Source organism: Mya arenaria, chromosome 2 (assembly GCF_026914265.1).
Source record: "Mya arenaria isolate MELC-2E11 chromosome 2, ASM2691426v1".
Classification (NCBI taxonomy): domain Eukaryota; kingdom Metazoa; phylum Mollusca; class Bivalvia; order Myida; family Myidae; genus Mya; species Mya arenaria.
This window is the reverse complement of record NC_069123.1, coordinates 25,634,765-25,923,122: the sequence shown is the minus strand read 5'-3', so window position 1 is coordinate 25,923,122 and position 288,358 is coordinate 25,634,765. Positions and strand designations below refer to the sequence as shown.

The 288,358-nt window shown below is 33.4% G+C and overlaps 2 protein-coding genes across 2 annotated transcripts; both read right to left on the bottom strand.

The window, feature by feature from the left end:
- Window positions 1–35,451: 35,451 nt before the first annotated feature.
- On the bottom strand, window positions 35,452–37,049 carry LOC128244640 (neuropeptide Y receptor type 6-like). The gene is made up of 2 exons (XM_052962662.1): window positions 36,857–37,049; window positions 35,452–36,394 (listed from the first exon to the last, which is right to left on the bottom strand). The coding sequence occupies exons 1-2, from the start codon at window positions 37,046–37,048 to the stop codon at window positions 36,191–36,193; spliced, it is 396 nt and encodes a 131-aa protein (XP_052818622.1). The 5' UTR covers window position 37,049; the 3' UTR covers window positions 35,452–36,190.
- Window positions 37,050–61,768: 24,719 nt separating this feature from the next.
- On the bottom strand, window positions 61,769–275,362 carry LOC128225119 (QRFP-like peptide receptor). The gene is made up of 4 exons (XM_052935152.1): window positions 275,326–275,362; window positions 169,650–170,653; window positions 63,231–63,431; window positions 61,769–62,772 (listed from the first exon to the last, which is right to left on the bottom strand). The coding sequence occupies exons 2-4, from the start codon at window positions 170,586–170,588 to the stop codon at window positions 62,524–62,526; spliced, it is 1,389 nt and encodes a 462-aa protein (XP_052791112.1). The 5' UTR covers window positions 170,589–170,653; window positions 275,326–275,362; the 3' UTR covers window positions 61,769–62,523.
- Window positions 275,363–288,358: the final 12,996 nt, after the last annotated feature.

Below are 288,358 nucleotides of genomic sequence, written 5' to 3'. Positions count from 1 at the left end.
ATACTGCATAAGTTGCGGTTACATGTTTACGTAATGCCAAAAATAAATACGTTTGATGATAAGGACTCTTATACTCTCAAACATAAAAAAGTAACCCATAAATATCAAAGTGTTTTCTTGATAGGTTTAAAGAAATCACAATAAATTAGTACGCTCGTATATGTTTATCTACAACTGCCTGGAAATGTTTTTTTTAACTATTACACCCCATTGATGATCCTAATTATGATATAATAAGGACCGGCCAGTAAGTCCCCGAAGAGGGGGCTGACTGGTCTGTCCGTATAATGTCATATGACCCGAAGTCGAGTGTTATATTTCTAGTTTTATACCAACATTTTATTCTACCATTTAATATCTTAAACGTTGTGAATTTGTTTATAGATCAAAGAAAATAATGCACAAACATTTCAACCTTTATATATCATGTCAAAACTTAATTATCAACATTTTTAATCTGCATAAATACTTTATCGTTCTTAAAAATCACAAAGTCACACTCAACAGTCCTATGGAGTCTATAAAATACTTTTGGACAGGCTCAGACCGCCCAAAGATATATTATGAATTGCTGACGTCGTAGAACTGTTCGTGTTTTTACAACATAAACAGTGATAAACGGTCCGATCAACTTTATAGATCATGAATAGATAAACTTCTCACATTCATCTATTTCGTTGTGTTTGGTTCGATGTTGTGTGCTTTATTTCAATTTTCAGTAGCAATTAAATCTTTTTAAAAATGCTTTATTATCATAAGAGTCAACCATAGATATCTTTCTCTGATGAACAGAAATATATTAACTCTGTCATCCAAACAGTAGAAAACCTAATGTAGGATATATTTGAATACTTTTAACAAGGTGAAAAAGTGCAATAAGGTCGTACTGTCAGTTTCACTTTGAAATCAGTCACTATTTGTAACCCATTTGAATCGTGTTTGACTGACCCTTTATACATTTTCAGGTGTGTACTTAATTTTGATGAATATCTTTATCTGGTTTTTTTTAAATGCTAAAATAAATTTTGAATAGTGTCAACTATGAACGGTTGAATGAAACATATGCAAAAGGTCTAAGCCATATAAAACAAATGTTTACATATTTCGACTTGTAGAATTTAAAATTAGACGCACTGGCTGCAGTGGACACTGCTGCTTTGGAAGGTTTTATTCGTGTGCGGGTCATACATGTATAGAGTCGTTCAGTACATGATGTTATTTAATCAATTCACATTATTTGAATTACTTCATTCTTCACTATCTTCATATTGGTGATGGCTCCGATTACGGTTCAGTGAAATACAGTTAAGGGCGGTAACCCACATTAGCTATTGAAAAATATGTTGAGGCAATTGTGCGGTCTGTCTGTCTGGTTTCTTTTGTTAAGAGTGTTTTGGACCATATCCTTGTTCCTCTTAAAAGGGTGTGTGCTTAACTTTTTGACTACTGTTTTGACTTTGTGAATAGTTTTCATTGTATTAGTATGTATAATTTATGGTGGACAATGAAGATATCAATATTCTAAACACCAATGCCAATAAGTGAGACGGGAAAAATGTATATATATTTAACAGTAAGAATATTATCCTAGTGGATAATGTGATACCGGTATAAATACTATAATCTCTCGCAATATTTTGACGTGCAACTAATTATGAAATAATGCTTAGGAACGTTGTTTTGACACAACTGATAAAGAGAAATTTACTATGTGGTGTGGGAAATCTTCTACCGATAATGCATATTTTATGAGTTCCATTACTATAAGACAGTTTGCCAAAGATGAATAGACGAGGAGTTCCAACACAAGTGTTTTTATCTTGGATAGTACCGAACAGTGCAACAGGCAAACTATATGTTGTGTTTTCGAAACCTAAAGACGAAACACATCATATACATTCAGAGGATATCGTATTTGAATTTTCTCGGAAAACAATAGAGTTGTAAAATATTATTTCCTCATGTGTTTCGATTACGTCGTTAACAAGTGATCATTTTCAGAGCTAGATAGGGAAATTAATATTTGTGAGATAAATTGTATGTTCCATTATAAATATGATTTATTTCATAAATATATACACAGTACTTGTAAAAGAATAATGTTTATTTTTTAAAGGGATTGCAATTTGTACATGTGCCATTTCGTTTCGGTTTTTTTTCGCAAAAATGAAGCCATTCAAAATCAATCAGTTAAGTTACTTGTTGTAGTTTGGCTCGATTTATGTTTGTGTTTTCAATTTCTACAACATATAGGATATTTGCTTTAGAGTCAGATTCCAGCAGTGAGCACGGGAAGTTATATTCCATGAGTGCTATTTGCTAATAGATGCTCAACAACTATTAAAACATACGTTGATGGCATTGTTTGAGAATAGCTTATACGAACGTATTCCTATTTAATTTAGCCCGGCGTCAGCTGACTTTTTATTTGGAATTTAAAATGACAAACAGGTTATGAATATTAACTTCTTGGGGGTGACTGTGCATCTTGTCACACCCAAAACTATAGACGAGTTCACCAACGTTTACCCCTGTTTGACAATATTCTATGTCCCCTCTCAAGGAAGTACCTATTTGTTTTATTACACCGAACAATACCAAAACTACTACTTTAAGTTTGGTAAGTACCGTCATATGAGTACATCCTATATTAATGGGAATGAGATATGAACGCATAACTGTCTGTAGCCAATTGTATCTTTGTTAAGTTATCCACAGGTTATCTTTTGGCTAGTTTGCACTTTTAAATGATTTGATTGGTTAATAGTCATTATTGGATAAATATTGACCAATCAATAAACTTTTCGGCTAACTTTCACCAAACCAAATAATTAACCACTTTTATAAAGTTGGTTGCTGTGGTTATGTTGTCCGCCTTTCCGAAACAGATTGTTAGTTTGAGCTCTACCAGGATAATATTTGTCTGGTGGTTTTGTTAGATAATCTGCCCGCCTCTCACCCAATTGATGTGTGTTCGAGTCCCAACATAATTCGTTTTTAATGCCGTTTACACTTCGCATGTCAGGTTGTTGTTTTTTCGGATGAAACGTGTTGTATGCTGAATTAATCCTTTTCCATCAACGAACATAGTTTAGGAAATATTTGGTGCCCAAGGGCCATATCTTATGGTTAAATTGTTCTCAAAAACTAGGATACATGTACATCCTGAACCGCGGGTAGGATGAGAAGCACATACTGTAATCCCGGTCGTTTCTGTGAAAGAACAGTCGCAATCAAACTGAAAAAGTACTTTTTTGCTTTTGTAAACTGATATATTTCAAAATGAATTAAACGTCCACTGTAGGTATTTTGGTAATAGAAGGGTTACAAATATGCAAGTTATAAACAGTATGGGTCAATTTAAAATGGACACAGAAGATTACAATAGCTACCATCGACAGCCTACTCGAATGCGTACCGTTCGCTTCGACTGTAGACTGCGGACCTCGACTCTTAACTTTGCTACGAAGATGGATATCCCATTGATTATTTAAAGCTGCACTCTCACAGTTTGACCGAACTTACCAAATTGAAGTTTTGTGGCTATAAGCGTTCGACATTAAACATTAACTTTCGAACCTAAATATGAAAAACTGCGATCCGATCCTTTGTCATCAGTATTATATTATATAAATATCAAATGGCAGCATGTGTAACATTGATATTGTCAACCCGAGAACATTCTGTTTCGAGGGTTGACAATGTCAGTGTCACACATGCTGCCATATGATATTTATTTTATTATACCGAACAAAATTAAGCTCATAAAAGGTTTTAAAATGTTTTTAATTCATTTAATAAAACAAGTTTAACAAGGTAAACAAAATATACCTATTAAAATAATGGTATGTATAATAAAATTTCACCGTTAATTATGCTAAAATTCCTTCAAAAATTGACAGTTCCTGTCGTCTGTTGTTTTTGCGTACACATTGAATAGTGACATCACTGCTGTATGTGTATAAGGGAGGCAATCACGTCGGATTTAGCTAAAATATTGAGGCAGTTAGTTGCCCTTATATGACATTCAAAATGTCACTGCGGTCACATGACCTGACAATGAATTTTCGCTTGGTCACGTGTCAAAAAGGTTGAAAATGTTTCTTTTTCGGGTAATGGGATTTTACCATTGTAGACAAAGGGGGGTATAATAACACTGGTTATCAAACATTTACGCAAAACTCGTCTCATTCTAATACAAAAAATAAAATAAAAATTGTCAAAACGGTCCATCTGTGAGAGTGCAGCTTTTAATGTATGGAATTGGCAGTAGGTGTATGCTAATGAGAATCTCATTTCATTTTCGATGTCATCGCATATAAGTCTGAAGACTTATGACATACAATTATACGGGGTTATATTTTATTATGAGTTGGTCCGATGAAAGACAGTATTGATAAACAGCATGACAACCTTGTTAAAGGAAGGGGCTCTATATATTATATTGAAGCGAATCAAATAATTCTTGATGACATGTGTATTAAATGTATTTTGTTACTATACATGTGACCTCGTCAGCGACAATGTCATGTGAAGAAAATAGGGACATTTCCATTTATGTGAGACAACGTGCTAATTAAAATCACTAACGTTTGTGCAAAGTGTTCAAGTTCATGAACTATGCCCATCTTATCACTCAAAGACGTTATATTTTATGGGCATTTGCGTCGTTTTTAAAGTACAACTTTTTGTTTGCTTCCTTAAATGTACAAAGTTTGTCTGTGTTGTAATTAGTTTTTATTTCTCTGTAAAATCAGATCTCGAATTTTCCTGGCGTTTCATAAACGCTACATTTGATATTGATGCAATATACTTGATTTGTGTGGATTCTTATAAGTCTTTATTTCCTTAGATTGTCTGCAGCCCTACGAATTTGTTAATGGCAATAATTTTGCAATAAAATAATAGCCAATCCTACAGTGATAAATAATATACGCACATTGTCGGTAAACTTTAAAATTTTATACTAGATACCTGAATCCCAGTGACTGAAATACTAGAAATACTAGAAATGTTCTGTGTATTTAACACCGCGTTTAATTAATAGCACTTGATGAGTCCAAAATCTTAGTCAAAACCAATTTTACACAGCAACTTTTTAATATAGGTCACGAATTCTACTATTTATTATAGGTATTTACTGAGTAAAAATGTTCTTCCTGATAATTTTCCCTAGATAGATTTACAATAAGACAAATGCAAGAGTTTTCTTTCAGTAATGCAATCGTCAATCTTGTTTTTCTTATTCAAGGTTAAAAAACAATCTGTTTCAAGCAGTGAAATTAGAAATTGATAATTATTTCTGTTATGAATTTTCAGCCCATTCTCATGTCCGAATGTCATTCAGAGAAACATGAGGATAAGTACTAAGCAGAGAACACTTCCAGTCTATCTAGACAACTAGATGTTTGCCATTTCGAATTTCATAAATTAGAATTTTCATAAGCATGAGCAGTGTGCCAATGCAAAGAAGAAGGCGAATTCGCGTCATCGTTAGAAATAGCGATTGACTCACGAACTTCCTTCAATTCTACATATAATGACCATAAAAAAATCCCAAGAATACTCACTTCGTTAAAAATGGCCGCGTTACGTCAGCAAAAATGACGATTAGTGTATACTCGTAAAATAAGTACCGTTTTTTGTTATTTTTTATGCTGTTTTTTTTTTGTATTTACATTTAGCAGTTTAATGATTTTGCTAAGATACATAAAATATATTCTTCTTAATTTGCTCAATAAAGTGAATTCTGTAACTTCTGACTTCGTTTCGCTGTGGTAGCCTCCCTTGACTTCAAAACACAAAAGTACGTAACACTTTCATACGCGCAAGCCATTCCATATTTTGGCATTTGACAGAAGGCGGTAAATTTAAATCAAATTGAAACCGATAAAAAAGGAATAATTAGATAAACAGGTATATGATAAATTGAATATTACGATAAAATGCTTTTCTGGTGACCTGCATCACGTCTCGTTCGGTATGTAAACATGAATCCGTCTCGACCTGCGGTCTCCGTGTTTACACACCTAACTCGACATGATACAGGTCACCAGAAAAGCGTCCTATCATAATATACCCTATTTATCAACGAAAACATTCTAAACAATCTTTTGCTCTCGGAATTGATGTGATATTTTTAGTTCATGACAAAAAGCTTACAATTTGACCATTATGCTTTAGAATTCACTTTTGGAAATTCATAACGATTCCGGGAATGGGTTTTAGAAAAGGTTTTGAAGACGTTAAGAACTTAAGGTTTTTAGAATCTTTTTCAGCTATAGATGAGCTTCATGTGTTACAACCGCCAAGTTAATCTTTTGGCACTGTTCTAGAACGGAATAAAACTGTTCATGATCTTTCTTGAATCGTTTATATGAAAATACCTGGTTATCAAGTTCTAGTTATTTTAGAACTGATTTCTTAAACAACGGAAACATCTTGAGACTTGTTATTGGGTATTTAACGTGCTTGCACTATTTTAGAATCCAGTTAATGCACTTTTCTCCTATGTGCAAACTGTTGAAAATAACTTAAGACCCACATATGCATGGGTTTACATAAAATGCAAAACAAAACATAGAAATTCAAGGAAAAACTTATCCTGGAAAAATTATGAACGTAAAAGAAATGGCTTCTGCTTGAAATGCTTAGCAAAAGTATTTACTTATTGTATCCATGCGTCAGTTATTGGCAGTAAAATACATTAATTTATGAGCACAATGTACGCATCATCATCTGTGGATAAACCCCTTAGCGAAACTCTCCTTGGCTTTTCACCATTCCCAAACTAAACACACAGTTCATAACCTAGTAATGAGGTTTCGTTTGGACATGCCGCATTATTTGTTATAAATCAAGTGTTTGTATGTAATCTGGTTTATTTATTGATGAATGGAATATAAAACTCATTCTTCCAATTCTTGGCATTTAACTGTAAATCAAAACTGCTGTTTCCCAGATAAGCATGTTTTACCAAATGTACTGTGTTATAATACGTAGTTGTAGTAATGACAAGTATTTCTTATCTCATAACATTTCACCTGTCCAAACGAAACGTTCCAAACAATAGTTCAATCATAAAATTACAGTTTATTTCTGTGTAAGCTGAGTTTATTAATTTTTGTTTAGAATAGCGCGTAGTGTTTTCCCAGATTATAGTGTGAATTCTTAGCATGTGAAGGTCCCGTGATATAAGCACAGAAACATATATCGACGCTATTTTTAAATTTACGTAAATTTAAATTGTAGATAAACCCAGGAAAGTTCGAATTGGAATCACATGTAAACAGTTATAAGGAACAAAAAGTGTTTAGTAAGATCCAATGCGCTGTTCACAACGATATCAATTTTATGGATGTTTTTTACAAAAACATTTTGCAATGGTATGATTTGGTGTCTTCAGTCCCTTTAAGTCCTCACACAAATAAGCAGGATACACACACTATTTTTATGCCCCCGAAGGCGGGCATATTAAAATAGCACCGTCCGTCCGTCCGTCCGTCCGTCCGGCTCTGTAACTTTCCCTTGTATGAACAGATTTTAAAATAACTTGCCACATGTGTTCCACATACCAAGACGACGTGTGGGGTGCAAGACTCGTGTCCCTACCTCAAAGGTCAAGGTCACACTTAGTGTTTATTCACAATGGAGTGCTGCATATAAGGACATAGAGTATAGGTTGTCGTGTCCGGGCTGTAACTTTCTCTTGTATGGACAGATTTTAAAATAACTTGCCACATGTGTACCACATACCAAGACGACGTGTCGCGTGCAAGACCCGTGTCCCTACCTCAAAGGTCAAGGTCACACTTAGTGTTTATTCACAATAGAGTGCTGCATATAAGCATAGAGTATAGGTTGTCGTGTCCGGGCTGTAACTTTCCCTTGTATGGACAGATTTTAAAATGACTTGCCACATGTGTTCCACATACCAAGACAACGTGTCGCGTGCAAGACCCGTGTCCCTACCTCAAAGGTCAAGGTCACACTTAGTGTTTATTCACAATGGAGTGCTGCATATAAGGACATAGAGTATAGGTTGTCGTGTCCGGGCTGTAACTTTCTCTTGTATGGTCAGATTTTAAAATAACTTGCCACATGTGTTCAACATACCAAGACGACGTGTCGTGTGCAAGACCTGTGTCCCTACCTCAAAGGTCAAGGTCACACTTAGTGTTTATTTACAATGGAGTGCTGCATATAAGGACATAGAGAATAGGTTGTCGTGTCCTGGCTGTAACTTTCCCTTGTATGGACAGATTTTAAAATAACTTGCCGAATGTGTTCCACATACCAAGACGACGTGTCGCGTGCAAAACCCGTGTCCCTACCTCAAAGGTCAAGGTCACACTTAGTGTTTATTCACAATAGAGTGCTGCATATAAGCATAGAGTATATGTTGTCGTGTCCGGGCTGTAACTTTCTCTTGTATGGACAGATTTTAAAATAACTTGCCACATGTGTTCCACATACCAAGATGACGTGTCGCTTGCAAAACCCGTGTCCCTACCTCAAAGGTCAAGGTCACACTTAGTGTTTATTCACAATGGAGTGCTGCATATAAGGACATAGAGTATAGGTTGTCGTGTCCGGGCTGTAACTTTCTCTTGTATGGACAGATTTCAAAATAACTTGCCACATGTGTTCCACATACCAAGACGACGTGTCGCGTGCAAGACCCGTGTCCCTACCTCAAAGGTCAAGGTCACACTTAGTGTTTATTCACAATGGAGTGCTGCATACAAGGACATAGGGAATAGGTTGTCGTGTCCGGGCTGTAACTTTCCCTTGTAAGGACAGATTTTAAAATAACTTGCTACATGTGTTCCACATACGAAGACGACGTGTCCTGTGCAAGACCCATGTCCCTACCTCTAAAGTGAAAGATACACTAAGTGTTTATTCACAAGGGAGTTCTGAATATAAGGACATAACAGTGTAGGTTGTCAAGTATGGGTGGTATTTTTTTATGTTCAGAGGAAATTTAAAATAACTTGCCATATGTATTTGACACATAAAGGCAAGATCAACTTTTATGTACTGACCTTGTTCGTAGGTCAATGTCACATTCGGGGGCATTCGTCACATACTGTGACAGCTCTTGTTATTAAAACCTTCACAATATCCAGGAACGTCGTTCCATTTAGTAAGGTGAACACTCTCCATATAATTAATCAATTAACTATCGCGTAAGACACATTAACAAAATTCATTATCGGTTATACCACATAGCATATACATCTCATTGTATTCAGATAGTACAAGGTCATTGCAATACAAAGGGGACAGACATTTATAACTCCAATAAATTGTTTGATTAATCAAATAAACAAAGCGTTTAGACGGTATTGTCAAGATATATTGTACTCGAATTAACATAAGTGGCGGATTTAGATGAAGGTTTGTTAACAATATGGAATAGAAGGGACATTTTTGGTTCTAATACTGGTAAGAAGTGTGGTCCGAACATAATAATAAAAAAACCTCAACATTTGTTTAGCTTTTTTCTAAAAAGAGGAACCGTCGAGAAAACCACAAAGACACTCGACGTTATAAACTTTTTTAATGCAAGCGAACATCGTGAACACTCGATTAATATTTGATAGAAATACCGAATCATCATATTGACCGCTTCGGATATTAATCATGCTTTTGGATCATAACATACATAAATGCCGCCGTAACAAGGATCTAAAATAATAATTATAGACCCATTAGTTCCCCGATCAGTCTTTAAGCGAATAATTTATCCCTGTTGTCTATTTCTGACATAAATCAGATGGACATGAGCCACCTATCCATCTTTAAATAAAAACACGCTATACGGTTTATCACAAGAATTCACACGGAAAGAAAAAAGTAACTTTCCATAAAGTGTCCGTTAATCTTCTTTATTTTGATCTAAATTGAGCCTGTCTTGATATTCCTTTGTGTCTAATAAAATTATGTTGTTTCTGTGATTTTTACGTGCCATTTTGTGCATTGTCGCCCCCGGTATGTATGAGAAAATGTGGTTTAATTTGAATATGGCTTGGTGGTTATGCCTAGGTTATTATTCAAAAGATAATACTACTTAAGCCGCCGATTATTTTGAACGTTGTTTACTTTTGAATGACTAGCCTCAAAGAAACTTAAATTTGGCAGGAACTTTATTTTACAACGGATCTTTTTGCATAAGCTCATATTGACATATGATCGGTTTATCATCTGGTCGTTCTAGGAAGTATTACCAAATTATTGTTTTATTTATGGGCCAAAGTACACTATGACACTTTTTTCAAGTATGCGGTAAACCTGATGCTAATATTTCTGATACGTCTTCCGTATACTTGTGTACGACTTAACGAAGATTACATAAGCTTCATAGAATTATCTATTCGTGTACTTGAAAGTGTATCGACGGCATTAGGTCGATTTTACGTTTAAAGCATGCATATTCTCTTACGCATTTGGTGACAACCCATTATACTATCTATGGGTCCAATTGGCAGCTATATAAGTACAGGGATCAACTTTTGATTGTTAATCGTGGTCACATTAAATCTGAACTTATATGTCAATTATTTACAGCAGAAAGCATAACATCTTCCTGTAATATATTCATTCCTGTAAAAGGTGTTGATGAAATGCATTATCTATGGACGATTTGAGTAACTATAAATCTACTCGAAGGTTTTGCACCATTTAAATGTTGAACGGAGAGTTTGCGAAAGAGTGTTGAACAGAGGGAATGTACCATTTTTGAGTCGGCTAGAGGGTTTTCCCCATTTTAATGTTGGACGGAGAGTTTGCGAAAGAGAGTGTTGTTCCATTTGCGTGTTTGACAACGGGTTTGCACCATTTAAATGATTAATACAGGTTCGGTTGTAACATGAATTTGGCATCTCTAAAACATGTGCACTTGCATTCTATGACTACATCTACAAGTTGATTCTCTTGTATGTTTATATATATCTTTAGCTATATTTTCGCATATGACGTTAGAACATAAAGAACCTGTTTAACTCATCAGTAAGCACTACATCTGCCAATAAGACGAGAAGGGGTTTCCTTCATTTCTACAAATTTAACGTTTACACCTGCAAATATATTGCGTATATTTTAAACACATATGTAAGAATAATAATCAAACCATAATTCTGTTTGAACTATCCTTTTCAGTATTGATAACAGTGAATCGGAAAACAGACGCATTAACCCGAAGCGCTATATTTGGAGTATGGCTTTAATATCAGGTATGTAAAATAAAAGAAGGCAAAGTCGAACAAGTTATTTATAATGTATTAAACTGCTGGACAAATGCCTCGCTTAATGTTTCTCAGTTGAGTGCAATGACTTATTCGGTCAATGGTAGTTTGGTAAAACGTCCTTAATCGCGTGTAAGCTTCCTCCTGCAAATTATGCTAAAGGTAGCCGTACTTGCTTAAAACAGACGCTTTGCGTGGAAATTCAAGTGTTCTTCTATGGCATTTTGATGGAAAGAAGTCTTTCTATATTTAACTGTATGTTGATATCTATTTTGTTTTGATAGTTACACATGCAAAGTGGGATTGTTTTGTTCATAAAACCCCTATTTTATGCAAAATGTTGGCTTAACTAGTATGTCTACCGTTTAAATGCAGTAAAGCACGGACTTAGTGTGTTTTTTTCTTTCACGCAAAGTCATAATTTAGGCGTTTGTTTCATTCCAATCGATTTACTTATCGGTGATACACGAACAACTGATGAATGAATCTTAAGAGCATTATTGAAAACATGATGATTAGTTGTTCAATAAGTCATTATCTGATAGTTTGGCATACCGAATAAAATTTGAGAGGACATATAAGACAATATTTAAGATTTTTATCTGCGTATCTGCAGTAGAGATATTTATTTTTCATACGACAAAACCGCCCCTAGAGAGAGCATATAAGCCATCGATCGCCTTAATTTGGAAATTCGTTTTGCTGAACAAACAGTTTGGGATTTTACGTTTAAGTATTATGAAACAATTGAATGAAATGAATGTTGCTCCTTCCTCCACATTGTGAATAAGTGACAGGGATTGCTAGTTTCATGAAAACAGCTCTCAAGATTTTCTCGAAATGATTTCAATACTTCAATTCACTTATCGCCGATCACTATAAAATCTCCAAAACGGTGGGTGTAGCGATTATATTGTTCATGTCGTGTAGTTCTATTAAACCATGTGCTTGCAATGCGATTTGCAAGGTCTGTTCTGGCGTCCGATGTACTGTGTGTAAGGTAGCCGATGACAGCGGTGCTGTCGCTGCTGGCATCTTGTGTTTGTTTACCGTATGTATTGAACGATTTAGCCCCCTGAATTTAACAGCTTGGTGTCTTGACGAAGAACACGGTTTTGGCTGACTGGAGCCCAAACACCGGCATAATATATTCTTCGCATCAGCCTGTATAAGAAGTATTTTAAATAATTTTACTGGTTTATTGTCTTGTGATACACATTTTTAAAAAAGTGCATTTGTACTTTTGATGACTGCTAACAACTGCCTCAAACAACCTGATTTATTACTGATATGTGAAGGTATATACATGCGACTAACTATGAACAACTAATAACCAATATCATGTTGTGTATAACAGTACGAAACAGTTCATTTTAGACAATATACCAGATCTGTGTTGTGTTAATAGATGAACGTAAAGATGAGGTCTGTTGATATGTATTACGATCATTTTTGCAGACATCACTCATTCATTACCCATTTTTAATCACTATTGACACAATCTTTTGGCCTTTGGACGGACAGCAGTACGTTTCACTATCCAGAAAACGGACTCGCCTGTAAATCATATTACCGGCCTCAACAATCGAGCTCAAATAAATTGCTTTAAAATAAATGCTTACAATGAAGCTATCAATGAGAATGCCGTTGATGAAAAGATTGGTTTACAAATACGTTATGGCTGTAAATGCTTACCCTAAAGCTAGCATTTAGAGTTACATAGACGATTGGGTTGACAAAGCTCTTGGACATGGCAATCCAGTGGCAGATAAAGAAGGTGAGGTTGAGAGAATTTTGATCGACAACATCGGTGTAGTTAAACACCACGAGAAACGTCTGAAGGGGCAGCCAGTATAGGACGAACAGGGCGACAATGCTAACAAGCATATTAACGATCTGAAATTGGAGTTTCAATACATGTATAGTACGAACCAAGTCAGTCTAAGTTTTGTGGTCGACGAACTTGATGTAGCTCCACAGCACTAGAAACGTCTCTAGGGAATGTCTACACGTATAAGACGAACAGGATGACTATTTCCAGCATGTTCACTTTTTGACTGAAATAAAAATCGAATATTATAAATTATCTATTTAAGGATTACGTAAGTTTGTAAACGACAAACTCGGTGTAGCACCACTGCAACGTATGTACGGGTGACCATCGTTTGATAAAGAGGACGACAGGTTTATGATTTAAGATTTATCGTGCTTCAGGACATATTTCCAACCGGTTTATTGTATTAATTAAATTTTGCGCATGGGTACCATCAAATATGGCCGTTTATGTGCGGTATGATCATCCTTTCTTTAAAAACATGTTAACATGCTTTTTCTCTTTTATACCTAATTATATATTTTCAAAACTACTGTGAAACGACAGAACAAAAATTTTGTTTGCTTACTTATTGTCTTAGAACCCAGAAGGGAAGATATGACCTAAATGGAACGACATTTACGCTTGTGCGAAGTGTGTCCTTAACATGACATCGAAGATGAGAATTCATGGAATCTATTTACCTCATTGTCGGATTATGGCTTTTAAATTGGTGTCGTTAACTTAAATTGACGAGTATTATACAATATATATTGCGTTTACATATGCATACTTGCTGTATTAATGCTAGCGGTATTGTGTTTTCGAAAAAGATATTGATTCAAATAAGAAACCCTGACGTTTGTAATTTGAGGACAAGAAAGTATACGTTGTAAACTGGTGATTTAATACGCCACAAGAGAAATTACCTCTGTCGTATATCCTGGTGGTAATTCGTTGCAATCATCCTTCTACGGAGCTATCAGTTATAATAGTTTTTTTGGAAATATTATTAAATACGGATATGCTTGTTTTGTTTCCTTAATTGCACTTCGACAAGATTACTCTGAACGAGATATGTAAATGTACTCTGTTAAATGTATTCTGATAGAAAAGTACAATAATTACAGAAATCGCGCGAATGGATCCGCCTGTCATTTTGCAGTGAACAGAACAAAACGACTTGGGTTTTGATCCTGCTGCCGACAGATTATTTTTCTTTATTATTTTATTCTGGGCCTTCAGTATAAACGACTATGTCTTAATCATAGAAGTGGATACTACTTACAAAACTTATATAATTTTTTAAGATTGGTTTTCGTATAGACTCTTTTCCAGACAAAACGTTCATACCGAAATTTCATTTTAAATCTATTTATTTTATACATGCTGTTCTACATTGGTCTTCTGGTATGCACCACGTCTCTAATCCTTTGATGAGAGTAGGAAATCACATTAACTTAATGTATACTAGTAGACATTTCGAATGTTCACGACTGTCTTAAAACTTGGGTCCTGAACAAGTTCTCCTTCCAGATTATCAAGACCAAAGTATGTGAAAAACATTGATAATATTCGCTTCATTGTATGTTTTACCAAGTAGCTTGGCTCGTAAAATCGATACTCATGGTAGTTTAAGACCGACTTACCGTTCAAAATACTGACAAAGTGGTAATGCTGAATACGCATACATTTTCAAACTCTGTGTTCTATTGTGTTACTAATTACATACTTTTGCCTGTGAAGGTTGTTTTGACATGCACGATTAACCTAAATCCGTTAGATGAGGTGAATGCTGCTATTTGTTATAGGTATTTTATAAGTATGCATTTACTTTCTGCTACTTTGCCGACTATTGTTAGATGTTGATATGAACGCAAGGGGTTTCGTTAAAGCAAATGTACATCAATCTTTCTGAATATATGAGACAACCAAAGAGCAACTGCATGTCCATCAAATGACGCATTCAATAGATTTTAACTTGATTGTTAACTTTATGCAAAGGAATTTTTTAAAAGTGTTTTGATTTCCCATTTTAAAACAAAGTCACGTCATAAATAAACTCATTTTCTCTGAAAATGTTCTCATGTTAAACAATTTTAATCATTTCACGGCACGATTTAGAGGTATTTAAAATTATAAAATATTCATTTTATTTATTGATGTTAATTACATCTGAGGTGGTTGCGTTGCGTTTCGTTTTTGTTTTATTTGTGACAATATGGTTTCGACGCAATAGTAAGAGTAAGTTAATTGGCCTTCTGCATTTTTGTCTAAAAGCAATGTATGATTTTTGCTATATTTTGAGTTCGGTATTGGCAATTGTTCGCAATTGCTTTTTATTCAATGGCGTTTCAGTTTCTCAACATGACGAACTTTCAAACGATAACACCTAATTTGTTCTATTGGTGTTGGTCATATGTGTTGTGGTTCGTGGTATTTTTGTTGTTGTTTTTTCCCTACTCTAATTTTTAGTCCATGACTTTCTTTTGTGGGATAATAATTCTGAGTCCATTCAATTTAGTGAAGAAGATTTGGTTGACTTAAGCTCTGAAATTCCCTGTACCTATCGGATATGCGTTTCGCTATTAGTTTGCAATTTTAATAGATTGAGCACGATGTTTTGTATTAATGGTAATTTTTATAAGATGCTCAACAATTATTAAAGCATACATGAAATTAAGGCAAAACATAATACATCTTAACAGTGTTGTTTTTTTTTAAATATGTGTATGTTTTAAAATCAGAAAAAAAACAACAGCACAAAATTCCTATACGGGTTTGTTCAAGGCCGTTTCCAATTCACCTATGTTGTGTTCGGATTAAACGTTTTTATTACTTAATGAACCCTTTATACCACGGACAAAGTTTAGAAATTATTTCTTGCCCCTTGTGACTAAAGCTTATGAATTAGCTGTTCTTAAATAGAGATTACCTCCTGAATCGTTAGGAGGAGAGGTTCAGAATGCTACATGTTACACTGCTGTTAAAGAAAGTCGCAATCAAACCGAGAACAATAGTTTCTTTTCTAAAGAATCTCTATTCTGGAATATATTGAACGTCCAATGTAGGTATTTTACCTGATGACACAACTAACGATTACACAAAATATAGACATTCTGGGTCAACTTCAAACTCATGGACATAGAAGCCTACTCTGGTCACCCATTAGCATCCTACGTGCTTGAGTACCGTTGTTATCGACTGTAGACTGCCGACAGACTATCAAAACCTCAACTCTCAACGATTTTTGAATGTTGATAACCCATCAATTACTTAAACGGATGTTTTTGGCATTAGGTTAATGGTAATATGAATCTCATCTAATTCTCGATGTCATCGCAATGCAGTCAGCAGAAATATGACAGTACTGGGAAAGCTTGTATTATGTCTTGCTCTGATGAAAGACCTATTTACAAATACGATGAATGCGATGAAATCGATACTGTAGTTGTTTGAGGACTAGGTAGCATATACTATGTTACAATTAAGTCATTAAATAAGCCAAGGAGAAATATACTTTGTCTTATACCGGAGCGGTATTTTGTTGCACGGATCTTGTAAAAATATATCAGCAATTAAACATTATTTTAGATTTTTGCAGCTGCGCACTTCCTTTGTGCATGGTACGCAATTTTAATCCTTAACATAACACTTCTTACTAGATAATTGTGTACTTTATGTTGTGTTATGAATTTTGTATGAATTCTGTAATTATACTCCATCGGTTGGGAGTTCATGTTTAGATAAAAAGTACTTTAAGAACGTAAAGTGCATCTATAAATGTCAACGAGTTTTTAAAATAGGTTTGGCTAGACTCTGACAAATTAATATTCTCGTTAAAGGTTTTATCTGCATCTGACTGTTAATGTGATTTGATTTGAATGAATACATCTTAATGTTTTATTTTTTATTTTTATTTGATTGGCAAACATTTTAGAAACTCGTTTTTGTTACAGGTATCAACCGTAGCTTTCGTTATCCGATGGAAAATATTGTGTAAGCGCTGTTATCTAGACAGTAGTAGGCCAATTGTAGATGTATTGGCGAACGTTCATTTAGCTATATAAGTGCATCAAAGGCGTTTCACTATCACTCCAAAGCTAACGTTCAAATAAGATTTTCTATCCTTGGTGTGACTATAAGTTTGACTGATAACACTCGGCTGATATCCGTAACTTACTGAACATGTGTTTTAGTTAATTATCATCAAGTGCGTACTTACTACTCAGGAATTCTGTTGTTGTTTTTTTAATATTACTCAAACATATTTCGAATAAGTCTTGTTTGAAAAATATGCAAAAGTGTTTTTCCTATCTAAAACAACTTTTCCTTCTGTTGTCAAGTCTTAAATTTAAATGTTGTAGAAACTAGGCGATGAAGAAGCATATATAAAACAGTGGGCACTGTTATCTCGGCTGAATTCTTTTGTTAACAGGTGATGACGTACCTAGTCGTTGAGTACTCAAAGTTTATTTACCAGTTTATATGATTTGTTTTACTTTAGTATTGATTAACATGTTGATGTTGGCTCCGATTAGGTTCATTGACCGTTCCAATGCGCTTACCTAATATTAAATCATAAAGATGTGTTAATGCATTTGTGGCCATCTGACTGTATCTCTCGTTTAGCAGTGCCATAGCCTTGTGCATTGAAATAGTGTTATTGTTTTTTTCTTAAAGGTTTTTACTACTGGAATAGTCCCTGTTGTATCATATGAAATAATTCAATGGAAAGTACGGTAACAAGCCCAGTCATCGAAAATTCAAATGCAAGTCCTGTTATGGGGCACAAGGCAAGGGGCAAAAAGACAAGGAACTACGGACATCAACATTTAATACCTTATACAAAGATTCAAACACCACAAACAAATCATATTCTCATCAAAACTGCTTTAAATATATAAATGATAAATGATGGGCTTAATGCCTCGAAACGGTCAGTGAAACAAGGGTTCACTGGAACTCAGCCTCACCATGTCGTTTAATGAAGTAACCGATTAAGTATGCACCAATAAACAGAAAATATCCAATATATTTAGAAAATAAAATCCTAGTTGAACACTGTCTATCCACTTTCGGCAAACTATCAGATAGTAATTGAATAGTCATAAAAAAACTATTATCGAAAGACGGCTTTCCCTTATATCATATTAAGGAGATTTCCTTTGATCATTTATTTTAAAATAAATTCACTTGCATTATTTAATTATAAGCTGTACGTTTAAATACTGAAAACGGGTATCAACGTTGCACTAGGATACTGTTTTACTATTTTATCATTCCCCTTAAATATGTGAAAAGCTCAAAAGATCTCAATGATTTTATTTTCAAAAACTGTTTTATCTTCTAAACAATTTTAGAAGTATAAACAAATATCACTATATTGAAATCTCCAATCGTTCAGCAAATGCCTCAAGCGGGTTACAGTTTTGGAGAGATGTTTGAAGTGATGCCCGTAGTATATTTCTTTGTGTTTTATAGAACATTTAAAGTTCGACTCATCAAAGAAATACATAAAGTGAGACATATTTTACGGATAATTTTGTATTAAATTAACGGAAAACAGATTTCATTATATCGCATCATTCCTGATTAGTTGCTGTTCAATGCCGTTTCTATGTCGCCTGTATTGTTTTCGGATTAAATATGCTTTATACTGAATGAATCCTGTTCCATCCTTGGACAAATGGAAGGATTTTTTTATAACCTGTGGACTCTAGCTGATAATGTATTCGTTTTTTTTTTAAAAAAAAACGCGTACGTACAAAGTTAAGAAATTATATCTTGCCACTGGGGACCATAACTTTTGATTTAATAGTTCTTAGATTAAAAGAATACCTCTTGAATCGTGAGAATATAATGCTACACCTGAACTTGCTATGATAGAACAGAAGCAATCAAACCTAGAACGATTCTTTGTTCCGGAATGGAATTAAGCATCTAATTTAGTTATAATATCTAATATATATAATTTTATCTAATACAAAAGCTATGAATACACTGGCTACAAAAAAAATCTGGTTTAATTAGAAAGGCATAAAGCCTACTTAGGCTACCCATGAACAACCTACGGGATTGAGTACCGTTCATGTCGTCAATAGACTTCTGATGGACTGTCAAAATGTCATCCATCTACTTTTTCTCTTTCTTTGCAAAAAAGGTGGCATGGTCATTTCCATTTCTTCGAGGCATTGTGCAAACTAAGCTATTCTTGGCGTTGCATGAACGATACAATTGACAGGTTATGCAATATACTTGATTTGTGCAGATTCTAATACATCTCCATTTCCTAATTTTCTGCAACACAACGACTTTGGTTTGTGTCATTAGCTTTAAAATCAAATAGCTATTCCAACAGCGATCAATCATTTCCGCACACCGTCGGTAAATTAAAGAAAGTAAACACGATCGCATTGGATGAAATAACATGAATCAAACAACGGCTCTGATTAGCTTCAAAAAGTTAAAGTCGAGGCTCTAAACCTTCCTTTGGGGATAAATTGCGCCTGACCAATGTGACGCGCAATAGAGCCTGGACGCCCGAGTTTAACCGATACTAACTTCGGGTGTTTAACGCTTTCGATGTCATTAATTGATAAACATAACCACGTTTGGGGCGCTAAAGTATCATCTTTGGCTTAAAATCTCGTTTTATAATGAGGGGAAATGTTCCCTTTTCAACGTTTTAAAATTCTTCCAACTGCGGAAGGATACGACCAAACAAAACACCTCACTCTCTCAATAGTTTCACTATCCTTCATTGTTTGTGCAAGTTCATCAACATCTTTGCTGAAATATTTTCGTATTATCATTATCTGCACTTTTGCATTTATTGCCGCATTTTACACATAGACAGGGACACCATCTGAAAGACAGTATACTTTGATGTTTAAGCAAGTGTTTGTTCAACACAACGCTGAGTCTTGCATTGAGATTTGAGAACAAGGAAGTATACGACCTATTTAAGTGACTTAATTAGCCCAATGGGAAATCAACTGTCATATATCTGAGGGGTAATTCGTTTCTCGATTCTTCCAAAGAACATTTCATTATATTTTCAATCATTTTGGTAATACCCTTCAAAAAGATAACACCCAAATATTATGTAACTTAGTCATAAATACATTGTGATATTTACGGTTTGTAGATAATTATTGTCAATAAAACTACAAATATAAGCTTGTTTGAATATGGATATGAAAAAAATCTTAAAGGCGCACAATATAGTTTTATTTAGAAAAAATAAAATATCATGTTTAACTCAGTTGATTGATAACATCACACATGAATTGTGAAAAAATACAAATACTATTACCCTAAAATTAACCATATACCAATTTAAAGCAGTTCTTGATATTAACAGTTTTGCCACTTATTGTAACTTAATAACAACAAAAAACATATTGCCAACGTAGTTTAGAAAAACAAAAGAAAATTATATAATCATGATGAAGAGGTTAAGATGTCCAGATTATTTTTTATCGATAGACGAAAGCAGATATAGAAATATTGAAATAAAAAATGTAACTAATGCAATATAATCTGTGTTGAACATGAATTTCCTACTCCTAGGACCATATTTTCGCGACCTTGAAATGTCTCATTTACTTAAGTATTATACACTTTAGCCATGTTAAGCCAAAGCTGTAACTTTGCACTATTGTCAACACAAAAAATGTAAATGTGATTAACAAAATTGCCACTCTTTTATATCAAGCATTTAAAATACTTAGTTTAGACGATGCCTTATCAACTCGTAGACTTCCATCTATTTAGTTTGCATAGTTTGTTTTTTTCCATAATATTATGACTATTATATTGATTTATTGTAAATTTCACCACCAACTTTTATGGAAATGTGTTTAATGTATTTGTAAACTAATATTGACTTTGATTTTTAACTTTTTCAAATAGGCGTTCACAACAAGTATCTTTTAAAACGATTAGCGGTGTATAGTAAATGATTTTCGCGGTAAGTATTAAAAAACTACCTCAACAAAGTAGAAGTCTATCTCGCAATTTTTTCCTGTATATTGTATATTGTAGTATATTGTTGAAAGCAACCCATTTTTAATAATAACAAATTAACGCTTTTGTAAGCGTTTGAAGATCAAGCTTGACTATCAACTTAAAACACGTTGATATTATGTCCAATTTGTATACAATTGCATATACGAACGAATAGACTACGGTTCCCAGATAGCGTATGTGTGTCGCTGCTGAGTATCAAGACTCCATCTGGTTTTCGAATTACCTAAACTATTTTGGAGACCCAGTGTCTCATTGATTTTGCTTTATCTGACATTAGATGTATGGTAATAAAAACTCAATCTAATTATCATTGTCATCGCAATACCGTGCTGTTACAGCCAGTAGAATGTAGATATAGCTGAGGATATATTTATCATGTTTAGATTTGATCTTCTTTATTTTGATAACAAATAAGTTTCCACTTCTTAACTATATGTATATGTCGGTCTATCGCCCAGGAGGTGGTAGGGTCGATCCAACCAATGGCACATTCTCATGGCCTCTCTCAAACAGGGCACTAGTATTGTTTTATCAGGTTTCAGCATATTTAAGACATTAACGATCCCACAAAGAAACATTTTCGTGCAGGATTATATAGAATATTAAAAATATCCATGCCAAAGTTGAGGAGGAACTATTATTACCTTGAAAAATAGGCGATAAACGCTAAAACACGCTGACCGAACTGTGATGTTAAATTCTATTTTTAATTGGCTATAATACAGTTGTGTTTTATTCTATCAGATTGATATCCATGTGTTGCTGACCCACTAAATATACAAATTGCCGTTGACTACGCTGGCATTTGCATTTAGATACAAGGGTGAGAATAAGAATCGAAAATAAGTTCAAGTGAGTTAGGTCTAGACTTTATTTGTTCAGAGATAACTAAGTTTATTATCGAACAAAACCATGAAAAAGTTTAATTGACTCGGTTATTCGGTTATTTCAAAGCTGTGCTTTTATTAGGTTATGATAGTCATAGTTTAGAAGGACACAGCTATATGGGACCATATCTGGGTGGTTTCCTTAGATTGGATGTCCTTGAAGAAAGGTGCCGAACCTACGATTCTGCACCGCTGCCCTATTTATACATATGTCTTTCTTATTCCTCATTGTTAGTACGATACCCGTAAAGGCTAATCCAATATTCTTTACTTTGCATAATGGGGGCTGCTGATTTCGTGTTCGACTGTGAAGAATACCAGAGGGGGAGTGAATAGGCCTGTCGGCCCTCAATATGTACCGCACGTAATCGTAAATAATTGCATATTGCGATATTATTTGGTTTCCCGCCTGGTTTATTACATTATAATCTAATTCAGTTAGAACATATTGAACACAATGTTAATGACTACGTTTGCGCAAATGATTGTTGAAATGAAGATCACATGGCCTCCGTGCTTTACATCGCAAATGTTTATGTTTATCAATAAATGTCCAATTTGATATAGAAAAATCGCACAAAAGCATTATATATGGTTCTCTTATCAAATGATTGTTGAAAATTGATCGGGATTCCCTCAACACCAAAATACCGCACATAACATATGTCAAATGTATATCGTGTGCGTTTGACGTATTTAAAGTGCAAAGTGTCTTTAGTTCTTTGGAAGAAAATGTTGTTTTGGTTTTGTTTCCCAAAAAATATTAAATATAAGAGAATCGCAGCAGGAGGCATTTATTGTGCATGCATTGCACCTATTATAACCGCTACATTTCACACATTTTACATAACTTGAATTGTGCCGATATTTATATGTTCCTATTTTCTAAATGGTCTGGAAACGCTACAAATATGTCTGTTTTGTTGTTTAACACGATTTTATAATTCAAACTGCGATAAATTATATCCTAGCCACTGCCTTCACATTAGTTGTTGGTCTTGAAATCAAAACATAGCTAACCCCGGGAGTGCCATATACGCAAGTGGGCAACCTTTTTCAGAATCTTTGCCTTCAATTCCCAAGGGCACATGCTAACGATGGATCTCTAGTTGGATATGAGAAGTGTTGCTTTTTCAGGGTTTCCGATCCACAAATAAGCTTTTTCTCCTTAGCATAATGTTAAACTTTAATGCCTGTATAGTTGCGATATCATTTTAAAGGTCTTGCTTGCTAATTTCTGATATGTTAAATTAATGTATTTTGCCAAAAGTATATTATATATAAAGTTATTTCAGTTTTTTTATTTGCGTTTAATTTCAAGTGAAATTGGACCAATGAAATAAAATGATTTATAATTAACATATTTTGCTTGAAAATGACTAAAATTGACCATTGATGTTGGTCATAACGTTAGATTAAACCACATACATTATTTGCTAAATAACTGATAGGCGCGCACGAATGGGGGCAGTCATGCATGTTTTACAAGCAAATTTTGTATAAGAATATGTTTCAAAATGATTCCAAAAGATAACTTATCACAGACAATTTCTAGTAAATGTCAAATGCATAAGCTAAACTAAATTAATCGTATGTTCACAAGTCTTCCAGTAATATACTCCAATGAAGGAAATGTAACTAATTTATAACAGTTTTCGTTCAAAAATGCAACGATGGAATTAAGCATTTCATCGATCACAAATATGATTTCCCATACGTCATTACTGCATGTTACAATATCTAGTAACTGCAACACAATTTGCTCGATAAGCAGAAGCAACTTTTGATCAACGTCACCTCAATCGATCTGTATTGCACTTTCTTAACGCAATGTTCAAGATTGACGGTCGGTCATCAAGACAGCTTAATCCTTTTCTTTCACAGTGTTTGTAGATATAATTAGGCTAATCCTTTATTTTTATGACAACTATTGGAAGATTTGGGTTGCTATGCCTAATTCGGTATTTCCACAACCAAATATTATGTTTGTTTTGTTTGTACTGGTAAGGAACCAGTCAAAATACAAGCATTCACAGCAAACGAAATAATTCAGGTCAGAAACTTAGCCTGCTATGGTATTGCCGAACTAAACGTTTTCAAAGGATGTAAATGTAATATTGTCGTGATAACAATTACGAGCAATTCAAAATGCATGAATTAAAGTTGAGGTATTGATTCGGTTTTGACTTATTGATATTTATTCAAAGTACTTGAACTTAAATTGAGGTATTGGATCGGTTTTGACTTATTGACACATGTTCGAAGTGCTTGAACTGAAGTATAAATGAGGTATTGATTTGGCTTTACTTATTGACATATGTTGAAAGTGCTTGAATTAAATGAGGTATTGATTTGGTTTTGACATATTGACATTTATTCAAAGTTCTTGAACTAAAATTGAGGTATTGACTCAGGTTCGACTTATTGACATTTATTCAAAGTGCTTGAACTAAAATTGAGAATTTGACTTATTATCTTAGCATTTGATATTTTTGCTGCTTTTGAACTTTTGATTTCCTACTGGGCTTTCCCTGAAATTTCAATTGGTTTATATTTTATAATCATATTACTTATCTACTGTATAATCAAGAACTAAAAAAAGGGATTAAAAAAACACACCATATAATAGTGAAGGTTTTCGCATGAACTCTTTTATGTTTTCAGCATGTATTTAATCAATGTTTTGGCTCTGGCACTGCGGAAACATCGTTAGGAAAACAATGACGCAATTAAGTGTTCAACAGAGATAAAAACATAAAGAGAAATTAACATGAACACTCAGTACTGCCTCCTGATTATTCTGCTGAGATAGTGCCAGTCAAAACAACCTTGTGGATATTGTGAGTGATAGAGTGTATGCAGTCAATGCAAGAATTTGTATTCATTGGCTTGCAGCTGTGAAATGTTTGTTGACTATCGATTGCATGGAAGAGAATAAACAATGAGGAGCAATTTTGGAATTGGTTATGGGTCGCTTCATATTTTCATGACATGATTTAGTTTGAATACTTACCTGACATAAAAGCTAACTTTTAAGTAATAGAATTCTTTATTTCTGTATAAATAAAAAAAATAGTGTTCTGCTTACGTCTTCTCCGTGTATAGATACCAATATTTGCAAAACGTACACGTCAATCAGTCCTAAACGGCACGATCGAAATGCCATTCTGCTCCGAAAAGACTGTTAATTTATAATACATATGCAGCTTAATATGATTGTTTGTACAGCTCGAAAAGCGGTCTCGATCAGTCAATTTCAACACTTCAAAGAGTTTTTGTTCTTCATCCTTCACCTCGCCGTATGTTTTTTTTTTTAAAGTTACGACTTAATTGTACGTTTAAAGTGAAGCCACTGCAAACCCACGGTTTATTTGATGTGCGAAGTCGATCGACAGCTTGATGATGTTGCATTTGATTTAAATTCGCTTGGTGAATTGAACCGGTGTTAACGCCTTTATCAGTTAATGCTTCAAAACCTAGAAATGCTTATAAGCAAACATTACAAGCAACGCGAAGCAAATTGTTTGCAAAACTGTCTTTCACTTGAACTGTGCATTACAAGATTTTGATACATTATTTTTTTGAACATATGCGCTTACAAGTTCAAGAAAAAAAAACGAACATCTCATAAACTTGAATCCTTTACCTACCTAGCGACATTCAGAATATGTACATCAGCTGTACCTTTTAACACTAACTACATCTCCGATCATTATTATTAGGTTATTAAATAACAGTAGCCACAATTAATACCAGAATAATTGACCTCAGTCAAGGTCATCTATCAACTATTTTTTTTTTTCATTATATTATCAATTTAACTAATTCAAATTTGTCAGGAGAATGCATCCATGATTTTACTGAAAACAACTCCTATAGCAACATTTGAAACTGGTCAATAATTATACCTACTAACCTCAAACTTGTTTGTCATAACCTTAATGTTTGCTTAATATATATCTAATGAGAGATAACTTAATGTGTGCCAAACAAGGTGGCCGGATCATTTCTATTTTGACACAAACGTAAAGGAGACATGTGAAATGAATAATGTTCGCGGTATATTATTAAACCAATAACTAAACTCAGTAGAAGTTTATCACTCTGTTCTGTCTGTATATTGTATATTGAATATTGAATATTGTAGTATTAAAAGATGCCATTTGTTCATATACTGAAAACGTTTTGGTGAAAAGCGTCTGAAGATCAAGCCGAGCTGTTCCGATCGGCTTTAAACTCAAAATACGTTTAATTTTACGGCCAATGCATGAACAATTGCAAATACACGACTTATAAGAATACGGTCCCCAGATGCCATTACATGTGTTGCTTACGTGTATATAAAAGACGGCACGACTGACTGACTACCCCATCTGTTATTTTATAGACCTTAATGATTTTGGAGACCCATTTTCCCATTGATTCCGTTTATTGCTACATCTTGCATAAGATTTGTGTTAAGAAGATCGCATTACCGTGGTATTACAGCCAATAGAATTGAGACATGATTAGATTGTATCATGTTTGAAATCGGTCTTTTTTATAAGGCAGACGATAATTGATAATGAATAATGCAGAACTCTATTAACTGCACGTACACGTCGGCCTCTCAAAAACGAATAGGTTTGTTTGACACAAGTCAGGGGTACTTTCTCGTTGCCATTTATAAAATATTGCTTTATCAGCTTTTAGCTGTGAGCACAAGTGCGCTAAAATTAGATGGTATTATCTTTCTATAAGTATAAAAATATTTTATTCAATTCATCATTTAAAAGCATTCTTATTATTGACGTATTTAAATATTCAGCATGAATGTTATTCTTCGACTAAGATCAGGAATTAAAATGGATTTCGGCATATTGGAGATATATATACCTTTAAGCATTTAAACATTGTAAAGGTTTGTGCAGCAAGCAGTATTTAAAATATCCAAGCCAAATTTGAGGAGGAACTATTTTACCTTGAAACTGTGAACGTTAAGCGGTAAACGCTAAAACACACACACACTAATTTGTGGCGTAAAGAACCTATTTTCATATGGATGTAATACAGTTGTGTTTTATTCCATCATGTTGATATTCATGTCTTGCTGTCCTGATACAATTGAATATACAAATTGTCTTTGATTAGATACAAAAGGGAAATAAGACTCGAATTTAAGTTGAATATAAATAGATAGATGCATTTTGTCTAGTTCTTTTTAGTTCAAAGATTTTATCTTTATATCGAACAAAAACAAGTCTTATTGACTCAGCTATACCAAGGTTGTACTAGTATTAGGTAATGAGCTACGTAGGTTTGAAGGATACATCTATATAGGTGTTTATCTTGGGTTTCCCGAGATAGAAAGTCGTTGAAGTAGAGTTCTGAGCCTGCGATGCGGCACCGATGCCCTATGTATACAACTACCTTTCTTCTGTTTCAGTGTTTGTACGATACCCTTAAAAGTCAATCCAATGATCTTTCCAACGTACAACGGGGGCTGCTGATCTGTCGTATAGTTTTCATAGCGAAATGTGAGGATTGCAAATTGCGATATTATTTTGGCCCCAACCTGGATAAATCACGTTATAATCTAATTGAGTTGTACAATCTTAATGACTGCGTTTCGCGCATTAATAGCGCATTTTAGTGTTGAAATGTTTACGTGGCACATCCCCAGTGTTAATGTTTACAAATAAATGTTAAATTTAATATATGGTAAAGTTTGAGAGAAATCGCTCAACATCTTTATAAACGATCCAAGTTTTCATTGTTAACCTTGAATATTTACGACGTGAGCGTCATATTATCGTTGAAAATAGTTTGGAATTCCACCAACAACAATAACAGCAATTGATATAGGTTTTTTCAACACATCGCGCGTTCGTAATGTATTTAAGACTTATTAAGATGGTTTTGATGTAAATTCGTGAATACTATGAACTAAACCCATCCACTCACGCAATTGTTTTTTTATTGTTTGTGCTTATGATACATTTAAGGTAAAAGTGTTTTTTTTTTTCTCGGAAACAACAAAATGTTGTTGTCGTTGTTGTTGTTGTTGTTGTTGTTCTGTTTTGCTTTGTTTCCCTTAAACTAATTAAGATATAAAGCCCAACAGTAGGCTTTTGTAGCACATGGCAATGGCCACTACATTTTACACATTTCGCATTGATTTGATGTGTAGATAGCAATATCTTTTCAATTGCGAAATGTGTCTTGACAGGTTACACTTTTTCTTTGTTCTATTGTTTAACACGAACTAGGTAACCACTACAACATTGATACATTATTTCATAGACACTGTCTGCACATTTGATGTTGGTCACACAAGGAAAACAAGTCTATCTCATGAGTGCCATATGCGCAAGTGCACATCTTTTGTCAGCATCGGTGCAATATTACATAGACTTTAATTTATCAGTGCCCATGCTAACGATTGGTCTCAAGTTGGATATGAAGGGTAAAGCTTTCCGAAATCTAGTCAATAGATAAGCAACTGTTCTTATAGCTACACTAGCCATTATGGTAAATTTTGATGCCTCTTGTCCCTTTATAATTATGGTAACATTTGAAAGGCATTTGCTTGGTGTATGTTAATACAACTACCAAGGCACAGTTTACAATAAGTTACTACGGTTTATATATTTGTATATTTGTTCTATATCTTAACTGAAATTAGACGTAAAACAATTTTGCAATCTTATTTAAAATAATTATGTTTATATTCATGTATTTACATTTTTGTTTGGCACTCAAAACCATTTCAAATGATATCAGTATAAAATTGGGTCACAAGGAATCCAAAATTCAAATATTTGTGAGTCAGATGCATCTTTTTCAAACAAATGATTATTTAAGGTATATGCTATTGCAGTTCACTTGTATTGATTTTGAATTCTCAAGTCACACTGACTTTTAAAACAAAACACTTGATTTTAATAGACCATTTTGATCTACGATCCTCAAATTCGGTCGGGACGTTATTCATTACATTTTGATTTTTTATTGGAGACCCTTTTTGAATTTAGATCAAAGGTCAATCGCCATCAACTTGACCTACAATATTTTTATTCAAATCAGGTATTTTAACAAAATTACAATGATTAATGACCATAATATTTGGCATAAATTGAGGAAATGGACAATTGTCGTATAATTATAAACATTGTTGTTACCATTTAAATTGAACTTTCTGCAGCTTTTTGTATAGCTTTGTAACTTCCATTGAGCATATTCTTAACTATCCATTTGTCTTATTGACTGCTGCCAGGAGGACACATACTTTTTGTACTGAAAATTCCAACTTATCCACTCATATACCAAAATTCAAAACTTGTCAATAGCTATACATTCTACCTCAAACATTGAAGGGATTTTGGTCATAACCTTTAATTACTCCACTATTATTAAATGCAAAATGATTGGTTTGCAAGGAGGGGCGCCACATATATGTTTAATACTAGTATCTTGTAAAAAATATTTCAAGTTTTAAGGGGATTCCATAAGGCTTGTTTATCTCAAACACTAAGTGCCATGTAAAATTAGGCAATTGCCAGTATAAGGCATTCGCATATACCAAACTAAAAGTAATCATTTTTTATTAGTCTTCAAGTAAAGTAATATACTCCAATGCATGAACTTCAGCTGAACCAGTTTTCGTTTATTTAGAGCTAATCAATTGCATGTTACAATATCCATTTACTGCAATACAATTTGTTAGATAAGCAGAAGCAATATTAGATCAACGTCACCTCAATCTGTCTATATTGCCCTTTCTTATCAGCCAATTTTTGTTAACGTCAAGGACGACATTGACGGTCGGTCAGTGAGCTAGTTTAATAAGATTCTTTCTCAGTGTTTGTACATATTATGAGGCCAATGGCCTTATTTTGATGACACATATTGGAACATTTGGTTTGTTATGCCTAATCCGGCAAATCGACAATCACTGATTCTGTAAGTTTTGTTTGTACTGGTAAGCAACCAGTCAAAAAGACAAATATTCACAAGAAACAAAATAATTCAGTTCAGAAACTTATAAGGGCATTGCTTAATTAAAACTATTCGAGGTATATGTTATCCTTTCAGAAATATTAAGACAATATTGTGGTAAAGTCAATTACGAGCAATTCAATTTACTTGAACTAAAATTAAGATATTGCTTCGGATTTGACTTACTGACATTAATTTGAACAGTGATTTTGAACTCTTGCTGTCTTCTTTGCTGTTTCTTTTTACTTTATGTTCATATTTATGTTACTCTTAACTGTATTTTCAAGAACGACAAGAAGAATACAATACAACACAATATAATGTGAGTTTTCGTTCAAACTGTTTCCTGGTTCATCATTAAATAAATCAATTCGTTGCAAGTACCAGCCAGAGATAAAGAAATAAATCTTCCAATTGAAACATCGTCAGGTAAACAAGGATGTAATAAAGTATTGTTCAATGGAGTGAACAAACAAAACAGAAAGAGAAATTCGCATGAGCACTTTCTTCTTGTTTCTGTGCTGAGACAGTGCCAGTCAAAACAACTTTGTGGATATTGAGAGTGATAGATTGTATGTAGTCAAAAAAAAAGCCAGTATTTGTATTTATTGGCTGCAGCTGTGAAATGTTTGAGACAGCAATGAGGAACAATTTCGGAACTGGAAATGGGTTATTTCATGTTTTCATAAAAAATTTATGTTCATTTTTGTTACATGCATTTATAAAAACCATTGACATTGTTTCAGTTTTAATTGGACAATCAATGTTTTGACCATATACAACCCGTATTTCCCTAAAATATAGTATATCTAATTGATCACCGCGCCTTATTTGCGAGTGTATTTTAAAGTTACGGTTGAATTGGTCTGTTGAAATGAAAACAATTCAAACGTTACATGTGTTGAGGTTCTGCGCCGTTGAATCCGCCTCTTCAGAAGCTATTTCCACGACATAAGTAAACGCCAAATCCGAAGCGGGTGGTAGCTGGTTTATTTGACGTCTGAAGTCGATCGACAGGCAATTGGTGTTGGTGCACTTGGTTTAAAAAATCACTCGATAAATTTGGCCGGTGTTAACGTCTCGATCATACGCAAACAGTAGTAGCAACGCGATGCAAATTGATCATAGGGCTGAAAATTTCTTGTTCCTTTGATATGTGCATGTTCATAAACAATCTTGTGGTATTTACCAACGTTTAAAAACAGCACAGGAAACAGCACAGCAACATTCATTTTAATAAGTTCCTTTTCTTCGTGAAGCCGTTCCCCTGACTCACTTTTGGTGTGTTCGTAAGTGGTACATGTTCGTGGTAGCTTTACTTCTGGTAAGAGAATGCTGTATGTGTGTATATTTAAGGCACCTCTGTGTCTTTTCGATGAATCGAAGTGGTTGCCGTGACATATGTTGGTTCGATTTTATTATTTGTAAGGTGTGAACAACGTTCTGTCCGTGGTGGGTTTTTTGTTTTGAATGACTTCATTTCAAGAATTAAGCTAAACAATGGCATGAACCCCTGTCTTAAATATCAGCCTAATTTAAGAAACCCTCTGGATTATGTTAAGTCTCGATCGTTTTTTTTAAAAAACAACACACAATATCATTTCCTAACACTAACACAATATTGATTATATCATAATGACAGATCGAACATTCATTTGAGATCATTTTTCATTTAGGTTCATTAAAAATGTTATCTGAACTGAGCAGATTTCGAATTCTTTTTCATTCGAAATGTCTCAGTTTCTACTTAAAACAACAATTAAAGATGCTTTCAACGTGATAATATGAACCTATTTCGCTTCTGTAAATACCTATGCTAATGGAATGTTTTAAAACCAAGATATGCCTTGATTCAATATTTCTTATAAACACGTATTCAATTTTCTTTCAAACACCAGGTGTAACAAATAACAAAACGTCTGGGAGGAGGCAGCGTTGATGCTCCGTGATGGCAGGGGATTTTTGAATCCTGGCGTTCAGTATTTGAAGTCTGTTTTTACGTTGTTTACTTCAATGCCTTTACCGATGTGAGTTTCATGGTATTTATTTCAAGTAGTGATAAATGTTGAAATATATGTTGAATTTGTGTTTATTTTTACCGTTTTTTTTTAATAAGGGCGAATTTCGTAAAACTTATCTATTCTTTGGGGTGGAACAGTTATTCTAAATGTTGTTCTTTTCAAATAAATTATTTATTCTAAAATTTGGTAAATTTTGTAAATCAATTGTTGAGTTTTGAGTGAAAAAAAGCAACATGGTTATATTCGTTTTTCATTACCTATCAATTAAACACTACGTTTGGTAGCTGATATTCTGCCATCAATATACTAGTTTCGTGATATTTAAAACAATACCATTGAAAATCGCTGACCAAATGAACTTGCAAGCTCAGTCATTTTCTTTTCGCAATCTTTTACAGACCGCTTACTCGTTCAGCTACAATTTGTCTCCCGTTGAACGTGTCGGATTTACACAGTTTACTCGTACGTGTTTATCGTTATCTGCGTCAAAGTTGCAACTAAATTAATATATTTCATTTCAACCGTAACATCGCACCACTTCTTATTTCTTTTCAGGTATGGTTAATGAAAACATATCTATGGCATTTCAAGAAAGCGCAATGAAATAGATAGTAGAGGTAGATACTGTGGACGGACACCAGTCTTGAGTTCATTGAAACTCGTTATTGACAGAACTGCAACTTGAAACACTTCCAATGCAATTTGAAGTATACCACCAAACAATTTTTTAAGGAAACACATTCTTGGCCAGAAACGTTATCGCACAAAAGTCACAAATGGCATAGGTAGGTATGCTATTCTTTTGCAAATGTTTTGCAAATAAAAAGGGTTGTTTGTCAAAACGATTGTTTTTGTTTTAAAATAAGTTAAATGTCAGCATCTTTAAAACTGATCAATTATTAACGACTTAACCAAAACAAATCGGAAAATAATTACTTTTGAAAAAATATGTTTAACTCAGCACTCCCAGAACATTAATCTCCATTGAATGCATCTTGTAAACAGTATTGCGGTTCATCATTCTCAATGTTTGGTTGCCTAAAAAAGAATGATGGGTAGACTGTAACATTAACAGATAGTTATCCGGAAGAAAAACGCTTGCATTGTACGCGTCGTCTACCCATTTTGGGCAAGCTTTCAGACAGTAAATGAATACTAATAAAATACCTATTATCGAAAGCAGGTTCCCTACCACGTAATGGATGTTTTATTATTTTTTTATGATAAACAACGCTCGGAATTATTCTAGTAATAGACGCGTGGAAGATTAAAATTGTATAAGGGTATTCGGTATATTTTCTTTCTAGTCACTCTAATATTACCATTAGTTTCTGTGTTAATTAAACATTAACTGAAAAATATCTATGTATTTCTTAGTCAGCGAAGTATTTTAAACCTTGATAATAATTTCAATACTTGTCTGCATGTTTTTATCATCACAGTTAAGATTGATCACCTCATAAATTCAATTGTTTTTTTTTACCAAATTGTTATGACTTTGTAAAAATACTTGCATCTTCTCTTGAACAATAGTGATCATAGGTAACTTCAGGTGGGCAACTTAGTCATTAGATCAAATCTAAAAAACGAAATTGTAAATTCAATAGTTTCAATCCAATTGTTATGACACTTTGTCGGAATTTTTGCCTGCATGTTGTTTTGAGCAGTATTGAAAATAGTCCACCTCGGGTCAAAAATAAGGTCACAGTATGCTCCAAACAATAAATGGAAGTTAAAAGAAAACTAGGCCAACTAACCATACATCCCAATAGGTCATAGTTATTCACCAAACTACACAATAAACGGTACTGAAAAGCAATTATTAATTACTGCCCACTAACTATACCTCCTATTGCCCCTTTTTTCAGAAACAATTTATTTTGTGAAAGATTTATTGTTTCAATCGAAGCTCTATCAGTTGGATTATTTTTGAACAAACGATTTTAACATATATTTCACTTTCAAAGTTTACATGATCATATTTCTTTATATATATTACGTTGAAATAAAGACTCTTCTGGATTGATGAAATGTTCTGTAAACAAGATTTGCCCTGATTAAATAGTTTTAACTCACAAGAATTATTTTTCTTTCAAACAGAGGAAGTTGATTTTATACGTGTACCTATCTCTCGAATGTATATTATCTTAGTTTACAAAAACTTGTCTTACAAAGCTTACAAAGCTGGCAATTAAAAGCGTTTCTTTCAGAAGCCAGGGAAATAGGCTTATTGACCTATTGGCACGGAGCTTAATCAGCATGTGAATGCAACAGAAAACATTTGACCACTGTATATCATTCAAATGTACGAATACCTGGGATCTCTGGGATCTTTTTTTCTTTCTGATGGTGATTTAGTAACAATTATATACTCGAATAGGTTCAGTTATAATTACTTAAATATATATCAAAAGTTAGAAGTTAGTGGTAGTATGATGAAGGCTGATTAGATAACAATACTATGTATGAAGTACTTTTCCCGCATATGTAGAATAGTTAAACGACACCCTATTCAGTATGAAATAACATCTTGCACAAAGCTCTATGTGTCAAGAAATGTTTACTACTCGGTGTCTTCGTCATGCATAGGGGGGAGGCCGATTTGTTACTACTGGCATTTAGTGTTATTAAAGACTTATTCAAATATTACACGCCTATATGATGCCGTTCCGAAACAGTAGTAAAAATTCGAAACGTTGTTTTTGCTGTGAACAAAAATATAACTTTTGTATACACATTTCATCTGTCTAAAATCTGGTTGGAACCAATCTTATCAAGGTGCAATGGATTTAAATCACCAACGAACTCCATCCCAACATATCAAATGCTGACAAGTGAGATTTACAGCATTGCCTGTGTATGTTCTGCCTAAAGAGGTGCTTACCCTTTGATGTAAATGTAATGTCATGCATTCGATTAACATCTTTTAATTTATTTTTTGAACAAAATGCAGATGTAATCATATGTAAACATATAGTTAAGTAATAAAACCACCTTTTTGAGTAAATGGAAATAATTTGATATTAGAAAATTTGACTCCATCTAGATTTAAAAGGATACAAAGTGACCAGCATCCAAGTTCGTATTTCTGACGAAAGTAAATGAAGAAATGCTGTCAAGTATATCAAGAATGTTGAATGTGACTGCGTTTCATAAACGTTGTTCAACAAAGATATTTTCACGTTTAAGTTATGTCTCAGATTCAGTAAGGTTTGATACATTAGAATATGTTATGATTGTGTGTGTGTGGTTTGACCTTATTTGGTATTGAACTGTTCATAAATAAGTCGTGGATACTTCCTGTTTTGCTCAATATATCATTCGACAAAAGCGCCTTAAGAAGCTAACATTAATTCAATCGATCGCCTTGTTTCGGGAACTCATTTTGCTTAACTAAACAGTTTGTGGTTTGTACATTCAGTAATATCAAACAATTAAATATTTTACTCTGTGTATTATGTGTACGCAATATAGTTATATACAACAGTAAAACAACAATTTCAGCAAACATAATTGATAAGTTTCAAATGTCATAATGGTTGGTTATACTCTGAAATACAATAGTATTCGTTGATGAAACATACAATCATTGCTTCACATTAAAACCGTATTTGGAGAAATTATCTCGTTTCATTTAGAAATAAAGGTAAAGCACTCAGTAAGGCATACATGTTACATGTCTGTTCCTTACCGTTGTATTTTCGTCAAACTGTGTAATTCACCACGATGTGTGTGAGAAAAGAGCTATGATTATACAAGGCTATATGTTAAAATATAATATGCTTGTAACGCGTCCCAATCACTTTGAATGGTAGATGGATTTTTTAATTGCGGAGGAATTTGTTGAGAACGGATAGAGATTGGCAATTCATCAACATTTAGAGAAGGACTTGTTATGCTTCAATAGATGTTCGCTCAATTAGATGAAAATATATTGCCATAATCCTTTCCGATACTATTTTAGCATTAAAAACAATAATTAAAGGTTTATTTATATTGGAAACTCTCGTATTTTTGCAAGTTTCAATGATATGTTGCTCCTTCATCATCATTGTAAATAAGAGACAGAGATTGCTAGTTTCATGAAGACTGCTCTCCCGATTTTTTTCTCGAAATGATGTCAATAATTCAATCCACTTATCCCCGAACAAATCTAAAATCTCCAAAACGATGGGTGTACCAATTACATTATTCATGTCGTGCAGATCTTTAAAACCATGTCCTTGCAATGCGATTTGTAAGGTCTGTTCCTGGCGTCCGATTTACTGTGTGTAAGGTAGCTGATGACAGCGGTGCTGTCGCTGCTGGCATCTTGTGTCTGTTTACCGTAGGTATTGAACGATATAGCCCGCCTGAATTTAACAGCTTCGTGTCGGAGCCCAAACAACGGCAGAATATATTCTTCGCATCAGCCTGAAATTAAAAGTAACGAACAACATTTTTTACTAGTTTAAAGTCTTGTGATACAAAATTTTAAAAAGTGCATTTTCGCGTTTGATTAATGCCAACAACTGCTTCAACCAACCTGCCTGGCTGATTTACTACCGATATTTGAAGGTATATACATGCGATGAATTTATTAATCAACTAATAAGCAATATCAAATTGCGTAATACAGTACAATAACAGTTCATTTTCGACAATAAAGCAGATCGATGTTGTGTTCATAGATGAAAGTATCCAGAAAACGGACTCGCCTGTAGATCATATTTTCGACCTCAACAATCGAGCTCAAATACATTGGTAAATTGGTTTAAACTAAATGCTTACAATATAGCTATCATTGAGAAGGCCGTTCATGAAAAGATTGGTAAAGCAGTTGAAAATTGCGTTACAATGACTGGTCTAAAATAGGTAATGGATATAAATGCTTACCCTAAAGCTATCATTGAGAGTTCCGTTGACTATAGGGTTGACGAAGCTGTTGGACATGGCAATCCAGTGGCAGATAAAGAAGGTGAGGTTGAGAGAATTGTGATCGACAACCTCGGTGTAGTTAAGCACCACGAGAAATGTCTGGAGGGGCAGCCAGCATAGGACGAACAGGGCGACAATGGTAACAAGCATCTTAACGATCTGAAATTTGTGGTTGAATTTATATTGATACATTATAAACCAAGAAAGTCATAGTTTTGAGGTCGATGAACTTGAAACATCTGTAGGAAAAACCTACATAGGACGAACATGGCGACGATTATTTCCAGTATCTTCACGTTCTGAATGAAAAACAAATATTGGATTTTGTTAGTTTGTGTTTCGTAATCGACACTCTCCGTGTAGTTCAGCACCACTGCAAAGAATACTACGTTAGTCACCATCAGGTTTATGGTCTGAAATAGAAAATATTTATCGTCATTCTGGACATATTTGAACCCGGTTTATTGCATTTATAAAACAAAATCATGACTTATTGCGCATGTGTACCATCTTAGCTGGCCGTTTAGCTGAGGTATGATCTCCCTTTTTTTAATAAACATGTTAACATGCTTTACTCTTCTATACCTTAGTATATTTTTAAATGTTAAACAGAATATTAGTTTTGTTTGTTAATCATTGTCTTAGGATCCAGACGGGAAGATATGACCAAAATAGAACGACATTGATGCTTTTGCGTCCTTAACATGACATCGAATATGAGAATTCATTGAATACAATTAGCCTGTTTATGGCTTTTGAATAGGTGTTCTTAACTTAAATGGACGAGTATTATGTAATAAATATTGTGTTGACATATGCATACTTGCTGTACTAATGCTAGCGGTATTGTGTTTTAGAACAAATATCTTGATTCAAATAAGAAACGAGGACAATTGTAATTTGAGGGCAAGAAAGTATACTTTGCAGACTGGTGATTAAATACGCCACAAGAGAAATTATCTTTGTCGTATATCCTGGTGGTAATTCGTTGCAATCATCCTTCTTAGTAGCTATCAGTAATAATAGTTTTCGGAAATGTTTGTAAATACGAAATATCCTGATAGAAAAAGAAGAAGAATAGTAGAGATCAGGCGAATGGATTCGTCTGTCATGATGCAGCGGACAGACCCAAACGATTAGGGTTTTGTTCCTGCTGCCGACAGTTTTTTTATATTTTATTCTTCATTTTTAAGGCCTTCGGTATCAACTATAACTATGTTATAATGAGTCCCAAAATAGGATACGACTTACTAACTCAGCTCGTAACATCAATATTCATGGCAGTTTAAGATTGACTGACCGTTAAAAATACGGACAAAGTGGTGGATGGAATACCCTAATAAATTATCAAACTCCGATGTCTAACGAGCTACTAATTACATGCTTTCGCTTATGAAGTCTGTTTTGACATGTCCGCTTAATCTTAATCCGTTGCGTGAGGTGAATGCTGTTATTTGTAAAAGGTATTTTATAAGTATGCATTTACTATCTAATACTTTGCTCACCTTTTCTAGATGATGATACGAACGCAAGGGGTTTCGTTAAAGCAATAGTACATCAATCTTTCTGAATATTTAAGGCAACCAAAGAGAAACTGTATACAAAATAAATGACGCATTCATTAAATTTTGAGTTGTTTTCAGACAACGCATTCATTAAATTTTGAGTTGTTTTCTTATGTTTATGTTTTCTTTATGTTTTCGTATAACATTTTAATACGTACCCTTTTGAAATAACATAAATTTATGCTTACGTTTTCATTCTAAGCATTTATGTGTGTGTGCGTGTGTATGTTCTTTCAGAAGGCCACATTGTAAATAAGTCGTGTGTTATGTTTTGTTTATAATATGATGCCTATGTCTTAATGTGTTACCTTCTTTAAATAAAGTTATTATTATTATTATTATTATTATTATTATTACTCAACAATTTTACGGTACAATTTTAAGGTAAACAAAACTATCTATAATTATAAAAAAAAATCATTTTATTTATTGATGTTAATTATATCTGAACTGGTTTCTTTTCGTTTTTGTTTTATTTGTGACAAAATGGTTTCGACGCAATGGTAAAAGTAAGCTAGTTGGTTTTATGCATTTTTGTCTAAAAGCAATTCATGATTGGTGCTATATTTTGAAAGAGAAGGACGGTATATTTATGCTAACTGTCCAAACGATTTTTGCAACTGTTGTTTTGGCTAATGACATTTCAGTTTCGCAAAAAGAACTGTCAAAAGATGATACTTATTTCTTTGTATTGGTGTTGGTCATATGTGCTGTGGATCGTTGTCATTTGTTTAATTACATGTTTCTTTCACTAGGTTTAAGTCTTCTTTATGGTCATAAGATTCTGAGTCCATTAAATTTACTGAAAACTATTGGGCTCACTTTAGCTCTGTTAAACTCCCTGAAAATATCGGAAAAGCGTTTCGGTGTCGGATCGCATTTTTTTACCGATTGAGCACGTTTATTCTATTTCACTAGCGGTCATTTCCTTAAAATACTCAACAATCATTAAAACATACTTGATATCAAAGTCAAAACAAGATACATCTTAATTACTTTTAAAATATGTGCATCTTTTAAGAAAATATCAGAAAAATAAACGCATGATTACTGATAAGTTGCTGTTGAATGCCTTTCCAGTTCACTGTTTTATGTTCGGAGTAAGCGTTAGTCATACTGATTGAAGTTCTCACGGCCAAAGTGTAGGAATTTCTCGCCCCTTGGGATAATGGCTCATGACTTAGTAGTTCTTAATAGAAATTACCTCTTAAATCGTTAGGGAAAAGGCTTAGAATGCCACACATGACATTGCTTAAACAGACGGAAACGATTCATTCATACTTTTGTTTCAAAAGAATCTCTTCCGCAATATATTGAACGTTCAATATAGGTATTTAACGTGATACACAAGTACCGATTACACAAGTAATGAACATTCTGGGTCATCTAAAATACATGGACATAGAAACCTACTCTGGTCGCCCATTAGCATCCTACATGATTGAGTACCTTTCTTGTCGACTGTAGACTGCCAAAAAATTATAGAAAACTTGAACCCTTAACCTTTTTTGAAGGATGATAATCCGTCAATTACGTAAACGGATGATTTTGACATTAGGTTTATGGTAATGAGAATCTCATCTTATTCATGATGTCATCGCATTGCAGTCTTTATTAACATTATGACATTAATGGTGGTATATTGTATTATGTCTTGCTCTGATGAAAGACCTTATTGATAAATAAGACTGTAAATGAAGAGGCTCGATCTATTATACTATAGTGAATCAAATAGTTTTAATAACATCTTATAATATGTGTATAATATGTTTTACTATGACTGTGAAATCGTAAGCGAACGTGAATCCTGTAGAGGTTACAGGAACATTTTCATTTATGTGAGTCGTTGTGCGATTCTGTAACGTTGAAAAGATGTGAACAAATTATACTAAAGTGTTATACGTCATGAACTTAACCCATCTGATCACGCAAAGACGACATTTCTGTGTGCATTTGCGTCATTAAGAAAACTTCTTACACCGTTTTGTGTTTGTGTAGTAAATCGTTTTTATTTCTCTGAAAGATCAGGTTAGATAATCCTTGCGTTTCATAAGCACTTCATTTGACGCTTTATGCAATTTACTCGATTTGTGTGGGTTTTTTTTTCATTTCTTCAACACATCTTTCATAAGTTTTAAAACACATTAAAATTCAAACAGCAATAAATCATTTCCTGATACTGTCGGTAAACTGTAGACTGTAAAACAGGTCGATCGCAATCATTTTGGAGTTGTTTGTAATTATCAAGTTTTCTCATGTGTAGTACTCAAAAGATGAAACCGAACTTGTATGTTGCTTAATCATAATTGTAATGTGTTGAATACTGTTTTTAACTTAATATCTTTTTAATTTTTAGGAGTAAAACATAATAGATAATTGATAACAAGTACATGTAAAACATAAAGCATATCCCATAAGAATCAATCGGTTGCACAAGTCAATATCAAGCATAAAGTTATCGCCTCAACGAACTGTCTTTAATGGTATTTTTTTAATCGTGTAACAGACCGGTTTTAAAGTACTCAAAATTGAAAAAAAAAATCAAAATTACGATTTCGTTGTGTTTGATCAACACTCGCCTAGATTTTTGATTATGTAATGTGTGTTGTTTAAAAAACGCAAACAATAACAATCATGGGCTTGAATGGTATTTTAGAAATTGTTTAAAATACCATTGCTCCATACTGATTATTTTAAACTCACAGGGTACGCTTTCAGTTCCCTGCTTGTAAATCCCTGGACTTTGGACTGATATGGCCTTCGTCCAATAAGTGTACAACATCAAGTGTTATTTCATATGGCCAAACGTACGTGTGTAATGTACGAAAGTGCACCTATTGGATTGTCGCCCTAAGAGATAGCTTCTAGCTAACCTGACACCGAAATGACCAAATAGTCACACTAACAAGACCGTATAAACGAAAAGGATCTAGGAATAAAAGTTCTTCTTTAAAACGGGCACAAAATTGTTTTAGTCAAAAAAATGTATTATTATGTTTAACTTAATTGAATATTATAATCAAACCAAAGAAAGCATATGATTAGTGTTTAGATAAAAAAGCGATATGTGAGCGCTTTTTATCTCGGGAATGTGTAGCTACTAAGCTAGGAAATGAAAAATCCCATTTATAAAGGCTAATATTTGTTATATATACACAACTCATATGTTGATTTTGTTCAGATCATTAAAGGCAAATGAGTTAAACATAGTAATGCATTAAAATTAACACATATTTTTGCATCAACCTAGTAGTATATTAGACCCCTTTTATGACACTGATAACCATTCGATTTCAATAATATCAAAACCTATGTGAGTGTTTTGCTGCAATGAAAACTATAATTATTTTAATACTGAATTGTGTAGAGACTTAAAATATTATATTGTTTTGTGAATCGATACTGAAGTCGTTGGAGGACTAGGGAGCATAACTTATAATACAAACTACTCATTTAATAAGCCAAGGAGAATGAACTTTGTCTTATATCCGAGCCGTTTTTTGTTGCACTGATTTTCTTAAACAGGTATAAGCAATTATACATACAAATAATTTGGAGTTTTGCAGTTGCGAACTGATTTGGTGCATGGTACTCAAAATTTATTCTTGAACATAACACTTCCTACTAGATAAGTGTGTATTTTATGTTGTGTAATGTATTCTGTCAAAATGTTATTATTCGGTTGGGATTTCATGTTTAGATGAAAAGTACTTTAAGAACATAAAATTCATCGATAAATATCAACCAGTTTTAAAAATAATTTAAGTTATTTTATTCAAATCAATAAATTTTAATGTTTTTTTTTATATATTGTTATGATTGGCAAACATTAAAAAAAATCGTTTTTATTACATGTATCATCTGTAGATTTCATTATCTGATGGAAAATATCGTATGGCGCTGTTATCTAGACAGTAGTGGTGATAGTGTAGATACATCGGTGAACGTTTATATTGGTGAATAATTGCAACAAAGTCGATTCACTTTCACTCCAAAGCTAACGTTCAAATCAGATTTTGTACCCTTGATGTGACTTTGATTTTGACAGATAACACTCGACTGCTATCCGTAACTAATTGAAATTGTTTTTGACTGACCGGTTAGTTATTATCAAGTTATTATCTCCTTTTTATTAATATTACTAAAACCCATTTCGAATAATATAAGCTTTAAAGAGTTACTTCGGCTCATTCCATATTCAAGAGGCATTTAAACTGTTTGACTCTATGGTTTCACCAATACTTTGTTATTCGTCGGAAATTTGGGGGTACCAATTTTGCCATATGATCGAAAAGGTGCATATTGACTTTTGTAAGCGAATGTGTGGATTAAACAGAAGGGTTTCGAACTTCTTCGCCCTAAGTGAATGTGGGAGACTTCCAATGTCGACAATATATACTCCGCGTTGTGTGACATACTGGGCTAAAATTCTACAAATGCAAAATAGTAGATATCCAAGGCAATGCTATAATATGCTTTATAACATAGACACTGCTGGTCGGACTTGTTGGGTAACTAACATCAAGAACGTGCTGTTTGAACATGGATTCGGTTACGTGTGGCTGGCGCAAGACGTTGGACAAATCTGTGTGTTTATAAAATCATTCACCACTAGACTGAAAGACTGCGCACTCCAAAAGTTAATTGGAGACATTATGACGTCACCTAAATCGGAGCACTACAAACACTATAAAACGCTTCTAAATCCAGAACGTTATCTGTCTATAAACATATCATACGCATTAAAGAGGTGTTTTGCGAATTTTAGATGTTCTGGACATGACCTAATGATTGAGAAAGGACGCCACATGAACATTGTGCGAGAACTGCGTTTCTGTCCGCTGTGTCTAAGATCGGGGGCCACTGTTGTTGAAGATGAATATCACTTTCTCCTCGTTTGTCCAGCTTATAATGAACTGAGGCGAGAGCATTTCCGTGTAGATTGGTGCTCACATGCTAGCCTACTATTATTCTATAATATTATGTGTTCAAATGTTACAAATGACATATTTTCACTTGCCAAATACGTATATTGCGCGTTTGAAGTGAGGAAACAAAGAATTGTATTACCTGTTTAAATTAAATTGCATGTATAGCGACAATTTTCAAATTGTTCTATATTATATTATAAATACTATATTTAATCGAGTAATTACATTTAAATATTTGTATGCCGTTTTAAAAAATGTTCAAATTTTGTGTTAACACTTTGTTAATAACTAAGAATATTTCTTTAAGCTACGCATCATCGTTTTTTTGTTTTTTTTTGTTTGTTTTTAATCTATGTATTGTATAAGGATATTATATGCTTAATTTCAGACTCACATAATATTATCATAATATTAAAATTTCTTTAATTAATCATTGATATAATTGTGCATTATTGATTAGTCTATTTTTCATAATTATTGAACGATGATCTGATAAATATAATATTATTGTCTTATACTTTGAAACAATTAGTCTGCACTATCGATTTATATATCATTACATTTCATTTCCATTGTGTTACTTGTGTATTATGTCTTAATATTGATGAAATCATTCACGACTATAATTATAGTTGATGTATATTTTAATGTACTATCAAATATAATATTTTTGTATGTATTCTGGGCTGGTGGCCTTTAAGTACAATAAACATTAAAAAAAAAAAAAAAAAAAAAAAAAGGGTTGTCTGACAAATATGGTATTTTCTATTTTTTAACAACCTTTCGTCGTATTTTCAAGCCTTCAATTTAAATGTTGGAGGAACTAGTCGATGAAGAAGCATAGATTAAACAGTAGGCACTGTTGTCACGGCTCAATTCATTCATATACAGGTTGTGTCTTAAGCAAATCGTTGAGTACTCGAAGTCTATTTATCAGTTTATATGATTTGTTTGACTTCAGTCTTCATTTACAAGTTGATGTTGGCTCTGATTAGGTGTATTTTATTGATCGTACCAATGTGCTAACCTAATATGTATTCATAAAACTGTTAATTTATGTATGGTCTGTTTGTTTTTAGTCTCTCATTTAGAACCTTTAGGTCCCAGGCCTTGTGCATTTAAATGTTGTTTTTTTTTTCTCAAAGATTTTACTTTCTGGACTTTTCTCTTGAGTTTTAATTGTATTGCATGGAATAGTTCAATGGAAACTTCAGGAACAATACGAGTAATCGAAACTTCAAACTTTAATCATGTTTAGGGGAGACAATCCGAGTAATCGAAACTTCAAACTTAAATCATGTTAAGGGGAGACAATCCGAGTAATCGAAACTTCAAACTTAAATCATGTTTAGGGGAGACAATCCGAGTAATCGAAACTTCAAACTTTAATCATGTTTAGGGGAGACAATCCGAGTAATCGAAACTTCAAACTTAAATCATGTTTAGGGGAGACAATCCGAGTAATCAAAACTTCAAAATTAAATCATGTTTAGGGGAGACAATCCGAGTAATCGAAACTTCAAACTTAAATCATGTTTAGGGGAGACAAGCCGAGGCCAAAACGACAAATGAACTAGAGGCATAAACGTTTAACGTCACATACAAACACCACAACAGAACACATTCTCATCAAAATTGCTTCACTGATAAATGATGGGATACCACTTTTGAACGGTAAGTGAAACAAGAGTTTACTGGAATCCGAGTCTGCTCGAGGCTTTAACTAGTTTGCACGGCCATAATCTAACACTCGTCCCTATATTTATCAATAATTACTAAATTAAAAATATAAACCTCATCATGTCGGTCAATAGAGCAATCGATACAGTATGCACCAATACAAATGATTGTGACTAGAAAACATAATATAAATTAAGAAATGAAGAAAATATCCTAGCTGTTAATACCTGTTTTCAGTAGTATTTTAGCTTAAAGCTTATACTAATATAATGCTAAAGAACAGTGTGTGTTTTTTACATAAATCATCAAAAGAAATATCCTAAAATATGTAGAAAGCACGGAAAATCGGTAATATAATAACAGGAACTAATATACTGCAGTTATTGAAGTCAAACGATCTTAATAAAAATAATGTTTTATCTTCTGAATTATTTTATAAATATAAGAAAATGAAACAAATAGTAAAGAATTTTAATACTTCAGTATCTTGAAATCTCCAATCGTAATGCAAATTCCAACAGCGGGTTACAGTTTTGGAGAGTTGCCCGCAGTAGATTTATATGTGTTGTAAAGAACATTTAAAATTTCACTGTTCAGAAAATACATATAACGAGTCAAATTTCACCGATAATTTATTATTTAATCAACGGAAAGCATTATTCATATCATTTAAACAAAAATAACAAAAATGTGCAAGTATAAACACACACACGAGTCCTGATTAGTTGTTGTTCAATGCCGTTTCTATTTTCCCCTGTATTGTTTTCGGATTAAATGTGCTTCATACAGAATTAACCCTTTCCAATCCGTGGACAAATTGAAGGAAATAGTTTTGACCCTGCGGACTCTAGCTTATAATTTAAAAGTTGTTAAAACATCGCATTCGGACAAAATAAAGTTATTATAGTTTGCCACTGGGGACCATGCCTTATGATTTAATAGTTCTTAGAAAAGAGAATACCTCTTAAATCGTGGGAATATAATGCTACACCTAAACTTGCTATAAAAGAACAGTCGAAATCAAATTAAGAACGATTTTCTTTTCCTGAATGGAATTAAGCGTCCAATGTACCTATTTTACCTTCTATAAACGTTATGAATTCATTGGCTAAGAACATTCTGGGATGATCAAAAAGAGGTGGCAGGGTCATTTCCATTTCTTTGATGCATTTTGCAATCAAAGTTATTCTTAGCGTCGTTATTAACAACGTTGTTTATTCTCCTTTAAGGTACAAAGTTGTTTTTGTGTATTATTATTAGTTTTATTCACTGAAATATGGGATAATTCCGGCGTTTCATGAAAGCTACAATTGACAGGTTATGCCATATACTTGATTTGTGCAGAATATAATATGTCTCTATTTCCTAATTTGTCTGCAACACAACGACTTCGGTTTGTGTCATTAGCTTTGAAATCAAATAGTAATTCCAAGAGCGATAAATCATTTCCGCTCACCGTCGGTAAATTGTAGAAAAAACATTGTTTCTCGATTGCAATGGATAAAATACCATGAATAATATGAAAACAACGGCTCTGAAGTGCTTCGAAAAAACTAAGTCGGGCCTTCCTTGTGGGGACACATTGCAACTGAACCATTGTGATGCGCAATACAGCCTGGTCGGTCCAAATTTTACCGAGACTAAGGGCCGAATTCAGAACATCAACTATCACTCATACTCCAACCACATTCCCGTAAGGGACACCGAAGTGATCACTTGAGTGAAATAAGGGAAGTGACACTCAAGTGATCTGTTCGTATTCACACGCCTCGCTAGCACTCCACTTCATCAAGTGACCAATACAATACATATACATGTATGTTTTCATGATCATTTATCTGTTTGACTATGGTGATTTTTACAGTAAACATATGTTTATTTCCGATTTGAGTACCTTATTGGTAGATATGGCGACAAATAAATGACACTGATTGTTATTCTGAAACTTAACATTTTAAATCATTTGGTTAATAAAAATAAACGTTTTGGATGGTAAAAAAACTGTTGAAAATGCGTGAAAATGCATGTTTTTGTTGACGCTGTTTTAAATATGTAGCCGTTTTCCATTGTATCACATAATTTAAATATGTATTGGTATATAATCTTGCTTCTGTAGTTAGCATAAAGCGGTCTTTGACGTTTGAAAAAAATACGAAAGTTGAAAACACTTAATTAAAAATAGACATTGATAAAATTAGCGAACGAATCTACCTCTTATGGGTAAATTACACCTCTGAGTGAAAAACAACTTATGAAATGTAGGGGAAATTGGATGAAGATGACAATAATAATAATAATAATAATAATAATAATAATAATAATAATAATAATAACAATAATTATGTTGTTGTTGTTGTTGTTGTTGTTGATGATGCTGGTGTTGTTGTTGTTGGTAGTGGTGATGATGATGATGATGATGATGATGATGATGATGATGATGATGATGATGATGATGATGATCCAACTGAATAAAGGCTGGAAAATACATATCATTTATCTGACCATGAAATGAAAATAAACATTGCGTAAAACTGTGTACATAAAGTCTAGCGGCCTATCGGCGTATAGTTAGCGGCCTGGATGCCTAGCTGCCTCATGTGCCTAGCGGCCTAAAATTGTTGCCTTTCTCAAAGTATTTTAAACAAAACAATGATAAATTAAATGCAACATCTTTGCTTATATAATCTGTATAATCATAATCTGCCATTTTGCATTTATTGTCGCGATTTACACATAAATAGGAACACCATCTGGAAGAAGATATAATTTGATGTTGAAGCCAGTGTTTGTCCATCACAACGCTTTGTATCAACTCGTGCTTTGAGGACAAGGAAATATACGATTTTGTTACTGATTTAATAAGCCCAATGGGAAATTAACTCTGACATTTATCTGAGCGGTAATTCGTTGCTCGGTTCTTCCAAAGAACATTTCAACATATTCTTAATCATTTTGTTATTACCCTTCAAACAGATAACACCAAATGCTTTGTTACTTAATACAGATATGCATTGTGTTATAAATACGGTTTGTAGTTATTTGTTTTTAATAAAACTGAACATATAAGCTTGTTAGAATATTGATATTATAAATTTTGTAATTTCTGAAAGTCGCAAAAAGTAGTTGATGCCAAAAAAAATGTTGTTTTTGTTGTTGTTTTTTAATCCAATATCATGTTTAACTCATTTGATTTTAATGATAAAAAAATGATTTGTGAAAGATTAAAACACTGTTAGTCTAAAATTAATCATACACCTAGGCAGTTCATGTTATTAACAGTTATGCCAATTATTGTAACGGACTAAAAAACATATTGCCAACTTCGTATATTAATATTATAATTATGATGACAAGATTAAGATGTCCAGCTCATATTTTATCGATAAAGGAAGGTAGATATAAAAATATTGAAAACGAATGTAATTAATGCAATATAATCTGTGTTGACCATGAAAACCATTTCTTACTACTATGTCCATTTTGTCGTAACCTTAAAATATCTCATTCACTTCAGAATTAAAAACCTTAGCCATCTTTGGCAAAATTTGTAACACTATTGTCAACACAAAAATATAGATGTCATTAACAAAATTGTTACTTGTTTATATAAAGCATTTAATAGACAAGAATTATAATATTCCACATTGATGAATAATACTACGTTTAGTTTAGATGATAACCTTATCGAATTGTCGACATCTTACCATTTAGTTTGCATACTTTTCTCCATAATATTATGAAATATTATGTTGATATATTGTTAATTTCTACAACATGCAAGTTTGTTCAATTTTATGCAAGTATGTTTAATGTATTTGCAAAACATATTGACTTTGACTTTTTTACATAGACGATCACAAAAAGTATCGTTTAATGGTGTATATTGAATAATGTTTGTAGTAAATAAATAAAAAAAAACAACCTCAACAACGAAGAAGTCTATTACGCATTCTTTTTTGTACATTGAGTATTGTAGTTTATTGTCGAAAGAAACCCATATTTCATGAATCAAAATTAACATTTTGGTGAAAAGCGTTTGAGAATCAATTTAAAACACCTTTATTTTACGTCCAGTATATATACGATTGCAAATAAATGAACAAATAGACTACGCTTACCAGATAGCGTATGTATGTCGCTGTTGAGTATCAATATTCCATCTGGTTTCTAAATTACCTAAACTATTTTGGAGACCCAGTGTCTCATTGATTTCCTAAATAGCTTGGTCTACCATCAGATGTATGGTAATAAGAATTCAATCTAATTATCGTTGTTAACGCAATACCGTGCTGTAATAGCCAATAGAATTAAGACATATCTGAGGATATAATGATCATGTTAATATTTGATCTTCTTTATTTTGATAACAAATATTTTGACCTTTCATAACTATATATATATATATATATATATGTGTCGGCCTATAGCCAAGGAGTTGGTGGGGTCGATCCAAGCAAATGGTACGTTCTCATGGCCTCTCAACCAGCTTACTAGTTTTTTAATCATGTTTCAGCTGTGAACACAAGTGCGGGAATAACTTACTACATGAAAATGATATTTGATTAGATAATCAATTCATTATTTTACAGCATTCTTATTATACATGTGTTTCGATATCTTCACAGCATGTGGGTTGTTCCTTGATTAAGATCGGGCAATGTTATAATATGAATTTCGGCATGTTAAAGACATATACGATCTAACTTGAAGACATTAAAATTGTTTGTGCAGGATTATTTAAATAACTAAGCCAAACTTGAGGAGGAATTATTTTTACCTTGAACGTTAAGTGATAAACGCTAAATCACATTAACCAAACTCTGACGTGAACACCCAGTGCCGTATGACTATGATACAGTCGTGTTTTATTCCATCAGATTGCTATTCATGTCTTTCTGTCCCACTGAATAAACAAATTGCCATTGACTAAGATTTCATTGCAATTAAATACACGAGGAAGAATAAGAATCGAAAATAATTTCAAGTGAATTATGTCTATTCCTTTGTTGTTTCGGAAATAACTATGTTTATTATCGGACAAAAACACGAAAACGTATTATTGACTAGGTTAAACGGTTATTTCGAGGCTGTTCTATTGTTAGGTCATAATCAACATATTTTCGAAGAATCCATCTATATAGGACCATATCTGGGGGTGGGGCGGGGTCCCTAGAGTGAAAGCCGTTAAAGAAGAGTACTGAACTTGTGCTGCCCAATTTATACAACTATCTTACTTCTTCTTTATTGATCCCATGAAGGCCAATCTAATAATCTTTTTTTCATTTGGATAACAGAGGCTGCTGATTTCGTGTTCAGTTGTAAAGTATACCAGAGGCGGAGGGGGGGCTGGGGGGGTAAACTAAAAGTAACCATAATGGTATTAGTCTTCAAGTAATATACTCCAATGCATAAGCTCCAGCTAAACCAGTTTTTGTTAAAAATAAACGATCGATCAAACCATTCCACGATCACAAATATCATTTATCATGCTTCATTTCGAGCTGAACAACTGCATGTTCCAATACCCAGTAACTGCAACACAATTTGCTAGATAAGCAGAAGCAAAATTGGATCAAAGTCACCTCAATCCGTCTTTCTGGCCTTTCGTATCAGTCAATTTTTGTTAACGTCAAGGACGACATTGACGGTCGGTCAGTTAGACAGTTTATTAAGTTTCTTTCTCAGTGTTTGTATATATTATGAGGCTAATGGCCTTATTTTTATGACAAATATTGGAAAGTTTGCTTTGTTATGCCTAATCCGGCAAATCAACAATCACAGATTATGTTAAGTTTTATTTGTACTGGTAAACAACCAGTCAAAACGACAACAATTTACAACAAACGAATATACTTCAGGTCAGAAACTGATAGGGCATTGTCGAATATCTTCCAAGGTTTATGTAAATCTTTTCCGGGACTTTTTTTCGGGATGTTTAAACAATATTTCCGTACGACCAATTACGAGCAATTGAAGGTGATTGATCTAAAATTAAAGTATTGCTTCGGGATTGATTTATAGACCTTATCTCATCATTTGGTATGTTTGCTGCTATTCAACTATTGTTGTATTCATGTTTTTTTTTCTAATTCCTTTATGGCGATACTTATGTAACTTATCTATTGTTTTATCAAGAACGACAAGCAACAAACACAATGCACCACAGTGTTATGTGAGTTTTCGTTCAAACTGTTTTCTGGTTCATAATGTTGTTAATCAATACGATGGCACCAGAAAACACAGTTACAAAAACACTTCAAAGTGAAACATCGTCAGGTAAACAATGGTGCAATTAAGTAGTGTTCAACAGAGAGAAAAACAGAAAGGGAAATTTACATAAACATTCAGTACTTCCTCCTGATTATTCTGCTGAGACATTGCCAGTCAAAACAACCTTGTGGATATTGTGAGTGATAGAGTGTATGAAGTCAAAGCAAATATTTGAATTCATTGGCTGCAGCTGTGAAATGTGTGTTTCACTGTCAAATGTATAAGAAAACAATGAGGAACAATTTTGAAACTGGTAATTGGGTCGTTTCATGTTCACACGTTATTATTATGTAAATTCTTATTACATGCAAATACCAAAAGAAACCTGGTAATCAATGACAATGTTTAAGTTTAAATTGCACAATTATTTTTATAACCAGCATTTCTATTATATATCTTATTGATCATCGCATCTTACTTGTGAGCGTATTTTAAAGTTACGGTATAATTTGTTGGTTGAAATGAAACCAATATAAGCATAACATGTGTGGACGTGCTCTGGGGTTGAACCTGACTCCTAAGTAGGTAATTCCACGACATTTGTTTAAGTAAACGCCAACCCGCCGATGGTGGTAGCCGGTTTATGTGATATGTGAAGTCAATCTACAGGCAGTTGATGCTGCACTTGATTTAAACTCAATTGATGAATAAGGCCGGTGTGAACGGCTCGAAAAAACCGAAAGTGCTTTAAAAACTTGAAAATCTCATATGCAAACCATATTATCAACGCGACGCAAATTGATTATAGGAATGCAGTTCTTTGTTCCTTTGATATGAGTATACGCAGAAACAAACGTGTGGTATAAATCGGCATTTTAAAACAGCAAGGGAAACAGCACAGCACATTCTTTTTATTTAGTTTCTGTTCTTCGTGAAGCCGTTCGCCTAACCCACCTTTGGTGTGTTCGTAAGTGGTATATGTTCGTGATATATTTACCACTGTTAAGGGAATGCTGTATTTGTGTATACTCAATGGACCTATGTGTCTTTTAGATGAATTGAGGTGGTTGCCGATTGATACCCTGGAACAATCTTATAATTCGGAGAGTCTGTACCAAGTCTAAAAAATTCCCTGTTTTACTCGTTCAAGCCGTGGTGTTTTTATTTTGAATTCCTTCATTTCAAGGAATAAACTAATAATGGCATGCACTCCAGTCTTAAATACCAGCCTAATTTTTAAAACCCTCTGGATTCTATAAAGCCTCGATCCATTTTTTTTATTTAAGCACGCATTAAAAAAGAAACACACAATTCTATTCTCCAACACTCACACAATATTGATTATAAAACAAAATAACAGATTGAATACTCATTATAGTAGTTATTTCATTTATGTTCATTAAAAATGTTATCTAAACTGAGCAAAAGTGGATTTGTTTTTCTTTAGAAATTTCTCACTTTATATTCAAAACAACGATTAAAGATACTTTTATCGTGCTGATATAAACCTATTTGCTTCTGTAAATACCCATGCTGATGGAATGTATTTAAACGAAGCTATGCCGTTATTCTCTCAATATGTTTAATAAACATATTTTCAATTTTTCTACAAACAACAGGCGTTAGAATGTAGTTTGTGTGAGAACAAAATCATTTTAATAGCGTATCTTAAAATATATTAGCGAGATTGCGACGGAATCTGGTAGCTTATTACTGTCAATAACAAAACGTCTAGGAGGTGTCAGCGCTGCTGCTCCGCGAGAATAAGTGATATTTGAATCTGGACGTTTAGCACTTCTTTATTATGTTGCCTTCACCGATGAGGGTTACATGTTGAATTTTTTGCCAGTGGTGATAAATGTTGATATATATGTTTAATTTGAGCGTAGTTTTACCGTTTTCTCAAAGGGGCAAATTTCGTAAAGCTTATCTATTCTTTGGGACAGAACAGTTATTCTAAATTCTTATTTTCACAAAAATTATAGGTCCTATAATTTGGTAAATTTATAAACCAATTGTTGAGATTTGAGTGGAAAAAATGCAACATGGTTATATTCGTTATTCATTACCTATCAAATTAACACTACGTATGGAAGTTGATATTCTGCCATCAATTGACTAGTAAAGGGATTTTATTTTATTAATAAATAACATTTTATGATTTGATTATCAGGTCAGAGCAGACAAGAAGAGAATGCTCATTTAAACCAGCATATATGATTTAACTTTATAAACAAAAAACACAAATATTGCTTTGGTGACATACCCGTGAAATTTTAAAACAATACTATTGAAATTCGCTTACCAAATGAACTTGCGAGCTCAGTCATTTTCTTTTCGCAATATTTTACAGACCGCTTACCCGTTCAGCTACAGTTTGTCTCCCTTTGAAGGTGTCGGATTTACACAGTTACATCTAACTTGTTTATCGTTGCAACTTAATCAATACCATTTCATTTCGGTCCAGCTTTTGATTATTGTTACAAATCGGACAGGCGTTTTTGTTGAATTGGGCCGCGCTTAAAAGTTCCGTCAGGCACCCCCATCCCCGTCAACCGCAACATCGCACAATTTCTTATTTCTTTTAAGGTATGGTTAAAGAAAACATGTTTATGTCATTTCAAGAACAATCAAATAGATAGTAGTTAGAAACTTGGTGGCATATGTACTTGCACGTACCATCGGCAAGTGTGAAGGAACGGCAGACTAGTTTAACACGTGTTAGGAAAGGTCAGTGTTGTATCCAAAAGTGCAATATGCTGTTGTTCTGACCTATACCATTTTTTGCTTCGGATCGCTGAAACACATCCTCAGACTTTTGTTAAATTGGTTTTTAATCAAATAGTTGCATCGACAATATTTCCAGGGCCCAGTTTAAATAAGATATCTTGGTCGTCAACCTTACGCTACTAAAAAGTGTTCGGCGACACCCGTAAAGTTACGGTCAGCACCTATGCAATAAATGTCTTTACGCTATTTTTAAACGAAGTTCACGCCAAAAACGAGGTTACTCTTGAACATTTACGATTATAAGTTTTACGATCGTTAATAAAACGGGGATAGATAACCTTAAAACGGAAACACAGTAACAGGATTTTCACAAGAGTCGTGGCACATACAAGTGAACTTATTATTGGAACGTAGCAATGGCTGGAACTACGTACAAAAATGTTATAATAGTTATAACGCTGTAGATCTTTCCAAAACTGTAAGAGGAAATACTAGGAAAACAGGGGTGCGTTTCAGAGACGATCGTTAAGGCGATCGTTAGCTGATTTTGGTAGTACGACCAAAATTACCTATCCGCACCGTTTCAGAGACGCAACGTGCACCTGCTTTATCGTTAATATTGCTCGTAAACCTACGACCGATAAGAGGCACTCGTTAACTTAACGATCAAGATGGTGGACGAAGATTTTCTCCATATCAAAGTATATTTTTACTTTTTATCAAAATTTTAGAGTTTAATATTGCGTGTACCATGTTCGCTGGTGTGGAATTTTCAAACTATGTCTAAAAATAGCTGAAAACAGTACGAACATGTTTTATTTCCGCCGTTCTGTTAAAAATGGATTTTAACTGTAGAAAATGTAAGCTTTTTGTTATATTTTGTTAATGTGCTGATATTGAGTACATCTAAAACATGGAATATGATGTTGAATTTGATTTGGTTCCATTGATGTTTAATATGTCATGTAAAACATTTTCCTGAAATTCTTCTATTTCGGATGGCTTTTAATTCGGATAAATAAATGCCTGTACATATTTTGTTGTTATATTACCGGTCTTTGTGGCATGTAGTCAGTGAATTATGAAACAGTGTTACCATATTATCATGTCATGATATAACATAATTATTTTTCTTAATTTTACACATCTAAAACTGATGCTAAATATGTAAATATAGATACTGTACAGTAATGTAAACAACACTGTCACAACAAATAAGTTGATTATTGGCTACTTTAATACCATGAACACTATCAGGTGACAATGTAATCATTTCAGTTCACCTTTACTTGTAATTGAAACTTGTTTTAGTAAGGTATCATATGGTTTATTTAGGACTTTGTAGTATATATGTACATATGTGAGTTTTAAACTGACAAAGGTTAAATCTTGTCTTTTTCAGTCATACTGTACCATTTGATGCCAAGTGTACAATGAAAATTGACAACAGAAGTGTCATGGTCTTGGTGGAAAATGCCTTGCTCTTCATTGACCTCTGTTTAATAATGGTATGGAAAAGGGAATTAAATTCTAATGTTGGTTTTATGAATAATAATGGAGGTATATTCAACATATGGACACATTGTCATAAGGACTAATGTAGAAACTAAACTGCAAAACCATATTTTGGACCTGCAGTAAATGCACAGGCTATGAACGGATGCTAAATGAAATTCTATGTTTCATTTTTTTAGTGTTTTTGCTTGTTAAATATTGTTTAAGTTAATTATTTCAGGCTGGTGATAGAAAACTATCAGGAATGCTTCAAGCTGGCAATAGAGGGAAATGTAAAAGTAGGTAGGAAATGATAAAATGCAATAAGATATCAACCAATTTTATGAATAATACAATAAAATGAATTTCATATTGATACAATGTTGGGCATCTTACTTTGAGCAGTTAACTGGTATAGCATAATTGTTATTTAACTTACATGAACTTAAAACAAGAAATAAAATGTTTTTCATGTTTTCTTAAATACCCTACTTATCTTTTTTTTAAAAAGACATTAATTTTCATAAAATATCCAACTATTTCAGTTAAAAAATGGGAATGTAAATATTGTGTTTCTTGTTGTTTAACTATTAAAAGGCGTTTTCATAAATGCATTATATTGTGTTGTATTAAACACTATATTATAACTTTTTGTCTTTTTCAGGACACTGAAAAATCACAAGGTTTAGAATATGCTCACAGTCAGTCTTCAAGATGCTCACCTTAAAGGTTCCAGTGTGTTTTAGGAGACTTTGTCAGAACAGTACTTTATACCTACATGCACTGGAGATACCAGACCCGGCAGATAACTACAGATATATTGACACAAAACCTGAAATTAATTGCATATCCCAACACAACATAACACTTTAAACTGTTAAATAGGCAGTGAGGCATTTGTGTGTAACTTTCATTATTTGAAATGAAATTTCTTATTTATTTTTTAAGTTTGACTTTGCCTTTAAAAGCCATTAGCATTACATTTTCCAAAAGTATGTATATTTTTATACAGTTTCAATTGTGATGTATATCCAGTTGTACATGTTTCTTCTAAGGATTAAAACACTTCTGAATTATATAGGAAAATCTAAATGATTCATTTATTCAAACTTATGATAATATATAAAACGCACACTTCCTTGGTTGATCATGTAAACATTCATACTATCTTATTATAGAAATTAAGTGCATCTTTTTGATATTTCTGAATACATTTATTTTTACTTTGACTGGCTTGTGTATAAACACAGAATGCTACATAAAGTGTATACTCCAGTGTATATCATGACATGACTGAAATAGATAATAGATAATATTTGCATGAAACTCTTAACCACTATGGCAATCTGCACCAGTTAAGATACTTTTTGTTGAATAATATGTTTTGATGAGACGAGCTTGTAAACTAGCTGTATTTCTTTTAGTAATTTTGTGTATTTGAAGCATGTCTGCAAATGTAGATTTTATCATGTATTTTGAATGGATCTGAAATGCTGTTTATTTAACTGTTAATACAACGATTGACACAAAAAAGATGGATTTATGAATTGTCTTCATACAAAAAAATCCAACCAGTCAAAATTGTATTTTCGAACTATTTCCCAATACAATATAACTCTCAGTCATAGTTTTGGTGCATAAACGTATGAACTTGACTCGTTATCCGAACTAAGGCTGGTTGTTGATGATTGGAATCAGTCATCATAATCATCATCATCATCATCATCATCATCATCATCATCATCATCATCATCATCCACCACAACAACCACCACCACCAACCTCACTATCTTCATCATCATCCACATCATCAATCATCAGCAACATGTACATAACATCATCTCGTCATGAACATTGTCGTCATCGTCACATCATAATTAGTATCATTGCCGTCGTCGCATTATCATTATTATTATCCTCATCTTAGTCGTCGTCGTCGCATAATCATTATAATACTCATAATATTCGTCTTCGTCGTCGCCACATTATCACTATCGTCGTCATCGCATCATCATGATAGTGCCGTTGTCGCATTATTATTATTAAATAATCATTGCCGTTGTCGTCGCATCATCGTGACTATCATCATCAGCACCATTCTACACGTTTGCATTTACTTTATAGAACATTCATAATACGCATACTATAATATTTCACTTATCAAAGACGAATTTAAAGAAAAATCACCAGCCTGAAAAACAACGTATTTTGTTGTTGTCCAATTTTCATTATATTTACACAAATTTTAAAATGAGCGTCGGAACCCGCCACCGCCTCCATCACAAAAAAATCCCGGATGAGGATGTACTTAAGATACAAATGTAACATTATTAGCAGAATAGAGACCGCGAGTTTGTATCATTTGTGCAAATCATTATAAAAAGGAGAGTTACATTAATTGATTCCCTTCAAGAGATTATCATAATGATTATTATTATTATTAATACTATAATTATCATTAATAAAAAAGACAGGTGCGCTCATTAGGTTAATATGACGTAACGTCATTTCACTTCAGACTGGGTCACTCGCTTTAACGCTGTGCTTTATCGTTATTTTAACGTACGACCGGAGAGTTTACGAGACGTTTCTGAAACGCCTTTATGATTATCGTTAAGTTAGTCGTTATTATAATCGTAAATTTACGATAATGGCAGATCGTAAATTGTATCTGAAACGAACCCCAGGTTTGTTTTCACATGAATCGACTTGTCCAACAATAATTATTTATATCAGTCATAAAAGTATATATGGTTAAATTTTAATATGATGATACAATTTTTTAACGGATATAGCTGTAATAGCACTATAATACGATGCAATAATTTGGACTCTTATTTCCTTAAGTCTTATGCCAGGCATTTTCATTTTTGTAATCAATATGACATCTGTGACCTAAACAATAAGTCCATCTTGATACTTAGTTGACAGCAAATAGATGCGCGATGATATTTTTAAGTGGGTTAGCCCGAATTACATAGTGATCTGATTATGAATGAATGAAAAACATGTCTGTGTCCAAAACAGTGAATTCGGTTTATCTGATGCTCATTTGACAGCAAATTGATGCTGGTTGACATGTTTAGCCTGAGTTAGCCTTGGTGAATTGCTGATTGAATTACGAATGAATGAAAATATATCTGTGTCTAGAGACAGAAAGGTTTGTTGTTATTGTTATACTCATTTGACTGCAAATAGATGCGGGATGAAAGTGTAAGTGGGTAAGCCTGAATTCCATACTGATTTAATTATTAATGACTGAAAACTTATCTGTGTCCAAAAGTGTTCGGTCTGTTAATCTGATACTAAGTAGACAGCAAATTGATGCAGGTTTATATGTTAAGTCTTTTTTACCGGAAGTGTTATCACACAAAAGTCACAAATGGCGTATGTTATTATTTTGCAAATGTTTTGCAAATAAAAAAAGTTGTTTGTTAAAACGTTTCTTTTTTGTTTTAAAATAAGTTACATGTCAACATGTTTAAAACTGATCATTTGCAAACACTTGCATTGTACGCGTCGTCTTCCCATCTTGGGCAAGCTCTCAGACAGTACATGGATACTCATAAAATACCTAGTATCGAAAGCAGATTTCCCAGCAAGTAATTATTATTGTTTATGAACAACAACGTTCGGAATTATTTTAGAGTTAGTCGCGAGGAAGAGTTTTATGTTATTAGGGTATTCATTGAATTGTTTTCCGGTTAATCACTCTGCTATTATTACCATTAGTTTGAGTGTTAGTTAAACATCAACTGCCATTTATCTTAATAACTTAGGCAGAGCAATAATTTAAACCTTGATTTTGTTGAGCTGAAGACGGTATCTATTTTTGTAGTTTAAGCTTATCATGAACACACAATGGTCAATTAACATGGAATTAAAACAAATAGAAAATCATGTTGACTTTTTAATCGGATTTTTAAACGAGAAAAATACGCGTTCACGAATGATGAAAAACTGTCGGACATGCGGTTGGGCAACAGGCATGCTTATGTCATTGATAATCCTGGGTTAAAGTGTTAATTCCTTGTCATAAAATCAATTGATTTTTTATCAAGTTATTATGAAACTTTGTCAGAATACTTGCCTGAATGTTATCAAACACAATAGTGATCATGGGTAACCTCAGGCCAAAACTAAGTCATTTCAATCCAATTGTTATGAAACTTTGTACGATTACTTGCCTGCTTGTTATCTTGAATTATAGTGATAATGGGTATACGTAGACCAACACTAAGTCCCTATATCAAATCTTAGAACGAAAATGTAAATTAAATAGTTTTAATCCAATTGTAATGAAACTTTGTCCGAATACTTGCGTGCATGTATGTTTAAGCAGTATTGAATATGATACACTCATGTCAAAAACAGAGTCATAATATGCTCCGAACAATACTAAAAATGGCAGTAAAAAGAAAACTAAGACAGCTAACCATTCATCCCATTAGGCCATAGTTCTGCACCAACTATACAATAAATGGTATTAAAAGTAATTGTTATTTACTGTCCACTAACTTTACATTGAAAAAAACGCAAGTGGCAAAATGATGAATCCGGTTATAATATGGCGTCCAATAATGCCTCTTGTTTTTCAGAAAACAATTTATTTTGTGAATTAAATTTCTTTCAATCCAAGGACACCTCTCTGTCTGATAATTAACAAATGTTTCACATTTAAAGCTCGCATGATCTTATTTCCTTATATTTGTTACTTTGAAATAAACACCTTTCCCGCTTGATAAAATGTTCTGTTGACAAGATTTGCCTTGATTAAATAGTTCTTACACACAAGTATGTTTTTCTTTTAAACAGAAGAAGTCTATTATATACTTGTACCGATTCTTCGAATGTATATTTAGCTTAGTTTAAAATAATTTACGTTTTTTGAGAGGCCGTGGAAATAGGCTTACCCACGACCTGGTACGGAGCTTAATTACCATGTGAATGCAACAGAAAATATATGACCCCTGTATACCATTCGAATATAAGAATACCTAGGTTCTTAATTTTCCTTCTGTTGGGGATTTGGTTACAATTATATACTCGAATATGTTCAATTATAGTTTCTTTAATATATCTGAAATGTTAGAACAATATAATTGTATAGATAACAATATTATGTATGACGTAGTTTTCCTGTATATTTTAGTTTAGCTACAGGACAACCTATTGAATATGGAATAACATCTTGCGCAAAACTCTACGTGTCGAACAATCGTTACTACTCGGTGATCTCCGTAATGCATCGGGGGACAGGCCGATGTTTTGCGATGAAAAAAATTGCCCGTATTCGAAATTCCGTTTCACCTAAGTTGTACTTAACTGGGTAAGAAATGTTTGCCGAGTTTTAAATACTGACAACTGTAACATTGTTTCTGGTATATTGTTTATACAAATATCATATATTTAATGTTTTTCTACTGACATTCAATGCTGCTAAAGTTTTATTTTTAAAAACAAAACACATATATAATGCCTCTCCGAAAAAGGAGTAAATAAATCGAAACGTTGTATTTTGCTGTGAAAATAAACATCACGCATTTTATACCTCATTTCATTTGTCTAAAATCTGGTTTTGAATCAATCTTATCCAAGTACAATGGTATTAAATCACCAACGAACTCAATCTCAACATATCAAACGCTGAAAAGTGATAATAAAAACATTGCCTTTGAATGTTCTGCCTGAAAAGTTGCTTACACTTTTAAAGTGAATGTAATATTATGCATACAATTAGTCTTTCTTCTTTCAATATATGTTAGAACAAAATGCAGATATAATCATATGTTAACAAATTGTTAAGTAATAAAACCACCTTAGTTTGAGTAAATGGAAATAATTTGATATTAGAAAATTCGACTCCATCTAGATTTAAAAGGATACAAAGTGACCAGCATCCAAGTTCGTATTTCTGACGAAAGTAAATGAAGAAATGCTGTCAAGTATATCAAGAATGTTGAATGTGACTGCGTTTCATAAACGTTGTTCAACAAAGACATTCTCACGTTTAAGTTATGACTCAGATTCAGTAAGGTTTGATACATTAGAATATGTTTTGATTGTGTGTGTGTGGTTTGACCTTATTTGGTATTGAACTGTTCATAAATAAATCGTGGATACTTCCTGTTTTTCTCAATATATCATTCGACAAAAGCGCCTCAAGAAGCTAACATTAATTCAATCGATCGCCTTGTTTCGGGAACTCATTTTGCTTAACTAAACAGTTTGTGGTTTGTACATTCAGTAATATCAAACAATTAAATATTTTACTCCGTGTATTATGTGTACGCAATATAGTTATATACAACAGTAAAACAACAATTTCAGCAAACATGATTGATAATTTACAAATGACATAATGGTTGGTTATACTCTGAAATACAATAGTATTCGTTGACGAAACATACAATCATTGTATCACATTAAAAAAGTATTTGGAGAAACTATCTCGTTTCAATTAGAAATAAAAGTAAAGCACTCAGAAAGGCATAAATGTTACATGTGTGTTCCTTGTTGTTGTAGTTTCGTCAAACTGTGTAATTCACCACGATGTGTGTGAGAAAAGAACTATGATTATACAAGGCTATATGTTAAAATATAATATGCTTGTAACGCGTCCCAATCACTTTGAATGGTAGATGGAATTTTTAATTGCGGTGGAATTTGTTTAGAACGGATAGAGATTGGCAATTCATCAACATTTAGAGAAGGACTTGTTATGCTGCAATAGATGTTCGCTCAATTAGATGAAAATATATTGCCATAATCCTTTCCGATACTATTTTAGCATTAAAAACAATAATTAAAGGTTTATTTATATTGGAAACTCTCGTATTTTTGCAAGTTTCAATGATATGTTGCTCCTTCATCATCATTGTAAATACGAGACAGGGATTGCTAGTTTCATGAAGACTGCTCTCCCGATTTTTTCGAAATGATGTCAATAATTCAATCCACTTATCCCCGAACAAATTTAAAATATCAAAAACGGTGGGTGTACCAATATCATTCTTCATGTCGTGTAGGTCTTTAAAACCATGTCCTTGCAATGCGATTTGTAAGGTCTGTTCCTGGCTTCCGATTTACTGTGTGTAAGGTAGCTGATGACAGCGGTGCTGTCGCTGCTGGCATCTTGTGTTTGTTTACCGTAGGTATTCAACGATTTAGCCCGCCTGAATTTAACAGTTTGGTGTCTGGAGGAAGAACTCGGTTTGGGCTGATTGGAGCCCAAACAACGGCAGAATATATTCTTCGCATCAGCCTGAAATGAAAAGTAACAAAATACTTTAATTAATTTTACTAGTTTAAAGTCTTGTGATACAAAGTTTTAAAAAGTGCATTTTCGCGTTTGATGAATGCTAACAACTGCTTCAACCAACCTGCCTGACTGATTTACTACCGATATTTGAAGGTATATACATGTGATGAACTATAAATCAACTAATAAGCAATATCAAATTGCGCAATACAGTACAATGACAGTTCATTTTCGACAAGAAAGCAGATTTATGTTGTGTACATAGATGGAAGTATCCAGAAAACGTACTCGCCTGTAGATCATATTTTCGACCTCAACAATCGAGCTCAAATAAATTGGTTTGACATAAATGCTTACAATATAGCTATCATTGAGAAAGCCGTTCATGAAAAGTTTGGTAAAGCCGTTGAACATTGCGTTACAATGACTAGTCTAAATAGGTAATGGATATAAATGCTTACCCTAAAGCTATCATTGAGAGTTCCGTAGACGATAGGGTTGACGAAGCTGTTGGACATGGCAATCCAGTGGCAGATAAAGAAGGTGAGGTTGAGAGAATTGTGATCGACAACCTCGGTGTAGTTAAGCACCACGAGAAATGTCTGGAGGGGAAGCCAGCATAGGACGAACAGGGCAACAATGGTAACAAGCATCTTAACGATCTGAAATTTGAGGTTGAATATATAGATACATTATAAACCAAGAAAGTCATAGTTTTGAGGTCGATGAATTTGAAACATCTGTAGGGAAAACCTACAAAGGACGAACATGGCGACGATTATTTCCAACATCACGTTCTGAATGAAAAACAAATATTGGATTTTGTTAGATTGTGTTTCGTAATCGACACTCTCCGTGTAGTTCAGCACCACTGCAAAGAATAATACGGTAGTCACCATCAGGTTTACGGTCTAAAATAGAAAAGATTTATCGTCATTCTGAACATACTTGAACCCGGTTTATTGCATTTATAAAACAAATTCTTGACTTATTGCGCATGTGTACAATCTTAGGTGGCCGTTTGGGTGAGGTATGATCTCCCGTTTTAAATAAACATGTTAACATGCTTTACTCTTCTATACCTTAGTATATTTTTAAATGTACTATAAAACAACAGAATATTAGTTTTGTTTGCTTAATCATTGTCTTAGGATCCAGACGGGAAGATATGACCAAAATAGAACGACATTGACGCTTGTGCAAATTGTGTCCTTAACATGACATCGAATATGAGAATTTATTGAATACATTTAACCTGTTTATGGCTTTTGAATTGTTGTTGTTAACTTAAATGGACGAGTATTATGTAATAAAAATTGTGTTAACATATGCATACTTGCTGTATTAATGCTAGCGGTATTGTGTTTTAAAAAAAGAATATCTTGATTCAAATAAGAAAGAGGACAATTGTAATTTGAGGATAAGAAAGTATACTTTGCAGTCTGGTGATTTACTACGCCACAAGAGCAATTATCTCTGTCGTATATCCTGGTGGTAATTCGTTGCAATCATCCTTCTTAGTAGCTATCAGTAATAACAGTTATCGGAAATGTGTGTAAATACGAAATATTCTGATAGAAAAAGTACACTAATTGTAGAGATCAGGCGAGTGGATCCGTCTGTCATGATACAGCGGACAGACCCAAACGATTAGGGTTTTGTTCCTGCTGCCGACATTTTTTTTATATTTTATTTTTTATTTTTAGGGACTTCAGGATCAATAACTATGTTATAATGAATCCCTTAATAGGATACGACTTACTAAACTGATTTCGTTTTTAAGATTTGTTTTTAATTTAGGCTCCTTTCTAAACAAAACATTCAAACCTATATTTCATTTCTTTATCTCTTTCTAATTTGGTTTTCTATTATGCACTATGTATTTTATTGTTTGATAAAAAAGACATACATACATATTTTGAACTTTTACTTATACGTATATTCTAATAGACATATCGGGTGTTTTCTATTGACTGTCTTAAAACTTTGGTCCTGCAAATGTTTCCATTCCAGCTTAACAATATAAAGTATGCGTAAAACATTGATATTACTCGCACAGCAAATATCATTGTATGTTCCACAAAGTATATATTCATGGCAGTTTAAGATTGACTGACCGTTAAAATACGGACAAAGTGGTGGATGGAATATCCTAATTAATTATCAAACTCCGAGCTCTAACGTGCTACTAATTACATGTTTTTGCTTATGAAGGTTGTTTTGACATGCACGATTACTCTTGATTCGTTATGTGAGGTGAATGCTCTTATTTGTAATATGATTTTTATTAGTATGCATTTACTATCTGATATTTTGCCCACTATTTCTTGATGATGAAACGAACGCAAGGGGATTAGTTAAATCGACAGTACATCAATATTTCTGAATATTTAAGACAACCAAAGAGAAACTGCATACCAAATAAATGACGCATTCAATTCATTTTGACTTGTTCTCAGACTCAACAGTTTAAATCATTTCACGGTACGATTTTAAGGTAAAAATAACTCTCTAGAATTATAAAATTTTCATTATATTAATTAATGTAAATTATATCTGAACTGGTTTCTTTTCGTTTTAGCCGGATTTTTCAACGAAAAATTACGGGTTATAGAATGGCGAAAACCGGGCGGGCGGGCGGTCGTTAACAATTCTACGTTAAAGTTTTCATTTTATGTAATAAAATCAAGAGTTTTTATCCAATGGTTATCAAACTTGGTCAGACTATTTGTTGGCATGTTATCTTAAATATACATGAATATGGGTCATCTCGGGTCAAAAACTAGGTCACTAGGTGAAATCTTTAGAAGAAATATTTCACGGTAATAAATTCAACATTTTTTATCAAATCTTGATGAAACATGGTCAGAATGCTTGTCCTCATAATATCTTGCATATTTTTTAATATGGGTCAACCCGGGTCAAACTCTAGGTCACTAGGTCAAATCTAAGGAAAAATATTTCCACGTCATAAATTCAACATTTTTTCATATCTTGATGAAACTTGGTCAGAATGTTTGTCTGCATAATATCTTGAAAGTTCTTTAATATGGGTCATCCCCGGTCAAAATCTAGATCACAAGGTCAAATCTTAGGAGAAAGAATTCCACGGTCATAAAAAATCATTATTTTTTTGTCAAATCTTTATGAACCTTGGTCAGAATATTTGTCTATATATATATATATATATATATATATATATATATATATATATATATATATATATATATATTTAGACCAATCCAACCTTTGGGTAACTTTGATGCAACCTTTGGGAGACTCGTGTCGCCCATAGGATATATGTTGTGTCGCCCAAAAGTAATTGTGTTTTTTTCTATCAATTTATTTTTTAAAATAATAAAACAATTTTGCAAACGATTTTGAACGCTTTAAAAAAGGTTCAGTCATTAAGCACTAATCAGCAGGAATACCATTTAAGGAAAAATCATGAATTTTTAAAAAGTGTGTATATTTTGAAAACAACCTTTGGGATACATTTAAATTTTTATCAATAATTTTCTTGTCATAGGTATATGTTTGAGATAAGAATTCATAAATGTAAAGAACATAATATTTTTTAACAGAAAAGTAAATTGTGTTCAATTTTAAAGATTCCGAAATTCCCTCAAAAAAATATTTTCGCAATAAGCGTACGTTCCGTGTTTTCGTGTCGCCCAAAGGCTGATGTATATTCAATGCTTTGCAGACTATAAGAACGGCATGTTCTTTTTAGTTGTATTAATTCGTTTATTGAAAATTTAATAAACACAAATGACAAAAGTGCTAATATATAATTTATAATAGTTGTATTTTAAAATGTTTAATTGGACATTCGAACCAAACGTCGAGGAAGTTTCAATTTGGCCTACAGTCACTACCAAGGGTGACGGACCTGACGCAACTATTTGCGAATAACGAATGGCAAATATGGTCGCATGTGCTTCGTCTCTATATTACTGAAAACCGTGTTCTATATTTATATACTGATCTAAATGGGAACAGTTCATTTCAAAACCATTTAAGGTACATATACTTACAAATACGTTCGGATATAATACTTCAGATAAAATGAATATGCTCGGAGTTGCAAGCTAAATAAAGCACATATTATATCTTAGTTAGTAATTGAACAATTGTGACTCACAACAGTTATCTGATATTTTGTTATAATGTGCTATAATAAATGATTTTTACTGCAGTTTTATAGTTTATTCATGTATCATATGTACACAACATGCCAAAACATAAACTACAAATATTTAAGAGTTCAGTGCACATCCATTCATAAAATTGAATTACAGGAGACTAAAAGTACAACAACATATCTTGACATTGTTAATAAAGGATAAAAAACAATTAAGTCTATTCTAAAAAAGATAATTACTCTTATTTACATGACTCTTTTAAGCTAAGAAACTATGATACATCTAAAAGGATTATCACTTAACTACTTGTAGAAAGCATTGAATCGGAATTCAAGTATATTAAAACAGGTTTTGGTGGTTAATTTAACAATATCTGTATTTGAGAGTAAAAATATACACTTATGTACCTGCACGTATTATTTTATCATGCAAACTGATATGTTTGTCTTGAAGCCAACGAAATCTGTGATTTTATATATACAAAAGCTGTCATCTTTTAATGCTACTTAACTGGTCTGGATCTACATAAACATTAATCAAAGGTAAAAGATTTTCTTTATGGAATGCGTAAGGAGTGAATGCTGCTGATATTCATTCCATAAATTGTGTTCAAATCATACAGGCCATTAATAGCCTTTTCTATTTCCGTTGTCAACAAATGTTGCCGAAATCATTAGAAATAAAACAAGTGTAATAGGTTATTTATTTTCAATTTATACTTCTTGTTTATTGGTACAGGTTCAGTTGATATATGCATTTTACTTTAGAAAAAGAACGGTTTAAAAAAGTAAAACACAAGTTTAATTCTGTTACATTACTGTTTAACGCGTAATGATGCGTTATTAGTGAATAATTAGATGACTGGCTGTTTCCGTGTATTTATATGTGTTAACTATTATCGGCGAAACGAACTGCGAAATTATGCATTTATGGAAAATATTTCTTACTTATAACAAGATTATAAACATGTATTCAGTAGCTAAAACCATACAAAACATAAATGACAATAATAGTCATCAAGTATTGTCTCATAAAAGAAATACCGTTTTATGTTCCTTTGTTTCATATTAAAGACGGTGTCCTTCATTATATTTTTTAATTATATTTCTTAATTTTGATAAATTGAAACACTTCTTTCAATTGAGGTTACTCTAATTTGGGCGTGAGAGTGAATCTTTAAATGAGATCTTTTGACCAGTAACTCTTCAACTAAATTTGAAACACATGAAATGTCACAGAAGTCCTCTCTTGCTTAATGTCCAAAGAAAGTCCAATTCTAAGAATACTAAAATATGATTTTTGCGAACATTCAACAGTCAATCGCTTGAATCCTGAACTGAACGACGTAGAGACAACACTAGTATCCCGTCTGACAATGACTGGCCGCTGACACTTAAACCGAGGAATTCGGACTTCATTGAGTTGTTCCATTGTGTTGTTTGCATTACCACTTCACAAGTAATGCATGAAATATGTCTACCATATGCAAATGAATAGTCTGTAAATGCCAGACCCTTTACTCATAGCATGTATGTTTTAGTCGCTGTAAATAACTCATGGATACTTAATTGCCTTTATATAAGCGTAAGTAAGAGTTAACATTTTCAAGAATAGCATAATACTTGTGTCTTAGAGATACTTGTTTTTAATTGTTGACAATTAAATGTGTTGTAGCATGACTTTAAAACCGAGTATATAAGGATATATGTTCATGCAAGTCGTGTTTTATTACTTTGGAATACACAGTAGTTAACTTTTAAATTGAAATGTGAAAAACATCATAAATATCTTGAAATGTCGATAGAATCTCTTAAAATAAAGCAGTGGGCGTGATTGCAGGTCAAGGGGGGTTTGTGCATTGTACAAGTATGTGCTTCTAGCTTCTATACCAATATAATGATATTTTTTTCATAACCTTGATATATGCATTTTCTCAACATTTAGGTTCTCAACTATGTGTAATCTTTATAAGAAAAATAATTTGGGTTTTCTTAATTATTACAGTATAGAATATCGGTCACTTAGTGTGAGGACCTAGACGCGAACCCAAGCAATGACCTTTTTAAGCTTTATTTAACAGCTGAAAGTGATAAGATTAACTTAGTTGCAACCTTCAGACAATATAAGTCAGAAACCGAAAACTGTTAACTCAAAATGGCCCCTAAACGGTGCCAATATTAAGTATCCAGTATACTATGTTTCCTAGATAAGCAATAGTTCCACTCGGGATTAGGATTCGAAGCAGGGTCTCTTGCGAAACAACTATGCCGCACAACCGCATGGTGATAATGACTCATTTTTATATTTTTATGGTAATTGCCCCATTTGCATTATCGTCACTTTCAAGTGTCGTGGCACCAACCTCGCACTCACATCTATGAGTCAATGTCAAAGTTTGTGAACAGATACATTTTCAATACTTATCGTTCCGGCCAGCTCTTCAGTGTAAAGCTTGTTTTAAACCTTTGTGGTACTTCTGTGGGACTGATCAAAACATTTCTTAAGAGCAGAAGGTGATGCGCCGAAATCTCATTCGTTATGATTACATGTAGTTTTGAGCAGACTGCAGAAGCCGCACAATTCATCTCAGGATTTCTCATTTCGACGCAAATAGGTCTAAAACCCATGAGGCAGTGGACATAAATTATGGTTGATCTTCCTATTTTTATCGGTAATGTTTTCTATGAAAACTTATTGAATGAACTTTTTTATTTTATTTTTTACAATTTCAATGCAATAGTTATGATGTTCAAATTGAAATGAATATTTCAAACCACGTTTTTATGAAAAATGAATCCGCCCGAAAAAGAATTTCAAAAGTATACACTGTCGAAGAATTTTCAAACGTTATTCGTGATATGATTTTCGAATTTTAAACAAAACGACGAATAAACAGTTATTGTTGCTAAGACTAAAATGCACATGGGCGATATATACGTTTCAAAAATAATCAGATCGCGTTGTCAGCCGATTAAATCTTCGATAATAAAAAAGGGTCCAAGATTACTGTGACGTCAGCTTTATCATGTACCATTTACAGACCTCCGGCCCCAATTGCTCGATAATAATAATAATAATAATAATAATAATAATAACAACTTTATTTAACGAAGGTTACATACTAAGTGTACAATCATTACAGACATACTACTTATTTCCAGCATGGCCTTCACACAAAAAGTATTACAAAAACACATGTACTATACATATTAAGCAACATACAAAACATACAATCACACTATCACTATCATACATTTCTTCGACAAACACAACTCAGTTTAATATGATGATTATAAATTACAATAATTTCATACTGTAAATAATGTAGATATATTCAGTAAAACCACATTCAATTAATATATTTACATATTTGGTAGTATCCATTACAAGTTGTTGCAAGAATGTCATATACGTACATTAACACAATTCATGTAAACAATGAACTATTTATTATAATGTGATTTAAATAAAGTGTCAAGATTTTTTGTTCATGTGATAAAATTATTTTGCCAATAAGTAGCCTTTTAATGTATGTTTAAAGGCTGGTAGCTTATCTTGACATTTTATGTATGTAGGAAGATTATTCCAAATTTTCATTGCTTTATAGGCAAATGTATTTTTGATATAGTTTGTTCTAGGTTTTACAACAAAAAGATCCTTGTTTTCTGAAGAACGCAAGTTATAGTGCTCCTTTTTGGCAAATGTTAACAATTCTGTGAAGTACGAAGGAGTCAAACAATTCATGCTTTTGAAAACAAGTAATGAGAGATGATAATAGCACCTGTCTTCAAAAGATAGCAACCCAGACTGTTTGAACATGTTTCCACAGTGGCTAGTTCCCGACTTCATTATTAGCTTAATCAATACATCTTAATACATCTTAATATATATATATATATATATATATAGATATATCTTAAGTCCCTTAAAACAGTATTAAGTTCAGCCGATTTTTTTGTTTGGTTTAATTTGTGCCATTTTACCCTTTTAAGCGTTTTGGGAATTCGAAAGGGAATTATCTGTATGCTTATCACAATGAGCTATTTTTCGTTTAGATAATTGTATAAAAGTTTGCTAAAATAATATCTTCAAAGACCAAAATAATAGTAAAAAAATCCAAATGTTGCGCTTCTTCAAAAGTTGTATTGAAATCCATATATTTCAGTTCCATTGTGACACGCCTTCACTGTTTACTTATTGTACAATTAGCGCGAAATATCTTAATTAACTAATCAGTAAATTTCACTTTCTTCACTATGATCATTTTAACACTGGTTCAGCCACACGTCAGAGACTTTCTGAATACATGCAGTTGCGTTAATATATCAATGCACAACTTTCGTCAATTTGAATTGAACTTATCAGATGTATTTAACAGGGTATTTATTTTTATTAAATCCATGGCGCGATCATGACTCTAAAACGCGGCCGTATAAATAACTTTCATGTTTTTTTTTTTAGTTTAGGGTTAAGGTCATCATTGTTCATGTCAAATAGGCACTCAAAAAACACTGGCCCGTTTTAGTAGGGCATGCACATTAGATATAACATTTAAAGTATAAAAAAATATGATTTTTAATGCAACAGTACACACATCCTCATAAAATTCTGATGAATAAGTGTCCAAAGTGCAATAACGGGGTTATAGCAGGTACAACCCATTATAGTTGTGACCTGCAGAATGTCTTTGTCTCACGAGCTAATTCAAATTTCTCGCATGTTTCGACTTTATTTAGTAGTGGCAGGTTTGAATCAATGCTGAAACAGACCCAGACTACTACGTTCAGGAATGGGCTGTGAAAATGTGGTGACAAAATTCGCCGTCTGTGATATTGTGCAAACAATGCATTTTGCACTTCTTGTTTTAACAATCAACCCAATAACAACCATTCTTTGCAAAAGTGTATATCGAAACATTGAAGATGACACTTATTTTCTGCTTGAATTGGATTCTTACAACCCCGGAGCAAGCAATTGGTGTGCATCATAATATTACCTTGTACATACGTTCAAATCCCCATTACACTGCAATGTTCACAGTAGTACTGCAGGTCTATTTGGGCCGTTATACACATATATTTGTCTTCCAGCACCTTGTTCTCGGATACAAGTGTCGGTCGATATCCGTCACAGGTTAGTAAAATTCAGAGTTAAATGGACTATCAGGCGCGTAAATATAGATATACGAGTACTCGGCTGAATCCATATGATATTGACACAAAACAGACAACGTTGCAATACGCATACTTGACTACCTGATGTTTATTTCAAAATACTTAATAAAGCACCTCAGAACGACCAGAATGAACCAGATTGCACCGTGGTTTACAAATGTTCCGAAGGGGGTGCAAGCACATTCATCAATAGAGGGCTAGCTACGCGCCTGACTATGGCTGTAAACCAAACACTAAGATATTCGTATTGACATGCTTTTGAACGTGTGTTTGGTTTTACCTAAGATCAAGGCCTTCCCCTAGAAGACACGTGCAAGTATTGGTGGATGAGTGCGGGAGGCGGTGTTCACTCTTCCGTGCGTCATTTTTTTTTCAATGCCAATTTAACAACAACATAAAATGATTGCTTTGTTGCCAAAAATTGGCCTGCCCAAGATGTCTCTCAATCACAAGGACAAGAATTTTGATAAGTTGTATGTAGCCTCATATTTTTGCTGTTAACTAACAAAAATCAAATAATATTCCTTTGGCCAAAGCATGCCTTGGCCTTAGTAAATAGCGTCTGAAGTAAAAAAAGAAAATAAAGAAAAGTTCCTGAAACCGCAAGTCGCAGACCCTTGAAATAAAGTTTTTGAGCATGGTGTAATGGTGCTTTACACAGTTTGTTCAAATTAAGGTTTTTTGCTCTCTAGACTGGCCCTGTGTGGTACAAGGATTTCCGTGTTCTTTTTTAGTCTTATTTTAAAAATCTTCTTTAAAATTAGGGCCTAATGAACATGCACTCACACTCACACTACAACCACTATCCCGTTAGGGACACTCAAGTGATCACTTGAGTTGAATGAATGGAGTGACACTCAAAAGATCTTTCTGTTTTTAAACGCCTCGCTTACACTCCATCTCATCAAATGACCAATTCAGTACAAATACATGTATGTTTTCATGATCATATCGGATTATCTGTTTCACTATGGTGGTGTTTACAGTATTTAATGTTAACATATGTTTTGGATTGTGAATATTTAAAATAACAGTTCCAAAATTCGTTAAAATTCGTTTTCTGTTGTAGTTTTTTTTTTTAAATAGGTCTTAGAGTTTGAAAATAAATTAAGACTTTATAAAAAGCACATTATATGGAAATAATAAACGAATGAATCTACTTTTTAAAGAAAATTACATCTCTGACTGAAAGCAAATCAAGAAATGTAGGGAGCCTATGATCGGATGATGATGACGGTAACAACAACAACAACAACAACAACAATAATAATAATAATAATAATAATAATAATAATAATAATAATAATAATAATAATAATAATAATATCATTATATGATGATAATAATAATAATAGAATAAATCCAACTGAATGTAGGCTGGAAAATACATATTATTTCTCTGACCAAGGTCTGAAATGAACATGTTGCGTAAAACCATGTACGCAAAGTTAGCGGCCTAACAGCATGAAGTTTGAGGCCTGGCGGCCCCGCTTCCTAGCGGCCTAACAACGTTCCGTATTTCAAAACTTTTAATATGCGTTCTTTTCAACAATGATAAATTAGATGTTTCTATTCAAAGGTCAATGTTCTTACGAACATATCAGCATTTTTCCTTATTTTTTAGGCTGCTGGATTGAGTGGTATCGGAATTTTAGACCGCTAGGCCATCAGGCCGTTAGGCCCCAAGATTTACGCTGCTATGACGCTGGATTGCTCGATCAAGTTTTTGAAACAAATGTTAATAATCGCTCCAGAGTATTGCATTTCGCATAAAAAACCAATGGTTTCAGCATTGTTTTAGAAAAAACTAATATAAAAATGTTTTGAATAAGAAATGATATAAGGCCGCAATTATACTATAATTGTGAATAAAACATTGATTTATCATTAGTTTCCAATTAAACACATGCACAATTTCTTTGAGATAGAGAACAAATTTAGGACTTTAGGATGCCAACTTCACGCCGCTAGGACGCAAGGCCGCTAATTTACGTCGCTTGGCCGCTTACCTCACGCCGCTATGCCGCTTAATTCACGTACATGAAGCTGCCTTTTATTGCAGCCATCGATGAATTGCATCCATCAAGTTTGCTGAGCGTTTGAGATCAGCACAAAAAAAACAAATATGTGATTTTTGCATCCTTTTGAAAAATTGAATTTTTTTGAAGTCCACGTTATAGAAGTAAAATGTACTTCAATGGATTATCCCGGTCTCTTGAATATTATCTGGGAACGAGCGGCCTTGCGGAGTGAAGTTGGTGGCCTAGCGTCCTACTTCTCTACTTCAATGCAATTGAACATTCTTTTCATTTTATGAAAACAATGATTAATCAAAGCATATGTATTCATAGATTAACACAAATCATTTTTATACGTGTTTGCTTCTTAAACAATACTTGTTTACGAAACAATCAACACTCTAAAGCGAGTATAAAACAAATTTGATCACCAATCCATTTAGGGAAAATGCCGGTATTCGCTTAAGGATATTGATTTGTGAATAGGAACATAAGATTAATTATTGTTTTAGAAGAAAGCGCATATATAATGTTTTGAATTAGGAAGCAATTTTAGGTGGCCTCTTACTTCACGCCGCTTGGCCGACATGCCGATAGGCCGCTAACATCACGTACATTGCAGCTTTGAGGTTTTACGCAAGATTTTTATTACAGAGCGTGGTCAGGGCATTAATATGTCTTTCCCAAAAACCAGTCAGTTGGATTATTATTAGTAGTATTAGTATTAGTAGTAGTAGTAGTAGTAGTATTGTTATTATTATTATTATTAATATCGCTCTTTTTCTTCTTCTTTTTCTTCTTCTTCTTCTTCTTCTTCTTCTTCTTCTTTTTCTTCTTCTTCTTCTTCTTCTTCTTCTTCTTCTTCTTCTTCTTCTTCTTCTTCTTCTTCTTCTTCTTTTTCTTCTTCTTCTTCTTCTTCTTCTTCTTCTTCTTCTTCTTCTCTTCTTCTTCTTCTTCTTCTTCTTATTATTATTATTATTATTATTATTATTATCATTTTTATTATTATAAAAAATATCCTACATCGCTTGAGTTGTTATTCACTATGATGTATTATTTTCACACCCGAAGCCGATTCATTTGCTTATTCTTTCCATGTGTTAACTTAACATTTAGTATTTTTAAACGCTAAAAAACAGTTTTTGCAAACAAACAAGAAATAAATTTATACACGAAAACACATTAATTAACGTGATACATTGCATAACGGCTGCATATTAAAACACACACACACGTGCATTTCAATGCGTTTTGCATCATTTTGTTTATTTCCAAAATGTTTATTCAAGCGATTGTTTTAAAATATTAATTTCAAATTATAATAGTAATTGTCTTTTATTTGACACCATTTCTAACAATAAAGTACCCAAATCTTATATAAACATACTTTTTATGTTTACTGAAAACACCACCATAATCCGAAATGATCATGAACAAGTACATGTATTTGTTATTGTATTGGTGACTTGATGAAGTGGAGTGTTAGTGAGGCGTGTGATTACGAACATATCTCTTGAGTGTCATCCCCCTTGTACCACTAAAGTTACTTCAGTGTCCCTTGCGGGAATGTGGTTAGAGTGTTAGTGCGAGCGGCTGTTCTGAATGTGTCCCTTAGTTCCCGAATTATGAACATAGCAATACATATAAGATAGTTTGACAAAATATATTTTAGTTTTCCATTGTAAAAAGACAGCAAACATTTGCACACTAAGATCTTATAGTTCGTATTTCATTTTCTCAATAAATATTCATGTATTAAGATTGATTAATTTGACCTATGATTAAAGGCTATTCTTTCTGATCAATATACAACTGTCGTACCTGATTGACAATGCGTTTAATATCAGTTGAATTCTCAATTAACTATACTGTTATCATGACGTGATGCTACGTCATGCGTTATCATGTAGATAAACAGCTATTAACTTATTTTTGTGAAATAATATACAGTTGTTGTTAACCTCAAAATCAGTATTCTCTATTCTATCGTCTCGTTCAATAATTTATTTTGGGTAAATATGACCTCATATTTCCCAGCTTAAAAGTAAATAAGTATATTTATTTATTTATTTATTTATTTATTTATTTATTTATTTATTTATTTATTTATTTATTTATTTATTTTTATTTATTTATTTATTTATTTATTTATTTATTTATTTATTTATTTATTTATTTATTTATTTATTTATTTATTTATTTATCTTTTATTCACATGTTACTGTTTTTCCCAATCGCTCCACTCCGACAATCTGTTTAAGTTTATTTTCTGCAAACATTCAAATTCTTGCTTGTTATACCATCCGCATACAGGATAATCATATTTTGTATTTCAAAGGAAATGCTATTTACATTCATGCATAAGAAACATGATGAGTCCTAGAATGGAGAACTACATAGTTTATTAATCTTCGTGAATATTCGTTTCAAGCTTAATAATTTGATGTCTATCGTTCAAATACAAAATTAAATGTTTTAAGGACTTATAGCTAAAAATTCTATATTTTAATTGATGTTTAAGAATTTCGTGATTAACCTATTCAAATACTATGATATTTTCATCCGGATGGGGAAATCAATTGTCTGCATTCGAAAGGATTATTGGAGTTGTTTTGGTCATGTATTTAGACATTGGATTAGTATTCATTCTCATTCATCAGAGGTTTGATAACGGTATTTCTAACGCATAGCATCATCACTTGGGTAAAGAGATTAGGTTGTTTAAGCTGATTAAGTATGGTTCGTTTTCAAATGGTTTGACACGTTCTCAAAGGTAGATAAACAAACACTGTTATTGATATCTACTGTATAAACATACACTTCGCCATTTTCCCCCAATCCTTAAGATGCTGGTACAGATAAGTTGATACATTTAGCAGTTAGTTTCCTGCTTCGAGTTTCCAGCCTAGCTGTTTTACACATAAGCATTACAAATTAAAGTGAAGTAAGCCATCATTAGGGTGTTATTGCATATTAGATATAACAATCGAGAATATTATGTTGTATTTATATTGATTAACTATTATATTAGAAAAAAGTGGTCTAATTGAATGCATTAGAATATTGCTAAAACTAATCGGTCATTGTTTTAATTAAGTGCACAGATCTTTGTTCACAAATCGAAACGTAAAATCAATGTGTTCAAAATCAAGTTTTGCATGCATATTATATTTTATTTTTTACATACATATATAGTTCATTTATAATGATTTTTCTTGATTTAAGATGTAGAAATGCCCCCTAACAAGTCGTACAGTTGAACAACAAGATTTTCAAAATTACATGCATAGCTTAATTTTAAAGCTGACTTTTGTATCAGAAATTAAATAATCATGCAATTGATTCGATTACATTTTATAACTTAATAAGTTTCTGTTGTTTTTTTAAATTAAATTAAACATGCAGTTTAATTGGGCAGCAGCCCCTGCACCTTTTATTTCCCAAGCATAATTTATTGTCTAAAAGGAAGCCAACCGTCTGAATTTATCATTTTGTATTGATTTAACTTAATTATTTCAGGAAAAAACCTTTAAACCTCAAACTGAGCTGAAGGTTTAGGGGGTACAAGCGCCACATGAAACAATAGGCCTCATTTTGATCAAGTGATGATAACTGATACAAATGAAAAAGAGAATAACTACAACCAGAAGCCAATCACTAGATTGGATAAGCCGAAATAAAAAGTATAACCAAGTTATTAGCATATAATATCATCGTAGGAGCCAGTTAGACAAAAATGACTTAGACTGATTAATGGTGAATTGCTAAATAACATGTGAATATTAGATATATATACTAAACTTGTCTACGCCTATACCCTTTTTCAGAAATAGCGATATGGGCAACGGTGGAAATTTATCCTTTACATAATTAAGCGAAATAGGTATATATGCAAATTTTAAGATTGAAACTACCAGATGGAGGTGATGTGACGCACAAAGGCCGGGTACTGGTACGTAGGGAACATATAGGGCTACCATCTGATACAAGCCAATAAGGGCCAGCTTTGAGTCAAGTTGACTAGTAATGAGTCTTAATGTCAGGAACCGCGGAATTTGCTATTACACGCGAGTATGTGGACTCTGGGCTGGGAGGATTATAAGTGCGCAATGTGACTTCCGGAAACTGGATACAGGCAGTTAGGTGACATTTAGTTTACCATCCGGACCCGAACCAATAAGGGAGGATCGGGTAGGTTTACTCAAAATGACTTTAAGTGTCAAGGACCACAGCGTTTTCCTTTATAAGCCAGGGTGTGGATTTTTGTTGGGGGTAAATACTACTAGATGGGGTGGTGTGACGCCTAAAGACTGGGTACCGGTACGTATGGGACATCTAGGGCTAAAACTTGGTATAAGCGAATAATGGCACCCAAAGGCACCGTGTCCTGGCTTATTCGCTCAAAGAATTGGTTAAACATTTACCAGTTGAAACAATCGCATTTGTGCAAATGTGAAGAACTAGAAATGCCTCTTAAACTAGTTAGAAGATGGTTGTTATTAGTATGATAAAATATGGAGGAAACGCCATAATAGTAGTATATTATAACCTGGTGTGATTTTGACGTCCGTATAGGAAGTAATTATTAAACAGCGACCCCTTATGAGTACGCTCTGCTATATTTGGTTACCCACTTCGTTTTAGAAAATGTAAACATTGTTATGCGGACGATATAATTTTATTTTATTTAAACAGCATTTTATAGCACCTATAGTGGGTTCAATCTAAATAAGCTTGAAACATTTAAATACAAATATATAAGCATATATTTGAAGCGTTCATACATTGAAATTCTTATTATTAGGTAAATGATTAAGTCAAATGTATTAGACAAAGAATAGGGAAACCATATCTTTTATTCACAAGAAAAAGCAAAAAAAAAATAAGTTCAAGTTATATTTCAAAATACATATACATTTATAAAGATACATATAACAGCAAATTCACTTTTATTAGCAAAAGAAAAAAAAACTATTTCGAATGCCATAAAGCATAAAAAGTGAACTTGCATAATATAACTTTCATACTTATCTTCAGTGCATTTTTATGGGGTTGTATATTGATTTATCGGTTAAGACTTTATACCTCTCACGGTGTTTACATAGATTTCTTTATAAGAAGATGCATACCGCATTAGCGGATACGGTTGTTGATTAGTCAGTCCTGTTATCTCGACTCCACCTACCGTCTGGTGATCGGCATTTTCACAATCAGCTGGGTTTAATCGTTTATAACTCAAATATTCCACATTGTTTATAATTTGGAGCCTTGATGAAAGCATAACAGTTAGATGGCAGTATTTTATATTGGTTAATTCATTATTGATTGTGATCGTTTCTGACCGAAAAGGTTTGGGAAGTCAAATTTATATGATTTAAAGAAAAAAATGCACTGCCTCTTCCTAACAAGATGTCACAGAGAACACTGACTATTATCAAAAAGAACAGAAAACATGAATGTACCAACAACCAGCCATAAAGCATAAGTCTAAGACGGAAAATTACACAAACCTTCAAAGAATTGGCTGGCTCAAGTTGTTTTGCGCAGTCACATAAAATGTTCCTTAAAAAATGTCGGGCAGCAAAAACCAAATAATGGTGGGGAAGGTGTGTGTTTTCATGAATATCTCATATTGAAATAAGAAATTGTCAGTAATATAATGAAATATAATGAAATAAATAAGACTTATTTGTGATACAGGGCAGTATTATTACGTTACTAAACATGCAGATTTTGCCTTGATGTATTTTTAGGCAACATGCAGAAACCCTCCCAAAGCAGGGAATGTAGTTAGTGAGAAGTATGCCACAAAACATGTTTTGCATATTTCTTTATAAGACTTATTGCTATGTTTCTTAAATGTTGTATGAAAAATGATTTTAGCAAGAGATAAATCAGAAGTGATCGTAAAGCTTTAACGTCACTAAAAGCCAGAACACAAGAAGAGACGCCACAAAAAAGGTGGAAATATATTGACACCTAAGACTACACATACATCGTAACCAAAATAAGATTGGTGTTGTTTTAATCTTATACAGACTAAACAAATTATATCTGTATTTTGCATGTACTTTGAATAGCATTTTTGTAATATTTTGTTCGAAATTATCCTTTTTTATACGCCATAGCGTTTTTTTGTACGCATTTATACTTGACTTACTTGTACTGCTGTAATAAAAAACTTGTTGATTAAAGTGTAATTTATCATTTTTAAAAGAATCATATGACTATGGTGTTTAAGCTATTCAAGATCTTTGCATAAATAAACTTATTTCAGCACTTATGTACGTGATAAATAATGAAGACCTTTTATCTAATCGAGCTACTATTTTCTTTTTGTCTTATAATTATGTTAATGTGATGAGATATATATTTCTTGTTAAACCAAAATAATTATCAGTCTTCGCTATTTCTAGAAATGTTCATTATTATAAAGCTAAGACTATAATCTTGACACTCGTTATCCTCCTTGCATGTTCAACTTATAGTGTTAATAAGCCGAACGGACGCACTTACGCAAACACTGACACACCCACGCACGTACGCATCTACACGGACCCGCCTGTTTGGTTTACTCATATCTTAGGCCAGATTTTTTTTTTTTTTTTCGTTTTACGGGAGCGCCGTACCTAAATATTGCAAAACCCAAATAAGAAAAATATTCAAATTCCTAACTTTATTTTTATTTTTTCCGCCGCCCGTTTTTTTGATCTCCGATAGAAAATAAAATTTAGTGTTTTTTTTTAACTTATTGCTAATTTCACAACAACAACAAATTATCGCACACAATTTCCAAGATGGCGGAAGCTGGCGCTTCTTGCTTATGATGTTAACTGAAATGTGTTTCATTGTTTTGTGATATCACATGCATATTATATGTGATGATGAAAATAAAACTTGAAACTTGCTTATTATCATCATCTAAGCGATTGCAAGGAAAGTGGCCGCCTTTACGAAATTTTAAAGTGGATTTAGTTTGAAGACTGTTGTTTATAAAAATCAGTGCGTTTTTCATTTTGTGATATTTATACCAAAGCATAAGATCTCTAAAATATTTCTGTGTGTAGACCTGTTTACACGGGGAAACATTGAGAATTGTAATTTGCTGTACATGTTCCGACTACAGAAAAAGACGAGAATGTGACATTGGATTTGGCTTGTTTGTCTAAAGACAATTAAGTTATACCAACATATCGCATACCATTTAATGGGCATTGGCTCCTCTTTTCATGTTACTCATTTTAAAATGGATTGTTTGTATGTTGATTAAGAAACTGAAATAAATGGACTCTACTGTGAAATCTGGTAAGTTTGAGTTACATACCTTGTTTCTTTTCTTGTATATCAAAGACATTAAATTTGTTCAGATGTGTTGTTTATCTCAATATATGTACCCACAATGATATTTATCAACATTTTAGACACAAACAATATGCCAGATGCCTTATGTTTTGCCGGTGCAGTTTCAGTGACTATAAAAAGCACGACAAAAGTATATATGCTCATATTAAAATCATGCATATATAATAATTTTTGTAATTTTACTAATTTTTATTTAAAAGTGCAGTGTTAAATACTGTGGAGTTACAGTTGAAGAATATATTTACATGTGGTGTGAATCAGTTGACTTGTGGCGTTTAGGAAGTAAAATGAATATCCAAAATTAATGTTGAAATAAGTTCCTTAAACGTGCATTATGAACCAGGTTATGCACCAGTCAATTGTAACCACGACCCCTAGGTCCGGGGGTATAAAGGGGATAACGAGAGAAATGGGCGGTTATTTACCTTTCAGGTGGCCCCGCAGTGCTGAGAGAATGCGGTGGTTTTGATTTTGCGCCGAAAATAGTGGGGGAATGGGCCTTACCTCAGGGTGCATGGGATTTGGCGTGGATTTGACCAGTAGATTGTCGCCTGTCTCTACGCAGGACAGGGTTTTACCAAGGATTAGCTGGACTGAAAGTCAAAGTCTCCGCAATTCTCAAGACCTGGGTTGGGGGAGGGGGCTGGTTACAATTCAATGGTGCATGATTGAGGCTACTTGTGAAAACGACTTCTTGTTTTGACATTATTATACAGATCTATTATACAACAGGCAGTATGGAGTGCAAAACAAGAGTGCACAACTTCGAAACGTACATTCTTTAAATGTTTCCGAAAAAAAGAAAAAAAATACGAAAAATCAATCTTTTTTATTTATTTTTTCTCGACGCTCATTTTTCGACATCTTTTTCTTAATTTTATTCCCTCCTCATGGCGCTTTACTTTGAAAACTTTCTTTGAAAATTTTGAAAAAATCAAAAAAAAATCTGGCCTTATTGCGTATAAAAAGTTTACATAGCACATTTAAATACAAATATTTCAGCATATATTTCATAAAGTACGCATATTACACTTTGTGCACAGTCTTTCTGCTCAATCGATGCCTCTGTATATACCTTCTTTAATGATAAGTTTATGTTTAGAACACCTGAATCGTGGTAATGCTATTCTATACTTCATAATATTAATATAGTTAAGATTGGGTTCATATATATAACTTTTCCTCATAACTGCATACGATTTTAACTTTCTGCTATTATTAGCATCTTCAAACCAACATAATACGCATTGATCATGAGCACGTTGGATTAACATCTCCAATTCAGCTTTCGTAACATTTGCATTATGCTACATATATGTATGTCAAACTCATCTAATAAGCGTTTTACTTGTATGGACAGGTATAAATCTGAAGGTATTTTGATAAGGCGTATTGATGATCACATAAAAATAATGCGCTGAATGTTTCTCCAAATAAAAGAATTAATACAAATGTCAAATGGTGAGCAATCTCGAGAGTACTCGGTACAACCTAAGATATTCGTACTAAATTAGTATCAAGATTGCTTGTTTATTGTTTTCATCTGGATGGGTTTATATTTTTATTACGTGAATATTTTGCATGTATGAGAAACGAAATATCACCCACATGACACTTTCAATAACAGATGTAGAGCCACAGTAGGAAAATACTAAAAATGCTTGTAAATAGTGTCCAAAGTATTTGGTCAAATCCGACCTTTGGGTAACATCTTTGCGACCTTTGGGAGACATTGAAAATTTTCACCAGAAGGTCATATCTTCTTTCGACCAATAGTCATTGTGCGTTATGTGTATGCTTATTCAAGATTACTTTACGTCGTAAGTTAATTATTGATCTGCAAAACATTTATTATCTGCACAGTTTCAAAGGTCAAGTGATAATTTCAAAAGTTATTTTTTTTTTATATAATTACGACTTAATGATTATCCGTAATTGTTAATATAACAAAACATAGCTCCCAATTTAGTAGTACTTGTAATTTGCAGTCGATCGTGAAATATAAATGGACTTCGTAGAAAACTTGGCGATACTTAATTTGTGAACATTATATGTGAATATGATATAGTAATTTTAACAGAGACATGCCTATCAGAAAAACATACTATAAATTTAGACATAGGAAATTTTCATTATGAGCCTTTCTTTGGTACTAAATATAAAAATACAAGAAAATATCGTTATAATGGGAGGTATCTCCAATTATTTTAAGGATAGTTTTAGAGAACATATTACAATTATTGAAATACATAAAAATGTTGTTTTGTAGACTAAAATATGTTTAGTTGTCCTTTCAGCATTCGAAGATTTATATATATGCAGTCTATATTTACCACCAAGTAATTCCACTATTTTAAAACAATTTTAAATATATTTATTCGATCTTATTGAACAGGGAATCGAAATATATAGCACTGCTGGCATAGTTGCATTAAATGGCTATTTTAACGGCCGCATGGCGGATGAAATTGACTTCTTAAATTGTGTTAATTATATAAACAACGAGCAATTTGAACAAATGTTGACAAATATTATTCTTAACACCAATCGTGTATAACATGGAATAAACAAACTATTACATGCAATAAAATGAATACAGTTTCGTGAAGTCAAACGGCATTAATCTTAAAAATATATACGAATACTTATGCCTATGGTTTCTTACTAAATGAAGCCAAATGTATAATTACAGGCGATCGCACATTAAGATCAACATCGTATAGAGATACTGGTTTTATTTAACATAATTTCGTATCATGATAGTAAGCACATAATTATATTACATTCAGTAGTCAGTACATCATTTCAAAGTTTTGTAGAAACCATTGGTTACCTGTTAGAAATCTAGGATGAAACTAAATTACTTAATATATGTTTTATCGACAATGGTACCAAACATACTTTTGTGTTAAAAAGATGAGCAGCATTGAACGTTAACGCCTGATCGGATTTCATCAATCACTAGTTGATTGATAGTCAACTATTATTATTATTATTATTATTATTATTATTATTATTATTATTATTATTATTATTATTATTATACCTGATTTATATAGCACTTTTGTCATATGGCAATATATGTTCAAATGTGTTTTACAAAACATATACACAAAATATCAAAACAAACAATTAGGCTACAAATTAAGTTAGCTAAGTCTAGCTAATGCAGAACTAGCTTTAAGACCGACCGCCTGGTAGTGTTCTTGATTTGTATATAAGTTGGCTGAAATTTTATCATCAAAGGAATCAAAATAATGGTAAACAACACAAAATGTTGCGTTTCTTAAAACATTGTTTTGAAATCCGTATATTTCAGTTCCAACGTCACACGCCTTCACTGTTTAATATATGAGTCTTACTTATTTTACAATGATTGCGAAACTGTTAATTTACTTATCAGTAAACTTTAATTTCTTCACAATGGACCATTCAACACTGGTTCAGCAAAACGTCGAGGACTATATGTTTTGGTATTTCAAGCTCCTTGAATATATCCTAAATATTGCACCAATTAAAGATAGTTTGACAAAATATACTTTAGTTTTCCATTGCAAAAACACTGCAAACAGTTGCACACAGTGTTTTATTATTCGTTTTCATTATCTCAATCAATATAGATTTTTAAAGATTGATTTTTTGAAGTTTTACTATGATTTTAGGCTATTATTTCTGCTCAATATACAACATCCGTTCCTGAATGACAATACGTTTTGTATGAGGAACATTTTAATTAACTTATAATTAATTTTAAGCATCATCTGATACGAGTAGTATATATAAAATTGGTTCTGCCATAGTGAGCTCAACTTGTGCAGTTCTAAAAAATAGATATAACGTCACACTGATACTTGATTTTGTTGCATATGCAGTCCATTGTGACCGCAAAATCAGAATTATCAATACTATCGGTCAATAACGCAGCTTTCCCGGCTACTTCAATTAAACAAATCAATCATTTATAAGAAATATGAATGCCCGCGTGTATCACACGCTCGCACACGCGCACATGCACACTCACAGATTACACCATTTTGTATCGATCCATCGATACCATCATGTTATCACATAAAATGTTTATAAACTATTTACAGTAAATTAAGGAACACATACAATGTATTTAAGACAGTATATCGATCAATTAAAACAAATATAATATCGTAAATACAATTAAAGGTTATCTGTTAATATGTATCTAACAGAATTTACACAAAAAATCCAATTTTTTATTTGCATCTGATGTTGTAAAGCAATTCTTACATGTTTTTAGATTTATGTTTATCTATTCGTAAAAGTTCTAACGTTTATTCTACAAGCATGTGTTTCTTCTATCGTTTTGTATGCCTAAAATGAGCGATATCTTCTTCGTTTAGAGACGATGTCCTATGCTGCAGTATAAGATATAGTAATGATTTCTCAAAAATAGCTAGTGTGACGATTTAGTAAGGATTAATATTCAAATGCAGCTGTTTGATACTACCAATGGTTTATATATTGAATCCGTTTTATTTTTTCAAACAATTCTTATTCGCGTTTTAAAGCTGTTATTTCACAGATTGAACGTTGTGACAACTGTTTTAGAACGAGCCAAATTATGTGAAAATGCATGTAAACAAGGCATATAAGAATTCAGACAGAAATTGGTCCCAGATATTTTTTTATTTAAGTTCGAAATATGATGTTTTATGCATTTGTTGTAAACAGTTAGTAACACTTTTAGCTTTAAATATAAATTTAAGAACGGAACTATGAAAATCTGCGGTCTTTTATCAGCAGTCTTTTATCGCTGGTTTGCAGATATTTAGTACTACGAAAAATTCTGCTCATTTCTGTACAAAAAATAAAAAAGGTTGTAAAAAACGTTAAATCTGTGCTGCTAAGCAATATACTTGTTTGGACCTGTTAGTTAAAGTCTAGTTATTTTCTTCACACGTGATAGCTTTTATTTCCGATACGCACCACTCTGATATGCTGTGCAAGAATAGTTTCTACGTACATTTATTTTTTGTGCATTTACGTTAATTATTATGATAAGGTAAGACACAATCCATATACAAGACAATCAGATTTTGTATTTCAAAGGAATGCCTATGATGTATATATATTTATATATATAAAACATGAGGTGTCCAAGAATGGACCCTTGGTCAACTAAAGAGTTTATAAATTTTCCTGAATATGAAATATCAATTTGATGAATGTCGTTCAAAAACAAAATCAATGTTTAAAGGGATTATAGCAAAAATTCTATAATTTTAATTGATGTTTAAGAGTTTCGTGATTAAGAGTTTCAAGAGTTTATTGGCGAATCGGCATGTTTGCCTTTGACCATTTACAAACTATCTAATGATGGCTAAGACACAAAAGTATATTGATTTATAAAGCAATTATGTGATAACAGTACATATATACATGTATTCAGTGATCAACAAAATCAATTTCTTGGCGTATGATATTTTTTCTGCGATAATTTGAATGGATTATCGGATTTGTTTTGGTCATGTAATTAGAAATTTGGGTTGCATTTATTCTCATCCATCAAAGGTTTAACAATTAAAATCTAACGCATAAAACCATCACTCTGTTCTTATAGATAAGGTTGATTTAAGCTTATTAAGAATAATTCGTTCTCAAGGGGATACACATGTTCTGCAAAGTAGATAAACAAATATCTGCTATCTATATATGCAGTGTAAACAGTAACTTCGCCATATCTCCTCAATCCTTAGATGCTGGTACAAATAGGTTTACATATAACATGTCATTTCCTGCTTCAAGTTTCCTGCCTATTTATAACTGACCAACATTTAGAATTTAAGAGAAGTCATCTATCATTAGTTGATAGTGAATATCAGATAATGATATAGAATTGTTTTAATGTTTTATTTGTATTGATTAACATTTATATTGATGCATTGATTACATTTTAGAATAACATGAAAATGACGAATCCACTATGAGTTCATATATTAAAGTAAGGTACATGTTTTCGATAACAACAAGACGTTTTCTTCATGTCTAGATAAAAATGCTCTGGGTTACTACTAGATAAAAATTTCAGACGAAACACTTTAAATAAAACATAACCCGAACAAACGTCTTGTAATCAATTATTCCGACATAAAAGCGGAAATCTGTTAAGCAAATATAATCTATTTTTCAAATGGACGGCAAAAATCATAAAATACGTCGAAATGTGTTATCATGTACTGATAAACCAAAATCAGTTCAGGGTTAAACCTCCTCACCAAAAACAAACATTTTAATCTGATGGTGTATGGTTTACAAGCGGCATATCTAACTAGTTTTCCCCAAATCCTCAAGATCAACTATTGTATCCCAAAATAATATTTTAACATGTAAATGTTCATTCGAAGACAATAAACGTAGTTACTCATACTTAATACTTAATACACGTACATTTGCAATAACCTGAGTCGACTATACTTAAAAAACAGTTATAATTAATATCTTCTTTCCATCAACTTGAGTGCTTAGTTGCTAAATTCAAATTCATTCTTCGATATCAGTTATGACTAATGTGTATCGCATGACAGTGAGCATCTACAGAAACTTTTAAAAATGCAGTCAACTTATAAATCACTGTAACTGAGGTTCACTCCATGTGTGAGCGACATGAACCTTATATAGGCCCTATTTTAACCAACGAAGGATAACGGATAAAAATGAAAACAATAAATAACGCAGCTTAAAACAAATAACTATGCGGGTTACGTCGAAATATAACATATATCCAAGGTATTAATAAATAATATTACCGTAACAGCAAATTAGGAAATATTTCATGAAGGCTGATGAATGGTGAATTACTTAACATTCGTTATTAATATAATATAATAGTATATGTTATGAATAATATGGTTCATAATACTAGAACGATGTGATTTGACTTTTTAAGACCGGATACTGGTACGAAGGGGACAACTTGAACTACCATCTTATATCAGCAAACAAGGGCCAGCTTAGAGAACCACGTATTTTTCTATTATAAGCCAGTTTGTTGACTGCGGATGGGTTTCATGCTATTATAAAGACGCGATGTGGCACCCGAAGACCGGACAAAGGCACGTAGCGGAAATCTAGTGCTCAAACCTGATCCCAACCAATGAAGGCGCTTTGGGTAGATTTACTATTTGAATAAAAATACATAAATGGTCTTGTACCGCAGATGTTTCTATACCAGTGTGGGGAATTTTGTTGGGAGCTTAAACTACTAGATAGAGGTGATGTTGACGCCCGTAAAACGTTAGCTGGTATTTACCAGTCAGAGATTTTAGGGTTTGTGCATATGCTAACATGTATAAAAGCCTCTAACACTTAATATTGATGGCCACTATTATGATGAAATATAAAGAAAAGTACGTTATATTATATTATAACTTAAGTACACCGCGTAATTTTGACGTCTTATGAATACGCTCTGCTAATCTTGGTTCCCGTCTTTATTTTAGAAAACGTAAACATTGTATTGTAGACCACATTTTGTCAATTTGAGAATCATTTACGATTTACGATTAGATGACGTGAAGCCAGGTTAAGTAAGTATAAAACGAGCACATGTATTTATGTAGAGCACAACACAATGAAATTCACTGGCAAAGTCCTATGCAGTACAACCGACCGGCCAGGCAAAACCAGAGACGGTTAACTCTGGAAACCTGTGTTCGTTTGCCAAGTGTCCATCCACAACGTATGAATGTCGAACCTCATTCATTTGTCTGGTTTCAAATATGGATATAAAACAGTGAAACAAAATCACTAAAAATATTGAAGTGAAAATTTAGGTTACGAAGTGAACTGAATGAAGTCGACTGGTAGAATGACTCTTCACGCTAATATACCAATATAGCACGAAATCCTCGTGCAAGACTGACCACTACTGTATTCAAATACTATCATTTCGCCAAGACAAATATTTCACGCTATACTAACGAAACGCGTGAAATGAATATTATCATCACAAATCATTTAGCAAATATTTTGAAATTGCTGAGAAAAAAACCGATAAAGTAACTGTAAACTATTACGATATGATCAATTTGATTGTTTTCGGTTTTGAAAAGGATTACCAACTTAATAAATGTTTGGTTACAGCGGATGGCAGTAGCTCTAAATCATAGATTACCTAACATTCGACGGGTAATCAGCTGTCAGATTGTGCTTATATTCCACCACGTGATTCAAAAGATTATGTGCTAGTTACACAAGGTAAACGCTTCATCGAGTAATGTCATTCCAAATTTGATATTTTTGTTATATGTCGACTGCACACCGATCAGGTATGGGCAAATATACATTTTATTCAAAAAGAATCAATCAGGCGTATTGGATTATTAAATACTTCAGCTTCAAAATATATTTTCTGTTTCAGACTTTCAAATACAAGATCCAACCGAATTTTCGAATCAATCATGGATCGTTTTCGCTTGTAATAAGCAGCTGGGGAAAAATAATGCCAAAAATAATAGTAAGAGTAATAATATCAATAATAATTAATGGAATCCATCCAAAATTGAAGAACTTAAAAGTAGTTTGTCATTCAAATGTAACCAATTGTCTTGATTTGTAGAACAATTAGATTCTAATTAAACATTGAGGGTTCAACAAATTCGTTCATACAGATAATTCAAATTCGTCTTTGTGTCGGTTTGCCAAAAAACAAAATGATACAACTTCTAGAAAATCGCTTTCAAAAGAAGCCGTGAGAGCCTGAGCAAAATAAACCTTAACGAATTTTAGAAATAAAATAAAAACGAATATAAAAAAGTCAACCAAAATCTGAGAATCAAAATGCGTCGGATTTATAGGATAATTTCAAAACACTATATAGTACTTAAGATTATACTAACAACTCAAAATTAAGAGCAAACATTTGCGATGACAATCTTGATAAAAAGGTCATTTTGGCAGATTAAGGAAGCTGTAATGCTGAAATCTATAAAACCATATTTACAGATATATCATCGTTTCTATTGAAACTATTAAATCGCATCTTTACCACAGGAGAATATCCCAGATCCATTTAGGGAAGATTATTAGTACCTGCATTTAAAGGGAGCAATGAAGACGACCCAAAGAACTATAGAGAAATAACCCTCATTGTTATTTTTCGAACTTTAATTCTCAAATATTTCTTAAAAGATTGACTTGGAGCAGTCTTAATAAAACTATTTAAAATCAATTTCAAAAAGGCAAGTCTACGATTTGTTGATATTTTACTAGGGATGGCAACGAGTACCCGAGGACTTGAGTACTCGATCGAACGTCCGAGTACTCGAGTACCAAATCACTACTCGAGTACTCGGGAACAAATCTATAAAAATCACCAAATTCACGATTTACAGACAAAATATCAGATCTGGTTATTTGCCAAGAGGACAATTTACGGTCCCTCTAATCCCCGCTGTGTACACAATTGACCTCAGTCAATTATTTGACAATTGTTGTGATAGTTTTAAACTGTCAACAAAGGACCTCTATTTCAAATTAGCACTGATGTCAATTAGCGAAGTTTTGATAGAGGTACTTTCACCTACACAATTCTATTGTATACCAATTAGAGACCTTTCACCAAACAATGGACGCTAACGAGCGAAAGAGTATCGAATGTTACGAGAATTGATTTCTTAATGGGCGTATTTTAACTATTTTTGCAATGATTATCACAATTGATTGGTTGATATTTTAAATCAAGAATTATGAATATTAATGAGGTAAACAACAATGACACAGTACAAAAAACTATCATTTAAAAAAAATTGTAGAGTGAACAACTAAACAACTGAACTTCGTATTGAATTTCGTTCACTATTTTTATGTATGCTATTAATTTTCGTTCATTGTAATTCTGATTGTTGTTCATTTCTGCGGTGCATACTTGTATAAAATGAAACGAATAAGACAAATTAAAAGCCTGAAACAACATTTGTTTTCTTTTTATATCATTTTTTGTTAAAATACGTAATGAAAGTTTACTTTAAAGGTGAAAATGACCAATAATACGACCAACGCGCAATATACGTCATTAACGATACATGTATACACAATCTTGTCTTTGCGAACACATATTCAATTTTTCCGAGTAATCGAGTACCCGGGTACTAGATCGAACGATCGTCCGAGTACTCGAGTATTAACTTTACTACTCGTTGCCATCCCTATATTTTACATTCAATTATGATTTTGATCGAAATAATACGACAAAGAATAATTGACATATATGGAATGCAGATATTAATGAATCGAACAGACTAGAAACATATCGCTGGTATAAAAATGAACTCAAGCATGAAAATATCTAAATAGTATGCACATGAATAAATATAGAACGGTCGTTACAACATTTCCTCACATGACCTTTTAATCGAAACAGGAAGACAGCATCACTTTCCAAGAAAATATAGAATATGTAGCTTTTGTAATATGAATGTCATCGAGATGAATATCATTTTGTATGTCAAAAACATCATAATCTACGAAATCATTGCTGTAAACCATATTTTTGCTTTTGGCCAACAAAACAAAATGTATTACCCTTTTTCCTCAGACAGCGGAAAAAAATATGCCAAGTTAGTAAATATTTATAGTATGCATCTTTGTTACGATCGAGAACATTATTATGTTAAGAATTTGATACTATGATGTATAGTATACTTCTCTATTGATAGAAAAGATCAGAACAGAAAGTTTATTTTTTACTTAAACATAAAAAGCTCATCGTTATATTATATGAATACAAAACAGAAATATAGAATACACACACATAAACAATCAAACTATATATAGTTTAATGTATAACACGTTTTAAATGATTTTTTATCATTGACAGAATTTTTAGAAATTACTCAAAAATCGAAATAATAAAAGAGTAAAAGGAAAATATCAACCAAGTTAATCACACAATTCAGCGTGCATGATGGTTATAATGATATCACGATGATTTGTTTCATATGTTTTTGCATTTTGTCTTTGAACGTTATATATCATTGACCAGAACAGAACATTTATTGTTAACTTTAACATTTACAGTTCATCGTTGTTACAATAATATAACACATTGCATGGCAATAGTTGATAGATGCGAGAGTGCATTATACATATATAAACTATAAATGATTTCAACATGTTAAAAATTAAGCATTATTATTCAAAGCAGTATATCGTAGCTTAAAAGTATGTTTGGAATACAAAGCTAGTTTTCGTAGACATGCAGCGTTTTCCGAGTTTAATAATTGAATGAATTTAAACATGCTTGGTCTTGCATAGTAAAATTTAGTTATATTTGTTTTTCCTTATGCCATTATATTTCGGACAAATCAAAACAAAGTGATATTCATCTTCGATATCATTATGAACACATAAAATACATTTACGTTGATTTCTTTCAATATTAACATATCTGCCTTTTTCAATATTTAACATATGAGAAGACAATCTAAATCTAGCAATAATATTCCTAAGTCTATAGCTATACAATTTATCTATATACGATGACATATGAATAGTGAATTGTAGTTCTCTGTATAACACTAATGAACTTAATGAGTTTATATAAGTTTTCCAATGTCCAATAAATGAGTCGATTAATCTTCTTCTAAAAAAGGAATAAAATAATCAATATAAATCGACTCCGGATATGTGTGCGTACATTAGAACACCATGTTTGAATTTGCGTTATTTTCCGCATCGTATCGAAGGCTTTGCAATGTTTTGTATAAAAAGGAACTGTCTGTTTTAAATTAATCCGTTTAAGAAAATATTTTACAATTCTTACATGTCTAGTAAAATACAGAGGGTACCGTCCTAGTTCACCATATATTGCAGAGTTACTAGTGCTTATTTTTACACCATTTGATGCTGAATAAATGTTATGTAAAAATAGGGAACACAAGACAATTGAAATAAAGATCAATACCGAGAAGTTATTCACACGAGTTTCGGGTCGGGGATCAATTGTCACTTACAGAAGGCTTGACATAGGCCTTGGACATAATTGTTTTGTAGCGTTATCTAAATGAATGCCTCATTGTAATATTTTATGTTTAAGTCAAATGTATTAGACCTACATTAACGGAAACCATATCAATTTTTAGAATCAAAAACAAAAACGTGTGCAGAAATGACATTAACAACGTTTAAGGATTTTATTTTGAATTATGTCTATATTTATAAATATACCAAATGTCCTAAATATCTTAAATATAACATCAAATTCACTTTAGCAATTGAAAAAAAAATCATACTAATATCTTGCTTATAATTCCTCTCCAAACGTAAACGCAAATGCATTTGTAGCATGTGGTTGAGTATTGATTTATCGGATAAGACCATTAAACCCCGTTGGTGTTTACAGAAGCCACGCGTCCAGTACATTTTTCAATAGAGGGTGCTTATCTCTGTAGCGGATTCGGATCGTTGATTGGTCGGTCTTGTTATTTCGAATCCGCATATCGTCTTGTGATGGGTATTTTCACAAGCGGTCTATTTTAAGTCAGCTTGGTTTAAGCGTTTATTACTCAAATCTCTCGCATTGTTTATAATTAAAGAAGTTATAATGACACAAATTAATGCCCGGCTTCGTTAAAAAAACTAATGGAAAGTTTGCAGTTTTTTAAGGTTGTTTTGATGTCTTTGTTAATCAATAATTGACTCTGATTGTTTTCTGACCGAACAAGCTTAGAAGTCTTATTCAAATAATTAATTGAAAAACGCACTGCAAGTTATATGATTAAAACAAACAACAAACAATCAGTCTTATATTCCATTTTTACATGTTTATCTGTTGCTATTTTATCAAAAATGGTGTACCTCCAATAAAAATACAAACAAAAATCGTTATAGTGGATGTTTCTCCATTTATTTTAAGGATAGTGTTAAAGATAATATTACGATTATTGAAAGGCATACAAATTGTAAAACCTAACAGGAAATCGAAATATATAGCACTGATTATATACTTGCATTAAATTGCAATTTAAACGGCCGCATGGCGGATGAAATTGGCTTCATAAGTTTTGATTACATACAGTAGCATTTTTGATTTTTGATTGTATTAATATATGTATGTATTTTATATGTGTGAATGTGTGTGAGTAACCATGTGTAGCCTAAAATTATAGTTATCAAATACTCATATGTTTGTATGTTGATAATTTTGTCATTTCTTTTTTTTGTGGCCATCTATGTGATATTTGATGTTAATTTTGGCCAAAAGCATGTATTTGCTGATATTGCCAATAAACTGAAACTGATAATAATATAGACAACGAGCAATTCGAACAAATGTTGACAAATGTTCCTACATAAAGATAAATGTTCAGACAACCACGTAAAAACGTTACTAGTAAGGATAGTAAAATAAGCGACTTTATTTTCAATAAACTAAAGCAAATAACCCGGTAGATTATTTTTTCATTAACTATCGATATTTCTCTCTTTTGAGCAACTTTGAAACTTCCTTCCACACAATTCTATGACCACTCGGCAATAACAATATGTTTATAAGGTATTTGTTTACAAACAGGAATTCAAGTACTTGATCAATTGGATATCCCCAGTATACACATTGCGTGTGATAACGATAAACGTAATTCATTCTTAAATTTACTTCAGTCGCACAGTAACGATTAACCGCGTTTAATAATAATAATAATAATAATAATAATAATAATAATAATAATAATAATAAATAATAATAATAATAATAACATAAATTGAGGGTGTAGAATTGCTAACATGGCAATAACAAAAACAAAACAGTTTGGGAAAAAAATGAAAACTCAGTACAAGAAAAGTATACTCAGCTCAGAAGGCTTATCTATAGATGAGTTGTATAAGCATTTTTGAAACCTTTTGGTGCTGCGAAAAATTAAAACAAAAAGTGCCTTTTAAGGCGTATGAGTCGCTAGATGGGATAATCTCGGAAACAGAACTTAAGAATTTTATATCTTCTATATCGAAAGAGCCCCGGCATCAATATGTTAATGGCGTTTTATTTTAAGAATTCATTTGAAATTAGTTCCGCCAAATTTGCTCAAATTGTAAAACATAGTGTTAGATAACGCAGAATACCCGGAGTCATTAGGAGAGGGTAATAATAACACCAATATATAACATAACAGAACGCGTGGTAACGCGAGTGCATATAAAAATTCTAGACGCATAGCGTTAAACAATATATTAAGTAAGGTGTAAAAATTGCGACCCAAACTTAAGTGCAATCGGAAGTGACAAAATGATAAATATGATAGGTTTTCATCTCGGCAGATCGGCCACTGATGCCAATGAATTCATATTCGATTACAGTCGAAACTCGGTGTCTCGGTATCGCAAGGTTCGATATCCTCGTTGGCTCGAACAAGGTTTAAAGTGTTTGTTTGTTTCAATATGTTCATATAAAATTCGATCGGTTAGCTTGGTATTTTGAGGTTAAATATTTCTCAACGCTCGATGTCATTTTGCGGTCTCTAGTAAACAGTAAACATTTTGTTTTGTTTGTATTACTCGATGTCAGTTTTCACACCTTGATTTGTTCGCTTGGCTAAGCGAGGCGCTGATCGATTAATTTTGCTTGATTGGTATTATAATCATTATCATATTTAAATGGTTTAACAGTTTGAGCAAACATGCTTTCACTTTAATTTAATAATAGGTCTTTAGGAGATAACGTAGCAAACAACAAACAAGGTTAACAAGTCTTTCTTTAACGTATAAATATACACATACAATACGCAATATCGCTTGGCTCAATATTCGCGAGGCTCGAAGTATTATGGCCAGTCCCTGATATTATATATATGATATATATAGATATTAATCATAAGAAAATTATGTTGTTAAATATCTACAAAATGAACCAGATAAATCTAAGTTATCATTAACTTTTCCATTTACACAATTATCTAAGTTTGTAAATAACATGCCTGATGAAAATATAGGGTTTGAATATTGTTAAATACATGTATAAGAACAAATTTGACATAAATATCTCATTAATAAGAACGTGCACGAGGATTTCGTGTTTAACAAATCGCACACTGTGTTAGTTTAATAGATTGATACATGCTATTCTATGTTTGATTATATTAATATAGTTAAGATTGGGCTCACATACAACACTTATTTTCATAAGTACATACGTTTCTAGCTTCTTACTATTATTAACATTTTGAAACCAACAAAGTACGCATTGATCATAAACACGTTGGATTAACATCTCCAATTCAACTTTCGTAACATTTGCATTATGTCACATTTATGTATGTCCAAACTCATCTAATGTGCGTTTTATAGTAATGTCAGTACAGGTATAAATCTGATTGTGTTTTAATCAGGCGTCTTCAGATAAAATTATTGCGCTGAAGGTTTCTCCAAATGGAATAATTAATATAACTGTCAAATGTTGAGCAATCTTGAGAGGACTTGGTACAACCTCAGCTATTCACACGTATTCCTACTAACTTAGTATCAAGATTAGTTGTTTATGTTTTCTATGGATGGGTTTATATAATTTTATTGCGTAAATAAATTAAAAAAAAATCAAATTATTTTATATTATCAAATTTGTCATATTGTGAACTGTACGATATGCACACGGTAATAATTAGTCTTTAGGAGATAACGTAGCAAACAACAAACAAGGTTAACAGGTCTTTCTTTAACGTATAAATATACACATACAATACGCAATATCGCTTGGCTCAATATTCGCGAGGCTCGAAGTATTATGGCCGGTCCCTGATATTATATATATGATATATATATGATATTAATCATAAGAAAATTATGTTGTTAAATATCTACAAAATGAACCAGATAAATCTAAGTTATCATTAACTTTTCCATTTACACAATTATCTAAGTTTGTAAATAACATGCCTGATGAAATATAGGGTTTGAATATTGTTAAATACATGTATAAGAACAAATTTGACATAAATATCTCTCATTAATAAGAACGTGCACGAGGATTTCGTGTTTAACAAATCGCACACTGTGTTAGTTTAATAGATTGATACATGCTATTCTATGTTTGATTATATTAATATAGTTAAGATTGGGCTCACATACAACACTTATTTTCATAAGTACATACGTTTCTAGCTTCTTACTATTATTAACATTTTGATACCAACAAAGTACGCATTGATCATAAACACGTTGGATTAACATCTCCAATTCAACTTTCGTAACATTTGCATTATGTCACATTTATGTATGTCCAAACTCATCTAATGTGCGTTTTAATAGTAATGTCAGTACAGGTATAAATCTGATTGTGTTTTAATCAGGCGTCTTCAGATAAAATTATTGCGCTGAAGGTTTCTCCAAATGGAATAATTAATATAACTGTCAAATGTTGAGCAATCTTGAGAGGACTTGGTACAACCTCAGCTATTCACACGTATTCCTACTAACTTAGTATCAAGATTAGTTGTTTATGTTTTCTATGGATGGGTTTATATAATTTTATTGCGTAAATAAATTAAAAAAAAAAATCAAATTATTTCATATTATCAAATTTGTCATATTGTGAACTGTACGATATGCACACGGTAATAATTAGTCTTTAGGAGATAACGTAGCAAACAACAAACAAGGTTAACAAGTCTTTCTTTAACGTATAAATATACACATACAATACGCAATATCGCTTGGCTCAATATTCGCGAGGCTCAAAGTATTATGGCCAGTCTCTGATATATCGAGACAACGGATTTCGATTGTATATGTATTTGAAAACGTCTTATTTGGTACGCGTCAAAAAAATTTAATTTGAAGTACCATGCTATTCATATTTGTTTGTAACAATAAACGATGCCTTATTTAAAAGTCCTAAGTAAAGAAATAATAAGGTGTGATATCTCGCAAATTAAAAAAAGCAAAAATCAATTCTCCGTCCGAATCAAACGCGTGTAGCCACTTCATCAGAACGTTGGATCAAAAACATAACAAAACTCAGATATATTTATCGAATAACAACTGGGATAATAAAACATGCTACATAAAAATACGTTAACAATAATATATTATTATTAAACGCGCATTGACTATTAGCGAGAAGAAGAAATGACCTTCTGGTGAAAATTTTCAATGTCTCCCAAAGGTCGCAACGATGTTACCCAAAGGTTGTATTTGTCAGTTCATGTCTAGTATTTCCCTTATATGTGTAAACTAGGACAACAGCCAGTAGGCGGCGGTCACCATTTGTTCAGATTAGGCTTAGTACAAGCTCATTCGGAACTCCTCGGCCATTTTTATTGAAAACAACCTCGGATGTTTGTCGGTACATCAGTTAAAGTAGTTCGTATTTTTTTAATTAAATCATTTTAGAAATGTAGTGTTTTGAATTGTGTTTACTGATCTAAGTTTAAACTGATTGTCATTGAAGTATATTATTGCAAACATAATTAAGATTTCCAAGAGTAAAGTCATAAAGTTTTAACTACTAAATAAAATCACTACGCGATGTACTTGCAGCGGACGTAAACGTACCTCTTTTTTAGTATGTAAACCGTCCAAATACATCCGAGGTTGTTTTGAAAAAAATGGCCGAGGAGCTCCGAATGAGTATAAGCTATGGTCCAAGGTCATGCCGGAAGTCACTATACATTCAGCTTAGGACTAGTAAGTCTCTTTTATGCATATGCAAGGGCGTCAGGCATAATCAGGATGACACTGTATGATCAGTTCAACCTAGCATGTTCCAACTATATTTCTTCTCAACAATTTGTTTAGTTCAAGCCAAGTATATCCATATACTGTGTCTTCTAGAACGGTAAAATTAGGCGGATATCATTCTTTGTTCAGTTCAGGACTCATAATATGTCCTTATTGAATCCCTACCTGGGCGACAACCAGTAGGCGGCGGTCAATATTTATGCGATCAAATCAGGTCTGGTATGTCTTTATTTGTGCCAAACAGAGAGACTACAAGTAGGCTGATTCACTAAATGTGCACATGAGGGCGACAATCGGTACGTGCAAGCTATTATACGTTTACTCAGGCCCAGTATGTTCCAATAATAAAGATGGCCTGCGACATTTGAGCCTGGTTGATGACCTTATTAATGCCCGCTAGGGCACTAGGTCATGCGGAGGTCACTGCATAATCACTTTAGGTCAAGGACGTCTCAATTATGTTTCTACTAGTGCGAAAACAAGTAGTCTGAGGTCACTTTATGCCCAGTTCACGTCTAGTTACTCCCTATAATGAGTAAACTATGGCAATACTCAGAAGTATGAGGTCATTATATTCTCTGCTCAGACTCAGGGTGTTTTAATACGGCGCCGTGACATGGTGAAGACCACTGTTTATCAAGGTTTTTTAAGGTAAAGACTCGTACAAGTTTTGTTCAAGACTGAAAATGTCTTTTTATGATTCCAAAATTTCGACAACCAGTTGGCTGAGGTCTCCCTGTCTTCTATTCAGGCATAGAATGTCGCTATTATGTTCCTACTCTGGCGACAACCAATATGCTATGGTTTAAGATACTTGCCTTCTTGGCGCGTGGTAACGCGAGTGAATATAAAAATTCTAGACGCATAGCGTTAAACAATATATTAAGTAAGGTGTAAAAATTGCGACCCAAACTTAAGTGCAATCGGAAGTGACAAAATGATAGGTTTTCATCTCGGCAGATCGGCCACTGATGCCAATGAATTCATATTCGATTACAGTCGAAACTCGGTGTCTCGGTATCGCAAGGTTCGATATCCTCGTTGGCTCGAACAAGGTTTAAAGTGTTTGTTTTTCAATATGTTCATATAAAATTCGATCGGTTAGCTTGGTATTTTGAGGTTAAATATTTCTCAACGCTCGATGTCATTTTGCGGTCTCTAGTAAACAGTAAACATTTTGTTTTGTTTGTATTACTCGATGTCAGTTTTCACACCTTGATTTGTTCGCTTGGCTAAGCCGAGGCGCTGATCGATTAATTTTGCTTGATTGGTATTATAATCATTATCATATTTAAATGGTTTAACAGTTTGAGCAAACATGCTTTCACTTTAATTTCTGTCTTTAGCTGGTACGAATACAGACGTTAAAAGTATGTCAGAGTCAAGTTTAAGTTTTATTAGCATAAACATAAAAATGTCATTGCTATTATACATAATACAATTTAAAGACGGTGAACAAGTAATGTATATACAAACACAAATGTAAATATTAATCATAAGAAAATTATGTTGTTAAATATCTAAAAAATGAACCAGATAAATCTAAGTTATCATAACTTTTCCATTTACACAATTATCTAAGTTTGTAAATAACATGCCTGATGAAAATATAGGGTTTGAATATTGTTGAATACATGTATAAGAACAAATTTGACATAAATATCTCATTGATAAGAACGTGCACGAGGATTTCGTGTTTAACAAATCGCCCACTGTGTTAGTTTAATAGATTGATACATGCTATTCTATGTTTGATTATATTAATATAGTTAAGATTGGGCTCACATACAACACTTATTTTCATAAGTACATACGTTTCTAGCTTTTTACTATTATTAACATTTTGAAACCAACAAAGTACGCATTGATCATAAACACGTTGGATTAACATCTCCAATTCAACTTTCGTAACATTTGCATTATGTCACATTTATGTATGTCCAAACTCATCTATGTGCGTTTTAATAGTAATGTCAGTACAGGTATAAATCTGATTGTGTTTTAATCAGGCGTCTTCAGATAAAATTATTGCGCTGAAGGTTTCTCCAAATGGAAGAATTAATACAACTGTCAAATGTTGAGCAATCTTGAGAGGACTCGGTACAACCTAAGCTATTCACACGTATTCCTACTAACTTAGTATCAAGATTAGTTGTTTATGTTTTCTATGGATGGGTTTATATAATTTTATTGCGTAAATAAATTAAAAAAAAATCAAATTATTTCATATGATCAAATTTGTCATATTGTGAACTGTACGATATGCACACGGTAATAATTAGTCTTTAGGAGATAACGTAGCAAACAACAAACGAGGTTAACAAGTCTTTCTTTAACGTATAAATATACACATACAATACGCAATATCGCTTGGCTCAATATTCGCGAGGCTCGAAGTATTATGGCCAGTCCCTGATATATCGAGACAACGGATTTCGATTGTATATGTATTTGAAAACGTCTTATTTGGTACGCGTCAAAGAAATTTAATTTGAAGTACCATGCTATTCATATTTGTTTGTAACAATAAACGATGCCTTATTTAAAAGTCCTAAGTAAAGAATTAATAAGGTGTGATATCTAGCAAATTAAAAAAAGCAAAAATCAATTCTCCGTCCGAATCAAAACGCGTGTAGCCACTTCATCAGAACGTTGGTTCAAAAACAAAACAAAACTCAAATATATTTATCAAATAACAACTGGGATAATAAAACATGTTACATAAAAATACGTTAACAATAATATATTATTATTAAACGCGCATTGACTATTAGCGAGAAGAAGAAATGACCTTCTGGTGAAAATTTTCAATGTCTCCCAAAGGTCGCAACGATGTTACCCAAAGGTTGTATTTGTCAGTTCATGTCTAGTATTTCCCTTATATGTGTAAACTAGGACAACAGCCAGTAGGCGGCGGTCACCATTTGTTCAGATTAAGCTTAGTATAAGCTCATTCGGAACTCCTCGGCCATTTTTATTGAAAACAACCTCGGATGTTTGTCGGTACATCAGTTAAAGTAGTTCGTATTTTTTTAATTAAATCATTTTAGAAATGTAGTGTTTTAGAATTGTGTTTACTGATCTAAGTTTAAACTGATTGTCATTGAAGTATATTATTGCAAACATAATTAAGATTTCCAAGAGTAAAGTCATAAAGTTTAACTACTAAATAAAATCACTACGCGATGTACTTGCAGCGGACGTAAACGTACCTCTTTTTTAGTATGTAAACCGTCCAAATACATCCGAGGTTGTTTTTGAAAAAAATGGCCGAGGAGCTCCGAATGAGTATAAGCTATGGTCCAAGGTCATGCCGGAAGTCACTATACATTCAGTTTAGGACTAGTAAGTCTCTTTTATGCATATGCAAGGGCGTCAGGCATAACCAGGATGACACTGTATGATCAGTTCAACCTAGTATGTTCCAACTATATTTCTTCTCAACAATTTGTTTAGTTCAAGCCAAGTATATCCATATACTGTGTCTTCTAGAACGGTAAAATTAGGCGGATATCATTCTTTGTTCAGTTCAGGACTCATAATATGTCCTTATTGAATCCCTACCTGGGCGACAACCAGTAGGCGGCGGTCAATATTTATGCGATCAAATCAGGTCTGGTATGTCTTTATTTGTGCCGAACAGAGAGACTACCAGTAGGCTGATTCACTAAATGTGCACATGAGGGCGACAATCGGTACGTGCAAGCTATTATACGTTTACTCAGGCCCAGTATATTCCAATGATAAAGATACTTGCGTATTAAGCAGTATGGCCTGCTAATGTTTGAGCTTGAATGATGACCTTATTTATGCCCACTAGGGCACTAGGACATGCGGAGGTTACTGCATATTCCTTTAGGTCAAGTACGTCACAATTATGTGTCTATTAGTGCGATAACCAGTAGTTTGATGTCACTTTATGCCCAGTTCACGTCTAGTAACTCTCTATAATGAGTAAACTATGGCAACAATCAGAAGTATGAGGTCATTATATACTCTCCTCAGGCTCAGGGAATGTTTTTTCAGGTAAAGACTCCTACATGTTTTGTCCCAAGACTGAAATGTCCCTTTTATGATCCCAAAATTTCGACAACTAGTTGGCTGAGGTCTTCTGGTCTTCTATTCAGGGATAGAATGCCGCTATTATGTTCCTACTCGGGCGACAAGTAGTATGCTGCGGTTTAAGATATATGCCATCTCGGGTATCAACCAGTAGGGAGATCATTTTGTGTTCAGCATAGGCTGGTTATTTATGTGATTTTTGTATAATGTCTAAAATATATTATAAACAAATCCGATCTTTTGGTAATATTGTTGCAACCTTTGAAAGACATGAAATGATGTTACCAGATGGTCAAATCTTCTGTTTTCCGAAAGTAAGTTTTGTGTTCAAAAAGAATATAGTTTTGCATACGAGTTTTTACATGTAATGTTATCGCATTTCTTATTTTTATTGTGTTTTATATTTTTGTCGTTGTAAATTCATTGTTCTAATGCTGTGTAAATGCATTTTTATATAACTGGACATAAAGGTATATCTGATATTTAACTTCCTAGACATGACATGAATATTTAGCCTAAAATATTGTTAAGGTCTCAGAAAATCTGTGGTCAGTAACAGTAGTACGTGTCATGCTATACTAAACCAAAGAAGTTATGTTGAAATGTTTTATGCAGAAGTATGTGTGCAGCTCGTATATCGTTTTTAGTGCTTACTAGTGCAACGAAATGTAGGCAAAACTAACTATGTCCAGTTCGGTTCAGGGCGTGTATGTCGCTCTTTCGTGCCTTCAAGTGTGGCAGCCAATAGACAGAGATCGCTTTATGTTAAGTTCAGCTCCGATATGTCCCTGTTTTGTTCGTCCTAGGGAAATAACAAGTTGGCAAATGTCACTGTGTGTTTAGTTCAAACTAATAATGTCCCTAAAATATCCCTTCTATGGCAAGAGCGATAACCAGTAGCAGGAGGTCATTCTTGTTCCGCTTAGCCCTTTTGGGTGCTTATTAGTGCAAGAACCACAAGCAGGTCATAATGAACATTTCACGTCTATGATGTTTCTATAATTTGCCTTATAGTCTCGAAATAGTCCGTCCCTATTATTTGCTTTCTATTGAAAAAACAGTAGGGGCGATCACTATCATGTCTATTCGGTCGCTATTTTGCGTCTACGAAGATGAAAACCGGTTGGCGAAAGTCTCAGCTTTTTGGTTTCTTTAATCGAAGTATTTTCCTATTTTGTGCCAGTTAGTGCAACAACCAGTAGGCGGAGGTCACTTATTTTAGACAGGACTAGTATGTCGTTTTCTTTCGCCTACTATGGCGACAAGCAGTAGGCGCAGTTCACTATATGATTACAGTATGTCTAGTTTGTCCCTACAATGCAGCTGGTAGGATTACAACCAGTTGGTGGAGGTCACCATGTGTTCCGATATGGCTCAGTAGATCCCTATTATGTGCCGACAAGGCAGATAAATAGTAGGCGATGTCAGTAGGCTGATATCACTCTGTTTTTGGCTCATACTTAGTATGTCGGTATCATGAGACTACCAGGGCCAAAACCAATAGCAAATGGATATCATTTGTTTAATAGGACAAAAACCAGTACGTGGAGGTCATAACTTGAATTCATGACTGTTATATCCTTATATGTGTTATATGTGTTAACTTGGACAACAGCCGGAGGTCAATAAAATTAAGTTCATGTACGGTAGGTTCTTATTATGTGCTTACTTTGATGACAACCAGTTGACAGATTGTCAATATATGTTACCGTTTGACTCAATTATGTGCATAATAGTGCGACGAGGAATGGCGGACGTCACAATAAACCCATTTTGAAAGAAATTTGTCTCTATCAGTTGTCTGCCCATCAACCAGTACCTGGATGTCAATGTATGTCCGGCCTTAGACCAGTTGGTTCATATTAATTCTTATTGCATTTAACGCTAGCATGTGCGTAACAGGGTGATGCCCAGTAGGCGGAGGTCATAAACAATCAGTTCACGAATATCATGTTCATATTTTGTGCGTACTAGGGTGACAATTTGTATGCGGATGGCACTATATGAACAGCTGAATTTGCTCTGTTTGTTCCTTTTATGAACCCACTAGGGCATAAAGTCATCGTGGATGTCACATTATGTTCAATTCAGGACAGGTACGTCTCATGCGTCTACTAGGGCATCGGCCAGTGGGTGCTAGTACTATTTTGTGGATACGCGGACCACAATTAGTAGGTGGAGGTCACTATTTTGTAAGTTCAGGCAACTGTAAAAGGAAACTAGAGTGTGACCCCCATCAACTTTCAACATGGTATATGTGAAATTGTCGTGTGTAGAGCAGTAGAGCAACCGTGACCTTTCTAGAAAAAGATTGTAAATCGTCTACGGAATATTTAAACAAATCCGACCTTTGGGTTACATGGGTGCAACCTTTGGGAAACTTGTACTTGTTATTAGATGGTTAAATAGCATGTTGCCCAAAAGGTATGGTGTTTGATAAAACATAATTTGGCATATGGTTCATTACATTTTGTGTAATCCAATATGTATAAATTATAATATAATATATTTTATGTAGATGCAATGTTCTGATGAAATGTGGATACACTAATGGTATTAAAGGATGGAGATGATAATCACCTAAAAATTAAATGAATATTAACCTCAGCCTAATAGGTTAGTAAAAGTAGTATTTGCCATGCTAGAATATATATCAAATAAGTAATGGTAATTAGAATTTTGTCATAAGTTATGGTGCTACAAGAAATACATATTTATTTGGATAATTTGGAACGATTCCAAACGTATCACTTTTTTGAGGCGTATTGTAATAATTATTAAGATTACTTGTTTGCTCATATAGGCATACTTTACAAGTCGGTGGCAAGATATCACTGTTTTTGCAGAATTTGGTATCAACTTGCTGAGATCTTCAGACATATATTGCTAGTTTCTAACTGACGCGTTTCTTTTGACCAAAATCGCATAGCAGTTAGATTTCTACACTTTTTCATAATCATTGACTTGTTTCCTCCTCGCCAGTATACTCGATAGTTTTTAATAACTTTATGACAATATATTTCCAATATTTTTATTTTCCACATGTACTATATATCCCCATTATCCTCATATTCTTGTATTTTTCCCAAACATAGTTCTTAAAACTCGAATGATATAGATCGCCTACAACACTTAATGTTTAATGGATGTTTACTATGTCCGTTTTATGAGAATTCTTTGCTGCCAGTCATGGCGTATATCCATTTATGTTCAGTTCAGTTCAGATTTGTACTAGCATGTCTCGGGTTTGTTTCTACTAGGGCAATAATCCGTAAGCCGATGTCAATATACACATTAAACACCGTTAATCCTAAGTCGGGATAAGGATTAACGGTATGTCGAACAAACAATTTATAGACAAAACAGCATGCGCGATTTATTGGTGACATAAAACATAAAGTCGTGAAAATGTGCAACACCTTAACACCGTTATGAATGTTAGTTGAGTGATAGTTCAGTATATAATTATGTCAAAACAGTGTTTAATTAATAACAAATAACTTGTGATTATACTTGTTTTATTTAAAATTTATGTAAATAAAAATTAAAGCACATGCATGCATTCATAATGTAAATCAAGTCCCTGTAAAAATATAACAAAGACATATAAATCCTGAAATGAACATAAAGCGATCTTTGCTTTCTTGTTACCGTCCTAGAATGCACTTAAACGCGACACTGAAAGTCGCCTTCCTGAACCGGAAATAGTGGCCTTCGCCTACTGTCGCACAAGTAGGCATTATTGTTTAATGAACATTCTAACGAAAGAGGAATATTTTGCATACATAAAAAATAAATATTTACCGCTCCCCAACTTTGAACATCACATAAATAGCCTAAGGTCATATCTCGTATGTTCCTAGTATGTGCCTATTGGGCAATGACACTTTGTGTGCAGCTGAGTACCAGTTTGTCCCCATATTTTGACTACTTTGCCGCGTTGTCATGGCAAAGTACATTAAATGTACTGTTCGGGACATTATTTTCCCTATTAGGTATATATTATGGCATCAACCAGAAACCGGAGTGACTTAATGCACAACTTAGGACTTGATTTGACCTGTTAGGTGCCAACTTGGACCACAAACTGTAGGATGAGGTCGCATTCTTGTCACATAACATTATAAATAATATACTGTACTTTAGGCTGTCATGTATTGTTATACACGGGTATTTTTATCACTATATAATAAACATTCTAACAAAAAAATGAATAAATTGCATGTTTGAAATTGAAGTAGTTGCCCTTTCCCCCGTTGAACCTGACACTTGCGACATTTATTCCTCATAACATATGAAGAGCAACAGTGACCTTTCAAGAAAATGACTTTATATAGTGTCCGAAATGTTTAACACAATCCGACCTTTGGGTAACATCGCTGCGACCTTTGGGAGACATGTAATTATTTTACCAGATTACAAAATTTTCTTTTGCCCGAAATTTACTGTGTTTGAAAAGAATACAGTTCTGCATACGGGTTTTTATATTTACTGTTATCGCATTTGTTATTGTTAAAGGACATAGAAGTAAATTGCCTTTTTAATTGCCTACCCATGACATGAATATTTTACCTCTGCCTAAAAGTAAAGTATTGTTTAGGATCAGAAAATGCATTGTCAGTAACAGTAGAATGTACCATGCTATAATATGCCAATGAAGTTATGTTTCATTAAACCTCTACCATCCGTTATAATGCTATTTATTTACATAATTAAGTGTATAACTAGAAGCGAATTCAAATATCTCACTCGTCATTGAAGCGCAGTATTGATTACTAAATTTTATCGCTGAAATAAGCAAAACATACTAGTCGGTTGCATAATATCACGTTCATCGCAGAATCCCATCTCCGAGGGGATCTATCACAGGATAGAAAAATCAGGACAATACGAACATAGTATAACCTTATAACAACATTTAGAGTTTGAGGTTACCGGGCTTCTGCATTTAATGTAAATTAATACCGTGAGATTACAGCTGTAACACAATAACCCTGACAATATTGCTACTTTTTGTCCAAGGATTAAAAAGTTATTTGATAATGATGAGCGGATTTCATGAGACAATGTGTTTCTTTATGGTATAATAAGTTTATAAACATAGATTTTGTGACGTCACGACATCTTAGTGATATGCGATTTCTGTTCATTAATGCAGTTTGAACGATCGGAGGCGCGAATACATACATACATACAGCATAAATGAACAACAATTTAAATCATTCTTTAAACAACATTAAAACCGAAATAACGTTAATATATTTTGTTTCAAGAAACAATCTTAAATATAAATGTGATTAAAGGCATATCATGCCTGGTTAAAAGGGTATCTTCTGGAGTGACAACAAGAAGGAAGAGGCCACTGTGTGAGGCTTAGGTCCGATTTGACCCTTATATGTGCTTATTTTGACGACAACCAGTCGGCAAATGTCACCTGATGCTCCTTACATGACTTATTTATCGCTTAAGTATGTATATCAGAGCGACCAAATGTAGGATGAGGTCAATATAGTTTCAGTTCATGCCTGGTATGTTCATATTGTGTGCTTACTAAGGCGATGACACGTAATGTACAATTGCGTATAAGTGTAGCCCCCTTATGCCTACTAGCCCGCCATGGCATGCCGATAGACACTATATGTTTAATTCAGAACAAGCATGTCTATATCATGATTTTTAATACCATAATGCGGATGTCACTTGAAGTTCAGGACTAGTGTGTCCCTATTCTGGGTACTTGTACCACAAACAGTTGGATGAGGTCACTCTGTTGTCACTTTAGATAAAATCGAGTTACCGAGTAAGGCTATTATGTATTAGTATACAATGTGAATTCTATAACTGAATAATGAACATTCTAACAAGAAAGGCATATATCACATGTACAAAATCGCCCTTCCCTTCTACTCCCACCCCAACAAGCACTTTGAGCATGATATACGCGACATTTTTGGTCAGTAATATGTGAAGAACACAACAATCTTTCTAGAAAATGCTTTAAAAAAGTGTCCGAAATGGTTTGGCAATCCGACCTTTGGGTTACATCGTTGCAACATTTTGAAGACAAAAAAGTATGTTACCAGACGATTTAATCGATTGTAATCCAAACGGTATTAGATTTAATAATAATTTGTTTTTCCAAATGTTTGATTTTGAATTTCATGTTATCCAATTTATTATTTTTGTAGATCCAATGTTCTGATGAGTGTAAACACAATTTTTATATAAAAGGACATAGATGCATATTTATTTTTTGCTGCATAGAAATGACATAAACATTTTACCTAGGCCTCAAGGACAAGTATTATTTAGGGTTTAGAAAAGTTATGGTCAGTAAGAGTAGTATGTGTCATGCTAGAATATGGCATACATGAACTATTTTCAGTAAAATGTTATTATCAGTAATGGTGCCACAACACATACTTATGCTTATAATTTTAAACGTTTCTAAATGTCTCTCTCGTCTTTTAAGCGCGCTGTAGAGGCAAAACATACTAGTCAGTTGCATAATATCACGGTCATCGCCGAATCTCATATTTGGCGGGTTCGTCTGAGAGTTCAATAGTGATTTGATAATAACGATGATCGTAGAATAGCGGATTTGAAGAACTGTTGCTTTTGAATGGTCTAATTAATACAGATAGGTTTTATTACGCAACAATTTCTTAGTGATAATGTATGTACCTTTTTTCTGTCGGTTTATGCAGTTTGAAAAATCGGGCGCGCGCCTACATACGAACCTACATACCGTATGAACGCACAGCAATAGTTCTTTTTCCTAAAAGTGACACTCTCATTCAAATTCAATCCATACACATGTATAACAAAGATGAATATTGAGAGAATAATATTTAACAACTCACTATTAATGCATTTACGGAAAATATTAATGACTGATAACAGGATTGTAACCGTATATCCAAAGGCTTGAAACGCATACATATTGAATGACTGGTACCTCAGCGTTTGTGTTATGTTAAATAATGATATTGAAAAAGATCACTGAGTGGGTAAAAGTTTGTAAGTGCTTCCACCCGAACTGTATCTTAACCAAGTATAAAGGATCACCATAAAGCCCTTAGCGCATAAACACAGATGTGTTCGTCAAATGTCTAGGACACACTTGCAGGTTAAATATCAAAACTAACACTGTTGATAGAACTTATTTAGACTGAAGCTAGTCCGGGATGAACAATGCATTCTATGAGTTTCAACAAAACGTGAGTACATCCATCCATCCTGACCGACCATTGTCCTGGCTGTATTTTGATATTTCATAATAGGATTTTCAAAACGGCTTTGCCATGAAGGTTCATCATTATGAGGGGACGTGGTGCACACATCAGCCAGGTCCTAAGGTAACACTCAGAGGTCAACAGTTAAATAGTACTGTTGATACATTCATTAACTAAGTACATAATAAATTAAGAGGTTCGATTTGTTTGCTTTTCAAAGTTGTTCGTAATCAAATGATATATTATTATAAACATAAAGGTTTTCGTCTAGGACTGGAAATTTCCTCTGATGTGCCTATTAGGGCGACAACCAGTGGGCGGAAGCAGTAAATGTTCAGCTCGGACTGGAATTTCCCTCTCATGTGCCTATTAGGACAATAACCAGTAGGCGGAGATAGCTATAAATTCAGCTAAGGACTAGCAATTCTAGCTTATACTTTACTAGGGCGACAAATTATGCAACATCCTTATCTGTTCACTTCGTGCATATTATGTCCCTAATATGTATTTATAAGGGCATCAAGCAGAAACCGGGGTCACTTTGTGCACAATTCAGGACTTGTTTTGACCTGTTATAAGCCTACTTGGACCACAAACTGTAGGGTGAGGTCATATTCTTGTAACTTCGTATAACATTACAAAAATGCAAATTGCATGTTTGAACCTGACACATGCGACATTGGTTACCCGTAGCATATGTCGAGCAAGAAAATGATTTAATATAGTGTCCGAAACGTTTAACACAATCCGACCTTTGGGTAACATCGCAACAACCTTTGGGAGACATGAAATTATTTTACCAGATGACAAAATTTACTGTGTTTGAAAAGAATACAGTTCTGCATACGGGTTTTTATATTTACTGTTATCGCATTTGTTATTATTAAAGGACATAGAAGTAAATTGCCTTTTTAATTGCCTACGCATGACATGAATATTTTACCTCTGCCTAAAAGTAAAGTTTTGTTTAGGATCAGAAAATTTTACCGAAAAGTCACTGTGTTAAAAAAAGAATATAGTTTTGCATACAGGTTTTTACATTTAATGTTATCGCATTTGTTTTTTTTTTTTTGCTTTTTATTTACTTTTGGTTGTTTTTGTTTTTGTGGGTTCATTATTCCTCTGAGGTGTAAACACATTTTAACATAAAAGGACATAGAAGTAAATTGCCTTTTTAATTGCCTACGCATGACATTTATATTTTATCTCTGCCTAACAGTAAAGTTTAGGGATCGAAAAATATATTGTCAGTAAGAGTAGTATGTGTCATGTTAGAATATGGCATAGATGAATTATTTTCAGTAAAATGTTATCATCAGTAATGGTGCTATAACATATATATATGTTTATAATTTTAAACGTTTCTAAATGTCTCTTTTATCTTTTAAGCACGCTGTAGATATTAGATTACTGTTTTCGTTAATAGGCAAAACATACCAGTCAGTTGCATACTATCACGGTCATCGCAGTATCTCATATTTGGCGGGATTTGTCCATGGGTTCAATAGTGATTTGATAATTATGATGATCGTAGAAAAGCGGATTTTAAGAAAAACTGTTGTTTCGGAATGGTCTATTCTGTTCTGTTAATAAAGATTGATTTTATTAAGCCACGATTTCGTAGTGATAATGTATGTACCTTTTTTCTGTCTGTTTATGAGGATTGAACGATCGGAATCCCGCCTAAGTACGAGCCTACAAGCGGTATGAACGCACAGCAATGATTTGTACGTCAAATGTCAAGGACACAATACAAGTTAAATATCAAAATGAATACTGTTGATATAACTTATTTTGACTGAACTTAGTCCGGGTTGAAACTTTACCATGTATACAAGGATTTTCAACAAAACGTAAGTACATCAATCGATCCTGAGAAAACATTGTCCTGGCTGTATTGATCATACATAGTAGGATTTTCAAAACGGTTTCACAATTATAAGGCGACGTAGCACACACATCAGCCAGGCCTGAAGGTAACACTGAGAGGTCAACATTTGAAACAGTACTATTGAAACATTAATTAATTAAGTACACAATAATTTGAGATGTTCGATTTTTTTTTTTAATTTTCCAAGTTGAACGTTACCAAATAATATATCATACTAAATATAAATAGTTTTCGTCTTACTGTTGAACTCCATGTATGTCTGTGTTGCAATAACATGGAAAATATTCTGACTTTGTCTGAAGCTTATTTAGCGGGCTTGACATGTCGCCACTTGACGTGTATTATTGCCGTTGTTGAGTTTATAAAGGTCTCCCCGCACCCCATAGAGGTTGCGTTATTGCTTGACTCCGTCACAGCCCCAAGTGTGACTGAAACATATTTCTGAGGCCAAGGGGGTGGGTTAATCCCATTTGTTTGTGGGAAATTTGCCAAATGAGTTTTTTTTCATTGGTCTTGACTTGTTGTAATTTAGAAATTGGATAGCATGTGTGTCTTAAAAATGAAAAAAGCTAGAGTACGGTAACTTTGATATTTTTAAAGGATGAGTAAGACTCGCGAACAGTTCATTGGCAAGAGAGTGTTCTGAGATCAGGACGTTTCGTCCAGTGTGCATACATATATAACAATGTGAACTGACCTCTTTGTTGTTGAATTCCAAGTTGCCTCACTACTATCTGAATTCTAAAACTTCTTCATTACCAAAGAATATGTTGACATTTTGTATTAATTTTTTCTAGTTGTTTTTTCAAATGTTTATCTACATATTTATGTTGTTTTTGTTTGTTTTTTTTTGTTTGTTTTTGTTTTTCAAACGGCCCGCGTTCGATTGTTTTCTAATTAAGTATTCAAGTACGAGGTAATTATTACCCATACTTGACTATCTAGACATAAACATGTCGCCCCTAGTTCAATGTATGCTCTTTTTCACTGGATATACTTTATTTTCTTGATGCGTTTGTTCATTTGACGTTATGTTTTTGTGGTGACATGTATTTAATTGTTTATGGTTAGACCGATTTGTAAAATCATACTCTGAAATACGTCATCCTTTCATGTAAAAACGAAAACAGAAAACAGAAAAGAAAAATATTTTTTTGTCACCACAACGTGGATAATAGATCATCAAAATAATTGTAATAATAAGTGTTTGTTTACCGGGCTCGGTAGTGTTAAAAGCTGATTAGTATATCGTTCTTTATGCCATGCATAAGTCCATAAAGTCCTTTTCGTTTTATTTCATAATTTCAAACAGTAAAATATATGTGAACCACTGAATATTTTATTAGTTGTTCGATTTAGAAAAAATGGCATCTAGTACACTATATGAATTTATTATAGACTTAAGGACAATATACCTGCCAATGAATGAAACGGTTGTGTCTTAAATACAGAATCCTTCACGTTCTTACGTCAAGTTATGCGAAATCAAAGATTGAAGTAAATACATAAAAGTTGATGATATGCTTGTCACAAGATTTTCAGAACATTCGTACTTAAGGACCTATGCAAATTTATGTGTCCCAAAAGTACAAATTGTTTTGAATATTCAACCGATAATCTCTGCTCAGTGTAAGTCGTCGGGTTAAGAACTTAATAAGATTATGAATACAATTCAAACAAATGTAAATATTCCGTAAAATTATGTTAGTGTTATTGTTCTGTTCTTCCCTCTATTTTGTTGCAGGAAAAATGGCCTTTGTAAGCTTCATGTAAAGAACGATATGATCTTAAGCGATCCTTCCTGAAGAAGTAATAAAAATCCATGTATATTGTATGTCGCTTAAACGTATTTCATATGAAAGCTCTTTTCCATGTAAATTAAATAAGGATTTTGATTAAACCTTCATGATTATAAAACATACGTTTTTATTTCCGACTCAGTTATTTATTCAACGTATTGATTTAGATATATCATTGGTGTATAATTGAGGTAAAAGTCATGTTAAGAAACACGAATAAACCTTACATAAACACAATTTTACATTTACTGACGTGTTTGCAAAGTGTTTGTTATGTGTTAATTAGTCTTTAAAACATGCAGTAAATGCCTTTCAATAATATAACAGTGATACACCTCTTCGTCAGTCAAAATAAAACAAAATCGTATGTCAAATAGTCAATAGGTTTGTCAAGCATTATGTTCTGTGTGTACCGAGGACTTTTCTAAACTTGTGATAAATCTTTTTCCGTTACAGGGATTTCAATAAAAAAAAGTCGAATCAATTTCAATTTAGGCCTCATTATCCTGTATAAAATTCCGCTCCTGTGACCTCATTCTTTTCGTGTTTTTTTATACTTCAACGGTTGTCTCGACTTCTATGGTGTAACCCCCAGTTATTTGGTGTCCAAAAGTCGCCAGCGGATTTATGTGGTCCCTTGTTATTCGAATACAAAACAAAATAACCAATTTTAAAGGTTTTACTGACTAAGAATTGTTTCAGGAACAATATAATCCCACAAATTAGTAAAAAGAGTTTAAACTAAACTAGGTGTTGTGCAACCAATGAACACATTCTTAATATCTGAACAATTAATATTTGCAGTCGGACTCCTCTGGGAGGGACATCGTGAAACGAATGAGTATGTCTGGAAAACTGAAGTTCGATTTGTAATTGAAATAATTTCTATAAATTGATGGGAAAACTATATAAGAACCATTTTTGAATAAATTAAATTGTTCCTAGATTCATTTTGATACATATTTAAATGAATCTTTGAATCGCAAACGTTCAAAATATCTTATATTTGTTATACATCGTCTACCCCCCATTTACATGTGTTATGCCAATGTTTAAAATACAATTCTACTTAATTTATGTCTGGAGCCGTATAATAATTAAGTATGTAAACCCCTTCTAAGGGGCGTAGGTTAGAAATGGGAAAGAGGGGCACCATATCACCTTTATTAACCACAAAGTGATCGACACAAGGAAGAAGTTGTTCGACCGCATACACGATGGATTCAAGAAAAAAACGGTTAGTGGCAATATCAATTTGATATTCAATCTAGGGAATGTTCGTGTGTCGCTGTGTTTAAATGGGGTATAGATACGCGGAAAGATGATGTACAGACAGTCTTGGCCTCGCGTCAGGACCTACCGCCTGGGGCGAGTGTTGTACCTTCTTTTCTCCCACCTCAGGTAAGTAGATCCAATAATTTAACCATGTTAGCTATTCTTATCTTGCCCACGGGCGAAGATAAAATGCCCGTATGGAACTCCTTTTTTTAATGGTCACAACATTGTAATTACCTCCCTTGTTGAAGACTGTCGTCAGTAGCATCAAGGAAATCTTGTCTTATGGTAATATTTAGAACGCTAATTAATTATTTCTCGCTTCAAATGTCACCATAAAACAGTTTTCAAGCACCATTCAAGAAAAAATGCTTCATTCTCCTTAGAACTATTTAAAAAGACCGATTTGACTATTTACATTAACTGGATCATTGCGCGCATATCCATGACAACCACGTGCTATCGCATATTCATACGCAATTATTTTCACTAAGCACAAAAGAGTTCCAGCAAAAAATACATTGTTACTTAATTTTGTTTAACTGAGGTGGGAGAAAAAGCATCTACCATAAGCGCTCGTGTAAGATGGGTTCATCCCGACCCTCGCGCAGGGTGTTTTGCGGAAACTCGGTAAACCTCGTTTCCGCAAAACACTCTACGCTCGGGTCGGAATGAACCTATCTTACACTCTCGGCCATGGGAGATACTTATAATCTTATATTGTGCATTTTCTCGCCTGCTATAACCGCTTTTATACCGTATCAAATATTTAAGAATAATTGTCAAGTGCACCTTTAAATATTTTTTTAGAGATTAACTGCACTACATTCATTAAAACAAATCATTTTTCTTAGTGTAATTTTACTGTATGGTTTCTGGTGGTTGTTTCTCAAGTGAAATAATACGTTACTGATTTGTTTTGCAGTCATTATTTTCTTGGAAGAAAAACCTCACATAATTATTTCGATTGGTTTAACAATCAAACAGATACAAGTGAAACTTTCATATATTCATAGCATTTCAGTTTTTTTTTTCAAATTGAAAACATAATAAATTAACAATGTATATAGATTTCACTCTTTTTTCAGTTCTGAAATGATTTTGAAAAACGCACGTGCACTAGGTGTTTTAAGGAATGCCATAACGGTAGATATTAGCAAAGAGTGGTTTCTATTTGTTATTTAAAATATAGGAACAGTGGGTTTGCAACGACACGTCTGTTTAAGTCTGAGAAGAAAACGTATGCAATCGCAGACAACATTACACCAGAGACATATTTAAAATCCAATCGTCAATTCTTCCTCCAAGTATAGGGCCGTCGATGTCTGACCCTCAATCAGACAATCGTTTTGGCATTGGCATAACAGGATGTGGACATCATACACAACAATTTCAACTTTTCGTATTAAACTATTATTAAATGAGTCATTCATGCTGCATTTGCATATAGTCATAATAACTTGTAATTTTTATACCCGTTTCATAAGTATTGATGTTCTTCCAGCTCACGAAAATGAAATAGGCTAGCTGCTAACTACGCGTTTGGATACCAGGGCACGTTTTTGGCATACATAATCCCGCCGGAGGATTTATTCCGACAACCATCGCATTGCTCATCGGTATCGCCATATATAGGGAGAAAATACCGAAATACACGGTTAATAGATTGTCAACGTTTTCCGGGTGGTTCCGTGGTCTTGTGTCACACTAGTCAATCCAGGGACAGCAGTTTCTATTCCCAACCGCAACACTTATATACTAATCATCTTCCGGGATGGACGTTAATCGGGGTCCCGTGTGACAGTTCTATATTTTGCGGCACGTCAAAGAATTGGATTGGCTCAAACCAGGGTTTTATTGTGTCTGTGCACCATTCTTGAATTATTTTAGATAACTAACACTCTTACCAGAGCACTCGTCGAATGGGCAAGGCCCGAGTGCGAGTTTAAAGAAGCTTACACACCAACTGGTGGTTGGAGCAATTCAGCAACCCAGTCATAAGTGCAAACAATGCTGCTTTTTACAAGAGTAATGCAATGATGAAAACGGCAATAGAGCATGTCATTGGACAAACAACATGTATGTGGTTTATTAATAATGGCATATATTTTGTTGTATTGTTTATTAAGGTTCATAAATCTTCGTCTTAGTGTGAGAGTAAGATCACAACCTAGCCCGACTTTAAATTAAAATTAGCTTCATATATTGTTATGAACACAGCAAAAAAAATGCAAGAAATAATAATTTGACAATACAATGAAAGGATTGATGAGATGGCTACATAAATCATGGTTACCGAACTGGCATCTTAACGTTGTCAGTAGGACTAAAACATTCGAACGGGGTCTGCCGCGAAACATTCAGACCACTCTACCGGCTGAGTTAAGTAGTCAAATTACATTATATATAATATTGAACCTTTCGGCGACATATACAGTACAACATTTGGGGTACTTCTCCCAAAGGTTGTACTTTTTCATGAACATCCGGCGCTTTACCTTTAGGCGACAGTCAAAAATTGTATATTCTCGATGGCTAGTATTTTGGGAAAAAAACATCATTAATTATGCTTTACTACATTTAATTATGCATATTTTATGAAGGAATATGCAAAGGATATATTATCATAGGATATATAGCATGTAATGATAATGTCTTCCAAAGGTTGTTCAAATAGGCAAAATGTCCCAAAGGTTGAATTTGTATATATATATATATATATATATATATATATATATATATATATATATATATATATATATATATATATATATGCTCTTTATTTCCTCTGATCAAGATACATATATTAATTAACATATAAATATATACATGCATTTGTTAACAAAATAAACGAAAAGAAAGATGTCATGATAAGTACATGTGAAGATATACTAATGATATGATCAGATATACATTTGCAAGCAGAAAGATAACACAATATGACAAAAGGTGCATTTGTAAAGAATATGTTTATATCATAAAAAGAGAAAAAAAATGCATATACGAACAAGCATAAATGTTACATTATCACGATAAACGTTTGTGCAAGCAGCGACTCGAAACAGGTTTACAAACATTATTACAATGAAATGAGGTTAAAAAAGGAACATTTACGATATCTACTTATTGTAACATTTGTATCGGTATTATCATACAGCAAACAAATTATTACATGAATATGCAGTAAAATATCACTTACGATAAAAAAAAAATCATAAGAGTCATCATCGAAATCTTGTTAACTTATCTTTACATGCCTATTGAAATTGAAATGTATTTTTAAAATAGTTAAGCATTTGTAGACAAAGTGAATTGCTATTCTCAAGAAATATTTGTGTACCTTAGTTTAACACATGTCGTAGGGAAAGTTTTCTGAAAGCGTATTTTTAAAATTATTTCTAATATCAGACCATAGGTTGCATGAAAATAGAAAATGCTTTACGGCATTATTTATAATAACGCCACACGCGTGACATAACATAACTGACTTATTTTCGTATATGCTAGGTTCAATCCAAAGTTTACTAACTACAAGAGCATGTCGCCTTGATTGAAAATCGTTTGCGCAGGTCCATATAATCGCCGGTTCGATTCTTGTATGTAGGAGCATGAAGCGACCAAAAGTTGCGTCACTTTGAACTCTTTGTTTCCAATCGTCTAATTCAATATTATACACCAACATTTTGCATTTACGTTTCCACATTGACTTTTTAGGAAACATTCCTGTTTGTATATATCTAATAATAAAATCAGATAACTTGTATTTTGACAAAATTCTCATAATGTCTGGAACAAATCCTTTTTGAATCGGCTTATCAGTCCTGCAAGAAAATAAGGCTAGTCTTCGCGTTGTAAACTATATGATAGTTTCACTTCGGGCGTCCAGTAAGGTTTTGCATGGCGATTAAATTTAGATTGTGGAAAACATTGGTTAGACGATAATAGTATTGCTTTAACAATAGCTTCGTACATTTCATCAACGTGAATTGTATTTCTTATTTGTAAATTTATACCTAGTTTTGCTTGATATTCTGATATGTGTGTCTGATTTATTTTTTGCCATGCTATGTGGCGATTTACATTTTCATTGATTATCCGTATGACTGGTACTTTCACAATTGCAAAAACAGGCAAGTGATCAGAAACATTAAACATGACATCGTCTAATATATTTACACATTTCAATTCAAGTTTTTTATCTCTATTTGAAATAATAATATGGTCTAATATAGATTCCATAGTAGTATAGGAATATCTTGGACTTTTACAAAGTGGAAGATGTACTAAGGTTAGAAAGTCATTTGTACGTAAAAAATTCGTGAACACTTCATTTCGAAAATTACTTTGATTATTTCCTACAACAATGTCAGCATTCATGTCTCCTAGAAACATAACTAGTCCATATTCTGAAAAAGTATCATATATAGCATATAAAGTATTCATGTAATTATCGAAAACATCATTAGCGTAATTTCTTGAAGGCATGTAAACACAGAAAGCAAAAATCTTTACAGTTCTACAGTCTATTTCTATTCCGCAAATTCTATCGTTTATGGATTCGTTAATATGTTTAACACTAAAGTCTAGGTTGGATTTATATATAATAGAGACGCCCCCTTTTCCACGACAAAAGTTATTTTATGTGTTAAAGTTTTGGTCACATATTGTTATATTTCGATAACCATTCTGAATCGTGTCGAAAAATTTTTTTGAGTGATCGAAAAGTTTATGTTCTGTGACAAAAGCTATATCAATTTGATATGTTAGTAGAATATTTAAAAGACTGGCAGCTGAGGACATAACACCTCGGACATTCCAAGTGCAAACTCGTAAGCTATTATTGTTAAGTACATTTGTATTAGTTAATGTTATTTGATTCTATTGGATACGAGGCATGATCGTTATTTTCATCGTCATAGTATTGATAAGTCTGTCTATTGTCATGCCCATAATGGGTTTGTTCGTATCCATGGTCCCGAACGTTTTCCGGTCGATAATTATTTGATTGGCGATTCTGGTACCATTGACGTCTCGACATCCACCGTCGACACTTCATAAAACTCGGCCAAAAGTTATAGTCTTCAAGTATACAACCTTGGTGAGCAGGAACAACTTCCTTTGCTGCAAGGTCACCAGATTTGCACTGAAACACGTATGATTCAATAGGAGTCACAGTGGTGTCCGTTAGTAGTGATTGAGTCCATGTTTGGACGAATCTGGGTCAATATTACCAATAAAATAGCTTCGTGTTCGCCCATGATACTTGCCTTTGAATTTAAAGCTTGATGACTCAAGCGGATCGGTATTTACATTAGTAGTTGTCTGTCTCTTAGAAGTTATTATAGTTTCAATTTTGTTCGTGTTTTCTTCCGGGTAATATTCATCAGCGTCTTGGATATTCGATTGCTGCGATTTTCCTTGCTCACTTCTCTGTTGCCGTGCCCAGCGCGACTTCTCTCTATCAAAGTACATGGTATTTTTCTGTATCGTGCGTGTGTCTGCTAAAGGAATGTTTGTATTGTTTACACAATCGCCATTTGGTGTTACCTCATATTTACTAGAGTCATTTTGAAAAAAATTGCTCTGTATGTTGAGCTCCGACATGTCCTGTTGCTCATGTCTATTTTGTTGGTTAGTCTCTTTTTCATGGGCTACCTTTGGTATAGATATGAAGTTGCTTTCAACTATTTTCGTACCATTCCGTACTACTTCCGCACACGAAAGGGATTGCGTTTCGCATAGAGCGTTTGTAGCATCTTCTTTTGCTTCGCAATTTTGTACTTGAACTGCTTAAATTGCGCTATCAATTCTTGACGCGTACGTCTTAAGCATGTTTATGTTTGTGTCATTTATTGTATTAATTCTTTCTTCGTGTTGAATAAATGAATTGTACGTTTTGGCAGTAAGGTTTCTCATTTCTTGCTTAAGCGCGTGCTTTTCATTCTTGACTAAATGCAGTTCTTCACTTATCTTGTGAAGCTTCTCTCTATCGGCTTTAACTTCGTCTTGTAGGGCCGTATTTACTTCCTAAATCAATGACAGAGGACAACACGTTGCTCAGTTCCATTGTAAAGTCAATGCCAGACTTCTTATCTTCCGGGAGGTCGATTTCGTTGTCGTTCATTACAACTTGTGTTTTTGTTTTAGTAAAGATCGTTTCGATTTCACTTGGATCTCCTTTGAGAAAACTGTTTAAGATGTAGCAATCATGTGCTAGCTTGTCGTATGCTGGCGTCTTTCTGGAGCCACTTCGTGTTATAAGCTTTGCGTCTGGGCGAGTTGGTAATTGTTTTGCACGCCTATAAAGTACATCTCTATATGATGTTATATCTGGTTCAGAACTGTTAGTGAGCCTAAAAAGTTTATCGACGTAATGATCCCTTGGTAGGTTTAACAATTCTCTATCTAAAATACACGAGTTCTGTGGGCCCGGCATTTGCGACATAAGGTAGCTGTCATTATGGCTAACAATCGACTGTGATTGTAGATACGGTGTGCTCATTAGCGGATTTGTTTGGTTGGCGTAAAATTGCTTTACATACGTTTGTTCAGGGGTCCGTTGGTAAACTGAAACTGCTTCGTATGCCCTACAAAGTCCTGCTGCGAGCTGTAATTGGTGATAATATGCATCACCGGAGCTATTAAGGAGAGGCGACAAACCGCTAGCCATTCTCGATTGCTGTATAAATTCCGTTAATCCGATTTGACAACCATTATTCTTAGATCTGATTTTTAGTCACTGGTCAGATCACAATAGTGCAATGGTCTGCATAAAGAAATAATGAATTTTCGTGATATATAAACACAATGGTGAAAACATTTTTGCTTACAAAATCCTTATTTTATCCAATAAATACACAATATATCCATTTTGGAACTATCACAAGGATCACATTTTTCATATAAATCCAATATTTTACAAGCACTTTCAAAAGCACATCCCGCTCGCTCAAGGCAATATCACTCAACTTCATGTTGTCTTAAATATTTTTGAATATGGGTCACCTCAGATAAAAAAAAGGTCAAATCTTAGGAATTATTTTCCCGATGTAAAAAAAATAAAATCTTAGAAGATAAAGTGTGTCATCTAGGATCAAAAACTAGGTCTCTAAGACAGATCTTATTGGAATAGCTGATGCAATTATAAAATGTTCATTTTTCGACGCAATGGTAAGTAAGCTAGTTGGTTTCTTACATTTTTGTCTAAAAGCAATCAGTATGTATGATTGGTGCTATATTTTGAAAGAGAAGAACGCTATAGTTATGTTAATTGTTTAAACGTTCGGTATTGGAACTTTTTAGCAATTGTTTTTTTGTTTAATGACAATTCAGTTTCTCAAAATGAACTTTCAAAAGATGATACCTAACTCGTTGTATTGGTGTTGGCCATATGTGTTGTGAATCGTGGTGGTTTGTTTATTCCTATGTTTATATTTCACTAATTTTCAGTCTTCTTTTATGGTTAAATGATGAGTCCATCAAATTTACTGAAGACGATCGGGTTGATTTTAGCTCTGTTAAATTCCCTGAACATATCGGATAAGCGTCACGGTATCAGATCGCTTTTTTTAGCGATTAAGCACGCTTTTTTATTTTTCTAGTGGTAATTTTTATAAGCTGCTCAACAATTATGAAAACATACATGATCTTAAAGTCAAAACAGAATACATGTTGAGCATTTTTAAAATATGTGTATCTTTTAAAAAATATCAGAATAATAAACGCATGATTACTGATAGGTTGCTGTTGAATGCCTTTCCAGTTCACAGTTTTGTGTTCGGATTAAACGTGATTCATTTTGATTGAAGTTCTCACGGAATTATTTCTCGCCCCTTGGGTTATTAGCTTATGACTTAAAAGTTCTTAATAGAGATTACATCTTCAATCGTTAAGGGAAAGGCTTAGAATGCTACACATGAAATTGCTTTAAAAAAAGTCGCAAACGATTCATTCATACTTTTGTTTCCAAAGAATCTTCCGCAATATATTGAAAGTCCAATATAGGTATTTTACCTGATATAAAAGGTTCGATTACACAAGTAATGAACATTCTGGGTCAACTAAAATACATGGACATAGAAGCCCACTCTGATCACCCATTAGCATCCTACGTGATAAAGTACCGTTCTTCCCGACTGTAGACTGCCAGAAGACTATACAAAACCTCAACCCTTAACGTTTTTTTGAAGTTTGATAATCCGTCAATTACGTAAACGGATGTTTTTGGCATAGGTTTAAGGTAATGAGAATCTCATCTAATGCTTGATGTCATCGCATTACAGTCAGTAGAATTATGACATTACTGGGGATATACTGTATGATAACAACGACGAAGACTTAAATGAACAAGCTCTATCTATTATGTTAAAGTAAATCAAATTGTTTTAATAACATCTGCATAATATGTTTTACAATGACTGTGAAATCATTAGCGAACGTGAATACTGTAGAGATAACAGGGGCATTTTCATTTCTGTGAGGCATTGTGCTTAATAAAAGCTATTCTTTAACGTTGAAAAACATCTAAACATTTATAGCAAAGTGTTAAACGTCATGAACGTAACCCATCCGATCACGCAAAGACGACATTTCTGTGTGCATTTGTGTCGTTACTAAAACCAAGTACAACGGATTGTGTTTGCATTGTACTTTGTTTTTATTTCTCTGACACATCAGGTTAGATAATCCTAGCGTTTCATTAACGCTTCATTTGACGCTTTATGCAATTTACTTGATTTGTGTGAATTATGATACTTCTCAATTTACTTAGTTTGTTTCGATTCTGCAACAACTCTTTCATAAGCTTTAAAACACATTAAAATTTAAACAGCAAGAAATCATTTCCGGATACTGTCGGTAACCTGTAGAATGTAAAACAGCTCTATCACAGAGGAGGAAAAATATTAATCGTATTGATACAATGGCTCTGTTTACCATCGCATAGAATGAAGTCGATGCTCAGATCATCCCTTGAGAGTGACGCAATGTAACTGAACCGAGTAGATGTTCATAGAGCTCGGTCGGCTCCCGGTAAACCGAGACTGAACCCTCATTATTTTACACAACCACTATAGGGGCGATTAATTATTCTATTTAGCTTAAAACCTCGCTAAATAATAAAATTAAATGTTCCCCATTCGGCTTTTAAAACTTCACGGTTGATGCCGTTGGGTAAAACCTTAAAAACTCTTAACACATTCATCTCTAAGTATTTAACCGAGTGTTTGATTTCCAAAATGCGATAACATTATGTTTGATAAACATGCGCCTAGATTTTTAACAATCATGTAGTGTTTGTTGTTTAAAAAACGCAAACAATAACAAGCATGGCATTGCATGATATTTTAGAAATTGTTTAAAATACAATTGCCACATACTGAATATTTTAAATTGCCAGGGTACGCTTTAAGCTCCCTGCTTGTAAATCCCTGATCTTTGGACTGATAGCGTTAGTCCAATAAAAGTGTACAACATCAAGCGTTATTTTATATGGCCAAACGTGTGTGTGTAATTTTCGAAATTGCTACTATAAGACTGTCGTGTTAAGAGAGAGCTACTACCTAGCCTTACATTTAATAGACCAAATAGTCATACTTTCATGACCGTATGAACGAAACGTTTTAAGGAATGAAAGCTCTAATTTTAAACGGGCACAAAATAGGTTGAGTCCAAAATGTAATATTGTGTTTAACTTTATTGACTTTTTATAATCAAAACAAAGAAAGCATAGGATTCGGGAATGTGTAGCTTCTTAGCTATGAACTGAAAAATCCCATTTATAAAGCCTAATGTTCGTTATATATACACGACTCATATGCTGTTTTGTTAAGATCATTAAAGGCAAATGAGTTAAACATAATAATGCATTAAAATTTAAAAACAAATATGTTGCATCAACTTATATTGTGCCCATTTTATGACACTGATAACAATTTATTCAATACTATCAAGACGTAGGTGTATGTTTTTGCTGCAAAGAAAACAAGCCAATGCAAGCCAAGTAGCCAACATCATTGTACGGTTATATGTAATGAAAGAGTGATTAAAAGCAATATATATTTTAATATTGATGTGTTTACATATTTTAAGTATTATATTGTTTTGTGAATCGCTACTGTAGTCGTTGGAGGACTAGGGAGCCTAAATTATGTTACAATCTAGTTATTTAATAAGCCAAGGAAAAATGAACTTTGTCTTATATCGGAGCGGTATTTTGCTGCACCCATCTTCTAAAAACAGGTATCAGCAATTATACATAAAAATAGTTTTAGGTTTTGCAGCTGCGAACTTACTTTGTGCATGGTACTCAAAGTTTATTGTTGAATTAAGAACTTCCTACTAGATGTGTACTTTATGTTGTATAATGTATTCTGTCAAAATGTAATTATACTCCATCGGTTGGGATTTCATGTTAATCAGATGAGAAGTACTCTTAGAACATAAAAGTCACCTTTTCATATGAACCTGTTTTTAAATAGGATATTTGATTTAATGAATATATTTTTAATGTATTATTTTTATTTGATTGCCAAACATTTTAATAATGCGTTTCTGTTACTGGTATCAACCTTAGATTTTGTTATCTGATGAAAAATATTGTGTAAGCGCTGCTATCTAGACACTAGTAGGCCTATTTTAGATACATCGGCGTACGTTTATTAAGATGAATAAGTGCAACAAATGCGTTTTACCTTTACTTCTATATCACTCCATAGCTGACGTTCAAATCAGAATTTTCATACTTGATGTGACTATAAGTTTGACAGGTAACACTCCTCTGCTATCCGTAACTAATTGAAATTTGACTGACCAGTTAGTTATTATCAAGTGCGTACTTACTACTAAGGAATATTAATTTGTATTAATATAACTCAAACATATTTCGAATAATATTACCTTTGAAAGGTTGTCTGAAAAATATGCAAAAGGTTTTTTCTATCGTAAACAACTTTTCCTAGTTAGTTTCAAGCCTTAAATTAAAATGTTAGAGGAACTAGTCGATGTAGAAGCATAGATTAAACAGTAGGTTCTGTTGTCTCGGATGGATGCATTCACCTACAGGTAGTGTCTGTATCTAGTCGTTAAGTACTAGAAGTTAATTTATCAGTTTATATAATTTGTTATACTTTAGTGTTCATTAACAAGTTGATGTTGGCTCTGATTAGGTTCTTTTATTAACCGTTCCACTGCGCTTACCTAATATTTATACATAAAGACATGTTAATGTATTTGTGGTCTCTGTCTTTTATTGTTCGTTCGGTAGTTTTAGGACCCTAGTTTTGTTTTCTTTAAGGTTTTACTACTGGACTTGTCCTTGGAGTTTCAAATGTATTTGATGGAATAATTCAATGCAAATCACAGGGACAAGTCCAGAAATCGAAAATTCAAACGTAAATCTGGTTAGGGGCACAAGGCAAGGGCCCAAAACGACAATGAACGAGAGACTTAAACATTTAATACCTTATTAAAAGATACAAACACCACAAACAAACCACATTCTCATCAAAACTGCTTTACTGATAAATGATCGGCTTAACGCCTCGGAACGGTCAGTAAAACAAGAGTTCACTGGAAACCGAGTCTACTTCGGGCTTGTTTACACGGCCAAAACTTCACACTCGTCCCAACATTCATCAATAATTACTAAAATAAAAAATATCAGCCACATCATGTCGGTCAATGAAGTAATCGATAAAGTATACACCAGTACAAATGCTTGTGACAACAACTATTATCTAAATTTAGAAATAAGGATATTATCCTAGTGGTTTTTAGTGGTATGTTTACGTGCAGTTTATATTGAAATAATGCTAAGGAACTTGACATAAAATGTTTTGGCATAAATGATCAAAAGAAATATCCTAAAATATGTAGAAAGTCTGCTATCGATAATAGTTTTTTTATGACTACACAAGTACTTTCTGATAGTTTGCTGAATGTGGATAGACAGTGTTAACCTAGAACTGACGATATGCACTGTCCCTCTCAAGAAAGTAAATGTTTATTTTATTATAACGAACAATTGCAGAATTGTTACTTCTTAATTTATAACTTCAATACTTCCGTTAAAAAAGTCAAACCATATACAATCTAGTAACTGTTTACTTTTTTTCAAAAAAAATAATTTATTCTAAAATATTTTAGAAATTAAAAAAAAATGAAAAAAAAATAGTCAAGAATTTTGAGACTGGTATCTTGCATTCTCCAATCGTACTGCAAATGCCGATAGCCGGTTACAGTTTTGGAGAGTTGCTCGAAGTGTTGCCTACAGTAGATATCTATGTGGTATATAGAACATTTAGAGTTTCACTATTTAAAACAGTACATATACCGAGTCATATGTAACCGTTAAATCTTTATTTAGTCAACGGAAAGCATAATTCATTAGATTAAATTATTTAAACACAAATAATAAAAAGTACAAACACGAACGCATCATCCCTGATTGGGTATTCAATGCCGATTCTATTTCGCCTGTCTTGTTTTCGGACAATCATACTGAATTAACTTTTTTTCATCATTAGACGACAAAGAAAAGGAACTTTTTCTTTTCCCTGAGAAAACAGCTTATGATTTAATAGTTCTTAAAAATTTAATTCGGACAAAGTCAAATAATAATTTCTTGTCCACGGTGACCAAAGCTTACGATTTAGTAATAGTTCTTAGAAAATAGAATACCTCTTAAATCGTGAAAATAGAATGCTACACCTGAAAATGCTATGAAAGAAAAGTCGCAATAGACCTAAAACGATTCTCTTTTCCGGAATGGAATTAAGTGTCCAATGTAGTTACTTTAACTAATATAAACGTTATGAATACACTGTCTAAGAACTTTCTAGGTCGAAATCAATCTTAGCTAAAAAAAATCTTGTATTTATCAAAATGTTCTCTTAAGTTTAAATGCTTACTGTAAATGTGAGCAAAAATAAATCATGAGGAGGTGAAAGGCTCATTTCCGTTTCTTCGAGGCATTGTGCAATCTTAGCTATTCTTTTCTAGTATTTAACAAAATGTTCTCTAAAGTGTAAAACAAAGAATTTAAGATCATTGGCTAAATCAGTCTTATCTCGCAAGAACGTCATATAGTGTGTACATTGCGTCGTTATTTAAAGTACATCGCTGTTTTTTTTTTCTTCTTAAAAGGTACAAAGTTTTTTGTGTATTAATATTCGTATTATTTCTCTGAAATATCAGATAATCGTGGCGTTTCATGAACGCAACAAATGACAGGTTATGCAATATACTTGTTTTGTGCAAATTCTAATATGTCTCCATTTCCTTATTTGTCTCCAACAAAACGACTTTGGTTTGTGTCATTAGCTTTGAAATCAAATAGCAATTCCAACAGCGATAAATTATTTCCGCACAACTTCGTCAAACTTAGAATTTAAACACGGTTTCTCGATCGCGACGGATGAAATAACATGATCATATCAAAACAACGGCTCTGATTTAGTTCAAAATGTCTAAGTCGAGGCTCTGAGCCTTCCGTGGGTGACACATTACAACTGATCCAATGTGACACGCAATAGAGCATGGTCGGCCCCAATTTAACCGAGTTTAACACCTCGGGTGTTTAACGCTTTTGTTGCCATTCATACATGTATGCAACCACGTTCGGGGCGCTAATTTGTATTTTTGGGTTATACACTCGTTCAATAATGAGAAAAAAAGTTACTTTTTCAAAGATTTAAATTCCTCTTTACACTGCGATAGGATACGTCCTAAAAACTCTTAACTTCTCCCTATCTGAACAGTTTCACTATCCTCCAGTGTTAGTGCATATTTGGTTAACATCTTTGCTGATATAAACTGTATAATTATTTTCTGCACTTGTGCATTTATTGCCGCGATTTACACATAGACAGGGACAGCATCTGAATGACGATAAACTTTGTTGTTTTAGCCAGTGTTTGTCCAACACAACGCTATGTCTTGCATCGTGATTTGAGAACAAGGAAGAAGACGACTTATTTAAGTGACTTAACAAGCCCATCGGGAAATTAACTCTGCCATATATCTGAGCGGTAATTCGCTGCGCGGTTTATCCAATGAACTTTCAAAATTTTCTATATCATTTTGTTAAAAGATTACACCCAAATGTTGTGTTACTAAATCATAAATGCATTGTGTTAAATACGGTTTGTAGTTTATTGTTCTTAATAATAATATATAATAACAGATAGATGACAAATGCATTTCAAACATAAAACATGCGACATAAGAATCAATCGGTTTTACAAGGCCCAGGTCATCTGTCAATATCAAGCCTTTCGTATCGTTTCGACCATGTTTACCATATTTTCATGGTATAGTTGTGGAATGGTTTAAGAGTTCCCAAATTACGATGTTGGAAAACAACATCGCTGGATATTAACATGGTGTAATGTGTGTTGTTTAGTGTCGTTGTGTGAACTCTGACTTTTTTATTCCTGTGCCTTTAAACGGAATCCTTACTTGTCCCTGTAGCTTCCATTGATTTATATATGAGCGCAATTTAGGGACAGCAGACGTTATAATTGCAAATGAATTAAGCATTCATAAAACAATACCGCAAATTATTTTAGTATATGTTTTTTTTTTCAATGTGTTTTGATTTCTTTTCCAAACTAACTTCAAACAGATTTTTATTTTGTTGATGATAAATAACAATTATTTCATCCATGTTTCAATAGCAGTTACTGCTTTCGTTCCTTTTGTTTGATTGCATCTGTTTTTAACGGCCCGTTGTTATAAATTACTCAAAATAATCTTCAAACATGTTTTGTTATTTTTCTCAATAAATACTTTAAGAAATTACACGCATAGTTATCATATCAATATTCCAACTAATTTCTAATTTTCGGATAAAACTAAAAGTATAAACTTGTTGGAATATTGATATGATAATTATGTAAATACTTGAAGGCGCACACCATAGGTTGATGCAAAAAATGACGTTTTTTTTAATTAGTGTTGGGAATCGGTTCCAATTTTACAATCGATAATCGGTTCCACTCAAGTAACCGATTATCGATAATACAATCGGTTTTTTAAAATACTAGATAAAACCTAAATTAAAGTTTTATTCTTGCACATTATTAAACTCTTAATCATTATATGCATATACGTTATGTCTATGATTGAAGTGATTAAGTGTTATATAAAAAATAGTTCATTTTTAATTGCTCATTTTGGCTTTCATCTGCCATTTTGTTAAAGATAACGTCTGAACACTTACTTATATTTGTTTTTCATTTTTTTTTTCGATGATCGATTATAACCAAATACAATCGATTGTCGCCGAATTCAGGCCCAACCAATCGATTTTCGATAATAATCGACCATCGGAGAACATCACTATTTTTAATGCATTTTCATGTTTAACTCATTTTATTTTAATGATAAAAGCATATGACTTGTGAACGGATAAAAACACTATCACGCAATTCTTTCAGTACATTGTATATTGTAGTACATGTATAGGGTTGAAAGAAACCCATTTTTTATTAATAAAAATTAAACACTTGAAGATCAAACTTAGCTATCAAAACACATTTATTTAACGTCCAGTTTGTATACAATTGCAAATACACGAACGAATAGACTACGGTTCCCAGATAGCGTATGAGTGTCGCTGTTAAGTATCAAGACTCCATCTGGTTTCTAAATTACCTAAACTATTTTTGAGACCCATTGTCTCATTGATTTCCTAAATGGCTAGGTCTGGCATTAGCTGTATGGTAATATGAATTATCGATGTCATCGCAGCATACTGCGGTGTTACAGTCAGTAGACTTCAGACATATCTGAGTATAGATTTATCATCTTTGAATTTGATCTCCTTTATTTTGATTACAAATAATTGAAAACTTTCTTAACTATATGTATAACTCGGTCTATCTTCCAGGAGGTGGTCGGGTCGATCCAAGTCAAATCAGTAAGTTATTATGGGCCCTCTCAAAAATGTTACTAGCACTGATATTATCAGGTTTCAGCTTTGAACACAATTGCGGTATTAACCTACTACATGAAAATACTATTTTATTAGATAGTCAATTCATAATATTAACGTATTTTTATCATGAATGTATCTCTTTACAACATGGCGGTTATTCCTTAATCAAGATCAGACAATAATATTATGGATGTCGGCATGTTCAAGACATATAAGATAACATTAAAGCCTTTAAAAAATTAAAGGTTTGGGCAGGATTTTTTTGAAATACCTAAGCCAAACATGGGGAAGAACTATTATCACCTTGAACATTAAGCGGTAAACGCTAAAGCACATTGACCGAACTGTGATGTGAAAACCTATTTCCATATGGCTATAATACAGTCGTGTTTTATTTCATCAGATTGATATGCATGTCTTGGTGAATATACAAAATCTCTTAGCTGTCATTGCAATTAAATACAAGAGGAAGAATAAGAAGTTCAAGTGGATTATGTCTAGACTTCCCTTGTTCAGAGATAACAATGTTTATTATCGGACAAGAACACGAATAAGTATAATTGACTCGGTTATACGATTATATCAAGGCTGTACTATTTTTAGGTCATGATCTACATAGTTTTAAGGGCCCATCTATATAGGACCATATCTGGGGGGGGGTCCCTAGAGTGAAAGCCGTTAAAGTAAAGTACTGAACCCGTGCTGCCGAATTTATACAACTACCTTACTTCTTCTTCATTGTAATTATGACACTTGTAAATGCCAATCAAATAATCCTTCATTTGTATAAAAGAGGTTTCTGATTTCGTGTTCAGTTTGTTAGTATAGCAGAGGCGGGAGGAGGGGGTGAACAGGTATCATTTAATAAGTACCTCACTTGATTATAATAATTTTATATTCCGATAATATTTGGTTACCCACTAGGTTTTAACACACTATAATCTAATTCAGTTAGAACATAGTGTGTACGATCTTAATGACTACGTTTCGCGCATTAAGAGCGCACATCCATGTTGAAATGAAGATCACATTGCATCCATGCTTTATCCGCAATTGTTTACAAATAAATGTCACATTTGATATAGACAAATCGCACAACAGCATAAAACAAGGTCCTTTTTCTTTGTTTAACTTAAATTTTTAAGTCATTAGCGACATATGATCGTTTAAAATGTATCGGGATTCTCTCAACAAAAGAACAACCCCATTTGTCATAATTCTTCACAATAATTGGCGCGTTTTTAAAGGGTTTTAAAAGTAAATTCGTAAAGAACATGAATTAATTTTTATTATCCTGAAAATGTATACCGTGTGATTTAGCGTCCTTGGAAGAACAAAATGTTGTTGTTGTTCTTGTTGTTGTTCTTGTTGGTGTTTTGTTTTATATTAACCCTGTTTAGAGACAGATGGTCACGGCCTTAAATGATAAATATTTGATAATTCAAGCAGTAGGCTTATTTAGTGCATGGCATTGCACCTATTATAACCGCTACATTTGACACATTTTGCGTCAAATTGATTTGTGATGATATTGATACGTTCCTATTTACTATATGGTCTGGAAACGCTACAAATGTATTTGTTTTGTTGTGTTATATGATCGCTCAAACAGCGATATATTATACAAAAGGTTATTTTAGTTGACTTTTGATTTTAATTGAAATCGGACGTAAAATGACGTATCATGCAATCTCTGAGGGCCAAAAAACTTCTTCGTTAAGATATGTTGGGTAATTTGTTAACATTTTCATTTTTTGCAGACAAAACCCTTGTAAATGATACCAATTTAAATATTGGATAATCAAGCTTCAAAAACAAACATGTTTGTTGAACAGATACATTTAATCAAAATATAATACTTAAGTACGTACCGTCCTACATTATGAGGTATTTTTTAAAACTGTTACACTTATAAAAAAATGATATAACACCATAAATAATCAGATGAAAAACAAAGCATTAGCTTCAAAGCTTCCTTCTCAATAAGTTCGTGATAATTTAGTTTTATGCATATATACCTTCAATATAGAAGTCGTTCAGAATGGACACAAGAAAATATTTCTGCTCGAAAATGGATTCAAGCTGGATTGAATTACAAATTGTTCAAATGTAAAGGTCTTGGTGACTTTGAGTTGAAAATCCGTTCACTTACTATAAATTTTTTGTTTCCATGTACTTCAAACATGGTATGGTGGTGAACAGCATCTGATTCCTTAAACCATGTTTCAAAAACATTCGCGGCGTATTTGATGTTTTGCATACAAATTATTCTTGTTTCTGTTTAGAATAATTAGGTTCTCTACCTTCAAAGAAGCAGGAATATATTGATTTGCACAAAAAAAGTCATTAGAGATTTTGAACACATATACCTTGATTGATCGATATAAAGATGTATAGACCTAGGATTTCAAACTTTGATGAGAGGTTGGTCATGACCTATATATCCCTCTTGATTTTTAGATCAAGGTCATCAAAAAGATCTTAGATTTCGTCTTTGGAATTGGTATTTAAAATGCAATAGAATTAACAATAACTAACATATTGTGCTCGAAAATGCCTGAAAACGACTATTGATGTTGGTCATAACCTTATATTTTCCCATAGACATTATATGCTAAATAACTGATAAGCAGCTTTAGGGCGCGGCGCCGGGGCAGCCATGCATGTTTAACAAACATCTCTTTTTTTAGAATTATGTTTCAAAATTATTCCAAAAAGAGAAACTATCTCAGGTATTTTCTAGTATAAGTCATAATCTATCATTAAAGGAGTCATATGTTTACAAGTCTTCGAGTAATGTACTCGAATGCATGAACTTCAGCTGAACCCCTTTTCGTTTAAAAATGCAAAAATGTTACGATATCCAGTAACTGCAGTTCATTTTACTAGATAAACAAAAGTCATATTAGATCAACGTCACCTCAATCCGTCTTGATTGCCCTTTCGTACCAGCCAATTTTTATTGACGTCAAGACACACGATTGACGGACAGCTAGCAATACAGTTTAATAAATTTCCTTCTCAGGGTTCGAAGATAATATAAGGCCAATGACATTCTTTTTATGTTGATTATTGGATTATCTGGGTTGTAATGCGTAATTCGGTAAATGGACAATAACAGGTTCTGTGAGTTTTGTTTTTTACTGGTAAGGAACCAGTCAAAAAGACAAGCATTCACAACAAACGTAAATAATTCCTGTCAGAAACTAAGCATGTTAGGGCATTATATTAATTATATTTTATTATTTTTATTATTAATATTTTCCGAGGTCTATGTAACTCCTTTCTGTTCGAACAATATTGTCGTGGAAACAATTACAAGCAATGCAACGTGAATGAACTAAATTTGGGGTATTGGTTCAGATTTGACTTACTGTCATTATCTTAGCATTTGGTATTTTAGCTGATTTTGAACTTTTGTTTTTCAACTCGGCTTTTTCCAGTAATTTCAATTAGTTTATTTTTATATTCATGTAACGTATCTACTGCATTATCAAGAACAACAAAAATATTCAAAACAACTCACCATATAATGGTTTTCGTTCAACCTCTTTGATGTTTGCAGCATGTTTTAATCAATGCTTTGGCGATGGCACTGTGAAAACATTTTTAGGAAAACAATGATGCAATTAGGTGTTCAACAGAGAGAAAAAACTGAAGAGAAATTAACATGAACACTCAGTACTGCCTACTGATAATTCTGGTGAGACAGTGCCAGTCAAATCAACCTTGTGGGTGTGATGGAGTGTATGCAGTCAATGCCAGTATTTGTTTCTATTGGCTTGCAGCTGTATAATATTTGTTTCATTGTCAAATGCATGGAAAAGATAACAAAGCAATGTTGGAACTGATAATGGGTCGCTTCATGTGCACATGAAATGCTTTAGTCTAAATACTAACCTGACTTGAAAGCTAACTTTGATTCAAGATAATTCTTTATTTCTGTATAAATAAAGAATATTCTGGTGTTCTGTCTAAGTCATTTCCGTATATAGATGCTTATATTTGCAAAACGTACACGTCACTCAGTTGAAAACGGCACGATAACCATGCCATTTTTTACCGACTAGACTGTTTATTTGTACCGCTCGAACAGTGGCCTCAAAAACAAATCACAACACTTCAGAGGATTTCTTTTTTCACCGAGCTGTACTTGCGAGCGTATTTTGAAGTAACGGTTCAATTGGTCGGTCAAATTGAAAGCAATGCAAACAGACGTGTTTTTATATGTGCAATTTCGATCGACAGGCAAAAGATGTTGCATTTTTCATTTGAAATTCGCTTGATAAATTGAGCCGGTATGAACGCCTTCATCATGTAATGCTTCAAAAAATAGAATTGCTGATATGCGAAAAGTAAAAGCAACGCAACGGTAATTGATTGTAGGACTGCATTTTACTTCGTTTGATCTATACCTTAGACCAGACATTAAGCTTGCTGATAAACAATTACTCTTACAAGTGAAGCAAAAATAGAAATATCATTAACATGGATCGTGTACTACCAAGCGACATTCAGAATAAGTTCAGCAACTAACCTTCCACACTAATACTGCTCCGACAATTAATTATTAGATGATTATTAAATTGCAAAAGCCACAATACATACCAGAATAATTGACCACATTCAAGGTCATATTCCAATAACTAAAATGCTTGTCTTAATAGCATCCATTTAACTAATTCAAAGCTGTCAGGAGAATGCATCCATGATTTTATTGGAAACAACTCCTATACCAACATTTAAAACTGGGCAATAACTATACCTACTATCCTCAAACTATTTAGGCATGACTTTAATATTTGCTCTCTATATATCAAATGACAAATGACTAAATGTCTGCCATAAGGGGTGGGGGTTGGGGCGGGGAGGTAGGACGGATCATTCCTGTTTTTTAGCTCGACTATTCGAAGAATAAGGAGGGCTTTACTGCTAGCGTCGGTGTCGGTCTCGGCGTCTGGTTAGGGCAAGTTGGGTTTTTTACCTATAACTTCAATACCCTTCTTTCAATTCACTTAATACTTTACACAGCTGTTGAGGGCCATCACATAATGCGGTAAGATAACTCCATATTATCCTTTATACAAATTATGACTCCTGATTGACTATGGAACTTCGGTTAAAGTTTTAGGGCAGGTTGGGATATTTATTAATAACTTATATACCCTTCTTTCAATTTACTTACTACTTAACACAGTTGTTCATGACCATCACACAATGAGGTTACATAACTCCATATTATCCTTAATACAAGTAATGGCCCTTGCATGACTTAGGAACTTAGTTTCAGGGCAGGTAAAAGTTTAAGGGCAAGTTTGGATTTTAATAAAAAAAACTATACCATTCAAGGGCAGCGTCAAAGTCACCTTATGTATCAGATAACTTTAGCTAGGTTTGACATAAAGAGACCAAACTTGGTATAAACGAAGAGTTTATGGAGACCTTTTATGGGAATGCGTTTGAGGCCCCTAGGATCATGGTCAAGGTCAAAGTTTCTATTAACTGGTATTAACTGGGTTGGTATTGAATAACTTAAGTAAGGGTCTGCATATTGTGACCAGACTTGGTATATATGAAGAGTTTATAGAGACCTTTCCTGAGATTGTGTTTTGAGCCCCGAGAATTATAGTCTACGTCAACGTCTCTGTTGCTAAAAATAGAAATATGGTTAGTACTGAATAAGTCAAGTATGCGTAAGGGTTGACATACTGTGACCAAACTTGGTATATAGAACAAGTTTATGCAGAGCTTTCATTGGATTGGGTTTGGGACCCTTCGGATTAAGGTCACTGTTACAAAAATTAGAAGAAAGCAGTTGAAACTGAATCTCTTCTGCAAATCATTAAAAACCCGGTTTTGTCACATCGCCAATTTTGTTAACTTATTAATTTGAATTTTTTATTGCTTTTAACAGGCACATATTACATCGTTATTGTATTCACTTCTAAGTCAAAGCGGCGAAGTCGAGCGCGCTGTCTTACGACAGATCTTGTTGACATAAAAGACAATCTTTATAAACAATAAACGGTGTAAAACGATCATTATGAGACAAATAACTTGATATAGTTTATAACGCTGTTATTTCTGTATATTGTATATTGCAGTATTATTAAAATATGCCATGTTTTCATAACTAAAATATTAACAATGTGGTGAAAGGCGTTTGAAGATCAATCCAAAGAATTCCGATTGGCTGTCAACTCAAAACACGTTTATTTTTACGCCCCATTGCATGAACAATTGCAAGTACACGACTGATTTGACTAGAGTACCGATATACCATTAAGTGCGTCGCTGTTATTCACGAGTTTATAAAGGTCTGTACGATTGACTGACAACCCCATCTGATATTTTACAGACGTGATATGATTTTGGAGTCCCGTTACCTAATTGATGCCCTAAATGGCTACGTCTGGCTTAAGATTTATGGTAATAAGTAGTCAATATAATTGTCGATGTCACCGCATTACCGTACTGTTACAGACAGAAAGATTTAGACATATCTAGATGTTTAAATATGTTTTCTTTAAAAAGAAACAGACGAAAGTAGTATTTTGTTGATGAATAATGCAAACTCTACATGTCGGCCTCTCAACAAGGATGGTCCGTTTGATCCCAGCCAGGGTTACTTTCTCTAGGCTTTTTATTATAAAATAGTATTTTATCGACTTTCCGCTGTGAGCACAAGTGCGCCAAAACAAAATGTGTTCCCTTACTACAAGTGTAAAATAGTTTATTAGAGAATCAATTCAATATTTGAAGGTATTCTTATTATAAACTTAGTTCAATGTGTTTACAGCATTCTTCAAACAAGGTCAGGAAAAAATATATTTATTGATGTTGGCATGTTCAAGACATATAAGATCATACTACGGCATTTAAAACATTGAACAGGTTTGCGTTAAACGCTGAAACATACTGACCGAATTGTGATGTGAAAACTCATTTCCATATAGTACAGTGGTGTTTTATTACATCTGATTGATATCCATGTCTTGCTGTCCTCATACAACTGAATTTACAACTTGCCGTTGACTAAGCTGTCATTAGCAACTAAATTTAAAAGGAAACATAAGGCTTGAATATAAGTTTAAGTGAAAGTTCATAGAAGAATTATTTCTAGACTGTCTTTGTTCACAGATAAGTATGTTTATTATCGAACTTCAACAAAATAAAGTCGTATTGTCTCAGCTGTACGACTATATCAAGGTTGTACTATTACATGGTCATGAGTTACATAGTTTTGCAGGACACATTTATATAGGCGCATATCTGGGGTTTTCCCTAAAGTAAAAGTCGTTGAGGTAGAGTACTGTGCCTGCGTTGCGGCAACGATGCCATATTTATACAACTAACTTACTTCTGTTCAGTGTGTGTAAGATACCCTTAAAAGCCAATCCAATAATTTTTCCTTTGAAAAACAGGGGCTGCTGATTCCGTGCTCCGTTCTCATGGAATAGCGATTTGCGAGCATTGCAAATTGTGATATTATTCTGCTCCCAACCTGGTTAAAACAAGTTAAAATCTAATTGAGTTAGAAAATTTTGTGTACAATCCTAATGACTGCGTCTCGCGCATTTATAGTGCATATGTATTATTGTTGAAACTGAAGAATACATAGCAGAGCGCATGTGTTCATTTTTACCAATATATTAAATTAAATATATGGAACATTTTTAGAGAAATCGCTCAACATCATTATAAAAGGTCCAAGTGTTCATTGTATACCTTAAATAATTACGACGTGAGCATCAAATTATCGTTTAAAATAGTTCGGAATTCCCACAACATCACTAAACACAATTGATAACGGTCTTTACAACACTTCGCGCGTTCTCAAGACTAGTTCAGACTAATTTAGAGGTTTTTGAGATAGAATTGTGAATACTATGAGCTAAACTCATCCCCTCCCGCAAATTTAATCTTGTGTATATGTTGCATTTAAAGTAAAAATGTTTTTCTATCCTCGGAAGAACAAAATGTTGTTGATGTTGTTCTGTTTCGTTTTGTTTCCCCTAAAATAATTAAGACATAAATCCCAGCAGTATGCCATTGTTGTATATGGCTATACAACTCTTATGAACACTACATTTGACCCATTTCGCAGTAACAATATATTATTATATATATTATATATTATATATTATATATTTGCGAAATGTGTCTGGACATGTTACACTTTTGTTTGTTTTATTGTTTCACACGAACTAGGTAACCATTCCAACATTAATAAATTATTTCATAGACACTGTCTGCACATTTGCTGTTGGTCACACAAGCAAAACAAGTTTATCCCAAGAGTGCCATATGCACAATTGCGCATCTTTTCAGGATCGGTGCAATAGCACATAGCCTTCAATTCATCAGAGACCATGCTTACACTCGGTCTCAAGTTGGTTATGAAAAGTGTAGCCTTTTTCTTGGAATCCAGTCAACTATAAGCAAATTTTCTGACAGCTACACTAGCCATAGTGACATATTTTGATGCCTGTTGCCCTTTTATAATTATGGTATCATTTGAAAGGCATTTGGTTACTGTATGTAAATACAACTACCAAAAGTACAGTTTACACCAGTTATAACTGTTTATATATGTGTATATTTCTTCTTTATTTCAACTGAAATTGGACATAAAAAACATATTTGCAATCTCTGAAGGCAAAAAATACCTCTTTATATTATATTTACATTTATGTGTTAACTATTTTTGTTTGGCACTCAAAACCATTTCAATTGATATCAATATTTAAAAAGGGGTCACAATGAAACCGAAATTCAAATATATGTGTGTTAGATGCTTTTAATTAGTAAATGCGGTAGCACGTCCTTTTGAAATACCCTTTCACATCTTTCTCAAACACTATTCTAGTTCAGGTAAATGTTATTGCAGTTGAACCCTATTGATTTTGAGGGCAGTAAGTCGAAGGTCACAGTGACCTTATACACAAAAAAACTCCGATTGGTGTTAAGAGACCATTTTGATTTACTATCCTCAATGTCGGTCGGGAGGTTCGTCATTACTTTTAGATTCTTATTGGAGACCCCTTTTGAATTTAGATAAAAGGTGATGGTCATCAGTTTGACCTACGATTTTTTTATTCAAATAGGAATTTAAACACAATTACAATTTGTTGACTTGTTTGGCTTGAAATGGACGGAATTGACCATTGTCGTATAAATATAAAAAAATAGTAACCACTTAAATTGACCTTTCAGCAGCTACCTGTATATCTTTGTAACTTCCATTGAGCATATTCTTAACTATCCATTTACCTTATTGACTGCTGTCATCAGGAAGACACATTAATTTCGTATTGGAAATTCTAACTTATCCACTCATATAGCAACACTTAAAACAGGTCAATAGCTATACCTACTTTCCTCAAACAGGGATTTTGGTCAAAACCTTTAATTACCTCACTAACATTTAACGCAAAATGACTGACTGCTGGGAGAGGCGGCGCATACATGTTTGACAATATTATTTTGTTTAAAAACATGTATTTTAAGTTTCAAGACGTTTCCATTAGACGGGCTTATCTCATACAATATGTGCCATGTAAAATTAGACAATTGCCATTATAAGGCATTCGCATATACCAAGCTAAAAGTTATCCATTTTTTTATTAGTCTTCAAGTAATATTCTCCAATGCATAAGCTTCAGCTTAACCAGTTTTCGTTCATTTCGAGCTGAACAACAGCATGTTACAATATCCAGTAACTGCAACTCAATTTACTAGATAAGCAGAAGCATTATTAGTTTAACTTCACCTCAATCTGTCTATATTGCCCTTTTGTATCAGCCAATTTTTGCTAACGTAAAGGATGACATTGCCGGTCGTTCAGTAAGACAGTTTAATAAGTTTCTTTCTTAGTGTTTGTAAATAGTATGAGGCTAATGGCCTTATTTTGATGACACATATTGGAAGGTTTGGTTTGTTATGCCTAATCCGGCCATTCGACACTCACATATTCCGTAAGTTGTGTTTGTACTGGTAAGGACACAGTCAAAAAAACAAGAATTCACAGCAAACGAAAATGCTTTAGGTCAGAACCTTAGCCTGTTAGGGCATTGTCGAACTAAACATTTTCCAAGATCTTTGTAAATTATTTCCATAATGTTTAAACAATTTTTCCATACAAACAATTACGAGCAATTTAAGGTGCTTGAACTAAAATTGAAGTATCTTATCGTTTGGATTGTTTGCTGCTCAACAACTCTTGTTGTCATCTGGGCATTTTTCAAATTGCTTTATGTTGATACTCATGTAACTTATCTACTGCATTATCAAGAACGACAAAAGAGTACACAATACAACATAATATAATGTGAGTTTTCGTGCAAACTGTTTCCTGGTTCATCACGAAGTTAAATAATACGTTGGAACTACCTGTCAGAGTTACAAAACCTTCGAACTGAAACATTGTCAGGTAAACAATGATGCAATTAAGTAGTGTTCAAATGAGAGAAAAAAACACAGAAAAAAAATTCGCATAAACATTCAGTTCTTACTTCGGATTACTCTGCTGAGACAGTGCCAGTCAAAATAACATTGTGGATATTGAGATTGGTAAAGGGTATGCAATCATAGCCAGTGTTTGTATTCATTGGCTGCAGCTGTGAAATGTTTGAGACAGCAATGTGGAATAATTTTGGAGCTGGAAATGGGTAGTTTCATGTTTTCATACGAATATATATTTTTGTTACATGCAATTATTAATATTAATGGCATTGTTTAAGTTTTAATTGCACAATCAATGTTATAACAATATACAACCCGTATTTCGCTATCATATATTATATCTAATTGATCACCGCGCCCTACATGAGAGCGTATTTAAAGTTACGGTTTAATTGGTCGGTTGAAATGAAAAAAATGCAGGCTTTACATGTGTTGACGTTCTGCGCCGTTGAATCTGCCTCTCTATAAGTTAATTTTCACGACATAAGTAAACGCCAAAACCGCAGATGGCGGCAGCGGGTTTATTTGATGTCTGAGGTCGATCGCCATGCAATTGGTGTTGCACTCGGTTTAAAACTCACTTGATCAATTAAGCCGGTGTTAACGCCTCGATCATTAAATGCTTCAAACACGAATTATCATATGCAAACCGTAGTAGCAATGCGACGCAAATTGATTATTGGGCTGCATTTTTCTTGTTCCTTTGATATATGCATGAACAGAAACAACAAGGGTGCATATACCGGCATTTTAAAACAGCCAGGGAAACAGCACAACAACATTGTTTTTAATAAGTTCCTGTTCTTTGTGAAGCCGTTCGCCTAACCCACTTTTGGTGTGTTCGTTAGTAGTATATGTTCGTGATATATTTACCACTGGTTAGGGAGTGCTGTATTTGAGTATTTGTGTTTTTTAGATGAATTGAAGTGGGTTCTGAAACCCTCTGGATTATATTAAGCCTCGATCCGTTTTTTTTTTTATTTAAGCAAGGATTTAAAAAGAAACACACACTACCACTCTCACACACTCACACAATATTGATTGTAAAAACAAAATAACAGATCAAATACTCATTTTAGATCATATTTCATTCATGTTCATTAAAAATGTTATCTAAACTTCGCAGAAATTGATTTTGTTTTCTTTAGAAATGTCTCACTTTATATTTAAAACAACGATTAAAGATACTTTCATCGAACCTATTTGCTTCTGTAAATAACTACGCTGATGGAATGTTTTCAAACAAAGATATGTCGTTATTCAATTTGTTTAATAAACATCTTTTCAATTTTCTTTCAAACAACAGGTGTTAAAATGTAGATTGTATGAGAACAATTATTTATTAGCGTAATTTAAAAATATTATTTTAGCGAGATTGCGACGGAATCTGGTACCTAATAACTGTCAAAAACAAAACGTCTGGGAGGAGTCAGCGCTGTTGCTCCGTGATGGCATGTGGTGTTTGAATCTGGTCGTTTAGTACTTTTGAAGTTGTATACGTCATTGCCTTCACCGATGAAAATTTCATGTTGCATTTTTCAAGTATAGATAAATGTTGATATGTATGATGAATTTGAGGGTAGTTTTACCGTTTTATAGAAAGGGTGAATTTCCTACAACTTTCATATTGTTTTGGACGATACAGTTGTGCTAAATGCTTACTTTCCAATTAAAATATGGAAAATAAAGTTTGGTAAAATTATCAAAACAATTGTTGAGAATTAAGGGGAAAATGCAACATGGTTATAATCGTCGTTCATTACCTATCCAATTAGCACTACGTATGTTGGTTCTAATTCAACCACTTATTTGATCATTAATGGGATACTATTTGTTAAATAATACGGCTTGATTTTATAATATGAACATCACAGAACAAAATCCTTATTTAAAGTGGCACTGACTTATTCAAAATAAACACATACACATATATGACAAATATACATTTTGAGTGATAAACCTTTAACTACTTACTAACTAATGCTTTTATGGAAACTATTAATTACTGATAACAAGATTGTAACCCTGTATTTTCTAGCTGAAAACGCAAATATATAAATGATTGGTGAATGCTAAAAGATTTACCCTGATCTATTATCGTTTCCTAAGGTACCCAGTTACATCGAAATTGTTTATCGTAGACTGCATCAAAGTTACAACTTAATTAATACCATTTCATTTCAGGCCCAGCTATTCATTTCTTGCAAACCGAACAGGCATTTCTAATGGATCGGGCTGCACTGGACTATTCCGTCACCATCATCGCAATATATCTTATTTCTCCTAAGGTATGATTAATGAAAACATTTATGGCTTTCCAGAACGCACAATTAAATATATAAGTGTACAAAACTGGGGGGAAAGGTACTCGCAATAACAATTGGATGTCCCAAAGCCGGCACACCACTTTAACAAGTGTTATGAAAAGTCAGTGTTTTATCCAATAGTTGCAGTATGCTCATGTTCTGACCACGGCGATTGTTTTGCCTCGGGTCGCTGATACACATCCTCAGATTTATTTAAAAATGATTGCCTATTCAATCAGAGGAATTGCCAGTGTTTCGTATGTCCAGTGCCCTGTTTAAAAAAGATATCTTGATAGTCAACCTCACGTTACGTAAGAGTGATCGGTAACAACCGTAAATTTATGGGCAGAATCTATGCAATAAACGCAGTTCACGCCAAAATGAGGTGACGCCCGAAAAGTTAAGAACTTAGGCCTCACGGTCTTTAATGCAACGGAGTACTATTCCCATAAAAAGAAAATGGAGTAACAGGATTTTCACATGAGTCACGGCATATGAACCCGAACTTAATGGAAAGTGTTATAAAACATCCGTATTTTCCTATTGCAAAACGCTGATCTTTTCAAAATTGTAAGAACAAATACTACTTAAGGGTTTATGAAAATACATTGACGTCGACTTTCATGTCAACGCACAGCATACAGGTTTGTTTTCACACGAATCGACTTATCCAAGAATTATTATTTTATTAGTCATAAAAAGTATATATGGTAAAACATAATGATGATATCCTCGGAAATGGCTGTAATAGCACTACAATACGAAGAAATCGGCAATAGTTTGGAACTCTTATTTCCATAAATCTAATGCCAGGCATTTTCATTTATGTAATCAATGGGACATCTGTGACCAAACCAGTGACATACGAGGACTTGGCAAATCCCGTAATCCGTTAATTGCAACCGCACTCTTTGAAATCATAGGTTGCAGTAACAGTCCTAAATTGCTAAAGCAAATGGCAGTATATGCATGTGTGGCAGTCCGTGATAGGTAAAACGAATGGTATATTTATATACATGGCTGGCAGTGAAAGTCAGTGGTGGGTAAACCAATTTAACAGAGAATCTTTGTAATTAAACATTATACATGATATTTCATAGGCTAAGCACTATGTTGGCCTAAGGTAACGTCTACTCTCGACACACCCTCAGAAATTTACTATACGTAATACGTCTTGCTTTTTCACATAAGTTTTGAAACAGCATCCTCGTGACGTTTAAAAGAAGAACGGCCTTTGTTTGATATTGTATTGGAGCATTTGACAGACAGATGATATCTGTATCTTGTCGATTAGGCTAGTTTATCTGTTTAAAGGATTTGCTTTATTCACCTTTTTCTTTATAATCTTGAAATTTATGATGACTCCATTTAGACCTATTCTTTTAAATCAGCATTTATTAATATTCGAAAAAGTGTAACGCTTGATATCCATAATCCAGTTTAAACCCTAAGAGAACACCTGTCTTGATGATGCGTGTTAAACTTTATTCAAAGGCGGTGGACACAAACAATGTGTGTATACCACGTGATGAATAACGTCATATATGCTATATATGAAGACAACATTTTGCTTAAAATGAAGACTTAAAACAAAGATTACTTTTCCTTACTACACCATTTTAAATGAAAGTATATACCGCTTATAGAGCCTCGCCTTCGATTTATTTCCGGAGTTTGATAAGGTGATTAGTTTCATCAAACACTACACAAACCTGTTTCCAAAATAAAGCCTTGACAGTGCTCCGTCAGACGTCCGTTTATTTTAAAAGGTTTGGCGAAGTGTTTTGAGAAACTAAGCTCTCAATCAAACTGTGGTAAAAGACCGGAGGCAGGGCTCCATAAGCGGCGTAGACTGCGCTATGTTTTTATTTAAAATGGTAAAGAAATAGTGAAGTTATCTTTGTTTAAAGTCTTCATTCAAAGCAAAATGTTGCCCTCCGATGAAGCATTCATGACACAATTTATCACGTGGTATACACACACTAACAAACATTTATTAAAAAATGATACTTTAATGCATTTATAGTATGTCTGTGCTGTATGTTTGTTGTGTGTCTCTCGTTACGTTTTCAGGATGTTAATTAAGCCTTAGACTTGTACCTTACAACAGGATTTACTTAAAAAAGATACTGGAATTGTCTATCTTGTTTCTTATGTATTATTCAATTTATTATATGAACAAAACATTTGCATTAGAAGTTCGTGTTCTGTCTCTGTAAAATGCACTATTTTTATGAAGAAATAATTTGTGGCAAATCATAAGGAGTGTTAAAACTAAGAGACTGGCGGATAGAACCCTTTATGAAATGTTGATATATGCTCAAATATTGTCTTTAAAGTCCACACTTTTACATAGCGTTAGTATCGCAATTCAACAAAAGGCTTAAAGGTTAAATAATCCCTCAGTTTATGTTACAGTCTTCGTGGGCGAGTGGTTTTGTTTTTAGTTTTCTAAGATAAAGTATTGACTGTACCGGAGGGTGTTAACTCCCCACATAAACAAGGTTTTTTTAATACATTAAGTGTCTTGTTTTCTGCAATTTCGGAATCAAAGAGTAAAACAATATCATAATTAAAGTGTTGCATAACCGTGGAAAGGATGGTACATAAAAAATGAGCGATGCCTTTAAAGTTACCGTTAAGCGGCAGAACGTGCACAAAAGAACTTTATAAAAATTGTGACAATATGAAAATAGTTTCTTGAAAACCGAGTATATATATATCAGACTATCAAAAGAACTGGTCGTTTGCCAAGAAATCTCTTCCTTTCATCCAGACAGACCGTTTGTAAAGTCCATACAATCACGAGACAAGTCAAGCTGATAACATTATTTAGAACACGCAAAAGCCATCATCTGCTTGCCAACAGAGCACAAAAGTAAACAAAAAATACACCTCGCTCAACTCCACTAATGCATAAGCGCATCATTCAGACAAATAATTCAACTTTCAAGTCTAAATGTATCGCAAATGTTTGTATGGCAATGCCAATTCTAGCAATTGAAATACAAAATAGAGATTTTGTTTCAAATCATCATAATGGAAAAGTCTGATCACGAAACTCTTTCTTGCCTACCAGGATAACATTGCTTACAAGGGACTAGACACCAGATGATACAACTGCAAGAAAAAAAAAATTGTCAAAAACTAACATAAAATTGTTATCGTTGTGTACAACGCATTGAATCTTTTTTACTGACTACACGTTGCTTACTACACATGTATCTTTCGATGATTTGCGTATTATTACCATTCAAAAATCTGCTGGGTCTGTCTACCACGTAAATCTCAGTTGATTTAAAAAAGCGTCGGTATATGTATCTGTACTAATCAGTGGAATTCCACATGCTAAATTTTTATACTATAAACTGGGAAATCATTATGTGCTATTTTAATCAAGTCAATTCAACTAAGACAGGGACAAAATATTCATTTAATCATGAAAAGTGATGTAAAATCGCCCCCATACTAGCACGTATTGACAATACATGACTTGTCGCATGGAAAAACTGTATTTGCCGATTTTGGAACCATCTGGTGTCTAGTCCCTTTAAGAGTAACTAAATATTTTTAAAAATACCTTAAATTATAACTAACATTTCCAACCAACGAACTCGCCAATTATCCGCATTTAGTATCACGCTTAAGGAATCTAGATTTGCACGTTTACAACTTAACAGGCATGACGTCATATGGTTCCACTCCTACAGAAAACACGTTGTAATACATCAGTTGAAACATATTGTGTACACAACTAGAGGTCTCGCTTTTCCCTACCTTGTCGATTAGATTGTACACACTATGTTCTGAACTATGACATTTATGCTAAATATGAAGTTTAAACAAAAGTTTCTTAGTGTAAGTATATATGTCATGTTTTTGTTTTCATTAGTATTGCAGTAAAATATGTTATACATATAGTTTTATGACATGAGGTAAAGTCTTTATGGTTGGGAATGGGCTGAGCGAACGTAGAATGACTTAGTGACTTTAAATAGTTTTATACAACCTCTTTGGTTGATATATTGTCGACGCAAAACCTGACACCGAGAGTTTGTATCGGATGAGTGGCAGTAGGCGGACCTTTAAAACCCCGCGATTAAGCCTAGTATTGAATGATACCCTATATGAAATTTTATCTGCTATAAACATATAGGTTGTATTCTAAATAAAGGTTATATCAAGGAAAATAGAAAGAAAAATCATTGCTCACTACCGTTAAGTTAATGCCAAATGTCATTAAAGCGGCACTTTTAACAAATTGACAGTTCAAATATAATTATTATTTTTTGTCTCAAAATCAGCTGATTTTGGCATCAGTGCCTTTAATTAAGTCAAATAAGACAACTCACAACAGAACAGATCTCAATTGTTTGGTAAACTGCCCATCATTTTTCTTTAAGCGTTAGAAAATGTTTTTAGACATTTTTTATTGTTTGTATTTTAATGAGCCAATGTTTGCTTAAATGTTTGAAAACAGTTGACTGCTGACAAACGATCAGATTGAATCTTGTCATATTAACGTTCGAAAATTGATGGTTTATGGTTAAAAGCGTTACTAACGCTTGAAGAAAAGTGAACTTTTCGGCTGTTTACCAAACAATTAAGATCTGACATATTGTGCATTATCATAATGACTGAATAAAAGTCATTGATGCCCAAATAAGCCGATTCTAAGACACAAAATTTTATAGTGTCAAAACTTTTCAATCTATGAGAGTGCAGATTTAACTCCACGAATGACGTAATTCTTTGTTGTTTACTATAGGTATCGGATAATTGTACTGTAGCGACTGCAATATATCATCAATGCTAAACAAGGGGAATGAAGGCAATGCCGTTGGCAGGCAATAAACCAGACGGCGATGCCAGACTATTCACAGCATATGTCATTGCCAATAACAATCGTTGCAGTTTTAAAGTGCATAGGTGCAGGATGATAGTATGGTTACAAAACAGTTATTTGTGTATACTACGTGATAAACAACGTTATTTATGCTACGTCGGACGGCAACATTTTGCTTAAAATGAAGACTTAAAAAAGTTTACTTTTCTTTTACTACACCATTTTAAATAAAACAAAGTGCAGTCTTTGTCGTTTAAAGAGACCCACCTTCGTTTTATAAAGTGATTAATTTCATCGAACACTTCGACAAATCTGTTTCCAAAATAATGTTTTGACAGTGCTACGTCAAACGGCCGTCTTGTAAAAAGGTTCGTCGAAGTGTTTTAAGAATCAAAACTCTTAATCTAACTCTGGTAAAAGGCCGAATGCAGGGCTCCGTAGGCGGTGTAGACTGCTCTAGGTTTCAATGGTGAGGAAATAGTGAAGATATCTTTGTTTAAAGTCTTCATTCGAAGCAAAATGTTGCCTTCCGTTGTAGCATTTATGACGCAATTTATCATGTGGTATTCACACACTGTGTATATGGTGGTTACACTGAAAGCGGAATAATCTCAGCGCATTTTAATAAAGGCGTTACATGAGGTATAATTAGATTCATCGTAGACAGAATGCCACTTTTCGAGGGTAGCAATTATGGCTGGGACACGTTTCATTTTCGATCTAAGTGGTGAACTTATCTTAGACTACGCAATATCATTATATTTATATGTAATTGTAGGAAGACACAAAGGATGGCTATTGTAAATGACAAACGCTGGGATTGTCTGAAGACACTGACAGTTGCTGATGATTCAATTTGAAAATATTATGGAATGTTCACGAGCGAAAACGTGCAGTTCTCGCCGAACTCTTTTTTACTGATCATTACAAGAATGTCTTTACTACTTGAAAACACTGGGAAACGAAAAAAACTTATAACTGATATAAATAAGATCATCCGCAGTCAAGATATGGCCTACAACCTGTCTTCTGTCATTGTGTGCCTATTCTCAAGCCTCGCCTGATCTGTCCTCAAGCCTCGCGTTACCTGTACTCGATCCTTGTGTGCCTGTCCTCGGGCCTCGCGTGACCTGTCATCCGTCCCTATGCGATCTGTCCTCAACCCTCGTGTTGTGTGTCCTCGGTCCTTGTGTGCCTGTCCTCGGGCCTCGCGTGATCTGTTTTCCGACCCGGTGTGATCTGTCCTCAACCCTCGTGTGGTCTGTACTCGATCCTTGTGTGCCTGTCCACGGGCCTCGCGTGACCTGTCTTCCGTCCCTATGTGATCTGTCTTCAACCCTCGTGTGGTCTGTTCTCGGTCCTTGTGTGCCTGTCCTCAACCGTCGCGTGACCTGTTTTCTATCCCTGTGTAATCTGTCCTCAGCCCTCGTGTAGCCTTCCTCGTTCCTTGTGTGCCTGTCCTCAGAGCTCATTTGGTCTGTCCTCGGTCCTTGTTTGTCTTTCCTCAAGCCTCGCGTGACCTGTCCTCGGTCCTTGCGTGCCTGTCCTCAAGCCTGGTGTAACCTGTCCTCAAGTATTGTGTGCTGTCCTCAAGCCTTGCGTGACCTGTCCTCGGTCCTTGTGTGACCTGTCCTCGGTCCTTGTGTACCTGTCCTCAAGCCTCGCGTGACCCGTCCTCGGTCCTTGTGTGCCTGTCCCCAAGCCTCTTGTGACCTGTCCTCGGTCCTTGTGTGCCTGTCCTCAAGCCTCGTGTGACCTGTCATCGGTCCTTGTGTGCCTGTCCTCATGCCTCGCGTGACCTATCTTCAGGCCTAGTGTGCCTGTCCTCAAGCATCGCGTGACCTGTCCTCGGTCCTTGTGTGCCTGTCCTCATGCCTCGCGTGACCTGTCCTCGGGCCTTGTGTGCCTGTCCTCAAGCATCGCGTGACCTGTCCTCGGTCCTTGTGTGCCTGTCCGCATGCCTCAAGTGACCTGTCCTCAGGCCATGTGTGCCTGTCCTCAAGCCTCGTGTGACCCGTCCTCGGTCTTTGTGTGCCTGTCCTTATGCCTCGTGTGATCCGTTCTCGGTCCTTGTGTGCCTGTCCTCGGTCCTTGTGTGCCTGTCCTCAAGCCTCGTGTGACCCGTCCTCGTCCTTGTGTGCCTGTCCTCAAGCCTCGTGTGACCCGTCCTCGGTCCTTGTGTGCCTGACCTTATGCCTCGTGTGACCCGTCCTCGGGCCTTGTGTGCCTGCCCTCAAGCCATGTGTACCTGTCCTAATGCCTCGCGTGACCTGTCCTCGGTCCTTGTGTGCCTGTCCTCGGGCCATGTGTGCCTGTCCTCAAGCATCGCTTGACCTGTCCTTGGTTCTTGTGTGCCTGTACTCATGCCTCGCGTAATCTGTCCTCGGGCCTTGTGTACCTGTCCTCATGCCTCGTGTGACCTTTCCTCGGTCCTTGTTTGTCTCTCCTAAAGCCTCGCGTGATTTGTCCACAGGCCTCGCTTGACATCGATCCGTGTTTGTCTGCCCTCAAGCCTCGTGCGGACTGTCCTCCGCCCTCGTGTGGTGGTATTTTCGGGCCTTGCGTGGCCAGATCTCGTTTCAAATTTCGTCAAGCCTCTTGTGACCTGCTTGCTTAACATTTCATTAATTGTCCTTGTGCATTAAACAAACGTAGTCTCGCACTTATGCTAGGTTAGTCCCTATAGTAACATGTGATGTAGATAAATATTTCATATAATTCAAATTCGAGGTTTCAACTGTTATCGTCGAGTACTGCAGGTGCAAGTACTAAGCATTATAACATAAACAAACAGGTTTCCAACTTATTAAAAGTAATGTAGGAGATCTTATTAAAAACCAGTCAGGTTTTATTGAAACTACCTTAGCGGTCCTCTACAAAAATTCGTTCAAAGCAACTGTTAACGAAGATGCATAGAACAATTTCATTCGTTTAATAGAGCTTGTCAAGTGTTTTTGGTGCTCGGCCGAGGGAATTAAAATAACAGTTGTGGCATATAAGAATAATTTGCTACTTGTATTTTTCCTCGCAGACGGGAAAATGAAATGATTTTACTTAGTCAAGAGATATTCATATTGAGCGGTTTGACGTCATTGTTCGTAAGCACCCTCAAATATGATTGAAATTTCTCTAAAAGACAACGGGTGTCCATGCACTCGTCCTAATAACTCTTTTGGCCTGAGATAACCGCATTTTTATTCGCAACATATAAGTGACATCAATATCCGTTTTACCAAACATGCTTAACCTAACAAGCATAAGAAATGCTATTACTCAGTGTTTATTTTATTCATTCAAGAATTTTAAAGATGTTTTGAGTTTAGAATCCCTACCGGATAAACTGGCGATTACAGTTTCCTGGCGCGTAAGCTGGGGTACCCCTGTGCATAAACTAGAGGCATCCCGGTACATAAATTGGGGTTCCCATTGGCATAAGGTATGGTTACCCCAGTGCATAGAGTGGGGTTCTCCGGCACAAAACACTTAGGTTCCCTGATGCATGAACTGAGGTTTCCCGGCGCATAAGCTGGGATATTGCAAAATATCAGATCCAAAATTACATATTTTTGTAACAATTTGATTTAAATTTTATATATTTTCATGTTCATGTGTATATTCTCATATTAATAAATATCTAGTAGTCAAATAAAAATATCTGTATAACGCATACGATATACGTACATAATAAAGCAGAAATTTTCGACAAACGTTTCCTTAAAATTTAACCATCAATTGAATCCAACCTAACCGGATCCCCATAGCTGAATGATTTTCAAAACTAATGCACAAGAATCATTCTTGCTTATAACTTCACTTCGAAGTTGTTATATTATTGATGCGGTATAGTAATTCACTTGTAATTCATTTTTCTCAAACGTATAATATACGTCTGTGTTACTCCCACGCCGCCATGCACGTATGTAATTTAAGACACCAAAGTCGGATATTTTCAATGAATTATGCTGTGAATCAACTGGCGCCGCCGACTAGTTTATTTCCTGCCAACGGTATTGCTTTTATTCATGATGATAGGTAATGGTGTCTCTTATTTAGCATTATTGATAGATTACAGTCGCAATAATGCATTCATTGCATTAAGGAACATTGAATTAGTTCCATGCGTCCTTGACCTTTATATGTCTACAGGGGCGTACCTGAAGCATTTTGAAAAGTACGCCCGTACACCGTTAAAAAAGTAAAGGTATTTCTATATTCTGGTCCCTATATGATATATGGGATTGGAGCGGGACCGATATCCCCTGACTTGGGACTTTTTTACCGGCCATTTCGCGGTATTCTTAATTCATTTGTACGCCTGGGCTTATTGGAGTATGCCTAGGTACGCCCCTGGTCTATTCTCTAGAGCCTCAGATTGTACTGATTTCTGTTCATTTTAATAAAGTATCAATAAGAACGACGATATTTCATGTTTAAAGCGATGTATGTAGCACTATGACGCAGGCATCAAGCGTCATTTTGAAGAACCATATTTAGAATACAGCTAATATATTTAGCCTATGGAATTGCAGATATACAATCATTAAGTACTAGGCTAAACATCAAGAATTTCTACTTTCGCGGTTGTTAAAAGGTCTGCCTACTGCCTCTCATACGATACGCACTCCCTGAATCAGATTTTGTGTTGACAATGTACACTCAAATGAGGTTGTATTATAAGTCAATTAATGGCCTGAAGTAAAACATTAATAAATAAGAAGAGCTCGTTCGCTACGTCATTCCGTCCATTCTTAATTATTAAGTCTTTACTTCATGTGATATAGCTATTCCCTAGATCTCATGAATATTTAGGTAGAGAGTTTTTGTTTGCTCTAGGGCTAGCATCAACACCACTTTTGTACGTTAGGTAGAATATAATACTTACTCAATGACACGGACGTTGAATATATGTTTATAACTATATCTTTATGAAATATGTGGTGTGTTCCAATTCGAGCCCTAATTATAAGACATTTTCAGTTTGTTTTTTTTAAATAAAAATTGTATTTATCACTCCACACATTCAGTATGACTGCAATGTTTTCCCCCAGCAATATGACGTTCAAATAGTAAGATCTTCATATAGCAATTTAGGCTTAGTTGGGGAAGACGATGACCAGGTTATGTCGAAAATCGATCGTTTACGATCGATGTCGCGGCTATTGATTGAAATTAACTTCGAATCGATTATCGATTAGGTTGTTGTAATCTTTAAAAAGTAGAAATTTGCGGAACAATATTGGGTTAATAACTATATGCTTTTATTGGCAGTTTGCCTAAAAACGGACGCTGTTTCACTCGAATATATTTCTAAAACAATGAAAAACAACCCTAACCATAGAATCATCATTGGGGAATGACAACACAACACTTTATAATCGTTTAAACTAATTAATGCAGTTTAATTCTGCTTTGAAATTTAATTTTAATATATGATTCCTTTGAGATGCGGTGTTATTCGATTAATCAGCGCAAACTGTACAAACGTGATGTTAATTTTATCAGTGTGAGTGTAATTTGCCTACTCTTTTTTACTTTTAAGCTGCACTCTCACAGATTTACCGTTTTTGCAACTTTTTTAATTTTTGTCTTGGATTGAGCCAATCTTTGAATAAATATCTGCAAACCAGACTTTTAAGATTGCTGACCAAAGTTCAGATCGCAGATATCCATATTTCCGTTCAAAAATTAATGTTTTATGGTTAAAAGCGTTACTAACATCAATTTTTGAACTTAAATAGGAAATCCTGCGATCTGTTTTTTTTGTTAGCAGTCTTATATAACTGGTTTACATGCATTGTAGCATAACTTTGGCTCGTTCCAAGACAAAAAATAAAAAGAAAGTTGTCAAAACATTCAATCCGTGAGAGTGACGCTTAAAAATATCTTGAAATATACGTAAAATTGCACCATCGATGTATGAAATACTAAAAAATAGGGAGTGGAAAACAAATCTCTGTACAAACCTATAAAGTTAGGCATCCTTTAAAAAATCCGTAGGGAAACATTGATATAAGTTTATATTTAAATTTATTTTACATAATTGTATCATCAGTTGATATGGCATGTACGCTTTTCCCCCGATGATCTATTATGGCTTTGGACCGATTTACAATACTTAAGACTAGCTGCCTTTCCTTAGAATACCAAAATAATTGTAAAAGAAACTGTTTTTATGACATTTTCTTGAAAGCTGACAACATATCGCTTTTTTACTCTATGAAGAACCACTTTTTTAGACGCGATGCAATAAATAAAACCCGAGATGGCTTTCCTCACGGGACCATTTTGTTATTTCCAGGTCTTTGTGACAGCATAATGCTCTGTTTTGCAATATAAATGTCGAAGCTTTCAAGATTTGTTTATCTTATGTTAGACGAAGATGTGTTTTGTCAAAATCTAACAATACTTTAATGCTTTCCTTTTAGGTTTTGGGGTTCATTATGATGTATTATGTATGTATATTGCAAGCCTGTGGTGATTTTGTTGATTTGTCGTCTGCAAGTCTTATTCAAGAATTGAATGACGTGGAAAATTGCCATATCCAAAATACATCATTTCGGTGTGGAACAGAAACAGCATTGAAGCTAAGCAAAATACCCAGACAGACATATAAATCCGAGGTAGTTCTCGAATAAAACTGGCCGAGATACTCCGAATAGAACACACAATATTTTATATTCGGAACACCTCGACGTTTGTTCATTGAAAACAATTTGGATGTAAATGTCAGAAATCTTAACATTTAACTGTGCTGCAAGTAAATCGCGTAGTAATTCAAACTTAAAAGTAACAGCTAATTACTTTACTTTTGTGAATCTGAATAATTAATGCAAGTATACACTTCACTTGCAATCAGTTTAATCTAAGTAATACATGTGATAAAAACACGATTAAACACTACAAATAATTATCAATATAATAAAACAAATACGAACAACTTCTACTTATGTACCGGCACACATCCAAGGTTGCTTTTGACTGGATATGGCCGAGGAGTTCCGAAAGAGGCTTTGATTCTAATTTCTTCATCTCTATTTATCACTGGCTTGAGCGGTACTTTTTTCGAGTCTTCTTTTAAAAGCAGCCTCGTTCATTAAAAACAAATAATAAAAAAATAATGAATAACAACAGCAAAATCATTCATATGCGTCGGAAATGTATAAGATATCTTAAAAGTACAAAAAACAAATTCGAAGGTGGACAAGTTCAACAAATTAAGAAAGGGAGGGTGGGTCATTTTCTGGCTAAGATAGAACTTAACTATTCTTAAATATATTTGGTACAAGGGCATACAGCTTTTTTAGTATTTCCATTCAAAAAATAGAACAGGACATTCCGTTGGGAGTTTTCAAACTGTGTTTCATTTGTAATGTTATCAAATATGCAGTACATGAAGAGCATTACTAATTTGTACTTTATTACTGTCTGAAAGAATTTTCGTTTGGCTGCATTTGTGTGATAATCAAAGGTCCCAAAGGAACATAAAATAAATTACTACACTATAAATAACTACAGACTATGTCAAATTAAAGTTCTGGTGTCTGGCTGTTTCTATGATGGAATGTCCCCCTAGTTTCCCTTCATCTGGATTTTGAATTGGAGACATCCTATCTGTTCATTCAGAATCAAACGAAAAATCGGGACGGATGCAAACCATTAGGGAAGAGATCTTGATCACGTGTTTTTTCAGCTTCTTATTAAGTAAAGACATCACGCACCAGTCCCATGTCTGGGGAATAGCGGGGACTTTGACTTTCGGTCCAGCCGATCCCAGGTAAAATATCCGTCCTGTCGAGACAAACTGCTGGTAAAATCCCCGCCAAATGCCCCCGCAACCCGGGGACATCCTAGGTTAGGCATATTCCCCTCTATTTTTGGCTCGGAAACAAAACCACCGCATTCATCCGGCACTGCGGGGTCCCCTGTAAGGTAAAATCATGACCCATTTCCCCCGCTATCCCCGGTATACACGAACCTTGAGGGGGCGTGGTTACAATTGACTGGTGCATAATACGCATCAAGCAGAAATGATTCTGGGAGTGAGCTTAACTCATGTTAGTATAACTCGTGGCCCAATCCCTTTCATGTTTGATAATTAATCATTTGTCTCAAATTCTATGTTAACCTGTTTTACTTTACATTCATGCAATAAAATATTATGAAATTAAAATACCTGTGTGAAGTTTTTGAGTAATCAGTCTCAGGCACCATATGAAATATAGATTGCACAAAACCGAAATTTAAATTACCCTTTGATGTTCAACAAATTCCACACCAAGAGAGGACAGACAGACACATTGTTTCAAAGCATTTTATATAGCGAGTACAGGGAACAAATACCGTGGCATTGTTTATATGAAGGTTTTTCAGTGTCGACACACCTGACACTTGTTAGTTATCGCTCGAGGGAGACCGAAGTCCAGATAACGTGTGTTTTGTACACGCTTAACATGCTCTTCAATTGGAGGTCCATTAATGCTGGCAGGAAACACGTGTATTTGTATTATACTACATGCCTATCGAATACTTTCGCCTGTTTGCGGCTGTTAACGATCGCTGGAATGATTTCCTGCACATTTTTGTCATATGTTAATGATCATTTTTGTTCCTTTATTGATACATGAAAACGAGTGGGGTTTTTATGATGATAATTATAAAGATGTAGGAATAATAAGTTTAATATGCAAATAATATATTGTTATGGTATGAAATGAGTATGAAAAGCAGGCTCACCTTAGATTAACTGTAGTACTATGAAACCCGTGCATAAATGATAATGATTTTTTGGAACTTTAATGTATATTTAAATGTACCTTAATTCATTTCCCAAAATTTAGTAGGTAATTTTATTATTATTTACAAACATATGTGATGGCTTTTATATATTAACAAATGTTCTATGCAGTCGTTAGTCATTCTCATTCATCAGAGGTTCGATCGTGATAAATCTAACTTGTACGCAAAGCATTATCACTCTGGTAAATGAGAATGTATTTAGTAAGTTATTTAGTTTTTAGAGTCATTAGATAATATCTTATAAAGCTGTTTGTAAGTTATGTTCCTGTAGTGCGACCGAACCACGCATACGGGGATAATAAAAGTTAACAAAATATACAAGTCTAATAGTATTGCAGCAAAAGTTATATTTGTGGTATTTACGTTAAATGGCGTCTAGACCATAGCAATTTGGTATAATTATGACTAACAGGCGAATTAAGATGAAAATATACGATTTTTAGTGTATTCAAAACTATACATAAGTATGCAGATATATATATATATAATGGTAGGAAATTAAACACAAAAAATAGCTATTGTAAATGACAAACGCTGGGATTGTCTGATAACACTGATAGTGCAGCTCTCGCCAAAGTCCTTCTAACTGATAAAACACTTTCCAAGATCAAAAGGTTACGCGTAGGACCTGTTCTCGGGTCATGCATGACCTGTCCTCGGTTCTTGTGTGCTTGTCTTGAAGACTCGCGTGTCCTGTCCTCAGTCCTTGATTGTCTGTCCTCAGATCTCGTTTGGTCTGTTCTTGGTCATTGTGTGATCTGTCCTCAAGCCTCGCGTGAACTGTCCTCGGTTCTTGTTTGTCTGTCTTCAGCCCTCATGTTGTTTGTTCTCAAGCCGTGCGTGACCGGTTCTCTGATCTCGTTTGAACATTCGTCAAGCCTCTTGTGACCTGTTCTCAAGCCGTGTGTGACCTGTCTGCTTGCCATTTCTTAACTTGTCCTTGCACATTAAACAAACGTAGTCTTACTCTTGGCAAGGTTTGTCCCTGTAGTGCCATGTGATGTAGATAACTATAGTTCAAATTCGAGATTTCAGTCTTAATCGTTGAGTACTACACGTGCAAGTTATAACATGATACATATATCGAACGCGTCAACAGTCGTTTGGAACCGCACGTGCAAGAACAAGCATTATAACATAAACAAACAGGTGACCAAGTAATTAAACATAATGTAGGAAAACTATCAAGAACCAGTCAGATTTTATTGAAATTATCTTAGCGGTCCTCTACAAATATACGTTCAAAGTAACTGTTAACGAAGATGCATTGAACCATTTTATTCGTTTAGTAGAGCTTGTCAAGTGTTTTTGGTGCCCAGCCGAGAGAATTAAAATAAAAGTTGACGCATATAAGAATAATTTGCTGAATGTAATATTTCACGTAGACGGTAAAATGAAATGATTTAATTTAGTCAAGAGATATTCATAGTGAGCGGTTTGACGTTATTGTAGGTATGACTTAGCACTCTCAAATATGATTGAAATTTCGCTTAAAGACAAACTTGCTTAATCAAACATAAGAAATGCTATTACTGAGTGTTTATTTTATTCATTCAAGACTTTTAAAGATGTTTTGAGTAAAGAATCCCTAACGGATAAACTGGCGATTACAGTTTCCTGGCGCGAAATCTGGGGTACCCTTGTGCATAAACTAGAGGCACCCCGGTGCATAAATTAGGGTTTCCGTGCGCATAAGCTATGGTTACCCCAGTGCATAGAGTTGGGTTTTCCGGCACAAAACAAGTTCCCCGGTGCATGAACAGAGGTTTCCCGGCGCATAAGCTGGGATTTTTCAAGATATCAGACCAAAAGTACATATTTTTGTAATAATTTGATTTGAACTAGTCTTTTATTTCAAAATATTTAATGACAAACGATGAACAGGGTACCCTTTTATTTTGGCTTCTAGTATAAAGGTACAGTTTACATGATGATCGAGCTTCCTGATTACCATTCTATAACGTCGTATAGTTAAACAAAACAGTACCATTTCAACATTATATTGTTAAAGAGAAGCACTTTGGAAACCAATCTTCACCAAATTTAACAGCAACACATTGCTTTCAACATATCAATAACCCGTATACTATAATGTACACACTATATTCTCATTTTTGAACATATTTTTTAGTCAAACGAAAACATCTGTATAATGAACATTATGATGAACATACATAATAAAGCACATGTTTTCCATAAAAATGCCTCCAGAAAACTTAGACCATCAATTGGATCCAACCTTATCGTATGCCCATAACTGATTGATTTTCAAACCTAATGTGCGAGAATCGTCCATGCTTATAAAGTAACTTAAAGGTTATAACATTATTGATGCGGTATAGTAATTTACTTTAAATTCATTTTACTCAAACATATAAATATACGTCTGTGTTACTCCCACGCCGCCATGCACGTATGTTATTTAAGACACGCACGTCGGATATTCTCAATGACTTATGCTGTGAATCAGCTGGCGCCGCCGACTAGTTTATTAACTGCCAACGGTATTGCTTTTATTCTTAATGATAGATAATGGTGTCTCTTATTTTGCATATTTGATAGATTACAGTCGCAATAATGCATTCGTTGCATTAAGGAACATTGAATTAGTTCAAGGCGTTCTTGACCTCTCTATGTCTATTTTCTAGAGCCTCAGATTGTACTATTTCCTGTACTTTAAAAAATCAATAAGAACGAAGCAATTTCATGTTTACAGTGATGTATGTAGCACTATGACCTAGGCATCAAGCGTAATTTTGAAAATAATATATTTAGAATACAGTTAATATCTTAGCCAATGAAATTGCAGATAGACAATCATTAAGTACTAGGCTAAACATCAAAAATTTCTACTTTCGCTGGGGTTAAAAGGTCCGCCTACTGCCTCTCATCCGATACACACTACCTGAATCAGATTTTGTGTTGACAATGTGCAATCAAATGAGGTTGTATTATAAGTCAATTATATGGCCTGAAGTAATACATTAATAATTAAGAATAAACTCGTTCGCTACGCTCATTCCGTCCGTTCTTAATCATTAAGTTTTTACTTCATGTGAAATAACTATTACCTAGATCTTATAAAATTTTAGGAAGAGAGTTATTGTTTGCTCTAGGGCTAGCATCAACACCACGTTTGTACGTTAGGTAGAATATATAACTTACTCAATGACACGGACATTGACTTTATATTTATAACTATATCTTTATGGAGTATGTGGTGTGTTCCAATTCGAGCCCTAATTATAACACATTTTCAGTTTGATTTCTTAAATAAAAATTGTATTTATCACTCCACACATTCAGTATGCCTGCAATGTTTTTTCCCTGCAATATGACGTTTAAATTGTAAGATCTTAATATTGCAATTTAGGCTTAGTTAGGGAAAGACGATGACCAAGTTTTATTGAAAATCGATCGTTTACGATCGATGTCGAGACTATTGATTGCATAAACTTTGATTATCGATTATGTTTTTGTAATTTTTAAAAAGTAGAAATATGCGGAACAATATTGGGTTATTAACTAAATGCTTTTATTGGCATTTTGCCTAAAACCCTACACTGTTTCACTTAAATATATTTCTAAAACAATGAGAAACAGCCCTTTACATAGCATTATCATTGGAGAATGATAAAACAGCACTTTATAATTGTTTATACTAGTAAATGCAGTTTAATTTTGCTTTGAACTTTAATTTCAGAATATGACTCCACTGAGATACGATGTTATTCGATTATTCAGAGCAAACTGTACAAAATTGAAGTCAATTATCTGCAAACTGGAAAAAACAATATGTTTGAAACTGTTGTATCAATTTAAATAAATTTATGGAGATTTAAAAGTTCGCCGACTAATATTTCAATGGAAATGTGTTTTTTATCAGTGTGAGTGTGATTTCTTTACACTTTTTGACCTGCACTCTCACAGATTTACCGTTTTTGCAACCTTTTTTTGTCTTGGAATGAGCCAATTTTTTCCGTAAATATCTGCAAACCAGACTGCTGACCAAAGATCAGATCGCAGATTTCCATATATCCGTTCAAAAAATAATGTTTTATGGTTAAAAGCGTTACTAACGGTTAAAGAAAAATGCATAAAACATTTTTGAACTTGAATATGAAAATCTGCGATCTGGTTTTTTGTCAGCAGTCTTATATCACTGGTTTACATGCATTGTAGCATAAATTTGGCTCGTTCCAAGACAAAAAATGAAAAAGAGTTGTCAAAACATTCAATCCGTGAGAGTGCAGCTTTATAATATCTTGAAATATACGTAAAATTGCACCATCGATGTATGAAATACTAAAAAAATACTAAACAAATTGGAGGGGAACACACATCTCTGTACAACCCTATAAAGCTAGGCATCCCTTAAAAAAATCCATAGGGATACATTGATATAAGTTTATATTTAAATTTAGTTTATATAATTGTATCATCAGTTGATATGGCATGTACGCTTTTCCCCCAATGATCTATTATGGCTTTGGGCCGATGGCTTCCTCACGGGACCATTTGGTTATTTCCAGGTCTTTGTGGCAGCATAATGCTGTTTTGCAATATAAATGTCGTGGCTTTCAAGATTTGTTTATCTAATGTTAGACGAAGATGTGTTTTGTCGAAATTTAACAACACTTTAATGCTTTCTTTTGGGGTTTTGGGGTTCATTATGATATATTATGTATGTATATCGCAAGCCTGTGTGATTTTGTTGATTTGTCGTCTGCAAGTCTTATTCAAGAATTGAATGACGTGGAAAATTGCTATATCCAAAAGACATCATTTCGGTGTGGAACAGAAACAGCATTGTAGCTAAGCAAAATACCCAGACAGACATAAAAATCCGAGGTAGTTCTCGAAGAAAACTGGCCGAGATACTCCGAATAGAACACACAATCTTTTATATTCGGTACACCTCGACGTTTGTTCATCGAAATCAATTTGGATGTAAATGTCATAAATCTTGACATTTAACTGTGCTGCAAGTAAATCGCGTAGTAATTCAAACTCAACAGTAACACCTAATGACTTTACTTTTGTGAATCTGAATAATTAATGCAATTATACACTTCACTTGCAATCAGTTTAATCTAAGTAATACATGTGATAAAAACACGATTAAACACTACAAATAATTATCAATATAATAAAAAAATACGAACAACTTCTACTTATGTACCGGCACACATCCAAGGTTGTTTTTGATTGGATATGGCCGAGGATTTCCGAAAGAGACTTTGATTTTAGTTTCTTCATCTCTATTTATCGCTGGCTTGAGCGGTACTTTTTTCGAGTCTTCTTTTAAAAGCAGCCTCGTTCATTAAAAACAAATAATAAAAAAATAATAAATAACAACAGCAAAATCATTCATATGCGTCGGAATTTATAAGATATCTTAAAAGTACAAAAAACAAATTCGAAGGTGGACAAGTTCAACAAATTAAGAAAGGGAGGGGGGGGGGTCATTTTCTGGCTAAGATAGAACTTATCTATTCTTAAATATATTTGGTACAAGTGCATACAGCTTATTTAGTATTTCCATTCAAAAAATAGAACAGGACATTCCGTTGGGAGTTTTCAAACTGTGTTTCATTTGTAATGTTATCAAATATGCAGTACATGAAGCGCATTACTAATTTGTACTTTATTACTGTCTGAAAGAATTTCCGTTTGGCTGCATTTGTGTGATAATCAAAGGTCCCGAAGGAACATAAAATAAATTACTACACTATAAATAACTACAGACTATGTCAAATTAAAGTTCTGGTGTCTGGCTTTTCTATGATGGAATGTCCCCCTCCTAGTTTCCCTTCATCTGGATTTTGAATTGGAAACATCATGTCAGTTCATTCAGAATCAAACAAAAAATTGGGACGGGACCACTAGGGGAGATATCTTGATCAGGTGTTTTTCGGCTTCTTATTGAGTAAAGAAATAATGCACCAGTCCCAGGTCCGGGTAATAGCGGGGACTTTGACTTTCGGTCCAGCCGATCCCAGGTAAAATATCCGTCCTGCCGAGACAAACTGCTGGTAAAATCCCCGCCATATGCCCCCGCAACCCGGGGACATTCCAGGTTAGGCATATTCCCTTCTATTTTTGGCGCGGAAACAAAACCACCGCATTCATCCGGCACTGCGGGGCCACCTGTAAGGTAAAATCACGACCCATTTCCCCCGCTATCCCCGGTATACACGAACCTTGAGGGGGCGTGGTTACAATTGACTGGTGCATAATACGCATCAAGCAGAAATGATTCTGGGAGTGAGCTTAACTCATGTTAGTATAACTCGTGGCCCAATCCCTTTCATGTTTGATAATTATTCATTTGTCTCAAATTCTATGTTAACCTGTTTACATTTTATTGACATGTATTTACATTCATGCAATAAAATATTATGAAATTAAAATTTCTGTGCTAAGTTTTTGAGTAATCAGTCTCTGGCATCATATGAAATACGTATTACACAAAACCGAAATTTAAATTACCCTTTAATGTTCAACAAATTCCACACCGAGAGAGGACAGACAGACACATTGTTTCAAAGCATTTTATATAGAGAGTACAGGGAACTTTCAATGAGTAAACAAATACCGTGACATTGTTTATATGAAGGTTTTTCAGTGTCGATGCACCTGACACTTGTTAGTTATCGCTCGAGGGAGACCGAAGTCCAGATAACGTGTGTTTTGTACACGCTTAACATGCTCTTCAATTGGAGGTCCATTAATGCTGGCAGGAAACACATGTATTTGTATTATACTACATGCCTATCGAATACTTTCGCCTGTTTGCGGCTGTTAACGATCGCTGGAATGATTTCCTGCACATTTTTGTCATATGTTAATGATCATTTTTGTTCCTTTATTGATACATGAAAACGAGTGGGGTTTTTATGATGATAATTATAAAGATGTAGGAATAATAAGTTTAATATGCAAGCCAAGTATTATATTGTTATGGTATGAAATGAGTTAAAATAATAATGTGCAAAGCAGGTTCACCTTAGAATAATTGTAATACTATAACACCCATGCATAAATGATAATGTTTTTTGGAACTTTTATTTTTATATTTTAAGTATGCCTTAATTCATTTCCCAAATTAAGTAGGTATTTTTATTATTATTTGCAAACATATGTGATGGCTTTTATATATTAACAAATGTTCTATGCAGTGGTTAGTTAGCTAGTTAATTTTTATATTCATTAGATAATATTCTTTTAAGCTGTTTGTAAGGTATGTTCCAGTAGTGTGACCGAATCACGCATACAGGGATAATAAAAGTTAAAGAAAAAATGCAAGTCTAATAGTATAGCAGCAAAAGTTATGTTTGCGGTATTTACGTTAAATGGCGTCTAGACCATAGCAATTAATTATTACTATGACTAACAGACGAATTAAGATGGAATTATACGGTTTATAGTGCAGGCAAAACCATAAATGATATAGCAGATATATCGAAGTTAGCAGACAGTCAGACTGTGAAATTTGACATTAAACATTTATCAAGAAGCAGCTGTAAGATCATTAATGATTATTCTTGTTTTGTTTTTCTATTTTATAAATGTTTCCGATCCCGTAAGCATATTTTGATCTGCTGTAAATGGCTTAAAAGATATCTTCATAAATCGAGTTATATTGAAAATATTCACGTTTTCAGAAGGTTCGATTATGGCTAGGGATTGAAACTGAGACCAAAGCCATATTCAATTTTTACTGAAATTGCCGGAGTAGTTATTTCGATCATCAGTTACATCGAAACTAGATATATACAGGAGAAGGAGCATTTACCATATTTTTCGCTCACTAAAATCATGAATAATAAAAACGTAATATGCTCAATTTGAAGTATCACCTTCGGTTAGCTCAATCTGAAGTATCACCTTCGGTTAGGCGAATATAAATTACTTACTTAATTTTCATCCCCGCCCTCTTTTTCGTGTACTTGGTCACTTATGCTATAAGAAAGAGTATGTACACATATTCAACGGTGAAACAGTCATCGTAGAAAAATGAAAAATAAAGTGTCATCCCCGCACCCATTTAAAAGCAAATGGATGAAAATCTAGCAATTTATTTGTATTGGCCTAAGAAAAAAAACACTTTAGATGATGGGTTAAAATAATTGTTTTTGCCATTAATCCAAATGTAGGTTGAATGTGAAAAAAACGTTTTTTTTAAATAAAACAATATGCTTTTACTCGGATAATCAAGATTTGATCGTCATAATCGATTTTCACCGATTAAGGAGGCAGTCGCTCATTTTCCGATAATACTCGATTTAATCAGAAGTTATAGCCGAAGTATACGGTCAAACCCGCTATCAGATGACCAAGATCATATGATCTCGTGTTCTTTTCCCAAGAGATACTAAGTAAATACTATTGTGATTGCTCCACATGGGTTCCAAGTTAATCAGATTTATTTGGGAAATATAAACACAGCAAATGACCGATTAGGATTGCCCCCTGCAAGATGCCAACAAGCGTTTTAGGAACCAGCTGTGTTTTGCCAGATTTGAACTAAAATTGTACCAACTTAATTTCACGACGTCAATAACAACGTTAAGAACCGGTCAACGTTCTGTGCGATTGTACGTGAACAAAGAGCAAAGCTTCCAATAATGGTTACTGAATAAGAAGATAATGCGGACATCACTATATTGACCAGCAGCCAAAGGTATAAAATTATGTTCAGTTCACGTGGTATCTTAAGGCTAGCAATTCGGAATTCCTCGGACAGTTTTCCATCGAAAAATCCTCGGATGTGTACGGACGATTTTCAATGTCAGAAATCTTCTAATCATTTAACTACGCTACGATCTAAGTAGATCGCGTATAGTAGTGTAAACTTCTCTATAGCACTTTAACTTAATGATTTATAGATTAATAGAAAAACAAACGATTTGTTAATAACAATTATTGAATAATTGTGTTCTGTTCTGTTCTGTTCTGTTCTATTTTGTAGTTCTTTCATGAATGTCTCTTGCAATATAATAAAAGCTAATGACTGTTTTCATAATTTGCGTGTATGTGTAATGATTGATGTTTAATTTTGATATACGTAACTTTAAGTCTAATTCCTGGATCGGTTTGATCTATATTTTGTCGTAGATAAAGAACACATTATTATTATTATTATTATTATTATTATTATTATTATTATTATTATTATTATTTAATTATTATTATTATTAAAAGTAGTAGTAGTAGTAGTAGTAGTAGTAGTAGTAGTAGTAGTAGTAGTAGTAGTAGTAGTAGTAGTAGTAGTAGTAGTAGTAGTAGTAGTAGTTGTAGTAGTAGTAGTAGAAGTAGTAGTAGTATAAAAAAAATATTATTATTAATATTATAATTATTTTATTTTTTTATAATTATTACTATTTTTATTATTATTTTTTTATTATTATTATTATTATTATTATTATTATTATTATTATTATTATTATTATTATTATTCATGAAATGTTCTTCAAGCAAAAAAACCAATGGCTTATATCCGGGATTATAACATTCAATCGGTCTGAAAGCATGACAATTGTATTGTTGTTTTATTTTGTTCTGTCCAAGTAATGTGAATGCCTATAAAAAAAAGTCAAGTGCATTCAATTTCATGAAACCATAAGCTACCGAATGGTAAAATTGAACAAGGGCATGTTTTCATACTGACAAGGTTTCATGCTGTCGCAAATTTGCAGGGAACCATTAGGCATAGAAAATGTTGTTGTTTTTTCCACTTACACGACCGACCCTTTGTTTCCACCCGACCCTACACTTTGTTTGCCGCAGTGTAGGCTTTTTTCGTAATTTCCTGAAGACATTGGCACTGTTTGACTGAACATGTTGAAAATGACCGTTTTAAATTTAAATATTCTATGAAAGGGATGCACCCTGATATCGTTGGGATTGGTACAGAATCTCGGTTTTCCAAACAACGAAAAGCTTATGCCTACCTACCTACCCTTCTTTTAGATGTTAGTGTGAATAAAGAACCTTATTGCCTTATCGACGTTCACAGCGAACCCCTTGAACGATTTTTTTACAAATTTTCCATATAAAAATAATTAAGACGCCAATTAAGACGTCCGATAAATAAGGCGGATTTATTCAAAATGCGGCTGAGGTACGCCCGCGCTATTTTCTGTATATCGCCAAAATTGAGCCCTAATAACATATTCATAGTAGACAGTCTATACATCAAAAAGCAATATGTTACTTAATACTTTGTACAGAAAATTGCGAATTTCTAAATTGGTTTATAGGTTGTTCAAACAGTTCGTGGCAATAAATGGTGCAAATTACTCAAACCATTCCTTTGACACTCAAAATGGGATAGGTTTAGATATAAATATGATTTTTTCATATCAACGAACTCGTCGCACACAAAGTTATGAATATTATGTTATACAGAGGGTTTGTTTGTTATGTGTTCACGTTGGTACAAATTGCTCACACCACTTCTTTGACACTCAAAAGAGGATAGGTTTAGATATAAACATGATAATTCCACATCAAAGAACTGAGAGCGCACAAAGTTATAAATAAATGTGTTTTACATAAGGTCTGTTTTTTACATGTTTCCGTTGAAGAACATAATCCAATTTATTTTATTATTCGGATAACTGAAATGCCCTCTGGATTTCCTTTCACTTTTAACTACTGTAACAGACGATGGCGGATCTTTTTAAGTTTGTCTTGCTTATTCAAATAAACAGAAGGTTAATTGAATAGCGAAGTTGAAACACTTAAACCTGTGATATGAGATTATTCGTAGCTAATAAAATGAGCAAGGTGCCGGCAAAACAATTACTAGTAGTGAAAAAACGCTGCACTCAACGTTATGAAATATTTATGAGTATTTGAGTGCAAACCTGTTCATTAAATCCAGAAACAACTATTTATATAATTGAGTAACTGATAAGAGTGTTTGAAATTAAATATTTATATAAATTAAGTCAAGTATGATTCAATGGGTAGTCAAAAAAAGTTGCCTTTATTTCCCTGAAGGGTATTAACCGCGATGGTTCCGACTGCTTTGATAAATACGGGTGCAATTTACCTTTTACAATTCAATAGATATGATGTGTTTTTTTCAGTTGTATAATCACAATATATAAAGTTGTTCTTGACAAAACTATTCGTTCAAGAAGATATTGTTGCCCATATTTCAATACCACATGGTACGGCATTAACTTTCCTTAAATAATTCATAAAAGCAATGTTATTATTATGTAAAATGTAGAATAACATATAGAATGGTTAACGGATAAGTTAATTGTTCAGCGCAGCTTTGGGACCACTTTCTAATTGTAAAATGCATATTAACAAACATTAACCGTCTTAATGTACAAAATTATGGTTGTCTGCTTGCCAAGCCTTTATATAATTCTACCCATTCACCAGGTTGAAATTAAAAAATGACGAAATTCTGACTGATTTAGTTTGCAAAATTATGTTTTATCTACTGGGCCAGCCACTGTTTAAGTCTCACTGCAAATTTTGCATAATAAATAATCGGGGCATATAATGGACTGCTTCCATCCCATTAGACTTATTATAATCTCCAACAAACAACAAAAGAAGAAGAATTATAAAGTGATCTGTAAAGTAAGCTAAAATTAACGCTAAAACATTACTGATTGTAAACCAAGCTCATTAACATAAATGTTTTAAAATACTCTTGAACTAATGTGAAAAAAGAAGCCGTATTTCTTTTGAGTGTTAAGCCTTTATCTCATCAATTAAAATATAAATACCAAAGCTTGTATAGTTCATTTCCTGTGTTCAAAAGGCATTAAAAGCCATATCAAAGACTCGTTATCTTTTTGCACCTATCTTAATTAATTACATTATACTATTGCACAAACCTTCACTTTGGATTTGAGTTGCGATTTATCCCTCTGGGCGTCGGCGTTTCCTGGTACGTGCCGTTTCCAAAGTAGGTACCCAACAATGCTGTAGGTCACTGACAAAATTATTACGGGCACTACATAGGTCAATATTAAGACTAGAAAGGTGAAAAATATGGCCAGTTTCTGGGTTGGCCAGTGTTCGCCACAGGATATGTGGTTTGTCTCTGGGACCGTTTGTGTGTTCCCAACGTATAATTCCACACTTCCTAATCCAATTGAAATTAGCCACAGTAGTAATATAATATACTTGTATTTGTTAGGTGAAGTTCTCGACGCATTTATAGGAGATACTATGGCGAAGAATCTGTCAATTCCTATGGCCATATTTGTGGTCACACTTACTGTCACTGAAACCACTTGAAGAAACATCACAATGGGACACATCGGGCGTGAAAAAATCCAGTTTGAGTCCAAAAGTAGATATGTAAATGTAAATGGAATACAAAACATGGCCATGATTAAATCCGCCGCAGCAAGATTTATCAAAAATGGACGTAAATCTGTTTTCGATCGTTTACCTTTACAAAATATCACAATTGCTAAGGAGTTTCCAGTGATAGCCAACAACGTTGTAACACTGTAAAGAAATACCAGCACATAATGTTGTGCAGTTAAAGGCGTCGACACATAAGGTTCCGAAGTATTATTATCACTCATATTTCCAAAGTAACCTGTATTATTCGCACTGTAATTCCAAGCGGTGACATATTCCCAACTTGAATTTTCCGCCAGCGTCCTCGGCATCTTCTCTCCTTTTCCATTCACGTTATCGGATAACACTACAAACTCTGACTGGTGCCTCTCCAGAAGCGATAGCTCTATTTCCCATTCCAGTAGCTGGGATACCCCCGGAGTCTCTGAATAATTTTGGCTCTGCTCAGCAAAGAGCCGCATCGTTTGTTTTGGATTGTTCTGGGCTGCTTCCAACGGGTTATATCCGTAACTGAATGTCTAGGAATCTGCAAATTTGTCAAGATCAATTACTGATAAGGCGTTGAGCTGTACAAAAGAATACTGATGTCAGCGTAACTGGTAACTCAACATACCATGCACGACACATTTTCTTAGATTTACATCTGTACTTCTAAGCATGAATGTGGCTATAAGATCCGGGACAATGTTTGAGCGATATTTTATGATGTATTGTATTATAACAATCTTCGGTATGAAAATATACGTCCAAAGGATTGTTTCGTAATTCTACAAATCTGGAGCACATTGCAAACAATGTTCCAAAGTACTTCGGGAATAATGTATCAACTAAAGCGACGTATTTGTTCTTTCATCAAAATTCGTTATGCTTCGTGATTATATAAATCCGACATTGTAAGCCAAAATGTTAATCCATGCGTTTACTTGTACTTACATTCACACACTTTTCCATCTGTCAGTGACAGAAAATATCATTTTCATTTTTTTTACATTATTAGTTGTTTTTGTTTGTTTTTGATGTTGTCGTCGTCAGCGTCATCACCGTCGTCGTTGCTGTTATTGGTGGTGTGTTTGTTGTTGATTTTGTTGTTGTCGTCGTTGTTTTTATTGTTGATGTTGTCGTCGTCGTCGTCATCACCGTCGTTGACGTTGTTGTTGTAAATTGTTTTGTTGTTTATTTAGTGGTTGCCGTCTTTATTGTTGTTGTTTATGTTGTTGATGTGTTTAAAATCGTTGGTATTGCTGCCGTTATTTCGTTTGTTCATCATTTATAGCGTCATTAACAAAATAGTCAAATTGTTGTCGAATAATCTCATTTGTACACATGCACACTATATTATATTAAATCAAACACCACTTTGGACAATCCTGGTCGTAGCTGTTATAGCCAAAGGTCTTACAAAGCTCCGTTACTGACAACACATTGCTCGTGCACTATAACCTCATTCGCGATCGCTTACAGCGTTAATTTCAATCCACACCTGTTAAAGTACTGTTGTGTTTCTCTTTTGACATGATGAAATACACGTAGTCCAAACGTATACAAATTATTGAGTCAGTGTATTTGAGTTGCGGTCAGTAGGGCAAAACAGTACACCATCATGGCTTGTTCAAATACAAGTTAAGTATAATTAATAAATCACCGCTTCCAAACAGTCTTATTTATAATTAACTTCTATACATATTCGATATTATACGCCAATGTTGTATAATACATATATGCCACAATCCAAACGGTTAATACTTAAACGCGTGTGACATACAGATATGGACTTGACGAAGTAACAGACAAAGCGGTTAGTTCAATCATACAATATTTACATTTTAATTGAGTAGGTTCTAAGATTAATCTTAAGGCACTCGCTACAGACAGTATTCTGTCGACAGCGCGGCTGGTGCCAATTTGTGGATATCCTTTGACATTTGAGTAATTAAATAACAATTATTTTGACTCGAAGACACGTTAGAAATGTAATTAGGCGCAGATAACGTTAAAGCCTCCATTGATTAAGTGATCAAGTTCTGGCGTTTATCCTAGGAAGTCTAACTATAATATTTATCAGACATTTTTACTCATTTTACTGCTTAAACCCTTTACCGTTTATGACTCTTTTCATAGACATAACAGAACAGTTTATTAAAGTTGCACTCTTATAGATTGATCGTTTTGACAACTTGTTTTGTCTTTAAATGAGCCACTTTGTTCGTAAATGTCAGGAAACCAGTGATATAAGACTGCTGTCAAAAGATCAGATCGCAATTTATCATATTCTAGTTCGAAAATTTATGTTAAAATATGGAATAATTGTGAGATTGCACCTTTAAAGGCGCACAGTACGGGCCAATGCATAATTTGACTTAAATGATCAAAAAAATTGGAAAGAAAGATATGATTTGTGTACATAAAAATGTATATTTTCCTTTATGGTGTCATTTATAGCTAGGTGGCCACAAATTACATAGTAAAAAAGTGCCAAAATATCATTGTGTCTTTTTTTGCTTTGTTTTGATCATATAAGTCAGCATTAGAGGTAAACATGATAATTTAGTATTAAATAAAAAAAAAAAGTTTGCATCAGCTACTTTGTGCGCCTTCAAAGCCTTCTATGCGTAGAGAAGTATTACTGCCATTAAAATGATACTGTAGTAGGTTACCAAAAGCAATTAACAACGAGCTTTTTGCCGTTTCATGTCCAATCCCAGGAGGAATAGAGGACAAACATGCAAGCTTTGATTACTGTACTTGTAATGCTGTTTCGATAATTAACTGTACTTTTTTAAAATCAGCAAGCAATATCCTCAAATATTTACGCCTAAACTTCCATTCCTCAGATAAACAGCCTTTCGGCAATAGCGAATATTTTCAATGAACGCAACATCTTTGGATAACAAATGTTTGGAGGCCTATATATACATTGACACCAGATACCAGCATTCGAGGGGGAGGCCGCCCCTGAACGCTACCGAGCGCATAACAATACCCTGATAATGACAATACTCACGCAATTCATTCCTTGAATGATACTAGCATTATCGGGGGTCACCAGTAATTTTAATTAAACTTCATTGTCAAATGGCTTTATGAAGTGACAAGCTTATTATTTGCACACTCCGATACCTAAAAGTGCTACTCGTATTTAAATCAATATGTACAGATGTGTAACAAACATTAATTTTCAGTGATAAACCTTCAACTACTTACTAAATAATGCATTTATGGATAATATTATATTACTGAAAACACCGCTTTGGACAATACAGTCGTAGCTGTTATAGCCAAAGGTCTAACACAGCTCCGTTACAGACAACACATGGCGTGTGCACTAACTCATCACTTGTGATCGCTTACGTTTATTTCAAGCCTCACCTGTTACACATTTATTTAAAATCAATACATCCTCATGTATAACAAACATACATTTTGAGTGAAAAACCTTTAGCTACTGAACTAAATATTACTATATTTATGGAAAATATTATTTACTGATAACAATATTGAAACCGCGTGATGAATAGCTGAAAACATGGGGAATGACCAGGTAAAAAATAATATGAAATAGCAGTATATGGGTATTAGTTATATGATCAAACTTTTTGACAACTTTTTTGTTTTTGAAACAGCCTATTTTTGCGTAAATGTCTGGCAACCAGTGATATAAGACTGCTGACAAAAGATCAGCTCACAGTTTTTCATATTTAAGATCGAAATTTGATGTTGTATGGCTATAAGCTTTGAGAAAAAATAAACTTTTCTGCAGTTTAACCAAACATTTGAGTTTGTTCTATTGTGAATTATCTGATATGACTGAATTGAAGGCATTGATGCCCAAATCAGCCGATTCTGAGACAACTTTTTTTTGAAAGGGTAAAACTGACAATCTTTTGGAGTGCAGCTTTAAGATGTGTACAAGGTGTAACGTCCTCGTTATCATACGTTTAAACACAAACGTGGTGAATGAAATGGACATATGAAATATTACAAATAGACAGTTTATTTTCTAGATGGCCACCCAATTAGTGAGTCTGGATATTTATAGCATCTTTCAAAACATAGTTTGCAAATCGAGTACATTACAGTGCATTGTGTTTGGCACTTCTTTTGTTTTTGTTTCATAAGCAGCTGATTTTGGTTCAATGCCTTCCATTCAATCAGACAAGATATCTAACAATAGAACAAAAATTAATAGAACAGATCCCATTTGTTTGGGAAACTGCCGAAAATTGCGTTTGCGTAATTATGAAAAATGCAATTTGATCTTCCGTCAGCAGTTTTAGTTTCAGACATTTACGCACATATTAGACAATTCCAAGACAAAAAAAAATGAACAAAGTTATCAAAACGGTCAAACTGCGAGAGTGCAGCGTTACATAAGCACTTTAAAGGCTGATGTGTGTGTGTGTGTGCGTGTGCGTGTGCGTGTGCGTGTGTGTGTGTGTGTGTGTGTGTTTATTATAATTTAACCACATAGTTAAACACAAACATGGTAAATGAACAGGTTATAAAAAAAGAAATATGAAATAGCAGTATTTGGGTATAAGTAATATGATCAAATTAGATGCGTATGAACAAAAAAGATTTTGAGCTTCCGTATTCCATATTGCAGGCCTTAAACAAAAAGCTTCTTTAAACAGCGATAATTCAATAACTCTATGAACTGGTACACAGTTTTAGCCCAAAGATATCAATTTACGAACGTAAATATGACAAATATCATTCTAATCTTTGCATCACTGGTTATTAGACATTTACGCAAATTTGACTCATTCCAAGACAAAAAAAAATCAATAATAGTTGTCAAAACGTTGTTGTTGAATAATCAAAAAAAAAAAGATAACCGAACGATTTGAGTATAAGTATCTTGCATGGCCGAGAGTGTAAGATAGGTTCATTCCGACCCGAGCGTAGAATGTTTTGCGGAAACGAGGTTTACCGAGTTTCCGCAAAACACCCTGCGCGAGAGTCGGGATGAACCTATCTTACACGAGCGGCTATGGTAGATGCTTTTTCTCCCACCTCAATTAAACAAAATAAAGTAAAAATGTAGTTTTTTGCTGGAACTCTTTTGTTCTTAGTGAAAATAATTGCGTATGGATATGCGATAATACGTGGTTGTCATGGATATGCGCGCATGTGATAAAGATCATGTTAATAGTCAAATAGTTCTAAGGAGAGTGAAGCATTATTTCTTGAAAGGTGCGAGAAAACTGTTTTATGCTGACATTTGAAGCGAGAAATAATTAATTAGCGTTCTTAACATTGCCATAAGACAAGGTTTCCATGATGTTACAGACGACAGTCTTCAACAGGGGAGGTAATTACAATGCGGCGAACATTAAAAAGGAGTTCCATACGGGCATTTTATCTTCGTCCGTGGGCAAGATAAGAATTTCTAGCATGGTTAAATTATGGGATCTACTTATCTGAGTTGGGAGAATACAGATAAAGGCATATTTGCCTTTATGAATGTGTTTATAGCTACGTGGCCACAAATTACCCTGTTAAAAATGCAAAAATATCCTATGTGTCTTTTTTTGTTTTGTTTTTATCATTTAAGTCAACTTTGAAGTTAAACATGATAATTTTGCATTAAATTAAAAAATTTTTTTACATCAACCTACTTTGTACGCCTTGAAAGCGTTCCATGCGTAGAGAAGTATTATTACCATTAAAATGATACTGTAGTATGATTTTGAAAGCTATTAAGACGAACTTTTTGCCGTTTCATGTCCAATCCCAGCAGGAATAAAGGACAAACATGCAAGCTTTGAATCACTGTTTCTGTAATGCTTTTTCGATAATTAACTGTACTATTTTGAAATCAGCCAGCGATATCCTCAGATAGTTACGCCTCAACTTCCATTCCTTAAATGAACGGCCTTTCGGCAATAGCGAATATTTTTCAATGAACGCAACAACTTCGTTTAAAAAATATGTTCGGAAGCCTTTATATACATTCACATCAGATACCAGAAGTCGGGGAGGTGGGGGGGGGGTGCAGGCCGCCCCTGGACGCTAGCGAGCGCGTAACAACTCCTCGATAATGACATCAATCACGCGATTCATTCTTTGAATGATACTATCATTATACGGGGGACTCACCAGTAACTTTAATTAAACATCATTGTCAAATGGCTCGATAAAATGACAAGCTAATCTGTACACTCCAATACCTTAAAGTGATACTCGCATTTAAAATCAATACATATACAAAATAAATTTGGAGTGATTTATCTTCAACAACTTACCAAATAATGCATTTCTGGAAAATAATAATTACTGATAACAAGATTGTAACCGTATATATATTTAATAGCTAAAGACGCACAAATATAAAATGAGTGGTGGGTCCTAAAAGATTTACAAAGATCAAATGTCGTATCTTAGGGTAGAAATAGTGTTTTGTCTGCACTTTTCTTTCAAATTAAACACGGTATCCTTTAAAGAACCATTGTTTTCGATATTTCTTCACCCTTTTCGGTAAATTAAAACAATTGTTTTATATTAATCGGGTTACATCTTATTTGGGGAGATAATGCATCTTTAATTCAGCGACGAAAGAAAAAAGATGCTCACAAATAAGCACTCGCTCAAGCATTGAATTTTTAGTGTGTATATATACTAGAAAATGCTCTTATAATAGCCAGTTTGGTTACTCAAACAGGACTCCTGTCGCAAAACATCGGCTGGAAACATAACTGACATGCGCTTGGTGTGTGAATAGGATGTCGACCTCATTCACATCGATGTTATTCACAAAAACTTCATACTCTTTTTGAAATATTCCTTTCAAAAGGATTTTTCTATTGTTGTTGTTATTTTTTTGCTATTATGGTTGATAATTGTTGTTGTTGTTGTTGTTGTTGTAATTGTAGTCGTCGTCATCACCGTCGCTGGTGGTGTAGTTGTTGTCGTTGGTGTTTTTTTTTTGTTTTTTTTTTGGGGGGGGGTATTTTTGCTTTCGTTGTTATTATTACATGGACACACTATGGACTGCATTAAATCAACACCACTTTGTACAATACAGGTCGTAGCAGTTATAGCCAAAGATCTTACACAGCTCCGTTACTGACAACACATGGCGCGTGCACTATAACCTCATTTGCGATCGCTTACATCGTGCATTTCAATACCCACTTGTTACAGTACTGCTGCATTCCACTTTGACATGATGAAATACACGTAGTCCAAACGTATACAAATTATTGAGTCAGTGTATTTGAGTTGCGGTCAGTAGGGCAAAACAGTACACCATCATGGCTTGTTCAAATACATGTTAAGTATAATTAATAACTCACCGCTTCCAAACAGTCTTATTTATAATTAACTTCTATACATATTCGATATTATACGCCAATGTTGTATAATACATATATGCCACAATTCAAACGGTTAATACTTAAACGCGTATTGCATATAGATATGGACTTGATGAAGTAACAGACAAAGCGGTTAGTTCAATCATATAATATTTATATTTTAATTGAGTAGGTTCTAAGATTAGTCTTAAGGCACTCGCTACAGACAGTATTCTGTCGACAGCGCGGCTGGTGCCAATTTGTGGATATCCTTTGACATCTGAGTGATTAAATAGCAATTATTTTGACTCGAAGACACTTTAGAAATGTAATTAGGCGCAGATAAAGTTATAGCCTCCAAGGATTAAGTGATCAAGATCTGGCGTTTAGAAAATATGAGTCATTTTTAGTCATTGTACTGCTTAATTCCTTTACCTTTATACGTCTTTTTCATAGACTGAACAAAACAGATGGTTTATTAAGATGTGTACAATGTCTTTTGTCTTCGTATCCAAATATTTAAACATAAACAAGGTGAATGACCAGGTAAAATATGAAATAGCAGTATATGGGTATTAGTTATATGATCAAACTTTTTGACAACTTTTTTGTCTTTGAAAGAGCCTATTTTGCGTAAATGTCTGACAACCTGCGATATAAGACTGCTGGCAAAAGATCAGCTCGCAGTTTTTCATATTTAAGTTCGAAATTTGATGTTTTATGGCTATAAGCGTCACTAACGCCTTCAGATAAATGAACTTTTTTGCAGTTTTACCAAACATTTGAGATTTGTTCCATTATGATATATCTGTAACAGTTATGGATGAATTCAAGGCATTGATGCCCAAATCAGCCGATGCTGTGACATTTTTTTTTAAACATGTCATAACTTACAATCTGTGATAGTGCAGCAATCCGATGTGTACAATGTGTATTGTGTTCGTTATCACATACTTAAACACTATTAAACAGGGTGAATAAACAGGTATAAAAATATGAAATATTACAAATAGACAGTTGATTTCCTAGAAGGCCACCAAATAAGTGAGCATAGATTAAATAATAGTATCCTTCAAAACATAGTTTGTAATTAGAGTACATCGCAGTGCATTGTGTTTTGACTTCTTAAGTTTTTGTTTCATAAGCAGCTGATTTTGGTATCAAAGGCTTCCATTCATTTAGACAAGATATCTAACAATAAAACAAATGGAACAGATCTTAATTGTTTGGGAAACTGCCGAAAATTTCATTGGCGTAATTATGAAAAATGCAATCTGGTCTTCCGTTAGCAGTTTTGTATCATCGGTTTTTAGACATTTACGCAAACATTAGTTTATTCCAAGACAAAAAATATATAAACAGTTGTCAAAACGGTCAATCTGTGAGAATGAACAATATAGGCCAATGCAAAGATTTTTCAGTTGAACTTATTTGACTTAAATACAACAAAAACATCCATATGATCTCTGTACAGATAAAGGAATATTTGATTTTATGAATGGTTTTATAGCTACGTGGCCTCAAATTACCCAGTTAAAAAGTGCCAAAATCCCTCCATGTCTTTTTTGCTTTGTTTTTATCATTAAACTCAACTTTACAGTTAAACATGATTATTTTTTGCATTAGATTTTTATAAAAAAAGTTTTCATCAAACTACTTTTTGTGCCTTGTAAGCGTTCCATGCGTAGAGAAATATTATTACCATTAAATTGATACTGTAGTATGATACCAAAAGCAATTAAAAACGAGTTGTTTGCCTTTCATGTCCGATCCCAGCAGGAATAGAGGACAAACATGCAAGCTTTGATTACTGTATCAGTAATGCTTTTTCGATAATTAACTGTACAATTTTGAAATCAGCAAGCGATATCCTCAAATAGTTACGCCTCGACTTTCATTTCTTGAATGAACTGCCTTCGGCAAGTACGAATATTTTCCATGAACGCAATAACATCGCATATTTGGAGGCCTCCATCTACATTGACAGCAGATACCAGCAGTCGAGAGGCAGGCTGCCCCTGGACAATAGCGAGCGCATAACAATATTCCGATTATGACATCAATCACGCAGTTCATTCCTTGAATGATACTATCATTATACAGGGTTACCATCATTTTAAATAATCACGTGTGTCAAATGACAAGCTTATTTGTACTTCTATGCCTTAAATGAACGGCCTTTCGGCATTTGCTAATATTTCGAATGAACGCAATATTTTCGGATGAAAAACAAAAGTTCGGAGGCCTCTATATAATTGAGACCAGATACAAGCAGTCGAGGGGCAGGCCGGCCATTATACAGGGTCACCAGTAATTTTAATTAAATATTGTTGCAAAATGACTCGTTGAATCGTCAAGCTTATTTGTACAATCCTATACCTCAAAGTCACACTCGTAGTTAAAACCAATACATACACATGTATAACAAACATACATTTTGAGTGATAAACCCTTAACTTTTTACTAAATAATGCATTTATGGAAAATACCAATTACTGATAACAAGATTGTTGCCATGTGTTTAATAACTGAAAACGTACAAATCTTAAATGACTGGTTGGTCCCAAAAGATTAACTGTGATCAACTATCGTCTAATAAGGTAGAAATACTGTGTTTTCTGCACATTTCTTTCATATTAAACACGATATCGGTCATAACAACCATTGTTTTCGATATTTCGATATTTATTCAACCTTTTCGGTAAATTAAAACAATTGCAATAATTGTGGTACATTTTATTTGTGGGTGAGAGTGCATCTTTGATTCAAGTAAGAAGATGATGCTCACAAAGGGCATTGATTTCTTTTTTGCACTTACATTGAATTTAAATTTTGTATCTTATAAATACAACAAAATGCTATTCAAATTCCCAGTTTAGTTACTCAACAAGGACTTCTCTTGCAAAACTTCGACTGGAAATTTAACTGACATGGGCTTATCCTCGAGCCTGGTTTGTGAAAAAGCATGTGGACCTAATTTACATCGACCTAATTCACCAAACTTACATACTCTTTTTGAAATGTTTGCTTGATAAAGGCCTAAACGACCATAAACTAGAGTCACAAAAGTATGAAACATCAGATACACAGATACAAACAACACAAACAGACCAAACACTTTAATCACACAACGTTTACTTTTAACTATTCGTTTTTCCGTGTTTTGCAACCTGTCCAAAAATATGCCCTGCCTTATCTCTTTGAATAAAAACAGTACCCATAAATACTAGGCTGCAAGGTGTGCCTGGTTAAATAATAGACATATTTCCATCGTAATGATTACAATTATTAGGTTGTAATTGAAGTCTTTGAAGATATTATTTATACGCTGCAGATAAACAAACAAAAAAATATTTTTATATATTGGTATTTTTCCAATACTTTGATTCACTCGTTGCAGTCATGGGTAAAAGTAACAGTCAGAAATTGTTTAAAGAAAATAATTATGTACAAATTCCTTATATTAAGGCGATCCCCAAAAAATGTTCATGTATGAGTGAACATGTTGAAATTGACCATTTTATTTCAAACCTTTCTACAATAGCGATATACCCTGATATAGGTCGGTTTGGTACTGAAATCAAGGTTCTCAAAAACAAATAGGCAACAAAAGCTATGCCTACCTACCGACCATTTTTGTGATGTAAGTGGAAACGAAAAACTTTTTTTACCGTCTATATTATTATTATTAAAAATCTCTCTGACTGATATTGCCAACGATCATGTAAATGTATTTAAATTTGAGCGTGATTCCTACGGTTTTGATACAAAAAAAACCTTAAGAAAGTTTTGAAATATATAGTTTAACTTAATTTCCATTTTTTCAAATGCTATATATCACAAACGAATGCTTTAAATGGTGTTGTTGTTTCTTTTTTTATTAACTTTATTGTATACTTTAAGGAAGACACGTACTACCTGTGAAATAAAGCAGGACACAAAATTAATGATTTTTAACAAATGATGCTTTTCTAACATGATTAAAACTGTCCCGCTCCCCTGTTTTAAATTATCTTTAACGCTTTGGTTCTAAATTACACAGTTACAGATCTTTTACTTTCATAATACGATAGCAGCTCAATAGTTTATTTGATTCATACATGCATCCCTAGTATAATGCTGCCCCAAATAACATAACAAATACTACTTAATAATTTGAATCTCAATCTCAACTCATTTAACCACATAGCATCAAAAGTTATTAAACTCATATATGTTTTGACATATTTTAAAATGACATTCTCTCATACAATATATGTGGGTATGTGGGTCCTGTTTTGTTATTTTTTGTGCATATTAATCAGACTCTAGTAAGCTAGGCTACTGATCCCAATTTGAAGAGGTGTATGTATCATATCTAATTAAGCCAATATTACTTGAATTTATCAACCAAAACATGTTTATCATTATTATCTTTAATATAGATTTCGTTAAAAGAAGAAAATATGCCCAGTTTAAACCAAAAGAGAAGTAGTGAGTTAAACTTGATCCGGTTAATAGGAACTAATGATTGTTCCAGAAAGTTGAGCCTAAACACTACAGTTGTTCGTACTTATTTGACTTCGATAACTTTTCTTGCTACTGGGTCGATCTCAGTGGTTCTATTTTGGTTAAGGTAGGCAGGCTAGGCGTTTTTAATCAGCATATTTATCTTTCTACGTAATTGTCTATAATAATTTATTCCCCTTGGTTCCTCAGATCAATTTTACATTAACAGATTATGCGTACAGTATACCACAAATAAAGTAATTGAATTGTTGCACAGCTAAATAACCTCTTGTTCTTTGATGTAATTTAATCAAGTTGCAACAATTCGAAAATTATTGAGAGGAATTCAATTAAAATAAATGCTGATTTGTAACAACGTGATTTTGTAGACAGCATAACTCTTGGACTTATTGCTGCTTGTACTTCAGTTGTTTCTATCATTTTCACTCTAAAACAACATTATTTTTATCATGCTCCCGAATTCGAATGCAGCCATTCCAAAAAACAACGTTCAAACTACTCTTCGTGTACAGGAAAAATCATTCTAAACATTGCTTATATTCCGAAAAAAGGGACGAAATTGGTTGCAATAAAACATTGACAAAATCATTTACATGTACCACTTTATTTTTATGGGTAATCGGGATTTAGACAGCCTCATAATGCCAGTGTACAAGATCAGAGACACTCTTTGCCTCTTGGCCTTGCCACTGCACTTTCCAATAGCTCAGTCGACAAGATTATTAACGAGAACAATATGCATACTATAGGACAGACTGACGGTAGTTTTTCCTTGTCTCAGGTAAGTGGCATATTAGTGACCATTATATTGTCATAAACAGATCAGTTTCATTTAGTCTACGTTCTGGGAAATTCAACGGAATTAAGTGTATCTCCACAATGCTGTCAAAGATGGAATGGTACGTTTAGTTAACAGTGAAATAAAACGGAGTTGTTTCGTTTACTATGTTATTTATTATATTTTCAAAGAAAGAATGCGTCCTATTAACTTGAATATGCGTTTTGGCCTCTCGCCAAACGCTCCTTTATTGTCTTCAAATCGCTTTATGGGATACAGTGCCAAGTGGCAGAAATCTCTATGTAAGTGTTGTTCTGTAGGGCGGTCGTCAAGAGCCTGGCACCTAAAGTTATGTGATACTACAGACGTAAAAACCACGTCGTTGTCAAAACTAAAATGACAGAAAGTTCAGTATGCCAGTATATTCATACCGCATTATATGACAGATGAAAGTTTGTGAGCTTTGATATTATGACTTGACATCTAGCCACATGTTTAGTATTTAAACGGCATACCGTATCTAAATGACGATTTAGTTATTCAATGCATTAGCTATTGTAGGAAAACAAAATTACCAGTAGCTACCGTCTTTTAAGAAATGGTAAGAGAACACTAACTATTATATTATTAGCAAAGCAGTTACCAGCATGTTAACAGGCATACTATTGTTTTTGTTTGCCTCTCGATAAATACTTCTCTGTCAGTAGTTACGAACATTTTCGCTTGGCAATAATACATTTGCCAGACGTATGATATACATGAATTCTTGGTTAACAGTTTTGCGACAAAATGTATAACTAAATGTTTTGTTTAACAAAGTGGCGATTCCGTTTGATATTCCAATAGTATGATGCAAACTACACGGACAAGCCCAGTATGTGTTTAGACGCACAATGCAAGGTCACAAACGACAATGTAAATAAACAAACTTTTGAACACTACACACATAATTATAAACCGACCACACACGCATCAAACAAGTTATATAGATAACTGATGGGATTATCGCCTCTGAAAATGTCTTGTCAGTTTTGTTGCAACAATATTCAGTAAATGAAAATGAAAAAAAAACATATAGTGTGTGTGTTTTGATAAATTTAATACTAATGTATCCCTCCAACTGTATTCAATAGTATTATTACACTTATTTTAATATACTAGCAACTAATGTCCTTAAATCGGAAGCAATTGGTGTGGGCGTTAAATTCGACAAGTCTGAAAACACCTCTCCCAGGAGAATTTCAATTTTCGCTTTCAATTTAACTTAGTTAAATTGAATATAGAGACTCGATTAAACATGGTCGTTAATTGCCCTGAATTAACATGGTGATGGATTTGTCAACGTCTAGGTGTTAATCAATTGGTTTTTGAGGATATTGTGCAGTATGTACAATGTGAAGTGACCTTGGCCTTAATGCTTGCGACATACGTATTGAGCGCGACACCAATGCGTTATTGGTTAATCATTTTGTTGAAAGATATTAGGAAATGTTATTTATTTCCGTTTAAAGTTACAATAAATATCGAATGAACTAGTCGGGCGTCCTAATTTAAAAGCTCACAACTCCGCAGACTGTCACTGGCGAAGATTAAAAACCATTCAAGTAGAATAAGTTTGTTGTTATAACAAGACAAAGACGACGATATTAGCTTTACCCTTATCCCAAAAGTTATAAACACAGTAGAACAAGATTAGCCAGTATTAAAGGTCCACAATATGTGTGAAACATATAAGTCTTTATAAATTATATTGTTGAATTGATAGCTACGTGGCCACAACGTTCTCAGCTGAAAAAGCGCCAAAACATAGCAAATACCTTATTATCTGCATCTTAGTCATATGCATTTTTTTGGTTTGATCATTCAAGTCAAATGAGTTTAACGCGTAAAAGCATTAAACCAAAAAGTTTTTTTTACAAAATCTGAACTGTGCGCCTTTAACGTAGAACCATTGTCAGTTAAGCATAAAGATACGTGTCAAATCCTATTTGATGCAACCCACTCAGTTAAACTTGATTCTTCTTCTTAAACCAGTGCTTTATATGTCCAACGTTTTCTGAGCGTTAATATAACATAGAGTAGTGTCAGCTTGGTTCATACTATCAATAGTCTTACTGCATAATATTCAGGGTGAGGAACCACGTGACTTAAACTGGCTTCTAACTGTAAATGTCGTTGCTTTTTAAATACCTTTTTGACAGAAAAGATATAAAATATGTTTTACACTATTAAGTCGTTAATTTCCAAATACCTTTTTTACCGAAAATGTACGCAAATATTTCGTGGCCTATAAAATATGTTTTTCTGCTTCTACACGTGTAAACTATTTTAGTTTTGCTTGTATTTTAACGATGCAATCCTTGGCCAAAATGTCAACCTGATGGAATTGTGTAGAACGATACAAATCTGGGGTTACCGTGATTCTTGGTTTTGTATGTATTTCTTTGTATTGAGTAATTGTTAAAAAGTCAGACATGCGTTCAAAAGTTAGTCTGGTTCATTACTTTCATAAAACAATTGTTAGTAAATTTTGTATATGTTCTAGCAATGAATATCGATTTTTTTAAAAATGCTGTGATTTTTCACCCTAGTATTTTATACATCTTTCAAAATTAATCACGAAGGTAAAACGTCCAAACACACGTAATTTATTGGCAGACATACATGACCATAGTCAAACTGATGTTTTAATAACTTTTATCTGACAAGACCAATTACTACGATTTTGCTAACAACATTTAGAACGAAGGGTCCAACACAAAATTTATGTTTAGGCATTAAAGAACAAACATAAGTTGGCATATTTTATGATATAAAATAATTATATGATGAGTGTTTCTGTAATATCTAGTTAAAGAAAGCACCACAATGAATAGCTGGTAAATGGGTTTGAAGGACCAATACATACAACTCCTTAAAAGTTTTATAATACTGTGTTTAAGATCAAATTTAACCTTTAGCAAGCCTTATCATTGTATTCTTCAATAAATGGTTAGTCGTTTTAGTGCTGAGCTTTTTTTCACACAGGCGTTATTGATAGTCTTCTTGTTGTTGATATTAATTAATTAATCTTAATAGAATTCGAAATTGACCCTAATCATTGTTGTGTTTTGGTGTGTTTTAATTAAGAATAAGTAATTTGCTCGCATGAAAGTGAAATAAATGAAATGCATTTGTATGACCTATATTAATGTACATCTAATTGATCTGTATTGGTGCAAGTAACTTCCAGCCATTAAATAAAACGATTTGCAGGTACAAATATAATTCGCCGAGTATTCTAAATTAGTCTGAGATGAATTACAGGATCCTTTTATCTCAAACTTACCATTGGCATTTCAATTGCTAATTGTCAGTCAAAACATTATGTTCTTCGTTTAACTTTTATTAAACCATTTCTTATTCAAATGTCTTATGAATATGTCTCCTCGGCTTCCGTGTCATAATTAGTAAGCCAATTTATGTTTAAGTGCTAGATGGAACAGTAATAATTATGTATTTTTCTCTTCCGCTTTGTTAGCAGTAATTCATGTTTTCGTGTTTTGTGGGTGAACCGGTTAGATCACTTTCATAATGCATAATAATGTTTGACTAGGCAAGCACTTGTGTCATAATGAACCAATGTTCACCAGTCCAGAAATGTGTCTATTATGATAAAATATCAGCACAGGGTTAGAGCCCGGTAGACAAATATGGATCACCAAGGCTTTCTTTACAACGGTGAAATGTGCTAGGGTCAGGTTTTCCGGTTTTTTTAAATGGTCAATGTTGCAAATCAAGAAAATATTTTAAATGTTCACATAACAAAAATAATAATACTTTATTTTATGTTGTCTCAAGAGTGAAAAAAGTAGAGGTTATAGTTGGTTTCTGTCTAAGATCGTATTTTAGTTCACGAGTGTACATAAAAACATGTTCATGAGTGCCGCAGACAGACAGAGTAAAATAGTTTTATTATAACCATTAAACGTGCCGCGAGTAGAAATATTATTTTCTATGACCACTCGTAAAATAAAATACGGTACTGCACTACAATCAACAACTTTTCTTTTCATTTTTTGCATTTCTCCTGAATTTTAAATTCAATTATACGCTTAGTTCAGTTTTGTCCCTATGGCTAGCTTCAATACGCGCGAGAAGTCGGTCCAGTAGCAAACAATAGTCTCATTTTGGCAGTGGAAACAAATACATTTGCCGTTTTAACCGTTGATGGCATAGTTAAACATTTGCCATCATACACAAACATTGGAATTAAAACCTTATTTTGGATAACAGAGAATAAGGCAGTTGAGTTATGGTTGTATCTGTCCTTTTCTTTATTTTTATTACGAAATGTTACGTCCCTTGTATTAAAACTAACCACTAAATAAATTAATTTGGATTTGCACTTGAGACTTTTCCAAGGTAATTTTCTTTTACAAAGGTTATGCAAATAACCTTTGTAGCATTTGATTTCTTCATTGAGCCTGACTTAAAGCTAGTGTTCAGGAAGTTGGTGTTGCGTAAATAAAATATTGCAAACCATTACGGTTTTCGAAATGTTTCGAAATGGGTATACAGTAGTTTGATTGGAACAAACTCCTGGTTTAGTGTCATATGACCTGTTAAAAGCAGGAGACATTTAACACAAAAATAATTCTTCAGATTTAACCGAAGGGGTCACTCTTTCAACGATCTTGCATAAACTTACTATGAATTACTGCAGTATATCTGACAGTTTTTAGGGATTTCGAAATGTTCTGGCATTGTTTAGCTGCAGTAGTTCATAGTTATTTTATACAAGATTGTCGGTGGGACCACTTCGATAAATCTGAAAGAAAGACAATTCTTTTTTTAGGATAAATGTCAATGAATCGTGTACAAATCATTTGAGACCTAAGCAGGAGTTCATTCCCATCAAACGACTGTGTACGGGTATGGTCTTATTAACAGTAGTCGAACATGCACATAGTAAATATATAATGAATGTGCTGTCATGACATCTGCAATGATCTACAAAGTATTGCATACTGCCTTAAACGTGACATTATATGTAATAGTCCATAGTTCATACACAAGAAACTGGTTATAATGTATGTATTTACAGTGTACTTAAAAGAACGTAATGTATGTTAAAAAGAACGTAAATTCTTTCTGTAACATGTCTTTAATCATTTGAAAAAAAAACCAGTTCATTTATCTTTCTACACTATAATCAATACGCTCCAGGCATTTTCCCATGGCAATAAAAAAGGTTATATATTAAAACAAAAAGCCGGGAAACGGTTATAGAAAGTTTAAGCTCTTCCATTTTATTATCAAATTTTCATTTTTCAGTTGGATAGTATACACCCTTTTTACGATTTTTGGTATGGCAATTCCTTCCAACTACAGCCTTTATTATAACAATTTCAGAACTTGCTTGCAATGTGTAAATTGTATCTGGTCACCGATATTTGCATTTAAACATTTTTTGCCACAAACAAAGAGCAATTAGATGTTTTAGACATTTGCTTCGAAATCTACAACGTCAACGCACTGTAACTCCTGCAATCCCATGTACACATATAGTTCAGGCATATGTCCTCCGGTTGGGCATACTATGTTGACGTCGATGTTGTATGTTTAAAGTATCACTGACAGTATGGCATTTTACATACCTTTCGAAAATATACAATCTGATCTGTTTTATAATGTAACAAAGTCATCTCACCTTATACTTCGATTTTCTTCAAATGTTTTGTAGTGGATTCTAATCAGAAAGCTAATACAATTTGCAACATTCTGTGGAAAATTGATCTCACCTTGTTTTTGCTAATGCTTTTACTTTAAAAATAATTTCTTAGAACATGCTCCAGTAAAGTCGCGGCATCCGTTTGCGAAAGAATGCAGCGCTTCAAAAGCAATGCTTCTAGTTACTACGCACACACAATACAAGGGCAAAGTTCTAATACATTCCTTTTTTTCGAAAAGATGCACCTCACGAAACTTATGCAAATTGTTTATTGTTTTTCAACTAGTGACCTACATTTTAAAGATAACGCATTAATTTAATTTAAAACGAAGCAATACATCAATTAAAATTAAAATAAAGACAATGTGTTTGACATTTATAGTTCATTACATAACGTTTTGGAATGTTATGCCTGGATTATCGGGATGAAAACAACCACACTGTGCCAATAAACTAGATCACATCTGGCAGACTGGTTGACTGGTGTCCCTGTCTCAGGTAAAAGGCATATGAATGGCCATTATATTGTCATAAACAGAACATTTGCATTCAATCTCTTTTGGAAATTCTAACGGGAACATAAACAAGAATGTCATAGCAAACCCTTGTAATAAGAATAGTACATTTAGTTAATAATTTAAAATAAAACGGATATGCTTTCTTAATTAATCACTATTTTTATTTTCAAGGTAAAATGCGTCCTTTTTACTTTAAGATGTGTTTTGGCCTTTTGACAAATGCTTTATATGGTTTTCAAATTGTGAAACGATATACAATATCGAATAGCAAAGAACATATAAGTTTATGTTTTTTTTCTGTATTTAGGTCGTCAAAAGCTTGCCAAATTAAGCATCGTGTTATTGTAAACATGATATAATTATCGTAAAAGTCTCTATTTTGATACATATTCAAGACTGGATATAAAAATTAAGCCTTCAGTCTTAAAGTTTTATTTTATCGCATGATAAAATAGATGTTATCATTGATGGATTATTTGATGTTTATTTAGCTTTAAACCTTAAGCTTGAAACTGTATCAATATTCACAATGTGATATATATAATACAGTAAATGGCATGTTAACATTAGAGTATAGTTTTATTTTTTAGTACTTGGGAATATAGACCGAAACTTTCAAGTTTAGTGTGTGATAACTTTAACTACATGTGTGGCAGTAGAACATCGCTATTTCGAACACCGATAAACCGAATTAATCGGTATTTCGAACTTTTTTTTCGGTCCCGATTTTTTTCCTTCTTTATTCAATGTAAAAATTAATGTTTTAACCGAACTTCACTATTTCGAATAAATTTTTCGAACTAAATATTCGGTCCCAAATTTGTTTTGCTTGCATTTTGATAAATTACTTCTTTGGTGGTTATTATGTACGTCGAGACATTCTCGTTGGGTGGTGCCAAGTCTTTGTTCAACTGAAACATTGTATTCGGAATGTATATAACATTTACCAGTAATCGTTTATAAACAAATACATAGTCATTTCCGTTCACTGGATGACGAACCAGTCACAATGTTTCTATTGCGCTGAAACACATATATTAAGGACAAGGACAAGAGTCACCCCTGACATGTGCGCGTCCATACATACTTGGTAAACACTTTTGCGACAAAGTATGAAACCAAACAAAATTTGTATAATAACTATTCAAATTTCAGTACCTTGTAATGAGAGGAACGCTTAGTAGTTTTCCTTGTTTCGTTACGCACAGGAGCGAACAATTTAAACTGAAATGTATATGGTGATAACCGTATGCCATTGAATGCGTTCATACACCCGATATAAAACGAGGTCCTTTTTTAAGTAAAATGCTATTATTTCACAACTGAAAGCGTCTAATTATTTCCTAGTTTAGCAACATTTCTCCTCAATCTGGAAGCAAGTGGGCGTTAAATTAGACTTTTCTGAAAACACATCTCACATTTAATTTCGTTTAATTGGATTTAGAGAGATAATTCGAATGTAAAACACCTACAAATACACGAAATGACGATTGATTAGTCAACGTCTAGATAGAATAGAGGACACCTTGCATTTGTACATTATGAAGTAATTGGCCTTTGTCTTAAAGCTAGCAGCATGCCAATTTAGCGCACTATCTTTGCGAAATGAGTTGAAACTTTGATATCTATTTCTGTTTACGGTTATAATAATTATCAGTAAAAAGAGCCGGGAGTCCTAATGCTAATATTTAAAAGTTTGTTTAACATGAGAATTATGCACTAAAATTAAAAGTAAAACATGTTCGTATCAAGTTTGTGTGTGCGCCGTGAAAGCTTTCATGCGAGAGGATGAATATGTAAAAGATATTATATAACAATATATTGAAGTATGATTCCAACAGCAATTAAAAACAAGCTTTTTGCCTTTTCTTGTCCAATTTCAGCAGAAATAAAGGACAAAAAACAAGCTTCGATACCTTTTTATTTACTGTACATTTTAGAAATCAGCAAGCGATATCCTCGAATGATACCAACATTATAAGGGTCTCCAGTCATTGTGATTAATTATTATTGCCCAATGGCTCAATGAAATGACAAACTTATTTGTACAATCCGATACCTTTGTTTAAATTATATATTTTACAACGATTGTGAAACAAGTTATTACAACATTATATTAATCATGTTCGTCGTCACGATTTTACGCGAGAGTGAGGTCTTGTGTTGTAGGAGTACCCGGAGGAAACCCACTTGTCCCGCTTGGTGACCACAAACCAAATTCACATGCACCCAGGCTGGGAATCGAAGTCAGGTCGCCTAGATGAGAAGCGAGCGCGCTAACCACTACGCTGTTGGTATTTTTTTTTGTCTTTTTACCAAAAAAAATTATATTTCCTGATTATTTTCAGACGCTCTCTGACTGGACATAGTGTTTTCCTACCTGGTTCATGGTACAACATGTTTAAACGTTTCTAACTGCTTATATATCTCAATCAATTGTATTTTAAACAGGCTGAACAGCTCAGTTTCCCTGCCTATCGTTTTTCTTCACTATTTTGAATACGACATACCCGTTCAATTTCCAAAATATATTAAATATTTACTAGGAGTAAACTCTTTTTTATTTCCATTGTTATGTTGACACGTCGCATATACATTTTAGTTAAAATTTTAGGAGTGAATAATACATTAAAAGCTAAGGAAGCGCAGTAGACGAAATTTAAAAAAAAACACACTGTTTAGAGGCACATTAAGGCATGAGTTCTAAAGACAATAAACTTCAGACACAAAAGTATGAAACATCACATACAAAAATCCCACAACACTAACAGACCACACACTTTAATCAAACCACGTTTACTTTTAACTATTCGTTTTCCTGCTTTGCAACCTGTCCAAAAATATGCCCTGCCTCATCACTTTGAATAGGAACAGTTCCCGTAAATACTAGTCTGCAAGGTGTGTCTGGTAAAATGATAGACATATTTTCATCGGAATGAAGTCACTGTAGAGAGATATTTATACTCTTCCATAAAAACACATATGTTTATATTTTGGTGTTTATTGCATATCATATTGTCACAAGCCCTTTTCTGTAAAGATAATGTAATAATACAAACTTATCTTTCAGCAATTTTTTCGAAATTATCATTTTTCTTCCCGTAAATAATGTGAAAATGTTTCCAATTCTTTGATTAAACGCTTTGCGATTACAGGCAGAAATAATTGAGGTAGTGGTAGTGTGCATAAACCATATTCTTTGATTATGTAAAAGTAATTACTCTGTCCGACTGATAATGCCATTCACAAACTATGCCTACGATATGTAACTTCATTTTAGTTTGATTTTTACGGTTTTAATAAAAAACACCTTAAAGATGCGCTCATACTACCAAAAAATAATTTCCACAATTTATACCATTGTTTAAATAAACCAAAAATGATGCATAAATGTCGAAAACAAGGGTTTTTATGAAAGATACTGCGTTAATTTTAAAAGAAATTTTCAGAAAACACTGTATTTCTACCTTATGTGATGATAGTAGGTCAAAGTAAATATTTAAGCACACACCAAATATTTAATATATTTGCGTTTTCAGTTATTGAATACACGGCTACAATCTTGTTATCAGTGATTATTATTTTTCATAAACGCATTATTAAGTAAGGGGTTTAAGGTTTAAGGTTTATCACTTTTTTTATCACAACATTTGTGTTTGTTATACATGTGTAAGTATTACGTTTTGAATGAGAGTGGCACTTTAAGGTTGTGTTTTTAAATAGTTTAACTTTAATTCAATTCTTTTAAATGATATATCTCACAAACGATGCCTTAAATGGTGCTGTTGTTTCTATTCACTACTTTTATTGTTTAATTTAAACAAAACTCGTTCTACCCGTGAAATAAAGCAGGAAAGAAAATGGTTTAATGTTAGCAAATGATGCATTTTTAACATAATTAAGACTGTCCCGTTCCCATGTCTGATATTTTCTTTAAAGCTTTAACTCTAGATTACACAATTACAGATCTTATACTTCTGTTATACGCTAGCTCAATGCCTTCTTCAGACATGTGCATCCCACGTAAAGTGCTGGCCCCAATATCCCGACAATAATTATGTCAAATCACAATCTCGGTCTCAACTCATTATTCAACATAGCATTAAACGTTATTAAAAGTCATATATATTTTGACACTTTTTAAAAGGATATTCTATCATAGAATATGTTGATTATTGTCTTTGGTCAAGATTACAAAATATAAACGACAGCCAATAATGTATTTGAGTACAATTGATTGTTTTTTTAACAATTACCCCAGTATAGTTTTATACTATCTTTTTATGTTGTAAATTGAATTAAGATTAAGAGATTGTGATTTAACGTTTTTCTGCGGTATTGGGGGCTAGTCATATGGATACGGCACATTCTTAGATATATGTGCTATCAGAGGAGTTTCGAAACACGACTTGTACGTAAACTTGTATGTGTAACTACATGTACGAGGGGTGTTCGGAAAGTTTCGGGACAAGTGCCGTAACATTCCTATTTGTTTATTATATGTAAACAATTCTTTAAACATACATACCTCTATATACCTTTTATTCATGTACAAGTTTGACGTATTTTGCGAAATATATCATTAAACTTGTACTTGTATACCAGCATAAATCACTTTTCTCTAACTATTGTGCATTGCATTGTAAACGAGTACGATGTCAACATACCTGAATGACGTAGTGCACAAAAAGAAGTCTACACGTTCGGGTACCTGGATGACGTAGTTCACAATGTGCACGTGCCTTAATGACGTAGTGCACAAAATGAAGTCTAAACGAACCCGTACCTTGACGACATAGGGAACAATGTACACATACCATATGACGTGCACAAAACGAAACCTACACGTACCAGTACAAGTAGTGTTTCGCAACCTCTCTGGTTCGATACGTGCAAAGACAGTGTTTTTGACTACTTGAAAATATATAAGCATACAGTGAATTCCTGTTATGCTTTTGCCTTTTTATAGCTGTATTCAAAATGATTTATCAACTAATTTTAATTGTGTGGTTTTGAGGATTCTCTTTTTTTGTGCATATTAATCAGACTGTTGAAGGCTACGCTACTGACACCAAACTTGAACTTGATTGTATAAACAAAATTTAGGTACAAAATTAATGATTGTTCCAGAAAGTTTATAGTCTAGGCATATGCAGCTATCTCTACTTATTTGACTTCGATTACTTCATTGCTGCTGGATCGATACCAGTGGTTCTATTTTAGTAAAGTAAGGCAGGCTATTTTAATCACCACATGTCTTTTTCTGTGTAATCATCTATAATTATATTTTCCCTAGGCTCCTAACCAAGAATTATTAAAGATTCTTCGGCTTGATTTAAATTTCACGTCAATACAATCTTATTTACGTATTCAAAGTGGTCGTTAAATGCACACTTTTTTAAACTGCATTTCACCTACGTTTCATTTGTAGCCCCGATACATTAATTCTTTGAAAAATATCATGTCAAGAAGTAGATATGACGATACCTGATTTCGATTTGCAAAACGTTAGTCTCAAATCAGACAATGTCTCTTTTATTTCAACATTTCCTTTAATCAGGGTGAGGAATCACGTTACCTACAGGGGTTCTCACATGGGTCACCACGGGTCACAATCGATGTAAACAAACAGTTAAGTGCCATTAATTTCTGAATTCTAATGATGCAATCCTTTGCCAAAATTTCACCGTTGCATCGAACATCGCAATTTTGTCAAGTTGAAACTTTGGCCAAGGCTAACAACATCAAAATACATCTAAATCTATAATATTTTAAAAGAGCTAGACTCCCTTCAACGCAGTCCCGCTTGGCTCGATATTTTCGAGGCTCAAAGTATTTTGGCCGGTCCCTGGATTATCGAGCAAACGGATTTTGACTCTATAGAAGAAAAAAATAGCATAGTCTTATATAGGCTAATAAAAAAATCCATATTTTTTCTAAGTTAATGTCACATAACTGTTTGTTTACATCAGTTGGGACCCGTGTTGACCCATGTGAGAACCCCTTTATGTCACGTGATTGCTCAACTTGGTAATCAATTTCAATTATGTCTGGACGAAGGTAGACATACTGTTTTTGTAGAAAAAAAAATAAGATGTACCACAATTAATACAGTTGTTTTAATTTACCGAAAAGGATGAATACATATCGAAAACAATAGTTCTTATGAAGGAGACCGTGTTTAAATTAATAAATATGCAGAAAATGAGGTATTTCTACCTTATGAGACGATAATAATTTATCACTGTAAATCTTTTAGGACCACCAGTCATTTAATATTTGTGCATTTTCAGCTTTTAAAACCATGGTTACTATCTTTTTTATTAGTAATCAATATTTTCCATAAATGCCTTATTTAGAACGTAGTTGATGGTTTAACACTCAAAATTTATGTTTGTTATACATGTGAATGTATTGATTGTAAATACGAGTGTCACTTTAAACAAATGTTATGGTTACTGAGAAAATACTGAAACGAATTCAAAGAAACTTAAAATGTTGATTTTTATCACAGTAAAACTCTTGGACCCATTATTGCTAATTTATGTGGCCTTGTTGTCCAAACACATTTAATACAAAGCCTTACTCGGAAACTGGTGAACGAAATTAAATAATGCTTGGAATATCGATTTATTGAAATGCGATTTTGCGTACAGGTTACCACTAATAAAGTAATTGAAGTGCTGCACAGTTAAATTGCCTCTCTTTCTTTGATGTTATTCAATCAAATTACAACAACTCGGAAACTATTGAGAGGAATTCAATTAAAATGAATGTTGATTTGTAACAACGTGATTTAGTACACAGCATTTCTCTTTGACTTATTGTTGCTTGTACTTTGATGTTATTTAAATACAGATTTACTCGAAACTACTGAAAGGAACTCAATTCAACTTGGGACGTTGATAAATGACTTTGTGCAATGCACAAGACTCTTAATATGATTTGTGCATGTGTGCGTGTTTTATAAGTAGTTCAATAGGCTCTATTTTGATATACTGATTACTTTTACGCCATTAACCACAAATTTTCCTACATAAAGCCTTATTAAAAGGCCTACATACCCTACTTGTTTTTTTTTGACAAGTTATAATCTTTACAACACAATTTTGTTAGGCCTTAAACTTTAGTTATTATCCCCCGCCGAACCGAAGGTTTCGGGAGGGGGATATTGTTTTGGCGTTGTCGGTCCGTCATTCCGTCCTTCCGTCCGTCCGTCCGTCCGTCCGGTACCATATCGTGGTAAGTATTGATCGGAAAATGTTCAAAATAATCAGAATGTTTCCCTTGATCAAATCACGACCATTTGTAAAAGTGGGTCACATGGGGTCAAAAACTAGGTCACTAGGTTAAAATTTAGAAAAATCTTTGAAACATACTAGAGGCATTATACATGGTCAAATATTCATGAAACTTAATCAGAATGTTTTCATTGATGAACTCTTGGTCGTAAATAAAACTTGGTCACATATGATCGAAAATTAAGTCACTTGGTCAAATCTTCGAATTTTTTAGTCAGAAATGGAAATGATTGGTAGGATTATGTTCAAATTTGGTCATTATGTACCCTTTGATGAAATATCCAAAGCTTGTAAAAGTGGGGCATATGGGGGTCAAAAACTAGGTCAAATCTTTGAAACACATTAGAGGCAATATGTATGGTCTAATATTCATGAACGTTGATCAGAATGTTTTCCTTGATGAACTCTTTGACATTTTTAAAACTGGGTCACATGTGATAAAAAATTAGAAAACTGGGTCACATGTGATAAAAAATTAGGTCACTAGGTCAAATCTTAAAAAACTCTCCTAAACCATTTAATGGTAGTGATTGGTCGGATTATATTCATACGTGTATGACTGAACACATGATAATAAATATATGTATTTTATGATGATTTACTTCCATCAACTTCCATTATAATCGATTATGATAGGTTATAATCAATAATCACCAACATGAAGCTCCTATGAGCTTGAAGAAAACACACAGTGAACATGATCAACAGGTACCTTAAAATGTCATTTTCCACTATTTACTGTTATCAATTCAGACATATCTGAACTTTCACTTTGAAATCATTCAAATTCATATGAACTATTATAAATGTTACTCTATATAAAAAACTTTTATTTCAAATACTAAACTAGAAATTCCAAATAAACTCAAACTTATATCCAACATTCATTCTCTGCAGCCATATTACATGTCAATATAGGAATATTCCACCTACTTTTCATTTCCAATACATGAACTTTGCCTAATCAGGCGGGGGATATCAATTCAACGAATTTGCTTGTTTCTAATATTTTCACTCTAAAACAACATTTATTTTAACATGCTTCCGTTTAGGGAGGTGGCATCAGCTTTTGAATGCACCCATTCCAAATTCAACGCTTCAAGTTGTTCAAAATACTCTTCCTGTACAGAAAAACTATTCTAAAGACTGTTTATATTCCGAACAAAGAACAATTGGTGCAATGAAACATTGACAAAATGATTTACATGTACCAATTTTAAAAACGTTTATTGATAATCGGGAATAAGACAGCCACATAATGCCATTGAACTATATCAGAAACAGTGTTTGGCTCTTCGCCTTGTCCCTGCACTTTCCAACAGCTCAGTCGACAAAACAATTAACGAGAATAATATGCATACTATAGGACAGAGTTTGTCCTTGTCTCAGGTACATGGCATATTTGTGACCATAATATTGTCGTAAACAGATCATTTTCGTTTAGTCTGCGTTTTGGGAAAAATCAACGGAAACATAATTAAGTGTATCTTCACAAAGCTGTCAGAGATGGAATGGTACGTTTAGTTAACAGTGAAATAAAACGGAGTTGTTTTGTGTACCATGTTATTTATTTCATTTTCAAAGGAGGAATGCGTAATTTTTATTTGAATATGTGTTTTGGCCTTTTGACAAACGCTCTTTTATTTTCTTCAACTTGCTATGGAATACAATACCAAGTAGTCAAAACCTAGATGTAAATGTTGTTCATTAAAATATTTACTATAGACGTAAAAAGTACTACTTTCATCGTAGATATCATTAATTCTGTCGTTGTCAATTAGAGAATGGCAGAAAATTCAGACAGTGTATACATACCGATTACAAAAAGGTGTACACGCTTTGCTATTATGACTTGACCTCTACCAACATGTGTAGCATTTCAAGGAAGTAAAATTATTTTATGATGAATAAGTTATTCCAAGCATTAGCTATTATAGAAAACAAAATTTCCAGTAACTACCGTATTGTTAGCAATGGTAAGATAACACTAATAACTTTATTGTTAGCAGTTAACAGCATGTTCACAGACTTACTATTATTTTCGTTTGCCTCTCGATAAAAAACTTCTCTGGTGGTAGGTACGAATATTTTCGCTAGGCGGTGACAAGTGTTTGTCAAACAGAAACAATGTATTCAATAGGTATGCCACATTTACCAGTTATCGTGAACGACGTTTGATCTACATGCATTCTTGGTGAACAGTTTTGCGACAAAATGAACAAGTAAATGTTGCGTTTAACAAAGTGGCAATTCCGTATGATATTCCGTGTGTTTAAAGAACCCAATAATATAAAGCAAACTACAGGGACAAGCCCAGCAGTCAAAAAGAGGCACAATGCAAGGTCACCAACGACAATGTAGATGCACAAACGTTTGTACACCACACACATAAATACAAACACCACAAACCGACCACACACACGCATCAGTTATACAGATAATTGATGGGGTTACCGCCTATGAAACCGTCCAATCAGTTTTTGTCGCAACACAATTCAGTAGTTGGAAATGATAATAACAGAATATATAGTGTGTGTATGTTGGTAAAACATATATTAATTTATTCTCCCTAATGTATCCAATGTTATTATTACACTTATTTTATTTTAGTAACTTATGTTCTTAAATCGGAAACAATTTGTGTGGGTGTTAAATTCGACATGTCTGAAAACACATTTCCCATGAGAGTTCCAATTTTCGCTTTTAATTTTATTAAGTTTAATTGATTCTATTTACGTGATTAACTTGGTCGTTAATTGCCCTGAATTAACACTGTGATGGATATGTCAACGTCTAGGCGTTTGTCAATTGGTTGTTAAGTTTATTGTGCAGTTTATACAATGCAATGTGACCTTGGCCTTTAAACTCACGAAATTCGCATTGAGCGCAATACCTTTGTCTTACTGGTTAAACTTTTGTTTGGAAGATATTCGGGAAAAAATTATGTTCATTTCTGTTTAAAGTTACAATAAATATCGAATGAACTAGTCGGGAGTCCTAATTTAAATACTCACACATTTAAAGATTTGTCACACATGCACTGGCGAAAATTTAAAATAAGACTGTTTAGTAAACTAAGTTTGTTGTAATTTAAATATAATTTAAGTTAATAGGGACACTCCAGATATAGCGTAGGGATATATTTAAACTGGCTATTTGAATGGCACCATCAAGACAACAAGACAATGTAGTTTTTCTTGTATTTTAACGATGCTATCTTTGGCCAAAATTTCAACGTTACGAAATTTTGTAGAAATATACAATGCTGTGTACGCCACGATTCTTTGTTTTGTATGCATTCATTAGTAATGAGTAATATTTAAGAAGTCAGACACGCGTTAAAAGGTTAGTCTTGTTCATTTTTTTCATAAAACGAATTGTTTGTTAATGGTCTTTTAGTTCTAGAAATGAATATCGAATTTTCAAGAAATGCTGTGATTCCTCACTCAGGTATTATATGGGTTTTTTCAAAAATTGATCATGAAAGTAAAACGTCCAAACAGACGTAATTTATTGACAGACACACATGGCCATGATCAAACTTACTTTGATTAACTCTTATCTGACATGACCAATTACTACACTTCTGCTAACAACATTTGGTACGGACCCGCTCAACAAAATTTGTTTAAAAGAGAAAGTATTTTAACCTCGTAGACATTTTACAGATAACTGCCATATGTTCAACATAATTGTATGTGAATGATATTTATAGTCATTAAAGAGCAAACATAAGTTGGCATACTTAACGATATAAAATAATTATATGCAGTTTTAAAATATCTAGTTTTTCTGTAATATCTAGGTGAAGAAAACATCACAATGCATAGCTGGTAAATGCATTTAAGTACCAATACATTAAAAACTTCAAAAGTTTTATAATACTGTGTTTAACATTCAACCTTTAGCAAGCCTTATCATTGTATACTTTAATAAATGGTTTGCCGTTTAATATTTGTGCACATTTCACATAGGCTTTATTGATAGACTTCTTGTTGATGATATTAATTAAACAATCTTAGTAGAAATCGAAATTGACGCTATTCACAGTTTTGGTGTGTTGTTTTTTTAGAAAAAATAATTTACTCGCATAAAAGTGATATTAATGAAATGCATTTGTATAACTAATGTTAACATGTTTGACGTAACACACATTTTGACATTCAATCCAACTTATAGATGTAGCCTAGCCAGACGCTCTTTGGTGCAAATAACTTTTAACCATTCCATTAAAAGATTTGCAAGTATAAATAAAATTCTCCAAATATTCTAATTAGTCTGAGATGAATTACAGGATCCTTTCATCTTCAACTTACCATTGGCACTTAAATAGCTAATTGTCAGTCTAAACATTATGTTCTTCGTTTAACTTTTATTAAACCATTTCTTATTCAAATGTCTTATTAATATGTCTGCTCGGATTCCGTGGCATAATTAGAAAGCCAATTTCTTTTTAAGGGCTATTTGGATCAGTAAATGATCATGTATTTTTCTCTTCAGCTTCGTTAACAGTAACATATGTTTTCTTGTTTTGTGGGTGAAACAGATATATCACTTTCATAATTCGTAATAATGTTTGACTAAGCAAGCACTTGTATCATAAGGACTAGGCAAGCACTTGTGGCATAATGAACCAATCAATTTTGTATGTAAACTAGTCCAGAAATATGTCTATTTTGAATAGAATATACACAAACATGGAACCAAATAACGAGCTGTCTTTACAAAGAGCGTACGGTAAAATATCGTAAGGTTAGGAACAGAACAGAACAGAATATTTATTTAGATACAAGCATATACAGCTTATGATCATAAACATTAGGAATATTTAGTAATGCATGCACATACAATACATATGATAACATAAATGGAGTAAACAAAAAGCAATTGAGCAAATATTAGCAAAGTTAGAGTACATATTTTAACATAATTTTCATGAGAGTAAATTTAGGTTAGGTCTAACGTGTTGTTATAATAACAATCTTGCAAACAAGGTTTTAAGGTCACAATTAAATAGAATTTGTTTCAACTTTGTTTCAACTTAATAACCGACAAACCTTTACCAACATCAATATGAATGCTTCTTAGAAGTAAAATACCTATATGACAACAGGGCAAGTGCGATAGTACGATCGTTAATAAGATCTTGTCATTATTTTGTTCGAATAAATCAAAGTTCAAACCCAGTTTCAATATAAAAAGGATATTTTTGAATTGCGGTGTAGCCACAAGTTTCACGCAATTTCCCATTTATCTTCTGTTTGACTGACATTTCTCTAAAATGTTAACACAGTAATAAGCCTTTAATATATGTTGTCTCACGAGTAAAAATAGTTAAGTTGCTTTGTTGGTTTCAATGTAAGATCGTATTTAATTTCACGAGTGGTCATAGAAAAAAACATATTCATAAGTGGTGCATATAAACAGAGTAAAAATAGTTTTCTATTACTATTTTCGCGATACGAGTAGAAAACATTATTTTTTCTATGACCACTCATAAAATTAAATAATACGATATTGCACTACAACCAACAAAGTCCCTTTTCAGTTTATGCATTTCTCGTGATTTATTAATTTTATCATACGCTTAGTTCTGTTTTGTTTGACGACAGTCTTTATGGCTAATATCCACCAAAGGCAGTTGCGTGGAATTTGCTTCAATGGTCGGTCGGTCAAGTAGCAAACAAATAGTTTCATATTGGCAGTGGGAACAAACACATTTGCCGTTTTAACCGTTGATGACATTGTTAAACATTTGCCATTGTACACAAACATTAGAATTTCAACAAGAGATTATTCTGTTCTGGTTCAGATAGTTAATCGCATTTTGGATAAGAGAGTTTAAGGCAGATGAGTTATGGTTGTATTTGTCATTTTCTTTATATTCATTACGAAAAGTTACGTCCCTTAGATTAAAATTAGCCACTTAATAATTCTGCAAGGTAATTTTCTTTTACAAACAAAGTTTATGCTAATAATGTTGGTTAAATAAACGGAGATATTTTGTTCATTTGTTCCTGTTTTTATTTTCAAGGGTAAAATGCGTTCTTTTAACGTTAAGATGCGTTTTGGCCTTTTGACAATTGCTTTGTATGGTTTTCAAATTTTCATATTATATACAATCCCGAATGGCAAGTTATTGTTTTTTTTCTGTTTAACACTGGATATAAAGAAAACACCTTTAGTCCTGGAGTATTATTATATTACATGATAAAATTGATGTTATCATTGATGGATTGTTTTATGTTTATTCAGGTTTAAACCTTACGCTTGAAACTTTATCAATATTACATAGCACAGTGATATATATTATACAGTAGAGGGCATCCTAACACTAGAGAACATCTTTATTTTTTAGTACTTGGAAATATGTCACAGAAAATTACAAGGTGTGTGATAACTTTAACCACATGTGTATCATTTCACTTAAACAACATATTTTATGATGATTTAGTTATTCTATGCATTAGCACGAAGTTACTTGTAACTACCGATTGGTTAGCAATAGTAAGAGAACACTAATTACTGTGTTGTTAAAACAGCAGTTAATAGACATAGTATGAGTTTTGCTTGCATCTCGATAAATAACTTCTTTCGTGGTAATTAAGTTCCTCGAGGCATTCTCGTTGGGTGGTGCCAAGTCTTTGTTAGACATAAACATGTGCGCGTCCGATACATACTTGGTAAACAGTTTTGAGAAAAAATATAAACCAAACAAAATGTATATGATAAAAATTCAAATTTCAATATGTAATGAAAATAGCGCTAAGAGGTTTGTGTTGTTTCGTAACGCATAGCTGAGAAGATTAAAACTGAAATTTATATGGTGATTACCGTATGCAATTTAATGCGTTCATACAGCCGGTATAAAACAAGTTCTTTTTTAAGTAAAATCCTATGATTTCAAAACTAAAAGCTTCTAATTATTTTCTAGTTTAGCCACATTTCTCCCCAAACTGGAAGCACGTGGGAGTTTAATTAAACTTGTCTGTAAACACATCTCACATTTAACATTGTTTAATTGGATTTAGAGAAATAAATTCAAATGCACAACACATACAATTAAACGAAATGACACTGTGATTGATAAGTCAACGAAAAATAGGGATGGAGGATACGGTGCATTTTTACATTTTAAAGTAGCATTGGCCTTGGCCCAAAAGCTCGCGACATACATATTGGTATATTGAGTACACTTTGCGAAATGGGTCTACACTTTGTTTAATATTGATTATAGGAATGCAGTTCGTCCGTATGCAGTCTATCTGTCCGTCCGTCTGTCTTTCTGTCTGTCTGTCTGTCTGTCCGGGTACATACCTCAAAGGTCAACGTCACACGAGACATTTAAAGGTCAGATTACACATGGTCGTGTCCGCGCTAAAACTTACTAATGCATTGATTATTTACCATATATCTTGGTACAAATGTTGTCTTTATTGAGATGATGTGCATTGATATTGATCCGGGTCCAAACCTCAATGGTCAATGTCACATCTGGCATAGTACACATGCTCGTTTTAGCCAAAATAACCTTGACATTTATCTTACCTACACTACACACAATACGAATAGTTTTAACAAATATCCTTTAATTATATGTTCATATATCTAAAAATATTTAGGTTACCAATCAAACAATTTGTATTTCCTATATTCCCACTCTTGGCCAGTGGTTGTGTACAATTTTGGTCAGATACTCCGTATCAGTCAGGTTGCGAGAAAATAAGATATACTAAAAAAACAGCGGGGGATTAAGCCGTCCTTTGGACTGCCTTGTTAAACATGAGAATTCTGCACTAAAATTTAAAAAAAAAATGATCGGATCAACCTTTGTGTGCGCCCGTGAAAGATTTCATGCGTAAAGGATGAAAATGTAGATGTTATTCTATAAAAAAAATGTGGCGAAGATTCAAAATAAAATTCTTCAGCGAATGCCGTATTTGAGCACAGTTGATTGATTTTTTTAATAATAAACACAGTATATATTTTTATACTATTTTTATGTTGTAATTGAGTTAAGATTAAAATATTGTGTTGACTTTTTCTTTTCTGTGATATTGGGGGCTGGTCATATAGACGGCACATTCTTAGATATATGTGTTAACAGAGGAGTTTTCGAAACACTTGTACGTAAACTTGTACGTGTAACTTTTTGTACGAGGGGTGTTCGGAAAGTTTCAGGACAAGCGCCGTAACATTCCTATTTGTTTATTATGTGTACACAATCCTTTAAACATACATACCTCTATATACCTTTTATTCATGTACAAGTTTGACGTATTTTGCGAAATCTACCATTAAACTTGTACTTGTATACCAGCACAAATTACTTTTCTCTATTTAGTGTACATGACATTGTAAACGAGTATGATGTCAATATACCTTTTTGACGTAGTGCACGAAAAGGATGTCTACACGTTCGCGTACCTGTATGACGTAGTGCACAATGTACACATACCTTGATGACGTAGGGAACAATGTATACATACCTTTATGACGTGCAAGTACAAGTAGTGTTTCACAACCTCTCTGGTTTTATACGTGCAAAACTGTGAAGTGAACTACTTGAACATATATAAGCATACAGTTAATTCCTCTGTGATGCTGTTGCCTGTCTAAATGATTTATCAACTAATTTTAATTGTGTAGTTTTGAGGACTCTCTTTTTTCTTTTGGTCCATATTAATCAGATTGTAACATAGTAGGCTTAGCTACCGACCTCATTTCCAAGAGGTATAGTTATCATATTTAAATAAGCCAAAATTACTTTATTGCTAAACTTGATTGAATAAACAAAACTTTGTTCCAAAATGTTTATAGTCTAGGCACATGCAGCTATCCCTACTTATTTGACTTCGATTACTTTTTTGCTGCTGGATTGATACCAGTGGTTCTATTTTAGTAAAGTAAGGCAGGCTGTTTTAATCAGCACATGTCTTTTTCTGTGTAATTATCTATAATTATATATTCCCCTAGGCTCCTAACCAGGAACTATTAAGATTCTTCGGCTTGATTTCAATTACACATTAATACAATCGTATTAACGTATTTAAAGTGGTCGTTAAATGCACACTATTTTGGACTGCATTACATCCTACGTTCCATTTGGAGCCCCGGCACATTAATTCTTTTGAAATGTCAATAAATAGATTATAACTATCTTCTATGGCCGAGAGTGTAAGATAGGTTCATTCCGACCCGAGCGTAGGGTAATAACGTGTAAACGAGGTTTACCGAGTTTCCGCAAAACACCCTGCGCGAGGGTCGGGATGAACCTATTTTACACGAGCGGCTATAGAAGATGCTTTTTCTGCCACCTCAGTTTAACAAAATTAATTAAAAATGTATTTTTTGCTGGAATTATTTTGTGCTTAGTGAAAATAAATGCGTATGGATATGCGATAATTCGTGGTTGTCATGGATATGCGCGCAGAGTATTCAGGTTATGTTAATTGTCAAATCGGTCTTTAAGTAGTTCTTAGGAAAGTGAAGCATTATTACTTGAAAGGTGCAAGAAAATTGTTTTATTGTCACGTTTGAATCGATAAATACTTAATTAGCGTTCTAAATATTGCCACAAGACAAGATTTCCAGGATGCTACAGACGACAGTCTTCAACAAGGGAGGTAATTACAATGTGGTGACCATTAAAAAGGAGTTCCATACGGGCATTTTATCTTCGTCCGTGGGCAAGATAAAAACTTCTAGCATGATTAAATTATAGGATCTACTTATCTGAGGTGGGAGAAATGACGTTACCTGATTTCGATTTGCAGAACGTAAGTCTAAAATAAGCCAATGGCTCTTTTTATTTCAACATCATCTGTAATAAGGGTGAGGAATCACGTGACCTAAAGAGGTTCTTACATGGGTCACCACGGGTCACAATCGATGTAAACAAACAGTTAAGTGTCATTAATTTCGAAATTCTAATGATGCAATCCTTTGCCAAAAATTCAGCGTTAAATCGATCATCGCAATTTTGTTAAGTTGATATTTTTGCCAAGGCTGGCAACATTCAAATTCAAATAATTCTATAATATTTTACAAGATCAAGACTTTCTTCGACGCTTTCTCGCTTGGCTCGATATTCTCGACGCTCGAAGTATTTTGGCCGCTTCCTGGAATATCGAACAAACGGATTTCGACCGAAAAAAGCAAAAACAAAAGTATTTTATAAGCTTAGAAATAGTTTCAGTTTTTTCTATCAAAAAAAGTAATGTCACATAACTGTTTACATCAATTGTGACCCTTGGTGACCCACTTGAGAACCCCTTTAGGTCACGTGATCCCTCACCTTGGTTATCAATTTTAATTATATCTGAACAAAGGGAGACATACTGTTTTTATTGAGTACGCAACTTGTATTAAGTATTACTTCGGAGTACATTGTACTTAAAGTATCTTTAAAGATGCACTCTAATTCCCCAAAAAGATGTACCAAAATTAATACATTTTTTTTTAATTTACCGAAAGGAATGAAGACATATCGAAAACAATGGTTCTTACGAAGCAGACCGTGTTTGAATTAAAAGAAAGATGCAGAAAAATACGGTTTTTTTACCTAATGGACGATTATTATTTATCACTGTAAATCTTTTAGGACTACCAGTCATTTAATATTTGTGCGTTTTAAGCTATTAAATACTTGTTTACTATCTTCTTCTCAAGTATTCAAATTTCCATTATTTCCTTATTTAGTAAATAGTTGATGGTTAATCAGTCAAAACGTATGTGTTTTATACACGTGAATGAATTGATTGTAAATACGAGTGTCACTTTAAACAAATGTTATGGTTACTGAGAAACAACCGAAACGAATTCAAAGAAACTTGAAATATTGATATTTTTCACAGCTAATAATTTATAACTATTGGAGCCATTGTTGCACACAAATCTGTTATGAGGCCTTGTCACCCACATTTTATACAAAGCCTAACTGGTGAACGGAATTAAATTAGGCCTAGAATATTGATTGATTGAAATGTGATTATGCGTACAGTATACCACTAATAAAGTAATTGAATTGTTGCACAGTTAAATAACCTCTCGTTCTTTGATGTGGTTTAATCAAATTGTAACAACTCGGAAACTATTGAGAGAAATTCAATAGAAAAATGAATGCTGGTTGGAAACAACGTGATGTTGTGCACACCACAAGTCTTGGACTTAGTGTTGCTTGTACTTTGATGTTATATAAATTAACATTAATTGGAAACTACTGAAAGGAACTCAGTGAAACATGGGAGATTGATAAATGACCATTTGCAATAACATACATAAAGCCTAATAAATAAAGGCCTTCCTATCCTACATGTTTTTGGACAAGATATAACATTAACCACAAATATTTTAGGCCTAATTCTTTAGTTATTTATAATATGTTCACACTAAAACAACATTTCTTTAGCATGCTCCCGTTTAGGGAGGGAGGGAGCATTAGACCTCAAATGCAGCCATTCCAAAAACAACACTTTAAGTTGTTTGAACTACACTTCCTAAACAGGCTAAATATTCTAAAAAGTTTTGTTTTTTTATATTGTGAAGAAAGGACGAAATTGGTTGCAATAAGACATAGACAAAATGATTTACATGTACGACTTGTTAAAGATATGGATAATCGGGATGCAGACAGCCACATAATACAATTGAACTAGATCAGAGACGGTGTTTGGCTGTTGGCATTGACCCTGCAGTTTCCATCACTTCAGTCGACAAAACTTTTAACGAAAACAATATGCATAATATAGGATAGACTAATATGAGTTTGTCCTTGTCTCAGGTAAATGGCAAATTTGTGACCATTAAATTGTCATAAACAGATCATATTCGTTTAGTCTGCGTTCTTGAAAAATCAACGGAAACATAATGAATTCACAAAATTGTCAGAGATGGAATGATACGTTTCGTTAACAGTGAAATAAAACAGAGTTGTTTGTTTATTATGTTATTTATTATATTTTTAAAGGAGCAATGCATAATATTTACTTAAATATGCGTTTGGCCTTTTGACAAACGCTTCTTTATTTTCTTCAACTTGATTAATGGGATACATAACCAAGTAGTCAAAACCTACATGTAAATGTTGTTCATAAATATATTACTTCAGAAGTACAAAATACTATTGTTATCGTAGACATAATTAACACTGCTGTTGGCAACAAGACAATGGCAGAAATTTCAGACTATATTTATACCGCATTATACAAAAAGGTGTGCAAACTTTGCCATTCTGGCTAAACCTCTACCAGCACGTGTAGAATTTCAACGAAATAACGTTATTTTATGATAATTTAGCTATTCCATGCATGTGCTGATATAGAAAAAAACAAAATTTCCAGTAATTACCGTATTGTTGGAAATGTTGAACGAGAACACTGATAACAGTATTGTTAGCAAAGCAGTTACCAGCATGTTCACAGACATACTATTGCTTTTGTTTGCCTTTCGATTAATAACTTCACTGGTGGTAGGTATGAATACTTTCCCTAGGCAGTGTCAAGTTTTTGTCAAACAGAAAGAATGTATTCAAAATGTATGCTACATTTACCAGTTATCGTACAAGACGTATGATATACATAAATTCTTGGTGATTGATTTTTGCTACATAATGTATAACTAAATGTTTCGTTTAACAAAGTGGCAATTCCGTATGATATTCCGTGTGTTTAACGATCCCAATAATATAATGCAAACTACAGGGACAAGCCCAGCAGTCAACAAAACTAAAACTAAACTCTATTCATAGGCCCAATGCAAGGTCACAAACGACAATGTAGATAAACAAATGTTTGTATACCTCACACAGAGTTACAAACACCACAATACTTATGTGAAAAACTACAGAAACAAGCACAAAACTCCACAAACATTACAAACCGACCACACACGCATCGAACTAGTGATAATGGTAAGTTTAGGGATTACCGCCCCTGAAACCGTCAAATTTTGTTCCAACAAAATTCAGTAACTGAAAATTAAAATAAAACAATTTCTTTCATGCTTTTCGATGAAATATGGAGTTTCATCAGTGAAATAACAACAGTGATTTCACTGCAAAATAAGGAGTGAAAATAGAAACTTTCAGAACTACTTTTAAAATCCATTGTAGTTACTTTCCCTTTATCAAAACATACCACTTCACTTTGAACTAGAAAATGTAGGCGAATTAAATATTTAAAATTTAAAGAAATGTTACATAAGTTTAAATAAAGATATATTTGAAAATGAACAACTTACCGCTAATAAGAATAATGGTTATCCAGTTTTTCAAACGTTTTCTTGATCTTGAAGCTAAATGATCGAACATTTGCTTTCATGCCCAACAAATTATAGACAAAAACAACTGTTCGAACATGAAAAGAACGTTATATCATCGTTCAAATGTATGTTGAACTGATTGTCGTTGTAATACGTCATACGAACTTCCCGGAAAATTGACATAACAATTTACAGATTAACTGATATATTTTGCCCCACCCACGCCTCAAAAATTGTCAACAAACTAGGTCTTCATCATTACATAGAAATCGACGTGTCTTCAAGCAAAACAGGCTGGTCTCTGACAGTAAGATGATTGAATACCCATCTATCATGAAACACATTCTAATACTATGAAAAATGTTTTATATCCAATGAATATCCGCAACACATTCGACCTTTCAAATGTTCATTCAATAAATTGCGGCATAGCAATTTGGGTATGTATTCATGACTTGCTTAACATAGAAGTGTTTTCGTTATTTTTTAGAACATAGATGCACGAATAAAACTTCATTGATTTCTGTTCATAGAATATTTGCACTAAACAACGAGCGAATAATTAACAATAAAAAAGAATATCAGAGAACGTTTTCTCAACAAACCGGAAATAGAAAATTTACGTCATCTGCTATCTTATATAAAAAAATATAGAATAAGCGTGAGGGGCGTCCCATGGATGACGCCGTCAAAGATGCCCTTTTCAAAAAAGTAGGTAATTAAGAAAATAAATTAAAATACTAATAAAACTCCGAAAATAAGCATAATAAGCAAACAAATTGTTGTTAAACAGATATCTTCTATATATAGCTTGTGTCTATTGATGAAACTAATATTATTTTTTTCATTAAACTGTATCCAATGTTAGTGTTAACAATTATCTAAATTTAGTAACGTGTATCCTTAAATCGGAAGCAATTGGTGTGGGATTTAAATTCTGTCTGAAAACACTTGCCCCCAGAAAATTTCAATTTTCGCTTTCGATTTAATTTAGTTTATTTGAATCTAGAGACTCGATTAACATGTCCGTTAATTGCTCTGAATTAACACTGGGATGGATTTGTCAACGTCTAGTCTTTGTCAATTGGGTTGAGGATATTGTGCAGTTTAAACAATGAGAAGTGACCTTGGCCTTAATGCTTACGACATTCGCATTGAACGCAATTGCTTTGCGTAATTTGTCAAGCTTTTGTTTTAGAAAATATTCAAAATATTATTTTTTACTTTTTTAGTAAACAACAACTTTAGTTGGGAGTCCTTATTAAAACGCTCAAAATTGTATAAGGCAATGTATTCTCGAAAAAAAATATATTTGTAATGAATTGTAGAGTATGTCTGTTGTAAAAAAAATACAATTTAATTCAACAGTGACATTCCAAAGAAAAGGAATGTTTTTAAAATGGCTATTTAGATGGCACCACCAATACATCAAGACAAGGGTACAGTTATAAGCTTTACCCTTATCCCAATATTTATAAACACAGTATAACAAGATTAGCAATTCTTAAAGGCGCACAATATAGATTTTCAATTCCAATATATTATCATGTTCAACTCATTCAACTTTCTTTATTGAAACAGAAATAAACATATGATTTAGTTACAGATAAAACAAATGTTTGCATTTATATTTTTTTTAAATTCTATGTGGCCACACATTCACCTGTTGTAAAAGCGCCAAAAATAGCTTACAATTTTTTTTATTAACGTTTATTGCGTTCCTTTAATGTTGAGCCATTGCCAGTTTAGCATAAGATACGTGTCAAGTCCATTTTGATCCAACTATCACTCAATTAAACAAGTTTCATTTTTAATAGTTCAAACCATTGCTTTATTAGCCCAATGTTAGTCCTTTATTTCGCGTAAGTAAATCATAGAGTAGTGTCAGCTTGGCTCGTTGTATCATTAGTCTAACTATATAGTATTCAGGGTGAGGAATCACGTGACAATCACGTGACTTCAACGGGGTTCTCACATTGTTCACCACGGATCCAAATCGATGTAAACATAGAAGTAAATTTTAACCTAAAATTTAACATTTTTTAAACTCTTTTGACTGAAAAAATATTAAAATATCCCCAAGCCTAAAAATGACTATGATTTTTCTGTTTCAACACGTGTTGCTTGTATTTTTACGATGCAATTTTTGGCCAATATTTCAACTTGTAGGAATTTTGTAGACGGATACAGCGCTGAGTGCGCCGTGATTCCTCGTAGTGTTTGCATTTCAAAGTATCCGCAGTAACATTTAAGAGGTCAGAAATGCGTATAAAAGTTAGTCTTGTTCATAACTTTCATCAAACGAATTATTATGCCCCCCTTCGAAGAAGAGGGGTATATTGCTTTGCACAGGCATGTCGGTATGTCGGTCGGTCGGTCGGTCGGTCGGTCCGTCGGTAGACCAAAGCTTGTCCGAGTGATAACTCAACAATTCCTAGACGTATGGTCATCAAACTTCACATGAAGGTTGGGCCTGACCAGTAGTTGACCCCTATTGATTTTGTGGGTCATCAGGTCAAAGGTCAAGGTCACAGTGACCTTTAATGGTAAAATAATTTTAAAGCTTGTCCGAGTGATAACTCAACAATGCCTGCACCCATGGCCCTCAAACTTGACATGGAGGTTGGGCCTGACCAGTAGATGACCCCTATTGTTTTTGGGGGTCATCAGACCAAAGGTCAAGGTCACAGTGACCTTGAATGGTAAAAGGTTGTCCGAGCGATAACGTCACAATGCCTGCACCCATGGCCCTCAAACTTGACTTGGAGGTTAGGCCTGGCCAGAAGATGGTCCCTATTGATTTAAGGGGTCATTGGGCCAAAGGTCAAGGTCACAAGGACCTGGAATGGTAAAAGGTTATCCGAGTGATAACTTGACAATGGCTGCACCCGTGGCCCTCAAACTTGATTTGGAGGTTGATCCCGGCCAGAAGATTGTCCCTTTTAATTTTAGGGGTCATTGGGCCAAAGGTCAAGGTCACAGTGACCTTGAATGATAAAAGGTTGTCCAAGTGATAACTCAACAATGCCTGCACCCATGGCCCTCAAACTTGACATGGATGTTGGGCCTGACCAGTAGATGACCCCTATTGAATTTAGGGGTCAAAGGTCAAGGTCACAGTGACCTTGAAAGCAAACTCGACAATTCTTGGACCTATGGTCATCAAACTTGACATGAAGGTTGGGCCTGCCCAGTAGATAACCCCAATCGACTTTGGGGGTCATCAGGCCAAGGTCAATGTCACAGTAACCTTTAACGCAAAAGAGTTAACAAATCTTCCCCCACTGATATCTCAACAATGCCTGAACCTAAGATCATTAAACTTGACATGGATGTTAAGCCTGACCAGTAGATCACCCTTATTGATTTAGGATTCATAGAGCCAAAGGTCAAGGTCACAGTGATCTTGAATGGTAAAAGGTTGTCCGAGTGATAACTCAACAATGCCTGAACCCATGGCCTTCAAACTTAACTTGGAGTTGCATCTGACTTGTAGATGACCCCTTATGATTTAAGTGGTCATCGGGTCAAAGGTCAAGGTCACAGTGACCTTGAACGAAAAAAAACTTGTCTTGTGATAACTTCACCCATGGCCCTCAAACTTGACATTTAGGTTTCTGGTGACCAGCTGATGACTCTGGATTTTGAGTTCATAGAGTCAAAGGTCATGACGATCATAACACACTTTATCCTCACACTTTAATGGTCATAATCTTAAAACAGCAACAAATCAGCTGTCATTTCGGTCCATGCATATTTCATTCAATTGTCCATATAATCCTGACGACATGGCGCTCAGGGGGGGGGGGGGGGGGCATAATGTTTGACAAACATCTCTTGTTTGTAAATTGTCTTATAGTTTTAGCAATATCTTTCGAATTTTCACGAAAATATGTGATTTCTCACCCTGGCATTATATTCTTTCTTTCAAAATTTATCAGGAAAGAAAAAACGTCCAAATAAACGTAATTTATTTGCGGACACACATGGCCAAAATCCTACTAACTTTTATTAACTCTTATCTGACATGACCAATTAATACGATTTTACTAACAACATTTGAGACGGACCCGTAGAACAAAATTTGTTCCAAAGAGAAAATACACTTACCTCGAAGTTATTTTCTAGACAATTGCAATATGTTTAACATTTTTGTACCTGAACTCAAATGATATTTTAGGCATTAAAGAGCAAACAAAAGTTGGCGTTCTTTACGATATAAAACAATTATATGCAGTCTCAAATTATCTGAGTGTTTCTGAAATATCTAGTTGAAGAAGCGCTACAACGCATACCTGGAAAATGGGTTTAAAGCACTAGTACATTAAATTCTTGAATTGTTTTAAAATATTGTGTTAAGATAAACATTAGCATGCCTTATCAGTGTAAACTTTAATAAATGGTTAGCCGTTCTATTGCTGAGTTTTTTTCACACAGGTGTTAGTGATATATTTCTTGTTTTTGATATGAATTAAACAATCATAGTACAATTTGAAATTACCCCTAATCCTTGTTGAGCTTGTGTTGATTTCTATATAGAATAAATAATTTACTCGCATGAAAGTGATAAAAATAAAATGCATTTGAAATTGTATGACTTATGTTAACATGTTTGACGTTACGCATATCTTAACATTCAATCCAACTTATCTATGTAGCCTAGGTAGAAACTATTTTAAGATGCACTTTTACTCCCAAATAAGATTTAACACAGTTAATGCCATTGTTTTTATTTACCAAAAAGGATAAATAAATATCAAAAACAATGCTTCCTATGAACTGCAAGTAAAATGAGTTTATTTGAAAGGAAGGTGCAGAAAACACAGTATTTCTACCTTATGAGACGGTTGTAGATCACAGTAAATCTTTTAGCTCTCACCAATCATTTAATATTTTTGCTTATTAAGCTATTAAATACAGGGTTATAATCGTGTTATTAGTAATTAATATTTTTCATTAATTCATTATTAAGTAAGTAGCTACAAGTTTATTACTCAAAATTTAAGTTTGTTTTACATGTGGTTGTATCGATTTTGAATAAGAGTGTCACTTTTAAGATTTGATTACTTGTCTTTAGTCCAAAAGTAAATAATATAAAACACTTAAAAGATAAACACATGTACTGATGATTATCAAACTATATGTAGATCGTATTGATGTGTATTGGTGCAAATAGCTTTTAACCATTAAATAAAACGTTTTTCAGGTAAAAATTAAATTCGTCGATTTTTTTTAATTAGTATGAGATGAATTACAGGATCCCTTCATCTCCAACTTACCATTGGCATTTAAATTGCTAATTTCAGTCAAAACATTATGTTCTTCGTTTAACTTTTATTAAACCATTTCTAATTCAAATGTCTTATTTATATGTCTGCTCAATAATCAACATATCATTATCAACTTTAATAGGAATTCATTCAATCTCTGTTGCAAATTTTAACGGGAACATAAACAAGAATGTCATAACAAACCCGTGAAATCCGAATAGTACTTTCAGTTAACAGTAAAACACGAATATTTTAGTGAATATGCGTTCTTTGTACGTTATGATGCGTTTTGGCCATTTGACAAATGCTTTGTTTGGTTTTGAAATTGCGATATGAGATACTATCGAAGAGAAAAAGAGTATATAAGTAATTAGTTTAATTCCTTATTACATTTTGAACACTTGATATAAAACATAACACATTTGGACTTTCAGTATTATTATTTGGCCTGATATAAAAACAATTACTTCATGCTATACTATTTTTACCCAAAATGATTGATTGCTTGATGTTTGTTCAGCTTAACTCTTTCTCAATATATACAGGTATGTACTGGACAATAGATGAAATGGTAAAATTAGAGTTAAATGATTTTAAGGACTTGGAAATATATCACAGAAATGTTTAAGTTCAGTGTATGATAACGTTAACCAGATGTGTAGCATTTCACTAAAACAACATAGTCTATGATGATTTAGATATTCCATGCAGTAGCTATTTCATAAAGTTACCAGTAACTGCCGTTTTTTAGCAAGAGTAAGGGAACACTAATGACTGTGTTGTTAAAACAGCAATAAACAGACAAAGAATAAGTTTTGCTTGCATCTCGATAAATTACCTCTTATGTGGTAATTATGTACTTCTAGACATTCTTGTTGGGTGGCGCCAAGTCTTTGTTAAACAGAAACATTGTATTCAAAACGTATGTTACATTGACAAGGAAGCATGCACACACATATACAAACAAGAGCGTTATCACTAGATGACGAACCAGCCACAATGTTTCTATTGCGCTGAAACACATATATTAAGGGCAAGTGTAACCCCTAACATGTGCTCTTTAGATCCATACTTGGAAAACAGTTTTGTGACAAATTATGAAACAAAACAAAACTCGTAAAATAAAAATCCTTTTTAGTAAATCGCTATTATTTCACTACTGAAAGCGTCTAGCTATTTCCTTATTTAACAACAATTCTCCTTGAAATGGAAGCAAATGACGTGGGCGTTAAATTAGACTTGTCTAAAAACGAATATCGCATTTAACTAATATGTCTTATTGAATTTAGAGAACTAAATGCAAATGCACATCACATATAATTAAACAAATTGACACTGTGATTGATTAGTCACCGTCTAGATGGAAGTCTGATGTTTTAGAGGATAAGGTGCATTATTACATTACGAAGTAGCATTGGCCTTGGCCAAAGAGCTATCGACATGCATTTTGAGCACAATTCTCGAAATGAGTTTACACTTTGTTTTTTATTTCTGTTTACGGTTATAATAATAATTATCAGTCAAAAGAGCCGGAAGCCCTACTGCTAATACTTAAACATGAGAATTATCCACAAAAAAATAAAGCAAATGTTCGTATCAACCTCTTGTGTCCGTAGAGGATGGATATGTAAATATCATTCTATAAAAAATTAAAAATGTATATTGAAGTATGATTCCAACATAAATTTAAAACAAGCTTTTTGCTGTTTCTTTCCCAGTTTCAGCAGTAATAAAGGACAAAGGTTCGATACCTTTATCCATATCTTTTTTTTCGGTAATTTACTATACATTTTAGAAATCAGCAAGCGACATCCCTAAATGATACCAATTATACTGGGTCGCCAGTCATTTTTATTGAACTATTATTGCCCAATGGCGTCATCATATCAATCACTTACGTTGGCACGATTTTATGCGAGAATGTGGTCTTGTGTTGTGGGAGAAACCGGAGGAAGCTTACTTGTCCGGCTTGGTGACTACAAATGAAAATCACATGCGCCCAGGCCGGGTATCGAAACAAAGTCGCCTAAATGAGAAGCGAGTGCGCTAACTACTACGCTTACCGGACAATCAGTAACTCCTATACCTTAATACACACTACAAATAATAATCGCTCCAGCATTCAATTCTTTTTCTATATTATTGATACTACAAAATGTTTTAAAAATGGCTAGTTTTGTTACTCAACCGGGACTCATGTCGCAAAACTTCGAATTGACATTTAACTGAAATGCGCTAATCCTAGAGCCTGGTTTGTGAAATGGTATTTAGACTTAATTTATATCGACCTATTATTTTTGATGAATTACTTGCGAAAAGACTTTTTATTGTTGTTGGTGATTTTGTTGGTAATTATACCCCCACAAACGAAGATTGAGGGGGTATATAGGAGTGAGCTTGTCGGTCGGTCGGTCGGTCGGTCGGTCGGTCGGTTTTCATGGTTTCCGGACGATAACTCATGAAAGGCTAGACAGATTTGAACAATTTTTGGTACACAGGTGTAACATCAGAAGATACAGGTCAAGTTCGATATTGGGGCTGGTGGGGCAAAGGTCAAGGTCACTGTTACTAAAAATAGAAAAACGGTTTCCGGACGATAACTCATGAAAGGCTTGACAGATTTGAACAATTTTTGATACACAGATGTAACATCAGAAGATACAGGTCAAGTTCGATATTGGGGCTGGTGGGGCCAAGGTCAAGGTCACTGTTACTAAAAATAGAAAAACGGTTTCCGGACGATAACTCATGAAAGGCTTGACAGATTTGAACAATTTTTGGTACACAGGTGTAACATTAGAAGATACAGGTCAAGTTCGATATTGGGGCTGGTGGGGCCAAGGTCAAGGTCATTGTTACTAAAAATAGAAAAACGGTTTCCGGACGATAATTTATGAAAGGCTTGACAGATTTGAACATTTTTTGGTACACAGGTGTAACATCAGAATATACAGGTCAAGTTCGATATTGGGGCTGGTGGGGCCAAGTTCAAGGTCACTGTTACTAAAAATAGAAAAACGTTTTCCGGACGATAACTCATGAAAGGCTAGACAGATTTGAACAATTTTTGGTACACAGGTGTAACATCAGAAGATATAGTTTGGTACACAGGTGTAACATCAGACGATATAGGTCAAGTTTGATATTGGGGCTGGTGGGGCCAAGGTCAAGGTCACTGTTACTAAAAATAGAAAAACGGTTTCCGGACAATAACTAATGAAAGGCTAGACAGATTTGAACAATTTTTGATACACAGATGTAACATCAGAAGATACAGGTCAAGTTCGATATTGGGGCTGGTGGGGCCAAGGTCAAGGTCACTGTTACTAAAAATAGAAAAACGGTTTCCGGACGATAACTCATGAAAGGCTAGACAGATTTGAACAATTTTTGGTACACAGGTGTAACATCAGAAGATACAGGTCAAGTTCGATATTGGGGCTGGTGGGGCCAAGGTCAAGGTCATTGTTACTAAAAATAGAAAAACGGTTTCCGGACGATAACTTATGAAAGGCTTGACAGATTTGAACAATTTTTGGTACACAGGTGTAACATCAGAAGATACAGGTCAAGTTCGATATTGGGGCTGGTGGGGCCAAGGTCAAGGTCACTGTTACTAAAAATAGAAAAACGGTTTCCGGACAATAACTAATGAAAGGCTAGACAGATTTGAACAATTTTTGGTAGACAGGTGTAACATCAGAAGATACAGGTCAAGTTCGATATTGGGGCTGGTGGGGCCAAGGTCAAGGTCACTGTTACTAAAAATAGAAAAACGTTTTCCGGACGATAACTCATGAAAGGCTATACAGATTTGAAAAAATTTTGGTACACAGGTTTAACATCAGAAGATACAGTTTGGTACACAGGTGTAACATCAGACGATATAGGTCAAGTTCGATATTGGGGCTGGTGGGGCCAAGGTCAAGGTCAGTGTTACTAAAAATAGAAAAAACGGTTTCCGGACGATAACTTATGAAAGGCTTGACAGATTTGAACAATTTTTGGTACACAGGTGTAACAGCAGTGTAACTTCTAAATTACTCAACAGATTTAAATAAAACAATACATGCATGATAAAAGAAGATGCAGTGTGCAGTAACCTTGGAGTTATGGCCTCTTTTCAAAGGAATGGTTTGCCATTCCTGTGTCCAGGCGGCATTTGGGGGTATTCGTCACTCCTGTGACAGCTCTAGTTATTGTTATGGTTTTTGTTTTTGTTGTTGGTGGTGTTCGATGTTGTTGCTTTATACCAAATGCAGCTAAATTTGTTAACTCTATATTTTCTGACGCTCTGAGTGGACATTGTATTTACCTACCCCTATCATGGAACTGTGTGATAAAGTATTTCTTATTTTTCTATCTCAACCAGTTGGATTTAAAACATACAGAACAACTCAGCATCCCTGCCTATCGTGTTATTTTACTATTTTGAAAAGTTTAGTTTATACGAAATATTACAATGAAAACTACTGGGACAAGCCCAGTAGTCGAATATTCAAATATTCAAAAACAAAACCAGTTAAGAGGCTCATATAGGCATGGGCCCAAACGACAATAAACTAGAGACATAAACGTATGAAATATCACATACACACACAGATACAAACAACACAAGCAGACCACACACTTTAATCAAACCACGTTTACTTTTAACTATTCGTTTTACCGTGCTTTGCAACCTGTCCAAAAAATATGCCCTGTCTAATCTCTTTGAATAAAAACAGTTCCGAAAAGTCTGCAAGGAGTGTCTGGTAAAGTGATAGACATATTTCCATTGCAATGATTATAATTATTACGTTGTGCTTGAAGTTACTGTACAGAGATATTATTTATACGCTTTTCATAAAAAATGAACATATATTTTTTTTTATATTGGTGTTTTTTGCATATCATAATGTTGCAATTCCTTTTATTGTACAGATAATGTCTTAAGATAAAATTATCTTTTAGCATTTGTGTTCGAAATTATCATTTTTCTTCACGTAAATAATGTGAAAATGTTTCCAATTCTATGATTCAACGCTTTAATGATACAGACAGAAATAATTAAAAGAAAATGAGATAATGATATGCATAGACCTTATTATGCATATGACTAAATAAAGTAATCTCTCTCTCTCTCTCCCTCCCTCCCTCCCTCCCTCCCTCTCTCTCTCTCTCTCTCTCTCTCTCTCTCTCTCTCTCTCTCTCTCTTCTCTCTCTCTCTCTCTCTCTCTCTCTCTCTCTCTCTCTCTCTGACTGAAAATATTATTGCCCATTTATGCTTACGATATGTAACTTCATATCAGTCTGAGGGTGACTCGTACGGTTTTGATACAAATTATCTGAAGTGTTGTTGTTGTTTGTTTTTTTAAATAGTTCAATTTTTAAATGCTATATCACACAAACAAATGTCGTAAGGGATATTGTTGTTTCTATTCACTAACCTTATGGTATAATTTAAGCAAAACACGTTCTACCCGTGAAAAAAAGCAAGAAAGAAAATTGTTGAATTAAAGCAAATGATGCAAATTGAACACAATTATAATAAAGATAATCCCGTTCCACTGTCTTAAATTACCTTTAACGCTTTCATTCTAAATTTCACAGTAACAGATATTTTACTTTCGATATGCGCTAGATATATGTTTGCTTCATAAATGCAACCCCAGCGTAATACTTTTCATATGGTACATTTTTCGGCTTATGTGTTCTTAAAGTGGTCCCGACCTTCAACATACTTCTACGTTATACTATATGTACATGTGCAGGTGTTTTGCGAAACCTTTCGTTAAACAAGCATAAATCACTCTTCGTGTCCTACCGTATATTGCATTGTTAACGTGTACGATGTACACATAACTAAATGACTTAGTGTACAAAAAGGTCTACACGTACCTTGATGACTAAATGCACAATGTACCTATACCTTTATTACATAGTGCACAAAAAGAAACCTACACGTACACGTTCCAGTACAGGTAGTAAAAGTTTCGCAACATCTCTACTGAAGGTGGTTTGAAACGTGCAAAGACTGTGTAGTGGATTATTTAAACATTTATAAGTATCAAGTGAATTCAACTGCGATGTCTTGGTTTTTCCAATGTTGTATTCCAAATGATCAAACAACTATTTTTGATTGTGTGGGTGTGTGGGTTCTCTTTCGAGCATATTAACAAGTCTGTATTAAACTAGGCTACTGACCCCAATTTTTTTTTGGTTTTGGTACCATATTTAACTAAGCCAAAATTACTTGCTAAAACATGATTGTTTAAACCAAAACAAATTATCATTTTTTCTTAAAAAAAGAGAAAATCCTTCAGTTTAAATCAAAAGAGAAATAGTCAGTTGAACTTGATCCGGTTATAATGTACTAAGGCTTCTTTACTGATTCTGAGACTTGCAGTTATTCGAACTTATTTGATTTCGATAACTTATTTTGCTACTAGGTCGTTTCCTATGGTTCTAATTTTGTAAGTAAGACAGGCTAGACGTTTTTAATCAGCACATTACTTTTTCTGCGTAATTATCTATAATTGACTATTCCCCCTCGGTTCCCCAGATCCTAAGATTAATTTTAGATTCTTCGGTTTGCTTTATATTTCACATTTACACAATCTAATGAACGTATTTAAAAGAGGTCATTTAATGCGTTCTAGTTTATTCTGCATTACACCCTAAGATCCATTTTGTACCCCCTGCACACTAATTATTTTAACTCTATTTTATCATGTCAAAAAGTAGATATGACGATACCTGAGTTGCGGTATTTAATTATGGTGGCATGTGGCCACAGCCTAAACACAGACAATATGGCCTTTTATTTCAACATCTCCAGTGATCAGGCTGAAGAATCACTTGACCTAAAGGGGTTATCATATGCGTCACCACGGGTCACAACCGATGTAAACAAACAATTTAGTGACATTAATTTCTAAATTCTAATGATGCAGTCCTTTCATCGTTGTAAAAACATACGCAATTTCGTTAAGTTGAAATTTGGCAAAGGAATGCAATATTAAAAAAGAAGAAAATGTGAAATATTTTACACGTTTAGAAGCAGTAAATAACATAATATTTTATAGGCTTATCAATAGTTTCATATATTTTTTTTCTTGCAAAAAAGTTATAAATCAATGTCATTTTAGTGTTTGTTTACATCGCTTGTGACCCGTGGTTACCCATGTGAGAATCCCTTTAGGTCACGTGATTCCTCACCCTGGTAATCATTTATAATTTTGTCTCGGCGAAGGGAGACAACCTGTTTTTGTATAGTATGAAAATTCAACAAATATTACTTTGGAGTATCCTGTACCTGTATTATCTTTAAAGAAAAGTACGACAATTGATACAATTGTTTTAATTTACCGAAAAAAGGAATACATGTCGAAAACAATGGTCCGTTTGAAGGATACCGTGTTTGCGTTGAAAGAAAGGTTCAGAAAACACAGTATGAGACCTTATGAGACGATTGTGGACCACCGGTCATTTAATATGTGTGCGTTTTCAGATATTGAATAGACGGTTACAATCTTGTTACCAGTAATTGATAGTTTCCATAAATGCATTATTTAGTAAGTAATTAAATGTTTATCACTCAAAATTTATATTTGTTATACATGTGTATGTATTAATGTTAAATACGAGTGTCACTTTAAACACATGTTATGGTAAACCATACCGAGAAACTACTGAAACGAACTCAATCAAACTTGAAATATTGATAATTGCTACAGCTAATGATTTATATTTCTTGAACCCATTGTTGCAAATTTATGTGCCCTTGTCCTCCAACACAATTTTTACAAAGCCTAACTAGGATACGGCTGAAAGGAATTCAATGATGTTTGGAGTATTGATGTATTGTAATGTGGTTATACATACAGTATACCATTAATTAAGTAACTGAATTGCTGCACAATAATAACCTCTAGTTCTTTGATGAGATCCAATCATATTGCAACAACTCGTAAACAATTTAGAGGAATTCAATTAAAATGAATGCTATTTTGTTACAACATGATGTTGTGCAATACATAACTCTTGAACTCACTGTCGCTTTTACTTTGATGTTGGCCTTCTGACAAATGCTCCTTTATTTTCCTCAACTTGCTATATGGGATACAGTACCAAGTAGGCAAAAACCTATATGTAAAAATTGTTCTGTATGATCATCGTCCACAGCCTGGCCATTTCAGTAATGTTATACTACAGACGTAAAACGATATTATCGTCGGAGTAATAAATAATCATGTCGTTGTCAAAAAGAGAATGACAGTAATATCTGTTTGTCAGTATATTCATACGGCATTATAAAACAGATGTGAAAGCTTTGCTATAATGAATTGACCTCAACCCACATGTTTAGCATTTTAACATCATAACGTATCTTATGATAATTTAGTTAATCCATGCATTAGCAAATATAACAAAATTACCAGTAACTTCTTTCTTGTAAGAAGTGGTAAAAGAGCACTAACAACCATTTTGTTAAGCAAAGCAGTTACCAGCATGTTAGCATACAGACTATATTTTTTTTTTGCCTTTCTATAAATAACTTAACAAATAGTAACGAACATGTTCGCTGGATGGTGCCAAGGATTTGTCAAACAGAAACAATTTATTCAAAGGTTATGCTACATTTCATGCTATCCATCTTGTATGTTACGTATAATATAGATGAATTCTAGGTAAACAGTTTTGCGAGAAAATGTAGTACTAAATTGTTCGTATAATAAAGTGACGATTGGTTTAAAGAAACACATGATACACAAAAACTACAGACACAAGCCAAGTAGAGGAAACGATTTAAAAATAAACCCTGCGTATGCAAGGCCACAAACGACAATGTAAATGCATTGACTTTTGAACACCATGTACACATAATGACAAACACCACACACAGGTCACACTCGCATACAACTAGTATTACCGATAAATGATAAATAACTGCCCCTGAAACGGTCAAATCAGTAGTTATGCAACCAATTTTAACTATTGTAAATGGAAATAACACGAAATATAGTCTGTGCCAATTGCTTTAACCAACATTTATTTTCCCCTCCCCAACATTGGTAGCCATTGATTTAGTTATTCAGCCTGATCTAACAGCTAGTGTTCAGGAATTTGGTGTGCGTAATTAAAACAGTGTATACCCCTTAATACATGTTATGGAATGTTGCCTGCGGGTGTGCTCTGATTAACAGTAGTCGGACAAAATAGTAGTTAAAGGTGTTTTTAAATTAATGTTTGAACTATGATGACATCTGCATATGATATGCAAATAATTGCATACAGCCTTAACCATGACATTAAATGTAATAGTCTGAAAGTTCATACACAAAAAAGTGCTACTAATGTATTTACAATATACTTAAAAGAGCACCGTGTAAGTGTATGTAAAACAAGATCTTACACTTACCTTAACTTGTGTTTAATCATTTTAGAAAAACAAATAGTTCCCTTAGCTTACTACACTGTTATCAATTCACTCACATCATTCTCAAATATATTAAAACAAAAAGCAGGGAAACAGTTATAGAAAGTTTAAGCTCTTCCGTTTTATTATAGCATTTAAAATAAAAAAAATCGTTGGAAAAGTGAGCCTTTTACGATTTTTGATATAGGAACTCCTTCCAAATACAGCCATTATTATATCAAATTCAGAATTTGCTTGCAATGTGTAAATTGTATTCGGTTACCGATCTCATTAGAACAGTATTTTGCCACAAACAAAGAGCAATAAGATTTTGTAGACATTTGTTTAAAAATGAGAATTTCAACACTTTGTAACTACTAAATGACCATGCATACATTTAAAGTATAACTCAATGTAAGGCTTTTCGAAATTGTACGGTCTGCTCTGTTTCATTATACAATGTAATAAAGTTCATCAATCATCTGAAATATTTTACAATTGGCTGCATTCTGTGGAATATCTATCTCCACTTGCTTTTGCCTTTCACTTAACTCTTTTCTGATGCTTTCACTTTTAAAAAAACTTTTCTTAAAACATGCTCCAGGAAGTTGCGACATCCATTTTAGAATCCAGCACTTCGAAAGTAATGCTTGTAGTACGATAAAGACAGGGAAAAAACGTTCTAAAACATGTTTTTCGAAAGGATGCACTGCACGAAACTCATGCAGTTTGCGATTGTTTTCCAACTAGTGACCTACATTTCATAAGCAATACCTGGATGTAATTAAAGACGAAGCAATACATCAATTAAAATTAAAATAAAGACAATGTGCTCGACATTTATAGTTCATTACATTACGTTATGGAATGTTAGGTCTGGAATATCGGGATGTATACAACCACATTGTGCCATTGAACTAGATCACAGCTGGCATTTTCTCGTTCATTCGACAAGACAGATTGACTGTTGTCCCTGCCTCAGGTAATAAGCATATGAATGACCATTATATTGCCATAAATAGAACAATCTCTGTTTGGAAATTATCACGGAAACACATACAATAATGTCATTACAAACACCTGTAATCAATAGTTTAGTAATCAGTAAAGTACACGTATATGTTTTTTTCATTTGTTCCTGTTTTTAATTTCTAAGGGATTTTTTTCAAAACAAAAATACGATCAGATGCGTTTTGGCCTGTTGACAAATGATTTGTATGGTTTTCAAATTGTGATATGATATGCAATATCGAATAGCAAGTTTGTCGTTTTTTTACAGTATTTACGTCGTCCGGAGCTTGCTAAATTCAGTATTGTGTTATTGTAGACATAATATAATATAATGGTATAAACATCGTTGAATAAAGTTTCAATTTCGATACATATTTAACACTGGATATAAAAATAACGCCTTCAGTCTTGAAGAGAATTGTCTCGTATGATATAATAGATATTAACTTATTGCTTTACTATTTTGACTTTAATTGATTGATTGTTTGATGTTCATTCAGCACAAAACTGTAAGCTTGAAACTTTATCAATATTCACATAGTGAAACATTATATAGCTTTATATTTTAGTACTTGAAAATATATCGCAGAAAGTTTTATGTTTCGTGTGTGATAACTTCAACAACATGTGTAGCATTTCACCCAAATAACAAGTTTATTTTGCTTTAGTTATTCCATGCATTTGCTATTATAAAAAAACACAAACATTACAAGTAACTACCGTTTGGTAAGCAATGGTAAGAGAACACTTTGTTGTTAAAACAGCAGTTAACACATATTGTATTAGTTATGACTGCATCTAGATAAATTACTTCTTTGGTAATTATTTACGTCAACACTTTCTTGTTGTGTGGTACCAAGACTTTGTACCAGAAACATCGTATTCAAAAAGTATATTACATTAACCAGTCATCGTTTCCAAACATAAGCATAGTCAACAGCGTTATCACTAGATGACGAACCAGACATAATGTTTCTATTGCGCTAAAAGACATACAAAGACAAGTGACACCCCTGACATGTGCGCGTCCGATACGTACTTGGTAAATAGTTTCGCGACAAAATATGAAACTAATCAGATATTTTGTAATAAAAATTCAAATTTCAATAGCTTGCTAGGAAAATAACGCTTAGAAGTTTGAGTTGCTTCGTAAATCGTAAACCACACGAGTGAACGATTTAAACTGAAATTTATGTGGTGACTACCGTATGCCATTTAATGAGTTCATACACCCGATCTAAAACAATGTCTTTTATTGGTAAAATGCTATTATTTCACTTTTAAAGCTTCCAATTATTTCCTAATTTAGCAACATTTCTCCTCATACTGGAAGCAAGTGGGAGTTAAATTAGACATGTCTCAAAGCACATTTCCTATTAAGCTTTGTTTAATTGGATTTAGAGAAATAAATTTAAATGAAGAACACCGAAAATTAAACGAAATGACAATGTGATTGATAAGTATGGTTGGACAGAACGGAGGATAGGAACGTTTTTACATTATGAAGTAACATTGGCCTTGGCCTAAGAACTAGCGACATGCATATTGAGCACACTATCTTTGCGAAATGGGTTGGCACTTTCATGTTAATTTCATTTTATGGCAATAATAAATTTCGTCAAAAGGGCTGGGAGTCCTAACGCTTATACATAAAGCTAGCGACATGCAAATGAGCGCACAACCTTTTAGAAATGGGTTGACACTTTGTTATTCAATTCTGTTTTCGGCAATTGTAAATATCAGTCAAAAGAGCCTGGAGTCCAAATGCTAAAACTCAAATGTTTAACAGGCAATGTATTGACAGAAACTACAAATAAATTAAATTGGTGGTCATCCAATTATAATTTAAGTCAATTTAGGTCAAACAATTAGGAAATGGCTGTCTAAATAATGCCTAGCAATTTATTTGCTGGTAAGGCAGATGGCACTACCAAGATAAGAAGACAAAGACGACGATATTGCCATTAGCCTCATTCAAATAGTTATTATCACAGTATATCAAGAATTGTCAGACTTAACGTGGAGCCATTGTCAGATGGATCAAATCCAATTTGATACAAGTTGCATTGAAGTAAACAATCTTCTTTCTTAATATTGCAAACCAGTGAAGATAATTTCAAAATTCCGTCGCTTTTTATGATCAAAAAATATGATTTGCATATTTACGATACAAATATATTCTGAAATATTTCAAAATTATCTGAGATGAATCACCACAAAAAATTATTCATAGTAAATAAGTTTGGCAAACCAAAACACCAAAACTTTTTATCACTCAACATTTCAATTTTATGTCTTATTTTATATCAACTTTATAGCTAGATAATTATCGCGAAAATCAAGTGGTTAACACGAAACAATTTGCGAACGTAAACAGGTTATCTTACGGCAGTTATATGCCACCATAGTTAAGACCTTTAGAAAGACGTTTTTTATTATCGTTTAAATGAAATGGGGTATTCTAAGTTTAAGAAAAACCCGGAAATAATATGACTTATATTTGTCTTCTCGAAAGTAAATAATGATTAGGAAGACATTGCATTTATATGCATGTGTCTGATGTGTCAATGGCGCTGTTTATGATTCTCATAAATATCTCAAACATATCAAGCCTGGATTAGAACTCGACATGAGCTGTTTAAAACGAGGGGGTACAGGGCTAGGATATCGAGTAGTTTTAGAAAGTATGAACTACAAAAAAATAGATATTCTCTTTATGACAAACAAATAGATAAATCAATGTGTTTTATGATACCATCAAGCTTAACAACTGCATTTTTTAAATAGTGATTAAATGATGTAAAAGTATGAAAAGCAGGCTATTGAAATTCGAAATAGCCGCTGAATACAACGATCCAATCCAAGTGTTGTGTTTGTTGTGTTTTGGTACATAGTAGGTAGGGAATAACTAAAGTCAAAGTAAGTAAACTATAATGCATTGTTATTATCTATTTTCATAGATTACATACATGACGTGTTTGAATGTTACGTGCATTTAAACATTCAATCTTACTATTATATGTAGTTTAGCCAGAAGCTCTTTTCTAGCACACCGGATAGGCATTTCCGGTGACGTCAGCCGTGCTGGAAAACTCTATCTGGCATCCCCCATGCCAGATGAGTCACGCGCTGTGACGTAATATTTTCAATTCCTTTTATAATACTCTTTATGTAATCATATTTATGAGATTTAAATAGATGAGTTCCATAAGCATTAACTTTACAAAAATGTACTTTCAAAAACAAAACAAAATTACCCTTAAAAGACGTGATATAAAAGGAACTTATTGACGTATGCAGTGAATACAAATTACTGCGCGTCATGACGTCAGTAAACATCATTGCACGCGCTTTTTGGTGATATGTATAAAAATGCGCTTTTTATGTATTTTCTTCACAAAAAAATGTAATTTAATTTGTGCTAGAAAAATTATCTATCATGTGTGTCCGTTCCGGATAGAAAAATCCGACCCTCGGGCACGCTGCGTTGCCGGTAACTCGGCAAGCCTCGTTACCTGGCAACGCAGGTGCCCTCGGGTCGAATTTTTCTATCCGAAACGGGAACACATGACAGATATTATTATTATTTGAATAGTTGTGTTTAGTAGTATTGGTAATTATCCAGATTTGTGTTATTAAAAGAACGATGTGCACGGTAAGCACAAAATTCTCCGAATAGTCCAACTAACCTAATGACATGAATATGAGCACGTTCAAATTTTATATGCACATCATTGGCACAGAAATCATTACTAGTCAACGAAAATATTATGCTATTCATATATTTAGTTTGATTACAAAAATTATTATTCAAATTTCTGTTTCAAATGTCTGCGTGGATTCCATTGCATAACTAGAAAGCTAACTCGTGTATTAATGATAGCGAGAACATTGATGAATTGAGTATTTTTATCTTCCGCTTTGGCAGAAATTGCAGATATTTTTTGGGTTTTGCATGTTGAGTGAAATGTCCCATTTCTAACGCAATAGGCCACTTTTTTACCACGTATTATTTTTTGAGATCACTTGCTTGTGTCAGAAATGTTTTTCTTGTTTTAAAATGCAATTCTTTGCATATTCTAAATGAAATAAGAAATGATCGAACGGGTCTGGAAATTTAGGATCTATACAGACAGCCATTTGGTGCATTGAACTAGTTCGTGGTGTGCATTTTGCTGTTAACCTTGTCCCTTAAGTTATAAACAGAACGTTTCAACATTGGATACAACATGAAAAAGAAAAGAGGCCATCAAAAATGGCTTATCTGAATGTTTGCCGTCCAGGGGTGTTATCAATACACAACTTAAGTAAATTTTATGGTTTAAAATAAATCCAGAGATGATAAAGTTCAGGATTAATCCTGAAATCAGGATTGAAAGCTTTCAGTTTCATCCATCATATAGTTGTATTTAGTTAGTTCTTGATAGAAACTTTCATTCAAAATAGAAAGAAGTACCCTTAAAATGGATATAAATGGCTTTGAAAACCGTTTCAACAGGGGTCTAAGCCCTTTAATGCTTAATTTGACCTGAATCCCTCATATTAAAACTAATTTTTCAGGATTGGAGTTTTTGGTCAGTTATCATCCCTGCGGTTTTACATCATTGACTTCATTCACACTATTGGTCAGTTATAAGTAACAAGTACTCCCATTAGCTAGATCGTTCTTAGATCCAATTAAGATCGATATTGAATACCGTCTCAGAGCTTTTGCTAAAAAAATGCGTTTTATTATTTCAGATATGATAATTGTGTCATTGACATAGGTTAAGAAATGATTTACTTTTTCTCTCTGTTAGCAGTAGCAATTTAAGATCTTGTAATAAAACAATAGACCACGTTCGTGTTACGTTATATTGTTTAAGTAGGGAAGCACATGTGTGATGATGAACCAAGGAATCTGTACATATAAACCATTCCATGAATCCCTCTTATAAGACATGAATAATTGCAAGGGTCAAATTCGATAGCAAAATACAACTCATTATGTCCCATATTAACGAGCATATGACGGTGTGTCGTAAGATATGATTTTCGGGTCTTTTTCTAACAAAATTAAACCAGAAATATTTAAAAAGAACAACGTCGATCAATTTGTAATCAAGGTTACTAGGCATGTATGCGAAAGCAGAATACACATCATAAGAACGTACTTTGGTCGATAAAGTTTTAGTTTTTGTACAATTTTTATTCAATTATTTGGTAGAGATTTGAATGCTAAACGTTTGCGTTATAACTAAGGCAGGGTTTGTGCCATGGTTCATTAAAATATATAGTGCATTTTTATAGTTAAACCATATTTTTGCAATACATTGGAATGTGACTGCATGTATGAGGACATCAAGGCAATGACAATAATCTATATTGCATGGACGAAATATACTGATATTATGTTGTTGCTGTTGTGTCGAGAGGGACAAAAATACTGTTGTAGGATCAGCAACAGCTTTCTTATATACTCAACGGTTTATTTTTAGAAGTGTTTTGTTGAGCAGAAGTTAAGTTTCATTTCTATCTTCTTCTTCTACTTAGATGTAGGCACCTGTGTTTCATAATTGACAGGAATGTCTGAGTCGGTTTGGGTTTTCCAAAGTCATAATTTTTGTAATGTCAATCCCAGTAAATGCAAAATATAGAAATTCAGATGCCCCTCCCGGATCGCCCAACGTCCGGTTATCCTTTAACTTTTTCGTTTTGTTTTCAAACAAAAGAAATATGAATTGATTGTTTTAAATTTATTTAGGGATTTTGTCTAAATTTAAAAAATATATCTCTTTTTGTTGCGGATTTTTTTCTTAAAATTTCAGAGGTTAGTTTTTGGAAGAGAACACCCGTCGCTTATTTTCTATATACAATTAACGAAGGTCTTCCGGTTAGAAGGATACGTTGCATGACTGAATAATACGAAAAACTCACAAGGGCTTATAAGTCTCTATAGACGATGGATAACGGAAAAATATTATGATTTGAAAATCATTCTAAATTTTACATTTGTATTTTACTTTTGATGTTGTTGTTTTTTACAGAAATTTATTTTATATGGAAAGCAATAAGAAGTTAGTTTCCAGAAAATTTCATTTAAAAACATCATCTTATTGTAGTTCGCAGCGAAATTAAAATGTGATTTTGAAAAAAAAATGGAAACTTTTTGCATTTATCTTCTTACTTCCCTTACCTGATTAAATGTTTCAGGACCTGCTGAGACGTTAATGCACCTGATTGGTAATAACCAGGCGTTCGATATGTAACTTCCGAAACGTGCCGAAAATCCGAGCACTGTTGCTGCCTGAGAACCATTCGCCTACTGGTATGTTTACAATGAATTTTGAGTTCGATCAGATGACATGTGTGTGTCTTAATTTCTTTATGTGTAGTGTGTGTCCATTTTCATTCATGTAACTTTTGTGATATTGTAAATTAAGTTACGTTCGAATCGTAACTGAGTTACATACATGTATGAGAGACTAGAGACAATTACTGTTATATAAGCAAATGATCAGTTTTTAGTTAGTAGTAAAACTAATACGTTAATGATATTTTTATTCATAGTGTATGGGATACATCTAGTGTGGTACTTCATGCCTGATTCAAAAAAAAAATAAGGAAAACATGATGACTTAAATCTAGCAATAGTTATTTAATACGACTTTTCATATAGACAATTACTTTCTGTCTGTTTGATTATTCGTTTAGGCCGACTCTTTAATCTTCTTTAGTTGTCTTTGTTCAAGTCGTGTATAAACAATAATTTATTTTTCCGATATAGTTTTAAATATGTACACAAATCATATGTTTTCCTTGTTTTAATCACCCATTTTTTTTAAATTTACATAATTTGATTCAGGTAAGAATACAACAAGAGTTTATTTAAAGATTTAGTATTTTCCCTAAGGCGCCGATAGGCAGTGTCCAATGTAGGCAGTTTCTGATATTTGATGATATAACTAAAATACCATTAGAAATCAGGTAATTATATACCGACGAAAAATGAAAGAGACAGTACAAACATGCATTACAATGAGAAGTTTACGATTGCATTGTCAGGTTTAAAAGGGGCACAATATACTTGGTTAAAGCAAGCAGATGATATTGTTGTTTTTTCGTATTTGCATAATAATGTTTACTCATTTGGCTTTGGTGATTAAAACAAGAAAAACATATGATTTGTGTACATATTAAAAAATAGTAGCATTAATAAAAAAATCAATAAATAGCTACGTGGTCATACTTTTAGGTACTCCTGGAAACAATATTACCAATAGGTGGCATTTTAATAATAAATGCTAATTAGGACAACGCTAATAGTATGTGAAAGTTTCTGATGAGTTAATGAAGATGTGTATGCTACTTATACCTATCTAACCTGAGTGCTAACATGTCAAGGGGTTGAACCAACGCTTTATTAGACATACGTTTTGTATTAAGAAAGATAATCTGGTAGGAATAAATAATGGCATAACACTATGCGGTAGGTCGTAAAGGTCATGGAACCATTTTATATCTAAAAGGTATTTTGTTCTAAGCCTTGTTAATAAGTGATCTGAGTTATCAATTGGAGATGCGATAAGGTTTGTTAACTGTAATTGTTTTATTTGAACTTGATGTTCAAACGTTTTAAAAAAATACATGTATTTTTTTTAACATGAAGGCAATAATCCTTAAATGCCGTTACGATGTAATGTTGCGTAGGATATACAAGGCAAAACATGAGTTTGTCTACCACGTTTGTACAATTTATGTGCTAGGTTCAGAATTAGCTCTGCATTGGGAGTTTTACATTCATTAAGTTAAATGACCTGTTTGAAAACAGGATGTTCAGGTCTACGATATCAAGTAATTATGGGTTCTCTACAAAGTCTGTCTTAGTTCTATTGTCGGTGTCTCGTATAATCTGCATGTACTTTTGGACCATAGTTAAATTTAGGCTACTGGGTATGTTATGTTTTCATGGTTCTGTCGTTTCATTGATTAAACTGAAATTTATATTATGATTCAAGATGACATACACTGAAATGGTCATGGCCAGGGTTAAATATCTTAGTTCTTGTCCCCTTCTTTTAAAATATCCAGTATCATTTTCTGCATAATTGAACAAAAGTGTGCCTTATATTTGGTATGTTTCCCAAACAACTGGTTACTGATTCTTAAACTGCACACAAAATTCATTTAGGATGCAAAAGTATGACATGTGCTATTTACTTCAAACGATCCTTAACAAATAAACAATTGTGCCATATCCTATATTTTATTTGGTTGAAATTGATTGAAAGAGTAGAACATCATAATTTAATCCAATCTGCAAGGTCCCATTTAATAAAAATATGAAATGAGCTAATCGTTCGCTAAACATTAACCAACAGTTATGATTCATGGGCCTCCTGTCTTGCATTTCATAAGCATATATCAAAACCTATAACAGAACATTTTAGCGGTATCCATGGCAAAAAGGTGGCGTCATCAGCGTTTTAAAACATTTTTACATTAACTTACATATTATTCAAATTAAAATCAAACAATAATACATACCCATGTTTTGTTGTCTATGGTACCATGAATCTTAATGACTTCATTTTGTTATATTGATTAGGAAAAGTAGTGTATAAAACACACCATTGACGGGCTTAGATCAGATTAGAAATTGCCGCCGAAAACGCCCTAATCCTAGCTCTGTTTGTTTTGTTTTTATGTTATGATATTTGGGAATAACTTAATCACGTTTAAGTGAGTCAAATATAATAGTTTATATAAATTTCATGTTTTAAATTACACTCTGACTAATCTGTGTAGGTAATCAACGTAATACGAATTAAGCTTAAATTTAAGATCTAAAACACTAAATTATTTCAAGGTTGTTTTATTCAGCTTTATGTTCATCTTATTGAAATTTGATTATTAAAATGACTAGTCACCATTCAATTGAATAATTTACGGGTAAGGTTATAATCCTCCGATTATTTAAATTTATCTGAGATGTATAAATTTATCCTTTCATCTTTAGTTCATTATTGGCATAAAAATGCTAAAAGTAAATTACAGCATTATGTTCCCCATATATTTTTAATTGATGAAATTATTTTTCTAATGTCTGATTCATATGTCTGGTTTGATTCCTTTGCATAATTAGAAAGCTAATCACGAATAAATGATAGAGGGATTATTGCATGAATGAAAGTATTTTTCTCTTCCGCTTTGCCAATTGTAGCTGATTAATTTGGCTAAAGTATATGTTCCAGTAATTAGGCAATCAATTACTTTCATGTTACGTAATAACTTTTGACTATGCAAGCACGTGTGTCATTATTAACTGAGGAATTGTGTATGCATTCCAGTCCATGAATGTGTACAATGTTATATTATATGATCGAAAGGATCAGACCCGGTCGCCCAAAACTGCTATTTAGTCATTCCCTGAACGACGTACGAAGATATGTCGTAAAATAAGTTGTTTTTGTATTGTTTCTTTAAATTAATATCTCAAATAAAATAAAATTATATAAATATATGAATGTGTCTAAACTAAATATTCACAGAAGATGACACACAGTTAAAATAAATACAAAGATAATGTATAGCGGTTCAATACGTTATATGTTTACACACATTGCGCAATTGAATAAGATCACAGCTGACCTTGTCCTTGTAGTTACCAAGGACTTGTAGACTGCGGGTTAATTGTCCGTGCTTCTAATTCAATTTCGACTGGTTCTGGAAACACTAACATAAAAATAAGCAGATCATAACAGAGCCGTATAATCACTAATGGAATGTGAAGTTAGATAAATAGTTATATAAAACGGATATGTTTTGTTAGTTTTGTTATTCTAAAGGGAAAATTGCGTCTTGAAGTGAAGATGATTTTTGGCAAATGCTCATATTCGTTTTCAAATCGCGACATGGGATATGATATCATTTAGCAAGAGAACATAAATAAATGACTTATCTGAATAGTTGTCGTTCCGAGCCTTTGCCAAATTAAATATTGTTTTATTTCAGACATTATATTTCATTAACATCGTTAAACAGATGATCTATTTCGTTACTAAAAAAGAAGATGTGATAAATGTTAATCCCCGTGTTCTTTTCTTTTTATTTCAGTATTCAAACAATAAGAACTGGTAGACACTGGAGAAAAAAACATAACTGTATTATAAAAATAGCAGTTGGCTGCATATTTGACATAGTATTGGTGTTGTTTGCATTTTTCTACAATTATATACGCATTTTTGCTAGGCATTGCCAAGTCAAACCGAACGAGATTATTCAAAGCGCATATAACATGTACATACATAAACACTCTGTAAACAGTTCAATCGACGAAATGTAAAACTAAATAAAATCCGTATAATAAAGTGGCGGTTTAGTATAAATGTCCTAATGTTTAACGATCCAAGTCAGTTTTTCTGCAAATTACCGTGAATTGAAATAAAACGAAAGGAGTTTGTTTTGCTCTATAACCAAAAAGAGGTGAAAGATGAAAATCACAAAATATAGCTTTTCAGAAGATCATTAAACTGAAAGCGCAAATCGTTTAGTGAGTGCTTATGACATGAAGTGACTTTTAAGACTTGTCAATTGATATAAACAACATATTTTATTATGTCTTGGGGGGTTTCTCCACTAAGTTCAATGTCATTATTTCACTACTGAAAGGCAACTAAATTGGTTCTTAATTTAGCAACGGAAGTGGCGCGGCTGCTTATTTCGACATGTCTAAAATAAAATATTCAGAATGATTTCATTTAAAAACAGATCAGCCGAAATACCTGAAATCTACAATAAACATGATAATAAATGGCCCAGAATAGACACTGTGAATGATTAGTCAACATTGAGACATAATTTAATTGCTTTTATGAGATAGTGTGTTTTTTTAAACATGATTAAGTAACGATAACAATTGCCTAAGAAAGACTCTTTAATGGTTTGTAAAGTGCACGTTATATTACGATCAAAATATGGTAAATCAAGGAGTGTTAAAACTAAGAAACTGACAGCTGGAACCGTTTAACAAATGTTGATATTTGTTCACATCTTGTCTTTGAAGTTCACAATTGTGACTAACACGATTCAACAAAACGCTGAAGCGTGATTGGTTGATCAACATTTTCACGTGGTGCTACTTATGTTTGTAATAAAGGTTTAAATATCTATCCGCTTAGTATGAGTCCCTGTGGGCGAGTGGAGCAATGATCGTTTTACAATAAAAGATTCCTGTACCGGCGTGGGTTCGCTCCTAACTACAACCATTATCATTTTTATACTTTATTTGTATTTTTTTCTTCAATATCTGTACAACACTTATTATATTTTAAGTGTTTTCACATGCATAAGCCGGAAAGTTATTCGTAAAAGCAATACATAAGCGAGTCTAAGTCTACGCCTAAAGACATCCGTTTTAGGCCCAAAACCTTTTTAAAGGATTATACATTTGTTGAAAGATTTTCAAAAAGTTATTAAGTTTGTGCATGGCATTAATAAAGGACAAACTGGTGAGGAATCTTTATTTGAATGCACAAAACCATAGTTTTAGTCAAACTACTATACAGTGACATTTCAAATAGCGCGTAATGATGTATCTACACTTGCCACTTAAGTGTCACCATCAGGACAAGAAGACAAAGACGCAGAGTTCCGCATTACCGTTATCCCAAAAGGCATAACACATATCTATCCCAACGCAGAGCCTCCAATTTGATGGCACTTTCAATAAAGCAATGTCCATTCTTAATATTTAAAACCAGTAAGCATACTTCAGAAGTCCCTCACTTTCATCAAATCATGTTCCGTCTAAAGTACCTAAAAGTGAAGAAAGACTGATCAGCCTTTATATGTTTTGTTATGTTTTAGGGGCCACATACCTTAGTAAATTATATTGGTTTGAATAGTTCACGATATGAATCAATTCTAAGTAGTCTATCAAATTGTATGTGTGTTATAACATCCTTTTATTGTTCAACCTTACACAAACATAAATATTGTATCCTTTAATACCAAACATGTTTAGCAAGTTGTTTAATTGAACCATTCAGCTTTTAAACCTACAAGGTATCCAATGTTAGATAGTATATAACCGTGCTTTGATTCACTGTCATGTGAAAAAATGGAAAAAACACAAGTACGTCTCAGTTTCATTTCCGAGTTGGTGCAATTTGCTCTTTGATTTCAATATTGTACTCGTTTGAAAAAGAATAATCTAAAATACAAAATAGAATGTTGATAAATATAAGTCGGAGGCATCTTGGTTATCTTGGTGATAAGTTTCTTCAAACACCTGTTTTCAAAATAATGTTTTGACAGTGCTCTTTCAGGCAGCGGTTTTGCGAAATGGTTTGTCGAAGTGTTTTAAGAAACTAAACTCTCAATCAAAATCTGGTAAAAGACCGAAGGCGATGTTCTGTAAGCACGGCGTGGACTAATCTATGTTTTAAAGTCTTCATTTGAAGCAAAACATTGCATTCCGACGAAGCCTTTATGCCGCAATTTATCACACAATGATTACATCACAGCATTCTTTGCATAGACTTAATGAAAACTGTTGATTTATCGTATGAAATATGGTATAACTGGTCTCATGAACCCTCGGGAAAAAATGTTACCAAAAATTGTCTTCGTCTCTTAATAGAAAAACCATGAAAATACCTGCACATTACTGATGTGTTAATGAGGTTGTATTGGCCTCCCATACATACCTTACCTGAGTGTCTAACACGTCTGTGGGTGGTACCAACGCTTTGTTTGACATACGTTTTGTATTATAAAAACGAATTTTATAGAAATGTGTAATGGTTAAGCACTTTGCGATAGGTCGTTTGAGTCTATGTCAATGAAATGATTTCATACTTAAAATTGTCATCATATTTATAGTAGACCTGAGTATTTAATTGGAGGTGCGATAATGAATGTTAACTGTAATTGTCTTATGTGAACTTTTTGTTCATACTTCTCAAGAAAGAAATATTAATGATTTTCGTGGGTTTTTTTAATTGGTCAATATTATCATGTAAATCAAAATTCAAATTAAATAATAAATTGTCACCCAGAGCCCTAATCATATTTGCCCTTTTTGTGTTTTTATATATTAGAAGATAAGGACTAAATTTATTCAAGTTACAGTGAGATAAAAGTAATCCAGTGTAAGAATATATTTCCTTAGATTACATAGTTAGTTTTAAATGTCTTAACGTTATGTGCATTTTAACATGCAATGTCACTCATCTATGCTCTTTCAATATGTTCATGGGTTTGCTTGATCTATAATATAATATAAAACACTTATATTGTTGAATATATACAGCTATATGAACATCTTAGTCATATGTGTTGATGCTAATGTCTAGTCACTAAATAGAACAATTTGCTAAGCAAGAACGAAATCAACCGACAATTTCAACTTAGCTGAGATAAATATGGCATCTAGAAGTTGTGGCAGGTATTGAGTTGCTGTAACAAATTTCTTAAGAACACTTGTGTATACTCCTAAACTAAGATATGATCTTGCATAAGAATAGATAAATTATTTTCCGAAAGGCATACTTGCTGTGTGGGGTTTGCTCCAAAACATGTGGTCAGTACGTCCGGTAACGTCAGGTTAAACATCCCCGAAATGCATGCGGTAATATATAATACAATACATTACATGTTAATCTTATATTGTAGGTTTCTTTTATAACTTTATATATATTAGTGAATCGTATCATAACTAAATGTATTATGTGATAACCATAACCCACGTGTTAGGTATTTCTGCCGAAACAACATAATTTTTATGATGATTAAGTTATTCGTTGCATCAGCTGTCATAGGAAAAATACCAGTAACAACTGTCTTGTTAGCAGAGGTAACACAACACCAATTACTGTATTGTTAACACTGCAGTTTGCACTATGTTTCAGACAAAGGTTTTTTTGTTGCACTTGCTTATCAATAAACTGCTTCTCTGCTATTAGTTTGACACATATTCACGTGCCGAAACAATTCGCTAAAGTATGCATGCTAAAGTATGATAAAACAATTTACGACAACAATTGCAACTTCAGTATTCGCATAATAAAGTGCCAATTTCGCATGCTTTAACGTGTGTTAAAAGAATATAAGCTTTTCAGTAATATATTTCAATACTTATTTAAGCAAATAACACGAAATACAGTCTGTATTGTTTTGTTACGAACAGGGAAAAAATGAAAATGACAGAACATCCTAAAAATGAAATCGAAATTCATGAACTGATAACCTTATTCCGTAGGCTCATCGATTGATATACAAGATTTTATATTTTGTGCCCTCACTGTTTATAATCTACTTATTCAACTACATAAAGGCTTCTGAATTCAATGTTTTTCCTTAAATAAAAATGCTGGCGTAGGTGTTAACATCGATATGTCTGAAATACTTGTCACAAGAGACTTTCAATTTGATTTAGTTCAATGAAATCTAGGGTGAAAAAAACAGATGCACGAAACCTACAATAAGCTATTCTATCTATGATCATTAATGGTTACAAATTAAGATTGTGAATGCTTAATCGAAGTCAACGCGCAGGTCAATTGGTTTTTGGGATATTGTGAATTTTGGGTGGGATGAAATCGCAATGGCATTGGCCTTTCCGTTTGAGACATGTATATTTGTGCGCCACCGGAGTTTAATGGGTCGAACATGAGTTGGAAAAGATTCAAAATTAGTATTTATATATGTTAACGGCTTCAATTAAGATGGGACTTTCTAGGTCAGACAACGTATTTGCCAAACCATACATTTAGATACTGATAATTGTAGATTAGGTTTGTTTTAATAATGATATAATTTAGGTAAAATTAAGATATAGTGACTTTCCAAATAAAGACAAACACATTATTTAGGGGCAAGTATGATAGCACCGCAAGCCAAGAAGACAATGCCGACATAACAATTAAAACTGTTACAACACAAAAAAACAAGATTGGCAAGTCTTATCATAGAGCCATTGGCAGTTGGACATGAAGGTACGATGTAACTTAAACTCAGTCATACAATGAATTTTCTTAATGTTTTGGACAATGAACATAACTTAGTAAATAAAATAGTCCACGTATTATTGCATTGGATACTTAGGTTTTCATTGATTTAAAAAGATACTTGCATAAAATATATCGCTATCATTTATTTTAACTATCGTTAATTATTCATTGATTTCGAAATTGTTTACACATGTAAAAGGACTAAATAAATATAGTGTACAGTAAGGTCATAATACTTGGCCAAAACATTTTTGTGTTCACTCTTTTCTCTGATAAGATCAATTTCCACCGAGATAAAGTATTACACTTATAAAAAATAACATTCAGTTCGACTTTCCTTTAACAAAATGTGTATACTCCGAAGACAAGCTCCAGCCAATGGCCAAATTCCGAACTGAATATTGTAATGATTTTTTTTATGTTTTTAGAGACTAGGGAACAATGCGCTTTTGTTTATTTTATGAAATAAAATTTTATGAAATATTCTAAAAAGTCTCAACTGATCAGAGTGGTTTTGCTAAAATATCTAATTAAAGAATTTGCAACAATGCATAGCTCGTTACTGGGTAAAAGGACCTATACAAACTAGAGCTGTCACAGGAGTGACGAATACCCCCAAATGCCGCCTGGACACAGGAATGGCAAACCATTCCTTTGAAAAGAGGCCATAACTCCAAGGTTTAACCGTTTTTCTATTTTTAGTAACAGTGACCTTGACTTTGGCCCCACCAGCCCCAATATCGAACTTGACCTGTATATTCTGATGTTACACCTGTGTACCAAAAATTGTTCAAATCTGTCAAGCCTTTCATGAGTTATCGTCCGGAAACCGTTTTTCTATTTTTAGCAACAGTGACCTTGACCTTGGCCCCACCAGCCCCAATATCGAACTTGACCTATATCTTCTGATGTTACACCTGTGTACCAAACTGTATCTTCTGATGTTACACCTGTGTACCAAAAATTGTTCAAATCTGTCTAGCCTTTCATGAGTTATCGTCCGGAAACCGTTTTTCTATTTTTAGTAGCAGTGACCTTGACCTTGGCCCCACCAGCCCCAATATCGAACTTGACCTGTATCTTCTGATGTTACACCTGTGTACCAAAAATTGTTCAAATCTGTCAAGCCTTTCATGAGTTATCGTCCGGAAACCGTTTTTCTATTTTTAGTAACAATGAACTTGACCTTGGCCCCACCAGCCCCAATATCGAGCTTGACCTGTATCTTCTGATGTTACACCTGTGTACAAAAAATTGTTCAAATCTGTCTAGCCTTTCATGAGTTATCATCCAGAAACCGTTTTTTTTCGATTTTTAGTAACAGTGACCTTGACCTTGGGCCCACCAGCCCCAATATCGAAGTTGACCTGTATCTCCTGATGTTACACCTGTGTACCAAAAATTGTTCAAATCTGTCAAGCCTTTCATGAGTTATCGTCCGGAAACCGTTTTTCTATTTTTAGCAACAGTGACCTTGACCTTGGCCCCACCAGCCCCAATATCGAGCTTGACCTGTATCTTCTGATGTTACACCTGTGTACCAATTTTTTTTTTCAATTCTATCTAGCCTTTCATGAGCTATCGTCCGGAAACCATGAAAACCGACAGACCGACCGACCGACCGACCGACAGACAGACAGACAGACAGACAGACAGACAGACCGACAAGCTCACTCCTATATACCCCCTCAAACTTCGTTTGTGGGGGTATAATTACGTTAAAAGTAAAATATATTCGTTATATTTAGCAACGGTTAGCAAACATACACCATGTGTTATTCTTTCGTATATGTTTAAGATATTTAGAGCTGAGATAATTTACTATCATTTTCATATAGAATTTAGTTAAAAAAGTATTTGTAAAATGAACTTCTATCCAAGCAACACTGTTTTTATTGCTGTTAATGTATTAAGAAAAATATTTTTATATTTTGTAACCAAAAACGGTAATTATGTTCAATATGATATCAATTCATTATTTTGTGCAGGCTTTGTTTATAATATAGTCGAAGATATAAACACATCAACAAAATTATCTTGTCGAAAGTGTGTGTGTTTTTAAATTAGTCGCAAACGAATTTTAAACATATCTCTGATAAATTCTTCCTTTTTCACATAAGTTCAACATGTAACAAAAAACAAACGCAACGGAACGTTACACAGTACTAAACAAACATAGAGTTTTCAAAAGTTTTAAGGTTTGAACCCAAACTATGTATATGCCGTTAATATAGGAATCGAATCATAGAGTTCCCCTGCTCTAATGTGTTTGATACATTTCAGAAGGTATATCCTTTAGAAACAAAACACATGCAAAGGACGAGGCAAATTTTAAAACAAAAATATCATTACATAATAAGTCTGCACTTTTTGATTGTCAGGACAATATAGTTTTGTTTTGTATGATGTCGTTTACAGTCACAATTCATATTTTCTGCAACACAGAATTCTTGAAATACCTTCCTGCAATAAATTGGTTAATAATTAGGCGGTTTGGGTTTTGGGATTCCATTATCGTTTGAAAGGATGATTTTATTCTTGGCTTTATTAAAATTGTCTTCTAAAAAACAAATGCTAATTGGAAAATAATAACACAAATTGCATGGCTTGGGTTTCAGACGCCTCTCATAAATAGTTCACATGAATGTTAACACGTCTGGTTCCTGTGGATTACAAGCACGTTTTTTATAACAAATATAGAACGTCTGCGGTAGGTCGTAAATTGTGTCTTTGCTCATGAAAACAATTTATATCAAACATCTTAATAATTTACTATATGAAATAAAATAAATTTATTTTCATTTGCTTTTAATGTTCAGCAGTAGCACGTGTGTGCGAATCAATATTATGGTATTACTCTTTTAATATATAAATACAAGCTATAGATTCGTTATCATGTACATGTCCTTTTATCATTTTGTATGTACTGTCTAGACTTAAAGATGAGAACTAATCCTAGGGACACTGTTATCATCGTGTATGTACTGTCTAGACGACTTGTAGATGAGAACTAATCCTAGGGACACTGTTATCATCGTGTATGTACTCTCTAAACTTATAGATGAGAACTAATCCTAGGGACACTGTTATCATCGTGTATGTACTGTCTAGACTTGTGGATGAGAACTAATCCTAGGGACACTGTTTTCATCTTGTATGCAATGTGTAGACTTGTAGATGAGAACGAATGACATTGGTGACACGTTGTTCTTGTTTACGACATACACTCCGATATATTCAACTGAAATGAGTAAGTACATTGGGACAAGTCTTCTTTTCTCATTATTCTATTGGGATATTACTTCGAAATACTTTCACATATTGACAGTGTTGAGGACAATGGTTTTGCATAAGAAACATCATTTTGTGTTATAAAATTTGAGTTATTGCCCTATGGTAATTTATGTACTTGTAGGTTTTATTACTCTCAATAACTTCATATTTTATTGAAGGTCTTGACGGTTTTATTAGAAGTGCTGTGCAAAAAAACCCATTTCTTTGACCGATCAAAATATCACTGTCGAAAAAAATAGGTAATTACTTAGAAATAGCGATTTGACAAGAACGAGTGTACGGTCCGATCGTTGGTAAGATGTTGTCATTATTTGGTTCAACCGAATCAAAATCCAAAGTAAATACTTTACCACAAAAGCAGCCACACAGATCGAATTAATATATAGAGGATATAATTCATTTCAAAACGTTGTAGGACGCAACGTTAATGGTGCATACAACAACATCGTGTAATTAAATCAGATTACTAATGGTTGTATCCCTATTCTTTCCAACCATTCAGTCGAGAGCGTCTGGTAAACGCAATTGAAAGGACGAATATACTGTCATGAACAGAACGTTTTCCTTCTGTTAGGTTCTGGCAACATTTACGTAAAAAACGCAAGTATACCATATTAAACCCGTATTATCCCAAATGGAATGTTACGTTAGATAAGCGGTAAAATGAGTTGAATAGCTTGTGTTTATTTTCATTCTTACTAAATAGAAGAATGTGTTGTTTTTTTACTTAAAGCGGCGTTTTGGCAAATTATCCTTTGGTGATTCCAAAAGGCGACATGGAATGATAATTAGATTGCTTATCTGAATGCTTGTGGCAAGATTTTTTTGTCAAATTGTAAAAGTGTATTATTGCAAACATATTATATCATTAACATCCTGAAACAAATTTTAAAATTCGTTGGCAAAAAAGGATGCGATTAAAATTAAACATCGTATTTATGTTTAAATTGAATAGTTCAGTATGATTATATGAAATAGATGTTAATGTTTTTCTATACTATATTGATCCGAATTGATTAATTGGATGATGTTAGTGTAAGTCAAACCATTCTTTCTGTACATATGGTAATAAATAATACATGAGATTATATTAGAAGACAACCGTAAAGTCCTTGAAATTATTCAACGGATACGATCACTGGGGGGGGGGGGGGGGGTAAAAAAAATTCAGGATTGATATTTAACTGAATTCATGATATTCAATCCATTTGTGGACTTCGAAACTATAGATAGTAACTCCACTTAAGGTTAGTGTATTAAAAAAAAACTTAACCCACGTGAGAGGAATTTTTGCCGCAATAATATGTTATATGATGATTTAGTTATTCCATGCATTAGCTATTAAGGGGAAACAAACACCAGTAACCAATCTTGTTAGCAATGATAAGAGGACACTGCATTATTAAATCAACGGAAAGCAGCATTTATAGCATATTATTATTGTTGATTGCCTCATGTTAAGTTATTTCGGTGTTGGTAGATACGCACATTTCTGCTGGTAGTTGCCAATACATATCAGAAAGAAGCGTTTTCTATATTAACTTAAATGTTTGGTTATGGTTCAAGTTTTCGTTTAATTGGCTATTTCGAAACTATAGTAAGTACATCGATTTCAAATAAGTGTTTTATAACCTTAACAACACTTGTGTGAGGCATTTCGACCTTATAACATGTGTAATGATGATCAAGTTATTCCATGCATTGGCTTTTACATGGAAAATACCAATTACTACTGTCTTGTTAGCAGTCGTAAGATAACCTGAATGCATAGCTATATTATTAACACGACAGACTCCAGAATGTATTACAATTTATTATGGTTTATTGCCCCTCGATCTATTATTTTATATCTGTGTTGGTAGATATGCACTACTTTGCTTGTTAATGCAAAATCTTTGTTATCTCGTACTAGAATAACCATAAATTATTGGTTACAATATTCGAATAATAAAGGGCTGATTGTGTATTAGGTTCCGTGTGTCAAAAGAACGCACGTCAGCTTTTCAGGAACAATTTGTTAATGGAAATTACATCAAATAAAGTTTGTGGTGCTCGCTTATAAACAGGGTAATATATGAAATATCATATTTACTTTTGAAGATAAATCGAAATTCGTATAGTGAGAATTATTTTCTGTCCTGTGTTAACTTTAATTTATGTTATCAATTTTCTACTTTAAATCGGCATAATTCTTACAAGCATGTGACGTGAGTGCTAAATGCGACATGTCTAAAACACTTGTCCAAAGACGTTTTTGATTAGAGTTTCGATTTTAGTCTAAAGAGAGAAGTCCTGATGCACGAAACCTACAATACAGATGGTAATTAATGGACTGTCATTGTTTGGATATAGTGCAGTATTGGCGGAATCGCATGTACTAAACTGGTTTAACAGGTTTTGGAAGAGATTCAAAACTAGTATTCATTTCTGTGTATGATTTGAAACGACCGGACAAACTATGACAGACAATTTATAGGACAAACAAGACTATAAAACTAGTAGACCCAGTTTGTTGGTTTACAATTATAATTAAAGTCAAATAACTTTACAAAGAAAGCATATAAATTAATTCACGGGCAAATAAGATGGCACCACCAAGACGAGAAACAAAGACGATGCTTATCCCAACAGTTGTAACACAGTACGACAAGATTAGCCAGTCTTAACATCATCGAGCCATTATCAGATTTGAAAGAAGGTTAGGGTCAAAGCCAATTAGATGCAAATGTCACTAAACCAATGTTCTTTCTTAATGTTCCAGTGAACACATCGTCAAATTCTCTGCTTTCTATAACACTGAAACACCTGCATTATCCGAGAATAGAGCAACCCTGTATACATCAACTATCCATTAGTTAACTGCGTGATATTCAGAAACAAATACAAGTTGCCTTTAATCAAACCATCCTTTGTAAAAATCATTGTTTTAGGCATTCATTCGTCCTCGTTGGGATATTAAAACAATATTAATAATTGTGGTAAATCTTATTTGGGAGTAAGAGTGCATCTGTAATAGGATATCTTTTTATACTTCCTATATGCTGCAACATAAGTTTAAAGTTTACAAAGTTGAACGATGAAATGTTTGATCCCCCACTGATTTGTATATTTGCCGTTAATATGCGAATTGAGGGAGATCCTTCAGATTAAAAAAGATTATTGCACATTTTTCACTTCTTGAACGAGGCAAAAATTAAAAACAAGTAACATTATGTTACAAATTTGCATTGCATGATTGTAAAAGGAATATGATATGTTGTTTTATATGATGACGTTGCACTATACTGCAATTTATCATTCTTGAAATACCTTTCTGCAAGAATTTGGTTAATATTTTGACGTTTTTGATTTTCGGATTCCATTATCGTTTGAGAGGAAGATGTTATTCCTAGCTTTATTATAATTGTCTTCTTGAAACCAAATGCTAATTAGAAAAAAACAATTACTTACATTTCACGGCTGGGGTTTAATAAGCCTTTCATAAATAGTTTACCTGGATGTTAACATGTCTTAAGGGGTTATTGGTACGTTTTGTGATAATTATGATGATAATTATGACAACGTATTATGTATGAGAATGAACTGGTATGCCTTTGTTCAGGCAATCATTTTATATACAACTCATCTTAAATATGCACCAGGTCACCAGGTGTGATAAAATATGTTAAATATGTTCAGTGTAATTGATTGTATGGCTTTAGTGTTCAGTAATGATAAACATTTTGGGCCCGGATTTACCGAATCTGTGTTCTAGTTTTTTTTTTCTTTTAACTTATATAATTTATGAACGGTAATACCATTCCGATTAAATGGCCAAAGAAAAATCCATTTTCTGCCAAATTTCTGTAAGTTGTACCTAAAATTTCAAATTGGCCCTCTATTGAGCTTCACATTTTTTATAAAATCAAAAAGCAAATGAAATGTTTGAATTGAGGAGGTAGAGGACTTCGAGTTCAAGTTAATGAATCAGAAGCTTTACTTCTCTACCTATGTCCTCGGGACGTTGTTGGCCTCTTAAATTACTAGAGATGTAGAGGAGAACGAATGATATAATTGAACATCTATTCTTGTTAATGGCTTTATACCTCGGGCGAATTAAACTGAAATTGCATTGGGCCTTGGTCTGGGCCAGGGCCATAGGTTGATGTATGATGGCCTTGGTCACAGGTGAATGCTCCAGCTCTTTTACTTGGGAATGTTAAAGAGTAGAGGAATATTCTACATTTTAACTTTTTTATTATATTCGATTTAGATTGTAAACGTATTACGTTCGTATCAACAAAGTGCATTAATCAATGTTTTAGTTGCGTTTATCATAATCGCAAAATAAAACATGCATGACACTTCTTTGGCAAGGGATTAATGAACATTAATGAGTGCATGTTTGCTTTTCAAGATAATATATTTGATGCTGCATTTCATATCTTTTAAAAAGGAAATGCTTTTTAATGGACAAACCAAATTATCATCAAGGTATCATACAGGATTTGCAAGATTAATCTACATACTGCATTTTCTGATTAATATAAAACACAATATATATGCACGGAATGCACGCTTTTGACCGCTGACGTTAACTAAACGGTTAGTTATCTAATTATCCAACTGTATGTACATGTACTTCGAAATATTATATGCATTGATGCAGGAGGGGTGGGAGTAAGCTTGTTATCCTCGCCATCGGGTAATTTCCATTCGGCGAGCACGCAACAAATTTTTCTTCAATTTTTAGTTATATAGTCAATATTAACATAATTAACATAAATTCATCTAAGACAAGTTTATCTCCACAGTAGATAATCTTTAATGGAAAACGTTTAAACATTAATGGCTCAGCTTACATATATAAAAAGAAATAACATTTTCTTGGTATTGGTTATTCTAGCTTAAACACTTAACAAAGTGTTGAATATCAAACTGTGTAAGTACTTCTGATTAAAATTTAGTGATGCAAATAAATTATCATTATTAAATAGACTAATTGCCAGGGACTTAACAATGTGCTGACACTTATACAACTTTTTTGAGATGAATTAAAGCATCCTTTTATAAGCACCCAAAATCGCTAAAAGTCCATTAATACATATGTTCTTTGCTTGGATTCCGATGCATTATTAGAAATGCTATGACTAAAATAATGATATCGTAAACACGGATGAAAGAAAAATACTCTCCTTCGCTCCGTTAACTGTTTGTTGATTTGCAACTAGACAATCTCTGCGTTATAATTAACCGACATATTTCGAACGTATGCCATTCTAGGGATTAATACAGAGTCCAACCAAGTCTTAACCATCCCAAATCTAACTTATATTTAAGAGTATAATCTGAGTGTTTTGATCGGATTGTCAAAGTAACTGACCATTAGACCAAATAGAAATTACTAATGCATATCTAAGGATACAAATTATATTGAATACTGCCATAGGTAGACAATTATGTTTAAGGCATTCAATGTTTAAAACGATTGTCATTTTATCAGATTAATTTTTGATGTCTGGTTTCAGCAATGACATACTCGAGTATATATTGTTAGTGTAATTAGAAGGGGTAGTGATTGCATAATTATATGTACAATAGATAACCAAGTATGCAGCCTACATACATCTATCTTAGTATATTGGTATTTTCGTCCTTTATAAAATCTGAAGCTAGCCTTCAAATTGTCCGTACTAAAACCGCTCTTCAAGTTCTTATATGTCTAATATTTTTCGTATTATTTTTCGTACGTATTCTTTATGTAGACATAAAACCAATTCAATACATAATGCGTAACAAGACAACCAGAATGCACATAATTGAGTACCGTATCCAAAGTATAAACAAGTAAACATATAAGTACCACATCAAACGAAAAACAGTTGGCATTAATCGTTTTTCTAAGAGTAGCAGTATATAGTGGTTTGATAGCTCTTAAAACAGAAAACAATTTTTACTTTGATTAACATATGCACATCCATTTATTTTATCGCCAGATTGCTAGAGCATTTGGTTTGTTATCGTGTTTCTGGACATGCATTGCTTCAGTTAATACCAAACAGCCTTGACCTACTTATTGTAAGCCAAAGGGGCTTGGATGGCATACAGATATTTATGTTTTATGTCCAGATTGCCAAAGCGTTACATATATTTTCCCATTCTGGAAAACATGCAATATTCCAATTCATATCAAATTATCTTGAAAAATGTATATTACCTTATTCGGTTTAAAAAAAGCGTAGAGAACTATGTACTTCCATTGCCAATTTAATCCACAAAAGCAGGCATATATCGATGGTTGTGTACTCACAATAACGATTTTATAAAGGCCGCGCTCTTTCTAAAACAAACAATACAAATGCGAACAATATTAGATTTTTTTTAATATATATTTAGTGTTTAGTGTATTGTCTTCTATGTTAGAACTGCTTTGTAAGGTGTACAATTTAATAGTACATTTGCTGCAATAACCTACATTAGATTACAAACATCTGCACTGAAAACTATTTTGTAAAGTAAGTGTTCCTGTTGTTCTACGTAAGTTAATTTATTTGTACTTGCAGTTTAGTGTCACACTTTTATTCACTTTATTTACTTTATTGTCCGATGTATTGATATTATCCTATCATGCAAGTCTTATGGTAAAACTAGGTATTATGTTTATATAACCTTACCATTAGATTCCATATTAGCCCTAAAAAATGGCCCTTGATTGATTTTTTTTACTTTTTTTACTTTTTTATAGCTTTTCACATTTTCATTTTTGTAATTTTAACCAGGATTTTACAAAGAGAGACTAAAATAATGTCGAACGTCGTTGTGTGGGCGGGCCGGTGGGGCCGGCGGCAAACTCACCTATGGTATCAAATAATTTTGATTCGGTTTGACAAGAGTTTAGGGAGAACTTTCATTGTATTGAGTATGGTTAAAGAAGTCCAACTTCAACACAAATTATTTATATATGAAACAACGTTTCGGCCATTCGGCCTTCATCAGGTTGTATGTATATAATGAACAGGAAATGACGTCAACATTAAATGACGTCAACGTTGATAACGTCAAAATATAACATACATTTTTGCGCAAAATAATGTCTTATAGGATCTATAGAGATACAATTATACTGGTAAAATGCAATATAAATGCATAAACAAACATCAATAAACCAGTATAAACTATGCAACATTAAATAGGTTAAAAACAGTTATAAACCAGATCAATTTTGTGATTTGTTTTAATTCTGCAAGAAGAATTAAAATAATATTTTTGAATTCTTACCATTAGGAATGACTGTGCCAAGAATGTGCATCCATTTACTCTCCTTTAATAATCGTTTCCAATTGTTCTCAATTTTATCAATTGGCATAAAAGAAAAATCATTGATACTGTGGTCAGAAGCATTAAAATGTTCAGACACATTTGTATATGAATCTGGAAAATGCTTTATATCAAACTTATGACTGTTCATTCTCTGACTACATTTTTGTTGTGTCTGACCAACATATTGCACATTTTTTGCAATTGATTACATATATAACACTTGCAGAAGAACAGGACAATGCATGATTTATCTTAAATTCTTTGCAAAAATATGTACTTGAAAATTTGTCATTTTCAAAAATAGTACAATGTGAACATCTGGATCTATTACATTTAGTAACGAACCCGTTAGTGACAACATTTGTAAGTTTAGAATTCACAAGTATATCTTGAATATTTTTAGGCCGCTTATATGCAACAATGGGTTTGTAATTAATGAGATCTTGGAAGTTTTACTTTTTGAATATCTGAGTAGTCCCCAATATTGGTTTATAATTTTACCAATGTTTGGTAATGATGGATTAAAAGTACACACAAAAGGAATAATGTCTTTTTCCGATGATTTAACATTTGGCTGCAAGGCGTCCTCTGCACTGATGGAAAATGTTTTCGAAACAGCTTCATCTATAACAGAAATTGGATAGTTTCGTTCTTCAAAATAGGTTTTTAGTTTATCACATTCCTCCTGGTCATCACTTGATGTTATTCTTCTATAGCGTTTAGCCTGGCTGTAGGGGATGCCGACCTTGCACTTTTTTGGATGACACGAAGAGTATTCTATGTATTGGTGGCAATTCGTTGATTTTTCAAAAACGCTTGTTTCCAAACCACCCTTTAAGTCTTTTTCGATATGGACATCCAATAATGAAACACATGTTTTAGAGACATTATTTGTAAATTTAATATTTTGGTGGACTTTTTTGATATCGTGAAGAAAAGCCGTTAATTCTTCTTCAGAATGTTCCCATATGAAGAAAATGTCATCAAGAAAACGCAACCATAGTAACGGTTTTTTGGAACAGTTTTTAAGAAAATCTTGTTCAAACTTTCCCATAAACAAAGATGCAAAGCACGGTGCCATTTTCGTGCCCATAGCTGTTCCTAAAATCTGTAGGTAGTTTGCATCGTTGAATTGAAAATTGTTCTTTGTTAATACAAGTTTGATTAAGTTTGAGATGTCCTCAATATATCCAAGAGAGTTAGAGTTGTCTTGTTCAAGGAAGGATTTGCATGCTGCTATACCATCATCATGTGGAATGTTAGTTTAAAGAGAGCTGACGTCAAGTGTCAGTAAAAATGCATCTTTTTTTAAATCGGATAAAGATCGTAATTTCTTGATGAAGTCTGTAGTGTCCTTTACAAAAGATGGCAAATTTTCCATGTGAGATTTTAAGACGCTGTCAACATATGAAGATATATTTTCTGTTAATGATTGGCATCCCGATACTATAGGTCGGCCCGGGTATCCCAGCGGTAAAGCATTGTTGACATCTTTGTGAATCTTCGGCAGGATGTAGAAAGCAGGCACTCTATTGTTAGTACACGGGAGTAATTTGCTTTTAATTTTTTCACTGATGTTATTGATTTTTGACACTTCATGTATAATTTCCTTGGAGAACTGTTCTTGTGGGTTGTTTGAAAGTTTACAATAATGTATATCATTTTCAAGTTGTCTGTCTACTTCATTTATATAATATGTCCTATTCATATCATATATTGTATTGAGTAGTAAGATATCCGGGAGTGCTCGGTTCCTTTTTCTAACCAGCCAGATCGCTTATAACTGGAGTATGGCATTGAAGGGAACATTGCGTCCTTTTCATGTACAGTTGCGCTTGTACCATTTACAAGTGTACTATTTTCAAATTACAACATGGGATAAAATATACAACAGCAGGGCCCATACCTTTATGAGTTTTCTGTATGAATGTCGTCGGATGATTGCAGAAATATTGTAATTTAAACATCGTAAAACTATAGGACAGTTTCAATAGAAGTTGCCATTTAACGTAATTTATTGGAATCTAGCCTAGCAAGCCTACGCAACCTACAATAAACATGTTTATTTACGTCCCCATATTTACACTGTAATTGATGAGTCAAAGTCGCAAGTCAATTGATTGTGTGTGATTGTTTGCATCTTTGTGTGATATAATATAGGCCTTAGCCATGAAGCTTCGGACATCCGCATTGGGCCAAAATTGTGCTTAATGAGTTGAATATGCTTTAGTTAACCTGAATGTTTACACATCTAAGGGTGTTGATGGTTAAGTATAACGAACACGTTTCTGGTGGTGTGCAAGTATGAAATGCTATAGCTAGTTTGCGGTAAAATAGTGTTTTGTTCACAATAACATTTATATCAGACACACCTTGTGTGCATCTTAATAAAATACCCAGCTGAGATGAAATATGTTATCTAAGTTTTATGCAATTGTTTCATATGATTTTATCGTTCATTACTGTTTGCAAATTTATATCATGGTACTTCTCTTTCAATATATGAATATAGAACAAACTCTAGCTTCTTTATCAAGTCTATGTCCTAATGAAACCGTCATCGTCTTACATGTACTGTCTAGATCTGTAGAGGAGAACGAATGCCATTGGTGAAAATCATTTCTTGTTAATGAAAATAACACTCCGGTAAATTAAACTGCAACGATTCTGGCTAAGTCAGTGATAGATACCTCTGTTATGGTCCAATTTTATAGTTTCATGTTTTATATTCTTTAATAATAAATGATTTTTATTGGTTTTCGTTTGTTGTTGTTTTTTTTTTCAAAATATATTGAACTTGTGCTTTGGAAGTACATAACATATAAAAATATTTTTTTATATTGATTAAACAGTAATGCATATCATTGTTTATATTTTGGTTCAATATCAAATGCGTTATAAAAATGTTTATTTAAATTAAACAATTTGTCTGTTCCAAAAACACGCCTTTAAAAGCTCATTAAAAGACGCCCAATCTCAGCGTTGCTTTTCGTCGGAAATGTACTGTGGGCGGACGGGCGATTATATGGGCTATTGGTTGTACTTGGCGTTGACGATTCTGCGTTGAGTTCTTATCCCATGTCATATAGTCAATATTGTTTATCCAATTAGTATGGAACATTCAAAGAATACTTTTCTACATGTTGTTTTGAATATTTGTAAGTATGGTACACCGCAGGTCAAAAACTATGTCACTTGGTCAAATCTTCGGAAATATTTTCGCCATGACATCAATTCAAAAAAAATCATAATCAGTTTATTTTTTCTGCAGAATATTAAAGTATAATATATATATATATATATATATATATATATTAAATACACTTTGCTCTACAGGATAAAAACAATCAACTTTTCATGAAATCAGATTAGTTTTCATTCATATACACACAAATACACACACACATACACATATACACATGTGGTCACACTAGCACAGGCACCATTGACCCGTTAGCACCACAGTCAATGATTGTATTTGCGACATAGCATCGTCAGATAAAAAAAGTCCAGCTCTAATGCGGCGTTGTCGTATTGGCGTCTTGTTACATATTCTGAGATCAGGAAATCATTTATTTATTGACATTGAAGGGAGCTTAATGTAATGAGGTATGAATTATTTTTTAATAATTTACATATATGAACGTGTTTGTACGAATCTAGGTAGCTAAGCATAAACTCTAAAAAAATAATGTTTTGTGAATAATCTATTATATAAGATATTAAACTCCAATTAATTATTTCGTTATTAATCCAACCACTATTTATCTATCTATACATACGACTAGACACTATTAAATGAAATTATTTGCAGGCTTTATAAAACAAAACCCTCCGACAATTACAACTTATTTGAGATAGATAAAAGCATCTGTGCATCTTCAGTTTATCCTTAGCTATATAAATGCTTATATTCTTTAAAATAGTTTATTAATCAATTTCTTATTAAAATCATTGAAATTGCTGTTGTTTACATATGAATAAAACAATTGTCAAGCACGCTTGCGTTAAGCAAAGCAATGTTGTCACAATGGCGGTTCCGTGTAAATGCGTTCGTCAGTCCATCCGGACTGAATTTGTCCGGACTGTATCTTGACCATGTATTATTTGATTTGTATAACTTCATTTAAGAGCTATATAGGATCACCTTGTCCCGTCCGTATGTACGTCCGTCCTTCCGTCTTGGGGCATCGGGAAAAGTCTATTTTTATCAATTATGCTTTTGGTATGTTGACTTCAAAATGCTTTCACATATTGACTGTTTTAAGGAAAAGGGTTACGTAGTGTGATGAATTTTAAGTCATTGCCTTATTATTATTTATATAATTATTTGTTTTATTACTCTCACTACTTTCATATGTTTTGAACTCTTTATGATTTAGGTACTGTTTCAAACTTTTACTGTATTCAGGAGAAGTGTTGTGTTTACCATTCTAGGGTGTGTCAACTGTAATAAGATATTAAATAAATTGTTATATCCGGTGGCCAAAACGAGCGTTTGACGAAATATTGTACGTTAAGATTCTGCTGAATCTTTTACAAGTCAATGTCTCAAATAAAAAGCAAAAACAAAATGAAAAACGTTTTAACAGACTAATTTAAATAGCATTACCGAAAATAATAGGAATATTACTTGACCAAAGCGATTGTTCGATCCAATCGGTGGTAAGATTATTATTTGGTTCAAACGAATCAAAATCCAAAGTATATAAATAACCATAAAATATGAAAAACAGTTTTTAAATTAATCAAAAAAGAGAGGATATATTCCATTTCAATACGTTATACAAACCTAACGTTTGGAATGTATACAACCACATTGTGTAATTGAACTAGATAACTACTGGATTTGTCCCTGAAGTATCCAGACATTCAGTCGACAACCTCTGATAAAGGCAAATGAAATTACCATTATATTTGTTTGTATAAACAGAACATTTTCATTCAGTTATGTCCTGAAAATATTTACGTAAAAAACAAGCATATGTTTAAACCCATATTATCCCAAACGGTTTGTTACATTAGATTAACAGTAAGATAAAACGAATAGCATGTGTTCATTTGGTTTATATATTTTCTAAAGGGAAGACTGACTCTTTTTACGGAAATATGCGTTTTGGCAAATTTTCATTTTGCGTTTCCAACTTGCGACATGGGAAACAATATAAATAGCAAAAGACCATGATTAAATTGCTTATCTGATCCGTTTGTCGTCAAGAGCTTTTGCCAAAATAAAAAATGTATTATTGCGAACATATTATGGTATTAACAGTCCGAAAGAAATGATGAATTTCGTTCGCAAAAAAGGACCCGTTTAACATTTAACAGCGACTCTATTTTGAATTGAGTGGTTCAGTATTATTATATCATATGAATGTATTGCTATACTAGTTTAACCTGAACTGAATGAAAGACTTTGGTTAGAGTACGTCAAACCGTACACCGTTTACACATGGTAGTACATAATACAGAATATTTAATGTTTATATTAGAACACAGCCTTTAAGTACCTGAAATTATTAAACAGAAAGGTAATACAGCGTGCTTAATTCTAAATTACAGGGAGGATATTCAAATGAATTCAATATATCCAATGCATTTGTGGACTATAAAACTAATGATAGTAACTCGACCTAAGATAAGTGTATAGTTAACTTGACCACTTGTGAGGCATTTTTGCCCCAATTATATGTTATATGATGATTTAGTTAATCCATGCATTAGCTTTTATGGGGAAAATACCGGTAACTACTGTCTTGTAAGCCATTTTTAGAGGACACTGCATAATTAAACAGCGGAAAGCAGCATTTATGACACATTCTTATAGTTGATTGCTTCTCGTTAAATTACTTCTCTGTTGATAGTTACGCACATTTTTGCTCGGAGTTGCAAATTTATGTCAGAAAGAAGCGTTATCTCTCATTATAATAACCATACATGCTTGGTTAAAGTAAAAGTATTCATCGTATCTTAAAGCGCCAATTTCGAAACTATTGTTAGTAAATAGATTTACAATAAGTTTGTGATAACCTTAACAACCCATGTGTGAGGCATTTCTGCCGTTTTGATGATTTTAGTTATTCCATGCATTTGCTATTATGGGAAAGAAATACCTGTCACTACTGTCATTTTAGCAATATAAAGATAACACGCATAGCTGTTTTATTAACACAGCAGAAAACAAAATGTATTACAAAGTATTATTGTTGAGTTCTTTTCGTTTAACTACTTCTCTGTTAGTTGTAACGCAAATTTGTGCTTGAAATACTAGAATAAAAATAAACTATTGCTTGAACATTTTTGTGAAAATAGGTACTACTAAAATAATCGTTTAATGATAAGCTGATTTCGTATGATATTCCGTGTGTTAGAAGAACGCAATGCAGCTTTTCTGCAACAATTTTCACTATTGATATTGGAAAAACATATAGTTTGTATTACTCAGTTTCAAACAGGGTAAAAGCAGAAACATCATAAAATCTTTCTTAGTTAAGAACTGGAGATTCGTATAAGGAATATTATTTAAATTATTAATTCACTTCAGTGACTGAAAATCTACTTATTTGTTTAAATTGGAAGCATGTGGAACTAGTGTTAAATGCGACATGTCTAAAAACACTTGTCCAAAGACGGTTTCATTTAAACTTTTGATTTAACTTTGTTCAATGGAATCTAGAGAGAGTATTTTAGGTTAATAAGTATGCTTTCCAAATAAAATCTAACAGTGTATTCACTGGCAAGTTAGATAACACCACCAAGACTAGAAACCAAAGATAATAATATAACCAGTAAGCTTATTCAAACAGTAAAAAGCACAGGTGAACAAGATTAGCCTGACTGAACTTCGAGCCATTGTCAAATGTGAATGAAGGTACGGGTCAAAACAATTTGATGCCCATTTGACTAGCACACTGTTCTTTCTTAATGTTCCATTAAAACACCTTCGAAATCCTCCGCTTTCTATAACACTGAACCACCTGCTATCGGAGGATAGAAAATCGCTGTATATATATATCTATCCATTAGTTTAACTGAGTGTTATCAAAATACAAGTACAAATTGGCTATAATCAAACTATCCTTGGCTCATCCATACCAAGAATTCAGTTTCATCGAAACCTATTTTTACACTTTTCTATCAGTATCATCGTTTTGGAGCGGCTTCAATTTCTTTTAACAAAGGGTGTATACGCTCTAATTAACCTCAAGACATCGGGGAGATTTAATGATATTCAGTTTATAGAAACGCCACAACGCATAGCACGTAAATTGGTTTGAAGGACCAATATTGTATTCAATCGTCAGCAAACATACACACTGTTTCCACCTTTCGTACGTGTTTTAGATATTAATAGCTGAGGTTTTGATAAACAACTACTTACAATATTTTGCAATATTAAGTCTACAGTGTCAGCAACAGTATTTACTTTTTGTGTAAGTCCCACCTGTTCGTGTTTCGATAGTTCTATGCTTTTAATGCATTTATTTTATTTCTTAATGTCAGATGTCAACTGCATGAGCCATCTTTTTTGGATTTAAAAAACAAGAGTCTAGTTTTATATGATGTCGTTTCAGTTACACTTCCTATATACTGCAACTTAAGAATGAATTTTCCAAAAGTTAAAAGTTATTATTCCCAACCAGTTTGAATATATATACCGTTAATATCCTTCAGAATAAAAGAGAAACATGCATTTCGTTCTAACACGAGGCAAAATTAAAAGCATGTAAAAAAGCAATATATTGCTTAATATAACCTCGTTTACATTACAATTTAAAGATACTGCAATATATAATTCCTGAAATAACTCCCTGCAAAACTTTGGTTAATAAGTATGCTGTTTTTGATTGTTCGATTCCATTATCGTTTGAAAGGGAGATGTTATTTCCGGAATCATTATAATTGTCTTCTAGAAACCAAATGCTAATTAGAAACACAATTAATCACATTTCATTGCTTTGGTTTAATACGGTCCCAAAATCGACAAATACATTATTTCCTCAAACCAATTCTAGATTTATCAATACGAACTAGTATGAGTCTGATAATGCGTCACTTTAAATAATCAAAATATTATATTGTCGCTGTTTCAGGTGAATTTACCGGTTTAAAAATAGTGCATAAAGTTTAAAGTGTGCATATTTACCGTGTTAATGTTACGTGATTAGTACAGAGATACATATGCCGACGCTAATTTACTGATATTTACATGGTAAACAAAACCCATTACATACCAATTTGAAAAATGCGCAACAACTGCGGCAGCTGCATGTGTTGTAGGCAATTTGTCACAACACTCAGTATAATTCAATACGTTGTACACAACGACATCAAATTTATTTAAATGTTTGACTTCTTTTTTCTTGTAATTGTATCATCTTGTGTCTAGTCCTTTTTAATTGGAAGCATATAGCGTGAGTGTTAAATTCGACATGTCTGAAAACTCTTGTCCAAAGACGATTTGAATTACAGTTTCAATTTAACTTACTAATAGATAGAGGAGTCCTGATGCACAAAATCTATAATAAAGGTGATATTGAATATGTCCCTCATTGACATTGCGATTAACTAGTCCAAATCAAGGTGCAAGTCAATTGTATTTTTATATAGAACATTTTTGGTGGAATCACGTGTACTTTTTGAGTTGAACAAGTTTTAGAAGAGATTTCAAAACTATTATTTATGTCTGGTATTTTTAATAAATAACATGACAATCTGGGACAGGCAATTTATAGTGCCGACCAGACCATAAAACCAGTAGACTAAGTTTGCTGCTTTACAAGTATAATTAAGATCAAATAACCATACTATTTTTAAAATTAAGCCTAACAAACTATTCAACGGCAAGCTAGATGGCACCACCAAGACCGTTAGCCAGCCTTACCCCAACATTTGTAAGAACAATAAAACAAGGTTACTCTGTCTTAACATCAGCAATAATCAGATGTGAATGAAGGTCCGGATCAAAGCCAATTAGATGCAAATGTCACTAAACCAATGTTCTTTATGTATGTTCCAGTGAAAACATCGTCAAATTTGTCCGCTTTTTATAACACTAAATCACTGCATTATCGGAGTTCAGAGTATTGCTGTATACATCAACTATCCGTTAGTTTGACTGCATGATATTAAAGTACAAGTACAAATTGGCTTTAATCAAAACCATCATTTGCTCATCCTTTCTACGAAAAACTCAATTTCATTAAAACATATTACTACACTTTTATATCAGTCTCATCATTTTGGAGTGTTTTCAATTTCTTTTAACAAAATGTGTATACGCTGTAGACATGGTCCAGACAATCGCCACATATTGAACACATCGTTATGTGAAGCTTTGATATGTTTTAAGGGAATACATACCAAAAATGAGTTCGCATATTTTACGACGTGAAATCATTCTAATAAATCTCAAAGCATCTGAAAGTTTTTTTTATGATATCAGGTAAACATAAACGCCACAGTGCATAACTCGTTAATGGGTTTAAAGGACCGAAACACAAGATATTCAAACGAAAACATATTTGTTATATTCAAACTTCAGCAATCATACACCAAGTGTTCTCCACTCGTACATATTTAGAGCTGAGACGCACAGATTTTATCTATATTTAGAATTACATTTCAAAAGCATTTAATTGAACTTCTATCCAGTCAATATTGTGGTGATTGCTTATTTAAAAAAATATATATATTTGCTTGTTTTGTAATTAGCAGTAATTGTGGTCACTATTATTATTATTTATTTATTTTTGAAAACCACTTCATATCCTGTCATCAGTTTAAAGTATTTAAAAAAAGAACTCGCCAATAATATTAAGACGATGTGTTGAGCGATTGTAACAACCAGCTCGGTTCAATGGCAATGTCACTCTTAGAGGTCAACAGGTATATCACTATAATATGACTATATATTGTGTCCCCTTCATATCTCTTAAACCGCTTGAGGGATTTTGAGAAAACTACCCGCAGACGTTCACCATATTGTCCATAGTATGTCCTTGTAGTGAATGTCCCACTATTTGTGTTTCGACCGTCCTGTTTTTACATTCATATTTCATTGTCATTTCCCAATGTCAAATGTCAACAAAATGAGACAACCAAAGGGCGAGAAATCTGTTTTTGATTTAGTTTACTATTATGTCGTTAATAGTAACACTTCCTTTATACTGCAACATAAAGAAATTTTCAAAAGTTAAAAGTGTTGATCCCCCACACGTTTGTATATATGCCGTTAATGTGGGATTTGCAGGGAGACCCTTCAGAATAAAAAAAAGATACATGCAAATGTTAACCTTCTAACACGAGGCAAAACATTAAAAGAAGCATTACGTTATAAATTTGTACTGCATGATTTTAATAGGGATATAAAATATTGTTTTATATGATGACGTTTACAGTTACATGTCATGTATTCTGGAATTCATCATTCTTGAAATACCTTCCTGCAAGAATTTGGTTAATAATTTGACGGTTTGGATTGTTGGATTCCATTATCGTTTGAAAGCAAGATGTTATTCCTAGCTTTATTATAATTGTCTTCTTAAGGCCAAATGCTTATTAGAAGGACAATGACTTACTTTTCATGGCTGGGGTTTAATACGCCTCACATAAATAGTTTACCGCCATGTTATCACCTCCACGTGGGTGGTACGTTTGTTATACGAAAACGTATTTTTGTATGAGTATAAAAATATTAATGGTATGCCTTTCGTGCAAACATTTTATATCCAAACTCATCTTTACTTTTCACCAGGTGCGATGGATATGTTAAATGTGTTTAATGTAATTGAAACTTATGACTTCAGCAGTGATAAACATTTCGGGCCCCGTTTTAGCGAATCTGTATTCTGGTATCACTCTTTTAATTAATCTAATTCATGAACTGTAATGCCATTCCGATTTAATGGCCAAAGAAAAATATATTATCTCCCAAGTTTCTACATTTGGTTGCCTTAATTTTAAATTTGCACTCTATTGAGCTTCACAATCTTTATAAAATGATAAAGCAAATATCATGTTTGAAATGAGGAAGTACAGGAATTCGGGTTCAAGTTAATGTACCAGAAGCTACACTGCTCTACCAAGTCTATGTCCAAAGGACATTTTCGGCCTCTTGATCCCTAGCCATAAAGAAGTGAACGAATGACAGTTATCATCGCCTGGGCCATAGGTTGATATGATGGTGCTAGCCACAGGGTAATGGTCTAGCCCTTTTACTTGGAAATGATAAAGAGTCGAGGTACCTCATACATTTTTATTTTATTCGAATAAGATTGTTAACGTATTGCATACGTTTCAACAAAAATGCGTTTATCATAATCGCAAATAAACATGCATGACACTTATTTGGCAAGGGATTAATGCACATTAATGAGCGCATGCTTGCTTTTCAAGATAACATATTTGATGCTGCATTGAATATCTTTCAAAAAGGGACTGTTATTAATGGACAAACAAAATTATCATCAAGGTATCATATAGGATTTGAAAAATATATAATCTAAATACTACATTTTGTAGTTAATAAAGAGCACAATATGTCTATACTGAATGCACGCCTTTGAATGCTGACGTTAAAAATAAATGGTTAATTATCTAATTATCCAACTGAATGTACTTCGAATTAATGAATTGAAGCAGGAAGTGGGGTAAGCTTGTTTAACCTCGCCATCGGGTTATTTTCATTCGGCGAGCACGCAGAAACTATCTACAGAATTTAAAAAGACTCTTTTACTTCGTAGCCTGGCTGTTTGGACTCTAAAAGATGTCAAAAACTACACAATATATATGAATATACAGATACATAGTCAATATAAATATATCATCTTAGGATTATATCCCAGACGTGATTTAAAGTCTTATATATAAAATACACATTCATTTAAGACAAGTTAATCTCCAAAGTAAAATAATCCTTAATGCAAAACTTTCTAACATTAAAGGCTAAGCTAAAATATTACACAGACATAACATGTTCTTGGTATTTGATTAACAAGCAGAAACACTTAACAAATTGATGAATATAAAACTGTGTAAGTACTTCTAACTAATATTTAGTGATGCAAATGGATTATTATTATTATTAAAAAGACTAATTGACAGGGTATTAACAATATGCTGACACTTGTACAACTTTTCTGAGATGAATTAGAGCATCCTTTTATAAGCACCCAAAATTGCTAAAAGTTCATTCAACATATGTTCTTCGTTTGGATTCCAATGCATTACAAGAATTGCTATGAATATAACAATAATATCGGAATCACGGATGAAATAAGAATGCCCCCTCCGCTCCTTTAATTGTTTGTTGAGTTGTAACTAGAACAATCCCTGTTGTATAATTAACCAATATATTTTGTACGTATACCATTCTAGGGATCTATACAGGGTCTAATCAAATATTAATATACTTAAATCTCACTTATATTTAAGAGTATAGTAAAGGTGTTTTGATCGGACAGTCAAAGTAACTGGCCAATAGACCGAATGGTATCACTAATGCAAATATAAGAATTCGGATAAAAAATAAATTGAATACTGCGCTAGGTAGCCACTTATGATTAAGGCATTCAGTGCATAAAACGATTGTCATTTTATCGAGTCAGATAACATTTTGATGTATGGTCTAATGACATATTCAATTATATCTTGTTAGTATAACTGGAAACGGTAGTGCTTTTATAATCATATGTAACAATAGATTACCAAACATGCAACATATATACATCTATTGAAGTATGTTGGTATGATTTTCTTTTATTAAATTTGAAATTAACCTTCAAAATGCCTGGACATAAAAGGCTTAGTTCTTATGTGTTTTTTTATATTTTATAGTTTTCGTCATAATTCGTACGTATTCTTTATGTAGACATAAAACCAATTCAATACATAATGCGTAACAATACAACCAGAATGCATACAATGGAGTTACGAATGTTTACGATTGTTGTCAAAACGACATCTATCTAAAGTATAAACAGATGAACAAATAAGTACCACATCAAACGAAATACAGTCGGCATCAATCGTTTCTCAAAGAGGTTTTTTTATAGAAGTTTGATAGCTCTTAGAGAAAACAATTTTCACTTTGATGAACATATGCACATCCAATCATTTTATCGCCAGATTGCTAGGGCATTTAATTTGTTATCGCGTTTCTGGACATGCATTGCTTCAGTTAATACCAAAAAGCCTTGACCTACTTATTGTAAGCCAAAGGGGATTGAAATACAGATATTCATGTGTTTATATCCAGATCGCCAAGGCGTTACATATGTTTTTGCATTGTGGAAAACATGCAATAATCCAATTTATATCAAATTAGCTTGAAAAAATGTATTAAGTTATTCGGTTTAAATAAAAAGTAGATAATTGTTTACTTCCATTGCCAATTTAATCCTTAAAAGCAGACATATATCAATAGTTGTGTACTCACAATAAAGATGCTATAAAGGGCGCGCTCTTACTAATATAACAGTACATATGCGAACAATATTTGGTTTTTTATATATTTAGTATTTAGTTTATTGTGTTCTTTGTTAGAACTGTTTTGTAAGATGAACACATGAATAGTACATTTGCTGCAATACCTACATTAGATTACAAACACCTGCACTGAAAAATATTTTATATAGTAAGTGTTCCTGTAGTTCTACGTAAGTTAATTTATTTGTACTTGCAGTTTAGTGGTACACTTTAATTTAAGGACGTTCATGAAGATTTTACATTTTTTGTCCGATGTATTGATATTATATATACCCTATGTCATGCAAGTCTTGTGGTAATCTTACAATTAAACTCCATATTAGCCATAAAAGTATGGCCCTTGATTGATTATTTACTTTTTTAACTTTTTTTATAGCTTTGGACATTCTCATTTTTATAATTTTAACCAGGATTTCATAAATAGAGACTAAAAGAATGTCGAGCGTCGTTGTTTGAGAGGGCCGGTGGGGGCGGCGTCAAACTCACTTATCCTATCAAATAATTTTGATTCAGTTTGACATAAAGTGACCAAATTAGGTATAAAGGAAGAGTTTATGGAAAACTTTCACTGGATTGCGTTTATATCAAGGTAAGGTCACTGTTATTATAAATAGTCAAATAACTTAAGTCTGGGTTGACATATTGCGTTTCTTATTTAATTTCTGTGTTTTATTGCTTTGGAGAGGCGCATATTTCATCATGTGTATTCACTTTTTAGACCAAGCGGAGTTAAGTCGAGCGAGCTGTTCTACGATAGCTCTTGTTATTATCACTACTCGCCATTACGTTGTGTCCCTGCATTCTTAAATAATATCTTATGAACGCGATACAGACTTCTGTTTTGATTGTATCTCAATCAGACCTAATGAGTAGTCAGATATCCGGGAGCGCTCGGTTTCTTTCTTTAACCAGATAGATCCACTCATAACTGGTGTATGGCCCTTCAAATGCTGCAGCCCTAGCAAAAGTACATTTACATGGAAACAACTTGTAGAGAGGTGTGTTTTATTGTAGTGTTTATCTCCCTTTGTCGCTTGCGAAACATGGTAACTTAACTGATTGCTTCCATTGAGTGAGGATTCAGTATTTTTAGTATGTACAGTGGAAACTCACTAAACCGGACAAGGATCAGACTGGGCAAAATTTCCGGTTTATTGAGGATTCCGGTTTAGTGAGGATTTGATGTACGGAGTAAGTTTACTCAAAATATTAACTGAGTTAACCTAAAAAGAAGTTGACGTTTAGACGGATGTTGAGACATGATTAAAGCATATAAAAAAGTGATAAACATAATTAAACATTTCTGCAATTTTATAATCATCTTTTTTTCCAAGTCTTAAAATAAAACAACTCGCGTAATTTAATGCTTGTTAAGTATGTTTGGTAGTTTAATTAACGCACCGCTCGTGTTTGATTCAATCATAGAAGTCTTTAGATAAAACCTCCAAAATGATCACTTAATAACCGTTTCTAGTTCTTTATTTTTTGCAACACACAAATTAATGTTTCAATCAATTTTCTTTTCACAAGTTTGATTATCGCGCGGCAGTCAATCCACAGCGCAATCATCATTATCGATTATCGAGTTAACACAACATCACAGGTGCAATATCTAACGACGCACCGGCTGTCAAAACAAAGTGAGCAAGTGACACGCGAATTCCTAATACACAACATCATTTTGACATGTTTGAACAAATATACGTCCTGTTTTGTGAGGTAAAATTACGTTGACAAGTAACAAATTTTCTCGATTTTTGTCCGGTATTCGGAATTGCGAGGTTCCGGTTTTGTAGGGATTATTTTACATTGAAAATAGAAGGGGAAAACCAGGACTCTGAAAAAAGTCCGGTATCCCGAGGATTCCGGTTTTGTGGAGATCCGGTTTAGTGAGTTTCCACTGTACATGCTTTGGATAAAGATAATTCCAAAGGTCACGCCAGTAGAGGGTCTTTTTTGGCTTTTTTGAAGGGAACATTGCGTCCTTTTAATGTATAGTTGTGTTTTGATCATTGACGAATGTACTTTATTATTTTCAAATTACAGCATGGGATAAATTATAAAACAGCAGAGCCCATACCTTTATCGGTTTTCTGCATGAATGACTTATGTTGATTGCAGAAATAATGTTATTTAAACATCGTAAAAGAATTGGACAGTTTCAATAGAAGTTGCCATTTAACGTGGTTCAATGGAATCTAGCCTGGCAAGCCCACGAAACCTTCAATAAACGTGTTTATTTACGTCTCTATATCTTTTGGTTCCATATTAAAAGCGTCATAAAAAAAATATTATTTAAATTAAACAATGTTTCTGTACGAATAACACGCCATTAAAAGCTCATTAAATGACGCCCAATCTCAGCGTTGCTTTTTGTCGAAAATTTACGGCGGGCGGGCGATTATATGGGCTATTGGTTGTACTTGGCGTTGACGATTCTGCGTTGAGTTCTTATCCCATGTCATATAGTCAATATTGTTTTATCCAATTAGTATGGAGCATTCGAAGAATACTTTTCTACATGTTGTCTTGAACATTTGTGAGTATGGTACATCGCAGGTCAAAAACTTTCGCAATGACATCAATTCAAAAAAGAAATTCATGAAACTTTTACGGTTCATTGTTTCTGCAGAATATTAAAGCAAAATATAATAAAAAAATATAGTTTTCTCTTTAGGATATTTTTGAAAAAAATATCAAATGTTCAAGAAATCAGTTTTCATATATACACACACATACGCACACATACGCACATATACGCATGTGGTCACACTGGCTTAGGCACAATTGTCCCGTCAGCGCCACAGTCAATGATTGTATTTGCTAAATTGCATCATCAGATAAAAACAAGTCCAGCTCTTATGCGGCGTTGCCGCATTGCCGTCTTGTTACATATTCTGAGATCAGGAAATTATTCATTTATTGACATTGAAGGGAGCTCAATGTAATGAGGTATGAATTATTTTTATAATGTACATATATGAACGTGTTTGTACGAAACTATGTAGCTAAGCTCAAACTCTAAAAAAATAATGTTTTGTGTTTAATCTATAATATGAGTTATTAAACTCCAATAAATTATTTCGTTATTAATCCAGCCACTTTTCATCTTATTGATATGCATACGACTAGACATCATTAAAAGAAAACCCATGTGCAGGCTTTATAAAAACAAAATCCTCCGACAATTACAACTAATATGAGATAAATTAAAGCATATGTGCATCTTCAGTTTATCAAGTACAATTTCTTTAAAATATTTTATTAATCAATTTCTTATAAAAAGTCCTGATTAAAATGCCTGTTTGGAATCCGTTATTGCCCTTATTAGTTATTTACTTATTTGTTTTATTACTTTCACTATCTTCATATGTTTATATTTACACCTCAACTTATATTCCTTAAATGAACTGCCTTTCGGCAATTGCGTTCATCAATCGATGAACGCAACATCTTCGGATATGTTCGGATCGTAATTCATTGCATAACAATATACCTGAAAGCGATTGATCTTGTTATTGGTTGTATTGTGTCTGCAGGTCCCGTAAAATATAGATCAACATTTTTAAAAGTGTGAGTTTATTATATTTTAAATATATTGGTACCAGAAGTGTTTCAATTTTACGTTTTAAAGTGATTTCAAGTGGTTGATCTTTTCCCGCGTTATTGTGACGTCATTTGAAAAAATGTTTCCAGTTATAGTCGGGTCGTTCTATTTACAGAATGGGTAAAAACGGATTACTGAAAGGTTTTCTTAAATGAAATGAAGTATTTTTTTAACGTTTCTTGAATTAAATAATGGACTATTGGTGTAATTATAAGGAATGAATTGCGGGGTTGATGACTCCACACACATTGACCAACCCAATTGCGTTCATACCCCGATAATGACATCAACCCCGCAATTCATTCCTTAATTGAACTCTATATGTTTTAGGTTCTGTTTCGAATTTCATACACATATTGACTGTATTCAGAAGAAGTGTCGTGTTCACCATTCTAGGATTGTGTCAACTGCAAAATGATATAAAAGAATTGATTATTTCCGAAGGCCAAAACGAGTGTATGACGAAATAGTGTCCGTTAAGATTCTGCTGAACGTCAATATCTCAAATAAAAAGCAAAATCAAATGAATTAAAAAAAATGTCTTAACTGACCAATTGAAATATCATTAGCAAAAATAATAGGAATACTTCTTAGAATTATCGATTTGACAAAAGCGATTGCACGGGCAGATCGTTATTAAGATGTTGTCATTATATTGTTAAAAACGAATTAAAATCCAACCATTCAGAAGACAGCCTCTGGTAAAGGCAAATGAAAGGACCAATAAATTGTCATGAAAAGAACATTTTCATTCAGTTAGGTTCTGCAAACATTTACGAAAAACAGCAAGCATATATTTATACCCATACAATTCCAAATCGAATGTAACACATGATTAACAGTATAATAAAACGAATAGCAATTGTTCATTTTGTTTATATTTTTTTCTGAAAGGAAGAATGCCTCTTTTTACGGAAAAGATGCGTTTTGGCAAATTCACAATTTCAACATGGTAAATAATATAAATAGCAAGAGGCCATGATTTAATTGCTTATCTGTGTGTTAAGTGTGTTATTGCAAACATACAATGCTATTAACAGCCTGACACAAAAGATGAGTTTCTTTGTCAAACAAGGATGCGAATAATATTTAACAGCGGATTTAATTTTAAAATTCATTAGTTCAGTATTTTTATATAAAATTGATGTTACCGTATTGCTATACTTCTTTGACCCGAACTGACTGATTAACTGAGATTAGTGTAGGTCAAACCGTACACCGTTTACACATGGTAGTACATAATACAGAATATTTAACGTTTATATTAGAACACAGCCTTTATGTACTTGAAATTGATCAACAGAAACGTATTACAGCGTGCTTAATTCTCCGACACAGGGAGGATATTCAAATGAATTTTATATATCAAATGCATTGGTGGACTTCAAAACTAAAGATAGTAACTCTACTTAAGATTTGTATATAAAAGAAACCTTAACCCACGTGTGAGGCATTTTTGTCCCAATAATATGTTATTTGATGATTTAGTTAATCAATGCATTAGCTATTTAGGGGAAAAATACCGGTAACTACTGTCTTGTAAGCAATTGTTAGAGGACACTACATTATTTAACAGCAGAAAACAGCATTTATGACAAATTATTATAGTTGATTGCCTCCCCTTAAATTACTTCTCTGTTGAGAGTAACGCATATTTTTACTGGGAGGTGCAAATTCATTTCAGAAAGAAGCGTTAATTCGTATTATAATAACAATACATGCTTGGTTCAATTAAGTTACTATAGCTAGTAAGTAAATCGATTTAAATGAATTGCGGGGTTGATGACTCCACACACATTGACCAACCCAATTGCGTTCATACCCCGATAATGACATCAACCCCGCAATTCATTCCTTAATTGAACTCTATATGTTTTAGGTTCTGTTTCGAATTTCATACACATATTGACTGTATTCAGAAGAAGTGTCGTGTTCACCATTCTAGGATTGTGTCAACTGCAAAATGATATAAAAGAATTGATTATTTCCGAAGGCCAAAACGAGTGTATGACGAAATAGTGTCCGTTAAGATTCTGCTGAACGTCAATATCTCAAATAAAAAGCAAAATCAAATGAATTAAAAAAAATGTCTTAACTGACCAATTGAAATATCATTAGCAAAAATAATAGGAATACTACTTAGAATTATCGATTTGACAAAAGCGATTGCACGGGCAGATCGTTATTAAGATGTTGTCATTATATTGTTAAAAACGAATTAAAATCCAACCATTCAGAAGACAGCCTCTGGTAAAGGCAAATGAAAGGACCAATAAATTGTCATGAAAAGAACATTTTCATTCAGTTAGGTTCTGCAAACATTTACGAAAAACAGCAAGCATATATTTATACCCATACAATTCCAAATCGAATGTAACACATGATTAACAGTATAATAAAACGAATAGCAATTGTTCATTTTGTTTATATTTTTTTCTGAAAGGAAGAATGCCTCTTTTTACGGAAAAGATGCGTTTTGGCAAATTCACAATTTCAACATGGTAAATAATATAAATAGCAAGAGGCCATGATTTAATTGCTTATCTGTGTGTTAAGTGTGTTATTGCAAACATACAATGCTATTAACAGCCTGACACAAAAGATGAGTTTCTTTGTCAAACAAGGATGCGAATAATATTTAACAGCGGATTTAATTTTAAAATTCATTAGTTCAGTATTTTTATATAAAATTGATGTTACCGTATTGCTATACTTCTTTGACCCGAACTGACTGATTAACTGAGATTAGTGTAGGTCAAACCGTACACCGTTTACACATGGTAGTACATAATACAGAATATTTAACGTTTATATTAGAACACAGCCTTTATGTACTTGAAATTGATCAACAGAAACGTATTACAGCGTGCTTAATTCTCCGACACAGGGAGGATATTCAAATGAATTTTATATATCAAATGCATTGGTGGACTTCAAAACTAAAGATAGTAACTCTACTTAAGATTTGTATATAAAAGAAACCTTAACCCACGTGTGAGGCATTTTTGTCCCAATAATATGTTATTTGATGATTTAGTTAATCAATGCATTAGCTATTAAGGGGAAAAATACCGGTAACTACTGTCTTGTAAGCAATTGTTAGAGGACACTACATTATTTAACAGCAGAAAACAGCATTTATGACAAATTATTATAGTTGATTGCCTCCCCTTAAATTACTTCTCTGTTGAGAGTAACGCACATTTTTACTGGGAGGTGCAAATTCATTTCAGAAAGAAGCGTTAATTCGTATTATAATAACAATACATGCTTGGTTCAATTAAGTTACTATAGCTAGTAAGTAAATCGATTTACAATAAGTTTGTGATAACCTTAACAACCCATGTGTGAGACATTTCTGCTGTTATGATGGTTTTATTTATTCCATGCATTAGCTATTATGGGAAAGAAATACCAGTAACTACTGTCGTGATAGCAATATCAAGACCAAACGCATAGCTGTTTTATTTACACATCAGAAAACAAAATGTATTACATATTATTATTGTTGATTGCCTTCTCTTAAACTACTGCTTTGTTTGTTGTAACGCACAGTTTTGCTTAAAATACTAAAATAACCGTAAATTATTGGTTTGACTCTTTTGCGACAAAAAGTACTACTAAGATAATCGTATAATGATAAGCTGATGTCGTATGATATTCCGTGTGTTAAAAGAATGCAAGGCACATTTTCTGCTACACTTTTCACTATTGATATTAGAAACACATATAGTTGTGTAGTACTCGGTTACAAAAAGGGTAAAAGAAGAAACATCATAAAATATTTCTTAGTTAAGAAATGGAGATTCGTATAGTGAATATTATTTTCTTTTGAAGCATGTGGCATTAGTGCTAAATGCAAGTTGTCTGAAAACACTTGATCAAAGAAGGTTTTAATTAAACTTTTGATTTAACTTAGTTTAATGGAATCTAGAGAGAGAAGCCCTAATGCACGAAATCTACATATGATAATTAATTTCCCCTCATTGATACTGTGATTGATTCAAAGTCAAAGCGAAAGTCAAATTGTTTCGTTCTTTTCGGATATAGTGCATAGTTTATTGTATCGCATATACTTAATGTGTTGAACAAGGTTTTGGAGGGATTCAAAACTGATATTCATTTCTATGTATGGTTAAAAAACGCCCGACATGCAAATAATAAGGGAAAACAAACCATAAAGAAGTAGTTAGTTTGCTGTATTACAAATATAATTTAGGTTAATAAGCATACTTTCCAAATAAAATCTTAAATTGTATTCACTGGCAAGTAAGATAATCCCACCAAGACGAGAAACCAAAGACAATATAATCGGTAATCTTATCCAATCAGTAGTAAGCACAGGTGAACAAGATCAGCCTGTCTTAACTTCGAGCCATTGTCAAATGTGAATGAAGGTACGGGTCAAAGCATGCACATTTGACTAGAACATTATTCTTTCTTAATGTTCCATCCTCTTCGAAATACTCCGCTTTCTATAACACTAAGCCACCTGCATCATCGAAAGATAGAAGGATTGAAGATCACTGTATCTATATATCTATCCATTAGTTAATCTGAATGTTATTAAAATACAAGCACAAATTTGCTATAATCAAATCATCCTTGGCTCATCCTTTCTACGAAAAACTCAATTTCATCAAAACCTATTACTATCAGTATCATCATTTTGGAGCGGCTTCAATTACATTTAACAAAAGGAGTATACGCTCTAATAGCCATAAGACATCAGTAGATTTAATGATATTCAGTTTATAGAAACGCAAAGTAAATAGGTTTGAAGGACCAAAATACGATTTTTTAGGAAAATAGATTTATTATATTCAATCGTCAGCAAACATACACACTGTTTCCACCAATCGTACATGTTTTAGATAATAAGAGCTGAGATTTTGAAAAACAAATACCTACAAATGTTCGCAATATTAAGTCTACAGTGTCAGCAATAGTATTTACTTTTTGTGTAAGGCCAACCTGTTCGTGTTTCAATAGTTCTATGCTTTTTAATGCATATTTTACTATTTCTCAATGTCAAATGTCAACTTCATGAGACATCTGTTTTGGATTTCAAAAAACCTAGCGTCTAGTTTTATATGATGTCGTTTACAGTTTCACTTCCTATATACTGCAGCATGAAAATGAATTTTTCAAAAGTTAAAAGTGTTTATCCCCAACCAATATGAATATACATACCGTGAATATCCTTCAGAATGAAAGAGAAACATGCATTTTTGACATTCTAACACGAGGCAAAAATTAAAAGCATGTAAAAAAGCAATAAATTGATTATTGTGATGTCGTTAACATTAAAATTTATATATCCTGCAATGCATAATTCTTGAAATAACTCCCTGCAAAACCTTGGTTAATAATTATGCGGTTTGCAATGTTGGATTCCATTTTCGTTTGAAAGGGAGATGTTATGTCCGGAATCATTATAATTGTCTTCTAGAAACCAAATGTTAATTAGAAATACAATAAATCACATTTCATTGCTTTGGTTTAATACGCCTCTAATAAATAGTTAACTTCGTCTACAGATATAGTCGGGATCCCTAATAATAAAAGTACTTGGGGTTTACCTATTAGTATATTATTTGTTTTATTATTATGTTTTCTCAAGTAAATGCTTACTCTGATAAGATTAACCATTTACGTTTTTACTTTATTCGGGATTGTTGGAATGAGAGTGAGGTTGTACACAAACTGGATAAAACCCCAAGTAAATTTACATTTTACTGACATTTCCAAGGCGGTACCTAACAATCATTGATAAACTAACCTAGATTTTAATATAGTATTGATGTACAGTGTTGTTGGTGGAGGTTTGTGCTGTTGTTCAATTAGCCTAGGGCATTGGCCTGGGCCATAGGTTAATATATCATAGCCTTAGCCTCAGGTGAATGGCCCAGCCTTTTTAAGAGTCGAAATTAATCCAACATTTTATTTTATTCGAATGAGATTTGAAACGTATTACAAACGTATCAACCAAAGTGTATTATTCAAAATTTAGATGCGTTTATCATAATAGCAAAATAAAACATGCATGACACTTCTTTGGCAAGGGATTAATGAACATTAATGAGTGCATGTTTTGCTTTTCGAGATAGTATATTTGATGCTGCATTGCATATCTTTCAAAAAGGGAATTTTATTAATGGACAAACCAAATTATCATCAAGGAATCATTTAGGATTTGAAAAAATATCTAAATACTGCATTTTGTAGTTAATATAGACCACAATATGTATACCTTGAACACACGCTGTTGAACGCTGACGTAAAATAAATTAACTAATTATCCATCTGTATGTACTTCGAACTTATATATGTATTGATGCAGGAGGAGTGTGGGGTAAGCTTGTTTAACCTCGCTATCGGGTAATTTCCATTTGGCGAGCACGCAACAAATTTTCTACACAATTTATAAAAGCTCTTTTACTTCGTAGCCTGGGTGTCTGGACCCTAAAATATGTCAAAACTACACATTAGCTGTTAAATAGTCCATATTAAGATATTATCTTAGGATCATATCACAGACTTGATTAAAAATCTTCAATATATAAATATAAATTCATCTCAAATAAGTTTATCACCAAAGTAAAATAATTCTTAATGTAAAAATGTCTAACATTTAAGGCTCAGATTACATATATACAAAGATATAACATTTTCTTGATAATAAGTAAACTAGCTTAAACAAAGTCTTCAATATCAAACTGTGTAAGTACTTCTGATTTGTATTATTACATAGACTACTAGACAGATTATTAACAATATGCTGACACTTATAAAACTATTCTGAGATGAATTAGAGCATCCTTTTTATAAGCACCCAAAATTGCTAAAAGTCCATTTAACATATGCTCTTTGCTTGGATTCCGATGCATTATAAAAATGCTCTAAATAAAATAATGATATCGGAAACACGGATAACATTAAGAACACTCCCATCCGCTTCGTTAACTGTTTACTAAGTTTCAACTAGAACAATTACTTTTGTCACACTTAGCCGATATATGTTGTACGTAAACCGTTCTATAATGTTTACTCAGGGTCCAACCAGGACTTTAAGGCATTCAATGTTTAAAACGATTGTCATTACATCGAGTCAGCTTACATTTTGATGTCTGGTCTCAGGAATGACATTATCGATTATATATTGTTAGTGTAATTGGAAGGGGTAATGATTGCACAATCATATGTACAATAGATGACCAAGCATGCAGCCTACATACATCTGTCTAAGTATAATATTATGTTGGTATGTTTGTCCTTTATTTAATCTGAAACTAGCTGTCAAATTGACTGGACCAAAACAGCTTAGTTCTTATATGTTTCTTTTATATTTTATAGTTTTTGGCATAATTCTTACGTATTCTTTCTGTACACATAAAACTAATTCAATAAATAATGCGAAACAAGACAATCAGAATGCAAAAATAGAGTACCGAATTCTTACCATTGTTGTCAAAACGATAAATATCCAAAGTATAAACATATAAACAAAAAAGAACCACATCAAACGAAAAACAATTCGCATTAATCGCTTCTCTAAGAGAAATATATAGTAGCTTAATAGCTCTGAAAAAGAGAAAACAATTTTTACTTGGATAAACATATGCACATCTTTTCATTTTATAGCCAGATTGCAAGAGCATTTAAATCTTTATTGCGTTTCTGGACATCATGCATTACTTTAGTTAGTACCAACGTGTCTTGAAATACTTGAATTAAATACAGATAAGCTTGTGTTTATCTCAAGATAGCCAAAGCATTACATACGTTTTCGCGTTTCTGGAAATCATGCGATATTCCAATTAACATCAAATTGCCATAAAATATTCATATCAAGCAAGTGGATTTTAAAGATTAAGTTTAAATCATATATGTTTATGAGTACAGAAAAATATACCGGCGCTATTTTTAACTTAGTACGATTTACGTTTTTAGACAATCCCATTAAATTTTGAATAAGAAAAAAAGGGTAAAATTTGCAAAAGATGCATGTGTCGTAAGTGATACATCAGTAAGTACGATTCAGTTCGTTGTACACAACTAGGTCAATTTTATGTTAGTTTTTGACAATTTTCATTTTTTCTTTCAAATTTATCGTTAGCTGACTAGTTCCTTTAACCAAATGCAGATAATTATTTCCTTCTAGTTCAATATAATCATTAAAAGCAGACATATATCGGAGGTTACGTATTCACAATAACGAAGTAATAGGAGGCGCGTCATCACGGCCTCACAGAGCAAACAAGAGTACTGGGTTAGAATCTTGGAAACGTTAACCAGCATAAGTTTTTACTAAAAAAACAGTAAAAATGCACCAAATATTTTTATTTTTTATAATTATTGTAAAGTCCAATGTAAAAACATCTTTCATTTCTCTTCTTCGTTAGAACTGCTTCAACAGATGTTCACATGAATAGTACATTTGCTACAATTACCTACATAAGAATACAACCACTTGCACTGAAAACTATTTTATTATGCCCCCATCGAAGAAAAGGGTTATTTTGCTTTGCACATGTCGGTCGGACGGTCGGTCGGTCGGTCGGTCGACCAAAGCTTGTCCGAGAGATAACTCAACAATTCCTTGACGTTTGGTCATCAAACTTGACCTGAAGGTTGGGCCTGACCAGTAAATAGCCCCTATCGATTTTAGGACTCATCGGGTCAAAGGTCAAGGTCACAGTGACCTTTAATTGTAAAATAATTTTAAAGCTTGTCCGAGTGACAACTCAACAATGCCTAGACCTATGGTCATCAAACTTGATATGGAAGTTAGGCCTGACCAGTAGATGACCCCTATTGTTGTGGATGGTCATCGGACCAAAGGTCAAGGTCGAAGTGACCTTGAATGATAATAGGTTGTCCGAGTGATAACTCTACAATGCCTGCACCCATTGCCCTAAAACATGACTTGGAGATTTGGTCTGACCAGAAGATGACCTCTATTGTTTGTTGGGGTCATCGGGCCAAAGGTCAAGGTCACAGTGACCTGGATTGGTAAAATGTTGTCAGAGCGATAACTCGACAATGCCTGCAACCATGGCCCTCAATCTTGACTTCGAGGTTGGGCCTGACAAGTCAAAGATCAAGGTCACAGTGAACTTGAAGGCAAACTCGACAATTCCTGGACCTATTATCATCAAACTTGACATGGATGTTTTGCCTGACCAGTAGATGACCCTTATTGGTTTTAGGAGTCAGAGGGTCAAAGTCAAGGTCACAGTGACCTTGAATGGTAAAAGGTTGTCCGAGTGATAACTCGACAATGCCTGCACCCATGGCCCTCAAACTTGACTTAGAGTTGAATCTGACCTTTAGATGACCCCTTATGATTTGAGGGGTCATCGGGTCAAAGGTCAAGGTCACAGTGACCTTGAACGAAAAAAGCTTGTCTGTGTGATAACTTGACAATGCCTGCACCCATGGCCCTAAACTTCACATTTAGGTTTTGGTGACCAGCTGATGACTCCTATGGATTTTGAGGTCATAGAGTCAAAAGTCATGGTCATAACACACTCTATCCTCACACTTGAATGGTCATAATCTTAAAACTGCCTTAACGGCATCCAATGTCAGTGACAAATCGGCTGTCATTTCGGTCCATGCATATTTCATTAAATTGTCCATATAATCCTGACAACATGGCGCTCGGGGGGGCCTAAGGTTTGACAAACTTGTTTGGCAAGTGTTCCTATTGTTCTCTGTGATTTGCAACCTGTCCCAACAAATGCAATCTTGATTTATCGCATTGCCTAATTATTGATACATTAAATAAAAATGTACTATGTGTGTCTGAGTATATGATATACATTTGTCCAACGTAAATAATTTAATTGTACTTGCAATTTAGTGTTACGCTTTATTCAATGATGTTTATGAACATTATACTCAATTGTCAGTAATCACAAACCTATAATGCAAGTATTGTGGTAATAGATAATACAGATGTATTCAAAACTAGCAAATAATCTTTGAAAAACTTAAATCAAACGACATTAATATGTTAAGCATCTGTATTAAAGTTTCCAGCAATTTAGGGTCAATAGCTACTTCAACGATTGGTAGTTTGTTATTTAACTTGACCTGTATTTTATAGTGTTCAACTTATGTACCGAAAACTATATAAATTATTCAACCATTCCATATGTTATTGTCCGGACACCGTATTGTTTGCATACACTCAATTGAAAATGGACCATAATTCTGTCCGGATAAAAACGGATAATTTATAACCAAAGTCTAACTGAACCCTCAATTTGTGAGACGATTAGCATTTATTTTGAAAAACAACAACACATTTCTAAACCACTTGTTCGTGAATCAAAATGTTCTGTTTATGACATTATAATGGTTATTCGTAGCCGTTGGTACAGATTTTTGCTTGTTTTTAAGCTCGCCTATTCGAAGAATAAGGAGGCTTAACTACTCGCCCCGACGTCGGCGACGGTGTCCGGTTTTTAATGTCAAGTTGGCATTTTCACTTATAACTCCAATACCCTTCATGCAAAACACTTCACACAATATTTCAAATATTTCACACAATTGTTCAGCGCCATCACACAATGAGGTTATCCTAAAAACAAATTATGGCCCCTGATGGACTTAGGAACGTAGGTTAAGGTTTTAGGGCAGGTTAAAGTTTAAGGGCAAGTTGTGATTTTTATTATTTACCGCTATACCCTTATTTCCATTGAGTTAATACTTAACACAAATATCATAAAGTCTATGTCCTAGGGACACTATTAGCCTCTCGTATATTCTGTCTACGATTGTAGAGGAGAAGGAATGACATTGGTAAAAATCTGTTCTTTGTTTATGACAATGAAACTGGAGTTAATTCAACTGAAATGACGCTGGCATATGATGATTTCTCAGTTTGGGCCTTTCTCTTTATAGAGTTCATGTTTTAAATATTTGATATTAGATAATTGTTATCGTTTTTTTGTTTGTATTTTTCAAAATAAACATCTATCCTTAGAAGTTGGATTAAAATTTCGTTCTTATGCCAAAACATTCTGAAATAATTTTGCAATGTCGTGACTGGCTTTTGATGTGGACGCTTAAAATGCTTTTATCAGCAAAATCAAATCAGGTGTTAATGACTTAAGAATGTTAACAAATGAATAATTGTGTTTATAGTGTTAATTTATTTATATAATTAGGAATTATCTTAATGCTTTTTTTTCAGTTGTGCCAAAGCTATATTTAATCAAAACAGGAATTGTGTTGAAGTGTGTTAATCGTTTGTATCTTGATACAACTGCAGTAATTAATTGATATGCATTAATCTAAAACTACAGACATTTTTTTGCACGAAATGAATTATCGTTAGCTCTGGCCATATGTTATGAGTTGGGAATACATACGATGTTATGTTTTGCGTTTTATCTAACATATGAGATAAAAAGCACCAAATAATTATGTTGTTTATGATTCAACCACCGTGGATTCTATTGATGTGCAAATGACGTCTAACCATTTCATAAAACGTTTTGCATGCTTAGAACAAAAACCACCGACAATTCCAACTATTTTGATATGAATATGAGCATCTGTTCATCTTTGGATTATCGTTGACTATATAAATTCTGATATTCTTTAAACAAGTTTCCGAATTGAATTTTTTTAAACAATTAATTCTATTAAAACGCCTGATTAAAATGTATCTTTGGAATCTGCATAATAAGAAAACTTCAGGTATAAATGATTGCTTGAATACTGATGGATTACATATTTTCTCCCTTTCTCTTAGCAAACAGTAGCAAATGCCTACGTGTTTTGTGGGTGAATTAAATGGATTGACAGATGTTTGTGTTGGTCAATCATATTCAATATATACATGGTAGCACATAATACAGATTTTTTCATGATCTGTTAACCGTCCATGATTGGAAGAAAATAAATTTTTGTTGACAATTTAAAACGCATTATTTCACGCCTTTTTATAGACCGGAAACAGTTCATCATGTGACGTCATAATAACTCTGTAAAAAACACTTCAAAAACGCCATATTAGCCTGTCTCTTTAAAGACTGGAAAGTTTAGAATGACGTCATAATATAGCATGCAGTATCATGTAATAAAACGGTTATTTACTTATTAGCTGTAAAATATGCAGTACATATTGACCATATTTTGTCATTTTGACAGCGTGTTTCACATTTAATAAGTAAACAATTGTATAATAATCAATGTTAATATCAGGACATTGCCTTAGAGTCCTTTAAATTATAAAACAAATGTATCACATCATGCTTTATTCTTAATACAGGCAGGATATCAGAATGATTTCAAAATATTTTATACATTTGTGGACTAAATAGACAGCTACTCGACTTAAGATGTGTGTGCAATAGCTTTAACCCAGGTGTGAGGCATTTCTGCCCCAGTAACATGTGTTATGATGATTTAGTTATTCCATGCATTAACTATTATAGGGGTGCTAGCAATGGTTAGAGCATACTGAATTATCAAAACAGCAGAAAGCAGCATGTATTACATATCTTCATAGTTAATTGCCTCTCGTTAAATTACTACTCTGTTGATAGTTATGCACATTTTTCTATGGGAGGTGCCAATTCATGTAAAAAAGAATCGTTATCTCGTAGTATAATAACCATAAATGCTTCGTTAAAGTACAAGTATTCGTCGTATGATAAAAGAATGCAAGTCAGCTTGTCTGCAAATATCTTTAATACTTTGTGTTGCTCTGGCACTGAGGTGTAAAATATGACAAATAATAAAACACTTTTTTACCGAACTTCATGCAACTAAGACCGAAATCTGAATACAGAGCATATTATGTTTTGTGTGTTTCGTCACTGTGTTAAATGTAATTAGTCCATATTGAAAACGTGAAATGCCTTTTGGAAACAACAAATGTGTAATGTATAGTTAGTGTTCTACATTTGGGGGTAAAAGTTGTAACATCACAAAAAAACTTTTTTACCGATGATCCTTAAAGTGAAACCAAAGTTCGTTTAGTGAGCACCCTATGCCAAAGGTTTTTCAATTGATATAAAAAACATATTACGCCCCTATTGAATGTTCTTATATCAGTACTGAAAAGCACTAAATGCAACATATGCTCCTAATTAAATTCAACGCATGCCCTTAAATTTGAAGCAACCGTTAAACTCTACACGTCTGAAAACACTTGTACCAAGAGAGTCTCCATAAACGTTTCCATAAAACCTAGATAAATAGAATGTAGAGCAACAAGCCCAGATGCGGAAACCTACAATAAGCTTCCCTGTTGATACTCTGAGTATTCAAAGTAAAGGAACAAGCTTGTTTTTTTTGCAATAATGTGCATTTGTTGCCGGATGCGGAAATAAAGACTTTAGCAAAAAAACATGCCCTTTGGGGCAACACCTGTTCCTATTGGATTGAACATATACTGGACGAGTTTCAATTATTGTATTCATTTCTGTTTCATTAAACTGGAATAATTAGTTTGCTGTATAAAAGATTTGATTAATGTAAAATAACTATAAAGCCTAGCATTTTTTTAACAAGACAAACACATAGAAACTACCATTAGCCTTATCCCAACAGTTATGAGCAAGAAGAACAAGATTTAGAGCCATAATCAGTTGGGCATGAAGGTACGGGTCAATTCCGATTTTATGCAACTTTCACTCAAACAATATTCTTTCAGATAAGTCATAACTGAAACATCTGCGTTATCGTAAAATCGAGAATTGTCATCTTTGTGCGCTGTATATATCTATAAATTAGTAGTATAACCATTTAGTAGAATACTTTTATTTCGGTAATGATCACACAAGTAAATGGTATAAAGAAATACAAGATAGAATAAGACACAAATGACTATAACAAATAATATTTTGTTCACCGCTTCTCCACAAAGACCTATTGATACACTTTGAAGAATCAACAGTTTCAGTTTTAAGAATGAAGTTTCTTTCCTTTAACAAAAGGTTTATACATCGAAGGTCGCAACATTTTGGACATATTATTATATGAAGTTTTTATATGTTTTATTTGATTTCAGAGCAAATATGCGCTTCCATACATTACGACATAAAATCTTTCTAAGTGTTTCTATGATATCTAGTTAAAAGAAGCACCACAATGCCTAGCTTTGAATGGGTTTTAAAGACCAAAACTCCCAAAGAATATATACCTTTGGTATATTCAATCGTTGAATTAACAAGTTTATAGTTAGACTAATACAATTACGAAAACACATATACATGCAAGTGGATACAATAACATACAGCATAAGATGTAATATATACAGACATACACTACTAATTGATAATTATTGATTTACAGAATTTAGAAGTTAGCAAATTTCTTTTTCTAAGTTTCTCTTCAATACCATGTGTTTTCCTTTAGTAAGTGTTCAAAATATTAAGAGCTGAGACATGTGATTTAAGTCCAAAAAGCATTTGTATTTTTTTAATTGCAGAAGTGCTTCAAAATAGGAACTTCAATCCAATCAACATTGTTATGAATGATTCTATTTTCAGAAATATTTGCAATTATTGTAACTAGGAACTAAATTTGGACATTTTTGTTTCAATATGTTTTTTAAAGACATCGTTTATCATATGGTCGGATATATGTAGGAGTTCTTTGTCGAAATTATTTTTCCTTTCAAGACACAAACGAGTTCACTACAAATCTCTGATCAATTCTTCCTTTTTTAAAATTAGTTTTTCTTTAGTTGATTTTGAAGATATAGGCTATATATGTGTCCCTATGCAAAGGGATATGCCTCAAAATTAAATAATTTGGTCCCCCGTCCATTTGTGTATATGCCGTCGATATGGAAATCGCATTCTAGAAATCACCCCACTTTTTGTTCAATACGTTCCGGAAGTGAGATCCTTTAAAATCACTAAAACATTCAAATATTTACCGTCTTATACGAGGCAAATCCGCATACACTACCGACCACGCGTTTTTTGCATATTTCGCCGCGATTTTTCCTTACCGCGAACGTTATCTTTTTTATCTTATTTTCACTTTACGCCGCAATTGAAGCATTACGTCCACCGCAATTGAAGCATTACCAATAATTTCCTCGAATTTAACCGCGTCGAGTCACCGCGATACGTTTTAATTAACAGTAAATAAGGTAGCTTTCAATTTTCTGCAGATTTTTTCTTTGTTCCCGTCTTATACATTTAATTCTAGTCAGTAACCGCGGAATATATCGTGGCAACGCGTTTTTTTGCACAGAAAGCATGGTTGGTAGTGTATATGTAGTTTGTGGGCATATATCTGCAATAAAACACAATCACCTGAGTGACAAATGTTGGCCATATAAACGAATCAAAATTTATATTCCAGCGGCACTAAGAACATTCTATGCACTTTTTGATTGAAATGCCGCTTACAGTTAATTGCAATTAATATAGATTGCAACAATTCATTCTTGAAAGTTTCGTGAACGCAGTTTGTGTATTATTCGATGTTGTTTTCTGGATAGTTGGACACCAATATCGTTTAAAATGAAAATGTTTTTACTGGCATTAAACAAGTTTTTCTCCTTGAAACCAAATGCTAATCAAAATAACAATAAAACCAACTGCGTGTCATGGATTTTATACGTTTCTCATATATCAATAACTATTTTACCCAAGTGTTAACACATCTGTGGGTGTTGATGGTACGTTCTGTAATATAAAAACGTAATTTTGTATATGAGTATTGAATAATAAAGCACGTCGTGGTAAATAGTCTACCTTTGTTTTATATCAAACACATCTTGTGTGCATCTTAATAATTTACACGTTGTGAGTGTTATTTATGTTTAATGTATTTGTTTCATTGTTTTTTATTGTTCACCAGTGAACACACATTTTTATCACGTGTCTGCGTCTATAGTTTTGGAAACTCTTATTAATCTTATTCGTGAGCTTGTCTGTCATTCTGATTTAATGGCTCTTGGTAAAAAACATGACTTTCTCTACCAAGGTTCTACATTATGTTCCTTGAAATTAAAATTGGCGTTTTATTTTAACAACATCCTCATTGAATCATAAAGCAAATGAAATGTTTGAAACGAGGAGGTACAGAGCTTAGGTTTAAAGTAAATGTATCACAAATTATACTTTCTCTAAAGTGAATGTCTAAGGGGCAACTGCGAAATTCTTCATTGTTTTTGACGCAGTAAGATTAAACAGAAATAGTCTTGGTCATAGGTTGATATGGCAAGGCCCTGTTGACAGCTGATTTGTCATGCCCTTTTAGTTGATATATTAACAATTAGATAGTTGGTTTATCCCACATTTTTATTTATCGTATTCGAAATCGATTAGAAACGTAATACGTACGTTTCATCAAAAAAAAATCAAGTTATGACTTCCGTTTATCATTATGGCAGCAATATAAACAAGCGTGCATGTTCGTATAAATGCAGACACTTCTTTGGCAAGAGATTAATCATTATTAATGAGTGCATTGATGCCTTCTGTTCTGCATTTCAAGATAACATTTTGATATGCTGAATTTCATTTCTCCCACCTCAGATAAGTAGATCCAATAATTTAACCATGCTAGATATTCTTATCTTGCCCACGGGCGAAGATAAGATGCCCGTATGGAACTCCTTTTACCACATTGTAATTACCTCCCTTGTTGAAGACTGTCGTCAGTAGCATCAAGGAAATCTTGTCTTATGGTAATATTTAGAACGCTAATTAATTATTTCTCGCTTCAGATGTCACCATAAAACAGTTTTCAGGCAACATTCAAGAAATAATGCTTCATTCTCCTTAGAACTATTTTAAAAGACCGACTTGACTATTAACATTAACTTGATCACTGCGCGTATATCCATGACAACCACGTGCTATCGCATATCCATACGCAATTATTATCACTAAGCAAAAAAGAGTTCCAGCAAAAATACATCTTTACTTAATTTTGTTTAACTGAGGTGGGAGAAAAAGCATCTACCATAGCCGCTCGTATAAGATAGGTTCATCCCGACCCTCGCGCAGGGTGTTTTGCGGAAACTCGGTAAACCTCGTTTCCGCAAAACACCCTACGCTCGGGTCGGAATGAACCTATCTTACACTCTCGGCCACGGAAGATACTTATAATCTTTCCGAAAGTGAATGCATCATAATGGACAAAACAAAGTGGATATAAATGTATCACATATGATATGCAATAGATACTTAAATGCTGCATTTCGTAGTTGATATAAAACACAATATGTAATATAAAGAAATTACGCCTTTGAACGCTGATGAAAGTTCGTAACGTGCATTTTAGGCAACCACATTTATAATAAAGCTAACGTTGTGTCTTGTATCTTCTTCATTCTAATTGCAAATATAAAACACTTAATACACTTGTTTATTATCATCAAACAGAGTATTGCTCTAATAAGTATGTTTGATGCAGATAGATAAAAACCATTATAAGAATAATTGACAGGGTATTAACAATATGCTGACACTTCGACAATCCAGAGATGAAAAAGAGCATCCTTCCTTCTGCTCAAAGACAATGAAAACAGATATTCTTCAAACACATGTTATTGACATGTCTGCTTGGATTCCGACTCATAATGAGAAATGCTATGAATAAATCATATCGGAAATGCTGATGAATGAAGAATGCTCTCCTCTGCTTTGTTAATTGTCTGGTGAGTGGCATCTAGGCAATCCCTTATGGCATACATAGCCGATATATTTTGTACGTATATAATTCTGAGGATGTGAACAGGGCCAAGCCAAACTTGTGTATGTTCCCCAATGTACAAAACGATTGCCTTTTTATCGATTCTTTGAATTTTGATATTTGGTCTCACAAATGGCATTATTTGTTATATAAGGTTAGGATTATTGAAAAGGGAAGTGACTGCTGATTGATAATAATATGTAAAATAAATTACCGAACGTACAGCATCGTTGAGTCTTTTGAAGTTAGTATGTTCGTCCATTAACCCTTTTTTATAAAATATATCGTTTCTCTAAGAGGTATTTTGACTAAAATTATTTATCTGAAAAGAGATTATATTGTTTACCACTTTGATTAACATAAGCACGTCTCTCCATTTTACTTCGCTATCGCAAAAGCATTTAATATGTTATTGCGTCTCTGGACATCATCATTGTTTCATTTAATTCCAAAATTGCTTTCAAATACTTATATTAACCCATTGAGGCCTGAATAAAATGCAGATAGGGATGTTTGTATATCCATATAACAAGAGTTTTGAATATGCATTTGCGTTTCCGGACATCATTCAATATTTCAAATAAAAAAAAAAATGCTTGAACTATGTAAAGAAAGTAAGATTGGGTCTTAATGAAATTATATATAATATTTACAGTAGAAGAGGGACCGTTAATTCCGTTAGAATATTGGTAGTTCGTAACCAAAGTCGAAGTATGGCCAATTCCTGTATATTTGAAGCGATTAGCACTGATCTGTCCATAACAATGTTTTATCAAATAAAGATATTCTTAACCACATGTTTATGTTTTCACTAACATTCCAAAATCCAGACTGAAATGTGCTTCCTATGGCAGTATAACTGTCATTCATTTGCTTTTTACCAGAGGCAAGGACAAATTAACAGCAGTCTACCAGTATTGTCGTCTGAGCGATTGGCAAACTATCAGGACAAATAAAAACCGCATAATCAGAATGGTACGTTTGGTTTGCAGTAAAAAGAAACGGATTCGATTTGTTCGATTTAAATTGTGTTCACGTGTATTTGCGTTTTGGCTTTGGACAAAGGCTCTTTTTTTGTTTTTAACTTGCAACACGGGATACAATATCAAATAGAAAAGAGCATGTTTTTTTCTGTATGCCAGTCGTGTAGAGCTTGTCGAATTAAGTACCATATTGTTGCAATCATAATATAATATGAACATCGTTAAAAATCTCAATGAATTGTTTAAATTACAATAAATTTTAGCAACTGTTGATTTTATTCAGTATTTAAGTATAACTTTTTTATCACAAATCCTTTTAAAATAATAGATAACTCATCATTTTATTTTTTTACCCAAAGTAATTAATTGCTAAATGAGAATTAGGGTTAAACACTCTCAATAAATACAAAATGATATGTAATACAATAAATGAAATGTTACCATTAGACTATAGCTTTAGTTTAAAGTAAAGTAGATCACAACACGTATTAAGCTTAGTGTATAAAAAAAAAAAATAAGTTTTTATGATGATTTTGTTATAACATTTATTAGCAATAAATGATCATAGGAAAACGAAATTACTAGAACACTCAAAACTATATTGTTAAAACAGCAATTTGTACCATGTGTTTCATAGTTTAATTTTTGTTTGCATTTCGATAAATTACTTCTCTGCTGGTAGTTACGCACATTTTTGATATGCAGTGCCAAGTCACTGTCAAAGAGAAACGTTTAAATCAAAGGGTATGTTATATTAACTCATTATCTTCTACTATTAAATTCATAAACTCAATTGTTTTGCTAGAAAGAATACGACTAAAGTAGTCTTATAATAAAGTGCGGATTTCGTATGGAATCCAATACGTTTAAAGAATGCAACCCAGCCATTCTGTAACAAATTCCAATAATGGAAACGGGTAGAGTGTATTGTTTTTGATGCTCTGTTAGAAGCAGGGGTGAAAGATGAATCATAACGTATAGGTATTTGTGTGAAGTTAGTTCGGTAGAGTGCGAGACCAACAAGTCCAACAGATCCCTTCAGAGTAAAGCATGCTCAATCCTGAAGGGGTCGACTGGTTTTTATATACAGTAAACTATCCATCCACACGGAGAACTTGATATGCCAATATGCATAAAATCAAGTACATCAACGTACTACGAACGCACTTCCGCCAACAGCGGAACGTTACCTTACTTTCCATGCCGAAAAGACTCGACCCGAGTCTTGGACTGGGAAACTCGTGGGCATGGCAACTCCGGCCCAGCAGTTGTCTTTATCCCACCGCTGACACCATTTGTAGCATGCGAGACCAACAAGGCCGACATATCTCTTCAGAGAAAAACATGCTCAACCCTGAAGTGGTCGACTGGTCTTTATATATAATACATTCTCCATCCACACGCAGAGCTGGATATGCCAATTTGCATATAATCAACTATATAACGAGCGCACTTCCGCCGACAGCGGAACGTTACATTTCCTTTTGCCATAGGCTCGTTGATTGATCATAAAAATAATTATGCTACCCTAACTGTGTTTAATGTTATTACTTCACTGCTGAAACGACTTAATGCAGCGTTTGTTCTTAATTCAGAGCAAGTGGTGTTGGTTTTTAATTCATCATTGTGTCTGAAAACACTTCCAACGAGAGTTTCAACTTAGATTTCCATGGAATCCAGAGTGACAAGACCAGATGCACGAAACCTACAATTAGTATGATAATAAATGGCCCTTACTTGACATTGTGAATGATTAGTAATGGCAAGGCAGTAGTCTATTGGTTAAGTGGGTTTATGTGCATTGTTTGTAACAAAATAACTTAAGAT

What these genes read in the sequence shown, in the direction of transcription:
- LOC128244640 (XM_052962662.1), bottom strand. Translation starts at nt 37,048, where the DNA reads ATGCTTGTTACCATTGTCGCCCTGTTCGTCCTATGCTGGCTGCCCCTC. An exon ending in CTCTCAATGATAGCTTTAGG is followed by an intron (nt 36,395 to 36,856) that starts GTAAGCATTTAT and finishes TTTTAATTTCAG; the next exon opens with GCTGATGCGAAGAATATATT.
- LOC128225119 (XM_052935152.1), bottom strand. Translation starts at nt 170,588, where the DNA reads ATGCGGCTCTTTGCTGAGCAGAGCCAAAATTATTCAGAGACTCCGGGG. An exon ending in AACTCAAATCCAAAGTGAAG is followed by an intron (nt 63,432 to 169,649) that starts GTTTGTGCAATA and finishes CTCAAATTTCAG; the next exon opens with ATCGTTAAGATGCTTGTTAC. An exon ending in CTCTCAATGATAGCTTTAGG is followed by an intron (nt 62,773 to 63,230) that starts GTAAGCATTTAT and finishes TTTTCATTTCAG; the next exon opens with GCTGATGCGAAGAATATATT.